This window comes from Calonectris borealis, chromosome Z, assembly GCF_964195595.1.
Source record: "Calonectris borealis chromosome Z, bCalBor7.hap1.2, whole genome shotgun sequence".
NCBI lineage: Eukaryota > Metazoa > Chordata > Aves > Procellariiformes > Procellariidae > Calonectris > Calonectris borealis.
Window position 1 is genome coordinate 64,569,291 of NC_134352.1, and position 288,358 is coordinate 64,857,648.

The 288,358-nt window shown below is 39.8% G+C and overlaps 4 protein-coding genes across 22 annotated transcripts; 1 reads left to right on the plus strand and 3 right to left on the minus strand.

The window, feature by feature from the left end:
- Window positions 1-50,276: 50,276 nt before the first annotated feature.
- Window positions 50,277-149,911, minus strand: IPO11 (importin 11). 5 transcript variants are annotated; one of them, XM_075136943.1, is made up of 35 exons: window positions 149,779-149,911; window positions 148,946-149,021; window positions 146,417-147,161; window positions 145,721-146,302; window positions 145,234-145,361; window positions 140,615-140,698; window positions 140,184-140,327; window positions 136,818-136,918; window positions 131,160-131,232; window positions 126,409-126,612; window positions 121,830-121,962; window positions 120,830-120,888; window positions 119,921-119,969; window positions 118,140-118,210; window positions 116,556-116,748; window positions 114,953-115,105; window positions 114,643-114,686; window positions 114,074-114,164; window positions 112,618-112,665; window positions 111,861-111,966; window positions 107,804-107,930; window positions 106,667-106,700; window positions 106,446-106,486; window positions 105,800-105,916; window positions 104,270-104,383; window positions 99,734-99,849; window positions 98,068-98,144; window positions 91,677-91,756; window positions 91,004-91,084; window positions 86,970-87,065; window positions 85,276-85,389; window positions 84,272-84,393; window positions 62,164-62,259; window positions 58,526-58,610; window positions 50,277-50,596 (listed from the first exon to the last, which is right to left on the minus strand). In XM_075136943.1, exons 5-35 carry the CDS (start codon window positions 145,240-145,242, stop codon window positions 50,432-50,434), a joined length of 3,027 nt encoding a protein of 1,008 aa, XP_074993044.1. In that variant the 5' UTR covers window positions 145,243-145,361; window positions 145,721-146,302; window positions 146,417-147,161; window positions 148,946-149,021; window positions 149,779-149,911; the 3' UTR covers window positions 50,277-50,431. The 5 variants fall into 5 exon arrangements, with proteins under 5 accessions (XP_074993044.1, XP_074993043.1, XP_074993045.1 ...); XM_075136942.1 differs by lacking the exons at window positions 145,721-146,302; window positions 146,417-147,161; XM_075136944.1 differs by lacking the exons at window positions 145,234-145,361; window positions 145,721-146,302; window positions 146,417-147,161.
- On the minus strand, window positions 70,582-73,167 carry LRRC70 (leucine rich repeat containing 70). The gene has a single exon (XM_075136947.1). It carries the CDS (start codon window positions 73,165-73,167, stop codon window positions 71,242-71,244), a length of 1,926 nt encoding a protein of 641 aa, XP_074993048.1. The 3' UTR covers window positions 70,582-71,241.
- Window positions 149,912-150,257: 346 nt separating the features above from the next.
- DIMT1 (DIM1 rRNA methyltransferase and ribosome maturation factor) lies at window positions 150,258-157,445 on the plus strand. Of its 9 annotated transcripts, none has more exons than XM_075136958.1 (12): window positions 150,258-150,873; window positions 151,844-151,917; window positions 152,401-152,487; window positions 152,852-152,913; window positions 153,022-153,115; window positions 153,204-153,253; window positions 154,058-154,181; window positions 154,274-154,366; window positions 155,132-155,196; window positions 155,495-155,558; window positions 156,058-156,164; window positions 156,942-157,445. In XM_075136958.1, the coding sequence occupies exons 1-12, from the start codon at window positions 150,291-150,293 to the stop codon at window positions 156,982-156,984; spliced, it is 1,446 nt and encodes a 481-aa protein (XP_074993059.1). In that variant the 5' UTR covers window positions 150,258-150,290; the 3' UTR covers window positions 156,985-157,445. The 9 variants fall into 9 exon arrangements, with proteins under 9 accessions (XP_074993059.1, XP_074993058.1, XP_074993062.1 ...); XM_075136957.1 differs by having other exon boundaries at window positions 150,369-151,109; XM_075136963.1 differs by having other exon boundaries at window positions 150,814-150,900.
- Window positions 157,446-159,115: 1,670 nt separating this feature from the next.
- On the minus strand, window positions 159,116-220,904 carry KIF2A (kinesin family member 2A). 7 transcript variants are annotated; one of them, XM_075136956.1, is made up of 22 exons: window positions 220,501-220,755; window positions 208,814-208,963; window positions 199,051-199,145; window positions 197,634-197,753; window positions 197,154-197,208; window positions 195,007-195,129; window positions 194,289-194,389; window positions 191,641-191,736; window positions 190,819-190,873; window positions 187,399-187,561; window positions 180,179-180,269; window positions 179,970-180,033; window positions 179,456-179,547; window positions 179,071-179,213; window positions 178,124-178,328; window positions 174,700-174,810; window positions 169,821-169,888; window positions 168,016-168,129; window positions 166,718-166,868; window positions 165,512-165,613; window positions 162,746-162,881; window positions 159,116-160,905 (listed from the first exon to the last, which is right to left on the minus strand). In XM_075136956.1, the coding sequence occupies exons 1-22, from the start codon at window positions 220,562-220,564 to the stop codon at window positions 160,820-160,822; spliced, it is 2,385 nt and encodes a 794-aa protein (XP_074993057.1). In that variant the 5' UTR covers window positions 220,565-220,755; the 3' UTR covers window positions 159,116-160,819. The 7 variants fall into 7 exon arrangements, with proteins under 7 accessions (XP_074993057.1, XP_074993052.1, XP_074993054.1 ...); XM_075136951.1 differs by lacking the exon at window positions 208,814-208,963 and having other exon boundaries at window positions 220,501-220,835; XM_075136953.1 differs by lacking the exon at window positions 208,814-208,963 and having other exon boundaries at window positions 195,064-195,129; window positions 220,501-220,700.
- Window positions 220,905-288,358: the final 67,454 nt, after the last annotated feature.

Here is a 288,358-nt window from a genome sequence, read left to right on the forward strand (position 1 = left end):
TTATTCATTTTTTCAAATTTGCTTATTCTCCACTGGCCCTTTTTCTTTTCGCTAGAAAATAAAACTATACAGTTATTCTAATTAAGTCATCTGACAATTTTTTACTTTAAGAACTAAAATAATTAACTATGAAAACGACAAGTCCAGCTGGAATTACATCCTATGACCATGCAAGATATTTGGCGCGTTCTGATTCGTTTCCATTCTCAGTGGTCTTCTTCACAGCCACAGAAATTAAGCTGACTCTGAACACAAAGAGGAATACACTATTGATGAAACCTATACTATTTTATCTCTGTGTAATTGGGCATCCTGCATACAGTGATACAGTTTAAGGGTTGCCATTTTAAAATTCAATTCAGAACCTCCACATTATATTCCTCATTAACAAGCCAACCCAAATTTGTGCTGGTTTTCAATTTTTAAAATAATTAAGTGCCTTTTTTAGATTCTTCTCTTAACCCATATGGAAAGTAACCACATTTCATTTATTTAAGTGATCTGTTGTTAAAAAAATAATAAAAGTTCACTAATTTCATAGCATTGCACTTATAATTAGGAATCTCTTATCTCTGAGAAAATACATCTTGTTACTTACCTGGAGCATTAAAGACTGTCTACTTCAGAAATTTTATTAAATTTTGTGTCTCTGCACCAACAGTACTCCTCAGAGAAGGATAATGATTGGAATCTTTTCCATGCATAGTAAATGAATGACATTGTATTGGCTATAGGTTCTTCCGTTTTCGTGAAACTGAAATTTAGCTGGATCTGAGTTTACAAAGTTATGCTGCTTTTTAGGTGGCTAACTCCTTTTATTTGAGTCTGATAAGTCCCGCCCTTCAGCATTATGCTCTATGTTAATTCTGATAAGTATAAAGTATCCATGAACAAGTTAAAGCAATTAAACATCTTGAACTTAAATATGGTAGATCTGTCTGAGATCATATAAGACAGATATATAAGAAGTCCTTTGCATTCATATTCACAGCATCTTTATTAATCTATCTTGCTAGAAAGGCTATCCTAAAGTTAACCTTCTATTAAATTCCATATCATGTGCCTTCTTGTTTTACTTCCATCCTTTAGCCTTTGGCAATGGTTAGTGTACAGCTGCTCTTGATCACACATTTCTACACAGGTGTGATGGATACACTTGACTCCTGGCCGTGCTTTGGTTCAGGCTGACTAAGGAGCAGCAGGCCTCACATTCTTGGGGTGAGCTGGCTCACACACAAGGGAGTGAAGGCATCTTGAAAAATATTTTGAAAGATGATTTCGAAACCAGAAAGTGCAAAATAACTGCAGTACAGAACAAGATACCAGAGCTAAAATGAAGACATCTACCTTGTCTATACTATTGACTAGCAGCCAACTACTTCACTCTATAAGTATTACCATCAGGATGGGCCCGATTTGAGCTTTCCTTGAATTGCAGCCAGGTGACTCTCCCCTCGAGCAGGGGTGCCTCTCAAGGTTAGAGATTCCTTACCTGAGACGAAGAGATCCTTCCTTACTCAAGGCAGAGAGATTCCTTACCCACAACAGATCCTCGGTAAGTGACTGATAGCATGCTGAATTAATACTATGAAACATTACTAACCCATGTAGCTACTCAATATTATTATAAACATTGTATGGATAATTCCATTAGACATAAACCATTGACCAAGTCTGAGACTAAGATTGGATCCAGCCACATCTAGGCTCCCAAAGGAGTTTAGAAAGCAAGGGAGTCCACTGTGAACTTCGTGACTCAACGGAGAGTCCTCCTTACTCTTTGCATCTCCAGTCTCTGTGTGAATCTTTCTAACTCGATTCTACCTCAATTTTCCTTTGTATGTTTCTTCTGTACTGTAACTAATAAGGTGAACCTTGCCATCAAACTTATTGAACCTTGTCAAACCACTGTTAAATTTTGTTAAATTCCATCAAATTTATTGAACTCTGTCAAATTATTATTTTACCTCAATAAAACATATTGCTGCTTCTCTCTTTTGAGTGAGGTGCAGGAAACACCATGTGCCCAGCTTTGAACAGAGTACAGTTAAGGCAAAAATATCAGTAACAGGTAAGAGATTGGCCCAGCTGAAGTAATTCAGAGTTTTGCTCCATATTTCATTTCACTGAAAATCATTACAGATGCACTGGTTTTGGAATCCATCAAATGGCAGAAATAGTCACGAATTCTTTCTCCAGAGGCACGTGTGTACACTGTCTTCCATTCTGCTGCTCTTCAGACTCATGCCAATGTACATGATTTTCTTCCTTTGGCTACATCTTTCTAAGATGCAGCATATTCCTCAGCATCTGACAAACGTGTACACTGATCCTACAGAAACATACATGTAGCGAGTAAGATTGACAAACGCATCTGAAGGCTGGCACTTCCCAAACTGCTTTTGAAGATAGTGGCCTTACCTTCTTTGCTTGGAAATGTATGGAAGATGGAAATGTTTATCAGCTAACTTACACATTTTTTAAATCATATGATATTTTTATATCATATGTATGTGATCTATATATTCTGTCAACCCCATGTGATATAGAGGACATGGGACAATTACTTCATAATCTAAATTGGCTGATTCTGCACGCTTAAAAACATTTCTACTGTCTGCAGCAAAATTTATTCTGATATTTGCTATTTACAAATATTCCTGATGATACACAAAAATTCTCACAAATACCACAAGGAGGAGTGAATAAGGTTGGAATATATTATTGTCAACATTTAAACAAAAATATTAATAGAAACTCAGTTTCATTATTCTGACTGCGACTGGATTCTGTGTACAAATAATTTCTAAAACCCGGAGAGATCATATCAAGCACAAGGAGGAAGTTGAGATTTTTTGTTTTGAACTCCACCTTTCCGATTCAAGTGTTGATTCTTCTGGTTTGAAATTTCAAATCCTAATCTTCAAAAATGTTGTTTCCAAGTACTAATGCCGTATTTCACCTGAGCAGTGGAATGCTGAGCCCCCCAAATGCACACATCAATAAGTCAGAATAAAACTGCAATAGAATCCCATGTCAGAGAGTTTATCTGTTTTTCTAAATCATTGATTAAATTTTGATAGTTGATATGTTTGTTTGTGCACTGTTCATGTTAATATCCAGATTTTTTTTTAAGCATTACTTCATATGTATTACTGTGCATATAACATGCAACAAAAACACCAGGGAATAGTGTCTTTTTATAATTTTTCTTAGTTTTCTGGAAGGCTTACCTGAGGTGCTCCTAAAAAGAATTCAAGCAATTAGTAACGCTATTTTCATGCCACTATAACCCCTAGTCTGGGATTCAGCTACTATGACCCAGGGCCCAGATCACTACAGCACAGCTATGCATCCCTGGTTTAGCTTTATTGAAAAAACAGTTGTTGAGCTGTGATAGGAGTATAATAAAGCTAAAGCCAGGCAAAATAGGAAACATTAAAAAAAAAAAAAAAGAGACAGAACTGTGAAAGACTGAATTATAGAACTTTTGTCTCAAAGACTGCTTATCTGGGCGAGGGTTCCTTTGGCTGCTGAATATGATAAGATCAGCTGCAAGGTGTGAAAGATCTGGGCGAGGGTTCCTTTGGCTGCTGAATATGATAAGATCAGCTGCAAGGCGTGAAAGATCTGGGCGAGGATTCCTTTGGCTGCTGAATATGATAAGAATGGCTGCAAGGCCACAGAGATCTCCGGCTAGTAAGGTGTGAAAGATCTCCGGCTGGCACGTGCTTGGACAGTCAAGACTCAGGAATGCAGAGACATGTCGTTGCCATGGAAACTGCAGCCCTCGAACGAGAATAAAAGGGACTGCCAAGAGGACCCCAGTGCGATTGCCGACCCCGCCGAAACACCGCGGACCCCGGAGCGACCGCCCACCGCCGGAACACCGAGAGACTTGGACCCCCGGGACGCCACGGATCCATGGTGGGGACTATTCTTGCAAATCTATCCTGAATACCTGCTTGACTTCTGTCTTTTTACTCTATTCTATCCTATCGCTACTAATTTTCTACTTTTGATATTAAAAGTTGCTGTTTTGGGTATACGGCATTTGATCTCGTTTTGTGTCTTAATCTCGCTCTTGGGATCATATCGAAACCTCCCCCGACTTCGGATCGGGACATTCCCGACATGGGATCGGGACAAGAACTTAAGTCAGTAATAGTAACTCAAGGACTGAAGAGAAAAATACAACATGAAGAGTATGAAGACCTGAAAGAAAAAGCAAACAGAATAGGGCAATTAAGCAAGATTGAGGATCGTGACCTGTGACACCTGTTTCAGGGTTGATAAAGACTGACATATCCTCACCTGACTGACAACTGTCCAGACAGCAGAGACCTGCTAGGTCACTGCAGAGGGAAACATTTTATGTCTTTGGTCCCAGTTGGAGCCAGTGCATTCCATACTTTTTTTTTTTTTTTTTAATACTTGCACAAGATCTCTGGCAGAGATGGCAGGCATGGTTGTTTCCTCTTACCAGCTGACGATTTTCATACAATTTTCTTTGATTCAGCTATCATTAAATGCCCTGAGAATGATCAGGCTTTGGATGATGAGCAGCAGGCTGAAGCTGATGGCTGTAGAAGACCTGATCAATGTATTGTCTCCGCATTCAGTGATGGCAGGAACCCTACATGTCAGCATTGTGCAAAACCCTGAAGACCTGCTGGACTTGTCCCTACATTGGGAGCAGTAGTATCAGTTTCCAAATATTTGGGTTTTACTTTCTTTCCACAGTTTCTGTGGTTCTGTCCCCCTCCTCTCAGATGGGGACTGTGCATTTCCCTGTCCACTACGGGCTGCTGTGACTCTTCATCCCTGAAGCTGAACATGAGGATGACGCAGGCATTACATCTGGAATTGGATGCGGCTGCCTGACTTCCCCATGATCCAGTCTGCTGTGGATACCACATGCTTGAGCTCGTGTTGCACCCCAGGGACATTCTGATGCTTTTAACTCTCATTTTCACTGCTATTAATTGATGTAATCCAAGGAACACCAGAGAGACCTTTTTTGCTCTGTGAAATACTGCAGCAGCTGCACTCTTTCAGGCCAATAAAGATAACAAAACCATGGATAAGTCATATTACATTTGAAATAGGCAAAAGTAGCTTGCTTCATTTCAACTGATGGCAATTGCAAAAACCTACCAAAGGTTGCAGTGGAATCTGTCAACAACAAAATCTTTCGTCACTAGTTTTCTGAAGAAATTACTCCAGCTCAAATAGGAATTTAGGCAAGGTCTAGGTACTCTGTCAATATGGGAGAACAAACCTCATGAACACAATCTTTTCTAGCTTTATATTTTACGAGAGAAGGGCAAGAAAACATTCTCAGTAAGGAGATTAGGCTATGGATTACCATAGAGGTTAATGTAAAACTCTGGGCATATTCAGATAATATTGCAAGAAAGGTTTTCCACCAGTAGTAACACTCAAGCTCCTGTTCTCACCCCATCATCCAAACTGCATGCTAAGTTCTCCGATGCAAAGAAAAGGGCAAACGCAATCCAAATCTATTTGAGAATTATCATAACCCCTGTTAATTTTACATAGAGGGTACTCTAAAGTTACTTACTTTCTATAAGGTTAAGCCTACTTTAAAACGTTTTAATGGAAGTACGTTACACATAACTATAGTCTACCTGAACATTTTCCCATGTTAAGGGCAGAAGAGATAACTGCACATCCCATACACACCTGCACATCCGTTCATCACAGAACAGAGGATGGTTCCAGGAACCATGCCACAGAGACAACACATACTCCTGAAAAAATCTTTTCCCACCATCTCATTCCTCGTTACGCATTGCCAGACCACTGAGATGGCAGACCTGAAAAATTACGTAGTCATTGCAGAGGGACACAGAGGACAGAATGCAACTTGGTCCTTTGTCCACCTGTTCTACTGCTGCCGCTGGGCTTGACAGCAATGATTCTTTCCTGAAATCCTCGTATAGGATATGTACATCATCAGGAACAAGAGAAGTCCAAGAAGACCGCAAAGACGATCAGCTCCGGTGCAGGCACGACACCTGCTGGGAGCCGGCAGCTCTCATGAGGGCGGCTGACGAGATGTGGGCAGGGCCAGGAGTAATGGCGGCCATCCCCCACTCCCACAAAAGACAGCCCCAGGGAGCGATAGCGACCAGGAACCCTGGAAACAGGGCAGGCAAACAGGGCCTGGCGCATCAGCTAGGGCGCGGCACGGCAGTTTGTGCGGGAGGGCGCGCAGGGAGGGCGCCTCTTCGAAGGAGGGACATTCCTCTGGCCGAGTGGGGCACTCGGTGTACACACAACCCAGCAGCTGGGCACCGTTCTGTGACCATCTGCCCTGGGCAAGGGCCCTCATCCTACCTGACCCTCGAGGCAGAATGGTGGGCACTCGTCTGAGAAAAAAGACTGCAGCTCTGGCTGGGGGGTCTGCACCATCTCCCCCAGCAGTGGCCGATGCCTCCATGCAGACGGAGCTGCTGAAGGGAGAGGCTGCAATGCAGACCTCAGACTGCAGGCAGTGCCTAGACCTTTCTCCTGGGGCAGGCACAGGCGGCAGACCTGCCTATAAAAGATGTGGCCCAGTGAAAGACCTCCTGCAGCACGTGGCTGAGCTGCAGGAGGTGGTGAGAAGGCTGCGTAACATCAGGGAGGAGGAGAAGGAGTTAGATAGCTGGTTCCAACCAGAGTCTGCAGTGGACCCACAGCCCACGACTAGACAGGCAAAAACTCCCCCATCGGCACATGCAGCAGGGAGGGGGGCCAATAATGCAGAAGTATGGACGGTTGCAACAGCAAGAGCCGGCAGGAGGAGGAGACTTCCCCCGAAGCCTGAGGTGCCCTTGCAGAACCCCTTCACTGTTCTGCAGACTGAAGAGGTGTTGTGGTTTAACCCGGCAAGCAGCCAAACACTGCGCAGCTGCTCACTCACTCCCTCCCCCCAGTGTGACAGGGAGAGAATTGGAAGGGTAAGAGTGAGAAAACCCATGGGCTGAGATAAGGACAGTTTAATAGAACAGAAAAGGAAGGGAAAATAATAATAATAATAAATAATAATAATAACAACAACAATGATAGCATATACAAAACGAGTGTACCCGCTGAGCAATGCCCAAAAAAACAGCGATCACTACTTCCTGGACATGCCCATTCATATACTGAGCATGACATCACATGGTACGGAATATCCCGTTGGCCAGCTAGGCCAGCTGTCCTGGCTAGGCTCCCTCCCAGCCCCTTGTGCACTGGAAGCTGAGAAGTCCTTGACTATAGGGTACTTAGCAACAACTAAAAACATCAGGGTGTTATCAACATTCTCGTCATACTAAATCCTGAACACAAGGAAGAAATTTTACTCTATCTCAGCTGAAACCAGGACAAGAGGAAAGACCCACCACATCAGGAGAGATGCTGGAGCTCAGTAAGGCAGCCTGATCTGCCCCCCATATAACAACCAACGCAATTAAGGAAAGGTGATGGGTGATAGTAGCAGGCGACTCTCTTCTGAGAGGTACGGAGGCACCCATTTGCCGACCGGACGCACTCTCTAGAGAGGTGTGCTGCTTGCCGGGGGCTCCTATCAGGGATGTCACCCAGAGGCTACCAAGCCTCGTACAGTCCACTAAGTGTTATCTGCTGCTGCTGTTTCACGTGGGCACCAGCGATACAGCCAGGAGCAGTCTGAAGACTACCAAAAAGGATTACAGAGCCCTGGGAGCAGTGGTAAGGGATTCTGGAGCGCAGGTAGTTTTTTCATCAATCCTGCCAGTCAAAGGGAAGGGGTTTGAAAGGGCCAGTCGAATCTGGCAAATCAACAAATGGTTACGGAACTGGTGCCGCAGCCAGGAGTTTGGCTATTTAGACCATGGGACTCGCTTTGAGAAACCTGGTCTACTGGGGGCTGATGGGGTCCATCTGTCAGAGAAGGGGAAGAGCATCTTTGGGCATAGGCTTGCCAAGCTGGTGAAGAGGGCTTTAAACTGAAGTTGCTGGGGGAGGGGAACCTCAATCCATCCCACACCTACCAGTTTGATGCCAGGGCCAGCAATAGATGCCCAGAGCCAGCAATAGATGCCCAGAGCCCTGGGAAGGATCACAGGTCAGCAGGAGAGTGCCTGAAGAGCAGCACAAAGGAACTCCAGTGAGAAAGGCAGCTTCTTTTGGGGGCCCAACTTAAACGTCTCTATGCAAACACACGTAGCGTAGGGAATAAACAAGAAGAGTTAGAGATGTGTGCACACCTGCAGGGCCATGATCTTATTGACATCACAGAGATGTGGTGGGATGTGTCCTATGATTGGAGTGTTGGGATGGAGGGATACAGGCTCTTTAAGAAGGACAGGCAGGGGAGACGAGGAGGGAGTGTTGCCCTCTATGTCAATGACCAGCTGGAGTGCATGGATGAGGAACTGACCAAGAGCTTATGGGTCAGGATTAAAGGGAGGGCAGGGACAGGTGACATTACAGTGGGAGTCTGCTACAGGCCACCTGACAAGGAAGACCGAGTGGATGAGGCCCTCTATAGACAGGTAGGAGGAGCCTCATGTTCACAAGCCCTGGTCCTCATGGGGGACTTCAACCACCCTGATACCTGTTGGAGGGACAACACGGCAGGGCATAAGCAATCCAGGAGGTTCCTGGAATGCATCGGTGATAACTTCCTTCTCCAAGTGATGGAGGAGGAGGAGCCAAAGAGGAAAGGTGCTGTGTCGGACCTTTTTCTCACCAACAAGGAGGGGCCGGTGGGGAATGTGAAGCTCAAGGGCAACCTTGGCTGCAGTGACCATGAAATGGTGGAGTGCAAGATCCTTAGGGAACTGAAGAGGGCACACAGCAAGCTCACTACCCTGGACTTCAGGAGAGCAGACTTTGGCCTCTTTAGGGATCTGCTTTGTAGAGTACCATGGGATAAAGCCTTGGAGAGAAGAGGGCCCCAAGAAAGTTGGTTAATATTCAAGGATCACCTCCTCCAAGCTCAGGAGCGATGCATCCCAGCAAAGAGGAAATTGGGCAAAAAAGCCAGGAGGCCTGCGTGGATGAACAAGGAGCTCCTGGACAAACTCAAACACAAAAAGAAAGCCTACAGAGCGTGGAAGTAAGGACAGGTAGCCTGGGAGAAATACAGAGAAATTGTCTGAGCAGCCAGGGATCAGGTTAGGAAAGCTAAAGGCCTGGTGGAATTAAATCTGGCCAGGGACATCAAGGGCAACAAGAAAAGCTTCTCTAGGTACGTTGGGGATAAAAGGAGGACTAGGGAAAACATGAGCCCTCTCAGGAATGAAATAGAAGACCTGGTTACCAGGGATATGGAGAAGGTTGAGGTAGCCCATGACTTTTTTGCCTCAATCTTCACCGGCAAGTGCTCAAGCCTCACCACCCAAGCCACAGAAGGCAAAGGTGGGGACTGGGAGAATGAATAGAATCATAGAATCATAGAATCATACAGGTTGGAAAAGACCTCTAAGATCATCGTGTCCAACCGTCAACCCAACACCACCATGCCCACTACACCATGTCCCTAAGGGCCTCATCTACACGTCTTTTAAATACCTCCAGGGATGGTGACTCCACCACTTCCCTGGGAAGCCTGGTCCAAGGCCTGATCACTCTTTCAGTAAAGAAATTTCTCCTAATGTCCAATCTAAACCTCCCTTGGTGCAACTTGAGGCCATTTCCTCTTGTCCTATCACTTGTTACTTGGCAGAAGAGACCAACACCCACCTCGCTACAACCTCCCTTCAGGTAGTTGTAGAGCGCGATGAAGTCTCCCCTCAGCCTCCTCTTCTCCAGACTAAACAACCCCAGTTCCCTCAGCTGCTCCTCGTAAGACTTGTGCTCCAGGCCCTTCACCAGCTTCGTTGCCCTCCTCTGGACACGCTCCAGCACCTCAATGTCCTTCTTGGAGTGAGGGGCCCAGAACTGAACACAGGATTCGAGGTGCGGCCTCACCAGTGCCGAGTACAGGCGCACAATCACCTCCCTGCTCCTGCTGGCCACACTATTTCTGATACAGGCCAGGATGCCATTGGCCTTCTTGGCCACCTGGGCACACTGCCGGCTCACGTTCAGCCGGCTGTCAACCAGCACCCCCAGGTCCTTTTCCTCCGAGCAGCTTTCCAGCCACTCTTCCCCAAGCCTGTAGCGTTGCCTGGGGTTGTTGTGGCCCAAGTGCAGGACCCGGCACTTGGCCTTGTTGAACCTCATACAGTTGGCCTCGGCCCATCGATCCAGCCTGTCCAGGTCCCTCTGCAGAGCCTTCCTACCCTCCAGCAGATCAACACTCCCGCCCAACTTGGTGTCGTCTGCAAACTTACTGAGGGAGCACTCGATCCCCTCGTCCAGATCGTTGATAAAGATATTGAACAGGACCGGCCCCAGTACTGAGCCCTGGGGAACACCGCTCGTGACCGGCCGCCAACTGGATTTAACTCCGTTCACCACAACTCTCTGGGCTCGGCCGTCCAGCCAGTTTTTTACCCAGCGAAGAGTGTACCTGTCTAGGCCGTGAGCCACCAGCTTCTCTAGGAGAATGCTGTGGGAGACAGTGTCAAAGGCCTTGCTGAAGTCCAAGTAGACCACATCCACTGCCTTTCCCTCATCCACTAGGCGGGTCACCTGGTCATAGAAGGAGATCAGGTTGGTCAAGCAGGACCTGCCTTCCATGAACCCGTGCTGGCTGGGCCTGATCCCCTGGTTGTCCCGGACATGGCTTGTGAGCACCCTCAAAACCAACCACTCCATGATCTTCCCCGGCACCAAGGTCAGGCTGACCGGTCTGTAGTTCCCCGGATCCTCTCTCCGGCCCTTCTTGTAGATGGGAGTCACATTGGCGAGCCTCCAGTCGTCCGGGACCTCCCCAGTTAACCAGGACTGCTGGTAAATGATGGAGAGCGGCTCGGCAAGCTCCTCTGCCAGCTCCCTCAGTACCCTTGGGTGGATCGCATCCGGCCCCACAGACTTGTGAACGTCCAGGTGGCATAGCAGGTCATTAACTTCATCCTCTTGAATTATGGGGGGTTTATCCTGCTCGTCGTCCATGTCTTCCAGCTCAGGGGGCTGAGTAGCCTGAGGATAACCACTCTGACTACTAAAGACTGAGGCAAAGAAGGCGTTGAGTACCTCAGCCTTTTCCTCGTCCTTGGTGGCAACGTTCCCCCCCGCATCCAATAGAGGATGGAGATTCTCCTTGGCTCTCCTTTTGTCATTAACATACTTATAAAAGCATTTTTTGTTGTCTCTCACGACAGTGGCCAGGTTGAGTTCTAGCCAGGCTTTTGCCTTTCTAATTTCCTCTCTGCACGACCTAACGCGATCCCTGTACTCTTCCTGAGTTGCCTGACCCTTCCTCCACAAGTGATAAACTCTCCTTTTTTTCCTGAGTCCCAGCCAGAGCTCCCCGTTCAGCCAGGCCAGTCGCCTTCCCCACCCGTTCTTCTTGCGGCACGTGGGGACAGCCCGCTCCTGTGCCTTTAAGACTTCCTTCTTGAAGAACGTCCAGCCTTCCTGGACCCCTTTGCCCTTCAGGACTGTCTCCCAAGGGACCCTCTCGACCAGTGTCCTGAGCAGGCCAAAGTCCGCCCGCCGGAAGTCCATGGTAGCAGTTTTGCTGGCCCCCCTCTTTACTTCACCAAGTATCGAGAAGTCTACCATTTCATGGTCGCTAAGCCCAAGCCGGCCTCTGACCACCACATCTCCCACCAGCCCTTCTCTGTTTGTGAACAGCAGGTCAAGCGAGGCATCTCCCCTGGTGGGCTCGCTTACCAGCTGCGTCAGGAAGTTATCCTCCACACACTCCAGGAACCTCCTCGACTGTTTCCTCTCTGCCGTGTGGTATTTCCAGCAGACGTCCGGAAAGTTGAAGTCCCCCACGAGAACAAGGGTTAGCGACTGGGAGACTCCTGCCAGCCTCTGGTAGAATATTTCATCTGCCTCCTCGTCCTGGCTAGGTGGTCTATAACAGACTCCCAGCAGGATATCTGGGAGGCCTTGTTGGCCTTCCCCCTCATCCTTACCCACAAGCACTCGACCTCGTCATCACTACCATTGAGCTCTAGACAGTCGAAGCACTCCCTAACATACAGGGCTACTCCACCGCCTCTCCTTCCTTGCCTGTCCCTTCTGAAGAGCTTATAGCCATCCATTGCAGCACTCCAATCGTGAGACTCATCCCACCATGTTTCTGTGATGGCGACTAAGTCATAGCTATCCCGCTGCACAATGGCTTCCAGCTCCTCCTGTTTGCCGCCCATGCTGCGTGCATTGGTGTAGACGCACTTGAGCTGGGCTGCCGATTTCTCCCCCGACAATGGCGTGCGGTCCCTAGGCTCTTCTCTAGAGAGCCTGGTTTTATCCCCGTCCCCCTTTGAATCTAGTTTAAAGCCCTAGTTTAAATAGCCAAGACCATCTAGGGAACCTGAAGGTGCACAAGTCCATGGGACCTCATGAGATCCATCCGCGGGTCCTGAGGGACTTGGCGGATGAAGTTGCTAAGCCACTGTCGTATTTGAGAAGTCGTGGCAGTCCGGTGAAGTTCCTGCTGACTGGAAAAGGAGAAACATAACCCCCATCTTTAAAAAGGGAAAAAAAGAAGACCTGGGGAACTACAGGCCAGTCAGTCTCACCTCTGTGCCTGGGAAGATCATGGAAAAGATCCTCGCAGAAGGAGGTTAAGGCACATGGAGGACAGGGAGGTGATGCGAGACAGCTAGCATGGCTTCACTAAGGGCAAGTCTTGTCTGATCAACCTAGTGGCCTTCTATGATGGAGTGACTACATCAGTGGACATGGGAAGAGCTACAGATATCATCTATCTGGATCTCTGTAAGGCCTTTGATACAGTCCCCCACAACATCCTTCTCTCTAATCTGGAGAGATATGGATTTGATGGGTGGACTGTCCAGTGGATGAGGAATTGGTTGGATGGTCGCTTCCAGAGGGCAGTGGTCAATGGCTCAATGTCCGGATGGAAATCGGTGACGAGTGGTGTCCCTCAGGGGTCCGTATTGGGACCAGTACTGTTTAATAACTTCATCAATGACATAGACAGTGGGATCGAGTGCACCCTCAGCAAGTTTGCAGATGACACCAAGCTGAGTGGTGCGGTTGACACATCTGAGGGACAGGATGCCATCCAGAGGGATCTGGACAAGCTCGAGAAGTGGGCCCATGTGAACCTCATGAAGTTCAACAAAGGCAAGTGCAAGGATCTGTACCTGGGTCTGGGCAACCCCTGGTATCAATACAGGCTGGGGGATGAAGGGATTGAGAGCAGCCCTGTCGAGAAGGACTTGGGGGTACTGGTGGATGAAAAGCTGGACATGAGCCAGCAATGTGCGCTGGCAGCTCAGAAAGACAACTGTGTCCTGGGCTGCATCAAAGGAAGCGTGGCCAGCAGGTTGAGGGAGGTGATTCTGCCCCTCTACTCTGCTCTGGTGAGACCCCACCTGGAGTACTGCGTCCAGCTCTGGAGTCCTCAAGCACGAGAAAGACATGGACCTGTTGGAGTGGGTCCAGAGGAGGGCCACAAAAATGATCAGGGGGATGGAACATCTCTCCTATGAAGAAAGGCTGAGAGAGTTGGGGTTGTTCAGCCTGGAGAAGAGAAGGCTTCAGGGAGACTTCATTGCGGCCTATCAGTACGTAAAAGGGGGCTTATAAGAAAGATGGGGACAGACTTTTTAGCAGGGCCTGTTGCGACAGGACAAGGGGGAATGGTTTTAAACTAAAAGACGGTAGATTTAGGCTAGATATAAGGAAGAAATATTTTACAATGAGGTTGGTGAAACACTGGCACAGGCTGCCCAGAGAGGTGGTAGATGCCTCATCCCTGGAAACATTCAAGGTCAGGTGGACGTGGCTCTGAACAACTTGATCTTGTTGAAGATGTCCCAGCCCACTGCAGGGGGGTTGGATTAGATGGCCTTTAAAGGTCCCTTCCAATCCAATAAGGATTCTGTGATAAGATTTCAGTTTTATGATTTTCCACCTGTAAAAAAAGGAAAAATAGATAATGTACAAAATGTAAAAAAATTTCCAGAAGATACTGCATGCTGTGTACAATTGTACATTCTACTGGGCAGAATTTCCATGAATTAATGACATACTAACAAAGCTTTGGAGATCCTGAGCCTTTCATTCATACATGTTAGTTCAATAGTTTATTGTATTGTATCCTTAATGGACACACAGCTATTTTTTAGGCATCACTCCTTACCAGGCTGTCTCAGACACTAACAGAAAGATTTATTATTTTGTAAATGAACAATTGAAAGCTTTTGAAGATTTTTTTCGTTGATGATTTCTTTCAAAAGAGGGTGGTATGCAGCAAAACATGTAACATTTTTTGACAGTAAGGATTTTTCTGTATGGAAAAAAAGTTTTGATTCCTTCCTTTTAGCTGATGGCACAGCTGTTTAAAGTGTCTTCTCCAGAGAATATTAACTGGGTGCACATCACTAGCACACATCCCAGCTTTCAGCTGAGAATGCACAGAAACTTTGGGCTCTGTGCATTTTTTTTAAAGACCAAAAAGAAATAAGATTAGAATTAGGACCAGGCTGTTGCTCTTCAGCCAAAAGCAGTGAAGAGAAGTATTCCTACACGGAGCTCTCTTATCCCAGAAAGCTGCTATATGTGCTGCCTGTGTGTTGAAAAACTGCAGCATTTCTACTCCTATAATTGTCCTAAAATGTGACACGAAAGGATGAACAGACATATCTGAGAGCTCAGCTTTTTCAAGCAGCACTAGCCCTACGGAAACACTCCTGCACAGCTGTCCTGGTTTCGGCTGGGATAGGGTTAAATTTCTTCCTAGTGCTGTGTTTTGGATTTAGTATGAGGAGAATGTTGATAACACACTGATGTTTTCAGTTGTTGCTAAGTGCCCTCCTAGTCCAAGGACAGCTCCCGCGCCTACTGACTGAGCTAGGTACACGAGATGGGAGGGAACATAATCAGGACAGCCAGCCCAGCTGGCCAATGGGGTATTCCATACCATGGGACGTCATGCTCAGTATATGAAGGGTAGGCGTGATCCAGGAAGTACCGATCGCTACTTGGTTATCGGTCAGCGCGGGTGGTGAGCAATTGCATTGTGTATCACTCATTTTGTATATTTTATCGTTATCATTATTATTTTTCCCTTTTTTTCTTCCCTGTTCTATTAAACTGTCTTTATCTCAACCCACGAGTTTTTTCTCACTCTTACCCTTCCGATTCTCTCCCCGTCCCGCTGGGGGTGGGGGGAGTGAGTGAGCGGCTGCGTGGTATTTGGCTGCCTGCCAGGTTAAACCACGACAACAGCCTTTGGACAGGGACAATGACACCAGACAGTCTCGGCATTCTTTCTTCTATTTCCTATCTTCATCTTGCTTATCTCTTCTGTTGTTGGGTTTTTTTCTTCATTTTCTTGAATGAAATCCTACAGTGTTAAGTCAGACAAAACTCTCACAGGTGTCAGTAGGAGCTTTGTCAATGCAAACACTTCAGCACAGACTTCAGGTTTTATATGACATGATGATAAATTTCAGTACCCGCATTGAAATTTCAGAATTATTTGCACATGCTTTCATCAAAATAAAGTTCCAAGGAGGGCTTGAGCCTTGAAAAAAATCCTACAGAAACAAACGGAAAAGAGTATCCAGGGAAAAAAAAAAATCTGTGGAGGATGGTCTGGTGTTCTACAAAACACTTTGACTGAAGTTTCTTCATAATAATTTAATTTTTTTGTTGTTTTCCTGTAAGATGCTGTGTACTGATTTTTATCTCAAAAAGCATCACTAAACCCAGCAATATTTACAGTACATTGTTAAAATATTTGCATCTGAACTATGAAATTCCTGCAATGATAAATACAGCTCTATGTTGGCATTGGTACAAACCCAGAAATTCGAAGGGCAGCTTTCTATCTAGCCACTACTCCATGTGCCTATAGTCTCACCTGAAAACCTTCCACATTTTCTTATTCTATCTTTCCTTCCTCTAAAACATCTGTAAGCACACTAAGTGATTCCTGCAAAAGTATATAGCTATTTCACTCTGTGGATCAACAAAGAATCAGAATAAACGTTCTGCTTTAGTGATTTTTGAAATATACATCACTGTTTCATACCAACATATTTCGCATGTCATTATTTGAATAACATCAGTTTTGGAAAGCCCAATGATGTGTTGCTCACAAGGTCATCATTAGCAATAAGTTAATCAGCTTCCAATTTGCCACATACAACAGCTTCTGTTTCAGAACCTGTATTTGTTTGATTGTATCAAGGTTTACATATGTGGATATTACCACTGTATCTCTAATTTGTTCCTTTGCCACTTTTAGCCAATATCAAGAAAAATCCCAATGCTTGTAAAACAAGAGCAAAAGCCCTTAGTAAAACATTCAGGAATCTACATAAAATTATTGTAAGTCAAACCAGGAATTGTTTATGGCTAATTTTGTGCTTAGGTATTCAAGGGCACTCATTCCAAATTTACTATCGAAACATTGCCAGAAAGAGAAAGAGATGGGGGTGCAGGTGGGTGGGTGGCTGGTGATGCATTTTTACCATCACTGATGCTGTCATAATGGTTTGTGCTTCTGGTTTTATTGGCAAAAGGAGCCTCTAGTGCTCTAATTTCACTGATTAGCCATTTTCCAAGAAAGTGGAAATTTATTTGAAAATGCTTGCTCACTTCATTATCTGACTTTCTTTGGGATTTATTAATTAAACACGAAAATACACTTAAAATAATGACTGTTGCCCTCATTAGGACTAGTACTTCAACTCATTTCCTGACAATCAACACAAAGCAAATAGTGACCATCCTTTGGGATGAAACAAAATTAATGAGACATTAGCATCTGATATACATCTCTCTTCCTTAATGTGGAAAGCCAAGCATGTAAAGTGCTTTCCATTAATATTACAGCACCTGCCCCTGCCCCAGGAGACCAGAATTCTCAGCCTAGGAGGGCAAACAGTACCAGGGTGCCCAGGGATGACAGTGGGAGGTCAGCTGGATTTCGGGAGAAGGCAATACAAAGAGCAGGAGCAGAAGGAGCCCAGGACTGCTGGGCACCATACCACTGCCTCTCAGGTTCTCTCCATCATTTTCCATTGCCCTGGGACCTCTACTAAGAAGTAAAGACAGAGCTCCAGCAGCAATGAGACCCATCAACAAGTGTGCCCTGAGCCTTCCTTTCACTGTGGTTACATTAGCAATCTTTCTCCCAGCCACCCCATTTTACCTGCTTCAGGTCTGCACTCCCAGAGGAACACAGCTTGAGCATCAAAGCTTCTTTCCCAGCAGGATACTTTTCTGCCAACATTAAACCAAACCAAACCAACCAACCAACACCCAAAAAACCCACCCCAAATTAATAACTCTCATATAGATGTATAGGAAGAGATCTATGAAAAAACCAAGACAAATAAATTGAGAAGTGCTCTAAGGTGGAAGCATTTCATTCATCTATCACCCATTGATTTACTTCATTAAATAATATTTTTTTTTAAAGTAATGCCTTATAATTTCCACAATAAAAAGGAGAACATAGATCAAATACTGAACTTATTTCCAGCAGCTCCCAAAAGCTTATTCTCAAATCTTTATTCCAGTTTTTTAATCACAGACCACATTTATGCCGAACACAGAAAGAAGTTAGTGGTTTTCTCTGGCATACATCAGCTGAGCACTAACTGGATCAAATCTCAGTATCTCAATTTAGTGGGAGTTGTTGTCATAGAGTAACCCAAAGTAGATATGGTTGTTGAGAGAAAGATCTGGATAAATCGCTGACCTGAAATTACTCCTTTCCAACAGTTCACAGTAACGTCAAGAAAGTCTTAAAAAATAGTGTAGAAAACTGTACATTTTCTGTTAGTAGATACAAACACAATTGCAGATGAATGTGGACTGAATTACTTCGAGGGCATATTGGAAAAGGCAGGAGTTGAGAGTCCTGCAATATTCCACTACTAGACGATACTTCAATCTAAAGTGTCACTCCTATATAGGAACTGAGTCATCTGCATTACTAAAATAAGATTATGATAGTTCTTATAATATATGATAAATAATGATAATATATAATGTTAAATATTATAATAAAATTTAAAATAAAAATCTTAAGACACTTGAAACAGTAGTGAAAGGTTAAAACATTGTTTTGCTCTACGATAGGGTTGAGAACCATTAACACCCATTGGCTTTTTAGGAAGACAAGGAGACCAGCATAGTGATAACCTACAGTCTCCTGATAGATCTTACCCTTTTTTCCCTTAAAAACAACAAAGTTAGAACAGACATGACAAGATAGGTTGACTCAAAAAAACCTTGAAAACTACTGGTCCCCAACCTGAGTGCACTCAGCTGTCCCTTATACCCAACTTTCCCTCTACAGAAACAGGCTTTGCAATGTGCCTTTGAAAGTTATTATTTCAACACCTTGAAAAGAAATGAGCCATACTGACAGGACAGTGAAGCAGAAACTGCACCTCCTCCTTCTATGCTGCACTGTATTTATAAACAAAGTTTCATTACGAGCACTGTATACTTACTGCTCATGCCATACCAGATAAAAAGGAATAGTGATCATGTACCAAGACAACAGTTTAGAGGACATCAGAACCTCCAGTATGACTTGCTACAAGATCATCTGTGTTTTTTAACATGGGTTTTTTAACTATTCACACTGTGTGCCCTTCCAAGGTATTAGCCATCATCCCAAGTGTTCTTTTTGGTAAGGCAGGGCTGGTGCTGACAGATGACATCAACTATTTCAGGACTGTAATACCTGTATATAGGGATTTAATGCAATTCTGACATCAATATAAATACGGCAACTTCCACAGTGTTCTAATGATAACTGTCCATGAGCATTTCCAGGAATGTAAAGCTCAGTTATGAGAATTTCAACTGAAATTTGACATAAAATCTAGAAGCAATACTCTGTACAAACTGTAACCTAGCTAGCTTGATTTTATATAATTTCAGAGGTTATATTCTATAGGCATGTTTACATTTAGTAGTTCCAGAGGACTCCCTGCCCTCCTAAACCTCTCATCAATCAGAATCTGCCCAAACCATGTGCAAAGTGAAGCATGTGAGATGTATGTGAAACATTTGTACATATTTATGCGTGGTGATTCTTAATTCTTGAAAACAAAGCCATGTTTATGCTGTATCGTAATGTGAAAAGTTCCCAGCTCTCCAAGAAAGTATGTAGGCTCAAGTCCTAGTGTGCTTAATACCATGCAAGTATATAATGAGAGATACTCTCTAACACAAAGTTCATAATCTAATAGTCTAATCAATGGTGAGATGCAATAAAGTCCTGGACGAATGGAGGAGAAAAGAAAGTAAGATAAATAAAAGAACAGCTAAGAATCATTTGTGAATAGACAGTGCAGTGGCTGTACTAAATGATGGTATTACTATGAAATATCATTAGATTCCACCCAAACTCAGCTTTTCCTTGTCTCTAAATGCAGATTGGTTTTGTATATTGATTCATCTCCACGCTTTTCTGAGGAGATGAAAAGATGCATCCTGAAACTCTACAGAGACTTTCTGCACATTTATTCACAAAAGACTAGGTGTTGACATGTTTTCAATTTCTTTAAGAATTCATATGTACAAGTCCCTTAAGTATCATGACCACAGGAACAGCTAGACCATATTCAGCATTTAGGAGGGAAATTTCAAGGAAATTATCACTTTTTTTAAGTTTAGAGTTGTTTTTTGGTAAAAAGTTTTGGAACCTAATTGTATTTTCTTCTGGGGACCTTCACTGAAAGCTACAGTAGTAATTTATTTTAAAAGCAAACATGTGGAGATCCGTGGAAAAGTAGAGGTTTGTTTAACACTTCTACATATTTGTATCACTTAAGATACATTAAAGGAGGCTTCTTAACTTTGTTTCAGAAAAATGAAAGAGGGGCAAATTGTTTTCTGGAGTGCAAATCATCCTCTTTTCTCTGACTACTTCAGCTCGCCACTGATCTCAGCAGCCCTTCAGCTAGCAGTGCCTGCTCTTCACCACCGAGACAGCCCTCTTGCTTCCTCAGCACACACTTCATATTCTCTCCTTACCCAAACTTTTCAGGTACCCAAATGCAAAATGGAGTTAAATAAATTTCATCCCTCACATCTGTGAAAATGGACTCCTTGGCAAGATAAATGCTTTTTAATGATTAGTAAGCTTTTAAAAAAAAAAATTTCCCCCAAGGATCAATGACAGAGTTTATGCACACCCCAAGGTAATGACTAGCTCTAGAGAGCTTCCTTCAGGCCTGCAGGTGAATTCCACTAAGCAGAATCCCATTCCACCATGCTGCTCTGTGACTCAGATTTAACAATCCATACTGTGTATAAAGCTATTGCATAAAATAAGACGTGCACCTTTTCAGCATGCGTTTCACCACATGGCAAACCACAGCGAAGAATACAGCATGGCTGCACTGTTCCATCACTGTTTCCTCGGTTGTTATCATATCATGTTCTGCAGAGAGTGTCTGATTCAGCATTCAATTTCAAACTAAAATAAGTAGATTAAATCAAGTATAAACAAAATCGTGAAACTGGAAAGTGAACTACAAAGCATATTTCTTAGTCTTCTCACTTATCTTAGCCTGGCTGTATCTGTTCCTGGCCCAGCAGTCAGATAAGATTTAATCTCCCTTTCAAGTGAATCCTGGAGGGAATAATTACACCTAATTTGTAATAAAGTACAGGAAACTAAGCAATAACTTAATACGGCATCATGAATTTTTATTCTTCAACAACTACTTTTAAAGAGAATGGTTTTACAGTCCTTGGAAACCAAAGTTGCTGGCTTAGCCACCACACAGCCGAATTTTAAAATTTTTCTCACAGGGTGAAAACTGCAGCGCAGTATACCTCCGACTGATACGAACAGGTAGTAGCTATGCTGTTTTCCAGGCTGGCTGCTTTAGGAATAAAAAGACCAATCAGCAAGGCCACAGACGAGCCAACTTGTGCCGATTCAGCAATGTCAGAGGGAAGGGAGCTCAAGAAGCCTCATCTTCCTCAAAGCATGGTTCACATCAGAGTCCCAGCAATTCATCAACTGCACAGCACTGCTGGGCTGCAAGCCCATGAAAGGGACAAAGCAAGAAAAATATTAGTTCACCTCTTTCCATCCTACAAGCTGACAAAAAAAGAACTATCAGAAAGATGATGAACATGGAAAAACAGCTTTAAGAATATGTCCTTTTCCCCAGATACAACAAAGATCTGGCAAAAAGTAACTTTGGCTCTGCAAATGAGGTCACACTTAGCACAGCAGGCATGGTATTCAGAGGTGTGGCGCACTAAACTCTGAGTCAGTAGGAGGGCAGACATTCAGCACCAATAAAAAGTTCTGAAAAAGTATCAAACAAGGATGTTTATGATACCAGGTTCATGGGTTTTTTTATGGGGAGAATGTGACTATAAGAACTTATTTCTAGGTTTTACGGAACTTACTTGATCAGTTCTGTAGTTCTGCATTAGAAAATAGCTAATCTCTATGCTCCTGCCCCTGCCTCAGACTGCTACCAAGAAAAATTAAGGTTTAGTGACATAGATGTAAACAGCCGTGGCCTTCAACATCTTGGTCTTACACGATGCAGAGGAACCCTCTCTCAATACAGAAAACTGACACAATTTGCACTGAAAATAGGTGAGGTTGAGGAGGCTCAGATCTTTGAGGATTTAATCACACAGATTTCCAGGGTGAAGAAATACTGAAGTTTTACTTTTTATATTCTCCTGTGCTATATTTCAGTAATGGCAAATCACTTCTCTAACAGTGCTTTTCCCACCAAGAGATCATGTAGCAATTTAAGTTTTAAAAAGTTCATGTTCTTTTTTTCACCTCATTTCTTTATTAGGATAATCTTCTTTAATATAGTCAACTACCATATATGTATGACCTTCATTAAGAGTACTAGTCCATGAAGAGATTTCTATTAAGTGCATAGATCATAAGACAATGAAATGTCAATGATCATTTTTCAAGAAAGCCAAAGTCTTTTATAATACAGCCAAACAATGCTCTATATACAATGGAATAATCTTCTCATTATCTTCGTATGAAGGACACTGACATCTTCTCATTTTTCTCAGTGACATGAATCCTGCCACCAAAAAATTCTAAAAACTTTCCTACATCATCCTTTGATGAAGCACTTCCTTTGAAGCTCTGTTCTGTGACTGCTTTTGGCTTGTGTTTAATTTGGCATAATTATACTATGTGTTATATTTATGTATGTGAATAATCTCACTTAAAGTCAATGAGCCAACTCAAATATTCTCTGCGCTTGGAATCAAACCTCTGATTTGGAAGAAGGGAGATAATTTTGCCCTCACTTAAGAGTTGCACTTGTGAAACTGAGGCCAGAAGCAACCCTCAAAAGGTTTAAAATAATTACACATCATTTTCTGAAAAGCTTGTACCACAAATAAAAACTGTATACTAATAAATTAATTTTTATTCTCCCGTCTTTCCTTCTGAACTGGAAGTCACTTTTTATGTAGCACTTTTTTCCATAACAAAACATTTAGATGTTCAAATGATCTGCAAGGAATTTTTCAGTTGTGCCCACATCTCTTCTCTTGCACTGACTTGCACCTTGGCCCACTAATTTCAATAAGAGCCTCTAAATCTTAGAAGCCTCTCCAGAATGACGTTTCAGTTAGGTTTGAGAGGAGGTTTTATACAATTATGGAGTGCGTCATTATTTTTTTTTTTTAGTTAATCTTTCTTTTTTCCTGACATTTTTTAGATGGAAGTATCAAATAGTTTCATTTGTGAAGAAACTTCTAGATCCTTTGGTCTAGCCTGGAAATTGTTCAAGTTTTGTTTCATTTTTGTCATAATTTCAAGCATTTTTCAAATACCTGCATCTTCCAGCCAGGCAGAATCTGAATTTCAGAACAAGCAGATAATAGCCCAAAACTTTTATTACCAAGAACATTTATTTTTCCTCTGCAAATCAAAAAGGAGCTGAAAATTATGTGACCCCAATTACTTTTTTCCTTGCAGGTCATCCCTGAAATGAAGAAGGGTAGAGCATGATAAAAGAAAAGCAAGCAAATAAATAAAACCCTAGAATAATTGCATTTTATTCTACCAGATGTATGTATTACCTTGAAAAGCAATGAGAGCTCATCACACAGCTGATACATTTCCATAGACTCATCTGCTTCCTGCTACCAGCTTTCGTAGTGCAACAGTAATCAAGTAAAAGCATTGATGTTCATAGGTGAACTGGATATGGAGGACTCTTTTTATGCAAAAATTATATTCAATAATGAAGAAACGTATTCATTTTTAAATAGCTTTGATCTTTACTGTATGCATCATTCTTGTTAACGTTAGCCACTATGATTTTCAGATCTAGAGTCACTGTCATAATTCCAAATTACCTTTAAACTGCAGTGTTATGTACCTCCTTTTATACAGTGTTGTATATTCTGTACTGATATTTAGCAGACATTCTCATCACAAGGGCTGGTCTTGACCGTTTTAGTTACATAGTATCAGCTGGGCAATAACTATTCGATACTTAACTGCAGGTGCCAAGTGGCATCTCGGTTCCTGGAGACCCAAACTTGCTCTTTGCTTTGTTTGCAAAGAAGATACACAATATAAGTAGTCGCTCACAATTGCAAATTACTTGAGGTTTTCCTAACCTCTGGCTTATTATTTGTCGTGGTTTAACCTGGCAGGCAGCCAAATACCACGCAGCCGCTCACTCACTCCCCCCGCCCCCAATGGGACGGGGAGAGAATCGGAAGGGTAAGAGTGAGAAAAACTCGTGGGTTGAGATAAAGACAGTTTAATAGAACAGAAAAGGGAGAATAATGATAATAAATAATGATAGAATATACAAAATGAGTGATGCACAATGCAATTGCTCACCACCCACGCTGACCGATAACCAAGTAGCGATCGGTACTTCCCGGATCACGCCTACCCTTCATATACTGAGCATGACGTCCCATGGTATGGAATACCCCATTGGCCAGCTGGGCTGGCTGTCCTGATTATGTTCCCTCCCACCTTGTGTACCTAGCTCAGTCAGTAGGCACGGGAGCTGTCCTTGGACTAGGAGGGCACTTAGCAACAACTGAAAACATCAGTGTGTTATCAACATTCTCCTCATACTAAATCCAAAACACAGCACTAGGAAGAAATTTAACCCTATCCCAGCCGAAACCAGGACATTATTACAGTGCCAACTTTGCACTAACTAACCATGAAAGCTGAGATTTGTGCATTAATGAAAATATAATTTAAAATATTTTCCAATAGCGTAACACATAGACATAAAGCAAGCCATGTCAAAAGGTTGTACAGGGAAAAGAAGGGGAACATTTCTTCCAGGAACATAAACCAAATGCCAGCAACAAGTGTCCTATTTTTTCATGAGACTACTATGGCAAGGGTTCATTCCTTGAGTGTGTGAACAAAGAGGGGAACCCAGTGAGACCAATGCAGAGTTTTGTACCCCCTCACGGACAATAAAGGAATTACTCCACCATAACACCATCTGGGAAAGAAACATCTCTGGCCTCAATTTAAGTGGATACCTATTTGGAAGCAGGTTGCATCCTTGTAAGGGTTTCTTCAGAACATCCCTGGTAGGCGATTTTTCCATCCTCAGTCAAACCATATTTCTTAGGTGTTTCCTTCAGCGGCACTATTTTCCCTACAGTCCAGCACTGTCAAAAGACAATGTCCAACAACCCAGTGTCACTAGTGCAAGAGAAAGAACACTGGTTCAAGTGTTACCATCTATGTACCCCATCCAAGGCAGTTTGTACCCTAAGATTTTACTTCTCCATAAATGGGAAACACACATTGCCAAAAGATACTTCCATACAGATTTTAACTCCTTTTTAGAGATTTGAAAACTTGACAATTCCAACTATGCCCACTCCAGCCTGCTTCCACAAGACAGGCCAGCAGTTTCCTTGGGAAATAATTTTGAAATTCTCCTATAGAAAGCAAAATTTAAATGTATAAATTTTTTTATATTATTGCTGGCCACATCTACAGAGCAGACATGACCTCATTTCTTTAGCACTCCATCAAAAAACCCACACATATGAGGTATTTAGAATTCAATCCCTGCTATACAAAAGGAAATGTTTTTAAACAGGGTGGGGGCGGGGGCAGAGAGGGTTGCTCTGTGTTTGCATTGTTCATCACATGATGAAGAACTGTGGTTGTGTGTTTAATACAAATCCATCAATAATAAATATTGATAGCATACTGAGCTGCCCACACTATAACTCATATTTAGCATTCAATAACCTCTGCACATCAAGTGGATTTGTTTCCCTTACATAGCGAAAAGGTGTAAAGATTTCTTCATACCAGCGTGAGGGCATATGAACCAAAAAAAAGTTCTACTGAATGTATCTTGCCTACATCTGGATATAACTTAAACCAGGAATGTGCTGTGGGCTGTGGTATGCACCCTAGAAATGTATTCCAATACATTTTATTCAAGAGAAAGCTTGAAGAACATGCAGCTGAAAAGATGTTTCAGATAAGTTATAGGGAAGAAACATGATTCCAAACCTGTGAAATGCTGCAAGTTTTTATTCATTATCCACCTCTTATATGCAAAAGAATAATCAGAAGAGCTTGGACACTCATTTGAAATGCTTAGCAGCACGGTACTGCCAGTGTGGCAGTACCATTCACTATACATTGTCTCAAAGGTTTAGAGAATCATTATGTGTGCCAATGCTACTAATACATCCATTCTGCAAGACTGAAATGGGATTTGAGCAAAATACAGGCACTGGCTTGTTCCTCTGGACACGGGCAAATGTCTTTATGGTATCACTGGAAAGAAAACACTCCCTTACCACAAAAAGCCTCAGTGGTATTGTCAGAGGCCAAGAACCACAGCCAGATGTTGTGACATAAGTTTCAGGGTTACATGTCCACTTTAGCAGAACTCAAGCAATGATACAAATCCCAGACTTTTACTAATATTTTCAGAAAAGAGCTGCCAAGGTACATAGATACTTCATTATACAGCATAAATTTCTGCTTATGCTGACAGACCTACTTACTCAAATAAGTCACCTTACAATGTTCCTCTGAAAGCAGATACACGAGAAAGCTGGTATGTGCCAAATGTCCAGTTACAGGATGTCACAATAAGCTTTACCTATTATGAAACATAGATTCTTCATTAAAACATGTTATTTAGTAATTTTAATAAGACACACTCATTGTCAGAGTCCTAAGCACTCACTGGCCATTATTGATTAAGCTTCTGGAGAGCGGAACATCTTAGAAAATTTCACCACTTCTTTAGCAATGACAATCCCTTGGTTTAGACATCCAGCAAAAAATCATCAGCTTATTTCTACAAATAAGGTTTCTTAACTGAAGAGGAAATGTAAGTTTCTGAACAAAAGCAATATTCCCACAAAAAAAAGAAAACCGTGTCTTGCTATTTTTTTTCCCTCCAAGAAACTGATTATTTGTTTTAATTATTTTTTGTTATAAACAAAAGTCATTCAAAGATGGAGTAAGACAGAAAAACATTGCTACTCCAAGTCACTAAAAAGATATCCCAAACTCTCTGAAAAAGAAATGGCATCACAAAGAAGTGCACACATCATAGTCTGATACAGTTGACAATGAATAGAATGGTTCAAAGATTTTTCTTTTCTACTAATAAAAAAAACCAAAGCAAGAATCAAAATGATGGCATGACTGTCTAGAAAGAACCGGAAGAACAAGAAACAAATGGGATCTATTTTGGTGTGAACTTCCGTTTGCTGATATAGAGCATTTACAATCTGGAAATTAAACAATGATGAAAGCATTTCAGCTTTAACTGAGTACCATGATATTGACATTATTCATTAATCCTGAATGCTGACATTACTTAATGTTCCCTCTTCCAAGAAGCCTTTTTAACTTGAATTGTTTAGCTCAGTTCTTCATGACTGTAAGTTTTCTTACTTTCTCTATTTTTTTTTTTCTTTAAATTCAGAGAGGTCAAATATCTAGAGAAATATCTCTGTGGTAAATGCATCTATATTTCTGGCAAAACACAAAACCAGAAGCAATAAATCTTTCTTTTTGTTTACAATCTCAACAGCCATCAACCTCTGATTACTATGTTAAAGATCTCTGTAGATCTGTACTTCTTCTGAACAGCCTCTACTGAGACCAAACTTTTACAGACCTTTATAAATAGTGTGGCTGTGTAATTTTATTTCATTTCCAATAAAAATTGAACCACCTTCAGCTGACTCCCTGGACATATGGTATAGTCATCAGTAATAAAAACAATCTGCCCCATTACAATGACTGGAATGGGGAGTTTGATGCTGGGAATGAATGGGTAAGTGGAAATAAATTATTTAGTAACCAATATCCAAATTCAAATGGCTGTGATGCAGTCCTCTCCTGGGAATGTGAAAAATATTTTTGAACAAGAAGACCTTGGGGCATCAGTAAATGGAAATCAGATGTCAAATCTGCATGCTTGTCTCTGATGCCTTTGAGCCCATGGACTTTGCCTTTGCATTAGCACTAAAGAAGAAAATAAATCATAGTGCTTCAAGCAATATATATTTAGCCTTAAGAATAAGCAACCATAATCCCCCCATATGTTGTAGGCTAGTAGTACTACATCAAAGTCCTAGTAACAGCTAATTCCCCCCTTATTGTTCCAACAAGACGATAAATTCTTTATAATTCTTTATAAGTCTTACACAGGTCTCACATAAGGAAAACAAAGTTCTTCATAACTCTTACATAGGTCTTTAGAATTGAGGAAGCTGGGAGTAGAAGAGTAAGGACTCATGGCATAGAAACCAAAACAGAAATGGGGGAAGCAGCAGGTGAGAACACCCGGGGCTAGTTGTGCCAGTAATGCAAATGCAAAGAGCAGTCAGAAAAGAAGCCTTTGAAAAAAAATGCACTTACCTTCTGTATAAAATGATACATCTGGATTTTTCCAGTTAAACTTTCTGACTGAAAATCTGCCTGCTTTGTGCTGTTCTGCTTTTAAAAGCTGCACATTTAAAATATTCCAAAGTTCAAAACGTCTCTGTTAAAATTAAGAAAGCAACCCATTGGTGTAAGATGACTTATCCCAGGTCAAAGCTCTGTCCCCTGTTTTGTTTTTGTTTTTGTTTTTTTTTTAAATAATCTAATTGACTTTATGAAATCTGTAGGAAGAATTTGAATAAGAATTCCCTACTCTTCAATTTTTCCTTCAATCTTCTTTCCCCTTGTAAAATATCTCATCTCAGTTTTTCAGCAAGGAAGCTCAGATTCAGGGTTCCTTCTGCTAAAAGTTGCTTTTGTTGTGCCTCAGCCAGCTACACTTCTGTAGCTGTCCTTCTACCTGCCTGCCACCTGTGCTACCAGACAAGCTCTTAATTTAAAGATGATTTCTGACGTGCTAATCCCCTAAAACACCTGGCTTTAAAACATCGTGGAAGTCTTTTCAGAGAAGCCAAAGTTCCTTGAGCTGGCTCCCTCCTATGTTCCTCTAGTTCTCAAGGGTCTGGAAATTTCAGCTTTTGAAAGTTTTATATCATCAGTAGTTTCTAAATCTGAAAGGTAATTTGGAAAATACTTGCACTTTCAAACTATTTTCCATTCTGATTTTTAATCTTGTACTGATGTGCACATGAAGACAGAAAACTAGCTTTCTCCTTTGACTCATCTTGAAGAAATGGCCAAGCCCATCAAAGTTGCTGATTACTGAATGATTTATAGGGTTAATTCTCCTTCAAAGTAGGTATTTTACCTGTAACTCCACATTGAATTTTTCACAAGTGATCTTACAACATTTTTTTCGTTCAGTCAACATAGGTCTGTGTTGGAGTGACCCGGGGTCAGAATAGGAGCGCGTTCCCGGAGTAATGAGGAGTCCCAATGTGGGTATGGTCATCCTCCTTTATTTCAAGATATTGTGCTACTTTTATAAGCTAGCCACACTAACACGCGCACCTACGAATCCTCTATTGGTTTACAGTCAGCAAGCACACGAATCTTAACATACACAGATTGGTCAAAAGCAGGTATCCACGCGAACGCCTCCTGCGCCTGCATTCCGTTACATAATCTACTGATATTTACATTCCTCAGCCTGTTTTTCCCTATTCTACTATCACTTCAGAGACTCTAAAACTACAATTGCTCTTTAGCAGCCTTATACTATTACTAACAAATCCTCAGTGCTTGGAATGTTCATAGGATGACCGTTATTTAATAAAAATCCCTCCACAGGTCTGTGGTATTTGTAATGTCACAAATCTACATGCAGGTAGACACCCATTAATAAAAAATAACGGTAGTAAAAGGTACACCCACAACAAAACCAAAATTACTTAGAGAAAAACATTTACTTTCTGACTCTTCAGAGCTCCAGCCTTTGGACCACCACTCAGTAGGGCCAAGCCTCTCACCCTGGCATTTTAATCTCTGATTAAAGGATAAACATAGAGAAAATAGGAGAATTTGTTAGTATCTCTTTTCGTGTTGAATGGATTTTATCTATAACCAGTACAACGCCATCCCACTTGACTGCATCTAAGAAGCATGTTGAAGAGCAACAGAAAAGGAAAACAAACCACTGCTAGAGGTAAGACACCTGTTTCACAACTTCAGAAAAGTCAGAACATAGTGGCTAGGAAAAACGTTATTTTCCAGGTACCAGAGAGAGTGACAAACTGATTTGCTAATCTTGAGAGACTGACAAAAAAAAATTGTAAGTAAGTAAAGAGATTACTTTAGTTCAGGAAAGGAAGAGCAGGTTGACAGAAACTTCCACTAGGAAGAAAGCTAGCAAATGTTTATCACAACATGAAAGAAAAAAGTCTTACAAAATAGGAAATGAAGTTGATTTTTATAGTTTTATCTTGTCTTTATCTGCAATGTACCCCAAGTCGAGTAAATAGTACATATTTATAAGCTATTTTTGAACTACTGCTTGTATAATATTTCAAGTTATGCATCCCATGTACTACAGGTGCAGGAAGAAAATGGGTCAATATGCGGGCTTGCCCTGTTCCCATGAAGAAGCACACAGTACCCAGATCTGTGTCCCAGTGCTCGGTCGCTGTCTCCCCCCACTGACTGGACTGAAGCTTTTCAGCCTCACGAGGGGAAAGAAGTCATGCCTGTCTTCCAAAAGGTGCTCCCAAGAGAACTGGAAGGCATCTGAAGCAGGATGTGTACGGTCACCAGGATGAGGTACGAGGACATTTTCAGACACATGGCGAACCTGCCGGCATAGAAATGCACATGTTCATCTAGAGACAGGAGTCGCTGCAGCCATGTCCACCATTGCCCGCCCTGGCCTTCCTCCCATCCCTGCACTGGCAGCAAAACAGCTGGGACATACATTCCCCCACACTGCTCCAGCACAAGTTGGTGTCCTTTCCCCATCAAGGAAAGGATGACCCAGTGAATTACATATGCTTAAAGCTATACTAATTACATGTTGAGCACTGTGACACTGTGGAGAACGCACTGCAATGGGTTGCTCTGCCATAAAGCCTCTCACTGACCAGCCAAACACCAGTTGGAAGGACAGAAGCAGTTGTATAGTTGGGAATGGATGTTCTCCTTCAACACAAATCGTCAAATCATTTTCATCTCCTACCTGTGACTCTTTCCTCCTACAGCTCTCATGAACAGAAAAAAATGAAACACATGAAAATTTTTGGGTGGCATCTGCTCTGTCTCAGCTCATTTCCATATGTAGGAGATGGGGCACATTTTAAGTGTGAAATGGTTCTCAGTAACTCACCATACTGCTGGCAGGACTGTCCGGTCCACCTCGTCGCCCCAAGGTAGTAAGTTCAGACTGATGTGCTAATAACACCTGCCTGTCTGAGACCTCTCACAGGGTGTTAAAGGAAAGTTCTAATGTTCTGATCATTTAGGGACACCCTACCAGCAGTCTGCATGCAATATGAATTTTATGGCATCACCTGGAATCAGGTCATGCAAATTGGTTTTATTTTAAGACAAGTGTATGAAATCCATGAGTTTCCACATAGGCAAAGTTCCCCACTAATAGTGAAGTGACTGAGTAGCACCCTTATGATTTGATTATTATTTCAAGGTCTCACTGACATTTATTTTTAGAACCTGCTTTCATTTCAAATGCCACTGCTGCCATATAGAACTGAAGCACAGAACACACTGTTCATAACCACCTCATACAGAGTTTTACGTGTATACATAAATTTATCTGATTTCTGTTGCGCTGGGCTCTGGAGGTGGAGGTACAAAATACGGATCATTTACTTACCTTGTTTTGCCAGATCATCTGCCTTCTTGCTTATTATCCTGAGCCATGATGATGATAACTGGTGGCACGATTACTAGAAGTGTTTCAATTCCTGTGAAAACCAGCTTTTTGCTCAAGGTTTACAAATATGAAAAGATGGGGGGTGCAATTTATATGTAACATAAAACACAAAGAAATTTTGAAAGTCATCTATGCTTATTCCCTGTTGAGAATCTTCCAATACAACCCACTTCTTAGGCCAGCAGGACTTACAGCACAGTTAATTCTGTGCATACTAGGTCTTTCCTGGATCTAAAACCAGAAGAGGGTTATTTATCATTAAATTCCTCTTTAGGCATTTCTGTCCAATGTAGGCAGCACTCAGATTCACAATGCTATAGGTTAGTAATGTTGCTTGTACCTAAGTTTTACCCAATAACTTGGCCTTTATGTTTTACTTTCAACACATACATAGCTTGAGATGGTATTGCCAGCATGAACATCTGGCCAACAAGTAGAGTAAGCAAGCACACAACCAGTGAACAATTTCTGAAGACAGGTTTAACATCACACCTTCTTATTAACTATCATTACAAAAGTGTAGGTGAACATCATCTCTGTCTACAACTGACTTACACTATTTAGTATTCAAACAAAAACTAAAGTACATATTGGCAGAGCAGGCTCACTTGACCAAGTCTGATTTCTTACTACAGAAAAGCATTTAGCTGAAGATATGGACAAACAGACAGATGGTCTTGCAAGCTCTGCCAAGCCAATGGCTCTTCTTCTTCTTCTGTCATAAATCAATGACAGAAGCTATGAAAATTAATTTACCTACTGATAATTTTATCTCTTTTAAAGGTGAAGTCTCGACAACTGCTAAAAAATCTACTTATACCAGAGATTGTATGTTTGATGGAAGGTTCAGAACAGGCAAGGCAAGTGCTGCATTTCAAAACTTCAATACGTAATGAAGGTCCAGTGTGATTAGCAAGAACTTCAAATTAAATGTATGAAGCAGTGACATTTTTAATCAGTTTTGAAGTAGAAGGCTGCTCAGTCTCTGTTAGAACAACTTGCAATGAAGACAACTGTGCAGAGTAATTCAAGACAAGTGGACCTACAAAACTCTTTAATATTTATTCTAAGCATAATCACAACTAACTACAAGCATGATTGCCTTGATCACAACAGGCAGGTTATCCATGCCAAGGACAGGACTTCAGCTGCTGCACCTCATTAACATTGTGAGGTTGCCAGTCATGGCTCTGGCAACAGCTGTACAAAGGAATTATCTCATGAAAGTGAGCAAAAAAGCTGAGGAAGACCTCAGCTATACTGGCTAATCTATACTGGCTATATGTAGGGAGATGTCAAGCTCAGTCATCTCCTAGCCCAACACTTCTTAGCACCACTTTTATTATCTACAATTAGCAAGGCATCAATAACATAGGAGTATAATATGTAGGTGTTACACACCAAAAAGGTGTATAAGCAATTAGGATAAGAGAAACAGTAAATCTGCCATGCCCTCAGTGGCTGTAGAAGAAAGTTGGAGGATAAAACCTGGCACTTTGAAAATGAGAAGACTGTCAGGCCAAATTTTCATTTGGTACTGCAGCAGCTTACCACCAGAATCCCTGGCGGACTACCTGGGCAGCCTTCAGCCCATGATGAAAGCACTGTTTTCACTTCTCTTTCCGCACAAGTTCTCTTGTCCTGGTCTGAAAGTTTTCTATTTTTATTTCTTTTCTCTTTTTTTTTTAAAGCGCCGAACAACTGTTCATGCACCATAATATTTACTGAAGAGTTGCACAATTTATGATCTTTCCATTTGGAAGCATTATTTTTTAGATTTTGGTCTTCATTATCATAAGTTAGATAAGCTTCTGCTCTACATGTCCAAACGCTGATTTTTTTCTAAGCATTACTTCTACATCTTTAAGTTTCAAAAGGCTATAAATAGGAAGAAAAGGGACTGCTAGGTTTGACATCAGTTGAATAACAGAAGACAGCTGATTTTCCTTAACAGGAGCCACAGAAGATGCAATTTGTAAAAGATGAAAAAATAAGCAGCTCAAAACCTAGGAAGTTAACAGCATTAAAAATTTTCCAGCTCATGTATCTATAGAGCTTGTTCTATGAATCTCTGAAGAATGGTGTTGGAATTGGGTTTAATGTCTTGCAGCTGAATAACTCCAGGAGTATCATATTAGATATTTGTTTTCTTCTCTCTTCCTCAGAAAAACTTGCTCAATTCACAGATGTCACAGCCTTTGGAGAGAAAATCTCAAAGGAAAACATTTATATTTTGGTAATACTGCACTTAAGTACACAGTGTGGAATATGCTATTGTTCATTTGAGATAGACTTGAAGATAAAATGAAAAAAGCTTAGCAAGCAGCTAATTAAGAACTTTCTTTTGCACACTCCATTAACCTTGGCCTGAACGCACATAATTTTAAATTATTACATGGATAGCTCGTGGCCCCAAGAGGCTGACACAGGACTTCAAGAACAGCAGTAGACAGGGTAGAGCTAACACCATCCTCTCCGGCTATGGGCTCTCACTCCTTCCACCTCCCCCTGCCTCCTCCCTCAAGGTAGCCTGTTAGTCCGCAGTGCCACCTGCTCCTGACCATCTCCTCCCTCTTTTTATTCCTCTTTCCCAACAGAGCAAAGCCTGAGCTGGGTCCTGCCTTAAAGAAGGAAAGTAACAGTGTTGGATCAATCCTTGAAGAAAACTCTCCAAACACAACTGAAACATAATGAAGCATTACTACTAAAATCCCAGAATTATGACATATTAATTAAAGATCAATAGTTTTGGTAAATGGTGAGAGAACTTTTAAGTACTTTTTTCTTCATCACAAATGAAGTAATGCTGACAATTGTCAGGACAGATTTATCTCCTTAGATATACAGTACGAATTAACTCTCAAGAATTATCCATTTTCTTAGGTTATAAATTTTTTCCCATATCAGCAAAATTGATTGTATAACTACAAATAAAAAAATATTTTCTAAACTAAAATATTTCTATCTAACAAGCCACCATAACATCCACTCAGCCAAATTAACTACTTTAGTTCATTTGCACCAAGTCTGATTCATATTTGTGTTTTGCAGTGGCAAACATACAATCAATCCTGCTAATGCAAATGAACTTAGGCCAATAAGGGCTGCCCAGTGACATGTATCACAGTCTTTACGCCCACAGCACATACTAGGATGGTTTGGGGAAAGGGATTCCTCACCACAGAGGCAAGCCCTCCGGGAGGGCTGTGCAGGGCTGTGCTGCTCCAGGATGCACTCTAAATGTAAGAGCACCACTAAAAGCACAGACTAACAAGTCAGCTTTTTTCTTTTTCACCTCAAGTGAAAAGTGGAGAGAAAGGCATCATGGCAAGGAAGTATTGGTGGAGTCAATGACGCTTTTGTAGAGAGTGATATGAGGACAACTGACAGACTTATTGGAACAAAATCCTCATTACAAACCTGTGAACAACTCTTGCCCTCCAAACTGAACTGACCCCAAGTCACCCTTTCACAAACTGCAGTCATTCCCTGCAGCCATAGAGTAGATTTGCACGATCCTTGTGTCTGCAGGATACTTCTGCGTCTTCCTCACGAGCACCTCCAGAGCAGCCAGCTGAAATGCAGAAGCCCTGTGACAAGTGCTGGCAGTCTCTTGGGTAACATTTACTTGACAGATCCTAGCATCACATTTCTGTTGTTGCAGCAGAACAAGAGCAAGGTGCCCGGGGCCTGCTCTGCTACTCTCAGTAAAGATGATCACTACAGCAATGGTGATGCTACCATCACTCTAAGGATGCACCTGGAAGAGGGCAAGCAGTGCTTTTGCTCCCTCAGGTGGATAAAGTTGCACTGCTTCACCCTCGCTGTGCAAGTCAGAGAACATGCTGCAGATGAGAAAGCAATAGCAATTCTGCCTTATACAATGAATCCATCTTTGACCAACACATAAAAAGTGAAGTTTGGATATCACTGAGTAATGACATATATAAGAAAGAATAACCTACAGCTAAAATAGGAGAAACCACTAACACAAAGGGTATACAAAATTGAGCACTGATCACGTCCATTTCATTTTTTTAATTCAGTGTTCTGTTTCTGAAGCTTGTAGTAATCCTCCTTCTAGATCTACAGGCCAAGCGAAAAAGTCGACTGAATGACAAGATTCAAAAGTGTTGACCAGAGATATTTCAGGTCACTGGGCAATAAAAATAAACCAAAGAATCTCACACCTCTACTTCATTTTGCCAGGAAAGAGACTGTTAGTCACACATGACATAAGGGGTAATATTCATGATGAAATCAACATTGGCTAAAAGTAAAAAATTCACAGAAAACTGAGAAATCTGCATGTGCATATATGCACACAGGTAACATTGTAAATACATATATAGCCAGTAAAAGACAGTCAAGATATAAATTGATTCCAGTTAGCACTTGCAAGAAGTTAGATATTAATGTGGTCAAATCATGCTTAACTAAACCTAAAATTCATTTTAGTCTAGTTCTCACAACTGAAAATTGATCATCACAAAGCTAACTGCCAACTCATCAGCATATCTGAAAAATGGGTATGCATATTTAAGATTTGATCCTCATAGCTGGATAACAAACAAACATTACTGCAGACATACTTTCCAATCATACTGGTTTTCAAAGCACAGTCCAGAGTCATCACTAATGTGGAATCTATCTGCAGTGCTTGTAGCCGGCAATATAAGCTACCCTTACTCATCCTGCCGAGACAGGTGGGTAAAGAATATGTTTGTCTGTGAGCAATGAAGGGTCAAGAAATGCTAGACCTCTGAACCAAACACCTCATCCAGAGTCTTCTAGCAAAGCAACAGCAGCCACAAGCTCACAATCATAGAGATTAGAGCTATAATTCATTCATCACAGCTAATTCCCCTCAAAACTCAATATCCTTGCCAGCATTTTGCGCAATTCCTGCTCGCTATTTTTATTGTTGCAGCTTTTTCCTTCACCTTTAGGGTCAGAAACACACAGAGGAGAAATGGCTTGGAACAATAAAACCTGTTTGTATCTTTATCTGCAAAGACCTCTCTGCTCTCTCTAATAATCATAATCTCAGTTTATCAGAAAAATGGTAAGGAAAGGACAAGTGATTGTCTCATAATGTTTTCATCTTTTAAAATGATTGCTACAATTCATATTTCTGAGCTGAACAAAAAAATAAAAAATCAAAGTTCTTTCGAGTGAACTTGAATTATTCTGTGCTTATACCTTCTGTCCTTTGGAAAAGAGGTGAGGTGTAACTGCTTCAGACACTTCCCATCTTTCTGTATCTTGTTCAGGTTTGTGGTTTATACATTTAATCTTGTTTTCACTTATTAATAACTTAGTCTGCATATATATTATAGGCAACATAAGATGTTAGGGTATGTCAGCAGGTATGTACCTTCAAAACGAAGGGACCTAGTGACTTAGAATATCTAACAAATTTGTTATTCAAACAATGCAGATGTGTTAAAATTACAGAAAACTAAACTGAAAGGAGACTTCTAATGCAGATATCACAAAATTAAGAAAAGCCTGGTGGGAAATTTCTAGCTTTGATCTGAGTCAATCCTCATAAAACCAAAGAGACAATTCTCAGAAAAAAACAAAGACACAATTCTAAGTGTAATTTTGCATTTCAAAAGAGTCTTCTGAAAAGTCAATGTTTAACACTTGAAATCCCTAATGAATGTAGATCCTTGATTTCTGAGAGCAAGGAAGTTAGAATTGGTACCCGGGGGTACAATGAAGTACCACTGCTTCTTGAGTTGAAATATAGGGTCAATTAACCCACAAACAAACTGCTGAATACAAACATGTTACTAGTTCCACATTAACAATGACAAAAATTATTCATCTCTAACAAGAGTTGCTGGTTAGCTCTCTCCAAAAGCAATGATACGAAGGAATGAGAGCTGGTGTTTTCCAGGTTTATTTTTTGGGGAAAAGAAGTTAAGTTTTGTTGCAACTAAATTCTTCAAGCATGATATAAGCTTCAGATGCGTCAATGGTCAGACGTGTGTAGAGAAAGCACCCATCTTTGCAACAGACATCTTCCCACTAACAGAAAGTTTTGGTGTTAAATCCTGACTCCTGCCGACCTAAACTGGTCTGTCAAAGAAACAAACGTTCATCACTCAGCTCCCATGTTCAAAAAAAGCGCAAGATTTTACTTAGTGAGCTTTAAGTGGTTTAGGAAATGCACCCAGACAACGACCCCAAAGTTTGGATGCTTACCTAAAATTCAACACAACCAAACTGGCTTGCAAAATGGGACTGAAATCCCACCAGAATTTGCTATAACAAAAATTCTTTTTTCTGTCTTGACTCAGACACAACATACCTTCTCTATCTCACATTAGCTGGACCAAAGTATCACATCTCCTTTTTTTCCTAACCATTTTTTTGGTGAGACATCCTGTTTCTCACACCAGAAACCCTACCCTACAAAAAATGTATAGAAGTGCACCAGTACTTATTTTACCAGTATGTATGTTCTGCTATTTTATCAGCCCATCCCAATTTTTGCACAGGGTGAACATTGAGTTCAACAACAAAGCTGATTCTGGTTCCATCAGACCTTATATTGGCTTTTGAAACTTAGCGATCCCTGAAATCCTTTAGTCAAAATGAGGTTATTCTGATCTTCTTAAACGTCATCAGAACTAACTAAATTAACCTCAGAACATGATATAACCTATGCAGCCATTATTGCCATTCATTAGACACTGCAGATGATGAATAGGCCTTTCCCGAGGTTTGACAACCAAAAATGAGACCAAGATCCAGTTTATTAAGGCTCTCTGCCTCCTGTTCTAACCTGCATAACATAAAAACCACTGGAATAAAGTGAAGGCATTGACAATGGTTTAGAAACTTGCAGAACTATCTCCAGCAAATCACTGCAATATTATAAAAATAGGAGTATCCATAATAGGTAATTGAGGAACAGCTATGAACCTCCCACTCAACATATGCACATACACACACTGCAATTATTATAGAAAAGCTGCAAACAGTAAGAAGTCCAAAGTGTTTACTCTTTTTTATTTTTAAAGGATTGGCCCTTGACAAGAATCATTCTATCAACAGATTCTAGAGGAACACAAGAGCTGAACTTCCAAACCTTCAAAAATTCTCCTGTTTATCCTTTTTTAAGAATTATATTAATGCACTGGCCCAAATAAATAACTGATGACAAAATCCACCATCTCAAGTGGAATTTTTCAGCTGATATTGAATTGAGGGCTGATATTTTTTTTTTTTAAAAAGACATTTTATTTCTGTCTCAACTTTGTTCACAAGCACACTTAAACCACAGCATTCTCAACAAACCATTGCATCATCTTTGTATCTCCACGAGCACTTCGTATTAAGCTTTGTTATCATTACACAATCTTCTGTAATATTACCTATTTTCACTAAAAGCATATCAAGAAAACCAGTTACTACACACGGAGGTCAGCTTTTGTTCACTGAAGAAGGTTAAAACCCTCCTAAAACCCTTCATGTCATCAGCCCTGCCATCAGCATATAGATTTCTTCTGCCCTTTTCACAGCAAAAAACTTTGCAAAAAAGACGACTCAAAGCCAAGGAAACAGAAAAGAAAAAGAAAATAAGGTGAAGCAGCCAAAGTATAGTAAAGTTGCTGCAGAAGTCTCTCTATACTAACAGAAGTTGGTTTTATTGGAGCCCTTCGTTTGGCTCAGTGGTTGAATACGTTTAATCAGCGTGAGTGCCTGCTGTTACTGTATTAGTACCTTAAGATCTGCACAGGTTTCAGAGGCGCTGGCCCCAGGAAATCCCAGTTTCTGCATGGTAAGAACTGCAGGTCAACCCAAAACTGACTGGACTGTTCTGAGATATGATACAATTACGAAGAACCACACTAAGATTCATGCACAGTTTTTTGTCCTGAAATATCAATTCCTGAGGTCATTACATCACTACAGAAAGAAAAGGAATTAAAAGCCACTTGCAGAAACTTTAAAACAAAAAAATTATACATTCTAGATAGTTGAAGTTATAGCAACTAATATACTGGACCTTCTCGATAAAAAGAAAAGAAAAAAACTAAGTACATATATTCTGCATCCTACTAGCCTGTTTCAAAAAATTAATGTCAGGAAAAGCAGTTGTTTTGTTACTTAAAAATAATAGAGCCAACCCAAACTCCTTCTTATGAAATCTTCATAAAACAATTTGCCATCACATACTTTTCCCATATATGAAAAAATTATTGATTTATGAAACAAAGTATTAGTCAGAGGAAAGTATGTAGAGGTTTCTACATTGCTGTTTTGCAGGAACTGGTGGTGTGTGTTTGTTTAATAAGCAGAACTTCAGCTCTCCTAACAGCCCCTATATTAGTACAGAAGCACCACAGTGGTAGTGCAATGGAACACATGATATGATGGATTGGCAATACTTGGGGTTAATGGCATTGCTCATTGTCAGCTGTAGAGTTGAATAAAGACCTCTGGCAAAGCCTGCTAATGTAAGCAAGTCCAATGGATTTATCACCTGTCGTCCTTCCTGAACATCAAGAGCAATAACCTCTCAGGTATAATTGTCATTCTGTATTCTGAAACACTCCACCCCAAAAGAGCGCTACTAGTTGTGTCTTTCCATTCATCAGTTACGGGGACAGAAAACGCTGTTAGGATGTGCTGTCATCTGTTATGGTAATTATACTCAATACAGGATTATACCTCCTCCTCCTGTGTACTATCATTAAAAATTGCCAGTACCCCATTTATATTGCTTTTGTTCTTCCTTTCTTCAGCTCCCTCAGCTGTGTTCAAGTGAGACTCTCCTACTACACAGAGGTTGTTCTCTGCTTAAGCACAGTGTCGCTAGACAAACATTTGCATTCAGCAAATTTTACAGCAACTAGCTAAACCCAGGACTAATGCATATGTCACCCCCTTAACTCAGACACATTGTCTGTAATTTACAGTCTGCTCCAAATTATAGCAATTAAACAAACAGAGGAATTTGCCTTGATACTTTTGGTATTTTTGGTAGATATCATTACTGCCACATCACTTAATAGCTCTTGAGTTAGCACACACCTGTTCATTTTTGCTTGTCAGTTTAATGTGATATAAAGCAAGAAGCATCATCAAATAGAGAAGAGCCTTATAGTTTTAGGCAGGCTATTTTACTAGAACAGTAATAACCCTTACTTGTGAAGCATGACACACAGAGGAACAGAACATGCTAGACCTAAGAACAGTAAAGAGGTCCGAGAAGAATTCAGAGCTGAAGAAAATGATGAGAAGAGCAGCATTTCTGTCTGCAATGCCTTAACCGCCACCTCTGTCACTGCAATGAAAGTGCACTGCATGGTGCGCTAAAACATCGAGCCTTTGATGCTGCCCAGCAGGAGCCCGCAATGCCCAACACGTGCCTGTCTTTAGGGCAGAAGCAATGAGTAAAATACTCTGACTGCAGCTATATAATTGATATGTATGGTCAGATTCCACACAGAGCCAGTATGAGTGAGCATGAAGCAGTTTTCTAATTCTTTTTACTGTTCATCCAATCCACAGGGCTTGTGTTGCTCCAGTAAGAGCCTCCCACCTCAGGAGCTAAATCATGGTTGCTCTTCACACACGTCCCATCCAGTTCACATACATTCAAGCAGCCACAGTATGGAGTTGGACTTCCAAGTTTCAGCACATTTTCTAAAACCAAGATGAGCCCAAACAGAATTGGGTGAACTACAAATGAAGGGACCACACTTCATGTTATCTAGACCCGTTTCCTTTGCACCTCCACCAGTGCAGGCCGAACTGTGGACAAGTGTCCTGGATCTGGCTGGGACAGAGGTAACTTTCTTCCCAGTAGCTTGGGAGGTGTGCTGTGTTTTGGGTTTGGTACGAGAGCAGCGTTGATGGCCCATTGATGCTTTGGTTGTTGCTGGGTGGTGCTTGCATGCTTGCACCGGGAACCTTTTTTTTTTTTTTTTGGCCTCCCATGCTCTGCTGAGTGTAGGGGAAGCTGTTGCGGGGGGGGAGCATAGCTGGGGCGGTTGACCCAGCTGGCCAATGGGGTATTCTATACCAAGTGAAGTCATGCTTAGTATAAAAACCAGGGGGGGGGGACACGATGTGGGACAGGGGGACGGGACTCACCCCCACCCCGTTCATGACATGCGGTCAGTGGTCGGTGAGCAGTTGCATTGTGCATCGCCTGTTTTGTATATTCTGCGATTGTTGTTCTTATCATTGTTACTATTACTGTTCTACTTTGTTTTATTTCAATTATTAATATGTTTTTGTCTCAACCCGCGAGTCTTCCTACTTGTGCCCTCCTGATTCTCTCCCCCATCCCACCGGAGGCGGGGGGAGCGAGTGGGGATTAGTTGCTGGCTGGGGTTAAACCACAACAACAAGTTAGACCCATCGAGGTATTTTTAACTGGGCTTTAGTGTTGCTGATACACCAGTTTCCAGTGATGCATTAGAACATCCAGGCTGCTGATTAAGAAGGGAGCAAGTATAGAAACATCCGAATTGCTGTTGATTGAGCTTGGTCTGGCAACATTTATTAGCTCAGATATGAAGTAATTTGAGCGTAATTTATAAATTCCAGGCTAATTCAGACAGATAAGGACTACTGCTGCTTCAGTGCTATGGCCATAACTAACAGGCCTTGTTTGAACCGACTCTAACACATGCAGATCCAAACATGCTGTTTCTGGCCACCTTTCTTGACTTGGGAATGCTAGATACAATAGCAAAGCTACCTCTGGTGCAAAAAAGATGATCAGTTTTGGCTCAGCATGGACTTTGCTAGAGCTGAGCTTGTTCTTGCAGAGCCTGTTACTCATAAGTACAAAACACAGAGCAGCAGGCTGTGTCCAGCATGGGCATGGATGTAGCAGAACCCCAGAACTCAAGTCCTGGAAGCACAGGACACTAGGCAGCTCTACAGGAGTAGAGCTACAGCTACAGCCAGCTCCAACTTGGAACCTTAAAACCCTGCTAAAGCTCCACTTCGTATGACTGAGATCTCTGCACCATTTGTCACCATGTTCTCTAATACTGACATTATTCATGCAGTAAACTATAATTGTTCAGCTGTACAGGCCCCAAAACAACTCAATGGGGAAAAAACAAGTCCTCCCATACCTTACGCCAAGCACAAATAATTTGCCTATTCCTGACCTATGCTTTGCAATTTCACATCATAAAAGACAGACTCTCCTGATTTAGTGCAAAATTAAGATGAGAACTTCAATTTAACGTGGAAGCTGCACACAAAGTACCTTGTACTTGCCTGGACTTAGGATTGCTTAGGATTTTATTACTCTTAAGATTTTATTGACTTTGAAGTGCAAACATAACTGTGGGCAAGGGGAAATAATGTAGATTTCAGATATCATTTCTACTGAAAGAAGTGTTAAAGTAACTTTGAGTGAATTTAGTATTTGGTAGACTGACAACTCCAGAGATAAGATCACACAAAACACTCATTCTCTGAAGGGGGAGGCAAATATCCTTCTGGGGTTTTTTTGTTTGTTTGTTTTTTCTTAATCAAACTCACACTTCAAAGCCATGTTTTTCACTGGTGATGCCTACAGTAAGGCTTTACATCTGTATTTCGGGTGTGCAAAAATGATCAAGAACAATTGCGTTATTGTCACTTGGTGACTTACAACTCATTTGCTGCTGTTAAGCTCTGAACGTCCACAGTCCCATGCACCTTTGATGTGAATTCATGGTGGTTTAAGCAAATGCATTCTACTTCCTATTTAAAACAGGAGAGGATCATATACAAACTGCACACCAACTCTGCCAAGTGGTAACTCGATATGCCATGATTTCTATTGCTACCGTATGAACACGGCTCTAAGCACCAACTAGCTTCTTTCTCCAAAACTGGAGAAGTTCTGCCAAACTTCTGAATGTGCTCAGGTGCAAGCTTCAAGGGCTTACTTCATTGGGGAAAGCTCCGAAAAATATACCAATCCTGGCAACAGTCACAGAAACATATACTAATACGTGTACTGAACAGAACATTATTACTCTGACACTGTTGCCTGTGTTTTTCCCGTTTTCCACCCTTTTGTATTTATCATTTCCATAGTTTGGTATCATTCACTTCTTGCCTCTGTTCCCTTGTCAACTCTCATCACCTTCCTCTTTTTCTTTCCCACTCTACTTTTCCTCCAGAACGTACTTTTTCTACCCTCTATCCCTAAGGCAGTCCATTTTTCTTCAACTCCTACTGAGGGTATCTTGTACTCCCCTGCTTTCTGTAAGCACACGCAGCTGAAATTGTCCTACCCCAAGGTATGCAGAGAAACCATGCAGCAGAGAAATAATCTGGTTGTGTTCAAACTGCTAAGGATACACTGACATTAATATGCCATTCAGACAAAATTAATCTGCATGGGTGATACTGTGAGGTCCATGCTACTATCCCAATCTCCAGGCCAGACAGAACTAGTTTAAAAATACAGTAAAGAAAAAGGCGCACCTGGAATCATTCTCAAGTGCCAATAGAAGCAAAAAGCTAGAAGAGAACTCTTGGGATCCAGGGACTATTGACACATGCTGCATTACAGTATTATTGAATAAGCTGCATACAGAGCCTTGACAGCAGGTAAGAGAATATAGGACTCTGCTTCCTACACCCACAGCTGTTCGATAATCAGTCTCCTGCCTGTTTTATCCTTGACCAGAGTGCTCAGTGCCCTGCATACAAGGATTTAATTTATGTATTTAAAAATGGAAAAACACAAGTGCTAGTGAACCAGCCTGCACTTGTTACAGAAAAAAGCAACTTCTGGTAGGGCAGAGCATTTTAGCAGCTGAATGAGATGAAAATGTTTTGCTGCACGTACAGTTTATGCCTATGTGCTTCCTTGCACACGCGTCTGATGTTTAAAGACTGGGTGGGTGAGCCATCAGGGTGAAGGTGATGGTTTTAGGTCTCTAATGTTTCCCTTGCAAGCTTAGTTAGTGAGTCAGGAGTCATACGCTCTGTACATGCATGTACAAATTCTCACATTCCTGCTGTACGAGAGTTTCTGGTTTTCATCACTATCCTGGAAAAATGGTGAAAAATATCTGAAAGATACACTTATCAACTTTGTTTAAAAAAAAGAAAGAAAATCAAACAATAACTGCAATAAATAGAATATTTCCAACTGAAAGAAAGACTATTTGGTTAAAATACTTGAAGAACAACTTCAGAAATGATTCACAGTGTATTTTTGAAACACTGCCATGCAGCAAAATAACCATATTTAGACCTTCTCTGCTCAGAATTTACCTATCAGCAATTCAAATTTTCTCAAGTTGCTAAGTTAACAGATAATATTTTTCTATGCTGTATGATTGATTCAGTTGGTTTCCTAAAAAACTTATGAAACATTCTTAGCTTGGACCACAACCACCAACCACCAGTCAGGCCCCACAGTGTTCTGTTACTTTCCCTGAGTAACACCAAAGATTTTGCTGCTGCAAATATTGGAAAAACAAATATAACTTTCGGGTCAAACATTCGCTTCATTTAAACATTTTCTGTCTATTTTTAAATGCTGCTTTAACAATCTTTCTTGCTAGGAAGCAGTTAAAATTGCTGTGGGAAGTGATGACAACCTGCAATCACAATCAACATGACTAATTTTCTGTTATTGGTTTAAACACCAGTGTGTCCCTTAATAGAATTGGATAAGCTTTCCAGAGGTTAATAAAATGCAGAAACTGAAAACTAGTTTCAGGTGGTAAGAAACAATATGCAAGTTCAGCAAATTGTTTTACCTAAGAATATTTATTTTTAATTTCTAGGCTTTTGACATATTTAGAATTGACAGCTTGACTTCAAAATCAGTTAGTATTTCATTAAAAGCAGGTTAAGAAATCTAAAGAAAGAAATACAACATTAAACCTTGGGTCAAGTAAAATACTTTTGCCAACCTACCATTTTCCCCTTCTTCAGAAAGAAAATGAAAAAGTCAATTACTTGCACAGCTCCTGCCCAGGAGACATGCTTTGACACCTGCTGACAGCCACAGCTGACTTCAGAAATGACATGTACCTTGATGTGGGATGTGATTTTATTTTGTATAATCAACTTCTAAGGGACACGCTTTAGTTACATGTATGTATTGGTGGTGGAATTTGCTTGTTTGCAGCAAATTCACTTTTGCTCCTTTTCACTTCATTTTAGACCACTCTTCGGAAACCGATCACCCATTTTGTGTAAACTTGAAAACAAATTCCTTCATGATCAATATTTTTAAGCAAGTAGTATGTACTATTCAGTGCAGCAGTATGCACTTAGCCTAACAAAATGGTGCCTAGCCAGAGTGGAGAACAGAGGATGTAACATTTTTAAGCACTCCTTACGAATCCCCAATGAATTTTTAAAGGGGGCTGACTACAGTTAATTTGATTTCATTTTCCCCAAGAGTCAGCAAAATCTGGCAAGAACAAGCTATTGCACCTTATTAAAAGATTCCACAGAACCAGTCAAATCTGATCATCTGATGATTAGTCATCATTATTCATCATAGCTAGCTATGACGGAAATTGTGAACATTTTAAAATTAGTAATTAATCATTTATTTTTTGAAGCAAGCAGCGTTGAAGCAAGACAAGTAAATGAGTTTGGAAAGCCTTCAAAATGTGTACCTTAATTACAAAGGTGCTGTTTTTGCTAAATGAAGATGTGGCATGTTCAGCAATTCAAAGAACAGCATGAAGTGCAATTCAGCAGCATCACAGGAATTTGGAACTAAATAAAAAGAAAAAAAAATGTCAAGCATACTAAACATTACTGCATGATATTGGCTGTAAATCTGATAGCATGTCTGTGTTAATATGATCTATAGAAGTGAATTTATCATTGCTGAACCATCTGAGAAATGAGCCCATCTGTTACAATTTGCAGTTATGAGCTGTGACTCTGCTTAGGACTTTGGCTGTCACTCCTGGTACACTGGGAGAAGTCCCATTGGGACCAACAAGAAAACAAAGAGGATCTTCACGCGCAGCTTTGCTAAGGAGTAAATGCTATACAGTAGTCCCTTTTCAAACAAAAATTGTGGTACAAACCTTGGAAAACTGACAACTTCACAAGAGGAAGGATGAAATCCTAGCGCTCTGACATCCTTTTCTTCAGGGCGATACTAGCTTAAATAATGCAACTTGCAGAGGAACTGCAATAGCTCTTCCTCAGCGAGATGCTAAAGCACTGCAGGATCTGGGCTTCCCTCCTGCAAATCCTCTGAGGCTTCTCTGGAACCGCTGAACCCCTTCTCAATGGAGGCACGGCCGGCAGAACGCCTCCTGCCATCTGTCAGTGACGCCGCGAGCACTAGCTTACCTGACAAGAAGCGGAGTTTTCTCCAACGGCTTTGCCCAAAAGGGCTCCTGGGATGGCGTGCAGCGTTGCAGCAGCTACAGGCACCACCGCCCTGTGCACTCTCCCTGCACCCTCCCGGGCCACCACAATGGCCGAGGTTATCGGGAAACGGCCTGGCCCTTGGACTTGTTCGCAAACGACGCTTCACTAAAGCAAAGGGAGCAGGCCGCAACCTCCCGCCGGGCAAGGCAGGGAACGCTGCGACAGCCCAAGACCACTTCCCCTGCCCCCTTAAGCGTGGCGGGAGCGTTAGTCCGCCTCACCAGAGCAGCGGGGCGCCCGCCGCGCGGAGGGAGGCCTGAGGGAGTGCCCCTGTGGCAGCAGCCGCTGGCGGGCCTGGCCGCCGGGGCAGCAACGCAACTCGCCCCGCTGGAACAGGGCAGTCACGGTGAAACACAAGTGCCTGTTACCTCCCGGCCCCATGTATACACGACATAAATCTATCTACACGGACATTTTATATAGATACTTTTTTTCTTTTTTTTTTTTTTCCTTTGTACATCTAGAGCTTTAACATACTTAAGGTTATCTATCATACTTCAGGTTATCTAACCTGAAAGCATTTGTAGAAGTAAAATTATTCCAGTAATTGTTTTGTATGAGACAAACACCTGGACTATCTAATAGGATTAAATTATAGCATAGATAAAATTACCGTTAGAAGCCGAAAAAAAATTCAATAACATACATTGAGATTAGATGGGTTATTAACACTTCAGTTAGGCCACAGGCCTGAAAATGGTCATTTCATTGATACAAAGTTAAATTTTTGAAGATGGAAGCAGCAGAATTAGCCCTCGCAGTTTTATTTCAGCACATACCTTCAAAGACATTAACTCTTATCAGAGACAGAAGAAGTTTGTCTTCAACTCACAGTCATTGCCTCTTCTGAAAGGTAAACTGATAAAATTTGTAAGCCTCAGGAGTTTAATTGTGCTGTAGAAAAAAAAATCCGGATTTAAATTATTTTTTGCCTTGAAAAACAAAGCTGAAAGGGCAACAGGACTGCAGACCCTTCCTCACAAGAATTTCAGAAACTATATTTTACTGCTTTGGTGTCAGGCAATTTGTTGTATTCGGTTTCCCTTCTTCCCCAAGAGGCTAAACTCAAACATTTCAACAACAAAAAAAAGGGCTAAAGCTTGCTGCAGCCTTAATCCACAATATTCCAGTGAAAATTTAATCCTATATATAAGGATTTAATATATAAGGATATTATATATAAAGTTTTTCTGCTGTTTTAAGCTGGAATTTCTCCACTTCCTCAGTACTAGATTGCTGCTGAGCACAGATGGACACTTGTTTTGCAGTGTGCTAGCTGACAGTGGTTGTCATATAAGCAGTTAAGGTGATGATAAATGTTTGCATTTATAGTCCAAGCCTTGGAATAAAGTCTTCCAAGATGACGAGCTAAACACCTAGTGACAAATTTAACTTGTTCCCTAATGCATATGAAAATTAATACACATATTTATTCAGAGACATTACTCAGAAAGTTAATCGCAATGTTATCGTGCCATTATTAGCCAAAAGTATGTCCATCATTCCTGACAAGAGTGTGCGCCAACATTAGCTACCACGCACTAAAATAAATTGCAGTTACCACTCCACCATGTGAGGTAATAGGGGTTTGATTATCTTGGAGAATGACACAGGCAGGCAGGTCTGGCTCAGCTGCGTGCAGCCCAGCTGACAAGTTTGACCTGAATGCAAGATGCTGCACAGGGAGCTTGGAGGCTCAGCCATGCAGCAGAAATGCAGAAAGCAGCCTTTTGGCCAGGGCTGGACTACAGCAGGTTGGACCTCCCTCCCTTCGAAACATCAGGGAGCACCATTTGGTGCTGTGCAAATGATTTTACCGAATGGTGATAGAAAAGTATTGCTTCCCGACCTAAGGTTTTTCTGTACAACATGCAGTCATGCCATGCAGGGTCAAAGCTAGCAAGGCCAACCAGATCTGTGCTAGTTTTACACTGAGCCAAAAGCTGAGGGTCTTTGCAGATTAACTATGCAACAAATGCAATTTCAGTCAAATGCTGCCAGGTTCTGGCAACTGTAGTTCACAGCTGAAAGGGACCATTAGCACACTGAGTCCCTTCCCTTCTAAGTACCAAACATAACCAGCCAAAACTCTTAGTTGTGAGAATTGATGTTGGTGGATGACTGAAGAAATGACATGCAGATAACATACAGACAAATTGTAACAATTCTTCTAACAAACCTCCCTATGCCAAGCTAAAAAGCAGGAAACAAGGAGTTATCAAACAGCTTCTGGAGACAGATGCTGGCAGCTGGGTACAGGGGAGGTTTTGCATTCAGAGGTGCGAGAGTCCCAGTAGCCTCTGCCACTGAAGCCAAAGGAGAAGGAGGGAATGATCAGGCTTCCTCTGCAAACAGAAGGAAGGTTTCAAAAACAATTACTCTCCAAAGGGTCAGTAAAGAAAAAGGCTCAGATTTTTAAAAGCATCTGGTTATCTGGTAAGATTATCAAAAGCATATAGGTGTCTTTAAACAGCTAATCGCCTCTGGGGGAAAAAAAAAAAATATCTTAATAGCTTAATCATCCCTTAGTGAAGGAAACGAAGTTCACTTCAACTTTGACAGTGGAAGAACAGAACTTAAAAGAAAAAATCTCAAAATGGAAAAGAGCCTTCTATCCCCTCTCCCACCCGCAAGGTACAAAAGACAAAGGCACATAGAAAGGAGCAGCTTTACCCTGTCATTCCTGTAGCTGTCCAGGTAACTAATAAATAATGAAACCTCAAAGTGAACTTCACATTTGCAAATAATTGTTTCAGTTGCGACCATCTGGGCTCAAACTTTGCAGTAACAATTATGAAATATACGCCTTAGACATGCCTTAGATGAAAAAAAGCAAAGAATTGAGATAGTGAACAACAGCAATTTTAAGTCGTCTAGGTACAGCCAAGAATTAATTGGAATCAATTGCTCATCTAGCTCTGGTGAGTTTCTCTGTGTTATGACAGCTAAAAGTGAGATAGAAAGAACTCAAGAAAGCAAGAAATTTTTCATAATAGAGATAAAGAAATTGGTGTTAAAAATGAAAACCCACATCTTCAGATAGAGATATACATTGATATTCTCTAACTCCTCTTCAATACAATTTAAGCGTTACATCTAAGTTTCTTTTTCTCTGAGACAATTCAAATGGGAATTCTCTTTCTCTCATGAAGGAATATTTCTGCTCACAGTCTTAATGCTTTCCTAACTCTTTCTGCTTGTATGGTATAGCCAAGAAATGGTAATAGGAAGGGGAGAAAGTTACAGGTATATCAATATCAAGACAAGCAGCTCCTGATACTGAATTATACTGCTGGATTAAGAGACACTTCTCACTAATATATATTACTAACTTCCTTCAGACCTCTCAGTTTACGACACAGCTTTGTGAACCAAAAAGCCAGTAATGGTACCAAAAAAATGGTACTATCTAGGACAGCATATACCATATTAGGAATCATGGAAATGTTACTTTGATGATAAAACCCTAAGTACATTATTAAAAAATAACATAAAGCGTTACCAAAGTTAGTTTAATAGCAACAACAGAAACTTATTTTTTATTTTTTAACACAAGTTATTTTCAGCTTTCAGTATGTTCTTCCACATAAGATGGAAGGCTAAAGTTCTTCCATATTTTTTTGAAAGGGAAATTGGACATACAAAATCTTGTTTCTGCTTATTTAGAAGCCTTGTAAAAATTCTTGTAGCTGTGCAACTATTTCTGTGTCCACGGTTTCCATAAGTGCCTGAAAACCTTGTTCTCCCAGTAATTCATGCTGTGCCTTTAGCTTCTCATAGATGAACTGCTGCAATGACACAGTGTGTACCGGGTCCTTCAGTGCAAGCTGTGGAAAACATGTAAGAGAAAAATATATAATAATGCACTAAAAATACCCTGCGATTTACTCATCTCTTACAAACTCAGTCCAAGAAAGAAATCTTCTGCTTTTCTTTGTACTTAATTGACAAACAAGAGGAAAAACTCCTGTAAAGCAAAGATCAAATTAATTATTATCAAAAGTAAGTATCAGTTTAAAACTATTTGAAACAGTCTCAAATCACCTGCTGTAAGATTTCACCCTTCTATAAGATAAAATAATTTCAAAGCGCTTTGTTAATTACTGCCGAATGAGTTTCCCATAACTCCTAAAAACCACATCAGATGTTACCATGGTAAGTACTTTAGAGATGGCATGAACTATGGTCAGTTATATTCTATTAGTAAGGAAACAAAACACTGAAAAACTTAAACTAGTTTAGATTATAGGACAAACAACAGCTAAAATAAACTATCCATATGCATAAAGAATAGACACACTTTCTCAGTAGTAGTGCCTATAAAATCTCATCAGTCCAGCTGGATTATGCAATTTTCTTTTGGGCAGGGAGAGACAGAGTATTTGTCACTTTTTTCCACATGTTAACTGCTTCTTAATGAAAGGTAAAAAAAGAGGTAAATGAAGGGGCTACATTGACAGAGGACCTATTCTTAATTTCAATATCAGAAGACAGGTGTGGGCAGGCTAAGGACACAAACAGTTATGCAGCATTTGTCCCTCAGTGCACCAGGCTGAATGAAAGGGGACAGGAGGTGGGGACAGCCGGAGCTTGCCACATCGTAAAGAAGTAGGATGTTGAAATAAACGTGCAATTACTGCAGACCTGTGATCTGTTCATCTTAGTATCAAAACCAAACAACACTACTATTTATACTGGAAGGTCAGGAAACAAAATGTAATGCTAGATCTCAAAGCCCACTGAAATAGGAGACTTACGAGCTCATAATACCCCGCTATACTGCTATTTCCAAAGAAATGAAGCATATTAAACTTGCACAATTGCTCTTTTGGCATGGTACAAAAAAAGAAATATTTGAATTTTAATATGGAGTGGAAGACATTAAACCTTAAGATTATTTACTTATTTATTGAATAATATTATACCTAAAACAGGGGGAAATACTGATTGAAACAGCCACATAAATACAAGACAGTAAAACATCCAAAACCACTGTAATTACCACAAAAGAGAATTTAGTCTTATTTCTTATGAACAACTCCAGTGAAAAAGCAGGCTGCTTTTTAGCCTCTTCCATCAGTGCTTGCAAGATCTCCGTTCTTATTATGGTCACCTCACCTTTCATACTGTAAATCTCTTAATCATTTCCTCAGTATTCCTAATATTAGCTTTTTAGCCTTTGATCCTTCACCATTTTCTACTATCCACCTATTTAACATTTCGAAGGTAAGGTAAGAGATGATCTTTTTATTACTTATTCTTAACATTACACTTTTTTGAAAAGGGGAGTAATTGCAGTAATAGTTTAGGATTCTGTAATAATTCTTCTCAGTAAATGTAATCTGGTCTCTAAAATATAAACAGACTTTTCTAACAAAATTTCTAAACCACAGTTACTCTAATCAAGATTTGACAAGCTTAGTGATATTCTTTTGTAACAGCATTAGCACGATCTACAGGGTAAAAAAAAGACTGTCTTGCCAAGCGAAGAATCTACCAGTTTCTGAACAATTCGCGTTTGTTAACCAACAACTGTAATTTGGGACATATAACACATTTCTAATTAGTTAGTTTCAGTAAGTTCATAGCTCTAAACAGTCATGTATAAAATTACTGTAGGGAATTCTGCATAGAAAAACAGGTATTAAAATTGCCATAGACAAGTGTTCTTATCCTTCTGACCCTGACACAGCAGCAACTAGATGAATGGCATGCATTACAAAGTCACCTTGGGAAGCACCGCCAAAAAGCCATTCTTTAACAACCCTTTAACCCACAAACCAATTAATGTACATATTTAGTTAACTGTATGACTTATGTGACCCTACCGTAAACCCTTGTTTAAGTTAAAGTACTCAGAATTAGAATGGGAAGTCAAAACAGTTTGCCTTAAAATATCAACTTCAGGTAATTTTTCCTTTCTACACTACCAAGACAAATTCATCTAATCAGCAATTTCATATTACAAAGTTCATTCTCCTGATACCTAAAAAAAAACAAAGAAAGAAATCAAATAAAGAAAAAAGACTTAAGTCAATGGTAAATAAAGAAAAAAGACTTAAGTCAATGGTAAATAAACCTCTCATTTCTCATATGTCAATGTTCACTAATAAGCCTCCAGTTCAAATTTTTTCCCAATTTTAACAAGCTACTAGAATACAAGTCTGTGTGTAATGCTGTTCTAGCACCTCAATGGTGGTTTTCAAACTCCGCACAAAAGTGTTGTATTGTTCTGAAAATAAAGGGTTTGAATCCTTGTTTATTTGCAAAGCTTTCTGGAACTTCAAGTCTGAGCTATCTCTAGCATCCCTTATAATAATAGAGATGCTCTGTAGCATCTCTTAGAGGTGCTAACCCTTTAGCACCTGCCTCATGGCAGGTGATGATGGGTTTCCAAATAATCCTCTGAATACTACTACTGAAAAGTAATTAATCTTGAAAAGACAACCAAAGTGAAGATGACAAAACTTAATATATTACTGAAATCAAAGTTTGTATTTTTTATTCCTAACGGAGCTGCCAGATTTGCACCATGCTGGCAGTTACAGGAACAGGCTACCATATGCACTGCAACTTTGGTACATAATTACTTTAATTTTAGAAGTATTGTAATTCCACATTTTCTTTTTCATAAATCTTCAGTGAAGCTAGTCAACTTTATATATAATCTTTCCATTAGATAGGAAAGTAACTGAAACACTTCTGCTGCATATTTACCAAAATATGTTCTATCAGGACCAGTGAGAAATTGTACAAAACTGCTTAGTTTATTGCAACCAGCATAAACCCATTCCTCACACTTCAAAGCAGCAGCACTGTAAGGCAGTAGGGACTTCTGTAGCATGATTACTGCTTGCTGCTAGAAGCAGCACCTAGTATCTGTAAGCCAAATAGGACTTAAGAATCTTCAGACTTAATTAAGTAGTTAATACACTAATTTGATTTCATTCAGATAGTCATGTCAAAAATATTTCAAGTCAATTAAAGGGTTTCCTGCAACAATAATAAATTTGATTTTCTTTCACTCTATGTTTTTGGAACTTGTATTCAGAACTAATAAAACAAGTGAAATAGCTTGGTGTAATTAGTTTGTCGACAATATTGAACAATTAGCTGCAGTCTTAGCTGAATAAGCAAGCAAAATCAGAAGTTTGGAAGAACAGTAAGCACTGTTCTTTATTCACTGTATTTTCATTATGACAAAATTAAAATAGCATCTGGTTTAAAAGACGACCCATAAGATATTTTCAGATTATTCTATTTGCTTTTTGAGGAAAAATCATCCTCTTGAGAATTGAGTCTCCAGCTTCCTAAGTGCTGAGCATCCAACATCAGTCCAGCATGGAACACAACCATATCGATATTAATAATGGCTACTTAGTCTGTGAACACTGAGTCAGGGACCATATTTTTGAATTTAAGTACGTATGCTGAGTTCCTAGGTGTGTGGCCAGAGTTTTTTCTTTTAATTGAAATGCTCCTGATTCTGATAAGAGCAAAACACACCTATTTTCCAGTAAAAAAAAAAAAATCCTAGAAAATTCCAACAGCTTCTTAGTCAAAACAGCTACAGACAGGAAACAGAAGTTTGGCGAGGAAATACATATTATTGAAATATGCTTTTACGCTGCTCAGTGAAAACTTGATTTGGCTAGCTTTTGAATCTAGTTACTTTACAAACTGATCTTGAAACTGGACACAGGTGCCTACCTTGGGGCTGGACTGAAGAAACTAATCTTCCACCTCACTGGTTGTAAACAGCAGTTTGAATCAGAAAAGCAGTACAGAGGTTTTACAGAACAACCATTTCCCATCCCTCCAAACTCCGCTTGCCAGCATCAATGGCATTCTGCAGAATTATCAGTTGATTGAACCAGTATTTGTTAGGTGGATCTCTTTCCTCAACATCTTTAGACAACACTGCAGTGAAAAATCACACCATTTTCAATAAACAATTATATATTATTCTGTACTAAAACAGTGATCTAATCACTACACAAGCGATAACACAAGCCAATGGAATGGCATTAGAATGCCACAACAGGTAACAAAAGTCTAATGAAACTCAAAAAAGTGTGCTGGTGATATCTGAATTAAATTGTTGAAAAGATTTCCAGAACTTGAGAGATTCTCTTCCGTTTAACTATGAATACTTTGATACTAAAGAGGGAGCAAGAATGCTGGGCGTAAAATTATACGTATTTACCATGCTGGTTAGTATCTCATGACTGTGATGCTCTGGGAAAGACTGGAAAAATAATTTAAGGAGGGAATGTATTCTCTACTTTTAACAAGTGATTATAAAATGCAGCCAGATGATCAAAAGGCTCCTAATATCAAAGCTTTTTAACAGATTTCAGTGGGACTCGCATTAGATCTGTGGCTAATTTGTAGATTAAATGTGTGAGAAGAAATTATGCCCCAAACAATGAAGTATAAGTATCACTTTTAGTAAACCACATTATTACATAAAATTTGATCATTTGGCTTATTACATTGTAACTCATTTATGTATTTTCCTGAAGACATAAAATCACAATTCATCTAGTTTCTTCCCATACTGGGTAAAATAAAAAAGACTCCCAAGTCTTCTGTATTTACATATAAGCATCATCTAAAACATGCACCAGCAAGGATAATTCAAGTTTAAATAAGGTAAAGTATTCTCCAGCAAAAACCTACTTCATTTTTCTTCTCCACAGTTTCAAATATAGAATGGAAACAGCTTAAATCCCTTTCTGAAAAATGATACTGGAATTCTTAAAAACATTCATTAAGGCCACATAAAAATAAGTCACCTGAGGTCTACACACTATGTGCAATGCAAGGTCACAAATCACTCTCCACCTATTTACATTTTCCTCAGTATATTTGCAATGAGACTAAAATATAGCAGTATCTGGAAATGTTGATTACATAAAATTATCATAAACTTATAAAGCACTGTTCTAGCTAAAACTCTCTTTAGTAATTTTGAGCTATGCATAATAATAAAGAGAGGTACCAATGACAGGATAAAGGGATAGATCAAAAAAATATCTAGATCCTGTGCAAACATTGGGAAGTGATACTTAGCATGGACCATGCCAGTTTATCTTTTTTCTCATATTAATAACCTTAAAAGTTGCAAAGCATCATTATTTTGAAAGAGAGAATCCCATTTATCTTTTCATTATTGTTTTACAAGGTTTAAGCTCTAAGCCCTGATACAAGTTGCTGATTCAGCAATGCAATATATAAGAGGGTAGAAACCTCCTGCAGGAATGAAGTGGGACAGGAGACTAGAAACTTTCTTAGATCAGTTGCAGATTCCCTTTTGGTTGTTCTGGATTTTCCTCTTCTCACTTCAAGTATTTGTTCCCACTTTTATTTCACCAGAGGTATCTGCTACCGCAGCTGTTCTAAAAGTCACATGAAGTGAGTGTGTGTGCTGATGCTCTGACAGAGACGAAGAAACTTCCAATAGAGGTGAGTAGGAATGGGCCCAGGTGATGTTTTGTTTTTAATCCAGTTTTTCAAATCACATGGTAGCTGTGCTTTTGAAGCCATGATTAACAATCCTGATTATTATTTGACACTTCTATTATTAGTGACCTACCCAAATGACCGGTATCATTTTGAAATACACAGCCATGAGAAGTGGCAAATCTCAATTTCTGCACCCTCAACAAAAATTTATACCGAGCAATTTCAGCTGGGATTCAGAATGAATTTATAGCAGACATTCATAGCAACTAGAGTTTGCTTGCTTTAACAGCTGTGAGAAATTGCATAGAAAAAGAGTAAGAATACAGTGAATACTGAAGTCAGTTGAAAGAATGACAGTATAGAAGGCTCAAGTCTAAAATATATCAGGAATAATCAGCTAAATAAGGAAATGGGAAGAGTTAAACAGACAGCCGTTCTTACAAAAGAAGACTGAAAGGAGAAAAATAATTTCATAATGCTTAGGAATCTAGAAAACACAGTAACCGTGGAAATAGTTACGTCTAGATTATGAGATCCGAAACGAAAGTGAAGCTTCGATATTCCTGTATGACAATTTATTCTGTGTAAACCTTCCAAGGAAACAAAGGCTGAAAAGGCATATAAGCTAAATTTAAAGAACAGTTGAGGAACAAATCACAAGCAATTCCTTAGAGAAAAAAGGAAAGCGACATGCAGGGGAAGATTTCCCTGCATTGTCATGTCCTTATCGTTTCTGGCTCCTCCTTACCAAGGCACAGCCATTTCTCTTTATTCAAATGGCCACTGACTCTGTATTGTATGTGACCCCAGAACAGTTCCTTCACTGTGACTGTGTTCATCAACACTATACTGGTGCGTTGCATCATTTAGGAGGGAAGAATGATACAGGTCATAAACTACTTTTCATTTTGCCTGATATACCTGCACTGAAGGGAGTCCACAGCAAATCTAACAAGTCTAAATTCCTAAATACATACCCAAATTATTAAATTCAACCTGTAACTGAAAAATTAAAAGAATTCTGCAAGAAAGTTACTAAAATTTTAGCCAGCCAGAGAGAAATAAAATTTGAGTATATTCAAAGAAAACCGAGAACATGAAAGTTCACTTTGTTTTTTAAATCTGATTAACAAACCAAACGTTTCTCTATCCCTATTGATATATAGATATATCAATCCCTATTGATAAAGTTTATACATATCTATGTCAAGAGTTTATCCAAAACCACTAAAAATAAATATTATCATTCTGCAACAAACACCTAGAATTTAAGCCTGCAAACTGGAAGAAAATTTAACCGAATTTAAGAGAATCTAGAAATGCTTTTAAGAGTAACTGAATTATAGAACTATCTAATACATTTTTAAGGAACATAGAAAATAATGTTTCTGTGTTTTGTTTAAATCTGAAATTGCAAGACACTAGGAATTTCTCTTAAGGCATTACTAATAGCAGAAGAAATCGCAAGACTTTTTGTGTCATTTTCTTTTTTTTAAAGGAACCATGTATTAACTAGTATTTAAAAGAAAAGCCTCCTAACAAACCAAAAGCATCCAGTGGCTTAAAAAAAACCCCCAAATTAAAACAAACTATCAAAAGCCATCCAAACTCTTTCCCACTCCTACAAGAAGAAATAAAGTACTAAAGGACTGTCCACAAGTATTCTTCTGGATACACGTAGGTCAGTTAAAGCAAATGCGCGACAGGGCTACACACATCTACTCAATAACCCAATTCCATGTTTTGCAATTACTCAATGCCAAGCAGTTCAGATTCTATTTTATTCCACCACATTTGTACACTGCAGTTTTCTGTGTGAGGAACCAGTTTCCCTGAGCTCGTATGAAAATAAGTTAAATCGTGAAATATTCACAGATTAGGCTAGACAAAAATAGCACAATTGCATGGTATCTAATAGAGGTATCTTCATCTAAATCAATGCTCCTTATTAGATTGTTTTAAATATGAGAAATTTGGCCTGCCATGACATTTCAGCAAGCTCCCTGCGTTTTTCAATAAACCCTTTTTATAGTGTCTTAGCATTATAATGTCCAGATTTTGTGAACAGATGATGTTTATTTTGGCAACATTTTCCAAGACTCAAAAGGAACGCAGAAGCCTAAGTGTTGTGGCCGCAAAGTTTGTCATCAAAGCATTTTCCTTTTATGATTCAAGACATGAATTTTCCAAGAACAATAGATGAACCAAATGCAAAGGCAAACAATGTAGTCTGATACAAGTGAATCACATAATCAGTTCTATAATTGAATAACGGATCTAAAACTTACCATTTTTTTCCTTTTGTCTTGTTCTGTCGGAGGTTCCTCATCTTCTGTAACTTTGGGCTCTTCAAAATGAGACATCAACATGCAGCTAAGAATGGGAATAAGAATAGTTTTAACATACATTATCATTAAAAATTATTTTAAAGCACTTTAAAAACACAGGACAGATATGAGTGAGTTTGATGAAAGTTAGGCAATCTGTTAGCAAGGAGAACAGTGAATCTAAAGAAGCCTGAATGCATGTTCTGTGTCACCTACATCCATGTAACAATCTCAGTTATCCTCCACATTTTAGCTCAAGTTCTGGCTTAAAAATGCATTTCTGCATACAGAAAACAGACTATGTGGGTTTAAAAAAAACATTAATATACAAAAAACCTACTGTTCCTCACTAGAATTTCTCAATCTTTCCAAGGAAGTGCTATACAAGCACTCTGTATCCTGTGAACATGAAAATCCCAGTGGCATGTATGCAAAACTAGCAAAGATTTCTCATTGCATTCACGTTTTCCTGTGAGATCTTTAACAAGAGGACCTAAAAACTAATGCGGTCACTGCTATTGGTTCTAGACACTAAAATCTGGAAGACACTGAACAATAACGTTTCAGGCGGACAGAAATGAGTTAGCTTCTGCAGTCATTTATTTAAAGAGTTTTTTCTAGGCAGGTAAAGCAAAGCTTTTAAACTTCTTAATTTTTGTTTTGCTCCATCCTCAACCGGTAGGTACCAATACACACAAGTAACAGCCATATTTTAGCTATTATTTTTGTAGTAGGTATAAAACCAGAAAATATGAAAAAAAAAGACTAAATGCCAGAGGTTTTTCTGTCTCTTGAAACAGTTTGAATGGACTTTATAAGGACATCAGTGAAAGCTTTCCATTCACTTTACATTCTCTGCATTGAAAGAATACACAAATATTTCACCACTTTACCAAATTTTTCCTAGAAAATCTGCTTTAAAAACTGAAAGGATTTAAAAATCACTCAGGTGGCAACAACTTGCCACTGTGTATTAGGTATGTTTTATGGCAGGGAGGACACGTATTACAAAGCACCAAGACAGATGTACATCATTGCTCGTTTTCAGCCCTGTACTACTGTGCATTTTTAATTGCTGCATTCCACTAGCAGGTGAAATGTTCCTGCAGCTAAGTTGAATAACTTTTTCTAAAGTTACTAAAATGAAAAAAAGTTGTGATTTTATGTGAAAGTGTTCAGATCTACTCTTTATATATTCAGTTTTCCATTAACATGTATTTAGAGCTGTATGAAACACTTGCTAAACAGTATGGCAGAAGGGTCAAATTCTAACATAGAAGCCATTTTCAACAAAGGGATTAGTTATTTCAAAATAATACAGCAAATCTCATGTCTCCTCTCCTTATAAATGGCATGATTCCTCACAACTCAGTTTATTAAAGAAAAAGGAGACAAAGGTACGTCAATTGCCAAAACATACAAGATTGAATTAACTTTTTCAGACCTTGACAAATTTTAGGTACTACAAAGAGTAATTCAAAAAACTAGGAGAGGACAGGATAAAAAAAGAGATGATGATAAAATTAGGAAAAATGTGAATATTGGTGAGACAAGACTAGAGCAATGGAATGCTCCCCTTTCCAGAAAATCTGAGGTCTGTAAAGCTTTCTTGTAATCATCACTACAATGCAAAACATAACCTGGCTGAGTGTAATCCCTTTGTATTATAAGCCAGGGCACCATGTAATCATTTTCATAACCTGAACAAAATTCCACCTAAAAACTGGTGAGACCTTTATCTCTGCATTTGTATTTGGAAAAGCTCTTTCAAAATCTCATTGCTCTAATTACAACAGTTTCTTCAAATTTCCAGTTTAAATGTATTCATGGTCAGCTTACACTTAAGCTAACACTGTCATTTAATTTGTATAGTTTTTCCTGTGCACGTTTACCCTCTCTTCATCCTTTAGTGGCTGCAGCTCTATATTGCTTTAGCCTTGATTTTCCTATGTTAAACATGCATGTTGTTTTAGTCTCTGCACTACAGTAATTAGATATTATGATAATCACTGGAGTACACAATTTTTTTTTCTGAACCAGTTCAGGCTTAAATCATTCTTCTTCAACCTGGAGAGCCAGAATAGCGCACACAACTCCAGATGAGCGCTCTGACTTTATTTACTTTCAGATGATGTCGAAATGTATAACACAAATGTCAGAATCTTTCAAACAGCCCATTCAGTGTCTGTCAACAGAAATATGTCCTTGGTTCAGTGTGCCTATATTTTATAAAGCAAAAACAATGTCCAGAGTTTCGAAAAGTACAGTGACAAGTTCTACAAGCCTTCAAACTTAAAATATGAAATGAACTAGGAAAAGGTTTTATTTATTTCTCTATGAGAACTCTTTTCAACAGAGTGGCTGGCAAAGGAACATGTTTAGAAATAGAAGAGACTCTATATCATTGTCTCTGATTGTAAATAGAACACAGTGCCAAAGTACATTCCCAGCTTTGGAGTTACATCTTCTATACTGAGAGTTGGCGGGGGGGGGGAGGGGCGGGAAGTACTTTTGCTAGCAATTCTTGGGCACAAATCAGGCTCAGCGTGAGTATGGACCATTCTCAGCACACATTTGTGTGCATACCACCTGTATTAAGTGGAGGAAAACTTAATAGATTGCAGGCTGTTCTGTGCCAGCTGGCTTCAGTGCCAGCAAACATCCCCTTAAGCAATTAATTAATTCAGATACAGTCTGTTCCACCACCAGGTAATTATCTGAAAGTTAGAAAATGTTTGATTCTTCGCATCCGGTAAATACTGTTATTAGGATACATTAGGGACATCTTGCAGAGCACCTGTTTTTAATGTCTTACAACTCTCCATCATTCTAAAACTATGTAAACATCACAGAGAAAAAACAACATTAAGATCTCTGTCCTAAAAAATCATTATTATTCAGTGTTTGTTTACTTTTCCAGCTTTGATGGAATACCACCAGTGACCTGGGAGTCAGCAGGAGATGAATGAGTGTGGTGCTGCGTGGCAGTGCACTCCGAGCACCCCGACGCCACCTTCCTGCCACAAACGAACTCTCACTCCCAGCTCTGAAAACTGTCTTTTGAGGTATGCCCTGTAGCAGCAGGTGTGTTAAGTGGAACAACTGAAAGGGGAGAATTGTCCTTGTGGGATAGGTTTTCAAGTTCTCCAGGCTGTGAAGTATTGTACACTAGGTCCACGCAATGAGGCTGAGGCATTTAGGAAAAGATCTTGGTTAAACTCCAGCTGAGCGTGAACTCAAAGAAACTCTGAGCTACCACCCTATCAACATACAAGCTTGTTGGATTGTAATGTTAGATATAATAGTCAAGTGAGCAAAAAGAAGATCTAAGCATATGAACATTTTAAGACATCATTTAGTAGATAACTTAATGAACAATATAAAACTATATTGGCTGTCATTTTAAGCCCTCCCTCTCTCCATTACAATTATTTTTTCTTAAGACCAAAAATTTCCTTACTAAAACATTCGCTCTTGCGAAAACAGAACTCTTATGAGCATGTCTTTAAGTGCCTACAGACTTTTCCAATCAAAACACTACATATAAAACAGTACTACTACTGTTAAACCCACAAAAATTAATTAGATTTTCCACTTACTCTTTGTATGTTCCTGTTTCAGGATCTTCAGTCATAACATCATGCAACCCTTCCACTGAAATGTTGATGATACCACAAAATTTATCTTGGATAACACTGGAAAAGAACAAAATTTATCTTGGATAACATTGGAAAAGAACAGGAAAGTGACTTAGCTAAAGGAACTAAACAGGAAATTTGCTCAGTAACTGTAGAGCACATTTACTAAGCAGTATTTTCATTGCTTACTGCTTAGCTGGACATGCTATCAAGCAGCTAATTAAATTTTTTTTTTTTAATTACACAAAGGCTTCAAAAATATGCAAGAAACATTATTGTTAAATAGAATAAAACCTCATGTGGTACTGTTGAAAACCTAGAAATAATTGCAAATGGAATAGAAGAAAAAATACATTAGCACATGACTCAAGAACTGAGTGGGGAGGGCGTGCTCCTGCTAGCAGGGGGGTCTGAGTATTGGCCTCTATTCCTAACACATTTACACATTTTTTCAGAATCACACGGAATCATTAAGGTTGGAAAAGACCTCTAAGATCATCGAGTCCAACCATCAGCCCAACACCATCACTATTCTCCCATCACTATTCAACACAAAATCTACACACAAACCCTTGAGAAAGGGCAGCTTGTAAAGATGGTACAGTCCCCTATTCTTTTCTCTCTCCAGCTTTATGAGTATTTTCTTCACTTTCCTAGGCAACTGAATGACTCCCCACAGAGGGTGAAAAATATCTGCACCCAGTTCTGCAGAGAGAAAGGTGGGGTAGGATTTCTCTGCTTAAACACAGGCACCTCCTGCCTTTGAAACACTAGGCTACTTGAGACAACTGCAAAGGGCTGGTAAGTATCACTTAAAAGAGATAAGCACCTTTCCCCAGCATGAGCTGAAGGCCAGACTGGATATCCTCCAACACCCAAAATGACACTAAACACTTACGTTTAGACCCTTGCCCCTGCCTTGAGAACTTATGTGCCTGTAGGGTAAGGACATAGAAACACGATCTCCCATGATGGATAAAGTAGGTGCCACCAGCTCCTCATTAATGGAAAGCAGATGTGACTGCTGTTTCTGCTGAATTTCCTACTATTGTGGGTCTAATGCCAGAGATGCGCTATTGTGGGACTCCAGTGCATAGACTCCTACTCTGAACTACAAAAGGGTGAAGACATATTGCAAGTGAAGAGATGTTCATCTAGGGAAGACTGCAAAAGTTCCAGCTACGAGCAGCAAAGAAACAGAAATGGCCTAACTGGTGATGGTAAACTACAACTCTCTTCCTGGGACTGCCATTGACTGAGGCATTTTATTACTCCCTGTTTGGAATTTCAGGCTTAATATTCCCCAAAAGATGCTGCTGCTGTCTTGTAGGTAGAAGCAGACATGTTCCATATTTGTTTAAAGGTACTGAATACTAACTTCATGTATTGTAGTTTGAGTCTTTATGTTTTAACAAATCTATTTCTTAATATGCTTTATTTGGGATGATAATTTCCTTATTTGGGATGATAATTTCCTTATTAATTTCCTTATTTGGGATGAAAACTGAAAAACTGGGTAAACTTGTACTAGCTCCTTGTACACTGCATTTGAAAAACTTCTTGTCAGGCATACAGCAAAATTTTACGTATATGAGAAACAGACTTTATATAGCAATAGATGCTTCGGAAAAAAATGTGTATCAAGTTAGAATACTAAGCATATAAAATATTTATTTTAAATTTGTTTTGATAAGATCATGATTCAACTTATGATCATTTTGTTTCCAAAGGATTATTTTTGTTCCCTTTTTTATTCAGCTACTGTCGAATGCCAGTATCTGAACTGTATTTTGTATAATGAAACTTGAAACTCTACTAATTTCCAGAAAGAAAGCTGACACAATTTTCCTTCAGTCTGGTTTATTCTTACTACCAACTATATGTTTTAAAAGAGACTTTCTCTCTTGCCAAAAAGCTTCCCCATCTCATTCAGAACAGCAAAGTATTACATGTTGCGAGACTGAATCTCTGTGGGGTTCTGCAGACAGCAAGCAAACACCCTACTGACCACGGCACCGCTGAGAAAGTGCGCGCTGCCTTCTTAGCAGCCTGCAGAATGAGCCCTCGGAGACAAAGCAGGTTTCTTCACTCAGAGTCAGAGGTTCCTACCTAGCACACCTCCCATTAAAGCTCTTTTTCCTCATACTTTTTTTGAAACAGATCTCTAGGAAAATGCCATTAATGTGGTTAATATTTTCCAACATGAGAATGGAAACAGCTGTCCTCAGATTCATGTAAATAGAGGACAAGGAGCATTCAACCAAGAACAAATGTGAACACTGCGCACCCTGGAGAAGTAAACGATGCCCTGTACCTATGCACTATTTAATTAATAATACAGGTTGCTATCCATTACCTGTAGTCATATTTCCTCCTTCTAAGCTGCATGAAGAATCCCTAACTGACACAGAAAATTTTATATTGGGAGGAAAGAGAAAAGTGTTTGACCCAGTGAAGGCATAACTTTTTCATCATGATCAATCTATTCAGAGAGGTTACTTTAATTAGCCAACATGTAAATAAATACTGTAGACATAGTGCTCATTAACGTTACAGGTTTTTTCCAAGCTTGCAGATTGATAGCAGGAGCACACACAGAGGCCCATTTCAGTAACTTGTGTTTCCAAGGATCTGTGATATTTCCAGAAGAAACTGAGGATAGTGGTTAAATACCCCAAAATGCTGTTCTTAATAGTTAGCTCCAAAGCACATAAAGAAATCATTAATTTCTTTATTTGGAGAGGACATTTTTACTTTATGGCATAAATGAGGAATGATATTTTACTTCTTTCTTCAGTGAAAGATAGAAAATTCATGGTAGTTTTTCTTTTTTTGAGGAAAGCAAAGCTGAAGAATGTAGAAGACCTTTCAAAATGAGGTAACTGTTGCCTGCAGCTTTCAGTAAAGATAATAGTTTATCTTTTCTCCCCCTTTTTTTTCCCTTTAAATGAGACATGAAGTTTCTTTCTACCAAAGACTCACTGAAATGTTTACCAAGTATGGAATCATTAAACAATGCAACTATTTTTAGAATACAAGACACATGCTGGTGAAAAATAAAGACAGCATAGGCTCATTATGCTTTGAAAAAAGAAACCTCAATTAAAGTTCAATGGCAGTATAAAATGCCTCAGGCCTTATTTTCACAGAAGAGAAAGAGAGCCATGCAAATCAATGTAATACCTTTTTAAAGACACTAAAATTAGCCAGCTTGTTTCAAGAAATGTATTAGAAAGTCATATGAGTAGATTCAGAAAACACAGGCACGCTGTATTTAGATGAACTTCCAAAATGGAACAGTTAACACTGTCCATACTAAAATCTTAACTCGGGAGGAAGGCGCCATTTAAGGCACCATTGCATATAATCCAGATCAGCAATGGAGCAAAAAACAGCATGAAGTTATAACTGGTTTTATAACTACCCAGTTTCCCTAAGTTATCAGGACAAAACGTCATTTGGTATGCAGCAAAAATTATCAAAACACAGGTCCAGAATTACAGGATTATAACTTCTATAAACTTGTTAGGATCTAAACCACTCCAGAACCCAGTTTCAAAGATACAATTAACACATACGATTTTTTATTACAAAAAGGATCTTTTATGCTGCCTGAAAGTAAATTTCACCTCGTCTATAATGAAAACAAAAATGTAGCAAACATTGAGGGCAGCTTGTACATGAATAGTCTCAAACCTTTTATTTCAAAGTTTGCATAATTTGTCAGATAAAAGAATAAAAGCTTTGCAAAGGAAAAAAACAGACCACATCTGAAAAAAGTAATATTCATTTTTTCCTCATTCTGTCTATCGTTTCTAATACACTCAGCTATCTATTCAACATTTTTATTATCCTGAGGCTTTATGCAGAAATTCAGAATCTGGATTTCAATTAGGTAGATAGTTACTGTAAGTAAAGCTTTATCATCCGCCTAATAAAATATATACCATGATAAATTTTAGGGGTACTTAAATAAAATGGTCCCCATGTTTGCTATGCATTTTCCTCAGCCTATCAGAAAGGGAACAAAAATTCTGCATGGGAAAACATACTTTTTTAGAGATTAAAAGGAAGAGAAAATCTTTTCTGCTTTTCTACATTCACCAGGATGACACAGTAATCATCAAAAAAGGGAAAAGCTTAATATCATATCTTTACTAGTGTACAGTATATTTGAGAAAGATTAATTAATTCTTTATTCTTTTCTCATTAGCCAAGGAAAGAGGTGGAGTGGGACAAATGGAGATTACTTAGCACATACTGCGAGCAATGTAAATGATTAATCCATTCACATCCCTTAGGACCTGCACAGTGCTAAGGAGCTCCTAAAACAGTAAGGTAGCAGCTAAGACAACATTTCCAGGAGAGTCCTATGGCTGACCATAAACTTGATGACCATAAAGCGCCATTTTATTTCATGAGGGCAGACTCAATGAAATTTTCTAATGTATTCTATAATGATTTTAACAGTTGGACATATGAACCGCACATGTACATGAAAGGATCTGTTTCCTAGTGTGAATATTTAAATACAAAAGCTACTAACTGCAAAAGAAAGGCATTTCCCCCACAACTGCATAATGAATCTCTCAATTCCTTGTTAGCCTAATCCAAATTGTTGGTGAGCTGGATATTAGGGGATGACTCCACTCCAAAGGATGTCTTCCAACTGCCCCAACTCTTTGCTTCCACAAACAGCTCTGACAGCATCACTTTCCTTTCATGCTCCATCACTACAGATGGTGAGACTCATACCTGGCAAACAACTCCTACAGCAGCTTGTGAAGAAAGGACACACCTTCAGAGGGAACCTCTGCTGCTCTTCTGCAGCGAGCAGCTGTGGAAATCAGAGCCTAAAACAACAGAGCTGCCCCCAATCAGGTTTGTTCAGTCTCAACCTTTGGCCACTCCCCAAACTCCTCTCTAACAAAGGCATAGCAGCATTCCTAGCAATGAAAACTTAGTTAACTACCTTCCACTGAATTTTAAGTCCATTATTTCTGAAGACATCCATATAAAATTTAAAGTTTAGAAATATAGCACATAAAACTGCAGAACTTACTACTGTGCAATCACTGATTGTGCAGCTGTTATTAAATGAAAAAAAAATTAACACTTATCACGAGGAATTATGTAGGAGAGGCAGAAAATAACAAAAATCATAGAATCATTACGGTGGAAAAGACCTCTAAGATCATCGAGTCCAACCATCAACCCAACACCACCATACCCACTAAACCATGTCCCTAAGCGCCTCATCTGCACGTCTTTTAAATACTTCCAGGGATGGTGACTCAACCACTTCCCTGGGCAGCCTGTTCCAAGGCCTGACCACTCTTTCAGTAAAGAAATTTCTCCTCATGTCCAGCCTAAACCTCCCTTGGCGCAACTTGAGGCCATTTCCTCTTGTCCTATCGCCAGTTACTTGGGAGAAGAGACCAACACCCACCTCACTACAACCTCCTTCCAGGTAGTTGTAGAGCGCGATGAGGTCTCCCCTCAGCCTCCTCTTCTCCAGACTAAACAGTCCCAGTTCCCTCAGCCGCTCCTCATAAGACTTGTGCTCCAGGCCCTTCACCAGCTTCGTTGCCCTCCTCTGGACACGCTCCAGCACCTCAATGTCCTTCTTGTCGTGAGGGGCCCAAAACTGAACACCGGATTCGAGGTGCGGCCTCACCAGTGCCGAGTACAGGGGCACGATCACCTCCCTGCTCCTGCTGGCCACACTATTTCTGATACAGGCCAGGATGCCGTTGGCCTTCTTGACCACCTGGGCACACTGCCGGCTCATGTTCAGCCGGCTGTCAACCAGCACCCCCAGGTCCTTTTCCTCTGGGCAGCTTTCCAGCCACTCTTCCCCAAGCCTGCAGCATTGCCTGGGGTTCTTGTGGCCCAAGTGCAGGACCCGGCACTTGGCCTTGTTGAACCTCATACAGTTGGCCTCGGCCCATCGATCCAGCCTGTCCAGGTCCCTCTGCAGAGCCTTCCTACCCTTGAGCAGATCAACACTCCCGCCCAACTTGGTGTCGTCTGCAAACTTACTGAGGGAGCACTCGATCCCCTCGTCCAGATCGTTGATAAAGATATTGAACAGGACCGGCCCCAGTACTGAGCCCTGGGGAACACCGCTCGTGACCGGCCGCCAACTGGATTTAACTCCGTTCACCACAACTCTCTGGGCTCGGCCGTCCAGCCAGTTTTTTATGCAGCGAAGAGTGCACCTGTCTAGGCCGTGAGCCGCCAGCTTCTCTAGGAGAATGCTGTGGGAGACAGTGTCAAAGGCTTTACTGAAGTCCAGGTAGGCCACATCCACAGCCTTTACCCCATCCACGAGGCGGGTCACCTGGTCATAGAAGGAGATCAGGTTGGTCAAGCAGGATCTGCCTTCCATGAACCCGTGCTGGCTGGGCCTGATCCCCTGGTTGTCCTGGACATGGCTTGTGAGCGCCCTCAAAGCGAACCACTCCATGATCTTCCCCGGCACCGAGGTCAGGCTGACCGGCCTGTAGTTCCCCGGATCCTCCTTCCGGCCCTCCTTATAGATGGGCGTCACATTGGCGAGCCTCCAGTCGTCCGGGACCTCCCCAGTTAACCAGGACTGCTGGTAAATGATGGAGAGCAGCTCGGCAAGCTCCTCCCCCAGCTCCCTCAGTACCCTCAGGTGGATCCCATCTGGCCCCATAGACTTGTGATTGTCCAGGTGGCGTAGCAGATCATTAACTTCTTCCTCTTGGATTATGGGGGGTTTATCCTGCTCGCTGTCCCTGTCTTCCAGCTCAGGGGGCTGAGTACCCTGAGGATAACTGCTCTGACTATTAAAGACTGAGGCAAAGAAGGCATTAAACACCTCAGCCTCCTCCTCGTCCTCGGTGGCAATGTTCCCCTCCCGCATCCAATAAAGGACGGAGGGTCTCCTTGGCTCTCTTTTTGTCATTAATATACTTGTAAAAACATTTCTTGTTGTCTCTTACGACAGTGGCCAGATTGACTTCCAGCTGGGCTTTTGCCTTTCTAATTTCCTCTCTGCATGACCTAACGAGATTCCTGTACTCTTCTTGTTAAATGGGTTAAAGAGGAAGAGATCATAATGGATTAGCCCCCTAAAAAAAAATTAAGTATGAGAGTCAATGTTTTCCCTCCTTAAAAACATTTACCCATTACATTTAATTTCTGATCTACAAGTAGAAAATTATGAAAAAAAAATAGTTTGTACTCAAGCAACCGAAAGTAGTTTCAGCTTTTGCCCTAGTATCTGAATTAAGTGTTCCAAAAAAAAAAAGTATTTGATCTATTATATAGTAAATCGCAGTAAAATATTGTATTATGATATAGTAAATTGCTATTTCATTACATAGAGACACATAACAAGCAACAACAGAGGCACACTTGCACATTCACACATTGCAGTCAAGGTCTGTATATGTACTGGTAGCAGGTAACATGTGTCATTCCTGGAAATGAACTGGAGATGGACAAACAGGGCAATAGGGAGCAGCACAACACGGCCATGCACATGAGACACCAGCAGAAAGGAAGCAGGCTAGAAGAAGAACCTTGAGGGCAATTCTGGTTCATCTGGAGAACGCCCTGGACTCCAGGCTGGATCCTGGAACAGCAAGATACTTCTACACAACTTAAATAGACCCCATGGAGGACAGACTATCAAAACATGGTTCTCCATTTTTCCTTGAGCAAAACAATCTAACTGTAAATTGTGTTGCTTACAAACCAAGTGGTTGAAGTCTCTAGGGCACAGGCCTGTAGAAGACAAATAGTATCTACAGAAGTGAGTCCCATTCAGCTAGCTGAAAATTTTACAAAATTGAACTATTTGGAACATATTTTTATGACTTTTTCCTGAATAAAGTTTGAATTACTGGAGTTACAACAAGAAAAAAAAAATCACAGAAATTCAGGTTGAAAATAGAGCTACAACACACTAGACAAAATCTGAGAATAATGTAAACAGAACATCAATATTCGAAATAGAAATAAAAAGTTAAAACAAATGCAAACTATATAGTAAAAAAAAATCCATCCTTTGCAGATGAAGCCTAAAATTAGGTCTTCACTAAGAAAATGTATTTTGACTTGACACTTCCAAATATACACCGCAAATATGTAAATATCTTCAGCAATTAATCTAGAATTACGTATTTAAAGTGTGGCATATTTCTTCAGTTTATACCTCTTACCTAGCCAAAAACTCCCTCGGACTATTACTATATAGGTGACAAAATATCTTTTACTGATAATAATTAAGCAGCTCTATTACCTTAGACATAATAAACTTGGTCAATTTTTCAATCCAACAGAAATTTAGTTTCAGGCATTATCATAAAATGATACAGATACACACTAACAAAAAATTGACTTTAATATATTCATTATACAGACTGAATACACAATTTTGTATATTAAAATATGTCATAGGTATGAATAAAATTTCTAACGTTTTAAATTTTTCTTTTCCTCAAGAGTTTGAACATGCTAGATGTAAATAGGCTCACTTTTTTCCCCACTCTGGTGATTAATACAGGCAGAATAGCAACTGCATTACAATAAATAAATGAAGCATTGCTTTTTTCCTCATTCTCCCAGATTTCTCGGCTTCATGATCCTGCTAAAAACTGATGTTTTGCGTGTTTCAAGCTTTAAGTTAGCTACGGAATTTCGATAGAAACTTATACCACTAAGTACTGCAAAATAAATATAAATAAATGTGTACTTTATACTGCATGTATACTTGAGTTATAGGTGAAAGATTCCTACAACAGGGACAGAAGAGAATATACCTATCCATGTCAGATTTAAATGACATCTAATTTAAAAAAAAAAAAAAAAAATCAATAAACTTCAAAACATTCAGGAAGCAAATGACGATGCAGAACCCAAATTATATCATTTTCCCCAATTCTATCAACAAGTTGATTTAAATCAGTGAAGATATTTTTAGAAAAGTTAGTTCTTGATTTCTTGACATTTCAGATCACAATATCGTTAACACAATATCGTTAACATCAAATCAGATGAGATAAATTACAATGATGAGTGTTCAAACAATATGACCTGTGCCTGACTTTCAGATGCTGTTCGCTTGAGCAGCCTAATTTGGTCCAGTTCTGAATGCCCCATTGAATTCCGAGTTAGAGACTGAACTGGGTCACTTATGTTGTATCTGCCAGGCTGATAAAACCCATAATATTCTATTCTCTTTTCTCCTGAGTTTTCCAGCACCTTTAGTTTCTGCCTAAACTGAATAATTTTACAGGTTAAGAACAGGATCACAGCACAAGCCAGAATGAAGAAGGCTAGTAAAATGTCAAAAGCCTGATTCAGGTTTTCAACCTGTTGTGTACAAAGTAGGGATGTTTTCAATGATACAGGAGCAGCATCTGTTGGAAAGAAACCTTCTTTTTCTACCGTTCTGTTAACAGGTATAATCTGTGCTGGTATTTGCACTGGTAATGTTGATAATACCGTAGTCGCCCCTGATGGAATTTCAGCAGCATCTTCTTCATAGGGCAACGGGTTAGCAGATGTAGCTGTAGTTCCTTCCCGGAAAGCAACATATTTAGTTTCTGAATTGACAAACTGTTCAAACGTGTTGTGCCTGTTTCCCTCATGCCACGCCATCAGCAAAGTGGTAGCGCTGTGATGGACACCTACAGATCCTAGACTCCAAGCTGTTTCTGGGCTGGCAGTAGGGCTACTGCAGTTGGTAAACTGAGTCCACTTAATGTAATGCAAAGGTCTGCCACGCATCCTCAGGGGATTCTGACAATGAATTTTTACAGAAATAGGAGACGATGCTAGCCAATTAAGTAACCCAAGCATTTTGCAGCTGCAGTTCCACGGATTATAATTTACTTGTAGATGAGTTAAAGACACTAAGGGCTTGAGTACTTCAGGTTGTAACTCTGTAATATTATTAAATGCTAAACTGAGTATTTTAAGTGACTGTCCCATTTTTTCAAAGGTACCACCGCCAATACTTGTTATTTTATTTCTGTCTAGCTGCAGATACATTAAATTGTTCAATAAAGTAAAAGTGCTGGAATTTATATTTTCTAAATCATTATAACTTAAGATTAACTGGCTAAGGTTGTTTAATCCAAAAAATCCATTTACAGCAATACATTTTAGCTTTACGTTTTTTAAAGACAGATACCTAAGATTGTTAAGCCCTTTAAATGCGAAAGGATGTATTGATCCAATGGGATTGTGAGACAAAGAAAGCCTTTTGAGATTTTTGAGCCTTCCAATAGCATTCGATGGCACAAGTGTTAAGTTGTTACTTTCAAGGAACAAATATGCAAGGTTTTCAAGATGATGAAATGCTGAATCTGATATCCGTGAAATCTTATTATTGGCTAGGTTAAGTGTTTGGAGACTTATCATTCCCAAGAAAGTCCCACTTCCAAGGACACTGAGACGATTTCTTTGAAGTGTTAAATATCTAACAGAAAGGAGATCACTAAATAATCCTCTGGGAACAAAAGCTATTTGATTATTCTGAAGGTATAAACAATGAAGATTGGAAAGACCTTCAAAGATTCCTGGATCCAGGCGTTTAATATTATTGTTATTTAGATGCAAGTAGCACAGTTTGGGGAATTCCACAAAAGCTTTCGGGTGTACGTATGAAATACTGGAGTTATCCATGTAGAGTGCAGCAAGCTTGTGAAGGCCTCTTAGTTCATTTGGAGTGACACGCGATATATTATTCCCACTGAGGTACACAAGAATTGTTGTTTTTGGAAAATTCCGCGGGATGCTTGAAAGCCCTAAATTACGACAGCTAACTTGTCTCCCTGTGCAGAGCTGGCAAGCAGCTGGACAGCCAAGAGCCTCCTTCTGAAGCAGCAACAAAAGAAAACAATTAAGGATATACAGGAATGCTCCCAGGCAGGGTGGAGAACTTTGCAGACCACACATATCCCTGTCTTTGGCCTTCTCACTCATCTCTGACTTTGCTAGTAGAGATAAAAAGAAGTTTATAAATATTATTAATTTGAAAGTTTAAAGATTCTACGTGCACAGTCTTTAAAATACAAGCATTGCCTTCAAGATGGTTATTTTCTATATTCTCCTTTGATGCCAAATAAGCAGTTTAAAAATAAAACTTACTAAGTATAAATTTGAACTACACTGAAAAAATTTTCCAAGTAAATGAACAATGAAACAAATGTACTGCCAACCTATCCAGAAAATATTTAATTGGTTGCAGCATAAAAGCCACTAAGCTGCCAAAATAATGGCTTCTAGTAAATTAAAAATACTGCTTATTAACTATTTTTTATAGTTAAGAATTACTAGGAAATGTTTCAATAGCATTCAAGAAGAAATGCCAGCGGGAAACAAGATTCCTTTTACTGGCGGCTCATTTATAATTTGAATTTTACCTTTATAAAGCTGAGTTACATTCAAAATAAATAAAAACAATTGCTTACCCCAAATCTGAAGTTCATTATTTCTGTTATTTTGCCAGTTTGCAGTTCATTGGACTAAGTCACAAGCTGATTGACTGTACTCATCTGTGAAACCTTTGCAAAGGCAGTATTGCCGTATACTAAAGCGCTCACATTTTGCCCCAGGATTTGCAACTGTTCGCTCAGGAAACTAAGAAAGAAGTGGTTAAAGTCAGGTTGCCATGGATACAGGAAACCCTGGGACAGGAAGCCATTTTATCTGTGCTTCAGAAGTATTGTTGGAAAGGAAATCTCAATGATTTGTTTCTAGAAAACCAAGAACTATCTTAGTTTGTAACTGCTGCTGTTTTGGTTTTTGTTTTGTTGTTTTTTTTTTTAAACTACTGTTTTTAACTAGGAGAGCTCAAAAGAGTTTTATCTAAGTTACGTATAACTTTTAGAATAAAGCATACCTATTTGTAAAAGCACAATTGCATTATCTGTAGATCCTTTATCTTTCAGTCAGAATCCAAAATGTTTTATTAAATCAATAGCAACACTTACACTGTTCTCTCGCTGTCTGTAGAGCCAAACTGCTGCCGCCACACACACACACACACTCCAGCAGCCCAGCAGAGAGGGAGAAGACGAGGTCTGTAGGGCAGCGTCCCAGTGCATCCTGCTCTCCGGCAAGGCACACCCGGTCAGCAATCCCAGGGAAGCCCAGGACATCTTAGAGATGAGAACCACATCATGTGGTACTAAACTGCTGTGTATTTGTTGTATTTCAGACTTGATCCAGGCACTTTGTTAAGTCTCACTTAGGGCCACATTTTTATAGCCAATTTATCCACAGAGGAGTATGTATATTCTGACAGCCACACCTTTGGTCCACAGCTTTTGTTTCCTGCAGTGTCCCTTGTGCAGATAAACACTTAGTGCAAACGTGTGCTATAAATATCCCCCTCGCTTAAGTACCGGAGATTACATCCTCAGTTTACCCATCCCAGGGATTAAATACCTGCAAAGTCCAGTCACATCATCAAAGGGGCAAAGGGGAAACAACAAAATGAGACGGTAAATTAGAGATTAAGCCTCCAAATAGCAATGTAGCTATAAAATCACGACTTATACTGTAATGAGACCTTCCGTCTCAGCAAAACGAAGATGACAAAGCCCATTAGGAGCCATAGACAAGGAAGAGACTCAACAGCAGAAGAATCAAGTCACTTCAGCCACAATGATCTCACTCAGGAAGAACGAGTTCACCTAACGGGAGAAATATCACCCAAATATCTTTGTCTATAATAATCTAAGCTGAAATGCATGAAGCATATGAGCAAAGGAAGCAGAATAGACAAGGACATGCTTTTGGAGAGGCTTTCTTTCAAATTCTGCCAAAAGAAACTTACATTTCTGAAGTTTTCAAAAAAAAATGTTTTTGACCATATGTAATTGGCTTTTTATGTTTGAAATCTGTAAAACATTCAATATCAAGAGAAATACTCCTTCAATTTTTCAACTTTCTGAGCTGGCCAAAATTATCTAGAGTGGGGATGGAGGAGAATGTTTTAAAACAAAAAAAAGACAAAAATTAATGACTTTCAATTCTATCAGAGTCAATACCTCTTACAATATCCAGTTTAAAGTAAGAAATCAGTAGGACATACCTCTTACAATATCTAGTCTAAAGTAAGAAATGAGCAGGACCAGTAAAACTGGTCCATGGGCCACTTTAGACAAAGCCTGTATCAGTTACAACCCAGAATCTGAACTGCATTTGGTTGTTTTTTTTTTTTTTTTTCTCTGAGACCATTAAATCAATATGAAAACTAATTGTTCTTCAGATTTAACTATTTATTTCCACATTTAAATTTTTTACGGTATTTAACATAATCGTTGATATAAAGGAAAGTAAAATAAAATGGCACATCATTTCCTTAAAGGGGAAACACTGCATAGTTTTGAACAGTTCCCAGGATGATTAGGGAAGTATCCCAGATATGGGGAGGGAACAGTAAGAGTAATTGAAAAAGATTATCCAGGTCACATAGAGTCAGGTGAGGGGAAAAAGAGAGATTGACCAAAAATGAAAAAATACTTCAAACAGGAAATTATGTCTTACCTAAGCTTCACTACCCAGAGCCTATTTATGGTGATATTTACTTGTCCTTAAAAATAATTAAAAATTATTTCTTCCAAGATGTGCTGTGTGAAACAACCCCATAGGGCTAAAAGAAGCAAGTCCCAATCTAAAAAGAAGTTTTAAAAGACAAATGTTAATAGATCTCCCCTTTTGCAAAATGCCAGAATTAACATATTTAGAAAGACTGAAGGAATTGCTGAAGCTCTATGGGATATGACATAGCATGAAATTTTAGAGAAACCAATAGAGTAGTGGCCAGGTAAATGAAAGCTGGTACCCAGTAAGTGGCTGAATGTCTCTGTAATCTTGTACTAAAGGTACCTTATCAATATTCATAAAAATTTTGCTCAAACCCTAGCTGCCACTGTGGTTCTGTGCACATAGCTGACCTTTCTGATTCTCAGATCCCACATACAAAATGAGGAAGAAAAACCTTAATCCAGGTCATCGCTCCTTTCAACTTGCACTAGGAAATCTGGAGAAAGTCCTGTCTTGCACTTTGTAAATATGGCACCTGGAGGCCTGCAGATCTAATCGGACTGTAATTTCCAGGTATTGCTTCATTAATAGTACACACTGTTAAGGTATCTGAAAGCAGTATCTGTTAAGAACGAGAGGCAAAATAACAGCCACATAACTGGTACCATTTTGGGGAAAACCATAAAAAAGACTGGGATACACATATAACTTGGATCAGCATTTCTCAAACTGGTTTGTACTTAAACAATAAAATTCATTACTAGTTGAAAACTGTAAGGAAGACACTTAAGTAGGAATACCCCAAACGTTTACTTCAAACAAGCTTAGGCAGCTCCAATAGTGGTATATTTTGTTCACTGCAAATTTTGTTATCCAGTGATAGAAATACTAGGTTTATATCTGAATACAGCTTCACAGGCAACAGAGAAAATTATTTTTGAATCCTGAAGTGAATTTTATCTTAAGATGGTAACATTGATAAAGTTACTAATGTCATTGCTTTTTAACATATTAAAATCTAGTTCAACAATGACTCCTTGTTAATACAAGCATGAAGTCTGAGCAACAGCAATTTGTCAAACTGTGCATAAAATGACAGGTCCAAGTAACTGAAAGAACATACAAGCACTGCAACCAGTGCAGCCTTTCCAAACCACCTCTGTTTTCTCACTGATTCATTGAGCCAATATAACTAGGTTATGAATATTAGCTAGCATAAGAGAGTCATCCAACTCCAATTTATGTATAGCAGAAAAACACGCAACGAGTTCAAAAACAGGTTCTAAAGTTACCCATCTTTAAAATGTATTAAAGCCCATTTTTTTAAGAGGAATTTCATTCTCATAATCACTACAAAATTATGTTAAAGCTCACAAAATAGAGGAAAACCAATTTTCAGCGCTGCACTTACTCTTTTGAGCTTATAAGAGTGAAACTATCTGTTGCTCTCCCACTGTGTATTTAGCAAATACCTCCTCTTGCAGGTCTTCCTTCCTTCTGCTTTTATTCTCCACAGGTGGGCTATGATACAACTTTCTTGTTTTGTTTGCAAATACCTACCACCTTCTGCCCATGTCATTCTCCAGACTTGATCGCAAATCAAAGTAATTCAGCTACTAACCTACTGCTTGGGTAACATACACAACATTTAATCTCATTTCACCCACCTACATCCAGTGACACCTGCTGTGGACACCTTATTAATGCTAACTTATCAGACCTCAAAACCCTTTTTTGTTTTTCTTATTGTTATCCAGATTATCTCAAAATTTCTGATTATCCCAAATATTGCAGATTCCTCCTCATATTTCAATTCTTGCCTAAGTAAAAATCTTGATTTGCTGCTTCAGTTACTGCAAATTTCTCTGTTCCACAGAGTGCTATTCCACTCTCATAATAGCAACAGTAACAGTTACAAAGGGGAGACGCAGGCACAGAAATTGTAATACCAAATTAATAACCCAGCAAAAACATTCCTATTTAATAAACCCACAATACTAAACATTTGTATATATCAACATGCCTCACAAAATCTATTTCCAAATTATGAAGCTGTCTTTGTAACTTACTTTCCTTTTTAATATTGGCATTTATTGTTTTTGATTAAATTTTCAATTTCAAATTTGATTAAATTATCAAGCAGGTTTTGCAACATGCTGAGAAGCAGTAAGAAGTGAAAACTATACAATTATTTCTCCCATTGAGAATAAGAAAATAAGTTTCCCTGCCATAAATCTTATTTGGCTTTAAACTCCAGTAAAATAATATGACAGAAAGCTCTCATGAAACTAAGAACTCACTTTGAGAAACTGTTAGAGTAAATGTCTCACCTAGCAGTAAATAATTGTTGCACCAATGAACTGCATTTGTGATGCAAACTGACGAAAAAATAAAGTCTCCTATGGAGTGAGTAGTAAGTCTGTGAACAAAACAATAATATAAAGAAGGCCGGCTATCAATGAAATCTGCAGATGTGATATGCTGAGAATAACGTATTTATAGCTTTAGCCTTTACTATTCACTGCATTAACAGTGAGTAAACTCTGTTCAAACTATAAAAGCAATAAGAAATGAACTCAATATGAATGCAGTTCAAACCAAAAGGTTTAAAGAACTCAAAGCAATTTCCCAAATTTCATCCAGAACAACTAATTCACCTTCTAGAAATTGGTTCAAAACTAAATCCAATTGTACAGCTTTCAGCAGCACAGTGCCTGCTAGTTTAGGAAGCAGGATAGGCATGCACTTGGCATTAGCAACTGATAGCTTCTAAAAACTTTACAAAAAGAGAAAACAACCAACCAGTGCATTTCCTGAAAACTACTACAGAGAGTACCCACACGCAAAATACAAAAGCTATTTCTTTCCTAAAAGCACAAACATTCTTTACACTAGGCATCTCCTTAATATCAAAACCTGATGTTTTGTTTCAAACCCTCACTTTCTCATTAAGTTGTGTGAATATGAAATGTTAATTTTTAAAACAACACTTATTTGCAGAAGTTCTTTTAGTGACATGGGTTGTGTTGTTAACAACTTTTGGTATCTTATCATAACAGTCTGTCACTATTAAGAAAAATCACCAAAAATCTCAGCTACTCTCAGGCAAATTTCTCAAATTTCACAGAGTGTACAGCAGAGAGACATAAGTAGGTGTACCAAAACAGGTCAGAACAAACTCAGATGGAAAACCAGCTACAAATCTGTATTAATTTTTTTTTAAAAGTTTGTTACAATCTTGTGATTTTTACACATTTCTAATAATATGCTATACTTTAGTCATTGCTTATTCAATAACTAATTTGTAAACAGGTAAACTGCACATTACAAAGGACAAAGATAAAAAAGAAGAAAGCTATTTAGTCCATTATCATCTTTTGCTGTCTTTTATAATTAAAACATTCAATTTTAGGGTAGATTATATTTAGAAGAGTTTTAGGAAGACTTCTGAAATTCTTTATACAGGCCATAGACAAAAGCAAGGTATCAGCAGCAATCAATCCCTTATGACTGCAGTTTGTTTTCTGCAGCAGTTCAGCTGCATTTAGTGACATAACCCCTTTCCATCACTGGGTACATTTTCCATTGTAAACAAGCCTTATGGGTCTCAGGGGAAATGATAATTTGCTCCTGACTGGTCCATACTAAGAATTAGGTGTAGGAGAAAAATCAATGGAGATTGTGAACAAGGAAAGTTTAAAGCGTGCACCCTCTTGCCAATGCTATGATGTGACATACAATTAAGGAAGTCGTGGTACTATACGTAACACACTGAATGATGCAGACTCTGATACTCAGACTAAGACCAAAGCCACATTTTTCACTCATATAATTAAAACTGCACTGTTACCCGGCAGCCAAACTAAACAAATCCAAGGCCAAACATGGATGACAACTGCAAAATCCTAATTTAAAGAGCTCCTTTTAGTACTAATAGTCTATTAGATGCATGGGCGAGCACACCTTTGACTAGAGGAATTTAAAAAAAAAAAAAGAACGGGAAGATAGGGAAATGGCTTCAGAGTATCATCCCTACAAAGAAAGGAGGATGTACAAGTTAGTTATGTAACAAATTCTGACTTTATAAATGAGGACATAACTACCCTGAAGGAGAACATGACATTTTATTAGGCACTTTCTTGCCATTACCTAACGTTACATATAGACAACTTCTTGAGAGGAAAATTAAATTTCTAACAAAGTAACTTTAACAAATGACAGAGGAAAAACTTCGTTAATAACCTAATGAAGATTTATAATTGCATATTTTAAGTACTTATACTCACAGAATGCCAATTATCTAATTGGCATAACTCATACTGGCTGACATATCAGATTTGATACACAGTGAGAAAAGGCAGAAGTTCATTTACATAACAATTAGAAATGAGTAGAGCAACCTGCAGAACGTCTTAGGCTCTTAACCTTTTCCTCACAATAGATTTTCCAGACAAACACATTTGACTCAAAGGGGTAAAATTAACACTGGCATCTGGAAATACTACTCGTGTATCACAAATTAAAAAGGAAGAAGACAAGATCAATTAAAATGCTTCGTATTTCAAGCTCAGTAAAGTAGAGCCTGCTCTACTTTGGAGTGGTACCACTCTACACTGGTAGGTCCACCAAGAATGAACCTATCCTCAAGCACCAAAATTAGTGGACTACTTTGGAAAGCACTGAGTAAAAGGAAACTTGGCAACCTCCCATTCAAGAATGATAGGCATAGCATTAATAACACTTAACAGCAAAAGAGGAGTGCTTAGCTTTCAACACGGTGTCAAATGCTACCTGTGCTTACAGTTATCTTTCCAAATTCTGTTTACATTTCCTATTAGAGACTAAAATATTCCTGTCACTGTTAAGCATCTTTCGGTATTGTTTCTGTTCTACCAAGATACACAGATAATAACCAGAGGAATAAAAAAGAAATCTACTTTGCTAAATAAATCATTAAAAGCTTTCAATATCCCAAAATAAGGACATTCCAAACCAAAATAAGGACATTCCAAAATACTGTGATGCTGACATTATACAAAGTGACAAAAGCGCTGTAAGCAAGCTGATTAAGATTATTTCCAGATATATGTAGGTATGAGAAGGGGAAGAGGTACAATTTTAGCCACTTTGGTCTCAGGAAATACAAAGAATGCTGAAGATGTATATCTCAAAATGTAGCCCCTGTGATAGTGGTAGGGGCCTGCGTCCTTTCCACAATGGCATAAAGAAAAGTTAGGCTGCTGCTCCTGACCATGTTCACTAGGCACTATTCTGGGGACCAACGGCACATCTAACAAAACCCAACTGCCTGTACTGTACTAGAAGAGTACTCTTGAAGCTGTAGGTTCACAAAAAAGCCGTCAAGACTGTAGACAAACTGGAATATGACTTAAATAGACCAGGAAATTATGACATTTGTGAATGTACTCATCCAGGTTGCTCTCCCCTCTCTTGTCTCACACTCTAGCTCAGATATGATTCTCCTTCACCAAAGTCCTTTCGTGGTTTTCAAAAAACCCTCACTGTTCTAGCTATTGTGTGTCTATGCATACTTCCCTTGTGTGCTGAACATGGAGACACCATTACTCCACAAGTGTATCCTTACTGCCTGAATCTTGTTACTGGACCCTACCGTTATATACATCAGTTTAAAGCCAAAGGTTTTTAATTTATTTTATGAAGTACCAGGAGCTTTTAATAAATGAATGAAAATGCATGTGGATAGATATGAGTGGCGAACAGGCAGTAAGAGTACAAAATGTGGAAAATAATATGGATGCATATATCAATCAGACACAAAAAATGCTAACACTGAATGGCCAGACTCAGATAGCAAACGCAGATAATTACGTAGTATTTAGTTTAGGCAAAAACCCCAAGTAATACCAGGAAATTACTGCTAAGTGAAAAGGTGCTGAAACACACTAGTCAGGAAAGAAGCAGTTATTGTTCTTTTTTTTAATATGAACTTCTAAAGACTAACACAGCTGTGTGTAGGATGATAAACAGGATGCTGGATCGAAGGACTATATGCATACATGATAAAATGCAATGGTACTGTTGGTACTAAAGACATGTCATTGCATGTATCTCTGGATGATATTGCCTAGACAAGAAAGCTATAGTTTGACTAATAAACTGTCACTTTATAACCCGCCTAGTCCAACTAATTGGCCTGTGAACTACAACTGCAGCGATTCACATCTTATCTGCTCTAAAATCCTTCACTCGTGACACTGTCAGAGGCGCTATATTTGAAATAGGAAATTATTTTTGCCATACTGGTTTTAAATGAATAATGATGGAAGCTTTAGCTTCCCACAGAAAGTCCCAAGTCCACATATGTATAGTTATAAACACGACCACAAACTGGAAAAGTACCTAAAAGCGATGAAGTAGTACTACAGAGTTTAGAGGGAGAATAAAAAAGGTCACGCGTTAGTATTTTCTCCAACTTTTTATCCATAAAGCAACTCTGAAGGAAGAATGAGAATACATGTTATCTTCATTTTTCCCCCAGTACTTTTGTCTATTCCCTCCCTTTCCTCTCTAAAATAATCTGATGCCTTTGGGACAGCTCCAGCTATAGGCTAGAGGAAGCAACTGGCAAAAAGAGCAAAATCCTCAGGAAGTGCTAGACATAGTGCAGATGCCTGTTTTCCCTATAGCAGAATCTTGAAAATCTGAGCTTGCTACTGGTAGCACCCCTGACCATTGTACAGGAGCAAGCTGAGGGTAGCACCCTCAGCTTGGCCTTCCCAATCATGGCCATTCTTGGGAGACAAAATTCTGTTCTGTCTCTGCAACTGAGAAATCTTGAACTGGCTTTGGATGTCCAAAGCAATATCTAATCAGGAACCTCGTTAGCAAGGTATTCCAACAAGCTTTTCTTGAAAACGCTATTTATATGAATCAAAATATTTTGTTTAAATACTGTATTATATTTAAAACATTTTTGCTTATTCTTTGCACAAGAAGCCTGCTTTTGAAAAATTTTATTTTTAATACAAGTTTCAAATGTGAGATACAGCAAGCATATGTAATATAATCCCTATGAAATGGCAAAACCGGAGTGACTTACATTGTTTGACAGTAGAAGGAATAATCACTTGACAGAATCAATTTCACACATTCTGTCTGAAGGTGTGTTTGGCCCTGGCAGTCTATCAGTTGTATAGTAAAATTTTCATAGCTTTGACATAAATATGTCCACTAAAGAAAGGCTTTTTATTTGAGAAGCATCTTTCTTAAATGATTTGAGTATCTGAAAAATAAAGCTGTCATTTACAGAAGGTTTTATTATGTTAAGGACTGCCAGAAATAATTGGCTCTTACAGCAGGAAATTTGGAGCAGCTGAAGGTAGTTCGAAATAACACAGTTATCTAAAGCAATTTCTTTTTTCCTTCCTCTCTTTAAAAGAAACTTCACAGTTTCTTTTAACTTTCATAGACAGACACGTAGTTCAGCATCTTAAATTTTAGATAGCACCTCTTTAAGAACATTTAGAATATAATCATAAGGAATATAACATTCTTACATTTACTGAAAAAAACAAAAGCTTCTCATAAAGCAGCTGCTTGGTTCACCTTTGGCTAGATGTTTGTCCTGTTGATCCGGGACAAAAAAGGAAAGCTTCTGTGCACATTAAAAGCAACGAAGCCTCTAAGTTTTACATGTAAGAGTTTCCTGATTTTTTAGGTAGTGACTACATATTCTACAGCTTTACAGATACTAACACAGCTTTAGGACTTGTGAGCAACATCTAAATTCCCATTAGACAATACTTAAGACTTTTCAGGAAATCTGGCAGACTAAATGTAAACTCATGCAGTCTTGTCTTCCTGACTTTCAAACAGACAAGAATAATCTGAAGGTAAGTATGGACTGAACTCTCACCTAAACATGTGTTATACATGAATTTTAGCAGTGACGATTTAGAAGTCAGTGTAACACTATTCAGCATTTTCATTTAAAACTTTTGTTTTGTATTCAGCAATGATAATGGCTAGAGAAAGAACAATAGTAAAAGCTGCTTGCTATAGAAATCTACAGTGCAAAAACTGTTTCACAGTCTTTCACAGCAATTCTTCCATTTAATGTCATAAAGGGGAAAACCAGGATGAAAGTTCAGATCTACTCACCACAGGAAAGAAACCTGAACAAACATTGTTCCCTGGAAGGGACACCACAACACTAACAAGCCAACTAAAGCAACTACTTAATCACAGATGAGAGAAGCCGCTAGTTCAATATCAATATGAGAATGGACTAAAAAAATGCAGTGCTGTTTCCTTACTTTTACTAAATGACATTTTCCATGAAAAAGAAGAAACATTACTATACTGCCACGAAGCCAAATAAAAAGTTAATATAATGTAGCATGAAAAGTCTACCTTTTTAAGTTTCTCTTGGCAAAAAGAGTCAAAAAACTACTCATATTGGAATATTTATCTGCAGAACTGTGAAATACCTTAAAAACCATCTTAAGAGCCTTTGAAGCATTCTTATTTAAGGTATTGTACATCTGCTTACCTATTCAATGATGGCAGAAGTGAAAGCAATGCCAAAGCAGAAAGTTTTCTTCTTTCTGGCTGAGTGATGTTATCCATCCGATCAACCCACATTTCAATCATGTTACCAAGAGTTTGGTCCAACTGCAATGCGAAACAGAACGTTCCTTTTCATTTATAAGTACTTCAGCATATTTAGAAAATCATATATTTTAATTTTTCTACCAACTGAATACATTATTCAATCTGGGAAAGACACCATACAGTTATGTATACCTGACGGAAGTAGCAAGCGACAGGTATTTTTTAAATTTTCTATGACAGCGTTTTCAGGCCCTGAACCCCCCTCACCATTAACTATAACCTAGAAGTTAGAAATGCATTTAATTCAAGGACAGAGTACTGATTCCGAACACTGAATTACTCAAACAGTTTTCCTATAACAGTCTAATACATATAAAGCACGTGGACTTACTCTCTGTTTTACTTTCACTGGTGACAAATAAAAAAAGACTTGCCTTTACCTGTTTGAAAACTGTATTATGCCTAAGGATAAGAAAGTACTAAATTTCACTTAAAGACATAATAGAACACTTGTAGCAAAAGAACCGCAGTAACGTCATTAGTGAAACCAGAGCACACTGAACCCGTTACTCCTAGAAACTCACCGGAGAATGATTAGACCATTATCCCTCATGCAAGACGCATCAAGACAGCACAAAGAAAGAAACTCCTACCCTGCAATACCATGCAAACTAAAGGGGTTTATATGGCTTATTGTGGGATACAGCAGGAAGAGAATTTAGAGATTGTATAAAACTTTTAATGAGATGTTTTAAGGTAATTGTGGGAACATGTAAAACTTGTTTCAGGATGTTCAGGGGAACGACCAAAAGAGGGAAAAGAGCCCCAAGGTGGACTGGGGAGGAACAAGCATGGAAAACAGAGGGAAAAGTTTTTTCAGGTCAAAAGAATGCAAGACTTCCATGTGCAACCTAGGTGAAATACCAAGACAGAAATCCTTACCTCCTGACCCAATTCACATGCCATCTGGCTCAAAAGTAATGAAAAAAAACTTGCATTTTGTAGTAGAACTCTACCCATGATCCCCAGATAAGTAGACATGACTACTGGATATCTCTGAAAAAAAAGTAAACCAAAACAAAGGGGGCTTAGTTTAGTTAAGAAAAAAATACTTAACCATATAGAGCAGAAATACATGGAAAATACTTGCATGCATCCTTTATGTATTTTATTAAATTTGAAATTATAAATTGTAATTTAAAAGCCTCTAAGAACACAAGACTGAGCGATTCTTGCAATAAGAAAACTATGGCAATCTCAAAATCAGTTTCCTCCAAACAGCCGAGACAACTTGCAAGGTGATTTTACTTCAAATTTAAAACCCTGCATCTTAAGGAATAAACAGTATATTGTACTGTTAAAAAATTGCTTTCAAAGTTGGCTATGGTTCAAAATTACAGTTTACAATTCTAGTAACATTAAGAAGTGCCTCATATTTCTGAAGTTGTTGTTACTTATTTCACTGAGACAACTATAATACATTTGCCAATAACTAATTTGCAAGTGTCTCAAAATTACTGGATACAGTAATAAGCTCATTAGTTTATCATCATTTGTTATTACTTTTAATTTTAAAATAAGCTACAGATTTCTTTGTATTACATTCAGCATCTAACAATATAACAGTAAGTATTCTGTAGAATTGCCTACATGAAAAACAAAATGCCAACATTTATCTGAAAAAGTTAACCCAGATTAGTATCTTTCTGAACAGGGAACAATGATTTATTACAGACTTAAATCAGAAGACATTTTAATAATCCACTCTGGAGTTTTGTGTCTTCTTAAGCTGTAAACTGTTCAAACAAACTATCTTTTTTGTGTTCTGTACAGCAAAAGGTACATTGATAAGTAATACTACTTGGCTTAATCTTGGAAATCTTGGTTAAATCTTATTTAACTCAATAGTAATGGGAGCCAAATATTGATATCTGAAAGTCTTCAACTGTGAAAACAGCAAAGGTTTTGACAAAAAGAGTCAAAAGCATAGAGAATTCCACTCATGGATTCTGCTGATTAAAGTGTTTTTTTTCTCCTGCTAGTACTGCAAGGTTCAACACAGTTAAAGCACACTGGATTTTACTCCTTTTTATCCAACGTGGAAATTTGTTGAAGGCAAAGAGAGAAAAAGGAGGACTTAAGCTATCTAAGCAAGCAAAATGTTAGAGCCTCTTCTATCTCACACAAAGCATTCTCACATCCTTCAGCTCTTCGTATTAGATATGTCAATTAGAAAAAGAAGGTCAAGTGAATCTTCTCCTTGTCCAGTTTGTTTTTCTCTAGTGCAGATACACTTAAAAAGGAGTAGTGTGTCTTTAAAAAACCCCAACAAAAAACTCCAACCCCTACAGAGGATCTAACTAAGCATAGAGTCATAGCACCTTATCAGTGTTAATGGTGAAGGAAGAGCAGAATAAAATTTGTGTTATTTTATTTTAATAAGTGATGGATATGTTGCTTTAACTCTTGTGCTACTATGTTACTTCTACAGATTTTTAAAATAGCTGTCAAAGATCTATCAGATGCTCTTAAAACAAGAGAAAACACAACATCAATATGAGAAAACTTGGCCAGATAATGGAAGGTACTTTCCTGCTCAAAAGGAAAAGCAGGGAGTAGTAAAGCGTAACTCTTACCTCCCCATCTATAATCCCCCTGAATATTGATGGCAGCAGGGGTTGAAACATTTGAGGACCCAAAACAGGGTTTACTTTTAGGACATTTTCCACAACCTTAAGAACAAAAGCACATTAGACAATTAGTAAAGTACATTTAAAAATCTTAACTGAAGCTTTAAAACTACATATACTGGTCTATATATAAAGTCCTGCTAGGATGTTTACCATCAAATACCAGCAGACCCCAGGACTGCTGAAAGTATATTCTAGTGAACTACCCTGCAAACCTGACCTGTGTAACAGATCTGATGAAAACTGACATGCCAGGTGAAACCCCCCTAGCCAAGCACTTCCTCATCCTCCTGGCCCTGGCAAAGCTGATGAGGTGGGCTGGAAGGAAAAGACCTTGATAAGGCTCCAGGAAAAGCAGCTTGATGAGGTGGGTTGGCAGGAGGAGTACCAGCAGTTTAAGGCTTATTTCCATACCTTTGTCCTCTCACTTTTTTGAGGAACCATTGATTAGGACCTACCACCTCTTTGCAGGTGATCGAGTAACCACAAGTGCTCTCAGGTGTGCTATTCTTGGTACCCTGCTCTGGTACCCATTGTTTACATTCTTTACCCTTTGCTTCTCAGCTTTTTCCCCCCCCATGCGCTGTTCCCTGAAGTAATTTTTTTTTCCTGTGTTCTTCAGGCTTTCTTTCGCCCAGCTATTTGGGCTCTCCCCTTGTACCAAGATGGAGAGGGGAAGAGGCTGTGAGAATAATGGGCTGATACCTGTTCACTCCTATGGGTGGTAAGGACAGAGACCACACACAACTATACACTGATGTGTATAAAGCATATAAAGATGCCATAAAGGTACTTCCCTTTAAACACTCTTCTCAATCTCCACCTACTTTCAGCTCAGAGGGACCTTCACAAGGAACTACTCTTCTGTGCTCTTGTCCGGTCTCCCCTAAATCTTTTTTTCTTTTTGAACCTTGTTCCTACTAGCTTCATTTAATGCCTTCTATTTCTTGCCTTGAGAGAGATGCTAAACAGTTGACCCTGTTCAAGGCCTCTCAATTTTGTAGACCTTTAATATACTGTTATATGGAGGTGAACATAACTTTTCTCCCACTCACCTTTTCTGGGTACTGGAAGTTTTGGCTAACTCATTTGCTCCTTGTACAGAGTCTTTTCAAACCTTTTATTGTCTGTCTCGGATAACTAGAAAATCAAGTCACATCAAGCCTCAGCAATCTTGTGACAAATCATCTTATCAGTCCAAATTAGTGTTTTTCAACCTTATCCATTTCTTTACTGCTCTAATGTCCATTTTCAATCCAGCCAAAGCTCTTTGTAGGAAAATATTTCAGAGAGCACTCCGGAGTGTTTCTGTTCCCAATATTTATCTTAAGGGTTTTTTGTTTAACCGATAGGGATTAACGTCAAATAGGAAGGAACAATGACGAGATTTACAGTTCTTTGGTTGAAATGATGCAGATGGTTAGGAACACCTTGTGAATAGGCCAACCTGACACATAGTAGATAAAAAGGCCTTGAAACTTAGTATTCTAGATAAGCAAGCCAACCTTGTATCTTGAGTAGAATAGATAAGAAGATGGTGCTAGTGAGAATCGTGCTAATTAAGCCAGGCGCTAAAACTAAGCATGCATGAAGACTGAGACTTTTGCATATGTTAATGAATTCCGGGAAATGTAATGAATATGTATACTCTAACTATATATAACTTCTATGGTTAAGTGATTTGGCACGCGCACTAGGTGGAGCGATCCCCTGTGCGTCCAGTGCTGCAATAAAGAATACCTGCTTTCTAAAACTCCAAATTGAGTCTTAGAGAGTTTGTCAGGAACTTCTTTGTTTCATAACAAGTCAGCATAGTGACACCTGACAAAACATTTTCCTTTTTGTAAAAATACTTACATGGATTATAGCTCAGTTATCCCTCTGGAAGCAAGTAGGCATACTAGGAAGGTGTTCAAAGTGTACTGGACAAACCTTGTGGCTAACGCCAGAGGATAGATGATACTATATTAGCAGCATCATTCCATTTTTAGAGATCTGATTAAAAGCTGCTGCATCAAACATTTGCCCAACTATAGACTCTAAATAATACTATTGATAGAGAGGAATTGACATTTTAAATTATAGAACTAGAGTCCTTAAGCTCCTCACAGCAGGGACGACAAATGCAGAGGACTATCAACTTCTGTTGTTTTCTGTCCTGGGATTCTGCAAGCAGTTGTGCAACCCACCAAAGAAGTAGGTGGGATCTAATTTTCTTCCTCCATTGCGTTTATAATGAACTGGATTCAAGTCCAAGTTTTTATAAGCAACACAGAGTTCCCTGTTAATGCAGCACTGGAAACATAAGTAGTAATACACTACAGTTACTACTCAACTACCTTTCAGTGCATACTCCAACTTTATTTCCTGAAATTCTTCAAAAGGCACATTTAAAGTATCATGCTTAATATTTCAAAAGTTTATGAATTTCATAACAACTTTTTCATAATACCATTTGACCTTTGTGCAAAAATAGTTTTTTTAGTACTTTGAAAAACCTCTAGCAACTCTATTTCAGCAGTTGTTGCCATTACAATAGCAACTTATGCCAAAAGCAGAGACTGTTTAAACACTGCATCTTGATAGAAATGTAAGTACGCTGCACAAAGGAATGTGATAGAGAGCACATACATCCAACATTCAATAAAGATCGGAAAAGCTTGGCTCTAGACCTATTAGGTTCTAGCGGTCATACAGAAATGCAGAAAAAAACGTACAAAGTGAATCTTGATCATTTGGTGCTTATTTAATCATAAAATCCTGAACAGTTTTTATAATAATACACATATGTATGCAGACTTATTACTTAACCCTTATCTTGCCAGTTTTTCAAACGTGCAATTACAAAAATTGAACTGTATGATTATTTTTCTTACTAGTATTGAATACTGAAAAGGAAGACTAATATTAAAAAAATAGTAGATATAATATTATTATTGTTTTTTGTATTAGCAAAGGGATCAATACTGGTTGATAGGGTACAGACGAAACTCAGATTTGGATGGCTAGATACGGCAATTAAATAATTACCTTTGCAAATTTTGATTAGAAACACTCCAAATGAACCTAGATTATAAAGTACAAGTATGATTTTGACTTTAGGATTGAATCATTTCTTAATGTCGCATTTTCGTCCAAATAATGAATTTTTTTCTGAATTCTGAACCAAGCTGAAAACTGAATTAGGACAACTCTTAAAACTCATTAATTAGATTGATTTTGCCCTTTTATTCTGTAATTAGAAGTGTAATTAGAAGTATCTTTCCTGTTATACTATGGTACTCTTCTCCATTCTAAAATTCAATTAGAAATAAAAAAGTTTGATTAGCTTTCTACAACTTCCATGAGTCCACTGATAGCCACAGATTAAATGACGTTACTTTGACCCAAATACAATCCTTGTTTTGCAACTCAATGCTCTCAAGATTTTCTGTACATAGCATTATCTTCACAATGCAGTGACTGCTCATCTGGCTGTTTAATTGTGCTGTAGAACAGCAACAGAATTGCCAGGCTGTAGAACAAACTATTTTCATGAAGATCCAAGCCCTCGCTAACCACATTTCTTTAGTAATCTAGAAAATAATCCAATGGGAAAGATATCAAGGACTCAATCTAAATCCATCTACACAAAGAGGACTCAAACTACAGAATCACAGAAAGTAATGAAAGCATTGCAGAGAGTGTATGGGAACAGTGTGTTAGGTGATTATCTTTTAGGGTACTCTCTTTAAGGCTATACTAACCTTCTCTTGGAAAAAGTAGTATTTTTAAAAAAATGCACTTCTATGTGCATGCACACAGTTCAAATATGTAGTTTAAAACACCACTGACTCCAATGTCAGCTAAATAAGCTGTTTTCTTCTACATATTCTACATTCATCATACTTGAAAATATTACTCTAATCTGACAAAACACTAGCAAGAATAACGGATGTACAGAGCTGAATATTGGGGTATTATTTTTATTACACTCCTACCTTTAAAACTTGAACTTGACCTTCAGTAGTTATGTCCTTCAAAAGTTCACAAAATGACCGGCATAAGTCAGTGGCATACATCTGAAATTAAACGAAAAAGAAGATATTATGCAAACATGTTTTATATCTATGTATATATTTCAAAACTCGACACATTAGGGATTACATATGTCCAAAGACCCAGCTTCTCTTCAAAGATCATATTTGCTAAAATGCTTGTCTTTCCTGAACTAATTAAAATCTAATCTAAGCATTTTGGGTTTTTTTAATATTGCAGGTTTTTTAAACAATCATTCTCAATGAATTTCCTAATGAAGAAGGTGTGAGAACAAGGCATAATATCTCTAGTTCAATTCTTGCTAGAATATATGATCATAATTTTAATCTGGTAGGATAATTAGAGCAACTATTACTACCTCGCATAGGACCTTTTCAGATACCAAAGTACTAAATGCACAAAACATTAATTCTAAATAATAATCTTTCTCAAATCTGATCTGAGTGTCCACCATGTGCCATAAAGAGCTAACATTAGAACAATCTGCTTGTATACAAATGAATGAATGAAAGTATAAATGTTTGTGTGTATGATGTTTTCCAACACGAGAGAAAAAATAGTTTGCTCGTAGGGAACTAAGGCACTAATATGAATCTTTATATAACGGTAACATACCTGTAAAAATTCAGATGATGATAAGAAAATATAAGCATTGATGATCTTAAAGCAATTTTTGAGGTTTTCTGAACTCAGCTCTGGAAAAAAAAGACATCGCATTTCAGAATCTTACCACCAAACTGAAGTACAACTAAAACGATTCACTTCTAAAAGTCTTTTTCCCCACACAGCTTTTAAGTGCCAGATGCCTACAAATAGAAAATAGTTATCTTAGATTCAGTACCATTCAGATTCTGTCTCCCTGCTAGGCACAATAACAAAAGAGGGATGAGAACAGCTCTCGTGTTCTCAAATGGAAGCACAAGAAATCCTATGACCTCAAAAGCCAATGCTAATTAAAAAAAAAAAAAAGTCAAGTTTTGAATGTGATAGTGGGCTAAGAAGATATTAAAGATGGAACAAATGAAATATGTACTTAAGAGACCTGCAATTACTGATAAATTATCTCTCTCACATTAGAATCAGTAAATGCTGAGTAGAAAGAGTGAAGTAAAGGTTGCAGTTCTGCTCTTCTGACCCAGGTGCCACATCAAACGGCATTGAGCTTTTGGACTGAAACACACTGAGCTTTAGGCCGTACCTTGAGTATTTCAGTAAGGAAAGCATATCCATTTAAGAGACGGATACACACAGGAGATGATATACAGCAGCAGTTTGAAGAGAGAAAAAAGACATGTCCTCAGGCAGTACCTGTAAGACTGTTTTTAAAAAAAATCACCCCAGAACATCTATAAACACAATTCGTAGCAAAACAAAAGGTTTCGAAGTTTCACATGGAGGTTGATACTAGTGCAGAAAGCCAACAGCCCTCATTGTCTGAAAACAAAATAGAAGACCAAAAAACCTCACAGGGCTTGCTACATTTTCTTAAAATCAGTTTGGGAGACAGACTATTCTTGGTAAAGTAAGTGGACTTCTGCTCCACCACCTTTAATAGATATTCCAATAAAATCACAATGAAGAGCTAATAGGAAAATACTTTTATTTAAGTTTTAAATAAAATTCCTTACCAGATTAAACTAACACCAGTAGCTGGCTAAGTCCTGGTATGTCTTCCATGGCTTACATAAATGCAGCCTGTATGAAAGTGTGGCTTTCACAGAGTGATGCTTGAAAAACTTCCACAAAAAGTATTACATGACAGAAACTATGGCTGGTTTTCTATTATAACATCTGAAAAGTTCTGGGGAGTTTTAGCAGTTTCTCTTCTTTTGCCTCCCATTAGAAAGAACATTAATGCTCCTGTTATCTGACATGGCCATTGGACATCTTTGAATGCATGACTACTTTCATATCTCAGTGCTTGGACTGGTCATGTCTTATTATCACTTATTTCGAATATTTACATAGCTTGACTTGAAAAAAAGATGATTTTTCACCTATCTATCCAATATCCTCATCAAAGATTACAATACCTCTATAAATTAGCTTTAGCAGCATATTACTAGTGTTACACATTTCTTGAAGTTACTGCATTCTCCGTAGAGGTCTGCAGTTTTTTTTTCTTACTGGATACAACCATATTGTAAGTTTCAAACACTAATGCAGTAGACAAATTTTAAAGAAATAGTCATATAAACATGAAGTGCTACCAAGCTTTCCGTAACTTTCCATTCTGTAATTCTGTGATAACTGATGCAAAGGTAATAACATACAAGTAGCAAAATTGCAAGTAGTAAGTTATTTCAGGCCAGAAGGAAAAAACAGATAAGACAGATGTCGTGGAAACGACAGAATTTCAGTTACTTATCTGTGCATAAAGCTCAATGTTTAGTAAAAGCATTTTTCTAGAAAGATATCACCTTCAACTGATTACATTTAAAAACCAATTATGCATCAATTCTCTTGCCAGGTTTTCCTGAATCAAACATGTCTTTTTCTGAATTAATTAATGCGCTCCTCTGGGTTTTGTTGGGGATCAGAGGAATTATTCCAGTTCCAGTAACCTGCTTTTTGCCATTACCTTTACAAGGACAGCACAGGCACATTAAAATTGATGCTTCTTGAAACAGGTATGTCTTGACTTTGACCATATTCCCAACCTGAAATCGTATCATTCAGCTGTCATTTCAAGCAGTCTCAGTGCAGAAATGCATCCATCCTCAGAGAATTAATGTATTCCTCTATTCCACATTATGCAATCTACTGCACCAAGAGATGTATTAAAGAACTTCTGCAACCCCTCTATAGGGCAATTATATTTCAACAGAATTTAAACATTAGTAGCAGTGCTGATATGAAAACCAAATATGACAATTATGCTGTGAACGATTATTGTACATCAGTGATAGCACCACAACCTTTGAAGGAAGGTCAGTTACGCAAGTGAAATCAAGCCTTCCTATCAAATGCAACATTCTACTCCTGTATCTAAGATTTAAGGATAATATTGATTACTTTAGATTTGTACAACTCCTCTGACATCCAGTTCCAACAGCAGTAGTATACTGAAATGGATATGAAAAGCTCTTTTCAGAAGGACAAATATATTTGGAAAGGAACATACTTACAATATACATACTACTTTCAGACTACTTAAAAAAGAAAAATCAAAAACATTTCTACATTTTTTTCCTTTTTAGTTGACTGTTAAAAATTAAAGAGATGTCACTGCACTGACATATACCTATGGTGACATATGCCACAGGTCTGTGACATGGCCATGACAAAGGCATGTTCAAATAATGAAAAATCTAGTATGAATGAATAAATCACTAAAAAAAAAAATCATTAAATAAATCTCAAACCATTTTTTTATGCATCACACATTTGAATTGCTTGCCAACAGATACACATGTTTTAAAGAAATCTCCTAAAAGATGCAGGAGAAGCAATGGCAAGCAATTACTTCTCTAGGCTGTAAATTTAAGTTAGGAATGAAAGTCAAAGAACACTGAAGGTATATTCTTGTCAATAAGACAATCAGCTCTGGCAGAGAAAGCACAAGAGGAGACAGCACAGGCCTTCGAAGTTCAGGTTTCTAAGGTGTTACTGATGGGCCAGGAAGCAATGACAGACAAGCAAGTGCTTGTGCAGTACATAGTCTTAGCAAGCATCTTAAGAGCACTTAAAAAAAAAGGTGCAACAGATGATACATTCATTTGCAGTCATCTTAACATGCATTCACCAACAGGAAAAAAAAACACAGCAACAACTTTCTATTAAGCAATATCCATAGCACACTTCAAAAACTACCAGACATAATTTGCGCACAGTATATCTCATTCAGTTTTACATCACTTTGCTGAAGAAAACATACTGTTATTACACAGAAATCGTAAATCAAGTTTTGTACTTTGATGGTTAAGATAAACTTCCAGATCCAATGGGAAACACTAGTTGCTCAAACAGCTCTTAAGGGTCCTGAGTCAGACCTGGTAATCTATAACTGCACACCTTCTGAAAAATACTGCGTACAGTCACAGTAAAGTCCCACAGGACCTTGCCCACAAAGGCAATTAACACAAAGCAAAAGCTGCAACACCATGAATAACCAACAACCGGAATAATACACAATCCAGCCTATTGCACGCTGTTCAATTCCCACAGAAGTTTGTCCCCTATTACTGTATATGAATACCTCTAAGAAGTAACATTTCTGTAAGACTTAAAAATGCTATAATCTGGCCTTCTTCTCTCTCTCTACATCTTCTCTCCCTCTCTACTTTGATCACTTCTTGTCACATCTGTTTCCTCCTCTTCAGCAGGACAAGGTCTGCTATATATCTCTAACATCCAAAAATCTCATGTATGAACTTCTTCCCTTCCAGCTCTTCTAGTTCAATCATGTTGACCTCTAAAAGGACAGTTTTTCTGAAGGACTTAAATGCTGATGGAGCAGTTAAACACACCAGAAAAGTAGTTACATTACCTGTATATTAGAGTAATTGCATTCCGAAAGAATAAATTCAGAAACTAAAGGTCAGGAGGTTCATATTCCTTACACTGCATTTTCAACAAAACCATTTTCTGGAGCACCTTGTTGCTAGTTCTCTGCTCCAAAAGACATAAGCAAGGCAGTCATCTACTCAGAACATCCCTTCACAAGATCTGCCCTTTGGCTTCCACTTTGATAACTTAAGACCAAATTGAGAACCAGTTTCAGAGAGATTTTCTGTTTTGTTTCATCTCAGACAGTTAAGGCACACAAGACTTTGCAATTTTGAAACTTTAAATTTGAGGATCTCAAAATTTGAATGGATTTCTGCATTTGTCCAACTGAAAACAGCACACTTCCCTGTTAAAACACCTTGTCCTGACAGCTATGTCATTGTGGTGAGAAGGATAGGAAGTGTTTGTTCTTAAGTGCTGGAAGTTTCAGGTGAATACTACCTCTTGTATGCTGGAGAAACTGTATACAGAACTAAGACTGAACAGTTAGTTAACTAACTTGCACAGTTGATCATCATTGATCAATATACTTTCTTCTGCAAGGGGCAGCAGCTTAAACTGTGCTGTTGCACTGGATTTAAGTGAAGTATCCCCTTTTCAAGTATACTGAATGAATGAAGTAGCTGCCTGAGGGATACTGGATGGCAGTATTGATTTTGTTTCTATAACCACCAAGTTTTAAACTAAGGTTAGCACTAATCCAAGATTCAAGCTCTATTTCAACATCACAGTGCCATGGCTATGTCGTGCGGAGGCTGTCCAGCTAGATTCTCCTGATGTAAACAGAGGGGAATTGCAGGCAAAGAGCATACCAGAATAGTTTCCACTTTCTGGAAAAACGCGCAGCACCATTTTGGCCTATAGCAATCAAAAATTTTGACTGACATGACACACAGAAAACAAGTTACTCAGAAAAATCTTCAGGAAGTAAAGTAGTACCAGAAGTCTATATGAGAAAATCGGTCTATGATTACACATCAGCTGCTGTGTTTTTGCCATTCACCTCCATCTCTGATAAAAAAAACAATTTGATAAGTGTGTTTGAAGCCTCACCTTAAGGAAAACCTACCTAGCTTAACTGTACTACTTGCTCTACCAGCATCATACAACAGCTTCCATTTTTCAGAACAAGGAACATTCTCTTGAGGATATTTTTTTTCCAAAGGACAGCATCACAATTCTCCAGGATTCATTCATAAAATAAGGAAATTGTTACAAGTGTAGAATATTCCTGAATACCTCCACCTTTTGTTAGAACAGTATGCCATTCATATTCATCTCTACCCTGGAAAGTATCGCATGAGGACTAGTGACAACAGGGTGGGGAAAAAATAGCAGTAGCAAATGTAAACAAGCCACAAACACAGAGTATTTCTGAATTTAACTCAAGCAGATTGGGCGTGACACAACTACGAAAATCACAACCGTTTGTATAACACAAGCTTCCCGTAGCAGGTACTATTTACTACTAACACAGAACAAGAAGGAGGAAGGGTAGGTGTGTAGATATGAGTGAAGACAAATAGTAAGTATTTGGCAGCTACAGAACCTAAGAGGTAGCTCTGGAGTTAAATACTAAAACCACTACAAAACACTACTTTCCTGAACAGTTTTGCCGTTAGAGATCTAGTATACACAGAGAAATAGCAGAAGGCGTCATCTTGCATCTACCCACCATGACATAACTTTCTACTGACCTTTAGTCGGAATAAAATATTAAATGCTGAAAACAGTAGTCAACTAAAAAACTAACTTCTGTAATTTTATAAACACGTTCTTCTAAAAAACTAATCAATTTGCTATATTAGCTCCACAACCTACAAAAGCACAGCTAAAGATTTCATCAAACAAAACCATATTTACATAATAAAATTAAACCACAAAATTTTTATACTCCCTTTAATTCAAAGCGAAAGCACCCCCAATATCAGCACTTCCTAAGAACTGAATATTCATCCTCATTAATAAGTTTATATTTTGTCAAGAACTCAGGCAAAACTACTGCTTTTAATTTCAGTGGTGCTTGACCAATACACTTATAGACATATTTAGGTAGTTTGAAAACATCCTACATAGTTATTAACTGAATAATTGAAAAGCTAATGATAGAAACTTCAGTTCTTCAGAGTAGACATCATCATTCTGGTTTAAGCAGAACAGGCAAGTATTCCATATTATCAATAACACTAAAACTCAGCACATTTGGTGTTAAATTTCAGGAACTTCTTTAAAAAAAACTCTGAAATGATAAACTGAAATTTGTCTTATCTTTTGGGCACAAAGCAGCTTCAATTTATTAAAAAGAGGACTAGGGTAAGTAGATAATAAATATTAAAGAAGATGGGAAAGTCAAGCAACAAAAACCTGTTCTTCTTTTTTTAATAGTTACAATTTTGCAAGCCCCTTTAGTTCTTGTAGCCACAGCAGCATTACTTAATGCATGAACAGCACAAGCACTAGGAGAAAAAACCAGAAATTTTATTAGTAGAAGACTTACCAAGAAGGGCAGACATGTTCTGAAATACTCTCAGGAGCTCAGGTGTAAGACATGGACTATTCTCCAACGTCACTAACCTAAGAATAGATTAAGCAAAATATTTTAGATTATCTATGAATAACGTTGAGCAATCATTTTGACAGATGTAAAAATAACTTCTAGTAACCATCTATATGATCTTTAAATAATGTGTAACAACTGCTTGAAGCATATTTCAAGTGCAGCAGTAGTCCTTAAAACACACCCATCAGTATAGGCATGGCTCTTGCTAAGGTACGAAAAGAAAGAAAAACATGCTACTATCTTTTTATAAAGACAATGTAACCTCCAAAATGTAAGCAGTGAGAACAGTGGGAATGGGAACTCAGAGCAGGTGGGTACAGAGGAATACTTATGGTGTAAGGACAACACGTGTAGTGCTCTACACCTCAAAGGAGCAGCTGTGGGGGCAACCAGCTCAAACCTTTACTTTTTTTTTGTCTCTTTTTGAGGTCTGAAATAATGCATTGATTAACATTCATAAAAGCATAACTATATGCTCAGCATTTGTATCAATTTAAAATTCCTGAGATTTGAAAACAGTAGTTATGAATTAAACTCATACTTAAAGCCAGAGCAACACCTTCTAGTTCATTCCTAGACCTTTGGTATGGGATTACTGCATTCAAATAACATTTCTGATTATGTAAAGTATCTTATCTTTCTCCTGCTCTTGGTTCAAGAAGCCATTAGAGTCTCAACTGTCTCTGCCAGCCAGCTCCATCAAGATTTCTCTGATGCTCTAGGACATCTTAAAATATCATTCCTCTGCATAGGCATCAGAATAACAACCCCAAGATCGGTATTATTAAGAAAATACGAAAGTTCTGAACTGATACATTAAAAAGGCCCTTGTCTTTAATTTTGTGAAGCTCTTGCACTTCGACTTGCTGCCCCACCACCTTAAAAAAGCATTATAAATCTTAGTTTTGCTGCACATAGAACAGATAATTTCTAGGTTAAATATTTGTAATTCAAATGCCCACCTACAATTTAGATCAAAGGAATCCCTCACTACTTCAAGACAAATTCAATATATTCCTATTCTGCAGGAAAGAGATGTGCTAAATTTGGTCCAGATAACAGCTTCCTCCTCCTAGAGTGTCAGCTGCACCAGAAACAAACAAATTAGGCTCATGGCAAACTGATCACAGTGCTACTTCTTGTTTTATGTTCAGTCACCAAATAGCTTGAGATCTCGAAGATAACTTCTACATTTTATCCTTGTAAACTCGCCATCTCTTCCAGCAACCAGCTCTGAGAATCATTGGGTCACTGTGCTCCTGAAGTCAAGCATGCCAAATTGTTAGTTTAGCATGCACATTATAGTAAGTCTAGACTTTTTGTTTTGCTGTTCATTATCACAACAGAACTGTATCTCACTATCAACTGCCTAAAAATGGATTACCTACTCAGTTATTTTTAATTGTGTTTCTTTTATTAACTTCCTAACCTTATCTCTTCTGAGAAAAGGTATGATACAGATGATGTCAAGGTAAGATAACAAGAATGTATAAATGCTTAATACAATCAAAGCTTTTTTTTTTTTACATCCTTTTTTTTTTCCCCTTCTGGGGATCCAGAAATAACATTTTAAAAATTAGAAACTGATAAAGAACATTCTTACCACAACTCTAAACCATCTTCCAGAAGATAGACATGTGGAGGCTGAGAAACATCTGTACTTAGCTGAATAACTGGAAGTAGAAAAGGATAGAGATTTTTGCTGTCTGCTCCCAGTCCCTATAAAAATAAATAGAAAATGTAAAATACTTCAAAAACCTCAAATCAAGCATTTCAAGAACAGCACTGAAAAAGATCTGCGATGCTGCTCTATTTGCATACTGTAAACATGCATTCAAGAAATCAAAGGTTGAACTTGCATACATTTCATACAACAACAAAATAGTCTCATACTCCTGAGCTTTCTCTCAACATGTCTTGAGAAAATTACATAAGTTTTATGAAAACAAGCAGCTTATCAATGGTTTGCAGGAAAAAATTATAAACAATACACACTCCTAAAAACATCCACTGGACATTCTCTTTCTGGGAAAAGTCATCGCTCTAATAGATACCAAATGACTAAATGCTGGTTAAAATGTTTTAAAGATCAAGAAAAGAATTACTCTTTGGATTACCCTTTAGATACTAAATCTTTTGACATATTCTAAGAATCAGCAGAAGGGTTTGTTTTCATTGCTACACAAAGATTCCCAGACTGATGACAGTGATTTATTTTTTAAATGATCCATGAGCCGTACACAAAGATGTCCTCCCAAGAATGCAGAGTAAAGAATTTTTTCAGCAATCATTTAGTAAGAAAACCCAATTTTTAAAAATAAGCTAAATATAACTATTGTCAAAACAAATCATAAATTAAAATTAAACCTAAAAGGAATAGAATTCTTAGATGGGGAACTACTGCCTGTTTTGTAACATTACTACTTAAGAGAACTGAGGTTAGTTGAATACTGCTTTTGCATAATTACTATATTTGGAAATTGTTCAGTTTAAAATTATTTGATGCTTGTAAGTTAAATGATTCCACAAAGAAGTCTTATTTAAACAAACTTGCCTTAAAAGAAAAAGATCTTCCATAAATTTGTCCAATCTCTTTGTGTCCACCTATACTTTCGGCCTCCAGAGGCGCCAGTAACAAGAAGTTCCACAATTTGTTTATTGTGAAAATATATTTTCTCTTTGTTTGAACTAACTCCACTTTTAAAAGAACGCTAATTTTTCCTTTAGTTGTAACGTCTAGTCATGCCCCTTCCACTTTCTCTCCATTGTTAACCTTAGGGTTTTCGCACGCCTGCATATTCAGCCTGTTGTTGTATGGACACTGCCCATCATCCTAGGAGCACCTCTCTTGATCTTTGCTAGTCCTTCTACATCTTTTTTGAGTAGTAGTAGGGTTTGGAGAAAGTGGGATGGCATATAGTCCATATTAAGGAAGTGCTTAACAGCACGGATTCTGCAGGCAAGAATTGTTTTATTTGTCAATCTTTTCTCAGGAACATACTACATTTTATTTGCATTTTTATTGCCAACAGCACAGGTATTTCTAGATATTTCAAGTCCAAGGATTATTTAATTATACCAATGTTTTCCTTCACTGATAAGAAATTCAGTTAATTTTAACTATTATCTCTGGATAAGCAAGTAGCTAATAATTTCTATAGGCTCTCAAAATTCTCTGCCAAGATATTACAGTAAGCCTCTAGAGGAATTAGGGAATTTATTGTACATGTATAGAAAAACAGGGAAAAGATGCAAGTTACCATCAAGAATCAAAACCGCCCAAGCAGCTGATCTTGAGTGCCAGCACACAGCATGCACAGGGCAACCAGGTGATCAGGCCCAGTCAGCATGGGTTTATGAAAGGCAGGTCCTGCTTAACTAACATGATCTCCTTCTATAACGAGATGATCCTCTTAATGGATGAGGGAAAGGCTGTGGATGTGGTCTACCTGGACTTTAGTAAAGCCTTTGACATTGTTTTCCACAGCATTCTCCTGGAGAAACTCGGCATTCTCCTGAGCACGGCTGCTCATGCCTTGGACGGGTGTGCTCTTTGCTGGTAAAAAACTGGCTGGACGTCCGTGCCCAGAGAGTTGTGGTGAATGGAGTTAAATCCAGTTGGCGGCCGGTCACGAGCGGTGTTCCCCAGGGCTCAGTACTGGGGCCGGTCCTGTTCGATATCTTTATCAACGATCTGGACGAGGGGATCGAGTGCTCCCTCAGTAAGTTTGCAGACGACACCAAGTTGGGCGGGAGTGTTGATCTGCTGGAGGGTAGGAAGGTTCTGCAGAGGGACCTGGACAGGCTGGATCGATGGGCTGAGGCCAACTGTATGAGGTTCAACAAGGCCAAGTGCCGGGTCCTGCACTTCGGCCACAACAACTCCAGGCAACGCTACAGGCTTGGGGAAGAGTGGCTGGAAAGCTGCCCAGAGGAAAAGGACCTGGGAGTGCTGATTGACAGCCGGCTGAACATGAGCCGGCAGTGTGCTCAGGTGGCCAAGAAGGCCAACAGCATCCTGGCCTGTATCAGAAATAGTGTGGCCAGCAGGAGTAGGGAGGTGATCGTGCCCCTGTACTCGGCACTGGTGAGGCCGCACCTCGAATCCTGTGTTCAGTTTTGGGCCCCTCACTCCAAGAAGGACATGGAGGTGCTGGAGCATGTCCAGAGAAGGGCAACGAAGCTGGTGAAGGGCCTGGAGCACAAGTCTTATGAGGAGCGGCTGAGGGAACTGGGACTGTTTAGTCTGGAGAAGAGGAGGCTGAGGGGAGACCTTATTGCACTCTACAACTACCTGGAAGGAGGTTGTAGCGAGGTGGGTGTTGGTCTTTTTTCCCAAGTAACAAGTGGTAGGATGAGAGGAAATGGCCTCAAGTTGCGCCAGGGGAGGTTTAGGTTGGATATTAGGAAGAAATTCCTTCACTGAAAGAGTTATCAAACATTGGAACAGGCTGCCCAGGGAAGTGGTTGAGTCACCACCCCTGGAGGTATTTAAAAGACATGGTACTTAGGGACATTGTTTAGTGGTGGACTTGGCAGTGCCAGGTTAACAGCTGGACTCAATGATCTGAAGGGTCTTTTCCAACCTAAATGATTCTATGATTCTAAAAGGTCAAAACTCATTTATCTGACTATAGATTACCAGCAACTTCCGTTTAGATACAATGTTGGTCAACATAGCTATTAATGTTATATGGCAAAATCTGGGACCAAAAGTTATCTAGATTTCTTTAGTTTTGAGAACTGTAAGACACTAAGCGAACTAAACAAACTTAGCTAAATAAACAACTATGGGCTAATGAAACCTGATGTTGATAAATGCAAGCAATATATTCTGGAAAGGAAAAGTTCCCTACAACACACAGATACATTAAAAAAAAAATCTACAAAAATCTACAGAAAAACAGTGGTCTGAGCATCACTACGTTCACCTCTATTCTCAGTATTACTATCACTTACTGCACTTAGAAGCCACAGTCACAAACAAAGGGGATAGCAGTCCCTGGCTCACAGATGTTTTAATAGTTCTGACCATTCCGTTTTAAAACAGACATTAAAACCAGGAGATATTCAAGTATAGCTAAAAAGAAAATTATGAGCACAGATAAATTCTCAAAAGAAGAAAAAACAAAATCAAAGAGATTGAAATACAGATAATAGGATGTGATACAAATCGATTACATAACAAAGGCAGCTCAGAGCTGCTATTATCTCTGTTTCATGTAACATATGAACAAAGCAGAAGAGAACATCAGAAAAGCTGGGAAATTCAAGAAGGGATGAAATAAAGTATTTTTTCCCATATGCTATATAAAAATGTTGTAGAAATAATTGCAAAAGGACATAATAGGTATCAGAGGTTATGCAGTAGAAAGGTAATGGTAAAAATGGTAACAATAAAAGGGTTGGAATTCTAAATGAACAAAATGACCCACAATTAGTCAATGCCAACAACACCCTTGAGAGACATTAAACCTAACAGTTACAATTTAAACAAGAAACATTTGATGCTAACCTGAATTAAAATGCAAATTTAAAGAACAGGCAAAGTGAAACTTGTGGTGGCCCATATCTTGGCCTAAGATTTAAAAATGGCTCATCATTTTGCAGCGAAAATAGAAATTCCACATCCCTCGGCGCTGAATGGAAAGCAATGGGGAAACAGATGTGCTTACACTGCAGAATCAAGCCTGAACCATACACAAGGACTGTAAGAAGAGACCGATACTCCTAATGCCAGCTGGGAAATACAGGAAGCCAGAACAAGCTCTTTCACATAGACTATAAAGTCACTAAAGGAGGTTCAATTCCAAGATTTCCAAGATTACAAAACCAAATCCTTCCAGAACACAAGCAAATCTGCCTAAAGAACTGTTTTTTCTGAACAAGCCCCTGGAAACAAAAGAGTTAAGTGGTTAACATCAGCCATGTTTACCTCCACTATCAGAGAACCACGTCTTTATTGTGAGACTGAAAAGCATTTAGAAATAGCCTGTAAAACCAAAATATACCTTAATTTTACCTACATATATACATATATGTACACATATGTCTGTATATATACAAACACAGAACATGTAGGCATGTCTGAGAAAGAACTGTAGAAGATACTGACATTTATGTGATTCTGACCCCTTACCTGGACAAGATGGATTAGGGTGGTTAGAATGGCACATCGTAGCATATTGTGCTCCTCACTCTGTTTCCAAAGGAGTGGTAAATACTGAACCAAACATCCTACATATGGTCGTATCTGAAGTTCAAAACACAAATTTGTTTCTTAATGTGTGAAACGAGGCCATTAATTTATCCCAAGCATAATTTCTGAAATATTTAAGAGCTGCTTTTGTCACAGGAAAAATACAGAGTTTGCTTTAATTTACTCCTTCTTCCTCTTCGTGAAACACCATATTCCATACTCTGTGACTGAAGTAACTTCTGATTGCACAGTAGTTTGAGAAGGACGTATTACTTATGGTAACATTTGTGCACGGCAATCAGGCTTAAGTCATAAATAGAACACAAAAAATACTCAATCTGATAACCAAAGATATTTTCGTATTATACATATTCTTCACTTAAACAGGGTTCCTAAATAATGGCATCCTTTAAGAAGACCAGAAACAATCCCAGTAAAAAGAAAAAAAAATAGTTATGAATAACCTCTGAAATTACCCATGTTTTGAGCAGGGTTTGGACTACGTAATCTCCAGAGGTTTGTCCCAATCTGTGGTCATTTCTATGATGCTCTACAATACTAAAAGGTTAATCTATCTGTCTTCTGAAGTACTTAATTAGGAATTAACCTAAACAGACTCAAAGGTTCTTTCTCAACTTGTTTTTTCTGCTGCTTCTCTAGCTGATCTAAAATGCAGGGACATCTGTTGTCATGTTGACTTTTCCTACAAGGCACAATTAGGAAAGCTGCATTTGGCTCTCAGACAGGATTACTTGTAGAAAGAGGAGATAAGCTCAAAACCATGCATTATCTCTGTCATTAATAGAGTAATACAGCAAAAAAAAAAAAAAAGAAAAAAGCAGTCAACAATTAATTTTTTAATTCTGCAAAAACATCTTCAATTTCTTTATGTATAAGCTGAAGAATATACTTTTAACATTAATATAACTTTTAACATTAAGAAGGAAGTACTGAAAATTCATAATGTGAACTTGATAGTTTTCATACAGTTAAGGAGAGTGCTGTATAGGCAATCGGTGCCAATGAGAGATTACAAATTTAACTGCACAGTCCCTAGGAGTGGGAGGCATTTTGTCCCCAAAAATCTCTCTTTTAATATGTAAGATTTAATAAAATAAATAAAATACTAGTTCAGATATAAGAAGAGAAAATTAGAATAAATTACAATTAACAAAAAGAAAATTGCAAGAAATGCAGTAAGATAAGCAGTGAAAGTCTTTCTGTACTCTAAAAAATACATAGTAAATAAAGAAAAGAAGTAGTAACTGTGCAAGAACATTTTACACAAAAGATAAATGAGAACTGAAATGTGAAAAGAGAACCAACTAACACGAACAATGTAGGCATCTACCATCACAATAACCAGTCTATTATCAATGACATTTTTCTACTATTTTTGTATAAGCCAAAAATACCAAGTCCTCCTCTGCGTTTAGTACAAAGCTAACACTGAGTTCTGTAAAAAAATACCTGCATATTGACTCTTTCAATCACACAAGACAGAACGTGAAGAACATGCATTTTGGTGTCACATTGTGTTACTTCCTGAAGTAGCTGAAAGAGCAGTGTAAACATGGATTCCAGATACTAAAAGAAAAATAAACAACTACAGATTAGGCCATCAAAAATACAACTGGTGACATGAATTAGTGATTTTCCTGTACACTTGCAACTCTAAGATATCTGTGAATTTTGAACGACACTTACAAAGTGTGCAAAACGTTACTCTTTCATTTGGAAAAATGCACATTAGCCAATTACTGCCTGAACGAGATAAAAAGTTTCCGATATGTTCTTACATAACAGCTCAAATGTGATCAATTTGAACATAATTTTCATGCTTTGGTAAGTGTAAACATGAATTCACAGATAAAACACTAACAGCTGAAGGCTGTCTCTCCAGAAGGAGCACTTTGTTAGGGTCAAAGCAAAGGTATGGTCTTCCAGCTTTTGAGTCAGTAGGTAAAATTTAGATACTGAACTGAAAAAGACACCTTAAACACTTCCAATGAAATTATTTTCTCCTGGTTTAAAACAAAATCGGAAAATTTTTTTTTCCTGCTTTCCTCTATGGATCTATCTGCTTATCAGAACATGTCCATATAAATGCTCTTACCGGTAAGAACTGGTCAGTTCTGAACTCGAAGTCATCTACAGGTAAACAACCATTAAGGAAAAATAATACAGATTGCAGATGGATACGAGATGCAAATAAGCAAATATTCTGTGGATACACAAAAATTAAAATGTGAAGAATTTGGTAGTAAGTTTAAAACTGTTTATTTTCCAGTAACTGAATTAAGAGCTAATTAAACATCTTTGCCAATAAAAGGATATTTAACTTCAGTGTCGTAGCTGTCTCGATACGGACCTGAAAGACAGAAGTCAAGAAGCATCACGCATATGGCCATTAAACTCTCGGTTGCTATTTTGGCAATTGAATCATTCTATGTGTTCTGTCATCCTCTAAGAAATGTAGTTAGTTCAACTCAAACATTTTCATTCGCTTTCATGTTAGTGTCCTTTACAGTTTATTTGGCATTGCTAAAGTGGTACTACCTGGAGAAACTACTCAGACAAAACCTTCATGAAGGTCAGAAAGAATTAAACAAGAAGATATGTGATAAAAACTCTTGCAATAGAGAAGGAGTTTAACTTGGTATTATCTCAAGGCTTGCTGTCACCTAAAAAGCACTGAATCAAATAAACTCAACAAGTCAGTATGTTCTTTCCTAATAGATGTTCAGATGCTCAGAAAGTATTAACTGAAAACAGTCATAGCATTGACACAGAAACATCCTGCTCTGCTAAAGCTGTCTGGAATCACAGAAATAACGGTTACGACTGCCAATTACTAATATTTATCTAACAAACTAGGTAGGTTTATTTGTTTTATTTGGTAGCTGCTAGGTCTGTTTGTTTAAAAATAAAAACAAGAGAAACAGTTGCAAAACCAGCTTCTCAACTCAACCTCACCTCTGGTAAACTGAAATTGTAGCTTAAAATCACAGAATTGTACTCAACCCGCTTAGCAACCAATGCCATTTATCATATTCTGTTAGCAAATTCTATATTGATGCTTAAATAATATTGCATACTGCAGGGACTAGTCACAGAATAACCCTGGTTTATCTACACAAAGAGTTCATTTGTTTATAAATTATTTATCTCAAGATGCTTCACAACTTTCTTCTTACAAAAATCAGACTGTTGCTATTGCCATTCATTTTCCCGCCAAAGTCATCACGCAGTGAACATCTTAAGGACTCGTTTCGTCTTTGACCTTACTGTTCACATTTCCACAACTAAACACCCCCACAACTTCTCAAGAGATTATCTTTTGCAAGACACAACAGACTTTAAGGTGTGATATTATGAAGTTCTCAATCAAGTTTATGAAAGGTATGGTATTTATGTTTCACCTATGTTTACAGAACAAATGTGTAACCCAAAACATTACTTATTTATACTTACCACTAAGTCCTGATCTTGAAGCAAGTTACGAATTGCCTCATATAACATAGGTCTCAAGTCTGATTTGAATTTTACAGAAATCCACTGTCCAATCAGCCAAATTACTCGTCGGCGTATTGGTTTATATCTTTAAAAGTGGGGAAAAAAAAAATTGTACTCTTTAACTCATTATACTTGCTGTTCTAGAATACTTTGATGAAAAAGAAATCTAAGAATCACTAGGAAAACATTATTCCCCAAAACAATTATTAAAAGATTTAGTTTGTCAAGAACAACTTTGCAACTTTAATGCAGAAATCTTTTTCATCAAAATTCTTCACTAGAAGGCTCAGGAAACACCAACTTAGTCTGAAAAAGATAACTTTCATCCTAAATGACTGAATCTTGAAGGTCTCACTAGAGATATAGTTTATTCTGCACATAGCACACCAATAAAAGAAATTAAAAATAAATCTTACATTTATTACTGCCATCACAGTTTACTGCTTTCACCATACTTTCCAGCAATTTCCTTGACATTCCTTTTATGCTTAAGATTTTAGGTTAGATACAATTTAAAAATACAAACTTAAGTACTGCATTACAGCAACTGCCAGAGTATTTCATGTCATCAGTCTAAAACTATTCTCAGGAAGAAATTACATTATCTAACCTTGCACCACTGCCGCAATACGGGCACAAACTAAACAGATTTAGAGTCAATAGGAAGAAGCAAGAACCAGAAAAATGAGTTGAATTGCCTAACATAATGGTTGAGAAAAGCATTCTGCAGAGCTGCTATTTTTCTCCACCGATTATGAAAGCTGATCAGAAAGAGTAGCTCATATTTAAATGCTTAACTTGCAGACATATAAAGTTAGGCAAGATGAACCATATTCACAGAAATTTAAGTAACAAATTATTTTGTCTTGTTATCCTAAATGTATTTTTCATTTGATGAACTTCTGCCTTGTAAACGATCAAGATAGCAATTTAAACTGAAGTTATTGAGGCTTCTTTACGTTTAATAAATGTGATTTATTAAACATTCCCATAACCATGAGATAATTAACAAAGCACACCTTCAGAGAACGTGAAAGTTGTGGAAGTAGCATGTATACCGCAGTTCATTAGACTGGAACACAAAGCTAATGAGAAATAACATTCAAGTGTTGCTTGAGATTTATTGAGTGGCAGTGAAGCATGAACAACCCATGATGAAGCATGACATACATAAGACGTTGCCTTACTAACACGTCCTTCTATTTATTCGAGAAGCTGTGATGATACAACTTTTTCTATTCTTAGAATGCTCGTGCCTGATACATAACCTTGTAAAAATTAGAATATTAAAAAACTAAGAGGTTTTTCTTGAGATTGGTGTTGGATAGTTTTCAAACTACTATCACATAAAGAAAAGTTTTAAATGACATGACATAAGTACATAACAGTCTGCCGACAGCAAGGATTTTCAGCTCTGGTGATATCTATTGTACAATCCATCCATCCTACCTGCATCTTTATATCCTTTTTCTCTCTCTCTCTGGTAGAGAAAAGATAGCGTGCTTTTGGGGGGGGGGGGGTGTGTGTGTTTGGGTTTTGTTTGTTGTTTTTTGTTTGGTTGGTTAGGTTTTTTTTGTTTTTGTTTTGGTTTGTTGTTTGTTTGTTTTTTAAAGAACTTAAGTTCCTAGAAATTCTTCTGCTCATAGGTGCTCATTTTTGAGGTCCTGCCTTTTCTACATTCACTACTTCTGGGGAGAACTCACCTCTTAGAACATCATTAGCTTTTACACTAAGAGCACACACTGTCTAAGTATAAGCAGATTGAGCCTGCTGGACCTAAAGCTCACATGGAAAAAGTGACCATATTCCAAAACAAGGCAGCTTCTCCTGCAATAGTCATAAGATGGTAGCTTTTCTGATGCTGTCTGGACAGCATTCAGACGTTCAAGTCAGAAGTATCTTACTTGATACCAAAGTGTCACATCGATACTTTCTCTCTCAGTAGGAAAAGTTGTTTTAAGATTGAATTACTGCAAAAGATTGTATTCAGTAAACGATTCTCGTATTACGGAAAAGTTTCTCCTTACTCAGTACAAAACTAAATATTATGACAAGTGATACATTTGGCAATGCGGTATTTCTAAAAATCTTTAAAAATATTTTTTCATTAATCCCATATTTCTCCTACTGTTATGGTCGTGGTTGACAGTCTCACTATCAACAGACAACAAAACACTCAAAGACAACAGAACACAGCAAACTCTACAGTCACTGCTGACAAGACATAGGTTTGTGAACCAGTTTGTGAACAAGCATGCTAATCACCATCTGATGTTCTGCAGGACAGCAGATCACACCCTTCAATCTGCTTTATCTGAACATTCAAACTACTAATACTGTCTCCCTTATTGCCGTGGTGGTCTCCAATGATGCTGGCAGTAGAAGCAGTTCAAGCAAACAAAGCATCAAACTTCAGGACGACCTCTACTGCAAGCTTTTGGTCCCACAGGAATTTTATCCTGGGATATCATGAATGCCAACCAAATGGTTAGATCACGTGTCTTCCCTACTGTAAATACAACTATATCAATGATAGAAGACTTCTGTCAGTTTTACTTATGCTATATGGGTGGATAGCATAAAAATGTCAAAGCCAGCATGTGCTACAAATACCATGGCAGCTTTATTCAAAGATCAGTGCTGGTGTGGCACAGCAACAAAGGATCAATCATATATACAGGATCTCTCATTTTTTCCTGCTCTTCTGACATTTAGCCTAAGCGTTAGAGTGCTTGGTCATTGGCAGATAGCAAGGTGAAGTTGAGATCATACAAAAAAAAAAAAAAAAGACTAATGAGAAAAAGAATAAAAACATTGTGGCAATTATTCTGTGACTCTGAAGTAAGGTTATACATCCAAAAATAAATAATTGATTTTTCATAAAGTATATTGTAATCAAAAGAAGCATTTTATTATTTGTAAGTTTAGCATGATCTTCCACTCTACATGAAATTGAACTGTATTTGTAAAGACAGTGTTTAACTGGCATTTGGAAGTAAAAAAAGCTGGCTGGCAACTCATCATTACAATTTATAGTAGCTCCTAAGGGTATTAGCAAACAAATTAATTTATATTTCAAATAACAATCCTATCTGGTAAGATGAATTTCAAATGTAGAAGAAAAAACCAGTAACGTTCTCCAAAGGACGGTAGGGTCGCTGCCAATGACACTGATGAGAAAAATAGGACATGCTTATTCAGTCAAAGGGTGAGTGGGAACTCATCTGATGAGGATTAGCATGTACAACAGCAGTCACTGCCCTTCCCCTGAGGGAAGAGCGACACCATCTCCTAGTCCATTGTAGAGATGGATAGCTCAGTCTGTACTGAGATGCCAAAACAGATCTTTCAAAATGCCCTATGATATCCACTAAACAACAACAACAAAAAGGTACTCATGTGAAGGCCATCCAAGTGAAGGGCGAGAAGGAAAATCCACAGCAGATGAGCTATATAATAGTCTTCATGTAGAACCAGCCTGTAATGATTCACACTTTACAACACAACCCAAATCCTTACTTCCCCACTTTATTGCTGGCAAAATTAACTGGAGAGTGCTACAGAGGGCTTGTATTTAAACTAGTAGAGAAGAACAAATCACCATTTTGGCTAAGCTACAGTTTTACAGAGATTATTTCCACAGATTTCAGCTGGGCTTTGCAGCCCTAAAGGGCTCTGGGGTCTCAGGAGGCCTAAATATCTTTCTTCAAATCAGCAACGGTGGTTGTCCTGAGAAAGTTTAGTGAACTCAAATATATGCAAGAGGACAGACTTACAATATTTTTACAGAAACCTGGCAGTATCCACCACATGGTAATTTAAACATAAACAGAAATTGTCACAAACACTGTCACTTCTGTGACTGTATCAGTTATCTATATCTCTGCTCATTTAGTGGATATGTTTAAATATTGAGTATTTTTCAAGACTGCAATTATTAGACATTATATCTTATCAGATTTGTATCAACAGTTCATATTTAAATGATGAAGGCATAACAAACCAAGGTGTTTACCTGTTATGAGAAACCTGTAGTTCTGCTAATAGTTGATTTTTAAACCACTGATCAAAATCCACACTATCAAATAGTTCATAAGCAGCCAGTCCAACCGCATTATACACTGGGGAAAAACAATAGTTATGCTTATTGTTTGCTTAAATGTTTAATTTTTAGTAATAAATAATCAGACTAATTTAAGTTTCAAAAAACATTTTTGATAACCTGAACATAATACAGAAAACAAAATTAAAGCATATCTTTCTGAAGAAAGATATTATCAGACCATGGCAAAAGGAACTCTGGAGGAAATTTTAGTAAAAGAAAGGTATTACAAAAGAAAATTCAGACTCTTGAAAACAGTTAAAAGCTGTAAGAACAATGAAGATCTTATTCTAATATCAAGAATGGTTCCATCAGAGGTCTTAGACATTCTTCTCTTTTGCCATAAAATCTCCTTACTTGTAAAACGACAGAGTATCTCCATGGAAGCACTGTAGCTCATTTATTTGCAGAAAGGAAAAGACAGGACAGTAAGGGAGATTGTCTAAAGGTTTGTTTCACAAAAAAGCTGAAAAAACCACCATATTTTTACATAAGCATTTTGAAAAGTGAAGACTGACATCAAGTGCAAGGAGAAATAGGATTTAGGTCCTACTTTCCGAATGTCTTAGGAAAAAAAAAATCTTGCAAATTCTCAATATAATTTTTAAGAAGTCAAGCACATACTCAAAAGCGACTCTGTTACTTCAAAGGTAAAGTAAATTTAATTTACCAGCATCTTTAATCAGTATAGCACTGGCATCTTCCATGTTGGTAGGTCCTACAAGACACAGTTAAAATTAAAAAAAAAGTGTAACTAAAACAAAGAACGCAAGCAACTTCGCACTTTTACACTCAAGTATGCTGTGAATTAAGACTGCTTGGCCATTTTTGTTTTATTCATGAGTTCAGTTATTTTAGTTTCAATACTTTCTTCAGTGAATATACCAAAATCAAATCTCTGCTTTCATACCCTATTTTTGACTGACTTCTTCAGAGCTGAATATTTTTAAGAGCAACATGCAAGTAAGTCAGAAGCATGTATTTTATATGAATAGACTCAAAAACCCACAAATTGCTGAAGACTGTTGACCACATGGTACTATTTCCAACAGAGATCTAGACCTACTTCCTATATACTATAATACATATGCATGTATACTTACAATGTATAAGTAAAAATTTTCCAAAATCTTAAGAATTATTTCAACAGTAACTCTCAAGTTGGAAACATCCAGAAATGGCTACTAGGGGCTTCAGGAGCAAAAAAAAGTGTACCTTTTAGCATGGAAGTATTAATTTCCATAATTCTTGTAAAGTAAAGTAACTGTCAACCTTGTTGTAAGGAACCTTTTATCATTCCCAGTATCACAGCACAGCAAGCTATCCTGCAATTTACGTACACAAGTATTTTATGAAGAGATTCTCTGAAGTCAGAAACCACCTTCAGAAAATGAGTATTTATTTCTATTTAATAGAACGTACTGATCCATTCCGCTAAGTTCAACTATAAAATATTGTAAGCCAGGTAAGATACAACCTGGGGAAACAACCTAAGCTGAAATGACAGGGAAAACAAAGTGGCAGCTACTACTCATTATCTTTCATGGCCACTTTAAGACCCAGTTTGGGGGTGAAGAAAACTTGAATCATTCCTCAGTCTATGACAACTTCAGTCTTCATACAGAGAAACACTAAATTTTTAAAGCAGATTCTTCAGATTTGGAAAGTCCTCTAGACTCTCTAAAATGACAGCACAATTTGAAGTTTTTCTTTCAAGGGCTTTTTCCCCAGGATTTTTGCAGAGACATGGCAGAATTACAATAAACTGCCTTGCAAAATTTGAACAGGAAGTTCCCAATAAAAAGCAACCTACAGAATTTGTCAACCATTCTCAAGAAAGCCTGAAACCTCATGAAAGCAGAAATGCCCCAATCTTTGTCAGTCATCTAAAATAGTTATGACAAAAAGTAAAGAATCCTTAGGATTTCCTCTTCCTATATACACATTGCATTTTCCTTATAGTAGGTTTAGAAATAATTTAAAAATATTGCCATGTCCTGTCAAAAATACAGAGTGAATGCACTATATAAAATTAGATATCACACAGTAAAATTGTTTAACAGCTGACAAAAGCGAATAAAAAGAATTCTACATTTTACAGTTCCTTTATTTTTTAAAGAACTTACCTTGTAGACTGCGAACCATTTCTAAAAGCACAGGGGTAAGAGTCTGATTATATTCATGGAAAATATCAATAAAAAGAACTTCTGTGCATGGCTGAAAATTAAAAGATCTGTTTTAGAATCTATCAAAATAAAGGCAATTAAAATATATTTCATCCTAAAATTTTTAAGTGCTGAGTATCTCGCACCAAAGGTCATTTAAAATGCAATATACTGTAGCAAAATTAGTATTATATGAAATACCACTCTTCCTACTATACAGTATGCTTAACTCTAGTAAGATTTTGATGGCTGTATCTATATCAGCCAGTTGTGTGGTAGAAGAACAATGGATCCATGGAGCGAAACAGTTGGTGTTGAGAAGCCAGTGACCACACTGTAGGTAGTCACCATTTCTCTTTGAATTGAACAAAGTTCATTTATAGTAATTCTAATGAAATTTCTTTAACTAAAGATTTTTTTGAAAAGCATGAGCTTATCTTTCTACCAAATACCATCTCTCTTTGTTACAAGACTATCAAGAAATGCATCCAGAAATGTTGAATGGTTTTCTTTCAAATTGAAATACTTACTCTGAGACTGTACTTCCAAGAATCTCCTCCTGTCTCTTCTACAGCTATTATTTCACAAAGAAAAGGAAAAAGTACTATTTCAGCTATGGTTCAAACAAAGTTTAGTATTTAGATGTGTGAATATCATAGATTACTGAGAAATCTCTTGTTATGAAAACAGTATCTAGAGGGAATATTTGTCCATGTAACAAGACTGCAGAAAACAGAACAGCCAATATTGCAGTAAGCAATTTGTAGAGGCAACACGGATATGAAACTCTTATACCAATATCTAAATAAACTGCAACCAACTGTAGAACATGTTTCTTACTGAAGCCTTCTGGGTCCTCTTCCCACATCATTAATTCTTCCTTTGTCAGCAGGAAATAGTGAGTGACTAATCTCCTACATATTTCCATTAGTGTTGGATACGTGAAGAATGCCGTCTTTATCTTATGTGCTTCAAGAGTTTCAGGACTGCTATCTGAAATAAAACATAGAAAATTCCAAATTACAAGTAAGTGGCTTAATGATCAAACAATAGTCTAGTAAAACTAGAAAGAAATCAATAGATAAGAAACTCTTATCCTCAGAGAAAAAAAAAAAACTTCATGGCAGACTTCCATAACAGACTTTCAGGTGGTACTTTTTTTAAGCACGTTAAACTCCCAAATTCATTTACTTTTAAGAGAGCTCTCTAACAGCACAATTAAACTGAAGGCTCATTAGGACTTCACAAAGTATTTATAATGCTTTTCAGCTACTATGTAGATGAAAAGAAAAACTGTTTACCTGCTGCTTTTGGTATTTTGTTTTTTATTTAGCATTACTAAATTAAAAAACACACCGAACTCAAAGAAAGTTTCATTTATACCTATTCAGAAAGTTTATCCAAATACAACTGTAAAAATAACTTGGGTTTTTTAGGAGTTAACATTGTTAAAGAAAGCAGCAATAAAACCAAATACTGTATGCTATACAACCAACACAAACACTATACGTCAGTCAGAAATTAAGAAAAATAAATTTTCTGTTTTAATTTTTTTTTTAATCACTCAGTTCTCAAAAAGTCAAGTGCTATAGCTTGTATCAGAATGTGCTATATTCTTCTGGTCTCAAGTGACCACATTTCTATTTCAAAAACTCAAACACAACTATGAACTTTTGCAAGTAGAAATTTCTGTTAATAATCAGTGGATTTAGGACATTCTAATGTATTATGAAAATATGGAAAAACACTGAAATACATCAATATTCTGAAGAATTTTAAATGCTGTGTTTGTGTAATCTGACACATACCTGTATGTTCATGAAATTTTTTTTTCAAATTTAGAAAGAGAATGCTAATTGTTATCTAGTCATTCCAATGTCAAACTAATGTGGAAGGTTTGTTTTTTTTTTTAAAATATAGTTCAATTCTATTTGTCATTATCCATATATACACCAGTGTATGAAGATTCAGAACAAAACACAGTCCTAGAAAGCAGAACACAAACTGCTTTATATTCAACTGCATGTCAAAGTCACTGTGTTTCTGTATTTCAGAGTACTGGTATTAGTTAATTACAGCAAATACCCCATTTTGTCAAACATTTCTCAACGGAAAGATGCGTTAAACCATTTGATGAAAATAAACCAAATTCCATACCTCAATACTTTTTAAAATTAGTTCAATGAAAACTAAAGCAATCAACAAAGAAAAGATATTCACACTTCTTGTGTACTAAGAATTACTTTAGCAGGTCAATGTCTATGTATGTTAAATCTTTAACCATCAATACACAAATTATCAATATAGAAACAGAAGCACACACTACTAACTATTAAAACATTAAGTGCTTCAAAAGAATGTCTTAAAGGAGTTTTACTGTTGGGAACAACTAGCAAAATGTTTCTTAAGATATAAAAAATTTTTTAGTAAATAGCAGCAGTACCTTCAATATTTTTGGATGGCTTGTAAGCATAATTTTTTACAATCATCTTAATGAGATTCATGCACTGTACAATAAACCGCTCAAATACAATTCCTTCACCAGCCTCTGTGAAAACATAGCTTACAGCAAACTCCAGTGACCTCTGAATCAAAGGGGTGAATGAAAAAGGATGTTGATCCAGGAAGTCCAAAAGCTGAAAATCAAGGAAGTAGAAGAGCAAGAAAGAAATCAAATGACTTTTTGTGCAAGTCTTATTAAATGTTTTCATAAACTACTTACCAAAAACAAGTGCCGATATATATAAAATTATAGAAAAGAAAATTGAACACAGACAGGAAATTAGGAAGAGATCAGTATCAGTGGTTAATTAAGCATTATTTTGCCCTGAAATTATTGATTTATGTTCAAAATTACCTGTTTTTAAGTTTAAGGAACAATACCCATTTTCCACTAGACCAGCTTGCTAGCAACACAGTATATAAAACACATCAACCACACTTAAAACCCTGAACATTTTAGCAGATAATTCAACCCTATTAGAATTATTGTAAGTAAAAGAGGCATGAGGGAAATAATTTTTTATTCTTTTTTCTCCCCCTCCACTGCAATACAAGGACTTGCTTCTTCAGCCTAGCTTTTCCAACTAGTGGTCTAGAATGCACTGGTCAATTCCTTCAATCTCCTCCACTACTGCAAAAATGCCGAAGCCTGAATTCTTGCATCTGAGTTTCTACAGGTGGTAGATTATCTATTAATAAAGTGTATTTTCTTTTCAGGTCTATGAAAAAAGATGCACATGCCTCACATACTTTGCTTGGTAGTTCAAAGTAAGAAGTACTATGACAAAGACTAAAAATGTTGGGACAGAACACCTTCAGTTCAATTTTGTGAAGCTGACAGGTGCCTCCCACTTCTGATAATTAGGCTGAATATTTAAATAAGATCCGTGGCCCCAAAATATAATCTAAAAACCATGGGAATTCTGTAGGTTTTATATCTTTTAAAAACAGAGCAAATGACAATGCTAAAATTACCTTCCGGTAATATACGCAATTAATGGTTGCACAGAATTAGCTGACAACTCCAAATATATTATATAATACAAAAGTCACAGAGGGTAAGAGAGTTTTTTGTTAATTTTCTTTCAATAAACTAAAAGCGGCCAGTTATTCAATAGACCTAATAGGGCCTCAGAAATAGCAATCTAACTACTTATAAAAGACAGGATGAAGAGTTTCTCTCTTCTTTTTTCATCAATGCTGATACCAATATTTTAGCAAAACTTCAAAAATTCTTTTCTGAGCAAACTCCTAGCTAAATAATTTACTTATAGAATGCATTAAACTTTTTTTTTAACTACGGAAATGTATTCTTCACTCCTGCAACTTATATCAGCATGAGTAAACAGACACCTTTTTCTTTAAAAAAAATTGAAAAATACAATTCATAACAAAGAAGTTTTAAGTTGCAGTATCTTCCATTTCCTTAAAAGATCTGAAACCTATTGGCTTTAAGACACATACATATCTGAATGCTCCTCCAGAATGGTAAACTATTCAGTAACTGAATGGAGAATTTACTTACCACTTTAGTGAACAGAATTATAGTCTTTTCTAGACGATCTCTGCATACATTTTCTGCTCTTATACTTCTACCTGGTAAATCAGATATTTAACAACTATCATTTTTTCAGACTTTCCTTTTCTTTCTCAATAGCTAAGTTTTAAAAAATTAACACCGGAGAACAACTTGTTTTCTCTGTAGTTCTTGGATTATGACAGCCAGAAAAAAGTTCTAAGGCAGAATAAATTCAAAGTCAAATTCAAGGTAATAAGTACTGCAGGGGGGTGGGGAGGGGGAATCTTCAACTGTTTCTCTCAGCTGCAGTGAAATTCACTATAATTGATCAGAATAAAACAATTGGGACATCATTACAGACAAATCAATGATAAAAGACAGTTAAAATAATGCAAACAAATGTTAGCATAGACAAGAAGTAAAAAAAGCACTGAAAAGATGAAAATGCCCTTTTATTAAAATTATTGTATATCCTTACTACATAACACTATGTGCTTTTCTAGAAACACCACCTTAAAGAATAATTGATTATGGACACTGGAAAACATTCCGAATTTGCAAAAAATAGATAAAGCTTTTATAATAAAAGAGAAAAACAAAAAGAGCCACAATGAAGGTAAAAACCATGATCTAATAAATGTAAACACTCATCTTGTAAGGTAGTCACGCCTGCTTTTGCAAAACAACTTATTGATTAGAAAAGTGGAAATAAGAGTTGAGCTTGAAGCTTCCCATCTCATGACATTCAAACCCCACAGTCCTCATGTTCTAGGGGACTGCGATAACCACCAAGCTTTGGGATGGGACGGCCTTCAATTCAGTCTATTAAAGCTAGGCAACTATCTCGCAAAAAACGAAAGAAGGGCCAGAAAGAGCACGACTACTGTGTAATAGAAGGGGCAAGCAGTTGCATGCAAAGCTGCCTGCATTTTGGAAGAGCAAAAAAGGTATTTTATTTTGGCATTGAACACAGTGGCAGTTTCCATATTTTCTAGAAACGAGGCTCAGAGTCCAGATCAGCCCCCCTCACCTAAGTAAAGGCTCCTGAGCCATGTACCTTCATTTATATCAAAAAATTTCTACTCAGTTCAGACATCTATTCTCAGAAAAAGTGTTGTTGAACCCTAAAAGATGACCTGACAGACTTCAAATGAATGAATGGCTTGCACCAGGTCTACTACAAATGTACCAGCAAGAAAAGAGCAAAGAGTTCAGACGCCACACTGCTGAACATCTCCTTTTGGCTTGCTCCAAGTAACTTCCCTGAAAAAGCACTAACACCTGCCAATTATGCTTATATTCCTGTTGACTGTGTTAACCTGTGGTTGCCTGTCTCACACTACAACTCTTCCAGTTATAGAGTACATATAGCTGAATGTGGTCTTTATTTCCCATTTGACCCTTGCCAAAATACATGGCAAACTCCAGGAAAAACAAAAACATAAAACCCTCCCAAAGAAGAAAACTCAAGATGATCTGGGTTTTAGTAGCGTCTACATATTTTAATATGGATACTTTGTCAATTCATGGCTTAAGATTTTTTTTTTTTTCAGTTGGCATTATCACACTAAGTACAATTTTCGTGGGATTTTAGTCTGCTGATACAAAAGGACATTTTTACTCAAGTCTTTCCTGACAGTTTCAGCGGCATTTGAAGTAATAGCTTTGCACTTATAAAAAATACCTTGCACCTAAATGATTAATGATGATGCACTGAACTGTATTATGTTTTCATCTAGCTTCTAATATTTAACAACCAATACAAGGAAAAATATTCAGATACTTACTACACTCCAGAAACTGTTTTAGCCGTTCAAATACTGCATGTAGAAAACCCTGAAAAATGTGAAAGTATACGTCTTTTAAAGATGAAGCTTATTTTGCACTGTATGATGAGAAGAAAGTTGAGTCAAACTGAAATCAGTTCAGATGTGTTACTAGCTCAGACACCACCTTATCACTTTTACTGAAGTAACTGATTATCGTGGACAAGCAATTTCCTCATGAAACAAATAATTAGCTAGCTAGCAGACTGCATAGATGATCCAAACCTTACTAGTACGACACAAACAGCATAGCATCTCTAGTAGAAGAAGGTACAGGTAAATATAGATATATGTTTTACAATCTGCTTATCCAGTTCTTTCCTGTTCTCAACTTCCTAGTTTAGGATGTACGTCGTAGGTAACCAATTCCTCCAGCAAAGCAGGCAGTGTTTGGGGTTAAGGGAGATGCTTGGGTTTCTTTCTTCTTTCTTCCCGCCCCCCGCCCCGCCCCGATGGGCTGCATACCAGAGGCTTTCATCTCAATCAGACAAATTCTATCAATAGAATTTGGTAGAACAAATATTCCATTGCATTCATCATTAAATGAAAACATCCTCTTCAAATGATGAGCGAGAGTAGATAAGACATCTTCCAGTAGGCAACAGGGGACTCACTATCATATGACATGTAAATTGGAAGGGGTAGCTTTTCTTTTGTTAATCATGCCATTGGTGTCACAGTGTTTAGGATCTATCTAGGATCTGACAGTTCTTAACTGATGAGAGGATAACTTTGAGAGTGTGTTGCTTGATCTTCCTTTATTAACACAAATGTGTGCTTTTCAACAATTTTTAAACATAGCCCTAACAAAACTGAAATCATCACAAAAGATTTCTAATCTAGAACTAGAAACAGATATATGTCACTTACCATTACCTCTACACTCCAATGAGGTTCTACAAACCCATGGACTGTCAGTTTACGAAGCACTAGGAAAAAAAAACAAGTTACTTGTGTAGATATTTCTCAGCCCTTGTTCCAACACATTTCAGAACTCAACTAAAATCACAGTTGCTGTACCTTTCTTCCAATTCTCCAAATTAAAAAATACATTTAATTTTGGGCCTTTGGATGCCTCAACCATACCTAATACGAATCTAATCTTGTTGGAATTACTTTAAAATTCAGTACATCATGTGTAAAATAATGAAGAGAATTACTGAATCAAGAAGAATTCCGCAAAAGCTGTAAGTATTCAACCTCTGAAAGGTTCTGCAGCAGGAAAATGGCCAAGTACAGTCAAACAGGGCCTATAAGCCATCTTACAAATTTTCTCAGGTTTATCACTGCCAGTAACCCAGAGAAGCCGCATGCTGCACCTTCTGAAACAATTCAAGACTGGTATTATCTACACTGCAAGCACCGCACACAAACGCCTCAATTCTTCAAATCAGCAAAGTACGGATATGTATTCATCCCACTGATAAATACTTGAGCATCAACCTAAAATCTAAACTCACTGCTAAGGCACTTCTTCACTGAACACAAGTGAACTTAACACAACAAAATTCATAGCTCAGCTTCCTCAGTTAAGTGCCTAAAAATAGAGAGATGCAAGTCTAAATTACAACACGCGTAAAAAAGTATCCTGTTATGTCCTCCACTTTCCCACCTCCTAGACTTCACCTTGTTACAACATGCATATCAGAATGGTATATACTGAGAAACAGAAGCACCTTCTCCCCCTTCCGTGTGAACAATCCTCCTTCTGCCTTGCTAAAGGTACAGGTAAAATATACCAAAGTTACTGGTTTTCCCAATGGGCATGGCTTTGTTAGAGAATGCTAACTCTTTATCAAAGAAGTCTTACTCGTTCACTGTGAAGAAACTTATTTGATTCCTTATATTTAATATCATTCTATATTATTACCTTTCAATGACAACAAGGTTCTTTCTAGTGAATTTGTGGCTGCAGCTTCATCCCCTGTACAAACTTGCTGTAGGAACGTATCGGTATGATGATTCCACAAGGAACATGCAAAGCTATAAATACCTGATGCAAGCTGCAAAAGGAAGAAAGACCAACAATATATTTCATTTCCTGAATTTGGCTATAGCGTAGTAAATTCCTAAATTTTAAAGGCCAGTTTAGACTGTTAAATTATTTAATCCATCTTCTCGTATCTCATGGGCCACAGTGTTTCACTTACTCCTTTGTTGTACTGAGTTATACTGATCCAAAGATGTTTTCCAGAAAAATATCTTGTCTTAATTTGAAGGTGTTATGATACACTCACCCGCTTCCCTGACTACTTGGTCTATGACTCTACCACTTTCAAGATAACTATTTAGGCCTCTTTCTTACCCGATTTTCATTAAATACAGCCACAGGTCTAATAAAGTATAAGGCTTCAAAAAACTATCAGCTCTCCTCATTGCCTCCTCTCCCAGAAGACTTAAACTGTTTGTCTTACAGAATAGTTAATATCTGAATCAGTTTACTCTGGGACACAGTTAGTAGTTACATGCCTATCTCTAATAAAAATAGTATTGAACAATGTGTACATTGAAACTGACTTTATTTTGTTGATAGCTGCAAACCCTGACTTTTTGCCTCAAATTGTTTAAAATATAGAATGACAAATAGTTTCTAATCAGCTAGCACTGAACAAATCTCAAACTTAATTCACAGTACAGTTTCCAAACAGTGCTTACCTGATAAAGATATCTGAAGTATAAACAGGAGATAAAGAATTTCTCATTCAGTTATGGTAGCACTTGACAGCTTCATAATTAAGGAAGAAACTGCACTTACTCTGTTACATGCTACATCAATAGAATCAAAAGCATGTACGACCTGTTTATTTGGTTCCTTTGACTAAGTAAAGGTTAGACAATAGAAACTCTTGATAATTATTCAATGATGTGCTCGTGGAGTTGCAAAAACACATCACTGAGTAATTATCAAGAGTTTCAACCTACTCATGTTTTGGGGGTTGACTTTGGGTTTTGGGGGGGTGTCTCTTTTAAACAGAATACACTAATACTAACCATAATAGTAATAAAAGAACAAAAAAACCTCCCAAAAAACAATTAAAGGCAGCAATAATATTCCTAATAGTAGAATATACTCTGGATAAACCCATTTGTTTGTCATCCAATCAGTGTACCTTAGTACTAAAAAAATTTAAAACAATAATTGCTTTATTAAAAATTGGGAGGACAAAAGCAGAAATACACACAGTATCCATCAGGAGAACCCACAGCATTTTTACATTTGAAGTCATTCAACCAGCAATTATAATCTGTATTACTGCAGGACCTAAAGACCTAGTCATGGGGCTAGGCTGCCTTAAATTCCTCTAGTCAGTAAAACAGACAAAGCATGCTGGTGGTGGTAAAAAGATACCCAAGCTAAAGAATAAAGATGAAATATCTTCATAAATGAAAACTGTTCATGGTGAATAGTAACAGTAACAGCAAAGATGGCAGACCTGTTCTATGCTGGATTTCATAGGTTGCCAGTGATCATGAGGATTCCTATTCAAGATTCCTATTTATGACCATATTTCAAAGATTCAGCAATCTCCAAAGCAGCAAATAAATCAGACAACCATAAAAACCCTCACCGGAGTTCAACAGAGAGACTAAACTGAATGGTGTGTATCCAGTAGCAGAGAAGGTACCCAAAACCTTCTTGTACTTTATGGTAGGACTATAAAGAAAAGTGTTTCTAGTTTAAGATAAAAGTTGTGCAGAACTTCACAGTTTCAGGAAAAAAAAAAGTTTTTCAGATAAACTGTAAAAATATAAGAGCATTCTTTCAAAACCAGGGTCAAGAAGCAACAGGGAGATTCAAAAGCTTAATGTCAAATGAATTAGGGGAAAAAACTGTCACCGGTATTTTCACTGATTTGAAGTAAATTCACTATATCACTTCTCCAATATGTGCTATATGGCAATGTGCTATTGTTAAAAAAAAAAAAAAAAAATCAAAATACTACACGTTTTAACACATACAATAAATTTCTTCCTAAAAGTAGTAGTACATTTTTTTTAGATAGAAAAATAACACTCACTGGTTTAACTTCCAAGAGCCACCATCTCATTTAATAGACTAAGTCCAGAAAAATAGGCTTAAAAGAAAATAGATGCTTATAAGCATATCACCAATGGTATATAACCAGATATTACATTTTTCTATTTCTACTAAAGCAGCCGATTCTACCTTGAAGATTGTTAATGTAGTTATAATCGTAACTGTACTATTCACCAGAAAGACGAAGTTAGAAATAAGCTGCATTTACAAGTTAGTGTATCACAATTTGTATGTCATCTAACATTTTTGTTTTTAAACCTCAGGTAACAGAGTTCAATAAGGGATCCATAAGGATGACCTTGTAATCTTCAAGTACCATATTACATGAAAAATTTATCAAGTGTTTCCAAAGCTGTACTAAAACAAATGTTGAAACTGTAACCACTTATCTGAAAGTATCAAGAAAGTTTGCAATCTGTTACTTCAGCTTTTAGAACTTTTACTTCAAATGGTTTCCTTCCATAAGAAGGGTTTTTTGACTGTCCAAGAGAAGTCACATTCTACCCAACAGATATGAATTCCCTTTACCAGGAGACAGAATGCTTAAGCAGACTTCAAAGTTGTCTGATTTTGCCATTATTAAAAAAAAAGAATTCTTAAATGTGAACCCTTATAGTGCCAGAAGCTCAGAAAATTTCCTTTTCCCACCTAAAGTTCAAAAAACTGTGAATATACAGTGTTCCCAACACAGTGAAACTGGATGCACTGAAAATTTTCATCCACCTCAAATCAGATGACAGGGAAACTTTGGATACTGAAGATATTCATAAGTTAAAAACTGACATTTAAGCATAAAAAGTCTGCTAAAAAGATTACACATGCTTATTAAAATGAAATGTCAACTATATTTTTTACAAGAACTGCCTTACAAATCTAAATAAAATTGTTATAAGCCTTTTCTCTGAAGTTGTTTCAAGTTGTTGTCTGAAGTTGTTTCACTCTACAAAGAAAAGAATATACAAAGAAAATACCATGCTGGAAAAATGGCATTCCATAAGGAAAAAAGTTAATACAAACTTAATGAGTTTCTTGGAAACACAAAAACGACTGAAGGTAACTGATCTCTTTTTGAACCTGGTAAGATCGTGGAAATACAGCAAAGGTACTGTTGGACATGACAACTTTAACAACAACCTTACAACCCATAAATTCTTTTCTGTCCCTCTATTGAGATGGTATGATTTGGCTATTTTATGGAAGTGGGGCTTTAGGAATGGATTTTGATTTTTTTTGGTATATCCTTGAGCATTAACAGCATTTTCAGCTGTATAACCAGGCTGTATAAGCAACATCTTAATTTAGGAGAGCTCCAGAAAAGAAGTCACTATCTTGCTCGCTCTTTATTGCTTTGGTATTAATATCTGTGGATATACCAAAACCTGTATTGTTCAATTACCCAGATCGTGTGTAACAGCCTAATAAATATCAAAATATAAATATTTTCTATACACAGATTATATTCATCCATACCTATACGTGGTAGAGAGAGAAAACACTGTTCCTGTACACACACGTCTCATAACAACATATCACCATTTCAGTCCTGTCCTATTACAAGAGCCAGCCTTCAGTTCCTCAGACTCCTGACGATTAAAATTTCACTTTAATGATTACACAGCCAGAAAATTTTTGCTACATAGATAAATAGGTAAACCTTCAGAAATAGTCTTCATTATCTGTGCTATATTATTTTCTTTAAAATGAAGGAATAAAATAAAATTTTGAAAATTCAAGTGTAACATGTTTGGAAAAGATGTTTAACTGTAATACATCATTGCCTAACTCCAAATGAGACTGGAGATGTGACAGCCTACAGCCAAAAGTAAATCTGTGTTCTAATCAGTGGATTCTTACAATGGAGAATACAAGCTGCATGAGACAAGATTTGGCATCTGCATTCACATCTTGCCTTTTAATTAATCTGGAGAAAGAAGTTGATCTGGAAAAATCCCAAACACATTCCCACTGACAATAAAAGCCAAAAATACTGTGGTATGGAAGCCTAAAAACCAGTATTTTTTAAAGACTATATTGAATTATGAATCCAGAGCACACTTCCAGAAACACTGCAAATTCATATATATATGATAAGATCTGCTGTACAGCATGATAACATAAGGCTGAAATGCAGATGTTGTTCTGCAGATGAAGCTCTGCTTCTTAACACAAGTTATTATAATAACACTCAAGCTGCATGCAAAATTAATAAAGATCTCAAAAACATTTCACCTAGAAACTGACTTCCAGTTATTTCATATTGTACTCACCAAAGTAAGAGCACTTCTGTTTCAAAGGCAGATATTAAAGTCAACATATCTGCCATTAATGCACTGCCAGCTAACCACGAGAAGTGGCAAGCATGTACAATACATGGTTTGCACGCTCTACAACATTGCATGACATTACTTACATCATAGAAAAGTTTCCTATCTGCAGCAAGCCGTTTGGATGCCAGGGTCTTTGTAACATGATAAAAGGTAAGTAGTGCTCTGTGTTGTCGAAGATCATCCTGGACCTTCACAGATTCTAGAAGAGTGGGTATAAGTTCTGGCCATTGCCTTGGACAGTCCACCCTGGCAACTTTAGCAATCAGTACAGAGATCTGAGTTGCTATCTGCAAAAAAGCAAAACAAAACACAGATACCACAAAGTCAAAGATCATTTAGGAAATGTACAATGCAGAAATTAACAGCCAAGTAAAACCTGAATCAAAAAAAATCTAGTATGGTTTGCTAGACTTGTGTGTGTTTTTTCTCAAACTATATTTAAGTTTGTTGAATGCAAATAAATGTGGAGGGAAAAAAAGAGCCTTCTATTTTATGTGTATAGAAATATTTACTGGCTGCGTATAGAAATAAGCTGGCTACCTTGTTTAAATTTTACATAAAGACCACTAAATTTATTTGTTCTAGAAATCACAAAAATGAAGAAGCAGATATCTGGGAACCACTTTTTACTTAATGATCTTTTCTATCGCTTTCTACAAACAAACATAGACTGCTGAATACGTATTACCCTTATTTCTGCTATACCTGAGTTTTAGAGACATCGCCTGCCCCCAGGCACACGTGCCTGTAAGCCACGGTCCCATCCCAGTGGCTGAAGCTGAGACTCTCACTTGCTCCAGATCCTCACACCACAGGCCAGGGGCACCTACACCACCCTCACCAACTGACTTCAGTTGCTGTCACCAAATCCCACTCACGCCAGTCCTGCCAGTAGCTGGCACCTAGTCCTCACGGCATGCAGACAGGATGAACAGAGTGAGATCACACAGAAAGATAGTTAAGGGATTCAATCAGAAGACAGGACAGACAGTGGTGATTAGGCACAGGGTTTGTTCTAACATGGATACTGACCAGCCATGGTTTACCGGCCCTTTTTATACCCTCTATCTGTCTATTCCCCACTTTGCTGCTCCACAACTCCCTTCCCCTAAACATTCCTTAATAAATTTTCTAATTTATTAGGTCCCTCACACCCCCACCTCAAAAATCCAAAAACTTCATGTTCTTGTTTCCCCATTCTTATCCCGTTTGCATTGAAAAGGTCCTTGATTGGATTAATGAAGCAGGTGCGCTCACCTTCAACATACCCTCACAACTACCACCACACCTCCAGCCTAGAGAAGAAGTCACCTTCTTGTGCTATCAAAAGGAATCCAGGCAACTTACAGGCATAAGAGGGAATAGCCATGCCCTATTTTACTGCTCCCTTACCTGTCTCATCTGAAGTCTGACCACTCCACAAAACTTCCTACAATATTCATTCCTACCCAATTCCTTAGGGAGAAGAATTCAGAAAACTGACATCAACGTTTGCAAGGAAGAGCTGGGAGTCTTATTTATTTTCAGATCAAGTGATGTCGATTGGCAGGAGGGAGCCAATAAACTCTTTGCCATATGCGATACAAGAAGCAACCTCTCCAGGGATGCCAAGAGTACTTTTTCCTTGAGGACTGGATTTTTTAAGTGAAAAAAAATCTGCTGTCATATATTTCAAGGAGTGTTTTGTTCTCTCCATATGGTAAATATCTTCAGAGGGCATGGAAATTATACTTCCAAAGTACATTATGTTCTGTTTTCGTTCTCCCCCTCCTCTGGAAGTCAGCTCGTGTCATCACATCTCAATACTACGTCTAATTCTTATATTTTTGGGTTGTTTCTTTTTCTTTTTATACATACAATGGTCATAATTTTTCTACCTTCAACGATGCAGAAATCACAAGCAGATAGCAACTGTGTTATGAAGTATCTGCGACTGGAAAAGAGCACTCATCAGGAACACAAGGACTTCAGTAAAGCCTTTGACACTGTCTCCCACAGCATTCTCCTAGAGAAGCTGGCAGCTCACAGCCTAGACAGGTGCACTCTTCGCTGGGTAAAAAACTGGCTGGACGGCCGAGCCCAGAGAGTTGTGGTGAACAGAGTTAAATCCAGTTGGCGGCCGGTCATGAGCGGTGTTCCCCAGGGCTCAGTACTGGGGCTGCTCCTGTTCAATATCTTTATCAATGATCTGGACGAGGGGATCGAGTGCTCCCTCAGTAAGTTTGCAGACGACACCAAGTTGGGCGGGAGTGTTGATCTGCTGGAGGGTAGGAAGGCTCTGCAGGGGGACCTGGACAGGCTGGATCGATGGGCCGAGGCCAACTGTATGAGGTTCAACAAGGCCAAGGGCTGGGTCCTGCACTTCGGCCACAATAACCCCAGGCAACGCTACAGGCTTGGGGAAGAGTGGCTGGAAAGCTGCCGAGAGGAAAAGGACCTGGGGGTGCTGGTTGACAGCCGGCTGAACATGAGCCGGCAGTGTGCCCAGGTGGCCGAGAAGGCCAATGGCATCCTGGCCTGTATCAGAAATAGTGTGGCCAGCAGGAGCAGGGAGGTGATCGTGCCCCTGTACTCGGCACTGGTGAGGCCGCACCTCGAATCCTGTGTTCAGTTTTGGGCCCCTCACTACAAGAAGGACATGGAGGTGCTGGAGCGTGTCCAGAGAAGGGCAACAAAGCTGGTGAAGGGCCTGGAGCACAAGTCTTACGAGGAGCAGCTGAGGGAACTGGGGTTGTTTAGTCTGGAGAAGAGGAGGCTGAGGGGAGACCTCATCGCGCTCTACAACTACCTGAAAGGAGGTTGTAGCGAGGTGGGTGTTGGTCTCTTCTCCCAAGTAACTGGCGATAGGACAAGAGGAAATGGCCTCAAGTTGCACCAAGGGAGGTTTAGATTGGACATTAGGAGAAATTTCTTTACTGAAAGAGTGATCAGGCCTTGGAACAGGCTGCCCAGGGAAGTGGTGGAGTCACCGTCCCTGGAAGTATTTAAAAGACGTGTAGATGAGGCCCTTAGGGACATGGTGTAGTGGGCATGGTGGTGTTGGGTTGACGGTTGGACACGATGATCTTAGAGGTCTTTTCCAACCTTAATGATTCTATGATTCTATAACTCAGGCATATCAAGCAGACTGGGGACTAAATGAAAGGTGCCTCTGAAAGGAAATCTCAGGATATGTTCAACACAGATTGGGGAACAAGGGAGAAAGAAGGGGAGATGGACTCTGTGAACATACTTCAATATCACAACAATTGTTTGGGCAATCATTTAGGAGCAGGCTGCTGCCATAAAATAAAACAAAATCCTCCACATCTTAAAAGACTACATCCCAAAAATATCATAAGGACACACAAATAAATACATAAAGCCACCAGTCTTTAAAATGTCAGTCAAAAAGGTTCCAATCTCAGCCTGCAACTATAGCCTCAGAACTGCAAAACTGTTCATCAGCAATGGAATTTATAAAATATACCATATATAAAATATATAAAATATACCACACTATTGTCTTAGCAGGCAAACTGATGAAATACTAATGGAGGTATGGAAAAACTATTGATAAAAAGTTTGAACTGTTTTACATACAATACAGTTAACATTAGGTTTTTAGAAATGTAAATATCATGCAACCACTTCAAAATTAAATATTTGATAAATCTTATACTACCTAGTAGTAGCATAAATGACGGACACTTTATAGTCCAACATGACATACTTCATAGTTCTTTTTGGTTGAAATAAAGAAACAAGTAATATTTGGTCTTTTCTTTTTCTTTACATTGAAACTATACCTGCACTACAAATTTCAAGATACTTTCTATGTCTATGTTTTTAAAAAATTATATTTGAAATAAAAACTTTAAATTCTAGTCAAAACTGTCATGGACAGCTGGACATGGACAAAGGTCTTCTACAAAGACTAAACTACCCTAATTTTGATACATTGCTCTAATCCTACAAATAACATTAATCCCATCGAGGAATCCTGAAAAGTTGAAACTGAACAGCAGAATGGAAGTTTGTTTGCTATACCTTTTTTTTTTTAAGCTTTGCCTTATGCAAATCATTTCTGTATTTTCTTGAAAAAGTTCTTTAAGACCTAGATTAAAATATTAGCAAATACTTCCTTGCAGAATTTCATACTTACATGAGCAAGAATAAGTTAGCAGAAAGAAGACTGATTCATCTAGCATATGCATGTTCTGAGCCCCTAACATTAGCTTTATGTTCAATTTAACAATAAATCCTTATTCTAATCAAAATAGTAGCTTAAAATTAGTCACCTGATTTAAGACAAGACACTATCATACTGAAGCTTTATTATGCCTATTTAAATTCATTAATGCTGTGATTAGACACGTGACAGCAATACTGCTTAGGTGGGTTTATGCAGCAGCATTCTCATCAGCTCATTCCTGCTACACCACCACCACCACACTTCCTCGTGTGGCTATACTAGGAGTCAGATCAGAGAACAGATACAGCTGAAAAAAGAAAAATCCCTCAGGGAAAGAAGGTTATCTTTGAGCTACATCCATTCCCTGAACCATTTCATCAAATAGCTGCAAAAACAGTGAGGGACAACATAAACTGCCACTGCAACAAAAAACAAACCAAAGAGACAAAACATGTTGTTTTGTTAAATAATTCTACGATCCTATGAATTATGATCTACTGAAAAAGATCTCGCTTCAACATAAAGATCTGTTTGAAAGGCAACATGTAAATTGCAACTTGTCAACTTTATTATTATTATTAAACACTTTGTAAAGAGAGAAACCAAATTATATACCAATACAAGCATTTGCTGGGAGAGTGATAATCATTCCACACTAACCTGATTCACTGGCTCGTTAAAGTTGGTGATAAGTCCAGCACGCAGTGTAGTTTTTTCTTCTTCAGAAAGAGCACTGTCAGGATGTATTTATTAGAATATTATTTAATTTTCAATAAAAAACAATTATTAATTCAGATTTAGAATTATTTTCTCACTATTACTACACATAGAAATTAAATGATCATTTCCATTTGTGCATCTGTGTTTGACTGGATGAAGATTACTTTTATACACCATTGCCTTGAAACTGATGTGTTTCAGTTTGATAAACTATCAAGAGAACATCCCTTGTTTTTCCACTATCTCAAAGATATTTAAAAAGAGAGGAAACAGTGAAACAGACAAATATTTATGAGGCTTTTTAACCTTAGGTTTTGATGTGACCTTTGTAAACACAAATGGCAAAAGAGAAAGTTCACAGAGTAAAGTCCCCCATATATTATGAAAATAAGGGAAAACTGTACAAACTATAAACTGGTTGTTATTGAACAGTTATTATACAGTTACTACTGTGGGGATCGATGACTTGAGCATAACTTTGCCCATGTATACTAATGGATAATAACAAAAAGGTGCCCAGTATAAGGCAATGATGCTATCAGATGACAGCTCTTTTTGCAAAAGCAGTAATCCTTTCTTATACAAATCCTTTTCTACAAGCAAGTCATATAGCTACACTTAAAAATGGATCCTTTGAAGATTATACCTTTGAGCGAAAAATGTTGATATAGACTTCAAAAATGCAGAGAAAATTAGTAAGAAGGATAAATTCTAAGCCATAAAGGTTAATTTTCATTCAAGTGCAGCTTTACGCTATCTTTATACTTCCTTTTAAGTGACCTCTATCAGTTTAAGACTACAAGTTACAGCATCGTATCACTCCTGTACTATTTCAGACTTTACATGACCCATGTAATTTTCTTAAGTTTTCTTAAGCTTCAGGCAAGAAACATAAAAAACTGCTTTTAAAAATGCTTTGTTGGTATTTATAGATTATACAATGAGAAAAAAAAAATCCACTTTCATTTACTGATAGCACCTAGAAAGCTGGTTCTGGTACATAAAAAGACTTAAGTTATCATGCAGGGTTGTTTAGATGAAACTGCTTCACCTAACATTGCAACAATTTACAGGCATGCATGCAATCATCACATCTCAATGAAGTCTAGTGGGTGGAAATTAAGATTAAACACACCAGCACAACCGCTTCCTGTTGTCTGACCTCGGGCACAGATACTAACCTACTAGTTTTATACAGTGAGATTTAAAACAATGCCTAAAGCTCCCCAAAACACAGCTTTTACACTAATCTAGACAAATACTAAATATTCATCTCAAAATAATAAAACACAGAGGTAGGATTTACCGTAAGATCAAACATTTGCAACAACATTCTAGTTTTCACTTTTTTCCCCCTCTGTATGTAACACAAGTACTCACAATTTCCTAAATCAAAGACTTATCATTCTAAGTATAGTATACAAGACTGGTGACTCAGAACTGCACACTAAGTCTTATTTTCAAAGGTGATTTATAGCACTCAGGAACCACACTTACATGACTTTGTATCAAGACTTAGGCTTTAAGATACTTTTACATAAAATTAAATTATGCCTAAAAACATTCTGGGTAAAGTTTACAAAGATTTCTGCAACAGTCCAAGTTTTTCTGCAGGGAACTATTTCAGTTATTAATCTATAGCCACTAGATGACATTTTAGGGAAATAAATTTCTGTGGTCCTTTTTTTTTTAAATACAAAAATGCAGTATATAATTTCCACACATACGGGCATACCCCAAGTGGTTTCTAAAGCTTGAGAGCCATTACTAAGACAATGAAGAAATGTAATCTCAATTACATGTAGCCTGTACAGCAGCTCACTTTCAGGGATAACAAAGCACCTAAAACCTGGTTTGTAAAGAAGCAAACCCTGTTCTACTATACTATTTCATTTACCTTGTTTGTGAGCTCGTTAGGTCCCTTGCCTTAATTACTTTTTCATAATTATATCAATCATATCATAAGCATATTCCACGAGCAGCAAGCATTAATTCGTTACTTACCATGAACACAAATGCTGTCATTAAGCTTTTGCCGTTACAAACAAAACAAAGGAAGGAAAAGAAATAGACTCATGAGGATGAACGCTTCAAGCACAGAAGCTTATGACGGGCAAAGCTGGCAAAGAGTAATGAAAAAAACCTAAGACATCCAGGCAGATGCAAGCGGCATTCTCCACGATGTGCGAGGACTGCTAGCAGCTCGGAATCTACCGCTGAGGTCACAGGGCAGTGACACCCGCTGGGGAGCGGACCCCGCTAGCCGCTCCCACCTGCAGGAGCCACTCGCCCCAGACAGCCGCATCTTTACCCTCCCTTAACACACTGCGAGGAAGGCCCACAACTCCGTACAAAAGTTAAAGGCGGGCCAGAAGTTAGGAAGAATGCGTGTCATTCAACAGGTGGTTTCCCTTCAGCACTGAATTACACCAAATCAAAAATCAAAACAAGTTCTTCTAGGGACGAACTTCTAAGTATTTTCATGTTGTAGTCTTTCACAATTTGCAATTTCAAAGTTTCCGATCTTTTTCTGTGTTTGTGGTATTGGGAAACACGTATCCAAATATTTTAAAAGTTATTTTTGAGCTTTTTAAAAAAAGTCTACTATTTCATAAACCAGAAAACCAAATCTGAAGAGTTATTTACAGTTATCATTCAAACAAATAAAAACATGGATTTAAGAAGTATTATTAAAGTTTCCAACATGGTAATCAAATCAGAGAACAAAGTCGACAAAAGACAAGATTTAACAGTAGTTATCTGTAAAATCAAAAACACGTTCCAGGAAAGGAACTCTAATAACACTCAAATTCAAGAAGAGCCATTTCTGAAGAAATCAAGACCATGTGCCAAATCATAAAGTGAGACCACCTTTGGAGGAGACTGACAACAATTTCAAAAAATAGGCTAAACTGTGCCTGAAAAAAGGTGATGACAACCCTAGGCTCTTCTCCACAACAATCTGGAAACTGCCTGAGAAAGCACACAGGAGGAGTTCATAGGCCCATCTCTATAATCACTCTCACAAAGCAGAAAATGCTGCTTTAAGTCCAAGGCACGTGGAGAATAAGTAGCATGAATAGGACAGACAGCCTTGGTGAATGTGTGCAAAAAGCAGAATATTTCAGAAGGCCCACTTTTCTTAAAAAAGAAAAATTTGTTTGTATTCACTGTTCTGTAGCTATGTATTTTAGCAGAATGAAACACTCAACTACTGCACTGTCCAAAGAATTCATGATCCCAACATTTTCCTGCTTTGTAGTAGGAGCAGCTGAGAAACCACAAACGCTCAGCAGAAGAAAGGTAATGGTAGCCCTGCTTGATTAATCTGAAACTAACTTCAGCACATTTGTACAACACAGGCATTTAATTTACTGGGAAAGTTCTTGGAGACTCAAAGTTCTCCACAAGTACATAAATATTCAAGACAAATTGTTCAAAAGAAACCGTCTTTAGCACTGATTTACTGAGGGATTAAGGCTATACGAACATATTATCTGCCTGCAAGAACCCTTCTCCAATTCTCATAATTCTTCGAACTACCTGGCAAGTTTCAATTACATTTGGCAAAGAGCAGAAAGGTCAATGGTATGATTTTTTCCTTAGATTTTGTGAAAATCAACAGCTGAGTAAAGCTGATAGACCTAAGTTAGCATCCCACTGAGAAAAACACAGGTATAAAATCAGTCCTTTCCTTCGAGAGGCAGCAGAAACCAGTCACCTCCAAATCCAACATCTGCTCTACCAAAAAGGCTGGATAGATCAGAACAAGCTTTGAGGTGCTACCATGGATGGACATGGGACAGCTGCAGATGTGACAGATAAGATGAAAGATGAGAATTTTGCAAGGACAACAAAAACACAACCTGTACAATGAAACCTTCAAAAATCATGGTATCCAAAACACAACTGGTTCACAAAACAATCAACTGAGAAATTACAGCTTAAAAGCAGCATTTCTCAAAATGTCCTCAACATATTCTGCTAAGAGAAAAGCGATCTGGGTAAGTGCAAAATACTGTCAAGATGTCACATATGAAAAATTTAGAAAGAAAATTAGAAATAGAGAAAAAAATGGAACAGAGTGGAAATTTAATATATATTTAACACACGGAACCTTTAACAGCAGCCAATAATTTTTAAAATCTATTTTATACATTAATTGTGTTAAATTTGAAATGGCGAAAAACTGGACTTCTACTGGAAATTTAATATAGATTTACACAATGGAATCTTTAATAATAGCCAATGATTTTTTTTTTCCATATTAAATTTGCAACAGGAAAAGTACATTGAAATACTGTACTCAATTTCTACCACGGTTCAAACAGTAAAATTGTAGTCATTACTTCTGCAGGAAATGAACTGTGTTTTTTTCACCAGAGTGCTACTAATATCTATCTAAAAATACTAACAAATTGGAACAATATATTTTAATTGCTTCGAATTATGCTTGCTAAGTACCAGTAATGTAAGCAGCATCACCTCATCACTTAAACCAGAAATGTTAAAGATATATGCCATCTTCCATGCAAAAGATGGTATTTTCCTCTTGCATAAAAGAGAATCTGAACACTTGCAGATGTTTCGCAATTGTATACTAATGGACATATGCTGTAATGCTTTATGTAATAATGAAGGAATACTACCCTATTTAAAATGTCCTACAGATGCAGAATTTCATCACTCTTCCCTCTTTTGGTGGATCTTCAGAAAAGCTTACAATGTAAGGCAAAATACATTACACTATCTCAAACAAAGAACACGATGAAAATCATGCCATACTTTCTAACCTAACTTACATTCCTGATCCATAAAAACTGGACCTAGAATTCCAATTTACACCCTATACAACCTGACAGTGATGTTCCACCTATTTATATTACTTAAGAGACGGACTGAACACTTCCAGGTCTCTCTTAGTTCCTGAAAACAGTGAAGAAAAATCGAAACCCTTTTTGAAATTATACCTACTTTTTTAAAGGAAAAAGGAAAAACTACACACAAAACATTGAGAAGTATAAAGTTCTGTAGGTATCACAAATTATAATGGAATTGTTTGTAACTTTTGAGTAAATGATTTTGTGCTCGAGAATACTGGTTAGATTTTTAGCTTCTTTGGAGAACTTTTTGTCATGCATTATCAGAACCCACATATCGGAACAATAGAAAATGAAGACCAGAACTTGCTATCATGATAGCTACTTCCTCTTTCTCATGTACATATTCAGTATGAATTATTAATGAACTTAAATGAAATATCTCCTTAATAATCCCTCCAAGATACTTCCTACCTTTCACATCTGCGGCTACCAGAAAGTTCAAGTGTTGATTTTATAAAGCTTATCATGTCACTTCAAAATCTGGTTTCTATGAAATAGCCTTCTAACTCAGTTTTTAAAAGTAGAACATGAACAGAGTTGTAAGAAGTAATATGAAAACAGACTGGTTCATTAGTGAGTCCTTATGTTGAAACATTTTATCAGTTTCACCACAAATTCTAAAGTAACTTCTGTCAACCAAGGAATTTGTTTTCCAGCTTGGCAAGTACAACAAAACCTACTGTAGAAGGTGAAGTGGAAGAAAATCAGAACTTACTGTGGTGCGACCCGTCTCCAGTAGCGATCAATTCCATTTTTAAAGTACAGCACAGCTAACCATCTTACATTCACATCCAATGTATGATTTGTGAAAATATTCTGTATAAAGAAAAGATTAAGTTAAAAACTGCTCAATATGCCAAAGACAGGATAGAAATTGTATTAACACATACACTGGCATATGTATAAATGCACACGCCTCTGTATGTACAGGTGTGTATAAACAAAATGCATTAGTCAGCATTTGACAGACAAGTGAAACAATGTTTTAAACATTAATTTTTAAAGATGACAAAAATCTTATCACTAGCCCTAACACTTAACTTATAAAAAATAAACCCAACACATAGGGCAAATTTATTTCTAATCTTGTCTGGCTGAGCTAGCACCAGTCAGTTATTACACTTCTTAATGACATAGCTGGATTCTGACTAGAATAAGAAATTACTCTGTATTGTGCAAGGCCACAGACTTCTGAGACCTTTCAGGAGATTTCTTCATTATCTTGACATGTGCTGAGAACCGTCCCGACTACCAATGTTGACTGCAAAACAGTGACCTGATAGGACAGAACTTGCCTATGCTTATTCTAGGAAATTAGTTTCTGCTACTGAAAAGCTATCTATCTATACACATACATGTATCTGTATCTATCTATATACACTTTTATGTACCTACATGTATATACAGACAAACACAGAGGGATTATTTTAGATAGTAATGTTGTAAAATTAACCAAGCAGGAAAAGCTAAAATAAAGGTAGGCTATTGAATCTTAATACAGATACTACTCTGAACAGCAGCTCTCCTCCTGTTTCCACTGCATCAGATTGATCCTTCTTGAGGGGCTGAGACATTACTCCCTCCTTCAGGGAGCAAATAGGCGTGAGCTCAGTGGTCTTATTATACAATGCACTGTAGAAAAAGAGTGCACCACTTGTGTCAATTGCTTTTAGAAGGCCACTAAGAAGGGACATGAAAAATGCAGGGATTCAGGTCAAGAGCATCTGCTACTTTTGGCTGCCGTGTCTGAAGAGCTATAAATAAACCCTTCAAAGAGCTCAGCACTATAGACACCTGGGACATCACCAAGCGTTTTCACTATGAATTCAAAACTTAACCTGCTCTCAAACTCTATTTCTATAATAGTAACAGCTTTCTAGATATAATGCCCAAGACAAAAAAAACCTCACAAACTCCAATCACTAGAAAGCAAACAGACTTACATGCCAACAAAGGTATCGACTCCAAAACTAGCAACCTTTAGAAGAACACCAAAAGGGCTGTAGCCCACTGATAAACACCACACAACATGAAAAGGATCTGCATGTACTGTATCTTCCTTTCCCGAAGCTCATTTGCTTTCCCAAGTGCGACTTAAGCTTTTTACAATATTAAGAGGAAACATCATTAGCCTCATATCCGTGAAAAGCATTGCAAAACAAATAAATCATGGAAAAACAAAACTACCTGTTCTGAAATTCCCACTGAGCCTTCTAATTACCATTCCCCTCCTTGCTAAAATATTCATTGGAAGCAAAGCTTCCTCCAATTAAAATACCGTAAAACTAGACCGGGCCTGGATAAGAAATGCAAAAAAAGGCTAAGGTATCTACACAAGATCCAGCGAAAACTCTCTGTATACTCTGTATCTATACTTCTATATTTTTGCTTCCCAAAACATAAAGTATTTCATATAACACGCTAATGCCGTCGTAGAAATAACAGGCATGAAGCTAAACAATACATAAACTGATACAACTGGTAAAGGATAGAGGCTGCTTTTCAAAAACAGCCACTCTATCTCTGACTTTTCAGCTCTGTTCTTCAAAAGAAAGGTACGTAACACCTTCAAAAGAGAAGCACAGAAACTAACGCTAATAACTCCACTAGGTACTAAAAATTGTAGATTCAAAGATGCATGTTTCATGGTTCATTATAATTTTCTCTATCCTGATCATCCCAGAGGCAGATGTATCTGACAGTAAGTAATTATATTACTTGCCATATCCCATAGAGATTAACTGTTTTACCAGCTCTCCATTTATAATCACCTGCTTCCCCCCACCCTTTTCTGCTCCACCAAGAAGGTACCAACTATTTTCTCTCTCAGGCAGTCCCGCTGCCATAATCAAGTTAAACAAAGAAGTACAGATTCTCTACTTCTATTTCACACTTGAAGAAAGGCTGATGAGTCCCCAAACAGGGCTACTTAACCACATTAATAGAATTAACAGTATTTGATCCTTTCAAACCCTGTATTTTTAGCACTAGTATTTAAGATCAACTCACATCAACTTCAGTTACACCTGCAAGTGCTCAACTTGGCTACAACCTGAGCTGTAAGCTCTCACAGCAAACATCCAGAAAATAAAGAACGCCCAGTCAGCGGCAATTTCCGCTGTTTTCTATCAATATCATTTATCACCACAGAAACACTATGGCAAATGCAGTGGGTAAAACGCAATTTGACAGCTCAAAAGTCAGATTTTTTTTCTCCTTTTTCCCTAAATCCCCCCTAAATTGCCTTCAACTTTCCAAACAAATGAAACATAAAGTCTACAGAGAACAGAACATGTCACTCCACAACGAGTCACTCACCCTGTGCAGTGAAGAGAGATGTTTGTAGGAAAAGCAGTTTAGCTGTAAGACTATTATAAACATACACATAGGAATCAGAGAATAACAACACTGCTAACTTCTGAGTCTCTTCTCTGAAACAGTTGGGTCTCCTTCTTTGGTTATGTTTTCATCACTTGGCACCATATTAATGCATCTATGTGATCAATGGTTGTACTAACTTTAGAAGTATTCACCTTTCCCATTTCAGGAACCTTACTACCAGCCCAGTCAGCTAATCTCCCTGAGAGTCTCTCTCCATTGACAAGAAGGAAAGCGATCCCAGCTGGGTATCAAACTTAGTGCAATGAGAAGCATGGGGGAACTTCTATGAGAACGGTCATAATGCATCACCTCCACAATAAACAAGAGGTGGTTACTGCCTTGGTATATACAAGTGTCCCTGCCTCATGGGGTAGTAAAGGTAATTCCTTTCACAAGGGTCCTCTTGGCCTTCTGTTATCTAGAATTCACCACAGGCCAACAACAGGTTTAGCACTAGATCCCACCCCCTCATGCTGCCAGAAGTTGGATTTCTTCCTCCTCCTGAATGCCTGGGAGAAGAGCGTGCTTTGAGACACAGTGACAACAATGCCTACCACCGCACAGCGTAAGGATACTAGTAGCTGGACCATGATGACTCAAGGCTTCTCTCAGACAGAGGTCATGGTTCAACAGTATTCTAGAAAGCCACATTCAAAATTACTCAAAGTTTACTTAATAGCACTTTTCCACTGTATCTTACCAATAAGACTGAATAAAAACCTGGCTGTGTCTCCCACTGCTTCAGCTGTTCCTCAGCTGGCTTCAGCACTGCAGTATCTTGACTAGTAGCTTGGGTCAAGACTCGCAAAACAATAGTGCTAGCACTATTGAGATCCATGAAAATCTGAGAATATTTAAAAAGGAGGAAAAACACTTAAGTAAAAAAAGACGGCAAATATGGACAGGTATTTTGCATTCATGTTATCTAAACACCCCACACTAATTTTTCATTAGACTACACTGTGTAAGATAGCATTAGACCCACTCACAGGCAGTGTCAAGGCACAGTGATTAAACTATTTTGCTTTCAGAAATCTCTCAGCACAAAAAGCAAGCATTAAGTCTATCATTACAAGCACATTTACTAGATTTGAGGAATTACAGGAAATATTTTGTTTTTAAACCAGTTACCTCTCCTGTGAAACACGGCAAACCAAAAGCAAAACTGCAACTAGCGATGACTTCAGCTGTAGGCAGAGTAAACCATGGGGTTGTCTGAAAGAGGCAAAGATGCAGAGTATTAACATTTTTGTATTTTCTGAATAGTTTTTCCCCCAAAAGAGAAAATGACCCATTTCAGATAGCTAAATTCTACAATTCAAATTGATCTAGACATTTTATATCAATTAAAAGATGAATTATAGTTTCACAAGTAGAGTCCTAAATGAAACTGAATTTTTCTCAACATATTTGCATTCCTTCATTATCTACTTAACATACAAAATGCTAATAAGCTGAATGCCAATTGCCTAATTTCCAATACAAATACATTCTGGTACTCTATAGACAAAACAGAACATTGCTCTCCAGATGACACAAACAGAGATTACATTTATAATGACCACATAAACAGCACTACAAGAAATTAAAGAGAAACATATATAAAAGCAACTATGAAGTTTGACAATTAAAATTGTTTTTCTGTCTAAAAAAACTTCCTTTTATAACCTATGTAAACTTTTTGTAATACAGATACATGTTAAATATTTATATACTTCAGTTTTCCAAATAAACAGCCAAGCACAGTTTCTCTTCAACAAAGAGGCCTGAGGATTTGCTTTTGTTTAACACTAAAAAAAAAAAGGTTTATTTTTGCAACCTTCAGGAAAAAAAAAATTGAGGTGTAAAATTGTTACGGTGATGGTAAGAAAGCTAGAGAAATTAAATCTTATTCTGACATAGGTTTAAAATCTTTTTTTTTTTTTGAAAAAACAACCACCTTAACAACAAAACTAGCAACAAGGTTAAAGACCTTTTATACCAGTAGCAGACCTGCACAATTTAAAAAAAAATAAAAAAAATCTAAGAACTCTCAATCTGTAAGTCTACAATCATCCTCAACAAAAACACACTAAAAATTGAAGGTCCTAAGGTTAAAGAAAGTGTACTTTCAAAATTATGCACCCCAAAGGAAGGACCCACACTGGAGCAGTTTGTGAAGAACTGCAGCCTGTGGGAAGGATCCACGCTGGAGAAGTTCATGAAGGACTGTCTCCCGTGGGAGGAACCCCATGAGGAGGAGGGGAAGAGTGTGAGGAGGAAGGAGCAGGAGAGACAACGCATGATGGACTGACTGCAACCCCCATTCCCTGTCCCCTTGTGCTGCTCCAGAGGAGGTAAAGAAGCTGGGAGTGATAGAGCGGCTTGATGGGCACCGGTGGCCAGGCAAGGTCAACCCACCTCACCCTGCAAAACCAATCTACCTTCTATTTCTTTGTATCTTCTTGTGTCAGTCATTTCAACCTTTATCAATTCGCAGGCTCTCTAAAATCTTCCCGCAATTATGAGACCTTTTTATAACAAACTTAAACATTCAAATTCTCAGCTCACTTCCCAGAAGACCATTAATTTCCAGGGAACCAAGACCCCGATTTAGACTATAAAATCCAATTGGTCCTGCCCAAAGAATTGATGTCAAGGCAAGACTTTGATGTTACACTAAAAGTCCTGCTAGTTTCATTTTTCCATCAAAAATAATCATGAAATAATAAATTTGTGCATAATGTTGTTGACAGGACAGGCAATAAAAAGAGGTCTTTAGGTGCAATATCTTTAACTTTGGGGTTTTTTGCAGATATTTTGACATCTTGAGGACCTTAGGCTGCCTTCCTCATTGCATAGCTAAAGTTGGCCAGGAAGCAGCAATGTAATGAAAACACTGGAAAACAGTGGGTTAACTTGTAAGGATCACAGTAGGAACTCCATATTCACAGCACAAAGAACTTGAGTAAAATAAGCACACATAAGAAAAGCAGCAATAAAAGATATATCCAAATTTTTCTGATATAAACACTGTAGCACTGTAGTATAGCTAACTGTAGTATAGAATTTCAGAGCACCTAAAAATGGTAGTGAAGGAAAGGGAGAGAGGAAAAGACCTATATAAGAAAAAACGTAACAGAAGTAGGTGTAGAGTTTCCACTAAGGAGGAAATCCTAGCTCAATTTCTGCAAGATCAAAACTACACTTCATGTTATGAAGTGATTTCATCTATTTCCATTCAAAAGTCAAGTTACTTACTCTCGAAAGAAATATAGTCGTACCTTACACTATCAAACGAGACCTGATAAAGTATAATTCTGAAGTGCCTACAATTCTGAAGCATCTACTCAACTGAAAAAATAGCAGGCCATCAGTTTGATTATCAGACGAAAACCAAAAAGGGAGAACTTCTGAAAGTTAGTAAGCTGGCAGAGTGTGTGCATGTAAGCACAATGGTAAATAACTTCTCCAACTTCAGAAAAGCTGATTTTAGGCCTTTTGCTGAACAGTCTTCTCCAAATAATGAGTTGCAATAGGAAAACTGCATGTGTAGCAACAGTGAATCTGCAGCACATACCCAGATATTTGCTGAAGATTCATTGCAAGGACATGTTTGTTTGAGAGGAAAAAATGGATTATGGAGCATTCATGTGACAATTGATTTTGCACTACAAAACTAAGATCATGTCAGCTAAATTAAATTATTTCTCAGCTACATTCAAATATGATGCAGAAAAGGAGGGTTTCTCCCCAAGGGAATGGTGCTTCTGCTAAAGATTTATATACCTCACCCAGAACAGTTCTCATCAGAAGACTTACTTAATGAAATTAGTACAGTACAAACACAAAAACCATGAGGCTTTTTTTCATTTTCTTATTTCAAAATAATTAGCTGGCAGATCTAAAGGCAACAACAACAACAAAAAAAAAAAACACGAAGAAAAATATTTGCAAAGGTTCTTTTTTATTAATGCTTCTCATTTTTGAAAAGGTTTGTATTTTCACTTAAAAATTGGAGCAGCTATTGCTGCTCAAAAAAACCCAAGAAAAACCAAACCAACCTTAGCAGATCAGAACAAAAATTCATTTAACCCAGTGTTCTATCTCTTCAAAGACCACAGTAGATGCCCAAGTCAGGAAAATCTTCTAGTGATATTCCTGAATAATGCACTCCCATCCTCCAGAAACTGTGGTTCAAGGATCTCCTAGTAAGAGGCAGGTAACTTAAATTCAATAGCCCTCAAGAGATTTAGTCTTCCATGAATTTGCACTGTTGCTTTTTGACCCCATGTAGTCCTCACACAACATTGGATGAGGCTGTCACAAGCAAAATAGCAAAGTCAAAGATAAAAATAATAATCTCCCTGCAGATGGGGCAACTTTTAGATAAATTTTATAAATAACAAAATATTTAAGGAAGCACTATTTTCTGTATGATTCAGATGGCAAAAAATTAATTGGAAAAACACCTGATACACATATAGCAAATACAAACGGCGAGATGCACGAATGGCAATAATGCTTCATTACGGCTCGCATTTTACAAAGTTCCATTGCAAACTTATCATCAGAACCCACACAGAACAGAAGCAGCAGCTGTCCCCTGCTTTTATGTTTCAGAAATTCCTCTAGTTTCTGCTTTCTTCTAGTAAGTCACTAGAGACTTATTTTTACAATTATTTTCCTTTTTTTTAAATATAAAAAGAAAAAAAAAAACCTATTTCAAATCAATCCTTATTGCACCAAACTTGAATTTGCAGTTTAAGCTAGCTACAAATAAGTTAAGTTGATTTAAAGAGGTATGGTCACTAAAATAAATAGTATAACCCTCTGCTTGTCCCTGCACCTCTTAAATACCTGAAGCTGGAGGGAGTGGGGAAAATCCAGGGGTTTTTTTGGAGCAAGCTCCCCAGTCATTTCCACACCACACTGCTAGACAGGTAAATGTGCTAGGCATAAAAAACCACGCAGAACAGACACAGACAGCTTCTTCACTGTGCAACAGAAGCACTGCTTCTCAGCAGCAGTGTTGGCTTATGCCTGCTTAAAGGTGTTCACCAAACTGCAATTTTAATAAACACTGACAATTATTGGGAGATCTATGACTTTATATTAGGGTGCTAACCGGTACTGTAAGAGTGAATAAGTAGCCACGTTTAGGGATCTCTCTTCCCAGAAAAATGCAATGCCGTGGTATTAGCAACCCCTTCTTTTCTCACAAAAATCAATCTTAACACTAGCGGGAGAAAAAGCAATTTTCTTCTTAAATCTTAAAAAATTAAAAACAATCAATTACCAGATTCAGATACAGAAAAACAAAACAACAGCATGGCTTCAAGATGGCTCCAGCACTCCTATCAGCTGGAGAACTTTCAAGCAAAACTAATTCCTAAATGCAAAACCACAAGTTACTGGGATCTAATCCTGTGTATCCATCTTCTTTTGCTTCTGTCTTAACAAAATGTAAAGTGAACTTAGAGGAAACTTACATATTATGACAGAGCGAACTTAATAACTGCCCCCCCTTGAAGGCCAGAAGTGGGGGTGGGGTGGGGGCACAGAACGGGACAAAAAAACAAGCCAAAAAGTCAAGCTATCTGAGCACACTGTTCCACAGACCCCAGAAGTGGCTATGGGAGGAAGGAGGAATACAGGACTTCCAACAGTGTCAAGCCGTTACAGGCTCAGGCCCTAACAGGCAATTTCAATTCTGATGAAGTCTCTTTGTACATTCTCTTCCACCAACAGGATTTCTACTGGGAACTTACCCTCTGCATGCACTCTGTAAAGATGATTGACTCAATGAGGGCATCAGCTCGTACCTCGTGTTAATGGGATCCTCCCAAAACACAGTTTTAATTACTGCTGTGTACAGATGCCTTTATGAAATCAATTCCTGCAGATAGAACACAGCTGTACTTTAGGAGTTTAAAGCCAGATCTCTCAAATCTTAATTTGCTGTGACCCCCCCCACTACCCTTTTTTTCCCTTTTTTTTTCAACTGATAGGTCAGGGCCTCTTCAGATCATAATTTACGCAGAGGACATACAGATGCTCTTAGACCCCATGGAACAGCAAAGGCCCATGAATATTGGCTCTAATATTGTGGGATAGAGACAATTTTCACCTCTTACAAATCAGGCTTTCCTGTTGAACAGCAAAGGCAGAGGGACATGGGTTACACCATATATGGGTTACATCACAGGGACATGGATTTTCTCCACAGTTTGTGGGTACTTCTAGAGCTTAACTCACCGTTGAACAAGTTCTACAAGACCGTCCTAGAGATGAAACAGAGGAGGTGAGTATTAAACAGCTGCTGTCTTTTGGGTACCTTCACAGCCATGAGGCACGTTTAGAAATGCTGGTAGAGTCTGCCAACCTTATAAGCAACGTTTTCTTAGAAGGAAGGCGGAGTCCACACTTCGAGTCACAGCAGCCAGAATTTCCAAGTTTGATCATTGGGTAAGGTTAGTGTTTCCCATCTTTACTTTCCAATCTCAGACTGTGTCTTCGCAGTAAACACTGAGCAATTTCAGGAATGTTGCTTGCTTTCTGCTGCTTTTCTGTGGTTCATACCCATTGCTATCCCAACAAAGTAGCGCACATTGGGTGGGGGAGGAAGGAAAAGAAACCCCTTCAATTAGAAAATGTTCAATACTGTCAGCTGCAAATCTGGCTCTACTGCCATGCCGGAATTTCTTCCTGTATGAGGGAAAAGAGTCTATTCACAGACAACAAAGAAAAGCTGCTCTCGAAGATCCCACTGAATACACACAGAACTGAGACAACAGCATATTCTCAAGTCTCAGTTGACAGGAAAAAGAACAGTTACACCTAGAAGGTAAGCAACACATCAAATGCCACCCCTCAGCACAATGAGATTTTCTTCAGAAACCACAAGTACCAATATCAGCTCCTCATCGTTACCATTCAGTGTCCTGCACTTACATTCCCACTCCCAAACTCCTTCATCTCCTTTTTACTTGCAAAAATCCAAGACCCACTTCTCTTCTACTCTTCATTCTTTAATTTCCTTTCTAAGGAAGTATCTGCATACACAGTTTACTTCAGAGAATATTCCATGTCTCTGAAATGTTCTGCCATACTGGCTTAGTGTTCCTCCTTAGTAGTCAATCCTTTTGATAGAGGCAAAAGAGTATCCAGGTACTTTTCCCAAACACTGAAATATACCCAAATTTTAGAATCACATGTCAGTTATGAAAACAAATCAAGGACTGTTATACATCTGCAAGGGAACAAAACAAAGGATTTCATCAGCAAACGCCTCCACACTTCACTTTTTCAGGACTTCAAAGAATGCAGTATGACAACTCACTCACATCCAAGCAATTAATTCTGTACGTTTTTTGTTAAGAATTCAATAAATTCTTTTCCACTGTAATGAGGTGCAAGAGTAGATTCAGTTAAGATTCTCTGAAATCAGGAGAGAGGGTGGTAAATATGTAACTCAAAATACAGTGTGTTCTCTGTATACTGGGCTACTTTAAGAGGAACGCAGCAAGCGGCTCTAGGGATGTTGCTACCCTCCTTTACTCAGCAGTATCCGGGACTGCTTCTAGAACAGTGTCTTCAACTTTGTCATCATAGTTCTCCCTTTCCCCAGTTCAAGAAAGAAGTGTAGAAACTGAGACGCCAGAGCTACGAAGACGGTCTGGGGTCTAAAGCAAATTACCTGTGAGGAGAGGTTGAGGACTTGTTTAGTAAAGTGGAAGTTCAGGGAAGACTTAGCAAACACTTACAAATAACTTCCTGAAGGGCACTTACAAAGAGGACGGAGCCAAACACTTCTTGTCAGCAGATAATATAACTAATAAATAACTATCAAGTTATTTGATAAACTGCAGCTTGGGAGGTTCAAGTGGAAACTTAAGACTGTCTTTTCCAGTACATTTGTTTTAAGGAAAACAGGAAAAACAAAGTTTCCATTCTGAAAAGCCGCAAGAACCACTTATGGGTCACCTTCTGAAATGAGTAACACAAATGCTAGCATTCATAGTGTTATTAATATGACATATTAGCAATGCTTTCAAGGATACTGTGAATTTCAGGAAGAATTGGCAGTTATACCAATCTCTCTCCAGCCTTTTATAAACTTTCCCATGAGTCTCTGTTCTAACATTATAGTACCTGTACCAATTATGCCATATGTTAGTATTTCTACTGAGCAGTAAAACCAAAGGAACTGCCAGTATCCTGGCTATTCAACGTATTACTTAAAACCACTGACGACTATACTAATGACTACAATCACTACAATGACTAATGTTAGTAATTACCAAGATTTTTCAAAAAAAACAGATTATTTTTTCTTTACATAAATAACAAGGCTGTCTTGTACTTTGCCCAATTTAAGCCACAGTAAAGAAGACAAATAAAAATGTCTAAGTAGGAAAGAGTTGCGGGTTTTTTCTCCCGCACTGCTACTGACAGAAATAGAGGGATAGAACTTCTACAGATTTATTTATACAAAAACACAACCCTGAAACTAAAACCTGGGTCTGAATGCATAATCTAGGTCAGCATCCAGAAGACACAAAGGGTAAAAGAGCAAAGACCAAGGAGGAACAAAGGAATAAAGGACAGCAGTGAGCAAGGCTGATAATATCATAAAGGGAAAGTAGTAAGATTAAAAATATTGAGAAGAATGGCCTTTCAGGTTATACGGAAAGCACCAAACTGACCAAAAACTCCTAGCAGAAAGAAAAGGCAGTAAAAAAATGACAGTGGGATGATTCCAAGGATTTGCTTGCATATTGCTCATAAGAAACTCTGTGATAGGGTTCAGTATTGATGACACAGAAAAAGCCAAAGGGATACACAGAGACGTTTAATAGTAAGCTTATAAGGATGGGCAATCTCACAAGACCAATCTCATTCCTTTGACTTCTTCCTAGTTCACCTCATTTTAACAGATTTTCAAAAAGATACGACAGAACGCTTTATAACAAACTAGTGTGCAACAGCTGAAACAGAAATGCAAGTTGCAGTCTGCTCTCATGCCCTGAAACGGCTTTAAACCATCTCAGTTTAACCACGGTTAAAATCTGCTTCTGATGATAGATCTAAAATTTTATTTGTCAAGTGTGGGTAACAAAAATCTTTATTAGGTCATTTATACATATGATACTAAGTGCCCTTTTGCAGAACAGTACAGTGAAAGAATGAGAGAAGAAAAGCAGAGAGCAATAAAAAAATCTGGTGTTGAAATGAAGTTTCAAGAAACCAAAACTCATAGGGAACAGGCTATTTGTAAAGCCTGAGGTAATTCTCACGTTATGAACACTAATTTGAAAGCCATGGCAAATACATTACAGACATCACTTCATCTATGAGACATGGGAAGCAAGGTACATGGAAGCAGAAATAGGAAGCAGTATCAGTACTGTATTCAGGGCCATGTTCTTACATTTTACACGCTGTTGTCTTCTAAGGTAACAAACTGGAGAAGTAACTCACCACTGCTGCACTGACCCTGCCTTTGATTTAGGGAAGAATCTGCTTTACAGTAAAACTTCAACTGCTGTTCTTCAACCTGTAGGAAGAAAATAACCACCTTTAACAAAGGCTAATACTTGCCCTTTCCTATGAAAAACAAGTGCTGTCAACAAACCATGCAGCTTAATGCCTCATATTCTTCTGATGCCTTCCCGTCAATTCTACCCAGATTGCTTCAAGGATAAACTAGGGAACACTTCCCTGGCATTAGGTAACAGTTCTTTTCTTCTGATTCTGAGAAAGCACTGTGCCATTGCCAAACACTATAAATTGTAAACCTGGGCTGTCTTATCCCCGGCAGTCTACAGAAGCCCACGCAGATGACAGACAACGTGAAAGCCATGCTGCGCCGGCACGGAACTGCACCGGGGAGCTCCAGCTGAAATACAGGCGGTGGAGGAGCCGCCTAAGCGGGGTGGGGGGGGGAAGAGCCGCTCCGCCCGCAGCGCTGCAACTCTGGGGCTCCTTCCCCCGAGCGTTGCCTTATTCCAAGCTGAAGCCGCTTTTCCCCTCTCCCCGGCCTACCCTCCCGCCTGCGGGCACGGCGCGGCGCCCGCCCCGGCAACCCGCCCGGGCCCAGCACCGACCGGCTCCGCGTCGCGCCACCAGCCCGCTCGCCACGCCGAGAGAGGCGGGAGGCCGCCCGCCACGCCGGGGCGGCAGCTCGCAGCCGCCCCCTGGGCACCTGCAGCGCGGCCCGCGGCGGCTGGAGGGCCACAGGCAGTCGCGAGAGGGCCCCGGGCGGTGGCGGGAGGGCCCCGGGCGGTGGCGGGAGGGCCCCGGGCGCGGCTCACCGCTGGCGGCTGCCGGCGCCGCGCGCGGGGCGGGGCGGGCCTGGCGCGTGAGACCCCCGCCTGTTCCGAAGCTCGCGCCACGAGCCGGGACCAGCTGCTGCCGCCGCGGCACCCCGCCTCCCCGGCGCGCCGCCGTGACGTCAATGCCCAGCGACACGCGGCCGGCTCTCCCCGCGGCGCGCCGTCGGACGGCGGGAGAGGGCGATGGCCGCGTAGCACCTCCCCCCACAGGGGGCGGAGACTCGAGCGGCGTGGGCGGGGTGCCTGGCGCGCGGCACCGCCTGACGTCCGCGGCTTCCCCGTGAGGGGCGGGCGGAGCCGCCGCGGGCCCGCCCTCCTCCCCGCCGGGGCCGCCCTGCCGCCGGCCGGGCCGGGGGAGCGGGCCGAGCGTCACAGGCGCCGCATGGCGGCCCGTGGGTCGCGCCGGGCCGCTCGCCTCAGGCCCGCCGGGACGCGCCACCGGCGCGCGGCCGCGAATTCCCGGTCCGCTGGCTGCGGGAATCGGCTTCGGGATGGCGGTGCTGCCGGCCTCCCTCGCAGCCGTGCGTGGCTGCCTGCCCGCCTTTGACGCCGCAGCGGGTACTGGCTCTCTCCGGGCCCGTCCGGTGCGGGACGGTTGGAACCGGCTGAGGAAACTTCTGACGGAGCTTTGCCGATGCGCCCCGTGCTGGCTCTGCACAGTGCCGGCGGCGGGGAGGAGGGCGCCCCGCGGCTGCAGCAGAGACGTGCGGTGCTGGTGTGGGAGTATAACCTCGCACCCAGGCGCCCGATGTCGAGTAACTCGGGTTTTGTGTGGCTTGGGAATAACAGATACGGAAAGGGCACCTGCCGCGGGGCATCGGCCGCAGCCCGCCGCCCCCGCGCGCACCGCTGGGTGCGCGGCTGGCGCCTGCACGCGCAGCCCCTGGGCCCGGCCGGTTCCTTCCCGGCCTGGCGACGGCCCTCGCGCCCCCTGTGCCGCCCGCGGGGACCCAGCGCCTTGCACACCGCGGTTTCACGTCGTGAACCGGTACAGGCCGGTCGCGTCACACGGAGTTGGCGAGTTAAAGCATCCTCTTGCCTCATCAGCCGGAACTGCCGAGAACGGCCCTTCAGGTCATTTTTTCGCGGCTGGAACATGAGGTTTGCCTTAGACCGCGGGTTCTGGAACGCGGGAGACCCCTCCGGAAGTTTCTTTCCCCCTTCCCCGAGCTATCTGTTCGCCCTCCGCTCTCCCTGCCGCCCGCGCATCCACTGCTGCCCGGAACGGGGCCGCTCACCGCACGGCAATAAACCCCGCCCGCACGGCCGGCCTCCCGGCTTGCTGTTGGTCACAGCAGGCGCTGCGCTAGGTTAGCCGGCCGCCTCCGCTGCTGCCGTTAAGGTCCGCGCACGGTGCCGCTCCCCCCGCACCTCCGCCCCCAGGCTCCAGACAGCCTGCCGCCCGAGAGCCCTGCCTTCCGGCCGGTTTTAGCCGAGCAGCGTGACGCTGCTGCAAAGCACGCCGGCAGCCCAGCGAGGTCTCGCTTCTCCAGGACAGCTCCGCGCCGCCCCCACTCCCGCCGTGCTCCCGCGCAGCCGGCCTGCCCAGCCCGCCGCCGCTGGGGCGCGGTCCGCAGACACCGCCGGCCCGCCGGGGGGCGCTGCCCGCCGCCCGTGAGGCGCTCCGCCCGCGCCGGCCTGGCCGCGGCGCCTCTCGGGAGCTGTAGTCCCGCGCGGCACGTGTGCGGGCGGGGGGGCGAGCCCAGCCGGTCGCCGCCATGCCCAAGGTGCGGGCGGGGAAGCGGCCGCGGCAGGAGCGCCGGGAGGGTCGCGCTACCGGTGAGTGCGGGGCCGGGCTGAGCGGCAGCGCCCTCGAGAAGGGAGCCCAGGGCCGGGGCTGCCGCCAGGGCGCGGCCTGCGCTCGCCCTCGTTCGGGGGACGGCTGGGTGCTGGGAGCGGCCCCGCCGGAGGCCCGGGGGAGGGCAGCTGCTGGCGGGGAGCTGGGAGAAGCGCGGGCGCCGGTGGCGGGCGAACGCCTCGGTACTCGTGGTCGCGTTTCCGCGGGGCACGGTTGCGCCGGGAGTAACGCCGCTCTCTGCCGCAGGCATCGTCTTCAACCCCGGGGCCGGCCAGCACATCCTGAAAAACCCCCTCGTCGTCAACAGCATCATCGAGAAGGCGGGTGGCGGAGCGGGGAGCGGCGCGGGGGAGGGAGGCGGCGGCAGGCCCCGGGCTGGCCGCTGTTGCCCGACACCGCGGGAGCGCCGGCTGCGCGGCGCCGGGCCGGGCGGGCGGTGGGCTACCCGGGGCGGCGTGTCCTGATGCACGGTCCTCTTCCCTCAGTCTGCCCTTCCTATGGTTTGGAGGTTCCTGCTGTACTACGTTACTGCCGGGATATTGTGGATATTGCTTTTTTTTTTTTTTTTAACGTGCTTACTTTTCTCTATATGAGAGGCCAACGATCTCTCATAAATTAGCTTTAAGATATTCCTGTTTTCACTGTTTCCCTCCCATCCCTTTCTAAACGGCGTTCACACTCCTCTGCTAGCTGATTTCGGCTTTTTACTGGGCTGCACATACATCACATACCTTTTGTTTTAAAAGTAAATGGTTGCTTGAAATCAGTTTTAGAAAAGCAACCAAAATGCCATGTGTTCTTAGGCTGCCCTACGACGCACAGATGTCATTCTGGAAGTAGGCCCAGGAACCGGTAACCTGACTGTAAAGATGTTAGAGAAAGTAAAAAAAGTAAGTGTGACTTTCCCCCCCACCTGCCCAAGTTCAAACCACATCGTGGCTTAGACGATGGCAAACAGAAAGATCTTCATCAGTAGAATTACTCTAGGGGTGTTTTTCTTAACATTTACATAATTCCAATAAGTTTCTAGCTGTTCATGTAAATCTTGTATGGTTTTACCAAACTATATTGCTGTTATCCGTTTATGTGGTAAGTGTTGCATGTTTTTGGGGAGGGAGGAAGGTGCATAGCCTAATAGGGAATTCTTAAGAATTAGTTAAACCTGTAGCAATAGACACAAGGGTTTTTTTTACAATTGAAATTTTAATCCCAAACGGAGGAGTTGTAGAAAGCTACAGATATGTTTGTTTTCAGGTTATTGCTTGTGAAATTGACCCTAGACTTGTTGGTGAACTTCAGAAGAGAGTCCAGGGCACGTAAGTATCAACTGTGGAAACAGCGAGCACTTAAAGCAGTGGAGCTGCTGTGGCAAAAACTTTGGCAACGTGCTTCTCAGAGGATAACCACAGTGTATTTTCCCCTAGGTGTCTGGCAAACAAACTTGAAATCAAGGTTGGAGATGTCTTGAAAACAGACTTGCCATTCTTTGATGCGTGTGTTGCTAACTTGCCTTACCAGGTATGGGCTAAACAACATGGCAAAACTTTTTTCTTTCTAAATGATAATTGTGCAGAAATTATACTAATGCTATTACTTTTTTCCTCAGATTTCTTCACCTTTTGTTTTCAAGTTGTTGCTTCATAGACCTTTTTTCAGGTACGTGGACAACAGAGTTCTCTATTACCTAATAGAAAAAAAATAGTTTCAACACTATTCCCAAATCAAATTTTTTTAGTTTTTAAGTATCTGGTGGATTAGAGCCGCACCAACATTTTTCTGCAGCATGAAAACTGCCAGTGCCTGGAAATTCGTTTGTCAATGTATTAACCATGAGGAGAAAATTTAATCTTGGCATCGGTGAGTGTCCAGCTGATGGAAAACAGGAGTTGCACCTGTTATTCCAGGGATAAGTAGGGCATTGTAGCCTTTCAAATGCCTTTCTACCGTAGAAAGGAAGGGTGGAAAGGGTAGGACTGAAGCCAAGATGCTTCCTATTGTCTGGTCCAAAAATATAACTGCCCAGGTACTTCTGTGTGTTGTTCAATATGTCAGCAGTTCTTGGTTTCTCTCACTGAAGTGCTAATGTTAGTGACATTACTGGTCACTTTTTGGAGCTAGAGAGTTTGGATTTGAAGGACTTATCATAGAATTATTGAAAATTATTTGTTACAGTCGGGCACAAAACTCCGAGACTAGCCTCTGTCTCTTTGATCCTGATCCATTTAGCAGTATAATGAATCAAATCCTATTGTAGCTTTAAGAAGATTTAGATGGTTTCACCAAGTTTTGTGGGTTTTTTTTAATACACACTCTGAGCTAATTAAGGCAGAGTTTGTTTATGACAAACTTTTATTGCTTCTAAGTGCTGAGGCAAATCCTGTGTTTTCCAAGTGTGTTAGTTGACTTTTGACGTAAAAGTTGATAATTTAGAATTCATTTTCTCATTTCTGTTATCCTCAGGTGTGCAATACTTATGTTTCAAAGGGAATTTGCACTTCGTTTGGTTGCAAAACCAGGAACTAAACTATACTGCAGACTCTCTATTAATACTCAGTTATTAGCGCGAGTGGACCATCTGATGAAGGTACGTCATTCTGTGTTAGCTAACAGAGCTACCAAAGATAGAAGAATGTTTCTGGTTATTCATACAGCTGCCTGACTTCTCCTGACCAACAGGTTGGAAAGAATAACTTCAGGCCTCCTCCCAAAGTTGAATCCAGTGTTGTCAGAATAGAGCCAAAGAACCCACCACCACCTATCAACTTCCAGGTGAGCATCATATACTCCAATAACAATGTAACATACTAGTGATAACACCTAATTTCATTTTTCTTTTCACTTATTACTCAGTTCCATGTGCTGTTTTCACTGCTAAGTACCAACTATTCATTGGCATTTACATAATTCCAAAATACATGTTCCTCTGTAGATCAGGGTTGCATTAGGACATTACCTGAACACCATCAATTCGGGTGCGGCTTTCTTTACAGTATTTCTGACAAGACTGAGGTACCATCTCCATGTCGGTTGGAGAGTTGCTAGTAATAATGTCCCTTTCATGGTGGTTTATATCTCCCAGAGACCCTTCTGGCTGATGACTTCGTTGGTTTTGATCAAAGGAGTATCTATGAAAAGTCTTAGCTTTGGATGACTGTGTATAATCTCAGAAGACAGGTGTTACAAGTTAGCATTCTTAAAGCTAATTTTTAAAACGCTTTGATCCTCAAGACCATTTCAGCCTTGCCCAAGGTTAGCCAGATTTTCTTCAAGTATCTGCCTTCTCAGCACGTAAGATCTGGCCAATAGTGCCTAGGCACAAAAAAGAACAATTCTAAGGTTTTTGTGGGTGAGGTATTTTCTCCTCCATTTGTATTGCTTTGTGCAAGACAGGACTGGTTTTGTATTTTTTAGAAAGGTATTTTCCTGAAATATTTTTTTTCTTTGTGTTCAGTATTGTTGTGAAATTGTCAGTAGTGACTGTTCTTGTTTGTAGTAGCTGTTCCTTTCTGTAAATTCTGAAATTTTTAATTTCAGGAGTGGGATGGTCTGGTAAGGATAGCCTTTGTTAGGAAAAACAAGACACTCTCTGCAGCATTTAAGTAAGTAACTTCTATTAAAGGAAATCTTTTCAAAGTTTGAGAGTCCATCCAGTTAACCATTTCTTTTGTGCAAATGCATAGCAGTGTTATATGCAGGCCAGCACAGTCTGGGATAAACCACGATGGAGGATTTGTGCTGAGGTCACAAGCTTTTTCTTTTAAAAGAAAACTAGGCAGCTGTTGAAAAAGAACAGCTCTGCATAGTCGTTACAGCTTTTTATAGTAAAGATTAACAACCAATCAAGTCAAAAAAACTAGTTAAAGCTCAATTTTCATTCTAAACTTGTATTTCTTTCAGGTCAAGCGCTGTAGAGCAGTTGCTGGATCATAATTACCGAATTCATTGTTCCTTACATAATACAGTAAGTTCCTTTTTAATATATTAAATTCTGTTTCTGTGTACTGTGACCTACATACTGACTTTTATAAGAGTAAAAAATTAACACTGAAAGCTTAACATGTTAAAGTTTTTCTGAGAGAGTTTGAGGGAGGGAGGGCAGAACTTACTTCTTTTCTTAGAGAAAAAGCTAAAAGGGGCACTAAATGGCAGTGAAAAAGCTGAAAGCTGACTATGTTATTAATATATTGGCTGTACGTGTCTCAATCTAATAAGAATCTATTAAGAACACTTGCTGTGTCTGCTTAGCAATGCCGTTGTAATTCATGTATAATGAGCTGAGGTATAAAAATTCAGATACAAGTATGGAAGAGTACAATAATCCATACAAGAAAAAATACAACTTACTTCTATCACTTGAAACAAAAACTATTCTAGAAGCAGGAAAAGAATAGATGATTTAAATTAACTGTTTTCTATTCTATGAATAGAAAATTAATTTGTATCCTATTTTCCATTGACAGGAAATACCTGAAAACTTCAAAATTGCAGAGAAAGTACAGACAGTCCTAAAAAATACAGGTTACTCTGAAAAACGAGCCCGTTCAATGGATATAGATGATTTTATTAGGTATTTTTTTTTCTCTTTATGCCTTTCTTTTAGGCTTCTTCAAATTCTGTCTGCATCTGTACCCATGTAGCACAGATTAGTATTGGGTTGCACAGGAATAATACTGTTTTCCTCTCAATACCAGGTACTCCTTGCTTCCAGTCCTGAACATGATCAAACACTTAAACCCTATATATATTTTAACTGCTGCTTACAGTATTGAGAAGCAACTAGCTAAAGATCCTTATTTCTGGTATTTGTGTACTAGACCCTTCTATGTCTCCTCTAAAAATGGCTTTAATAATGGAATTGGTGATTATAATTTCCCTGGAGACTTACACAGCCCTTCTCTGTCTGTCCGTCTGTTGTGATGATTAGGCCTTAGTCTATAGCATAATTTGGAAATTTAAGTAATTAACTGCTATATTCTGCTCTTACTTCTGGTCAGTTAATTTAAGTGGCAACAGGAATCCTCTCCTAATTTAAGATAAAAATTCCTAGCTGTTTCTCAGTGTGACAGTTACTACAGCTACTGCTCTTTGAAGAGTACTACTACATAGTAAACCTGGTAGGATGCAATAAACTAACTGCACTGAAAGTATACCTGCATCTCTAAAACAGCAAATTTGCTAATAACTTCTAGTTTAAGATTTGTAACAATTCTTTATGGCAGTTGAACAGCGATGGCTGCTTTCATGCTCTTTTCATATGTTCTTTGCCAGCCAGCGCATCTTAGAAATGCCTTAAGCTGAAGTATAAATTAGTAGAAATTGTAACATAAATATTTCACTCTTTCAGACTGCTGCATGGCTTCAATTCAGAAGGCATCCATTTCTCATAGACTACTAGAAGAATGAAAGATGTTTGTATTTTGTCACCTGTCTTACCTAAGCCAGAGTGACTGCAACGGGACGAGCTCTTCTCACAAAAGCAATCTACAGAATAGTCTACACTCTCTGGTTCTTATTAAAACCTTACATGCTATTTTATCACAGATAGTAGGCAAGAAGCTGCTGCTTTATTTTTTAAAAGCGATAAATTCTTTCATGACTGAAGCGAGGTGCTGGACTTCCCCATGACAGCGTATTCACAAGTATACCCAATAACATGGATTGATGCTGCCATAGTCGACATCTCTGATCATGGACTTCACCTCAGTACATTCTTGCACAATACTCAATAGTACCACCCATAAGTCTGGTCTGGGCAGCAAAAACAGAGTTGTAGTCGTTCCATTTGCTTGGGAATTTTTTTGTTTGTTTGTTTTTAAAGTGTATTTAAACACTTTCTTTTGATTTCAAATGCCTGTCTCTTCCATTTGTCCTCCGGTAGCTACCCGCATTCCAAGTCTGTTAGTAATCTGCTTCTCCTGCAGAAATCCCAGTAACTGTTTCTCAGAAACAAAAGCATTTATCTTGTGGGCTTGGTATCATTTACAAAAACATTATTGAGGTACCTGAAACTACCAGCGTCATCTCCTTTACCCCCTCCTTATTGCCATCAAACCACTATAGGAACCAGCAGAAAATTACTAAAGGGCCACTCCTCATAAGCATAGACAGAAGGTTTTTTTTGTCAACTGTAAATTCAAGCAGCTATTTTTATGAGAAAACTACTTCGCCCTTCAAGGCAAGGAGGAGTTGTAGGATAGATCAAAGCTTTCAGTGAGTCTTAGAGCAATGCATGCCTGTGTCCTGACAGAAAAACTTACTGAAGTGTCTTAATATAGTTTGGATTATATATATATACGATATATACGATTATATATATATATCTTACGATTCAGGAAAACGGTAACTATTAACTCCATACCAGCATGCAGGGGTGAAGGCATGACTCCGAGTACTCCGTGACTAGCATAAGTCATTTTTTCATGTATAGCGTATCTCCTTCCGTAAGTGGAGAAGAGCCAAATGAGCAAAAACTCCTTTAAGATACAACTTCATTTTCTACAAATCCAATGTCAATTCTTCAAAAGTCATGGAGTCAGAAACATGTTCAGAAATACGTACTTGAATTTGCAGGCATCCTGAGATGGTAAAAGGGGATTGCTCATTTATTTTATAGTTTAGTGATTCCAATGCTGCTTCACTGCATATAGGACCAGTTTATGAGTGAGGTAAGTAGCCACAGCAATATGCACAGACCAATACAGAAGGAACAAGTGCTGGAGATTGTGTCACGTTTCCTAAATGCTTTCGTTTTACAGGACAGGAATCGAGATAAGCTTGTCTGAGTCCTATTGAAGTAATGCCAGTCCATCGCAGCAGTGGGCTACAGGAATTCAAGTGCTGTAACCAGCTGTATCAGTTCATCTTGATTCTCACCACTTCAGTATCGATGTAGATCTGACCTCTACAGCAGGCTCTGCCACAAAGGCTGTCTCTTAACATCACCCCCAGAGTAGACGCAATTTCTGCTTGCATCTGCTACCTGACAGGACACACGTAAAAAGCTGCTGAAAGGTAACTGCCTGTGTCCTTCCTGTCCTCTTTGGTACCTGCTGTAAACCACAGCCTGGTTGTGGCTCAAGGCTTGCGTGGAGGAATAGCAGGGAAGCCGCTGTTCCTCGTGTAGGATGTCTCAATCTTCAGAGGCTTTTTAGAAAGTAAGATTTCTCCAGAGCAGCTTCAAAGAAACCCTTTGGTATTACACAATAACCTCCACTGTCACCTGCTAACAAAAGCTGCTGCCTTCTATTTCACTGGTTTTTTCTTCTTCAACTGTGACATTCTTAAACAAATGCTCAAAAAGGTGTGTGATGTTTATTTTAAGACCTGCTGCAAAACTATCAGGACAGTGCTCTGGGGAACAACTTCTTACATGACAAATTTGTACAGAAGAGTTAGCTCCAGAAGTACATATTTATTCTGAAATCGGAGGCCGTTTCAAAAGTGTAACTCCGATGTGCAAAGTGAAACCCTTCCCAAAGCACAACAGAACTTTCATAGAAGTAAATTCTCATCTGTAACTCATTTAATAGCTTAATTTATTAAACACATTATGTAAAATCTACATTGTTGTTTCAGTTTTCATGTTTACACACAGGAGGATTTTTTTTATTTTTAACCATGATGCGACAAGAGCTTCCCATAGCCTACCTTCCTATGGGAGACACAAACGTTAAACACTACAAGGATTCCCGGCTCATTTAACTCTCTTTTCATTGCCTTCCCTTTATTATTTCCCTCCAGGCCTGGCACAAACAAACAGGCTTGTATTCCAAAAGTGATTTTTAAACAGTTCCAAGGGAAAGTCTGCTGATACGAACTCCTGGAAACAGGGAGAACTCCTAGAGAGGTCTACAATTCTTCATTTGACAAGAAATTCTTACATGAAAGGTCAATCTTTTTTGGATACTGACTTGCAAAAATAACTTGAGTGCCACCACCTAAAAAGTGCTGATACACATGGCGCCATTTGTGAGAATTCAGGTAATTGTGGGGTTTCTATTAGCACTAGGCAGAGGCATTGTGCAAAATCCTCAAATGATGCAATTTCACCCCACTTTTCAGCTGCTGGCACTGTACAAAGGGAAGAATAGGTATTAGCTACGTTTTTTTAAAGCAACAGAGCTACTCAAACTACCTGCAAACTACGGTTAATGTACATGTAAGTTTGTCATGCATCAAAAGCCAAATTTTAACAGTATGTGAAAGGCCAATATGCATGTATTTAGCCGGATCCCTGAACTTTGACAGTTATCCTATCCATATGCAGAGGTCAGATTGTACCTTTACTCTGACAGCATTATCACACCATACCACATACTGTATATCTGCATTATCCCAAGATACAACTCTCCTCAGTACTTAAACATTACCCTTTATTATACATCAACTAATTTATAATTTTTTTTTTGTTCTGTTTTTTTTTTTTATTACAGAGAAAATGTTAGAATTATATAACTGTTCTTTATGGTACTCAAATCTAGATTCCAGATTTTTATACGGAGGATGGAATGTCCAGCTGTTTGTCCACTTTAACAGCTCTTGCAGTTCCTGTTCAAATGATATGGCACATCCTGTGAAATGAAACTAGCCACCAAAAAAGAAAGTCTCAAAACACATTAAAAATGTACACACACTAAAAGTAATTTATATTGACAATGAAGGAATGTTGTTTATTAAGGCTGTGCTTCAGAAAAAGGATGTTTAGGGTTAAGTAGCCTTCATCAAGGCATAGAACGGGAAGAGGTAAGCACAGCTGTCTGTAGAAGAGAGGTTATGTACAACCACTAGTGAGGTGTGCATGCACGCAAACACAATTTAAAACTGCACAGCTGGTCTTTGTAACAAAACTGAACATAGTCAAAAGGAAATACTGTGACTTTTTAATGGCCACGGTTTTACTTCATTATTAAAAACATGGCAAATATTTCCAAACATAAAATTCACAATTTGCATAAATGAAATATTTTAAACAAAAGTGCTTCACAGATCTGAACCCTGCATGGTTGTGCTGTCTGGTCTAGAAGCATTTTGTAGACATCATAGGAGCATTTCACACAAAACTGAAAATGTCATTCAGGTGAGTAAGAAACAGGACATTTCCACAGACATTTCTAACGTTTTTACACTTTCAAGTAGTTGAGTTCTTACGGCCACTGGGTTTTGTAACAAATGTGTGCTACAGCAGTATAGGTTCGTGGATTCCTTTAGCAGCAAAGGCCCGTTTCAAAGGGCACGTGGTCTTTTCGGGTTGATCTGTTTACTGGCCTGTTCCTCCTCTTGTAGAGCTGCCCGGAAAGACTTCACTTTATCTTTAATGAAAAAAAGAGAAAGGGTGCTGATATGCCTCTGCTCAACACAGATCTTGGAACTAAGCCCTGATGCTCCACATTCTGGCCCTAATGCACAAAAAAGAACATTCCTCCACAAAAATAGCTGACACTATAAATTACAGGAGGATTGAGACAGATAAGCTTAAATTCAATACTCACCATACAAACAAGTTGCTTCACAGCTTAGTCCCTTCGTAGATGCTACCCCTGTCTCTAGGCAGGATAGGTTTGGAAACTGCACAATCGTATTCCCAGCATGTAACCTGTTCACACTTGAATTCTGCTTCTAACTTACAGAGTATAGAGAGATACCACATACAACCTTTTCCTTCCCAGCAGCTTCCAAACCACCCTTTGAGGCATACAAAATTGTATTTAGTGTACAATCAGTCACTCCTGTACATTCTAAAACCCGGCAGAGTAAATTCTACTCCCCCCTCTTTTCCTATGAATGTGAAAAGCATTTGTGATTAAATTTTGGAAGTTATTCACCATCAATAGATAAATGCATCATTCATTTGTTTCATCATAACTATAACAAGAATGGAAGAAACCTGAGAAAGGAAGTGTGGCATCCTTTTATATTTCTATTCCTGTCCTCCTCCATTCCTCAAGATGCCCAAGAATGGGAAGAAAGAAACCAAAACGACAACATAAAGATGCCAGTCCCAGAGTGACAGGAATAAAAGCTGAAATATTCAGTGACCATTACGTGCCATGAGCAGAACACAGAAGATACTGGGAGATACAGTTCTTCCCTCCTGTAAAGCTATACATGTATCATGCTGCCTGTAAAGATGCAAGGATCTCTTAGATAGACTTTACCTCCAGTACCTTGTTTCAAAAGCAGCACTTAATAAGTTTTCGAAGAACCGGGAGTCACCTAAACTGTGTTTTTTCACTGCTGGTGTCTCAAATTGTCTTCTCCTGAAGAGAAAGCCATCATCCATAAAAAGCAAAGGAATGTACCTCCAGTTCTTTGCTAAAGTATACTGGTGTCACGCATGCTTACAAGGCAAGCGGGCCACATCTGACTTGCTGGATGTATTCTTCTAACTTACAGCAGACTCTTGGACTGAGTAAAAATTAAGTTTTTATCTTACAAGGAGTTTTCTAACACAGATCAAAAAAACCCCACCCCCACCCCTCAGCCCCCAACCCCAGCCTTGAATTTTTACCAGTCCAAATAGTTACGGAAACTAAAATGAAAAATTCATCTCCATGAGGTACCAAGCTGACAAGCTGATTTTAGAAGAGAAGTGGAAGAATCAATTTTGGGCACTAAGTTTGTTTTTCAACAAAGACAGGTTGACAAAATTCAGTCTGCTACAGAAAAAAGTAAGCTAACAACCAAGCTACTCAGAGCTCAATGCCACTCTTAAGCACAGTCTTAAAAATGACAGCAGGCTCCCTGCTACACTACAGAACGCAACAGAGCAGGAACTGGTAGCGCTACTACCTTTTCCTCATTGCATTACCTTCTTTTTTCATCCAGTTCGTTTGGATTTTCTTTTTCCTTCCTTTATTGTTTTGGAACAAAGGAAAAGAAAAGAAAGGTGCACGATTTGAGTTTATACTTCCTGGAGGTAAAGCAGAGATTCTTCCTTTAAACTAGGATGAACAGAGCACAGATGTGAGCTTGTTCTTAGGCAGCAGAATGAATGTTCCTTCCACAGGACATTGCAGGGCAGTGTAAGGTGAAAAAAGACCCTAAAATATAACCACACTCTTTTTTTCTCCTCATTATTACTGCAAGTCTCCATGGCATATGAAAACACACTGCTAATAATGCACACAAAAATGATTAAAAGCAATCTACCTCGAAGTTCGGTCAGAATATCAATTTTTTGCTCTAGAATTGCTTCAAGTTGGGTAGCGTAAGAATCCACATCATAGTCTACTTCTTCTGTCATCTCAAGGAGAGCTTTTTCGTCTTCCAGCCACCTAATAGATTCCTAGACAAAAGTTAAAAAAAAAAAACTAAATACGTTAGCAAAGTTCCAAGACAACTTTCAAGACAAAAAGCTGAATTAGACCGTTTCTTAACATGACAACATTTTTGCTGTCTTGTCACCTCAATATAACAGATTTCAATCCTAAAATGAAACCTTATTCCTAAATTCAGCAAAATTGTACGTTTTCTACATTGTTTCTTAATTCCAGTGGTGTCCTGGTTTCGGCTCGGATAAAGTTAAATTTCTCCCTAGTGCTGTGTTTTGGATATAGTATGAGAATAATGTTGATAACACACTGATGTTTTAGTTGTTGCTAAGTAGCGCTTACATAGTTGAAGACTTTTCAGCTTCCCATGCTCTGCCATGCACAAGAAGCTGGGAGGAAGCACAGCCGGGACAGCTAACCCAAACTGGCCAATGGGGTATTCATAGAATCATAGAATCATTATCAATTGGAAGATTGATAACCTCTAAGGTTATCAAGTCCAACCGTCAACCCAACACCACCATGCCCACTAAACCATGTCCCTAAGGGCCTCACCTACACGTCTTTTAAATACTTCCAGGGATGCTGACTCAACCACTTCCCTGGGCAGCCTGTTCCAAGGTCTGACCACTCTTTCAGTAAAGAAATTTCTCCTAATATCCAGTCTAAACCTCTCTTGGTGCAACTTGAGGCCATTTCCTCTCATCCTATCACCAGTTACTTGGAAGAAGAGACCGACCCCCACCTCACTACAACCTCCTTCCAGGTAGTTGTAGAGCGCGATGAGGTCTCCCCTCAGGCCTCCTCTTCTCCAGACTAAACAGTCCCAGTTCCCTCAGCCGCTCACTATTGCATGGGCTAACTCCCCAGATAGATAAGAGTACAGTAAAGGTTGGTTAAAGCAGCTCTTAGGCATCTCTGCACTCCGAACGTTACAAAAAAAAAAGAAAAAAAAAAAAGTTTACAGCAAAGTAGAATGCAACTAGGAGCTTAAAGCTTACAGAACCATGCAAAGCTGTGATCAGGAGAACTGATCACACTGGAAATGCTTTGATTTAAAAAAAGAAAGCAGCTGACGGTTCTAGGCATGCTAGGCTGAAATACTAAAATCAAGTCTTTCCCTCTGTGCTCAACAGCCCAAGTAATATTGAAAGCATAGTCCAAACCCCATGTATGTTTTTTGGCTTTCAGGACAAATGGAGCTCACATGGGGATAGGATTCATCTCATCTAATGTAAACTCGTACATCCAAGACACAAAGGAAGACCAACACCTCTGGAACACGATTCATTCCGTTGATCTATTTTAGACATTTTTGTTAGGAAAGGATGTTTTGTATCAGCAGCTTCCAGGAGAAGCTCACAGAAGACAACTTCTGCCTGGTACAGCTGGTAGATCTTGTATTGGTGCAGCCCACCTCCACCCACGGCATAAACTAACAAGCCATGCTGTGAACGAAGGGAGCTGAGGCTCGGCCACACTTCCTTCCAGTGACTGCTGGGAGGAGCATTAATCTCCAGCAGGAGGCCAGATGGACACACCGAGGCAGTAACATCTTAAACTAATGCAGCTTGTCTCTCCAGAAGTCGCAAGCATTAGGACACAGCTACAGCATATGGCGTATGACTTTCACACTTCTGCATGTTTTACTTCAGGGCTAATGTTTCATAATAACTAAACCTCTACATCTGTTGTAAAATGTGTTATTTAGCATCCTACTGTATTATGAACACACATCAATGTTAGATACCCAAACTGAGGAGATGCGTGTATTCCCTACAGGTTTAATGCTCTGCCGTTCTCTTGCAGCAGATGTTGCAAATGGACAGCCTAAAGACTCTAAGGTTATGAACAGAAGCAACTCTCATTTCCTGCTGAAAACTACTAACTCATACTTATTACTACAATTTATTTTGCGAATGTAAAAGGCTCCTTGGCGCTGACCAGCTTTACACTGCATGGGCAGTATTCCTTCCAAAGACTCTGACTAATAGCAAGTGAAAACCTTTACGTATCTGTAAAAAGGAAGCAAACAGGCAGTTAGAAATACATGGGTCTCTTCTGGATCTCAGTATCTCAGAGGGAGATGTCACAAAAGGATACTCAGATGAGACACTTGGAGGGAGTATTGCGGTATGATAGAGGCAGATGACCAAACAGAAATGGTGCTGATAGAAACATTAATTGCCAGCTCTGGCACAGGACTATTGGCATAGATTAGACAGTGAAATTGAAAATTTCAAGACCAATCTGAATAAACTCCCTGCAAGTAAAAAAAAACAAAAGTCACTAACGCTGGAAAAGAAAATATAGCAAATAGTAAAAATAGTAAAAAGAAAACAGCAACTTTTCTTAGGATGAACACAGTCTATTTATGAATGTTTGTTGAGAATAAAAGGAAAATTTTACTAAATTTCTGGGATAGAAATATGCTTCTCTTTCATCATGGGGACAAAGATTAGTGGTTATGGGATCTGCCTCTATTTGTTTGCCACAATGAGCTTATCATAATAAACCAATTTAGAAATCTCTGACAGCAGCGGAATGACCAGACGATATCCTACATCTTCAAGAGTATGCACTTTCATTGGGAAAACCTGATTTCCTGCACTAGGAGAAAACAAAGTAGAGCTCCATCTTTTACCTGGAAGACAGCCCTGTGGTCTTCTACTACTTGCTCTTCCATTTCTACCATTTGTGACACAGCTTCATGGAAAGTAAACAACTGCGGAGAAACTTCCTCTTCCTGGAAACAATAGTTAAGCTTGTTAGTCTGGAAAGAACTGTGGCTACAGGACATATATTGAATGTGATTCATCTCATCACAGAACATGAAAAGAAATATGCAGAAGGCAGAACCTGCCAAAATCAGAATTTAATACTTCTAACAAGAAAAGTCTCCAGAAATGAGCGAAGAGGGCAATAAATTCAAAATGTTCACGGAGTTAAATTGAATTCATCTTCACTAAAAATTTCCAGCCATTAATTCTAGTGAATACTGGAAAACAGAATATTCCACATTAAAAAAACAAGTTCAAATAGTGGAAAGAGGAAGTCACAGGGGAAGAATGCTAATTTCTAGTAGGTTTTAATGTCTACAGAGAATTCTGCATTTCTGTCAGGGCTTTTTGTTGTGCATATTGCAATAGAGAGACAACAATTTTCGAAAAAAGAGAACAGCAATTACATCCTCCAATACATTTCAGGAAATCAAAATTAAATTAATCCTTTGGAAAAAAAAGTGGAATAAATGTAAAGTGAAAAATCTAAAACGGACATAGTCATTAATACATTAGAAGAATGCACAACATGGATTTACAAATTGGGGCAAACAGGGCTCCTTTAGACATGGATAGTTAACAATCAAAGGAGAAAGCGCTAGATAGGCTGTAATTAATGTTTTAGCAAGACAGTATAGTTCCTTATACAATGCCTTTGAAATCTTTTTTAAAACATATTGTAAAGCTTAATTTAATTCCATATCAACAATAAAAAAGTATAATATGAAAGGATATCTGGCTGGAAGGACTGTCCAGTGGGAAGGTCTAGGAATCACTAGCATGTTCTTGTAAAATAGAGTCCTGGAAGAAAAGCCAGTTACTAAAATGAGAAATACAGCAGACACCATGAAGAGGTGTCTGAGAAGGCAGAGTGTCTCACCCTTCAAGAAATGTTTTTGGTTTTGATTCTTTCTGTATGGGAATGAACATACCATAAAGTGAAAAGGTGAAGAGGCATGCTGTATTTACTTAATGATCTTACTAACAGGCTTTAAATACACATTACTCTGGATTTGTTCTGCCACTGAATTATCATCATCTCTTTCCATGTAATGATGTAAACCACTCACGTTTTGTTCACAAAGCAATTTGAGATCATCTCTCTGAGGAGAGCTCCCCACACCCCACTGTGTCTCCAAGTCGTCGATCTGATTGGGAGCATGGTGTATAATGGGACGGATATCTCCTGCGGCACTAGGATCGACTGTCAGCTCCTTCACCCTGTGAGCAGAAAATTTTTCATTTGTAAATTAGTAACCTCCTGTGCAAAAGAGTCACAACCAAAAATAAAGCTCTATGGGTTTATGCGCAATTAATTCATTAAATAAGGATGATGATGTCAACTTCACAAATTTAATGTATTTTCAGTGACAAAAAGATGTTAGCCCAACTCCTAAAAAACATGGACCATTGAATTTCAACGACTTGCACGTGGACTATAGTCCATCTTCTAGCAAGAGGCTTTTTCTGATTGAACTGTTACTACTCATTAACAGTTAAGAGGGCAAAAATCTCCAAACCCTCAATATTAACTCCTTAACAATGAGCAAAATTTGAAAGAAAAGTTCATTCAGCACCCTAAACCTGACCATCTTTCTTCTGTGCACACAACTGTGTTTTAAAAAAATTAGTCAATCAGTACCCCACTAGCTCTTATAAGCAAATCCACCAAGAATTCTGAAGAAAATAACAATCTGCAACCAAGTTATCTCAGAGAATGAATAGATCCTAATTAAGATAACAGATCCGTAATTAAGATAATTTCGAAAGTGATAATATCTTATTAAAATGTAAGGCTCTTGCAGGATGGAAGTAGTTTAAAAGATTGATAATGATTCTGTCCAAAAAAAAGTCCATTTAAAAGCAAATTTATGAAACAGAGACATCAAAGTCTGCAAGTATAGCAAGCTTTAGAACATCTTCTTCATTTTTAAAGGGGAAAACGTTTTTTCAAGTACCATTGATTTACTACAATGGAAACCATTTTTCATTCATCTTCCGAGTGACAAAAAGTTTTAAAAATATATGTATGCAAATTGTTTTCTTTCTTAATTAGAGATATTCAAATTTCCCTAAACACAGACTTGTCAGATTTGGTCCACTAAATGTACAAAGGTGACATCACCATTTTTTTTAAAATGTATGAAGGAGACTAGCAAGCCTGGATACAGAGTGTGGATGTTTAAGGAGGGTGAACAAAATACTGGGAAGATGATTGCAGATCATGCAGAACCATCACCTGCCAAACAAAATAAAAACAAAGTATGTGTGACTCAAGGCAAGGGGACTAATGAAAGGTTGGTCTGTAAAATTACATAGCCAAAAGAAAACTTAAAAATAAAGATTCCATGTATAGAATGAAGTAGACCTGGTGATTGAAGGAGAAAAGTCGTCATACTCATAGGAAGGAGAGAGATCAGAGCGACTGCCACTACCCTGTGAGAAGGGAATGTCCGAAGGACTAATTCCAAATTCCTTTACTCTGCAGCAGCAAAATACAGCAGCAAATTAAAAGAAAATGTTCTCATAAACACAGTTAAAATGACAACTCTTTGTTTAGCATATTTCTTTAGTAGTTTAGCTATAAAATTATTTTTATATTAAAACAGAAGTGTGCCAACATATTTAAACCTTCTGCAAAAAAGAGTTACAGATCACTAACAAAATTGAATAAAATCAGTGCTGCTAATTTGCAGGGGACTATAATAGAAGAGTAATTCCAGATTTTAGTTTATGCAGTTAATAAAATCTGCTCTACATTCAATATTCCACTAAATGGCTCCTTTTAAAACACCAAACCACTACAGCTACAAAACTTTAAATTCTATTCTGCCCCATCTTACACTGCACACACAGTTGTCCAGCACCTAAAAACTAATTGTACTATGAAAATGATATATTGCTAGAAAAAAATAAAATACTACACAAAACACATGAAGCAACTTTACAGTGACAGGCATTTACTCCATAACAACATACAAATTTAACACCAAGGGGAAGAAACAGTTTCAGCGCAACAATTTAGTATACTAGAAATGGGTGTTTAATTAGTTTTGCAGTGTCTTTTTCCGGAGTCACTTCAGCAATGCGTATTCTATAAGAGGTAAAAGATCCAACAAGTCTTGATGAATGTGCAAGGTTCTTCACTGCGTTACTGTAAGCAGGGGAGTAGATGTCTCCTTCTCACCAGGAAGGAAATCACACAGACTGGTCCAAGCCAGGCAGATTTGCTATTAGCTCCCTTGATCCTAGATTTGCTATTAGCTCCCTTGAGACACAGAGACATTCGGATATGGAGAGGAGCGGGTGGTAAGCTTTCCTAGCGGCCCAATTAGCAACTGGCCAGGGTGCCCAGCCAAGCAGGAGCAGACGTGGTTCTGCCCTATCTTTCACTGGGGCAAGCAGGCCACTAGATGGTTAGCCTCTTCTGGCCAAACCAGGGTTTCTGATGGCCCAGAGGCTTGTTTGCCTCCTTTGTTCTTTGCAGCAAAGCATGGGGGGGGCTCTGGGTCGAAGGTCTGACTTCAGGGACACACAGGGCCTGATCACTCTATCTCCACAGACATTATAAGAAGAAGAACTTCCTTTCACGCTCACTGAAGAGAGACGAACACTTTCAGAGAATAGTACAGGTCTCAGAGGTGCTAATTTCTCTACACGGATTCTAAAGTCACTGTTGGATTAACCGACTCTTTACTTAGGAGTCTCAGATATTTGCCTGAGTTAAAATTTCACATATATGTATAAAACAGACTGGCAACTGCATGCAATTCCACCAAGGGGATGAAAAAAAAACTGCATTGCAGAAAGGTATTTCAGCTAACATCCCAGGGAATCATCATGAATACTGACTACCCCTAATGCAAGAGATAGTGCGCCACAGCAGAGGCAAAACTAATAGGGGCATCTCCCACATTTGTTGCAATCCACATTATCCATCTCTGGATAATGCTTAAATGCAGTTTCTATTGATTCTATTGTAATGGTTGTAAAAAGTGACAATTTAAATTAAATGTGAGCCTGGATTAGTAATTTGGTTTTAATCTTACTAAGAAATGCAAGTATGACAAAATTATTCAAGTAGTTAAAATAATTATACATCATGGAACAACAGTATCCCAAATGTCAGTGGTCAACAGCTGGTATAGCTATAAGCAATAACATTTTCCATACCTATTTGCGTATCTCAACGTATTTAGAGTGTTTTCACATGATGCCATCCCTGGAGAAATTGTAGCGATCTACAGAAAACAAGCCACACATTAATAAGTCACTTTGTACAGAAGAAAGGGTAGATGAATTCAAATTAATGGTTTTTTTTTTTTAAATCTCGAATTTCATTTGAGATCTTCTACAAAAACTGTCTACTATGTACAGCTGTCCTTATACACTGACATCTGAAGGAGAGAGATGTCAAGTCAAAGCTTCCATTTAATTTTTTTAACCATACCTGGAACATTAAGAATTCATAGATACTTCAGTCAATTTCCCGTATCTCACTGTCCTGGTAACATAAAATGTAAATGCAAAACACTAACTGAAAAAATAAAGACTTCTCAAAAAGTAGAAAATAAGTCTAATATATCCTGCAGACAATTACCAGATTTTTTTTTAATGTATTTTTGTAGGCTGTTCTCCATTCAAGCAGACTGATTGAGAGATCTATTTTGGCCACAGTCCAAAACTGTACTTAATAATATTAAAGATAAGCATGTGTTTAACTATTTTTTGTAAGTAAAGATTTTTTTTTTCTCAATTAGAAGTTATCTGTAAATAACACTTGATAGCTAACTTCTTATCAAACGTATCTGGAACCTGTAAGTCTTTCCTTTTCCAGTTAAATAAAATACCCTGAAGATCTCACCTTCTTTTCAGCACTCGGCAAAAATAATAACTGTGATCAGGCAACAGTGACTTCATTATTTGTCCTAGCTTCTCTCAGTAGTCCCATCTGTGCTCCTTTCAGGAGAGCCATAAAGGCACTATCCAGGACAAACACCTCTATGATCCTACACACTAACATTTTTTGTGGTAGCACAGCATCAGGAGACTGAAACTGATGGAGATTAGATAATCCTGGTCTTCTCTTTCATCCTGCTGCTGACATTACTGACAAAAGCACAGGTAGTCATCCTGAGAGGAATTTCTCCTACTGGGGAGAAAGGAAAAATATGTGGTGGGCGGGGGTTAGAAAGTCTGAAGAGTCTACTACCATACAGACTTAAGTTTAAACCTCTAATATTGGTACGCATCAGCTACTAATGAAAACAACAAGTGTAGATTTAAAAAGATCACATGACTGCATGTCTCTTTATAAAGTGTTCTGGGTGCTAATTAACAAAAACCTACAAGTTCCTAAAATCCTTCCAAACTCATTTAACGTTTGGGGCGTGCATCTCTTCCCATCAGTTCAACGTTCAGAGTACACCACACACGGCAACTCCCGTAACACCAGGGGACTGCTCCAACGTTTTGAAGCATATAAGGCACAGCTGATATAGGGAAGTGCCACCGTAGGTGCTGTCAGCCGTGTGGATACCCGTTCAGGGCACAAGAACCCATGCACAAGACGCAGTCTGTTGAGTACAAACGTCCACTACATCACATGTCCTCATGCCCCAACAAGCCCTGCCCAGGCAGGACAGAAGAACTCCGAACTCTCTGACGCTCGCTTCCTCGTTTGTAATTCCAAATGAGGATGGAAAAAGCTGCATTATTTACGGACAGGAATATTCTTGAGACTCGTAATTACCATTCTTCCTAATTCAAATGTGTCTACATTGCTTATAAGCCATCACAGTGGGATCAATGGCCCTTTTGGGACACTGAAGTCTGCACGTTCCTACTCCCACCCTGGAGGACTGAAGGGTCTGGCACTTCAGCCATGACTGCAGCACATCAAGGAGGCAGCGCTCGTTAAAAATTAGACTATTCTACGTAGCTACCTTGCAAATTTCAAATGATAATACATTATCCTACCATGTAATTCTTCAAAAACAACTTTAAATGGTTTTTGAAACTATTTAAGGATAAGAACTTCAGTAAAACTACGATGACTAATAAAGTTCAAAGCAACCTATTTATGCTGACTGTATGTTTCTGGATTTCTTTAAAACGAAGCAGATCCTAGTCATAACTGTCCACTTTATGAAGTTACTTTCAAAATATTTTTTTGAAATTTGAAAAAAAGAAAGTTTCCAAATCATAGTTTAACCTTATATACAGAAGAGAATGCTGCATCCCTAAAATGTAACTTTTAAAATTGCAACAGGAAGTCCATAAGCGATAAAAGGAAAAGTCAAATAAAAATGAAGTGTGGAAATTACCAAATAAATTTGACTCAAATATCCCACTTATTATTATTTCATACTAATCCTAGATTATTATGTCAGAAAGCAACTGGAAAAGGCACAGCAAGTATTTTATACCAGGACATTTCAAGAATCTCTTAGAAAGTTAAAACCAGAAGTTTTTACTACATCATTGTTTATGTATTCCATATTGAACAGCACCACATATTTGCAAAATGTCTTACTCTCTAACAGTGCGAGTACACTGGATCAAATCTTTGTCTTGTTGAGGAATCCCTTTACAATAAATGCCTCTCCACTGACAAGCAAAAACAGCATCTTAAAAGAGGTCTCACATGTTCAATAAATCATATTTTCCAATTGAATAATACTTCTATGTTGCAAACTCATTAATTTATTTTGCCTGTAACAGGCTAAAATATTTTGGAGGAAATACTATCATGTTCTATCTACATGTTACCTTGTGACAGTTATAACAGTTCTAACTAGAAAGTTCTTCTATGCTTTAATTTACTTCACAGAAAGTAGATACTTGTAGAGAACATAGCAATGATCGATACAGTCTGCTGTAGAAATGTGAAAGGAAACTACTCATTATTAAACTATTTTTCCATCATTTTTAGAAGTTTGAAGCACCACAGTTAATTACATGACTCTGCTGCAAACCAGCAGTCAGCACACCTGCAGGATAAGTACCCTTTTAATTTAATAAAATATTGTTCAACTTTTAGCTACCATAAACCATAATGACTTGCCCTTTTCTTTCCCTGTAAAATTTTGCCAGTGTATGATATAAAACCAACACATGAACATGCTTACAAACCAGGCACACCCTGCCAAGGAGCCAAGTGTAAATACCACACTGGAGGCTGAATAAATTGTCCTGATACAAGAGGCAACGGAAGACACAGAAGAGGGGTGAAGTTGCTGATCATTATCCACTATTCCTACCACTTGGCCACTGGAGCGCAAATCTCCTTTCCTCTTTCCAGAGAACTGGAGAGCACTGGAAGTAATTCCAGGCTAAGTTACCTCCTACACCTCCCTCAATTCAACATATCCTGTTCGGAAACCTGTCAGATCTCTAGACACGCAGCTTTATTCTGCATCCATCTAGTTATCACAGGAACAAGTGCTGCAAATGCGAGAGCTCAATTCAAACAAATGTAAAGATGCACTGTAGGTTTGTTTTCTTTCCCTACTTCCTTTCAACTATAATTCAGAGTAAGCCACAACCACCCAAGTGTTTCTTCTTCCCACATCAGTATCTTAAGAAAAAACTTTGCTGATGAAATTCTTGTTAAAATTGCATGTAAACAAACACTAAAACCAGAATGTCACAAGTGATCCTAGTACTGAGAAACTACATGAAAAAGTAACAGAAGAACAAGTTCGAAAGCAGTATCTCATCATGAAAGGGTTTCCTTATTCTTCATTGTAACGTGACTGTAGTTATGTGAATGCCAAAATAAAAAATAATTCAAGCATATTTCCACTCACTTTCAGAGAAGATTTTTTTCTTTAATTTAGAACTATATCAAATATAAAACAAAGGAATGCAAGCTTTATCAGAAATTGAACACCCATTGATCATGGATTATTCCCGATGGCATTCTCACACATTTAAATGGTAAAAAATGTTACGACAACTCTATGAGAAGAGTAATAATTAAATAAAAAAGCTTTACCAAACAAAGACAGCTTGTTAGCACTTTAAGGAGGTAAGGGTGATGGTGAGAACTTAATGAAATATTCACAAATGGTAATTATTCTATGTACAGAGAGTAATTTCCAACAGGCTAACTTTCCAAACCTTCTTCAGCAGCATGGATACACTAGCTAGAGATGCACAATTTAGCTTTCTGCATGAAGTTATGTCTCAGTGGAAAGAAAACAATCCTACCTTTTCATTAGAAAACTGAAGGAGAAAAAAAGATTAATAAAAAATGCTATTTTACCACCATTTTCAAATTAGAACCATACCTAACAGCTAAAGGGAAGACTAGGCTGCCCTAACACCATGGTTTTCATGTTGTGGTCTGCGGACTTCTCTGGCCTCTAGACTAATTAATTCTGACGAGTCTGTCAAAAGTAACCAACACAAAAAAGCCTAGCTTTTTTGCTAGTGTCCACCGCAGAGAGTTTGCATTCCCGTAAGTAGAAATGTTAAGGATGCACAAATAAAATGACTGGATCAGTGCTTTTAAATGTCCTTTCCACCATCTGACAGAAGAATTCTGTTTTTCAGACTGATGAATGCACATTTATACAATACACAACTATTCATCCCATCTATCCCAACTGCTTCCCCCCTCAACAGCCTAGAGCATGTTCTGATGCCTTTGGTACCAACTTTAAATTTGCCTTTGTCATTTAAAGATCGTAACTCACCACTGTACTTCCAGTCTACACCAAAATTCTGAGTCAACAAACAATACTCATATAATTAAGACATCACCAAAACCCGCAAACAAACAAAAAAACTTCTCAAGCTAGTAGTGTTTCTAGCTAGGTGGCTAGCTAGAAACAAGCAATAAGAAAGGCCAATAAAAAGTGAGAAGGGAGCAAGTTATCTGAAATGTCTCTGCTGAAAGTCTCACTCCACATTTAGTGTCAGTTAGTGGATAAACTTAAGTCCAACACATTGCCAGTAGCAAGTGACCAATTTTAAACGTAAAAGCCTAAAATCCCAGCATCTTTTCTCTTTGTAATTGTTAGAATAGTTAACCAAACCAACTTACCATACAGGTACGGGAGTTTTCTCCTATGAATGAATCTCTTAGCACCTGAGTAAGTTTACTTGCTCTGAAGGGTGTATGAGGTTTATTTCGGCCTAAGGCTCTAATGCACTCCTGAAAGAACAAACAGGTTTATGCATTTTTCTTTAACATGGGTTGAATAAACACAATACAAATGCAATTCAAATACATGCCTTAGTTATGTTGCTGTCCCCTAAAATATTAAAATTTACCACTAAAGCTTGGATTCCAGAAGTGTTAGGCTTTTACCCCTCATTAAGTTCAGTAGAAAGGTAGGAACTTAAAAAGGACTTAGGAGCCTAAAAACTTTCTGAATCTCATCCAAAATGTTTACATCTATTGTATCCAACAACAACAACAAAACAAAACAAAAAATCAGTGTGGACGTTAAATGTCCAGACTAACAATTATTTCTGATTATCAGCTGCAAAAGCCTGAATGATCTACAACCTCTGCCAGCAGAAGCAGCGTGGACAGGGACACATGTTAACTTTATTCTGGCTCTACCACTGACTTTCTTTACAGCTCAAAAGAAAACAAACTTTCTGAAAGCTTCCACAGATCACAAACCAGTAAGCATAGCTCTCTATTGATGTACTCAATATTGGAAGACCCTTGAAAACCTAAGTCATTCCCTGTTTTAAAATATTCTTCATGTGAAAAAACAGGGATAAAGTCTCCTCTTTCACTCACAAGGGTATGGGTCTAAACTAATATTTGCAATTGGTTGGAGAGTTCCCATGAGAAGTACTGTACAAATGTAAATATTATGAAATTACTGTAGAAGTTACAGCAGTAACTAAGTACAACAGTGCAAACCAAGATCGCACTAATCTAAAAATCACTTCTGCCCACTCAGAGCAGTAACATCAGCTAATAAATTACTTCTTATGAAATAAATTTCTGTGTTGTTGCTGTCGTTGTCATATTTTGATCATTAATTCCAGTTTCTGCCTTTGCATTAATACTTTGTGTACAGGCATCTCTTCAGATGCATGGCTTCCTTGGAACAGTTTTAGAATGTCTACACACAGAACTTCTTCAAACAACCATACTTCAAAAGCTTTTCAAATTAGAGCTTTGCTTTTAGCAGCACTAGCAGATGGAATGGCTTTTGTGTTACACGAATAGTTCTACAGCAGTTCAGCTAATCCTCCAGCTGCAGCCATATCCTTGTGGCCTTTTGAAATTTCCTAGAAACAGCTTCTTCCAAAAGCCAGGCTAGAAACTGTGGGATGATAATCCAAGAAAGCATTGCAACTGTGAAACAGCATAAAACGGAACTAAAAACGGGCTCAGAATAAAACTGCCATGATACAGAACAAAACAAACACAAGGGCAAGTTGGCTTTAACTAAACTGATTATTTAAAAAACTCACCAGCTGAATTTTATAGAATGGATGCAGCTCAGATAAACAGAAAGACTGAAGCTTGTTGAATGTGAATTTCACATGCAAATGCTAAAAAGGACTCAATACTTATAGATGAGCAAGGCAGTGCATTCCTTGAATTTTTTGAATTTGTACATTAATACTATACTTACATAAGGAAAAAAGCAGATTAGACAGGAAGAGGGGTAACAGATTTTCAACAAGTGACATTACAAACTAAAAACAGTAACAAATGTGTATGTTGAATTACTGATATGGCAACCATCAAGTTTAATTAAGATATTTTAATTTACTATAATGATTTTTAGTTTGCTTACTCCTGAAAAATTAGAATTGGGTTGTCTCCTTATTAATAAAAAGATTATAGGAGGACACTGCCAGCTTCTAAATTAATGGAGTTTTTAACTACTTTTGCTTTTCATCACAGCTCAGAAAACCAGCTAACAAAATGACAACACTACTTCCATGTAGAGACATTACAGATATAACTTCCTGTACCAAAACTCTGAACAGGTTAAGACAGGACTGATATGCAGATGCAAATAGCAAATCTTGGATTAGCACCGAAGACCACTCCTCAGAACACACTAGTTTAATTCAAACTTGACAATAACTTCAAGGGTCTTGAATACAAATGGAAAAAGCTGTGTAATGTTTTTGGGGATAGATGAAAAATGGAAAACTAACATATCATTAAGAAACTTCTATCTTCTTGTACTGCTGTTTAGACCTCTGCAAGACCTCTACTTATTTTTATTTCCCCTTCCCCATGTAATTTAGATCACAACCAGTAGTACGGCAGCAGCAGAACCTTTCACTATAATTAAATAGACAAGCTGTATGAAAATGAACTAAGTGTGTGGTATGGGTATTGCACTGAAGGCACTAGTCAGTACAAAATCAACAAGTAAATTGAAAAAAAAACCCAATCCAAAACCAAACCGGCTTTATTCAATTACATTTGGAAACAAGTGATAACATCAACACAATGTTGCTTGTATTATTTACTTTGATGCTAAATCAAAACAGGCCACAGTTTTGGAACTGCTGCTTCCAATTTTTCAACATGCCATACAATTCTGTAACGTTACACGTTACAATTTTGATGTGTTTTGTGAGACCTGCTTCCAGTCAGATACAAGTCTTCTCCCAAGTTTATATTGGTGATAAAAAAGTAAGTACAGTGTTTTTGGGGTTCAAATTCTTTATCTAAAACCACAGTGCTGGTGCTGAGAGTAGTAAATCTAGGCAAAACTAACCGACAACAGAGGTAAGTTCTGAGACATTCAAAACTACTGTTGCCCCATTTGAGACCAAAAAATTACTTTCCCTATTTAGACTGAACCACTTTTGAGCGTTATAAAACAAACAAACAAAAGGCATATGAATATTTAAATATTTCTTAGCTCTCTTCATGTGTCCTGCATTAATGTATGAAAATCTGTCAAGTGATTGTATCAGACAATTTGCTATAAAGAACAGTAGTCAAAAATGGATTCCAACTTTCCAGAGTTACTTTAATCTATTTGTTAGTTCTTTCTGGATATGTTGCTGTCGTGTTGCTTTAGTGAATGAATTAGCAGCAGTAAATAAGTATGTCATAAAGGTAACCATATTTTTTATTTAAAAGAAAAAAATACTGAGATCAGTAAGAATATTTCCAGTTAGTATTTCAGACCTTGAGTACCAAAGTAAGTCATCTGTCCTCCCATTTTAGACATATATCAGAAAAGTCCTCAAATTCAACCACTGGCGATTTTTTGTTGAGGTTTTTTTGTGGTTTTTTTTTAAACTACATGCAAGTTGATAGCACAATGTTTCTGCAATGTTTCTACTTGGTAATTACCAAGTGTCTCTTCAGGCATTTAGAGGAAAAATCAATACATTATTTTACCTGTCACATCAGTAGACAATGTAGACAAGCAAAGCCTGCAAAAACACTCATTTTAATAGTCATTGCTATTACAGGTAGAAAGCTTCCACCTACTCAAAGGCAATGGAAACATTTCAGTTACCTTGAGTGCTAAAAGGCTCTTGTTAATTTCCGCACCTTCCAGTCGTGTCTGCCTATCTGCACTGGAAGTATCTGCTCCTCTTTCATTGCCAGCCAAATCAATCAGAGAAAATTTACCATGCAATTTCCCTTTCCTTCTGAGAATAATCTGAAATACTGCATGGCTTCGAGATGAGTGTGCATTTGCAGATGTCTGGCCAGATGTCCTTTAAACAAAAGGAGAGAAGGGAAGGACGTATGAACAGGCGAAGGACGTACATGTTAAACGCACTAACCTCAGAACATGAGTTGTTTCAGGGCAGAGTTCTGTATTTTCTTAGATATGTTGACAGCATGTCTAAAGTTCTTGTGGACACTAGAGATACAACCCTCATAATTGGATGTACATAGCACAATTATACCTCTTTTTCCATCTCTTCAAACAGAAATGGAAGATCAGTAACATTTTACCTCCCTTTTAAAAGCAAGAATAATCAGATCTTCAAAGCTTTCAGATTATCAAAGAGCTTACATGTAAAATGCTGATGGCATTTTTATCTGATCAGGCAGCAGCCTATGTACAAGGCTAATTTTAAGAACAATGAAGCTGGATTCTTAAAAAAAATAAAAATTTTACGCTTAACCTCCATCACTACATATCAAGGCCTTTTAGAGCCGAAGAATCTATCTGTATTCCAGATTATAAATTATATGAATTTATGTCAGTAAGCTGGTTACATAATGCATGCAGTTCACATCCTGTAGAAAAATCCGTTCTTCTTTCTCTCTAGGAGACAGAGAAACTCTAAATATCTTTATTCAAAAAGTAGGCAGATTCCTTACTTGCAGCCAACACCATCAAAAAACCCACTGCATATTAAAAAGCCATCACTATGAAGAGACCCCAAAAAAATCTTGTTCTGATTCTTCAATGTACAGTGAAAAACTGGTGGAAGCTATGGGAGATACCTGCAGCTGTTGCCTATTTCAATAAGCTTAAGAACATCTTCAACACATTTGACTTCCCGTTCCTGTAATCCCACCACCTGGACTTGCTGTTTACCATCTTCTAACACTCTTAATTTTGTCTTCCTGTTCAACAAGTCAAAAACCTTAGGGAGAGGGCGAAAACGCAAGAGTTAAAGAGGAGCTTAAAAAGACACTTTTGTTTCAAATTCCATATTAAAATATGCAAAGTATTCCATGGAGACACATGATTGGAAGGGAACTGTGAAGAATTATTTGAAAGAAAACTTTCAGTACAAAAAGGAAAAAAATCTTTTATGTAACAAGCTTAAAATCTTGTTTGTGAAAGAGAAATTCCCCCCTCCTCAGAGAAAGATCAGGTTCTTACCTTACCACTGTAGATCTCAAAAAATGTTGCATATACTTGAAGTTCCAACTTCTTATAGTTTGGCTTCTTTAGCATTAAAAAGACATCTCGAGCTGTGAATACATTTCCAGAATAAAAAGAAATCTCATTATGTATTTTCATTTAGTGAAGACTCATTAATGCATAACAGTCTGTTTTACAGCATCTCTCGTACTTTGCAAGTATAACAGATAGGGTCAGTCAACCAAATCTAAAACACTGCAATTTGAACTGCCACATTACATTGGAAGATGAAGAAGATCCCAAAATTATAAACTTAATTAATCATCTGTTCTATTTATTACATTTTCTGAAGTAATCTATATATACATTTACTTTACTGTGTAAAGGCTACACATCTAGGAACTACTTTTGTTGTTAACAAAACTCCACTGTAATACAAGCTATGTAGACCCTTATGTTTGTATGACAGGGAGTAGAAAATTTATTGATCTCAACTAATTTGCAAAAAGCCAACAGACCAATAAAGTCTCACCTGCAAGTGCATATATTCCTTTAGAACAATCTTGGTTCTTTCCTGAAAAGTCACCACCCATAGTCTAAATTAAAAAAAAAAAAAAAAGACAAAAATACACTATAAAGATCACAGAACTGTAACTTACGAATTTGTTACTTATTAGAATTTATCTAAGTTTATCATACATAAAAAGAAATGTATGGCTGACATGTAGAAGAAATACTTACATGGGTTTTTCCACTGCCTGTTTGCCCATATGCAAAACAAGTGGCCATTCCCCTTTCAAATATGGTCTCCACTAACGGTCGAGCTGTAAACCTTAAATGCAAAACCCAACAGTACTTAAGAAACAGAATTACTTTAAGATGTCACTACCACAAGGATGCTATAAATTTTAAGGCCAGAAGTGACAAAGCTGGTCCTGTACTTTGACAGGCCAAAGGACATGTCCACATTAATTCCTGAACTAAAGAGACTACCAGCTCTAAGGCATTAAAATATCCCAATCAATCAAATAAAAGCTACAAGGTCTCCCCCATTTATTTTACAACAATACTATCCTTTAAACCCTAAGAAAAAAAAATTCCTTGTTGTAATAATGCAACACAGCACAGCTTACTACATGGAGCTTGGAGCTCCGGAAAGAAGACGGCATTAGAAGATATGGAAGTAGGACAGCGGAGCAGATAAATACTTAGGTTTTGCCAATATTAAAATTCTGCCATTGTTTTGGTTTTGTTTTTTTTCTCCCCAGATCAGCTTCCAAGATTAGATTTAGAAAACAGGTGGCCAGAACAACATCGCACATCTTAACATTTTGAGAACGTACATACACTGAGAAAACGCTCAAGAAAACGTATACCCAAGCTCTTCAGAATGGAAAAATCTAGTTATCCCTGAAGTATTATTTGACATGTCAAAAAATATTATCCAAAGTATCATTTTTCTATTTCAGAGAATTAATTTTTACTTTAAAAAACATAGAGCTATTGCTCCTTCTTCAGCTGCTTATCACCATTATTTCGTTAAAAACTCCAAAGCAAAGGGTAACCTAATGGAGTGTTACCAATGGAGGTAAGAGGCTCTATGCAGAAGTCTCTCTTTCTGAATTTTTTCCATGTGTTTACACATAAAGTACCTTTAAGGGACAGAAATAGGAACAATTGTTTACAGAAACACTGAGGTGTTACAACCTCTTTTATTCCACTTTGGAACAAACACAAGATCGCTTACAAAAATAATATGGGTAAGACCGAGCAACAAAGGGTTATGCAAAAATCTAAGTTTAATTGAATTTTGAATTTTCATCAAAAATACACCAGATGATTCCTGATAACCTTTGTCTTCCTTTTTTGCTTCCTCTAAACATATACTTCCTTTGTCCTCAAGAGGATACTCCCATATTTTGGTGTTTGTTCTTTTTATATATAAAATACAAAATTTCATGAAGCCTATCCACCTAAGAAGCACACTCCATTATCTCTGTTTAATTGAGTTTGAAATTATTTATTTTGCTGATTTATAAAAAAGGGACTTAATTATATCTATTTTAAAGTACGGCAAAATATAAACATATCTAGAAAAGTTTTCATAAAGCGTTATACAACTCCAAATGGTACCATGCCAAAACAGTCCAACTTTACTTTTACTAAAACCTTTATTTGCAATCTTGATCTTTCAGAAATGTAAAATCTGGTTCTCCTTTAATATTCAAAAGACATATCCATTCAAACTAGCGCGTGTTTTTTAATATTAATGAAAAATTGCAACTCAGCATTGTGGCTCATGGATTCAAAAATACTTAAAATACAGTTTAAGCAAAATAATAATAATTAAAAAAAAGAGTAGTACCTTTTTCCTTCAAACTGAAGAAAGTTTTTCAGTATAGAAATACAGTGAGTAGTTTTAGCATACTGGAGAAAACTAGAGCAACTTGCCACACTATTTTTTTCCCCCACCATGACCCCTAAGTTCTGGTGACAGCAGATGATGACACCTGTCTTGCTCTTATTTCTGTTATTACAGGAGGCCTTGGAGCAGATTGCCCTTCAGGTAATAATCATTATTGTGCCATATGAGGGAGAAGGAAAAAGCCTGTACTGCTACACTGACTAGAGACTTACTGTTTCAGCATGAATACAACCATCTTTCAAAATCTTCCCGTATTACCACTAATGTACCACTAACTAATAAAAATTACTCGGAGGAAACTGAATACAAAAATACAACAACATTGTATGCCAAAAACCCCTCACATTTAAACACTATGCTCACAAAGATAAATAACAGGAAGGAGGGAGATTAAAAGAACTTGTTGTTAAGCAGGAGGAGAACTAGAGGCACGCATCACCAGCTAGATTGCTCTCTCGCGGCTCTTCAGTATTGAGAAAGGAAAGATGCTACCAGTAGACAACCATTAGAGAGAGAACCTCCAGGGCACAACTTTGCTGCTTAGAAGTCTTTTACTGTGTAAACTAAGAGACTATACAGATTTTCCTTTTGCCACCCTTCTCCTCCTAGTTATATCAGCATAAGACCGTTTTTAATCTTCAAGGCCTTGTAATAATTCTTTTACTATGTATTTTCTGTAACCCACCAACAGGATGTTAGCATCCAACGTCAATCAGGATATGATGCTAACTTTCACCTCCTAGTTGTTGGATTAAAAACAAGAATTAAGATATTTCTCTGCCACTATTCCTTAAGGCTATGGGAAGCACTTTCCAAGCATAAGGAAAATTATCTTCATCAAATTCCTTTCTAATATCAATATTCCTTGCAAAAAGCTTCACAGGATTTAGACTGCATACTGAGATTATGACTTGACATGGTGTTTAACCTTGCCCGCTACTACATCTGCTCCATTGAGTGACTTGCACAAGGTAAACAGCTACTTCTAAACATGTTTTTAAAAGCGCTGTGTGCATTATTCTGTGCCAGCTGTGGAAGTGAAATGAAGCACACGGAGGCTCCGCAAGAAGCGGAGGAACCCCTGCCCTCTTGCCACCAGGCAGAAGGAGGAGACCCAGGCGACGGAGGGGAATGGACACAGGTCCCTGCTCGGGGCGCCAGGCGAACCCCCGGCCGGCCTTCCTCGCCTCAACCTTCCCAGCTGCCCCTACACAACAGATACGGGGCTCTGGAACTTGAGGGCCAGACGAACGAGGACGAAGATGAAGGCCCATCCAGGGGGTTGCCCGAGGAGAGGCAGCCAGCCCCACAAATTACGACTGCCTCCGCTAAGAAAAAAAGGAGGGTAATTGTCATTGGTGATTCCCTTCTGAGGGGGACCGAGGGCCCAATTTGTCGGCCGGACCCATCCCACAGGGAAGTCTGCTGCCTCCCTGGGGCCCGGGTGAAGGACATTACTAGGAAACTCCCTAGTCTCGTGCAGGCCTCCGATTACTACCCGCTACTGGTTATACAGGCTGGCAGTGAGGAGGTTGCAGGGAGAAGTCCCGAAGGGATCAAAAGGGACTTCAGGGCGCTGGGGCGACTGGTAGGAGGATCGGGAGCACAGGTAGTTTTTTCCTCGATCCCTTTAGTGGCGGGGCGGAACACCGAAAGGAACAGGAAAACTCATCGGATCAACACGTGGCTCAGGGGCTGGTGCCATCAACAGAATTTTGGCTTCTTTGACCACGGGGAGGTTTACATGGCACCGGGCCTGCTGGCGACGGACGGAGTTCAGCTGTCTCGCAGGGGGAAAAGGATTCTCGCGTGTGAGTTGGCTGGGCTCATCGAGAGGGCTTTAAACTAGATTTGAAGGGGGACGGGGATAAAACCAGGCTCTCTAGAGAAGAGCCTAGGGTCCGCACGCCATTGTCGGGGGAGAAATCGGCAGCCCAGCTCAAGTGCATCTATACCAATGCACGCAGCATGGGCGGCAAACAGGAGGAGCTGGAAGCCATTGTGCAGCGGGGTAGCTATGACTTAGTCGCCATCACGGAAACGTGGTGGGATGAGTCGCACGATTGGAGTGCTGCAATGGACGGCTATAAGCTTTTCAGAAGGAACAGGCGAGGAAGGAGAGGCGGTGGAGTAGCCCTGTATGTTAGGGAATGCTTCGACTGTCTAGAGCTCGATGATAGTGATGACGAGGTCGAGTGCTTGTGGGTAAGGATGAGGGGGAAGGCCAACAAGGCAGATATCCTGCTGGGGGTCTGTTATAGACCACCTGGCCAGGAAGAGGAGGCAGACGAAATATTCTACCAGAGGCTGGCAGAAGTCTCCCAGTCGCTAGCCCTTGTTCTTGTGGGGGACTTCAACTTTCCGGATGTCTGCTGGAAATACCACACGGCAGAGAGGAAACAGTCGAGGAGGTTCCTGGAGTGTGTGGAGGATAACTTCCTGACGCAGCTGGTAAGCGAGCCCACCAGGGGAGATGCCTCGCTTGACCTGCTGTTCACGAACAGAGAAGGGCTGGTGGGAGATGTGGTGGTCGGAGGTCGGCTTGGGCTTAGCGACCATGAAATGGTAGAATTCTCGATACTTGGTGAAGTAAAGAGGGGGGCCAGCAAAAGCGCTACCATGGACTTCCGGCGGGCGGACTTTGGCCTGCTCAGGACACTGGTCGAGAGGATCCCTTGGGAGACAGTCCTGAAGGGCAAAGGGGTCCAGGAAGGCTGGACGTTCTTCAAGAAGGAAGTCTTAAAGGCGCAGGAGCGGGCTGTCCCCATGTGCCGCAAGAAGTGCGGGCGGGGAAGGCGACCGGCCTGGCTGAACGGGGAGCTCTGGCTGGGACTCAGGGAAAAAAGGAGAGTTTATCACTTGTGGAGGAAGGGTCAGGCAACTCAGGAAGAGTACAGGGATCGCGTTAGGTCGTGCAGAGAGGAAATTAGAAAGGCAAAAGCTCGGCTAGAACTCCACCTGGCCACTGTCGTGAGAGACAACAAAAAATGCTTTTATAAGTATGTTAATGACAAAAGGAGAGCCAAGGAGAATCTCCATCCTCTATTGGATGCGGGGGGGAACGTTGTCACCAAGGACGAGGAAAAGGCTGAGGTACTCAACGCCTTCTTTGCCTCAGTCTTTAGTAGTCAGAGCAGTTATCCTCAGGGTACTCAGCCCCCTGAGCTGGAAGACAGGGACGACAAGCAGGATAAACCCCCCATAATTCAAGAGGATGAAGTTCATGACCTGCTATGCCACCTGGATGTTCACAAGTCTATGGGGCCGGATGGGATCCACCCGAGGGTTCTGAGGGAGCTGGCGGAGGAGCTTGCCGAGCCGCTCTCCATCATTTACCAGCAGTCCTGGTTAACTGGGGAAGTCCCGGACGACTGGAGGCTCGCCAATGTGACTCCCATCTACAAGAAGGGCCGGAAGGAGGATCCGGGGAACTACAGGCCGGTCAGCCTGACCTCCGTGCCGGGGAAGATCATGGAGCGGTTGGTTTTGAGGGTGCTCACGAGCCATGTCCGGGACAACCAGGGGATCAGGCCCAGCCAGCACGGGTTCATGGAAGGCAGGTCCTGCTTGACCAACCTGATCTCCTTCTATGACCAGGTGACCCGCCTAGTGGATGAGGGAAAGGCAGTGGATGTGGTCTACTTGGACTTCAGTAAGGCCTTTGACACTGTCTCCCACAGCATTCTCCTAGAGAAGCTGGCGGCTCACGGCCTAGACAGGTGCACTCTTCGCTGGGTAAAAAACTGGCTGGACGGCCGAGCCCAGAGAGTTGTGGTGAACGGAGTTAAATCCAGTTGGCGGCCGGTCACGAGCGGTGTTCCCCAGGGCTCAGTTTTGGGGCCGGTCCTGTTCAATATCTTCATCAATGATCTGGACGAGGGGATCGAGTGCTCCCTCAGTAAGTTTGCAGACGACACCAAGCTGGGCAGGAGTGTTGATCTGCTGGAGGGTAGGAAGGCTCTGCAGAGGGACCTGGACAGGCTGGATCGATGGGCCGAGGCCAACTGTATGAGATTCAACAAAGCCAAGTGCCGGGTCCTGCACTTCGGCCACAACAACCCCAGGCAACGCTACAGGCTTGGGGAAGAGTGGCTGGAAAGCTGCCCAGAGGAAAAGGACCTGGGGGTACTGGTTGACAGCCGGCTGAACATGAGCCGGCAGTGTGCTCAGGTGGCCAAGAAGGCCAACGGCATCCTGGCCTGTATCAGAAATAGTGTGGCCAGCAGGAGTAGGGAGGTGATCGTGCCCCTGTACTCGGCACTGGTGAGGCCGCACCTTGAATCCTGTGTTCAGTTTTGGGCCCCTCACTACAAGAAGGACATGGAGGTGCTGGAGCGCGTCCAGAGGAGGGCAACGAAGCTGGTGAAGGGCCTGGAGCACAAGTCTTATGAGGAGCGGCTGAGGGAACTGGGGTTGTTTAGCCTGGAGAAGAGGAGGCTGAGGGGAGACCTCATCGCGCTCTACAACTACCTGAAAGGAGGTTGTAGCGAGGTGGGTGTTGGTCTCTTCTCCCAAGTAACTAGCGATAGGACAAGAGGAAATGGCCTCAAGTTGTGCCAAGGGAGGTTTAGATTGAACATTAGGAAAAATTTCTTTACTGAAAGAGTGGTCAGGCCTTGGAACAGGCTGCCCAGGGAAGTGGTGGAGTCACCATCCCTGGAGGTATTTAAAAGACGTGTAGATGAGGCCCTTAGGGACATGGTGTAGTGGGCATGGTGGTGTTGGGTTGACGGTTGGACACGATGATCTTAGAGGTCTTTTCCAACCTGTATGATTCTATGATTCTATGATTCTATGATTCTATGAATAAAGGAGAAAATGGAGATCCAAATATCTTGGCGCTGAAAGTGGATGTGTGTCATTGTTGCTGTTGTTTTTTAAATCGGAAAGATTCAGCATTTTGAACAAGGTAACTTAGCTCCGCGCACCTCCGTGTTACAACAGCCAGATTGCTTCCAGCAGCCAAGCTAGCTCAATATCTCAGCAACACCGCAATATAACCTCTCTCCCTTTTCTTTGTACTCTTTCCTCACTCTCTCCTGATCTGTTTCCATCTGTTAAATATCTTATATTCAAACTGCAAGCTCTTCAGGGCTGGGGCTGTCCTTTTCATCCAAGTTTCCTGAAGACCAAAAGCCATGACTCAGGTTCCTCAGGTGCTGCACACACACTAATTAATAAGACAATAACTCTGAGGCAAATGGATAGCTCATTAAGTTGTTCAAATATTCAGTAGCTGAGCAGGCAGGCAATACACGCTAGTGCCTGGAAACCAGCAGGGCTTGGAGAAGGACTGAGAGCAAGACTGAGGTCAGTGGAGGTGGAGATGATATTGCAGGTGAAGTATTCAGGATAAAGAGTTAAAACCAAAAGTAAACAGGCTTTTTGCCTGTTTTTTTAATGGAGGTAGCAATATACATATCTGGTAACACAGAGAATAGGAGTAAAGTCCATGGCTAAGGTAAGCCCACAGTTATTGACATGGGAGATATATGAGAAAAAAGATTCACAAAAAAAAAAAAGTATATACACATACCTGTAAACCATTTCGTTAGGAGCCGTGTCATCAAAGGCATAATCAAAACGAAAAGTTTGGTTTTCTAGGTACCTTGTTAAATCCACCTTTTGTTTTGGTTCATGTACCATCACAACATCTTTGCTAGGAATTGTTATTACATCAAGGTCTTTCATTAAAGTTTCTATAAAATAAGTGAAATATATATATTTAACTAGCAACACATCATTATTTTTTACATTTTTTCATTGTTTACACTCTTGCAACATCTCAGATAACACAGCTCCTCCAAGTAACAACACTGCAATGGATTTGGGCTTCTGATACCTAGATAGTAATCTGCTAAGTAAGAGATTTCATTTTGGAAGTCTAGTCATTCTATCCTACCAATTGCTAGAAATTAAAGAGAGGTTGTACAAAGTTGGTTAGAAAAACTAAGATCATTAATTATAGCACTACCATTGTAGCTTGTTATGTATTCTATAACAATACTTTCCATGGATTTGAGTTCTTTTTCCTCAGGGCTTCTACATGTTTTACAGATTACTGCCATATCCTTTGAGTTTTTATAAATAACTTCTCTACTGGAGAAACTGGCCACTGAAGTCTTATACTGCTTGGCCTGTCAAACTTGAAAACACAAAGAAATTAATATCCTTATGATAATCATTTGCTTTATTTTAAAATTTTGTCTTTTTATTTTCCCTAAATCTTTAACGTTCTAGTCATGTGTTCTCAGCTTTCAAAAAGAAAAATTTTGCTTTCATTCTTCACAGACATTTTCATTTGTGTATTCCTCCTGAAACATCTTTAATACAGAATTTCTTTAAAGTAAAATCCTTTCTAAAAATTATCTTGTAAGCAGAAAAAGCTGAAAATGCTAACGATCCTTTCTATCACTGGGAATGAACAAAAGCCATCTAGATGCGATTTCAGTAGTGAGTTCCCAGGTTATAATTACTACACAGCACTGCAATTTATTGCTAATTGTTGTATGAGATATGAGTCAGCAAAACAGAGAACCCAGTGATCCATGATATGCACAAAAATAAAGATCCTTTGTGTGTACAGTCAGGATCCTAATGTGTCCTACTTGCATTTCTATGTAAAATTTCTTAAGGCATGCAGTTCAAGAATTTGACGTGGCTTTATACAATTAGACAGAAATCTTTTCAGCAGCTAACATACTGATCAAACAGAGCAATGGTTACCATTGCATGACAGTACACACCAAGAGAAATATGCATTCAAGACTATATAATTAATTTTTCAACTGCACTGCAATAAAACAAAATGCAATTATTCTGCAGTAATCACAGAGAAGAAATAAGGAACAGTGGTGAAAAGAGATATACGAAGGTCAATTCTTTGCAGCAAAAGCTTTTTAGTTTAAGCAGTCAAAAGCTGATTTTTCTTAAATGATTGTTTGGAATAAGATATTTACCTGCTCCCAGCTATTATGACAACCTGTATTCCTTGCTGATGAAAATTTGGAATAGTTCCTCGGAAACCCACCATACATTTCTCAATTATAAATACATGTGATTGAAATAAAATCTTAAAATGTCAATTTGAACACCTACTTCCTGCAAAGTCAATCCACAGAATGATTGGTGCTGAGAACACCTGAAGATTTTGGTGATAATTCTGTCTTTTTGAGACTGACAAAACAAACTATTTTTATTTTTTCTCTTCAGGGTGTTACACAGTAGTATCTTTCATTCTTTTATACTTTTCAATTTTAAAACATGGCATGAGAAATACTGTTTCTTATGAAGTACGTGTTTTCAGAAGATTGTATCATGTGGGTATTAGATTATCTCTATGGCTCATTCCCTACATAGATTATTTCATTAGTACCTTTTTACTACAGCTTATTCTTAAAAATGAAAAATAACTTTAGTGCCAACCTCATTTTTACTTAGACACTCATCTTCCTACAAACACCTTTGAACTATTTTTTAAATAGCTCCAAACCACTAATACCTAAGATATGCAACTTTCACAAAATCAAATCCTACTTCTGAATCCCAACTCATGTCCCATGACCACTTGCTCTCATTTACTGTAATTTCACTTTGTCCACCTTCAGCACAGGTAGAAGGTGATGTTTCCCCCAAATGCATCAGATTTCTAAGTCATATTTTATTAAAGATAACCTCCAATGCTGAAACAGAAATTCAACTGCTACCAGACTTGTACTTTGAATGCCCTTATTAAATAGGTTGTGCAAAATAGTTTCAATTAACCAAATTTTGAGATTATGCATTCTTTTTAGATCAATAAAAGAAAAAAATACAGGGAATAAGAAAACAGTAAAAGTAAAAATGAAGAAAAAAATAAAGTAGGGGAAGGAGCAACGTGGAGGGAAACAAAAAGACAAAAACTAACTATATACTGGTATCATCATGCGTTTTCCCTTTCCCATACAATTTTCCCATTTTCCTCTGGATATGCTCCAGATAATCCTCAATGTGTAGTTCTGACAGTACAAAAATAATAAATGTGTCCCATGTTGTTTCAGAGTCAGAGCAATGCTCTTTGAGTCCTTCAGCTAAGCAAAATATAATAGGAAGAGAGGAAAAAAACACCCTTCAAAATGGAAGTCAGCTTACTCAAGCACTGGATTCAGACAGGCTGCAATGCAGAAGCATTTGCGTTCTTAATTTCCCACTGAAAGGAAAGAACTCATAGGAAGATTGGATTTAACTGGAGTTGAAAACCTGAACCTTTTTTTTGGAATAGAGACTGCATTCTGATGAGCAGGCAGTAAGAAAAAAAATTGTAATACTAATCATATATAAAAAAAGTCACTAGGTACCTAATAGTTTTTTAGTGGCATTTCACATGCCCTAGAGTATCTTGCCCCCCTGAGCTCTAGGGGATACAAGTCTCCAGTTTCTCTGTAATCTACTAGCCCTGCGAGGATGTCTCGGACACCTAACACGTCGTAAGATACCAGCGTTAAGCATCTGAATTGCGCCCTTGATGTCTGATTCAAGACCACTTTAAAGTATAAAAATACATCTATAAAAAATGTGTAGGAAAATTTTCACTGGGTAGTTCTCTGCTCAGGAGATCGCTTAAAGGATAGTTTAAAAAAATGGTGATCCTAACACAACGTAAGAATACTGAAGAAATTACAACAGAATTAATTCCCAGATCAACTAAATACATCCTAGATGACCTTGGAAAAAAATTTGCAGTCTCTCTGAGCCTCAGCTCCCAATCCATGAAATGGTGACAGTTAAACTACTTTTCTCCCCATCTTTATCCAGGTTATGATGAGTCTATGAATTTTCTGGGTCTGTCACACATATTGTCTAGCATAACAGAATTTCACCTTTGATCAGTATTTCTAGATCTCTTTAATACAAATAATATTACTATCAGAAGCAGCTTTTCACAGCAAAAAATCAGCAAAATCTTAAATGGTCATACCTTTTTTATTGAGTGGTCGTTTTCGTACACAAACACATATCCTGTGCTCATCAATCTGCAAAAGAAACAATCTTTCAGTGAACTATACCCCAATTCCAGTTATATGGTATTTTACTTTATTTTACTTCTATTCTTGAATTAATTAACCAATCATTTAAACAAAGAGAAATTTCCAAGACAGTAAGTCATCTGAACACTGTCTGCACAATGGCCAAGAACCCAAAAGGGAGAACCACACATTAACAAAACTCCCTGCAGACAGGGATCTAATCCTGTAGAGTACCAGGTACATCTTGGAACACCGCAAGCAAATCCACCTCTCACAGGGTAGATACGCTACTGACAGAAATTGTCACAATCTCCAATTTCCACAGAGATCTCATAACGTCCATCATTTAAGGATTTTGCTCCTCTGAATTCTCTGCAAATCAAAAGCCTTTATCACCTTCAAAGATCAAATATTAATCTTTATACTCAATAGGGTTTTTTAGAGAAGCTTCATGGTTTTGTGTGCACACCCCCTGGCATCCCAGGAAAAATTACAATACACAGGCTGAGTGACTACTTAGTACATATTGGTATTATTTTATAGTCAAAAGATATTTAAATGACATAATTAACAATAATTTAGTAACCTAGGACTTTCAATAACTACTAATTTCAATATAATCAAATTACTGAAAAAAATGTTATAAAGAATACTAATATATATTAAACTACTTATTTTTCATGTTTACAGACAGAAGTATACATTGAAAAAACTGAAAACGCACAGAAAAAATACCAAAGGATAAAAAACTTCCACATTGCTCGGGTACTTACAGGATCTGCAGTTGTCAGTGGTCTATAATCCAAACTCCCCCTGAAATCTCTTATCATACACATAATTTCATAATTTGGGTTTGTAGCATCAACATCCTAGGGAAGTAAGCAACAGAATTTCTAATATACTTTTCTTCTCTGAAATGGACTAATTTCAGTATCTTCTATATTTATTTATAAGAAAAATACACATTAACTGAAATCTTATTTTTTTCTCCAAAACACCAGATATGTCTCAAATGCAAGTTTAATGCCTTTTTCCATTTTCATGTAGCTAATTTACTGATCATAAAGCAAAGCAATTATGTGCCTCCTATTTCATGTTTTTGGTCAGCATGTAATAGAAAATGCTTTTTAATTGAGGTCACATTAACAGTCTACTCAAGAAAAAGAAATTACTCCCGCCTTTGCCAGAATTCCACACTAAGAAACAGCTCCAAATGACCGCACAACACCAGACAGCATACACAGTCAACGCTTCTTAACCTGAAGTAAGGCGGTCCGACGGACGAATGGACGCATTCCTTTACACAGGTACAGAACACCCCGCAGAGGACACGGCAGGCACCCCAGCTGCTCTGAACACAACCCTGCTGGATCTGAGTTGTTTAAAGGAGGTGGATCTACCACTGGCCCTGAGTTAACTCCTACAGTTACTTGGATGCATTGGAAACTCTTCTAACGCTCCTAGACCCCCTCAAAAAGCAGAAGCAATCCCAAGGATACACAGTAGGCTAAACCCAGGCTCAGAAGCCCTCCCATCCCTAAGCCTGGAGCCATCAGTACCAGAGGGAATGGACATACAAGAGGCCATGCATGGAGCCCCTCCAAGCCTTGCTAAGTCTGAGCCTACTGTGAGCTGAGCTGTTTCTCTGCTAAATCACTCAAATGTCCTTCCCGTCGCTTCTTCCTGCGACTCTCAGTTTTTACACCATTTCAGGACATGCTGCTGATGCCGTGCATAGCCCGGTCTGGTGCTCAGACCTTATTAAGCTTTGCATCGCTCCCCACAAATGATATAAAACTCCTTCTGGATCACAGCTGGTTGTGGAAACAGCATAGGCACTCTTAGAAAGCACTGCACTGGGGTTAACAAGCTGAAATGGAGCCAGCTCATGTCTCTGCACCTGTGGCATAACCGATCCTCACCTCAGGTAAAACTGTGCCCTGGTAATCAGAAGTTGACTGTACCTTGATGTTGTTTACCCTGACTACAGTGAACTAAAAACTGCTGACAGTAAGTCCATACAAAATGTATTCCTGCTGAAATGTTTCCTTCTAACATTCAGAAAGGGGTACTGCTTATTATGCAAAAAGTGTTTGCCTAATATTCTTCAAACCCTGTTTAAAGGTCTTGCTCACTAGAAGACAGTGCTTGGCTAATCATTGCTGCATTTCACAACAACAGAATACACAAAGCAACACGAAGCACAGATACATACAAGTCACCAAGACAAACAGAGCTTCCTCATACAGAAGAAACAAAGAAGGAAGAAATTTCTTACGGTGAGGGTGGTGAAACACTGGAACAGGTTGCCCAGAGAGGTGGTAGATGCCCCATCCCTGGAAACACTCAAGGTCAGGCTGGATGGGGCTCTGAGCAACCTGATCTAGTTGAAGATGTCCCTGCTCATTGCAGGGGGGTTGGACTAGATGACCTGTACCAACCCAAACCATTCTATGAAATAGAAGTTTAAGACTCAGATGCAAAGGGAGTCTTCACAAAAGCAATAAAAAGAAAATTTTAGGTGTAGTACCACGTCAAAGAATTTTAATATATAAAGCAAAAAATATTTATTCCTTACACATAAAGACATAGTAACGTTTTGCATTTGTGTAAATGGATGGAAATTAGAGAACATGAATTCAACATAGGTGATTTTAGGTCAACGTAGGAACATCATTAAACCATGAAGTAAATTGCCTGAATTATTTACTTGGTGGTGGTACTTCTCATGTCAGTATTGGATTGGTAGTATCTCTTTAGAGAGACTAACACATAAGCACAGGGCTGCCAACAAGATTATACTAATAGTTTTGCACAAGCTTTTACACCACCGTGACAGAAAGTCATTTAATATTAAGACATTTTTCTCACAGGATTAGCAACTTCATTTCTTTCACACAGGTTTCTAACAACTTGCTGCCAAATGGCTTGCATGATGCAAAGCTAAATTACAAATGCATAGACAGGTTTAAAGAAAAAAAAAAAAAAGTCACTGTTCAAACTTGAGCTTCAAATAAATGTTCCACAAAGCATCAAAGATCAGAAAGAACAATTTACCATACCGTTGTAGTACCTCCTGTAATATAACAGCCAAAGGTTTGATTATTTTCAACATTGTATTTTCCCTAAGAAATAGCTATCATAGGTACTTGATATTTAAAGAACACACGGCAAGATAAGCAATTGTAAGCAATTATTTCTGTAGGAAGAAAAAGAGGGGGAAGACTGTCTAATGTAATAGTTATGAGAGCAATGCAACCAAGCACCAAAATATTTATCAAACTTCTATACAGGATGAAAACATTTTATTTCAAGATTATTAAAGTTCATAAAAATTATTGAAGACTGAAAAAAGCATAATGATTTTGCAAGCTACTTCTCCTGCTGACATATGTTTTCCATCCGAGCTAAAAATACTAACCTGAGCTCTTTTTTCTCTAAGTTCCTGCTGCTGTAACCTTCTTTTTTCACGTTTCTCTTGCAATTTTTCAACCTCTTTTACACAATTAGATTTTCTACGTGCTTAAAGAAAATGATATAATTTTAAAATGTTTTCAGTGTTGCATGAATTTAGTATTTACACTGTAATATTTCAATTATATTAATTTATCAAGGATTAGAATGCATTTATTTAGATAAACTATCTTTTCAAGCAAATCAGTATTAGTACAGAATAATTATGGCAATTTAATTTCTAAAATTTATAAAATAAATGATTAGGAAAAAAACATGGGAATGGGACAATAATTACACGATCAAAATAAATGATTAGAAAAAAATCATGGGAATGGGACAATAATTCCATGACCAAAAATATAAGGACAATGACCCTCAAAAAATATTTGGACAGATACATGTGATCTCTTGGTTTGAATTAAAAGAAAGCCCAGGCAAATTTAAAAAAAAAAAAACACCGCCATGGTTAAAAAAAGATAAAAGAAAAACAAATTCAAAATACTAGCACAACTATGACAGAAGTGAACATTTGTTTAGCCACAGCTCTCTGAAAAAGCTTCTTAAGGAAGCCTACAGACAACTGCGCATGTAGACCATTTGTCATTTATGGACCACAACATAATCCAAGAGAATGTACATGTAACGCCCAGAACGAATGAATCCTTGATACACGGTTTACATACAAGGGGGTCCAAATTCCTTTTTTGCAGCTTGAACTGGAGATATATCTGAAACACTACCATTCTGTTGAGAGGAGGAAGACTGCTCGGGAAGCTGAGTAGGTCGCGCGCGTGCAGAACCAACCACTGCAAAGGAAAAGTAAAGCTCATCTGGACACGGAAGAGTAACATTTCTACCCGATTCTGAAATGCTTTGTTATGACGAGATAAAACGAGGCCCCCTTCCAGACACGACAATTTATTGGGGGTGAGGGGAACCCATACTTATAGAAAGTCTATTGATAAAGACATTTGGTATGCAGCCTTTTTTTCCTGGTGTTATATATCAACACAACATAATTATTAAGTACCAGTGCTGCATATTTTTAAATACTCTACTACAGAATTAGTACAACTTATTATGTGCATAGAATGAAGTGTGTACTTAGAGATATGCAGTCCTGAAGCTTGAAGAGCTGAAATTTTATTTATATTGTGATTATACCCAAAAACCAAGAAAAGAAGCCCAGCTGTTTCACATTCTCTAGATGTTACAAAATGATCCCACCCCATTAAGCCTGCGATCTCTGGAGGAGCAGAGGGATACAAATGAAAGGCAGCAAAGTACAGCTCAATCTGTAAGTGGAAAAAACAAACCTTTTTGACACTATACTGAAAGCGATACAGATACAATCAATACATCTAAACCTATGGCTTGATTCTATATGTGCTAAGGATGCCAATTTCTGAAGATGCAGTGATGTCTGTTTCCAGTGAATGCAGTGGTGAGCATGCAAGCCTCTTTGGTAGAGCTGAATGTTTTAAATTGTTTTTGAAAGAGTTGCTTCAAGCAGCTCTGCTTCAGCTGGCCCATTTCCTGCACACATTCCTAACAGAGTCTACCAGAAGAGTACAAAAATGAAGGTACCAGCTTTGATTAGCAGCCTAGAGATGACACTCCAAACAAAGGCCACTGTGCAACACGGAGACAAGTATGGAAACAGGTATCAAAACGGAACAGACAAGACAAATGCCCAGATCATTCCAAATATGATAGGAGATCTAGTTTATAGCACAAAGTGACTACATTAAAGAAGGCCGTGTGCTGAGAAAAGCTTAGTTACAAGGCCAACAAAGAACGAATACTTAGGCCGACTGTGAATAGAAAGATGCACAGGACCTATTAAAATACAAGTTACAGGGTGATTCCATACCAAACAGACCATTTACTACAAACGACATGTATGGATGTGAGGAGAGTCCATCAATAAGATGTCCCAAATTTAAACTATATTAGTTTGAAAAAAATTATCTCCTCCTCATGAGATTTCCGATTAGTTTAACACGCCCAGAGGCAAATGGCAGAAGGGAGAAAGTGGTCCCAGTCATCCACCAGAAGAGTCTGAACACTTGCAAAGATATGCAAGCCCACTTGTTTTTCAAGTTTAAACAGATGGACTGGAATCTAGTCTGAATTAATGACAGTAGATTAATGTTTGGAAGAAGAATCATCACCATCATCAGTACAAGTTAGTTAAGTCTAATGCAGGAGAGAAAATGAAGGCAATAAGCAGTAACTATTCTTTCGCGTGTTACAGATGCATTACATCTGTATTCATCCAATACATACTTTTCACCTATCCTCCTGTAGTATTTCAGCATTTTTTGTAGATTTTTCGCCATTAACTGTAGAGTGAGAAATAACCCATAGGGCTTAAGTACTCTTTGAATGAATGTTTACACAACGTTTACAGACTGTTACAGAACTAAGCTAAAAAACGGAAAGCATAAGAATTTTAAGTGCACTACTTAATGTATATTGAAACATTCAATTAAGCTGAAGCAAATTGAGGATGCTTTAGCTTGGAGAAGTCCACACATGATTTAATGTAGCATAATTAATTAACTTCAAATTTTTGCACCGTCAGTTCATTCAGCTTAACTTTCCTAATGCTATATTGTTTAAACTTGCATATAAATACTATTCGTACAGTATGAATTCCTAAATATACATAGGAATAATTCTAGGAATGATGTACCATGTCTTTTACATGCCACATGCATACATACCGAATTAGAAATGCAGAACTATCAAGGAATGTTACTTGAGCAGGAGGTTAAAATGTTCCCATATTTTTTACTTCCTTGAAATGGAAAAAGATAACATTTACCTCTGTTATCTCTGGCAGGGGCGTCATTCTTAATAGGTGCCACAGTTCGTCGACTCTACAAAGAAAGAAATCTCTGTTATTCGAAGACCTTATTATTGAAAACGTAAACTGCAGCCCGACTTCTGCTTCTTTCCAGTGAATGAAAATAGCACAACGTCAGCAACACAGAGAGGTGATTGCTGCCAAATCCCTCCCTGAGGAGCCAAGGGTGAAGACTGCTTGAACTATACGTACTGTTTCAAAACAACCTCCAAAACCTTTTCTGTATTTTTTCTTGAGTATATTTGGTTATATAAATATTAGTTCCCACTCCCTCTCTGCCAAATTTTTAGAAACCCCTGCTCACCACAGGAAAAAGAAAGGAACAGAGTTACCAAGTAGCTCCACAGACACAGAAGTTAAAGTTAAAAATTCAAGCATAACAACATGTATAGGAGTACTGCAAGTTTAACATGAACATGCTGCATAGGTATTACCAACCTTCACGATCTTGTTTACTTTGGCTGATGGAGTAGGTGGTGGTGGTGTCTCTGGGCTAGGTTCAATATCTTCATCAGGAGCAAGATCTGGATTAAGTGAAAATATGCTCTCCAAGTCAATCTGTATAAAAGAATATAAAACGCATTTGTGAGTCTTAGAACAATATTCACCCTCTCCATTTCTCCTGTTATGTTTGAGAATAAACGATAAATATAGTTAGTGTTTTTACCCCACAATTTGTTAATTCTATAACCTGAATTATCTTATTTTATGTTCACTAAAAACAGCGTAAGCTTTGTCTTCCTATTAGTTGAAAACATACCCTTCAGAAAAGGGATGAACTAAAAATGACCAACAGATATTCACAATTTTGTAAAGTGATTAAATTAAAACAGAAGTACCCAGTATTACTGTGGTAATTTGACAATTATTGCAGCATATGAAAGACATTCTGTAACATAAAAAGAAAGAGATCTCAGTTATGTGAAATTTCCCAGACAGTGCAAAAGAAACAGATGAATTACAACCACCCAAAAAATAAAAGTGCAGTTGAAACCATGTTAAATTTATCATACTTTTTTCTTGTAAGGGTTCCTCGTTCAAAATGCCGTAAAATGTAAGAGGGGGAGGGGCAGGATCCTAAAAATAGCTGGCTTCAGATCTATTGAAACTTGGTTTCCTAAATATCTTAAATAGCTTTGGTCTCTATAGACTGCCATTTCCCCCGGCTGGACCTTTCAAAGACTTCACTACTGTATGGATTCTGTGTGTTCAGAGGGATGAGCTCAGCTGTTGAGATCACCAGGACAGTCTCACAATTTTTTTTCTCTTTTTCCTGTGTTTTCACAAATCCGGTGAAGTGTAATTATTCCTCAGATGCTTCTCCAAATCTCAGCTGAAACTGGCTAACATGGTCCAAAATTTAAAGGAAGAGGGGATAGCGAAGCATTACACACAAAGACACAGTTTCTCAAGGGAAGCAAGGCTAGAAAATTATTGCCAAAAATAAATAAATAAGCAAACAAACTAGCAGTACAATTCCTCAATAATACAAACACAAAAGATTTCTAATATAGCTCTCCCACTAGTTTCCTGTCTGAACTGCAAGTCAGCCTTCCTCTCAAAAATTTGATTTTTCTACTTGTAAAAAGAAGGTAACAAGGTCAGCCTTTGTAATCTGGTTCAAAATCAACAGATGAAAAGAACTATTTAAAAGCTATGACACAGAGCTCAGGCAGTCAAATTTAATATAACAGAAACTACCATTTGCCCAACAGCTCCCATGCAAAACAGTCTGTAACCAACAAATCATCAAGTAAATTAAGATTTATATTTTCTCTTTGTTTCCAGTGCAAATTCCAAAGTAATATTCACGTAGATTACATATTTTTAAAAGAGAAAAGTTGATTGAGTTTACCTCTTTGCCTTTAGTATCTCCATTTTCAATCCATTCAACAGTTACGCTTTCATTATCTTCATTTAGAGATGTTACCATAGCTTGATGAATTCGGCCTTGAAAGCAAACACAAATGATCATTTATTAACTGGTGGAAAAATTTTCCAGAAGTTATTTTCATCCCAGCACTGAGACATACAGTGAGAGGCAGGAAGAAGAGGGTTAAAAAAAATAAGGTGATAAATAGAAGATGATTCCTGGCCACACACTGTGAAGTGGCACAGACCTGATCCACCAGCAGAGGCTCTAACAAGACAGTCAGTGTACAGCGAAAAACTCAATGAACAGAAAACTGAGTGGTAAGTAAACAAACCACCACGTGAAAGCCACACCACTTAGACTCTCTTTTCTGAGAGAAGAAAACTCCAATACCACGAGTCTCCCACAGACAGTAAAGTCTCCTGAGGTGCATTCCACAAAGGCTTGTTTGTCCCTCTTCAAGGCTGATATAACATTGCATGTCCCAACACAGGAGTGAAGCCCCCTGAAATTGTATTCTGATGTCCATTTCTTATGGGCATCCAATCAGTTGGTAATTCAACTAAAATTAAATTGCCTGCAACAATAACACAAATCATCATTTTAAAACCAACTGCTAACACAGACTGCTGAGCTGGAGTGAAGGTGCCGCTGCTTTGACTTCTCCAGGGAAAGACCCAAAGCCAGCAGGCCCCCATAAAGTACAATAAAACCAGTAAACTTTCAGCAGGAATAAGGATATTTCTTCCTAAATATGCAGTGTACTGCAATATTTTTATGTCCTATTTCCCACACATGTTAGTGAGGAGCAATCCGAAGAACAGAGCAGCCATGCACTGACAAAAAAGAATCAAGACCCAGCTGTCACATTGATTTCACATCTGTGCTTTGCCCTAAGAGTATGAAGAATTGGGGTTTCTAAAGAACGTGAGTCCAATGCAACTGCTCCTCTAACACCCTCTTAGAATCACAGAATCATTAAGGTTGGAAAAGACCTCTAAGATCATTTAGTCCAACCGGCAACCCAACACCACCATGTCCCTAAGCACCTCATCTACACGTCTTTTAAATACTTCCAGGGATGGTGACTCAACCACTTCCCTGGGCAGCCTGTTCCAAGGCCTCACCACTCTTTCAGTAAAGAAATTTCTCCTAATGTCCAGTCTAAACCTCCCTTGGCACAACTTGAGGCCATTTCCTCTCATCCTATCGCCAGTTACTTGGGAGAAGAGACCAACACCCACCTCGCTACAACCTCCCTTCAGGTACATGAGGTCTCCCCTCAGCCTCCTCTTCTCCAGACTAAACGACCCCAGTTCCCTCAGCTGCTCCTCATAAGACTTGTGCTCCAGGCCCTTCACCAGCTTCGTTGCCCTCCTCTGGACATGCTCCAGCACCTCAATGTCCTTCTTGGAGTGAGGGGCCCAAAACTGAACACAGGATTCGAGGTGCGGCCTCACCAGTGCCGAGTACAGGGGCACGATCACCTCCCTGCTCCTGCTGGCCACACTATTTCTGATACAGGCCAGGATGCCGTTGGCCTTCTTGGCCACCTGGGCACACTGCCGGCTCATGTTCAGCCGGCTGTCAACCAGCACCCCCAGGTCCTTTTCCTCTGGGCAGCTTTCCAGCCGCTCTTCCCCAAGCCTGTAGCGTTGCCTGGGGTTGTTGTGGCCCAAGTGCAGGACCCGGCCCTTGGCCTTGTTGAACCTCATACAGTTGGCCTCAGCCCATCGATCCAGCCTGTCCAGGTCCCTCTGCAGAGCCTTCCTACCCTCAGGCAGATCAACACTCCCGCCCAACTTGGTGTTGTCTGCAAACTTACTGAGGGAGCACTCGATCCCCTCATCCAGATCGTTGATAAAGATATTGAACAGGACTGGCCCCAGTACTGAGCCCTGGGGAACACCGCTCGTGACCGGCCACCAACTGGATTTAACTCTGTTCACCAAAACTCTCTGGGCTCGGCCATCCAGCCGGTTTTTTAATCCAGTTATCCTCAGGGTACTCAGCCCCCTGAGCTGCAAGACAGGGACAGCAACCAGGATAAACTCCCCATAATCCAAGAGGAAGCAGTTAACGACCTGCTACACCATCTGGACACTCACAAGTCTGTGGGGCTGGATGGGATCCACCCGAGGGTACTGAGGGAGCTGGCGGAGCAGCTTGCCAAGCCACTCTCCATCATTTACCAGCAGTCCTGGTTAACTGGGGAGGTCCTGGACGACTGGAGGCTGCCAATGTGACGCCCATCTACAAGAAGGGCCAGAAGGAGGATCTGGGGAACTACAGGCCGGTCAGCCTGACCTCGGTGCCAGGGAAGATTATGGAGCGGTTCATCCTGAGGGCGCTCACAAGGCCTGTGCAGGACAACCAGGGGATCAGGCCCAGCCAGCACGGGTTCGTGGAAGGCAGGTCTTCCACCACTAAAGAAAGTTAAGTAGTTTTTTTACTTCAAAAAAAAAAGGCCTCCCCCTTTGCTTCACTTTGTTCCGTTCCTCTAGCATTCGCTAGTTTTTATTTTCCCTGACCTGTGTTTTTCCTGAACAAACCCTTCCACTCGTGCTTCCTGAGCACCACGCTCCTGGGCGCCCCAGCTGCGGCCTCTGCGGGGACGCCCCGGCCTGCATTCCCCACCCAGGCGCTGCCAGGAGACGCGCGGGCAGGGACCACCCCCATGCCCTCCCCTCCGTGCACAGGTGCTCCTCCGTTTCCCCTCACCCAAAGGACGTTGTGCAGGCACCGATCCTGCCCTCGGGACCCTGCCCGAATTCTGCTGGTGGCTGGGCTGAAGCAGACTCACTGAGCACGATGCTCTCGCACCTTGTTTCCTTGGATGAGCATTTTTGTGCAAGTTTCATTTGTGCAAGGTACTCAATACACCTGATTATTAATTTTTCTGTATTTAATAACCTCCAGGGACTTAATTTTGTGCAAGAACGCCCTGTTATAGAACTGTTTCTATTAGCTACCTGGTCCGTCAGAAAAGTAGCCACAGAAGCCACCATCTTCCCGTAGCAGTGCCACTCCTGCCATTTCTACAAAGAGCGTGCTGGGACGCAAGGACACAAAAACTGTGGGAACTGGAAGACTCCTCAAGCTTACACTGGTACACTCTTCTGCTACTGTCTTAAGGCTTGGCCCAGCTGTCAATCCAGAATCAAGAGAAAAATCAACATGAAAAATGTAAGTTTAGCAAAACATATTCTATACAATATTATAATACTCTTTAGTATGTTACCAAATCTTATAAATTTTGAAGAAAAGCACTATTCACAGCTGAAACCTGTAACACTGTATTAGTCACAGAGCCATCATGTAAGTCCTATTACCTGCTCCTGTGCTCTATTACTTTTGACAGAGAATAAGTAATAATTAAAAAAGGTTTAATCTTTGCCATAACAAGTGGAAGGACATCAAAGCAGGCTGATGAATGAATAGAAAATACTGAACACTCTCACAAACACAGTAAGCCAGCATGCCGTAACAAAAGAATCATAATAAATCTTCCATCTCTGTGCCAGACTTCATCCATTCCCTGGCCAGGAAAGTCAGGACTGAATAAAAAAAAAACACTAACAAAAATAAAAGTTATGTCCATTTTCCAAATATTCTGAGCTTAAATAGAAAATGTATACTATAATGTCTAAACTGGCAATGTACCCATACAATTTGTTCCTAAAAATTCTTTGTGTTACTAAAAGTTTACATGTTATTGAAGTGCCAGAAAGCACATTTACATCTTTACAATTGCCTCTTGCTCTCCGCAAACAGTATTCCATTATATTTTTCTAGTACACAGCTGAATACAGCAGCTGTGAAATTCAGGAATGCCAGCAACCAATTAGGCTGGCATAAACCTCGTCTAGCATATAAAGCAAGACCAAGCTGCAAATGCTAAAGCTAAGAGCCAAATCAATCTGCAGAGAGTAGTTGAAGGCAATGTCCCTGATTTCTGGTGCATTTTCTAGAGTTGGTATCAAAATCTAAAATGTAAACATGTCCATGTAAACACAAACATGCATTATGACAAACTGAAAAAGGAACAAGTGATTTCAGAACTACTATCTTCACACACATCTCAAAAACAAAAGAGGAAAGTAGAACCATACTGATACACCGAATCTTCACTCGGCATTTCTTTAATTTCTAGTGCCTCTCCTCACATGATTAGAATTCACACCACATGCAAAACTTTTTCTGGGAAGTCATTCCATTGCTATAGGGCTCCAAACTAATGGAGAAGTTATGTGAAAAGGCTATTATTTGTATAAATATGTAGTCATACAGCATCTGTCATCTGGCTTATCTGCTGCTGACTAGACCATGCAGAAAATATGGCTGCAAACACAGCAATAAGATAACATGAACGTATGTGAAGCCAACACTTTACAATTACCTTAAATACACATGTTACTGTATTCTTTCCCTAATCAACACAAGTGAAGAACATCAACTCTCCATTCCCTCTCTTCCTAGTCATCTGATGAACATTTGACAAATAGAAGAAAGCAAGCGTAAACATCTGCAGAAATATCAGATAAATCCCCTCTATTGTAAGAGTCCTTAGGGGAGCTATTGGTGCAGACAAAGGTTTAGGAAGCAGCAGCAAAAGCAAACAACCAGGGCTAAATCAAACATTTTAATTAATCTTCGACCTAAGTAGCACTGCCAACTGATTGCAAATACCAAGCTGTACTTAGATCCTTACCGCTAAGCAAACTGAACATCTTCTACCTGCAGAACTTCTCCAAACTACAATTTTGAAGCAGTGATCAATGACAGTACTAAAACCATGGCCTTTTCACCTTCCTAATACTTTTCAGAAACGTAAGTTATCAGTGTTAAACATGGGTTGGTGTTTTCTAAATTAGTCTGGGCTAAAGCATTGGCTGACATGTGACTCAAACCTCTTTGCGCTCTCCCAAATCACTCAAGAAATAAGGCTGGAAAAAGACCACAGCCTTCCCCACCCTTCCACATAATTAAAGTGCACCCGCCCCAAAAGACACTGTGGTCGCACTTCTCAGGCAGAAGTTTTGTGAAGTCTTAGAAATATCTTTAAGCCATAGTAATTAAAAATTTACACACAGGCTCTGGATCAGGCTATGAAGAAAGGTTCCTAACTTCCACTATGACCTTCTCATTCCTGCCCCAAAAACAGCAGAAGGACCCTGCCAGCAGCATTACGCTATGACCATCATACAGTTGTTTAAGCCTTGTCAGCTCAAACCCAGGCAATTATTTTTAGCAGGACCAGGCTACAGCAATGTTAATGGACCCAACATTCAGTAAAGGAAACTCACGTCACATCCTCTGAACCTGCCCTTCTTTAGGAGCACAAACGTGTTACGTTCGCTCAGGCAGCGGTCTGTCAGCCAAGCACTTAGCTTTTCTAAGTGCATCAACAGTAGATGTTTCATAGATGAATGCAAAAATATACTACAACTTAACATCTGCTACAGAGCCTTGCTGAGGATCGCTCCTGCAACAGAAGTTACCCATCCCTTAAAGGATTGTAATAGGCATTTGTGAAATAGCCATGATTTTCCTAATCACATTCATGAGGGACTAATATCAATGTTATCTTATCTAGAGACACCTGGACATGATTGACTTTCACCTTCTGCCACTTTATATTCAAAAATTAAAATTGCAAAAAGTAGAATTGTCGTCACTCTTTTGAAAATAATACAAACCCCAAGTTACATATACAAAAAACATTATGTTTAACAGAAACATGAGGCTGCAAATACAGAAACAGCATTTACCAGAATTACCATGGTCCAGAAAATTGTCTCCTGCACTATGGGGTCCAGTCCTGCAACTCTGGTGGAAGGGCTTTCCTGCTCTCACAGAGCTCAGGGAGATGAAAGATAATCCTCTACTCACCGAACAATGCCTATACCAAACCTCAAGGGAAAAATCCCAAGGAAAAAGAGAATTCCAGGCTCGGTGTCTCCAGTATTGCCAACTGTGGCGACACTCCTATTCAGGCGATCAGCATTTGTCCTCCCTGCGCTACACAGACAGTCCTGCTGCTCATCCTCCAAGGAAAAACCTGCAGTTACTAGTGACAGATGTTTCTTTCTCCACAACACTAAACACGTTTGATTTAATTTTGCTTCAAAGGTTCATTTATCCACAAACAAGCAGCCCTTTATTTTCTTTGTATCTACCACAGTTATGCTTTAGTTTTGTTTTACTAAATCATACAGATTTATTTTGGTTTTGCCAGCCTTCCTGATTGTCTTGTCTTTACCTTAGTTATAATGTTATCACACTGTCAAATGAGTCACTAAACATATCCAGTACCTGCCATATTTCTAAAGCAAGTTCTTAAATATAAAAAAAACCCATATAATTTTAATGAAAGATATATTTTAATATTTATTTTTGTGAATGATCCCTAGCTACCAACTCTTTTTGTTTTATTCTCTAAATTAGCACAGCAATACCCAAGTTCTTCAAATGACAAGCATGTTACAACCACATTTTATGATCCCGGTAAACCTCTACAACGTAACAGACCGTGATTTTGAGAACAGAAACTACATTACCCTAATCAAGTTTCCCATACCTGCCTGTGTATTTCAGCTTTGAATTAAAATCAAACTTAATCTACTCTTGCCTCCACCTAGAAAGCTACCAAACTCAGAAAAATCCCCATCTAAGATATGTATCTGACTTCTGTGCAAAAACCAACCAAACATAGTGCTTTAGAAAAACAAAGTCCACAGATCTTACTGACAGTTCACTAACAAATGAGGAGAGGGAAGAAAACCAACACATAGACATGCCACTGAACCGCGTATAATATTTAGCTTCAAAATACAAACAGCACATTTAAGGTCCCTCATACAGCAAACAGCTGTTTGACACAAGCGACTTTTTGGTTCCCCTTCCATTCAGCACCAGCAAGTCCCTCCATCCCGAACCACTACACTATAATTCGCTGTGCCCAGTCTAGCTGAACTCATTAGCTGTCCACACTGATGGACCTCCTGTAAAGCCGTTACCTAGAGCTGCATCCCAGCGCTGCCATCACAGTTTTTGCTTCCCTAATAATTGTCAAATATCTAATCTTTTCACATTATGATTAATTGGGTTTTTCTGCTGACCTTTCATTTTGCAAGCCGATCTCTAAAATCTCCCTTTACTTTCAAAACAAGTTTCGTGTGGTTCCCCCAGTTAGAGGAACACTTTGGTTTTTTACTTCCCTTCAAGGTAGGTCCAGTTTCTTTTGGGGGTGGGGAGTTACTACTCTTTTAAGCACATTTCAAAGGGCATTATTTCACATTAGTGAGCTCCTCCTAAAACATTTTCCCTTCATTTGCTTTCAGAAGCCTCAAAGTGAAATCAACGGCAGTCACCCCACTGGCTTCACAAAAGGTTGTCAAGAATATCTCACCACAGTAGCATTCGGAAGCTACAGCTACATATTGCCTCTGTAGGTGTCAGAGTGAGAGAGGAGGCTTGTTTCTAAAGCAGCTCAATTCATAAAGTATCACATCACAATGGCCAACAGATGCACTGATATTTAGACATTTATCAGCAGTTATCTCAGCTGTACCGTGCCACTCATCCTATCATTTTTAAGAGCAGGTAAGTTCTCCACATATAACTTAGCCACAGAAAAAGATACTTGGAAGGAAGCAGCTATCCAATCATATCTAATACATACTACAGTAAGTCCCCTAGAAACCCTTCAGCAAACGGAACACATTTCGCCTTTGTGTTATTAAGTGGTCTGCCTCTGCTATTCGCCCCAGAAAGCCACACTAGTACCTTGCTGTCAACATATATAAACTTTTTTACAGATTATACATGTTCACAGTCACTTAGTATTCTGTGCTTTCTTTTATAGCTTGTATAAACACACCTGTACAAGAACAGCGAGCCTATCTCTACCTGTTTCAGTCTTTCAGGAGTATCTCCTTTTCTAATACTGTCAACCAGGACAAGGTGCAATATCCCACAGGAGCTCCAGACTGCTTTCCACCTGAGCACTCACTGCCAAATAACAGTAATTCTGAAACTGCACTCGCTTTTCTCGTTATCGCTTCACCCTGGTAGTCCACACTTATTTTGTGATTAATTGGAATATCAAGGTTTTTCTCCTGTCATTTACAGTTTATGATCTCCCAATCATAAGCAAAAGCACATTTACTTTGTGCAATGTTTTACCCCAGTTGTTTCATTCCAACTTCCTAATCTTCCTGAATGATACACATCTCCACAGAGATGATACTCCCACTCCAGCATAGTAATTAAGTTTTCCAAGAACAATGTTACCTTCTGTGTTAAGACCAGGAATGAGTAACTGTTAATGGATGGGAAAAACCAGCCAGCCAGTCCCAAAACTGATCCCAGAAGGTGCACTATCAGGTAGAAATTATTAAGTATGCTATCATCACCTGTCTTAAATACATTACTGTTCTTGTATTAGACTTCATCTGAATCACTTTTCAGACTCTATGAAACATTTTACTGAAATTCAAAGAAACTTACGGCTGACCTTCACAATGGGTCGATACTGGTAACGCTGCGCAAAGCCTCTCCCACACTGATGCCCCGGCAGGGCCACGCTCAGCTCAGGTCACCCTGCGCTCAGCCCCACGATTCACCCACTCCACCTCCAGGACACTAGTTTGGGACACAGAGACTAGAAGCACTTCAGCATCCGTCCTCCACAGTTTGCTGCTTTTAGTCGAGGCACTATACATTCCTAGAATGCTTCAATTAGAGTTGTAATTTTTCCCCTCGTTTTAGTGCAAAATCAAGCCGAATGAGCTGTAATCACTTCCGAAATTGATGTTAATGTGATGGCCGATTGCTCCATGACCTAAATTCCTTTTATTCAGTTATGCTGGTTTTGTCGTTCGGATACCGCAATGGTCTTTCTTTTTTTGATGGGGAGGGGAGGCAACTCCTATGACGATCTATCACTTGCTGTCAAGTTAGATTGTGTCATGCTTTTACCGAAACATGGCATAAACTGTGACCAGCCTTCTCATTCTCAAGCAGCAGGCACTACCAGGTTGTAACAGAAAAACCTCAAGTCCTGCAGATCATCTCTGTGCCTTTTTTCCAGACCACACCATGGACAGAAACCCTAAGTCAACTGGTACGGGTTGGTTCATGTCCACAACAGCCCTGGGACAGCACCTTTCATGGCACATTGCTCACAACTACAGCACTTAGGGCTCAACCCAGGTCCCTCAGCTGTGCTATGGTAGCAAGTAGCGTACTGCAACAGGAGCAGATCTGCAGAGCAAAGCAGGTGGTGCTGGGGATCAGACATTCATATCACGTGTTTTGGAGGGGACGGGGTGGGGCGTCTAGTGCCACAGACTGAACATCCCTTGTGGGAGTGCATCATGTACATAACTGGAGTGTACTCTCCAGCTAAATTTCATCCAAAAGGAATTTAGTGTGCTCCAAGGCCACTTTCAAAGCAAACTAAAGCATAGCACGAGGACAGAAGGGATGATCAGAAGAAACATGTCTGAGGTCCATTTTTGATCTGAACTGTAATGCTTGCACAGGTGCACCCCTGTGGTCCCAAGTGGCATGCTTGGAGCCCTAAGACCTCTGAATTTTTTTTTATGGTTATTCGCCTTGACCTACACAAAAGTGAGAAAACTGCATTGCAGCCTCCCACTATGACGCTTTTAGAGCACGAACAGGAACATGTGCTGCATGCCCAAGGATGTGCATGACAATACGAAAGCATGATGCTTACTAAAACGCAGAAGGACTGTCCGAGCAGTGATAGCCAAAATGATGTAGTTCGGGTCTCTTCTCAAGAACCAGTCAAGGAAGTTTAGGTTTCCTGTAGGAGGCAGGTCATCTGGTTCACTCCAGATGGTAGCCTGGAAGTCAACTAGCACATCTGCAATGAGAATGATCATGGTACCAGGACACTAGACTAAGATGAGGTGCAAAACAAATTCACAATCACAACAGTCCAAACCGTGAAATACTTCAATCCTCTGTACAAGATTACATGGAAACAAGTGCTAGTGAAGGAGGGGACTGGGAAAGTGAAGTACTGTTTTCTTTTATGATATAGGCCTTTCAAAACATTAGCTAGAAACTTACACATCATCTTCCAGCCTGGTGTTCAGTTACACTCTGATCCTTTGGCAAGACAGCTTTTTGGATAGTCAGATGCCATGACTTCAAAAGGGCCTCTCAAAAATAAGGGAGTACACAAAAAAGTGGCAGATGAGCTTTAACATGGACAAAAGAAAGATAATGCACCCAGAGAAAAATAATCTGATTTATGGGTACACAATGCTGAAACTGGAACTAGAAGTTACAACTCAAGTAAGAGATCCTTAAATTAACACTTACAGTTCTCTAAAAACATCTCAACATGCAGCTGCAACAACAAAAAAGCCAGTGAAACATTGGCCATTGTCAGGAAGCTAGAGAATAAAAGCAAGAGTCATTTTCAAACTATAAATAAAACTTCGGTACACCCACACCTCAAGTACTGTGGCACTACTCTTCACACCTCAAAAAAGATGTAGTGGAATTAGAGGAGGTAAAGAGAAGGACAACTAAGAAGACGACGAGAATGAAGATATTAAGGTGGGTGAGATTGCTCACTTTTGAGGAAAAGACTGTGGGTGGATTTGGTTGTGCTTTACAATCATAAAGGACAAAATAAGTAGAAACTGTCATTCACCAAATCCTGCAACACTAAAGCTGGGAGCAGTCTCTTAAGGCACATTGGTTTCAGGCAGATAAAAGCAGTAATGTACTTTTCTATGCAGCAAGCAGGGAACTTTCCGATCTTGCTTCCACAAGACGTTGTGGAGGCAGACAGTGTAATTTGGGTCAGAAAAGTATTCAAAAAATTCATGGACAATAGGTCTATAGGACTATTTAATAGGACTAGGGAGAGTTGTACTTCTAATATCCCAGATATAATTCTGGATACTGGGGGAAGACACAGACTGCAGACAGTGGCAAGGCTGACCCCTTTCCCTAAATAGCCTCTCCCACCGCTGTTGGGCTAGATGAATCGGTCTGATCCACTGAAGTACTTCTTATGGTAGTGGTGAGCACGCTTTAAGGAGACAGAGGAACTTCCAAAAAGGCAGAAACACTTCATAAGCTTGTAAAAAAAAAATCACATTCTCCAATTTCAGTAAAAGTCTTACAAAGGGGGGGGGGGACACGGACAGATTTCATTCACTTTTCATAAGGTAATCTTCATTTTGTCATATATGCATAGAGCAATCTCCTTTCCGAAGTGTAAAAAAGACCAAACCAAAACAACAACAATCCACCCATTTTCAACATTCCTGAGAGGTTTTTCAACGCCCGCTGGTCCCTTTCATGGCCCATACGAATCCCTTCCAGTTCTCAAATTTAAGGAGGATAAGCAATCAGAGCTGCAAACTTTATTCAAATGAGAACAAGACATTAATGTATGCTATGACAGTATTTTCTGTCCTCTATCACATTTTTCTTTTACTGCTACTGCATAAGTGAAGGTTTTCATTCAATTCCTGGTAATGACATTCACATCTTTCCTATGAGTTGACAACTTGTAAACAAATTGCAGGAATAGTTCAATGTCTTCTTATATATATTTTCTTAGTTTTGTAAAACTGAACATAATTTGACATCTTTTTGCACATTTAGTCAGCAGTTCCTTGGAGTCCTTTAGAACAATTTTATAGACAGCTTCTTTAAAATCTTTTAAAACTGCTTCTGAAAGTTCCTCTCCAGAATACTTTGCTATATACTTTTACAGATCGAAGTCCACTGTGTATAAATTTCAATACAGTTATGGTATGTAGGAGCAAAAGTAGATTCAGTCAAGTATTCCCTTCAAACAGCGTTGGAGTTTAGTGGTTGTTGAAATTTTTTTAGCAACAGGATTTAAGATTGCGGTGGATTCAAATAGTGTGGTGAATACCCTCTGCCAAAAGATTGAGATGACTTGGCCAGTCTTCTCTCTCCCTTCCCCCTTTCTCATTTTGTTTGTTGCTTGAATAAATGGCAGAGACCTCCTTTTCATGATTTTCTCTGCTTTCTCTGAAGCTGACAGTAGCTGCCTATAAATAGTAGCTTCTTGCACCACACAGAAAATTTCTACCAGCACCTTCTATACATGTTTTCAAATGGTACCATTTGCCTTTCATGACCCACCCTGTTAAACAGTGTTTCGTTGTTTGGGGTTTTTTTTTCATTTCCCTTACTTTGTAATATTACATTTAGTAAGAATATTTACTATTACTTAGTTTATTACAGAGCTGCCAAACGTTGCTCCTGGTTAAAAGTTAGAACCCTTTATTCTCATACAAGTTTAAAGCTTGTATTTTTCCCTTGTCTTAACAAGCTTCTGAAAGCTCAAACCAATAAGAAAACCTTAAGTAATATTTTAATTCTTCTCTGTGTTTGATGAAAGCCTATTGTAACTTAAAAATCATCAGGCTGTGATTTATACTCACCTCATTCACCACCACCTGAATTCCTATACTATTAAAATGTCAAAATGAACTGGGAAGTTCAATTCATAAAAGTATAGAAGAACATAACCCAAAATTTAATCAGAAACTTGGAGTATTCCAAAATCTAAGTGTGCATGTGCTTTTGAAACTGAATTCATTTCCATTGCCCTCTTCCTAGAGCCAGAGATCCTCATCATCGCATCATTATGCATGCCTGCATCTCTAGCAAAAACTTTTATAGATTGGTCAGAAATACATCTCAAACTCCGTATGTAGCTCAGCCACGAGGGAAAAGTAACACATTTTAGTGACTGCAAAATGTGCGGCACTGTGCAACAAAAATTCTAGAGCCAAACTCTGCAAGGGCACAAGTATGCTATGCACCTTGCTTCTACAGAAAAAGCTTTAAACAAAGCCCACACTCCACCTCCCTCCACTCACACATTCAGTGTGTTCATCCATTGAAGGCAACTCTTAACATACTACTCTGTAAGTAACAGAGGGACCAAAAATACTCACCCTTCCGATACCTAGGATTACACAGAGTTGTCAGTGCCTGATCAGAGCCATGAGAAACTCAAACTTGCATTTGACAAAGCTTCAATGGGATTACTGATAACTTGAAAGCAAGTAACATTCCCCTATGTGAAAAGCATGACCATCCACTCGTAAAAGTGAAACCAAAATAAAAGATTTTTTGTTATCTGCAAGTTGCCTGAAGTCACTTTATTACTGCTTGGGATTGGACAATTAGTTCTACAGTGTCAGTGTTGCAGAAAGGGCAAGGAATACAGCAGACTGTTCCCTTTACAAGTCTGGGAAACTTAAAAGCAGCTTATGCCTGATGCAACTAGGTAAAACCAGTAAGCTATACTGAAAGCGTATTATTTGAATAAAGCAAAATAAAAAACTCTACTACCACATTCAAGCCTTTAAGCAGCAAAATCCCTCATTCTTCTTTCTCAAGAGTCAAATACAAGATCAGATCAGTGTTGCTAAACAAGACCCCGTGCCAAAAAAAAAAAAAGAAAAAACTGATCAAGAGGCTTACTTACTAAATCCAACTGATAATTCACATTTTTTAAAATGTGACTTAAAGTTCTGGTTAGACACACTGTTTTACAGAGTTATCTTCAAGAACCTCTACTTACTCCTTTTAACTAAGCAATCTAAAATTAACTTGGATTCCTAGCAACATAAAATACCTGAATTTAAACTGTAATAGTAATAGAGTTACCAAAAGTCTTCTAGGAGTGTTCTGCTCATGTCAATGATTCAGTGCACTACAAACATTAAAAAAACCTCATAAGTGTAAGTCTGATAAATTCATTCTCTTTTCCAGGAAAGGTAATTCTAATGTATGTTTTCACACAGCTTTATTACCTTTTGTCTAACAGATGTAAAATCTAGTTTTACATATTTAGCAATGATCAAATTCAAAGACAGCAAAATTAACTCCACAGAACACTCTTCAACAGGGAAATGGCAATGCCATCTTTGTAACACCCTCCCAGACAACTACTACCTGTGGCTGCTCCGTTTCCCAGGAGTGATTACCAAGCAAGGAGAAGAGTGGCACAAGCGAAGAACATCTAGCCCCCTGTTCTGCCTCCCACGGTGGCTCCACTTGAGAAAAGCATTTAACATGGCAGGTATACTTCACAGACTTCAAATGGTTTATGGATGTTCTAAGCCACAACCGACCTGTTTATCATGATACCTTCTGGGGACATGAACAAAACACGTTTCCAGCATATCAGACACTGTCAGTACTGTCTCATAGCTAAACACTTACTACAGAATTCAAAGCGACCCTTTACAGAGGTCAAAGGTGTAGGAAAACATCATGCCGACCAGTCACCTGTCTCTCTCTATAGTGGGAACACCATAGCAAACTATAGGCTTTTTAATTCTTTGAGACAAAATAAAAAAAACAGTACTCAAACTGCAATATAAAACTGTGAACATTTTAAGGAAAGGAACAGGGACAGAAAAAGAAGAAACAGCACATGTGCCTGTACATACACAATAGGAACAGATTTGAGGATATAGCTAACAGCAGTTTAAGACAATTACATCTGGATTACCATAGTTTTAGTGCCCTGCCCTCCCTCCCTCCCTCACTTCCCTACAACACATCTAACTAAAAACTAACACCAATGCAGTGGACAGACAAAAGCAGCCCAGAGTTAAACATCTTAAACAGCTGTGGAATCACACCAATAGTCAAAATTAACTGTCGCTAACTTAATTATGATGAGTGTCTAGAGAGTCTTACGTAAGTATAAAAATCTCTACCAAAACCCAGGAAAAATTGATCCAAACAATTGTTTTAGTGTCTATGTTCAGCTCAGTATTGAGAACAATTTAAATAAAACCTCAAATACCAAGTCACAATAAAACCCAGAGGTTTGGAATATACAACTGCAAGCAAATTTTAAAAAATTACATTAGAAGGAACTGTAACTATTCCCTCAAAAAAGAAAAGAAAAAAAGACTTCTGAAAAGCTGTAAGTGGTAAAACTGGAAAACATAGATAAGCTGTCAAGCAAGCAAAAAGAACTGGTCATATACCTGAAAGCTTGTTCATATTTTTGAAATAGATGAACGGATGTAACAAAAAATGTATTGCAGCTCCATAAAAATCTTTTACCCTACATCTGGAAATACGTACTGAAAGCATCGATGTTTCCAAATAATTTTAACTATGCTACAGAGGCATAATGAGAAATTGACTATTAAAAGCCAAAGTCTTCTTAAAAACTCTTCAATTTTAAATTACAAACACCATCATGCCTGACCATATATTTAGTTTACTACACATTCTCACTACTGGACAAAGTTAAGACTGCTTGGTAGTCCTTACTGTGGACTTCCGCACCTTTCTTTTTGCATTACATTAGACATTTAACTTAATTCTGAAAAGTTAACATAAATGTTTAATTTATCAAAAGTCATTGAATTCTTTTCCTCTATGGACTAAACATACTGTGAACAATTATAGTGAACACCACATTCTAGTATTCCCCATGGGTTGACCACAGCATTCTCTTCCTGATCCCAGTCACACAGTACGGTGAGGAAGACAAGATAACCCAAAAAACAACAAGATGGGAAAAAGTTTAAAAAAAAAATCACACTTTATGATATAAGCAGTAAACGTTTACAAAGGAAGAACTTAAATGAGAACAAAACAATGAAGCTGATTTACTCCATTCTGTTACTTATTCCTCAAGCACAAAAAATCACAGTGGCAGATTCCATAGGTCAAGCTAACAAATATGCTACAGATTTTGTGCTCCAGGAAAGGAGCTCACCCGGTAAATACTTCATACTCATTTCTCTACATTGTCCTACTGTAAGTGGATGTATTAAAAGAAGTCAAAAGGCTAATTTATCTTCTAGAGCAAATACAAAGAGATACTTTTGCAATGACATTACTCTTCAGTCAGGCATGACCTCTTCCCAACAATTTATTGTCTCTTCCCACCTCGACAAGGTGGGAAGCCGTGCTTGGTACCATAGCAGCACGGCACAGTTCATAAAGCCGTAAGAAGAAAAGACAAGTAACTGGGCCCAGCCAGCAGGTCATCATACAGAGTGGGTGGAAAGAGCAATAACTTTACCTATCAAACAGAAACAAAGGATAGATTTCCCCACAACGTGATTAGAGGGGGAAAAAACATGCAATTCAAGCTGTGTAATCCTAGTAGCCACATACAGCTATAAAGACATTATTGCCAGTATGTAATGCTGTATTAAACACACTTATGGAACAGAGATGAGAAGATTCTCTGAAGATTAGGACTCAACTCTTGTCATTCAAAAGTTATTTATACAAAATACAGAAGGCCTACATAAATATCTGAGAATCTGCGAGTTACAGTGAAAATCCACTTACTGCATAACAAATGCTGAATGCTTAAAAAGTGATTTCAGGACACAGGAAATTTAACACATTCTCCTGGTCAACTCTTCTCTAGGAACAAACTCCAGAAACTTCGGATGTAACAATATGAGAACCTAAACCAGGTAAGTAAGCCTAAATGTTGGACCCATTAGCTCCACCAGCAACAGCAGACTTGAAACCCTGTGTGTGATCTGGCCATTATGGAAGGACAAAGACACATTGTGTCCGTATGGCTTACATAGGGATTAGGTAATTGAGTCAAATGATTTAAATGTGGTAACAGAAAGATCCTCATCACAGGGACCGAACAGATGTATGTCACCAAAGGAAAGAGTAAAAGCACATTACCATTTAAATCTATCCTTAAGAGCTTGTAAAATAGGGTGACTACCCAAACCTGAACAGAATTTTTACAGCATCGTTATACCTTCTATCCTGCTATAAAATCATTGCTGCTATTGGGAGTTGTACGTAAAAATCAAGATCATCATACAGGATTACCCAGAAGACAGAGGATGCTATCTTCCCAGGACACCTCCCAACTCTGAGAAACATCAATTTCACAGAAGGTGGGCTTTAAAGAAAAAAATCACAGCCCTTACCGCTACAAAAATTGGTCTTGTCTGTGTTTGAAGGCGGAACAGTTACCATGATGTTTTGGCAAGCCTAAGGAGAGAGGAGCTGCCAGTAGGTTTTTGGACTAGATGGATTATCTTCAACCGTGACCAGTTCCAGTTGCTTCAGAGACAAGTGAAGAAAATTCTTAAGTAGGCAATTACAAAATAACACAGCCACAGGCAAAATTTCTTCCTACCTCCCGTCAGTTAGAGGTTATTTAAACTGCAGACTCAGGAAGAACAGAAACTACCTTTCACAGTGGCTGGCATATTTTTTAAAATTTTAATGTAAAACTGGATATTCCTCCCATCCTTCTTAAAATTCCACTATGCTTCTAGCCTCCTCCGGTAACAAGCTCCATGTGATAACTGTACCTAGTCTATCCTCCTTCATCAGTTTTAAGTTTGCTCTTTCAGTCGCTGACAGCTCTCCTGTTCTTGTATTATGAAAAAATGGGCACAAACTCATGATCTTTCTTTTTTACACCATTTGATGGTTAATCCCTAAAAATTCAGCATTTTTCCTCTCCTGGAACTTCAGTCAAATCTTCAGTCTCTCTTCCAATTACAAGAATGTCCCTTGCCTGTTACATTATTTCTGACACAGTGAGATCAGAATTATATTCCCCCCCATTTTCAAAATGAGCAAATATATAATTAATTTCTCTGTCTTTCTAGGTGGTATTTCGATCTGCAAAGACAGAGAGAATAGGAACAGCCTGAGGAGGAAATGGACAGAACACAACTGGACTGAAAAAGTAAAGGAAAAATACCAATCAGCCTACTAAAGGGTTGCATAAGAGACCTATCCTATTTCATCAAAAGACTGAACTTACGGGGAAAAAAAAAAGTGAGATATTCTTTCTCCAAGTAGTTATATAGATCTTTGTCATCATTAATGGGATAATGCACAAGAAGTGGAGATACAGGTGTAAGATCACATGTAAAACAGTGGGCTATTCTTATCTGAGCAAAGGGAATTCATCAAATTCATCAAATGCCCGCATTTAGACCTCAATAAGAAGCATCTTCTGGACAGGAGCATTACAGCAGGTCTCGCGGGTACCTTCTGGCCCCCCCTCTACTTTCCTAAGTTTCCGTGTGATACGGCACAATCAATTTTCAAGACTGGAAAGGCAGCCCATTCTTAGCAACTCACAACCTAAAACAAACAAATTCTTTCCTGTTTCCAAGATAGATTACCAAGGCATATTTCAAGCAACATATATAAATTACACTGAATTAAGTAGTAAATTTCAGGATCAGAAATTATTCTAAAAAGCCAAACTAGGGGATCACTGAATATGCTCTTACATTACATGAACATAACTAGTTATTCCAGTTATAACTGGAAATATTATCTGCAACTCTAGACAACATTTATACCAATGTTTACCCACTGAGAAAAAACAGATACACAGCAAGCAGCTCTGCAGCGTCAGTCCTTGAAAATGTTGGTTTTTATCCAAACACTGGTTTTCATGTGTTTTTGGCCATGAGTTCCAACAATGCCTTTCATTTGTACAACATCTATTTTCTATTCAGTCCTGGAAGAAATGTCTCATGAAAGACTTAAACCTAATTAGAACTTGTCAAAATGACAGAATATGCAACTTTTCTTTCCAGAATGTTCTGGTCCTGTTCTCACATTTATTGTGTTTTGCATATCTTTGCAATTGTGTTTTAGTGAACAAGTATAACTTTTAACAGTGATGTTTCACCAAAAAGAAGCTACTCCGTTCTTCTTTTTATTTAAAGAAAAATAGCGCTATCTGGAATTAATGAGGCTCTGTATTCAGAAAAGTGTTTAACGTAACTGGTGGACAGATGGTAAAAAAACGCATGCTTTTTCAAATCACCCCATTAACAAAATAAAACTTTATTCTTCTCTGGATTCAGCAATTAAACAGGTAAATAAGGAAATTTTAAAGAATTACTATACCTACCTCTCAAAATAATACTTAGTTTTAAAGAAGGACTCCCTACAGACAAGACAACATGTGAAAAAAAGCCCAGACCAACACACCGCTTTCTCCAAAAGTTTCTTGAACGGTTTTAATCGTGTTTTCAGCCAAGGGTAGCTGGTATGATACACAGCCCTGATTCTCTCTAGGGTACATTCTGGGTAGAGCAGATCCGGGAAGTTCCCTGTTACTGAACCAGAAGATCCTATGTGAAGACCTCCACTTCACCCTGGCCATGCACTTCCTACACACTGATACTGCTGCGGTCACAGATCCCTCTGTGAGCTATTGGAACTCACTAATCCCACAGAAAACGAGCACATCCGAAAGTTTTCTACTGTGTTTAGTGATTCAAATCATCAATTAATGTATTAAATCATCAGGGAAAAAAAAACATTGTCCATACTGGATGGGAGAGAGAGATGACAGGAACCACACAGCTGACAGAGGCACAGGCAGCAAGACCCTCCCCTTGTCAGAAGCAGCTAGATCAATTTCGATTGCCTGGGCAAACACAGCTCAGGTTGGAAACCTACCTTCTGAAAGGCAAGGCAATCTAGTGCTGGCTGTCCTTCCATATCTTTCTCCCAATGCTCCCTTCCACACACCTAGGACAGTTTCTCCTACAGTTTAATGGGAAGAGAATGACAGAAAGCTGCAGTAGCCTGAGCCAGCACGGGGCATCTCCTCCTCCAGTCCCAAGGAAAAACAAGCAAACTTCACAATAACCAGGACCCACTAACTCTGGTATGACACTGCAGTCTGGTTGCTCACACAAGGACCAAGTTAACACAAATGCTCAAAACCCTACAGTTTAAGCAACTGCTGTGAAGGCATCCCCTAGTATATTACTGACGTGAAATATATTTAATGTGCTGCATCACATGTGTAAGTGATACAGCAAAATATGTAAATCGTTAACAGTAATGAAAATAAGTACTGTTATGTTCAAGAGTTACTGTCCTCACTTCTGACATTAGAAGTGAGCAGAACCCTGCAGAGGGGAGGAAAAAAAGCAGCAAAGCATTCTCATGCCTTATTTTCCAAAGGCATACAAACCAAAGAGTAACATTTATTAGAAGTTCACACAGCCCTCAGAAAAACAGCTTTACAGGTTGCTACGGTGAGGTTTTCTGAAACCCCAGGCACAGATCTGCAGGAGTTATGCAAATAACTGCCAGACCTATCAGATTCTTCATGTGACACACAAGCCATTAGGCACAAATTGAGGGGTTAGGTTTAGTACAGTGCCCAGCCAACAGCAACCATTATTTTATTGTAGGGTTGAAATGCAGTATGGGACACAAGAAAGACAAGCTGCATAAAGCTTGTCGGCTGCTTGTTTCCTGCCTCATGACAAAACCACGCTAACTTCAGTGCCTTTGACCTCCAGATCTTTCTTCCCTTAGAAACATCTGCTTACTCTTTAGCAAGCTCCTGAACCCTGGAGAAAAGAAAAAAAAAAAGACTTCCCAGAAAATCCCAGCAGAACCCCACCCTGGTTTAGTAGGCTTCACAGACCTCACAGAGGCCGAGAACAGATGACATATTCCCACGCAAATTAAAGAGCTGAAGTCACGAGTGACCTGCCATTGATTCAGCCAGTGAACTTCCCATTTCAGTTCTCTCCTACCAGACAAATATGAAGAGTAAGCACCCTAAACCTGTCACACACGCCCCCTTTATTCACGTGTATTTCTAGACAGCACCATACATCCTGCCACCAGGAGATGCTGGGCAAGATGAGAAACACTGGATCCCCCACGGAGAAATAACAGCTCATGGGCATAAATAGCAAGTGCTCTTTTTATATTTTAATCATAAAGAACATCTGAACTAATAACATCGAGCTTTTTGTCAAGTGATGGAAGTGTCCAAAGGCATTTCTGTCAGGGCATACTGTTGTGTCATTTTTCAGAGCATGGCTCACACGCCAGAGCAAACAAGAAGTTATTCCTTTACATTAAAGGCCTTTCCTCCCTCCATCACCTCATCCCCTCCCCTAAGGCCCTCCCACCTCCCTGCCCAAACCTCCGCGGGCTCTCCTCCCCACCCACGCCTCTCTCCCCCCCCAATCCCCTCATCACCCCCAACCACAGCCACCCCGCACGTCTCACTGCCCACCGCACCCCTCCGTTTTCCCCTCCCCCACAAGCCCACCCCACCCCTGCTTCACCCCCCTCAGCCCCCACCCCGCCGCCGCCCCTCCCCGCCTGCCGCAGCCTCCCCGTCCCCAGCGGCGGCCGCCACCGCCGCTCGCGCCCCGCGCAACCGCCCTGCGCCGCCAAGCGCGAGCGCTCCCCTGACAACCGCAGCGCGCGCCAGGCCCGGCCACTCCCCGGCCCCGCGCACACAATGGGCCCCGCGCGCAGCCCCCTCCCCGCCCCCCCGCGCCGCGCACCGGGGCGGCGACGGCGCCCGGCCGGGGTCTGCGGCCCCTCCGCCGGGCCGGCCCCTGCCCCACTGACCATCGCTGCGCTTGATCTCCACGTAGATCCCTATCTGGATCTTGCCGAAGTTGGCCGCTGCCATCGCCTCATGGGGCAGGCGGGGAGATCGGAGGCGCTGCCGGCCGGGCGCACAGGGGGCGGGGAGGGCGCGCACAGCAGCGGTGGCGGCGGCGGCACCGACCGCGGCGGCTCTGGGAGGGCAGGAGGGAGGGGAGGAGGGAGGGAGGGAGGGGCGGACGGGGAGAGGGAGGAGGGGGAAGAGAGAAAAGGCGCCGGCCGGATACAAGAGGCGCCGGGAGCCGCTGCGCCTGCGCGCCTCGCCGCGGCGTCACGGCGGGACCGGCTCACGGGGGAGGCGGGGGCAGAGGCGCCGCCGCGGCTTTCGTCAGCCGCCCGCTGTCCCCTCCTCCTCCTCCGGCCTCGGCGGAAGGGGACGCGCGGCGCGGGCGCGTCCCCAGCCGGGTCCTCAGCCGCGCCCCCGTCACGGGGGTGCCCGGTGTCCCCACCCCGCGGCCGCTGGGAGCCCTGCCTCGCCCTCGCCCCCTTCCCCTTCCGCATGGTGCCGCAGCTGTTCCCTCACAGCCGCCCTTGGCGGCGTCTCGGCCGGGCTGGCACGAGATGGGCGCCCGCTGACCTGGGGCCGGCGCCCCGCGGGAAAGCCCCGCTCCTGGCCGCTCTGCCGCCTCCCCGCTCGCCCGGGCCCGGGCCGGTGAGAGGCTGCGCCCAGCCGCAGGCCGCCTGGGCGAGCCTCCACCCCTTGGACCTGTCCCCGAGTGAGAAGCGCCTGTTTGGCACCATATGGTGACTGAGCTCTCGGCTCCGAAGTTTTAATGTAATAGCTTTATCTACCTACTGTCTGCTCATACGGCTACCGTGTGCTAAGTAGAGCGGCTTAGAAGCATTCTTCATGCCCCCCAACCTGCCAGCAGCTCTTGGGTCCAAGGAAGGCCACGCTGCCAACAGCATTCATGTATCTTCACCTCATGACTGCCCCATGCCTTTATACAGCTTGAATAAAAACCATGTACTTCATGTTCCTCATTTCCCTATAATTTCCTGTACTTCAGGTAAGCCACTTTGTTAAACATTGCCCCTTGGGTTTCTGCTCCGAGAGTGGTTCCTCACGTGATGAAGCCACCACCAGTTTAAAACTGTCCTTTCTGCACAGCTTCCAGGTCACCTTGAGAGGCATCACAATAAATACCCCTAAACACACACCTTCTTCTTACCCAGCAAAGCCAGTCTATTAAAAAATAATCCCCCAATCCATGCATCTACGATTAATACGTAATGACAGCTGACACCGTGTCACCCCCCCCCGAGAGCTGTGCCCTCCCACCCAGCCTGTCACCCTCCTCGCCTCACGTCTTCTCCCTGCATCCTTTGTTGCTTTCATACTGAAATCAGTATGATACCCAGCAAGTCAGAGTCAAGAAATTATGGCTCCCAATTCCTACAGGCTTTATATACATATATACATACAGAGGGAGCAGTGCTGCCGAGAAGGACTTGGGGGTACTGGTGGATGAAAAGCTGGACATGAGCCAACAATGTGCGCTCGCAGCCCAGAAGGCCAACCGTATCCTGGGCCGCATCAAAAGAAGCGTGGCCAGCAGGTCGAGGGAGGTGATTCTGCCCCTCTGCTCTGCTCTGGTGAGACCCCACCTGGAGTACTGCGTCCAGCGCTGGAGCCCTCAAGCACAAGAAAGACATGGACCTGTTGGAGCGTGTCCAGAGGAGGGCCACGAAAATGATCAGAGGGATGGAACACCTCTCCTATGAAGAAAGGCTGAGAGAGTTGGGGTTGTTCAGCCTGGAGAAGAGAAGGCTCCGGGGAGACCTTATTGCAGCCTATCAGTACTTAAAGGGGCTTATAGAAAAGATGGAGAGAGACTTTTTACCAGGGCCCATAGTGACAGGACAAGGGGCAATGGTTTTAAACTGAAAGAGGGTAGGTTTAGATTGGAAATAAGGAAGAAATTCTTTACTGTGAGGATGGTGAGACCCTGGAACAGATTGCCCAGAGAGGTTGTGGATGCCCCCTCCCTGGAAGTGTTCAAGGCTAGGTTGGATGGGGCTTTGAGCAACCTGGTCTAAACTGCCCATGGCAAGGGGATTGGAACTAGATGATCTTTGAAGGTCCCTTCCAACGCAAACCATTCTGAGATTCTGTATACACACACAAAAGAGCCAGAAGAGGAACTGACAGAAATTTAAAACAAAGAACAACTGTCTTGCACAACTTGGTTGCTACTTGTATTGGCTCTAACTGGTATAAATCACCCTTTTGATGAAGTGTTAAGGAAAAATTAAAAGAGTGAAAGTTTAACACTTCTAAAACCTGGGTCTTACTCTCTTATCCTTGCCCACCTTCGTTTTTTACATGAGAAATTCAGGTCTGAATTACATTGTTCATGGAAGGCATTGCTTACTATGGTTATGGTGGAATTATAATATTAAAGGTATCAAGATATGTTCAGCAAAACTACTTTGGCTTTTTAGTTCAGTCACAGCCCATTTAAGTTAGACTACTGACAAACACTGAGAAGAAATCTCTCTTTGAAAAAGATGCAAGTAATACCATGAAGAGTCCAGTGCCTTTAAGGAGCACTTCTAATTATAACAGAATTAAAGATATGGTCTTTTTAACCTATAGATGTTTTTGAAATAAAACCAAAATGCAACAAATGTTTTAGATTCACATAAGAATTAGGCAGGGACTTACTTTGAGTTAAAAAAAAAAGTTTCTTCTACCCACTATAATTTCACGGCATTTCAATGACTTGAACTGAACATTTTACAGTGTTATTTTTACACAAATTCTACCACACAGACATACCTTTTATAGTTCAGCTTTGTTTTGGAGAAGTACCTATGACAGTCTTGTAAGATTAAAAAAAAATTGTCAACGTGTTTATTACGTAGAAACATTTTTAAAAAGGAGCCACCATAATACTGTAGCTTCTCAGGTCATCATAAGAACACCTGTTGCAGTATACAAAAACATTGCAAAATTAATAATAGATGTTTTCTTCCACTTAAGAATCAGTAAATATGCAAGAAGCACCTGAAGTAGTTTGAGATCCCAGTTGCCCACCTGGACTGATAGACTGTTCTTGTTCAGTTCAGTACCTTTGTGAAAACAGTAACAGCTGAGTTGTCTCACAGGTCCCTTCCTGCTATTTTTTCCTTTTAAGCATCTCTTCATCTGCATTGAATCACTATTTAAAACTATCCCCTGCTGGACACAGCACTTCATGAGTAATAGCACTATACAGTAATATCAGAAAGTGATAAAAATAGGGGAACTGCCTTACTTATAAAGATAAAATATTTTATGTATTTCCCACTGCTTTATTAGATTTAAAAATCTGATTTTCATGTAACTGCCTCTGAATAATAAATTATTGTGATATTCATAACTTTGTATAGCTGCCTTATCTGAGAGTCAAAATATTTTAAACTGGACACTCAAAGCTTCATAACTAACCTTTTGTCTTCCACAAATGTGTTTTAGATTCCATTGCATTAAATGTCTACAAATTCTGCTGGTTATCTGCAACGAGTGAGCTGATTACTCATTTGAGTAACAATGCTTTTGGGATTATAATTAACATATATTAGAAACAGCATAGATGGTTAGGTTTTCTGATTTAAACAAATATGTCTAAGCATAACAGATTTCTCTGTATTAGAGAATGCAGGCACTGAAACTCTTGCTGTAAAAAATACATCTGTCATCTGTCCACCTTAACAGAGCTGTCAGTGAGCTACCGATATTCATGCCATCATGAGAATTGGGAGTGTTAAGTTGTTCTTCAGCAATGTTTTACTAACAGACTAAATTTAAGCCAAAGTTTATAATCGCTCTGTTGGTCACCAATGTCATCTCACAGCAGCCTGATAACTCCTAACATGGCTTTTCTGATTACTTGTCTGTATGCTCCCTAAGAAGCTCAGGTTTTCTAAAAGCCTCTCATCTGCATGAACAGGGCTAAAGAGGTCTGTTCGTATGATTTTGCAATTCTAGCTACTTTTCTTTTATTACTTTATTTCCATGTGGCTTCTTAAGGTAATTCTAGATCTTGTCATGTAAGAATCCTTCTAGCCAGCATAGGCTGGCATAAGGGTGCATGATCAGGCCAAAGATAGTAAGAAAATGTGCGGCTCGCTGACCTCTGCTCTTGTGAAGAACATCACTCCACATATAGCAGTTTTGGTACACTTCTACTGGTTTGGATGGTCAGCCAAAAATGTGGAGAAAAGTAATTATTGAGCAAATTTGCCCCTAAAGCAAATGCAAGTATACATATAAAATTGTTATTTCACTTACTGCTTTATTTTTCCAGAATAAGCTGCACTCCTAAAGAACATTTGCATGCAGAAAAGTGGAGCGTTGCTAGATACTAGTTAAAGAATCAAAAAATGAAGCAGAGTGTCAATGTATTCCGGTCTCTTCAAAGCAGAAGACATGAAAGAAACAAAGTACGTTAGGGAAAAGCACACCTCCCTCTCTTACCGTGCCCTTCACTCCAGCTCTACATTTATAGCCACAGTGACAACATCTTTTGCTCTTCCCTATATTCATAGCTACTTGTGCACTTTGGCTGGATTAGTCATAACACGTAGCCAAGGTTAAAATAACAGTCCAGAAAAACTACACTGGTTCAAAAGTCACAAAATGATAGAAGCACTGAAGAATAGCAAAACCGGATGTGCTTATTGCAATAGAGAGTGGTGTGGTCATTATGGCTCTGGCACATACATTACATATTCTCTTATTCATTCCATATGCTGCTGCCAAGTGTCTGGCCCAAGGCAGCTATGTATCTGGGGTCACATTTCATTATGCTTTCTTATCGATTGTATGAAACACAGGCAGAATTCCTGCTAGATAGCAAACTGCTTCAGAAAAAAACGTGAGCAAAAGCAGATAAACCTCGATCTCTGCCTAAGCCACTTGCTGCCTACAGGTAAGCCCAGAACAACTATACTGTGGATATTTATATTTGGTCTTCATCCTCCTCTTCCTTCTTTCTGTTCTCCCTTCTCTCCCCTCTCCAAATCTTCAAGGGAAATCTCAGAGGGTTTGTGGTAAAACAGTGTTCTGGTCAGGCTATTAAGCTGAGTGATAAATACACATTTCCTACATCCTTCTGCTATCCAATGTAACTTTTCTGTCAAAAGGAAATATCCTGTATCATATCACGTGTGAAAATAATTAACATGAATGCATCTGCCTTGTAGCTTAATCTAACAATTACATCATGTCTGTGCCCCACCAGTAAGGCTTCTGCAGCAAGTCATGTAGACCTAATCTGCCTTGTAAATGTTGAATGGTTTCTTTACTTTTTCTTAGAAGTTACCCTGTAGCTTTCTATATATTTTTGCATCATTAGCGCACAGTATTAGCAAAACCAGATAGTCATACCTGAGGTATTTTTGTCTTCACGCACAATGCTTTAGCACATTTTTATGTTGAAATTTGAATTCATGTAGATTGTCAACATGCTTGTTTATGATTCTATTCCTTTTCAATGCCCTTTCGTAAATCTGGTGTAACCTCTGTGTAATTAACTAGAACTACATTATGTAATACTGTGGCAACACCCAAACAGGCGCTGGGCTTGGTAGTGCACCCAGAGGACATGGAACTCAGTCCTGAATATACCCGTTCCTCAACGTTCAACAGAGAGGTGAAAAAAATACAGAAAGAGCTATTTGCAGTTTCTCAGTCGTGAGGTGGTCAGGACATAAATTCAAGCTGAAAGGGTATTCTAAAAGAAGACAGTCAGTGGATTTGATTCCACATATCCTGGAAGATAGAAAACATTTGAAATAAGTATGATGATACAGCAATCCCAAGTTTCCTTCTAAGAACTAGCACAGACCTCTGACAACAGACATCCTTCTGCTAGTACCCTGACTGTGCAACTGGGGCACATTTCTAACTATAATGACGCATACTTTTATGAAGTAAAAATAGCGAGGCAACTTTTTTTTTAATCAAAGTCATTAAAACTGTACTGTTCATCCCTACCTTCCTACAAGAGAGAATTTGGTGCAATCAGGTGCATTTTTGTTCCCTGTGTTTTTCTATATAACAAACTTGATCAGATCTTCTAAAACAAAAAGAGATGGTAAAAATCACTGCTAAGCAGAATTATTTTCTTAAAATGCAATTGCTGTCTAGTAATTTGATTAAAATAGATGTTTACTCTTGCTTGACAGATTCCTTGGAAAAATTAAGAAATTTGCTTGCAAATGGATTCATGCATGTTTTTATCTTCATTAATGTCAGAGAACAAAAAAAAAGTTAAGAAGTTTTATCAGTTCTTACACCCGTGCAAATCTGACTGCATTTCCTATCCATGCACCTTGGAAACTAGACAGAAATTATATATGCAGACTATTCTGATCAGTTGTGCATTTGACAAATTAAGTTGCTTGCATTTATCATAATAAAGATCTTTAAAAGTGTCATAAGAAAGGCTATTTATGTTCAGGGAGCTCTTATGAGTTACGAGCACCACAAACCTAATCTTTTGTTCTTAAAGAAAAAAAAAGTCCCAGAGATTGTAATTACTTATTGTAATAAGCAGAAAAGTTAAAAGTTATTAATGCCCTGTCTTCTATTGTAAGCCAGTCCATATGTTATTTTTCTATATAATAAGTAAGGAGGTATAGTCAAACTGTGTTCCTTTTTCCTGGATTTCAGAAGTGGTGAAGCTTGTAAAATTGAATAACCCCACTCTCTTGCAGTCCCTAGGCAAATGTCTTACCCCTTCTTACGTTGCCAAAGCAATGAGAAAGAAATACTATGATTGGAAGAAATTACTGCAGTAACTTCCCTGTCAAAGTAGCTGTTAACCCCAGTACAGTTACAGCTGAACTGCTCTTTAAGTTTATTTGGATTCAAGGATTCCTTTACAATCAGTGAGTGGGAAGGCAACCCACTGAAAGAACCTGGACTTTTTGTGGCAGGTGACATGGATAAACACTGAAATCCTACCTATTTCTGAGAAATAAGTGGCATTAGAATGGATTCTGTGGCACGGACACCGGTCAGGGTCAAAATACAGATGGGGTGAGATTGCACTTTGGTTGGAAGGGCTCTGGCAGCCATTGGTGCTTGGGCAAGTCCTTTTCTGCTCAGAGGAGGTGGCAGGAGGTCTGGGTCTCTCTGAAGCTGTAGGCACAACAGCTGTGATGTTGAGTTGTGGGCAGAGGCGCCTTCAAAGAAGTCGTGGTGCCTGGCTGAAAGGCATGGCATGGCTATGGTCAGAGACAGCTGCTGGTGTCAAAGGAGAGGAATTATTTGGAAATACCAGCATGGCTCGATACACTGTGAATCTAGCGTACAGTTCTTTCACAGTTTCTGTTCATAATTGAATTCAAATGTTTCCAAGCTCACTGGATCAACTGCATGAAGGAAGAAATGAGACTAGAATATTTTGGATCCAACTACTGGAATATATTTAAATATATTTAAACTTTTTACACTTGTACTAAGTAGTACACACATAGTGAAAGTGTATTGGGGAGAAAACTGCTTTTTATGTTTAGCTCGGAAAGTCGGTAGGCAATGTTTTGAGGTTGTTCTTTTCTTTCAGCTTAAAGAAATGTATTTGTATTAATTTCTGGTTACTAAGCTTCTGGATCTATACTTGTGGAGTGCTGTGGAGTGTTATCTGAGTCCCAGAGCCTTCCCTAAGAAAGATCATTTCTTACTTTTCTTATTTCCTCTGGCAAAGGTATAACTAAATTTCTCTTTTTTAGTGCAGCATGGATGAAAATTCAGGCAAATGGTAGAAATGCTTGTGAAAGATAAGCGAGTTTCATTTTATCCCCTTTGGACTTCTCATAATGATACTCTGTAGAGTGCCTTGAAGAACCCATCCACAAGACGTATTTTTTTTCAAGTTTTTGTTTTAAAAGTTACATTCTTTCTTCTTCTTGGAACTTTGTCCTATACTGCTTCTTACAGGAGCTGAAAAGAGGGTACTTGGACAGCGTTGGCTGGCCTGGCAGGCTGGCTGGTCTAGCACAAGCAGCCTGTTGATATACCAGGCATGTGGAATTAAGTTACGGTTCCCAAAAATTAATACATCAACAAGACTAAATGTGATAATGACAACGTTAGACTCACAAATGAGAAATCAAATATTCAAATGTACTACTCTAGGATGTGGTAACAGTGCTTTGAAAATTCCCCTGGTTTATACAGTAACCACGCTGAGTACAACCCGGTGTCATGCTCTTGCAGAAGTAGCAACCAGTGGATGTGTTCATGAAGAGTACTGTGGCGTACACTGTAGGAAAAAAACTTTCTGTTTAAGCATAGTTTAAGCATGGTTGAGCAGTGGATCAGATTATACAGGGCGTTTGTCACAATTCTCCGGTGAAGGTGATTCAAGAAGAGATTAAGTATTTCTTAGAGATGGTATATACCCTGTCTCTAAGCAGGTGGATGGGCTAGATGACCTCTTTCAGATCCTCGCAACCTTACATTTCTATTGTATTTATGACAAACCCTTTTCCTCCTGCCTAAGCCTTCTCCCCCACCTGGATTAACAGATTTCATTTGAACTTCATGGCTGTTCTAATTTTAGCGATGAGTTTAATACTGTGTGTTCAACCACCACCCATATGATTTACCTGATAACTTGGGCATGCCTGTACTAAGGCATCTGAAGAAAGAATCCCTGCCTTTCGATATGTTGGCAGGAAAGGTGGAGGCTTTTTTTCTGAATAATTACATACAAAACCACTGAAATGCCCTTCAGGGGCATTAAAATGAAGTTACTTAGTAATTGATGGTTGTTACAGTTACTATCATTTTTCATTTCTAATTCTGAGGTTATAACCTCAACTAAAGAAATGAGAAGCAGGAGACAAAACCAGGCAAACCCAGGCAATTCCAGGATACGCAATACATATACACCTATATCAGAAGCTTTCCTGACAAGTTGTTATCTGTTGCTCACAGGACAACAGCCATCGATACAAAGCAAATAGGAAAACAACAGGACCCAGTTATGAAGGCAATAAAATCCCTATCCTGTAACTTTCCTCCCTTCATAACTTACAAATTCTTTATATTAACGTCCTTCTAAAAGAGGTTTACACAAAGAGGTGAAGTTTTTTGCAAATTGTTCATCCTCAGAGAAGAAAGAATTAGTGAAAAAAACCAACATACTGAGAAACAATGAAATGGGGGACATACAGGCTTCCACTGTGCAGGTTACAACCCATGAAGTTGCCACATATTTTAGAGAATGATGTTTAATTTCCAGGTGTTAGCTTACAGAACTGTAACTTTTTGTTCTCAGCTGTGATTACTTATTAAAAAAATCCTGCTTTAAAAAAAAAAAGAAAAAATATCTTTGAAGTATTTAATTCTTAAGGTGTAATGAAGGCAACTGTGGGTACTAAACACTCTGAGAATGAGGGGTTTTAGTTAGGTAGTTAATTTTATGTTCCCCAGAGTTAAAAAATCATCTCATAACTTCATTGTGTCACTATCTTATAGCTTGTCACATCTTTATTAAGCCATCTTTCCACAATGTCCCAGTGTTCACCAAACAAGGCAAACAGAATGACTCTGGATGATGATGACAGTTAGCAGACCCATGGTCAACAACGTACAGCTTTTTTGCATTTGAAGTTTCAGTGTGTTCACACAAATATATTTATTTTGTAATAATCCTTTATAATGACCTGTCACTGCACACACAAGCATAAAGCACTGGCATCGGAATAATTTGTAAGGAAAACTTGGGTCACTGCAAAGTACCTGCCACACTGGAGGACTGTGATAATAACGGTGTAGGACTATGGGAAAAGCTTATTTCGAATAAGCGACAAAATGGCAGCTTGAAGCAATTTGTACCAAGGAGATGGCTCAGCACTAGCAGATCCAGGAAGCTGCCTGGTAGATAAGCCTAGATAAATATTGTTGCTGTGTGGAAAGAGAGTTCTCACTAGGCCTGGATAAAATATGAAATTAAGACATCCTCTACAAGCTGATTTTTACTTAGACCAATGACACTTAGTCTGGTGATGCTAATTGGTGTAGGACATCAGGACTGTGCAGCATTATGCCCCCCAACTAGAACATCAGCATTTAACAAGACCTCCATGGAGCTAAGCTAAACACAAGACTATTAATGCTAGTGTTATCTCTACTGTCCTATTTTTGCTAGAAGAAACTTGCCTTTCTAATCTAAACTGGCATTTGGAAAAATAGAGCTAATTATTAAATTTGTTTCTGTGGTCCAGATTTGTTTCTTGTATCCCAGGAAACCTGAGGCATGAGGTGTCCTCCAGTCTAAATACACCAAATAGGAAGAAAATACGAGTATGTGCAGAAGACCAGCACTTCACATATTCCTTGTGCTACGAGAGTTTGTCCCGAGGATTGAGCAACCATAGAATTTCATCTACCAGTTAATATGTCCTTCGGTGTCGAATTGTTGTACATAGAAAGTTGTATGTTAAAGACTGTGATTGAACTAGTGATGATATAACCTACTATTGTTGCACAGTCAGTAATAGAAATAGTACAGTGCAGCACTGTTTGCTGAGTGTTGTGGTTTAACCCGGCAGGCAGGCAAACCTGGTTTAGTCGTAAAATGGAGTGTATCCTTTTGTATGAAATGTTCTAAAACAGTCTTAAAAGGAATCTCTCTTTCTTCTCACATCTTTATTTTTTCTGTTGAAACAGTCTCAAAAGTAAATTAATAACTTCAGGGCTGTCAACTTTTCGATTTTCTTCTAATTGTGACTGCTATCGTATATAGAATTTTCCTTCTAAACTCATTTCCTGGACCTATGTATTTAAAGGAAAAAAAATTTTAAAATAACACGTTGCTCCCCTGCTTTCATATTTGTACTAGTATTTAGTATTTTTATATATAAGTATCCAAAGTACAGTACAAATATTTGTCAACCCTTATAAAGCCACTGGTATTGGATAGGAGAACAAATGATCTATGGAATACCAGTAATAAAACTGGAAAATGTAGAGATTAATTACATGCTCCTAACAGATGAAAGTAAATGATCAGAGATTCAGTACATATGACTTCTCAGCTCTTAGCTCCACTTCGTTCAGCTTGCAAGCCCCTCTGCAGTGTGAAGTGTGGTAGGCTCACCCTCATCCTGAAGTGATGTCAAGAAGTGACCCCAATTCCTTTTCTGTGACACCCACCAGGAGCAACACTTTACGTATTCATTTTACCCTCCTTATAGTCTGTCATTATTTCAGGTGCATTTAGAGCCTTCTTCCTCTCTAAAAAAGTGTGGCTGAGATCCAGAAACCTGTCCTTTCAATAACATACCATATAAACTTATTATTGTCCTCTCCAGGCGATTTGGCATTAATTAAGGAAACACAGTGATTTGCTAAATCCTCAAACTTGCTTCTTCCAGGAGCCCCGCTGGGGTGATTGGTGTGCATAGTGTATATACTGATTGCAGGCCAGCTCAGAGGTTTCCACCACAGCAGCTGAGCTCCCCTTTCCAGCACTTACCAGGGTGGTGGCTTTGGGTCCCCATTTGCTGGACATGCACACAACAAAGCTTGCTCTGGGGGGGGCTGTAGCGCTGTCTGTTACCCTGTCGTCATAGAATCGTAGAATCATAGAATCATAGATGGTTTAGGTTGGAAGGAACCTTTAAAGGTCATCTAGTCCAACATCCCTGCCATAAGCAGGGACATCTTCAACTAGATCAGGTTGCTCAGAGCGCCGTCCAACCTGACCTTGAATGTTTCCAGGGATGGGGCATCTACCACCTCTCTGGGCAACCTGTGCCAGTGTTTCACCACCCTCATTGTAAAAAATTTCTTCCTTCTATCTAGTCTGAATCTACTCCCTTTCGTTTTAAAACCACTACCCCTTGTCATATCACAACAGGCCCTGCTAAAAAGTCTGTCCCCAACTTACTTATAAGCCCCCTTTAAGTATTGAAAGGCCACAATAAGGTCTCCCCAGAGTCTTGTCTTCTCCAGGCTGAACAACCCCAACTCTCTCAGCCTTTCTTCATAGGAGAGGTGTTCCATCCCTCTGATCATTTTTGTGGCCCTCCTCTGGACCCGCTCCAACAGGTCTGTGTCTTTCTTGTGCTGAGGGCTCCAGAGCTGGACGCAGTACTCCAGGTGGGGTCTCACCAGAGCAGAGTAGAGGGGCAGAATCACCTCCCTTGACCTGCTGGCCACCTTCTTTTGATGCAGCCCAGGATACGGTTGGCCTTCTGGGCTGCGAGCGCACGTTGTCAGCTCATGTCCAGCTTTTCATCCACCAGTACCCCCAAGTCCTTCTCAGCAGGGCTGCTCTCAATCCCTTCACCCTCCAGCCTGTATTGATACCGGGGGTTGCCCCAACCAAGGTGCAGGACCTTGCACTTGGCCTTGTTGAACCTCATGAGGTTCACGTGGGCCCAGAGCTTGTCCAGGTCCCTCTGAATGGCATTCCCTCCCGTCTTCTGTGATGCAGTTTCAGCCATTGCCCAGACAAGCCCCTTTGAAGACCCTGGCAGTAGTGCTTGTCAAAACCCACTGTAAACGTAATACATACTTTCCTAAACCTCCAGTTTTGTAATGTTCTTCAGTATCTTCATTTTTAAAGACTGGAGCAATGATTTCTATTTTCTGTCACTTGAGAATTTTTCAATCTCAAACCTAGCTACTCAAAGTGAAAATTGTTTTTATTAGCTTCAGCTAGGACATCATCAAAGATGCTTTTTTGGAATGGGAATCTTCCTGCTTAACTGCTAACCAGGTTAATGATACATAGTGATACATCACCCACGTATCATTATGCTCTGAAATTTAAGTCTTTGAAAGGATCACAAACCACATTCAAAATGGAGTTTACAGTCAGATAGAGATGTATAGTCCCCAGGATCAATCAGAATTCATAAGCTTTTTGAAGACAGGTTTCCTCTATGATTACACACTTCTGAAATTCCCTAAATTGGTTCCTAAAAGCTGTATGCGGAGAAACATGTTTCTAGTTTTTCTCATGGATTCTCTCGAATTAGATCTGAAAATTCTCATGATATAAGTGATCATGCATAGAAAGTGATTGCAGCTTTGTGGCCATATGTGGAATTTTACTGATAATATTTTTGAAACTGGGTCACTTTTATGAGAAGTGCTAAATATTTAAATTCAAACTTAATCCTCGAAGTGTGCTAATTCTGTCTTTTGAAGAATTTGATAATGATTGTAAGGCAAAATCTAAGCACTATTAAAGCTATCTGAATTTAAAAAATAAAACATATCCCTTAATATAAAAATAACAGGAATTTTGGCAAGCTGAATAGCATATTTTTACTCCAATATAGAGTCAAACTCAAACCATACCAATGGCTTCATGTTTAAAATCAACAGTGATTTCCATGCATAAGGAGAGATGAAGGATAAATTGATGCAGTTCTCTATATGCCCGATTTAAAATAGTAACATATTCGTAATCAGTATTCCTTAAGCATAATTTTTTTTACACTGAAAGGAAGTGTTTAGATTTGACTTCTGAACTCTATAAAATCTATAATAGCAGTCATTGAGGACAATTTATCTCTTTGTTGCATGCCATTTTAGTGTCATTAACAGGCAAGAATCATGGAAGGAAGATGGCAGTGGCTGGAAGAGGAAGAAAAATAATTCGTAGGAAGTACAGCAGAATTGGGGTCCTTGCTCATACGATCTATGGCAGATAATTTTGTTTAGTGGAGAGGTGTTGTGGTGATGGCTTTAATATAAGATACATAAATAGGTGAGAGATGTAGAAGAAAAGTTTATAGAATGTATTTCTAAGTAGTTTAAGGAAATAGGTCAAAATTCAGCATCTTCAAAAATTATCTATTTTTAATATTTTAAAAATTTGAAATGTTTAAATTGCAATATACTGGCTTGATCGAAGTGATAACATTTACTGCTGCTGTGATAAATTTTGATGAAATGCCACTACTGAAATGCAGACACCAGTTCCACTTTCACTTGGCAAACATATTTGGAAGCAGTGTGCCTTAGGAAGACATGGCATCTTCCAAGAGATGACTCAGAGAATCTTAAGACAGTCAACTTATTAGTTAATATTTTACGGAAGGATTTGAGAGTTTTATTCTTTTTCGAGAGGAAAAAGCCGTTGAATTTTAAAGCTGAACAGTATGGTATCATCTGCGATACATGAAAAGAAATCCTCTTTCATAGATGAAGAAGAAACTGTCATTGCCGCGTAGCTTGAACTTACTCTGAATATTCTTGTGCCCTAGATTTTTCCTCAACACTCAGTACATGTGTTGTGATTAAAGTTATTCTTTTTGATAACCAGAAATAATGAATGTAACTGCAGTAGCTTCATACAATGTAATTGTACTAGTTTCAGCAGTACTTTGGAACTCGAAACATCAAAACCTATTAAGAAACTTAGGAAAAAAATACCATGAAGGATACAGAAGAAGATTCCTTTCTTCCCTTTCCATTTTGCTGTATTATTTTGCCTGATGATGGGCTGCACAAGCTTCGTTTTGTTTACTTCCCTACAAGCATGGTATGCGTATAAAAGGCATAATTATTGGTGCCTGGAAATTAGTCGTTGCCATGTCAGTCTTTGAGGGTCTTGGCCCAACAGTGACTCCTAGAATCCTGTGCTAGCCACCCATTTTTCCTGCCTACCTCAGAAAGTCACCACAAGGGATCCCGCTCAGGCCAGCACGCTGAGCGGGGAGCCTCCTGGGCTAGGGGGTTACGCCAGCAGTGTTTCTGGCAGGCACGCCGGAGAGCATCCCATTACTCTGGGGCTTAGCAGTGAGCCTGGATCACAGCCATCCTCTCTGGGATGTAGGGACTATGTTTAAGCTGCTCCATCACTGCAGTGCAAGATTGGTCTTAATGCAAGCTTTTTCATGGAGACACTTATTCATCTCAGGATCCCTGAGAGCATCTATATTTTTGGGACATCATGAGTATCTAGATCATCTTATCTAAAGTGATCACTGTACCAAAAAGGTGTATTGATTTTTAATCCACCGAAACCAGCACTGATTCGTCTGTCCAGTTTATGTGTGAATTCTGTCTATTTCAAAGATCTTTATGCTCACTAGTAGCTAAAATCTATGTAATTTATTTATGGATCTTAATTTTAAAATGTTTTATAAGAATACAGATGAACTTGGCAAATTCACTGTGTGTCACTGTCACAAGTCACCAAATACCAGACAAGTGCCAGTCACTACTTTTTCAACAAATTAGCACAAAAATATGTGATACGTAATATTTCATTTGTTTAAAACAGAATGTGATTACTTAATCCAAGTGACAATTATATCACAATAATAAATTGATTACACATAAGTGCACATTAAAAAAAAAGCATAATCCCTTCTTAAATTCCTTTTTACTGGCCTTTAACATGTTTGGAGCAGGTCTTTGGAGTACACATACCATTAATCTTTTTAAAAAGCTTTTGATGTTCTGTGATGCTGACAACTTTTCTATTACTTTGAGAGCAACCTAATGATATTTAGTTATGTATTGTTGTCCTGATTCCGGCTGGGACAGAGTTAACTTTCTTCCCAGTATCTGCAGGGGTGCTGTGGTTTGGGTCTGGTAGGAGAGGAACGTTGATGGCCCAATGATGTTTTGGTTGTTGCTGGGTGGTGCTTGCACCGGGGACTTTTTTTTTGGCCTCCCATGCCCTGCCAAGTGCGGGGGAAGCTGTCGGGGGGGAGCATAGCCGGGGCGGTTGACCCAGCTGGCCAATGGGGTATTCTATACCATGTGACGTCATGCTCAGTATAAAAACCAGGGCTGGGGGGGGAGGGGCTCGCCCCTGTTCGTGACACGCGGTCAGCAGTTGGTGAGCAGTTGCATTGTGCATTGCCTGCTTTGTATATTCTGATATTGTTGTTATCGTTATCATTACTGTTCTATTTTGTTTTATTTCCACTATTAAACTGTTTTTATCTCAACCTGCGAGTTTTCCTGCTCCCGATTCTCTCCCCCCATCCCACTGGAGCGGGGGGGTGAGCGAGCGCCTGCGTGGTGTTTATTTGCTGGCTGGGGTTAAACCACGACAATTGTTCTACAGGTTCTGCACATAGGTAATGGGCCTTGATGTCTTCATGGTGCCTGGAGAGAGGGCAAGTCCTATGCTAGACAATTATTTGCAGATACACCTTTCAACAGAGATATGATTCTAGTGTATCTAAAGTAGGTTTCTAATTGACTTCTCTGAGGGCTGAATCGAATGTCAACAGTAGGGACTGGGACTATTGCCTAAATCAAGCACAAGAGTAAATTTATTCTTTGCTAAAGAGACACTTAAGGAAGCTGTGAAGCTTCCAGAAATTCTAAAAATGGTGTTTTGTTGTGTAAAGTATCAGCACAAATCTTACTCTGTAATCTTGATGGATTGACATTGTGAACATTAGCAGTGTAACTGAATACAGAATTTGACACAAAACCCATAGAGCCATTGCATTGTTCGGGTCTGTTGAAGATCTGGTTTAATGTGTGTAAAAACAAAGGTGGACTGATGCTGACGTGTCTAATATTAAACTTTTCAAGTTTGGCCCTAAAGCCACTGTACAAATTTTGAGATAAATTTGCTCGTGTAAAAGACTAAATGGTGCAACTTTGGTAAGAGAAACAAAAGAGGCGAAGAAGAGTTGTTGGAACAGGGTAAAGAGAAACCGCAGAAACCATTTGGATCTCTTCTAGCACTTCTGCAGACAGCATTTCTGCAATTTGTTGTCCCCAGAAGACAACAGCCAAAAAGAGCCCATGCTGGAGTCTGACGCTTATTTTTATGGTAAGCCACAAAAACATCTTTGATGTTTACAGTCGGAAGCAAGATCAGAGTTGATCAGACAGCTGCTGACAAGCTTCCCTGAAAGCACAGCACAATGAGGTTGCTATAGTCAAGAGTCTATTTCTGTTTCTGTTAGAATGAAGCTAATTTGTTTTGTACAATATTGGGAGAAAAATCTTCAAAGCGAAGCCTGGAAAGTTCCATTTCCTGCCCTTGGTTAGCTGTCTCATAATAATTAATAAAACTTGTGGTTAAATAACTAATTCCCCGATATAACATGAATTTACATTCTAGAAATTGTTTTGTTTAAGTATGATAAAGAGGTTTTTGAGAAGCTTGATATTATTACTGTCTTCGCTTAGAGTAAATGAGGAAAAATGAGCAAGGAGCCTACAGAAGCAGAGGAAGAAGAACACTTTGAAAGCTTCCTCATCCCCTCTTTTCTAAAGCTCTGTACATAACAACTCAATGGGCACAGCAATTTCATAGCAAGTGAAAAAAATACCCAAACCAAGTATCAGTCTAATAAAAACATCACTGTGGTTGAGTTGTTTTTCCTATGGTACAACAGGCCTATATTAGTCAAAACTCAATCTTTTTGTAGGATATGAAAAAAATACGAACAGTTACCCTTGTCAAAGCTAATTAGGATTTACACAATGTCAGTCCATAGATTTTGAAACACCCATGGATGAGTCTTTGGAGAAAGAGAGACTCTTTTGGATGTGCTGCTATTATTCTGCAGCTTTTTAGAGTGAGAGTGTTCTCTTTAGACCATGGCAGGATTCCATGCAGTAAATGGTAGAGGCCACTGAATTATTCCAATGCGTTTCAATGCAAGTAACTGCTTAGTGAAAGAAATTACAGTGGCAGATTAGTGTCAGTAATGCATAACTTTTGATAATTCGTTTGTTTTTTGAAAAATGCTACTATATCACTTTCAACTTTGGAAATGCTATTTTATTATTTAAAAATATCAACTCTAAAACCTTCAAACCTTATGCACAAAGGAAGTAGGACCTCCCTGTAGCTCCTGAAATACTGTTGAGACAGGAAGAACTTGGAATTCACTTTCATCGTTCTTGATACATGTGATTTCTGGTACATGGCAAGAAAAAGAATACTGGAAGAAATCACAGATGTTAGTATTTGGTATAACAAGAGAGCATTATATTCTAAGTACAGATTTGCATGCATGCTTTGCTGCGTAAAGAGGTGATTTAACCTCCGGATGGATGGAGAATAAAATAGAATAGAATAGAATAGAATCGTTCAGTTGGAAGGGACCTACAACAGTCATCTAGTCCAACTGCCTGACCAATTCAGGGCTGACCAAGTTAAAGCATGTTATTAAGGGCATTGTCCAAATGCCTCTTAAACACTGACAGGCTTGGGGTCTCAACCACCTCTCTAGGAGGCCTGTTCCAGGGTTTGACCACGCTCTCGGTAAAGAAATGCTTCCTAATGTCCAGTCTAAACCTCCCCTGGTGCAGCTTTGAATCTTTCCCACACATCCTATCACTAGATCCCAGGGAGAAGAGCTCAGCACCTCCCTGTGCACTTCCCCGCCTCAGGAAGCTGCAGAGAGCAATGAGGTCGCCCCTCAGCCTCCTTCCCTCCAAACTAGACAAGCCCAAAGTCCTCAGCCGCTCCTCACAGGACATGTCTTCCAGCCCTTTCACCAGCTTTGTTGCCCTCCTCTGGACGCATTCAAGGACCTTCACATCCTCCTTAAGTTGTGGGGCCCAGAACTGCACACAGTGCTGCAGGTGAGGCCACACCAGCGCTGAATAATCAAGCAGGACAATCATCTCTCCTGACCAGCTGGTTATGCTGTGTTTGATGCACCCCAGGATGCGGTTTGCCCTCTCGGCTGCCAGGGCACGCTGCTGACGCATACTGAGCCTGCTGTCGACCAGCACCCCCAGATCCCTTTCTGCAGGGCTGCTCCCCAGCCACTCCTCTCCCAGTTTATACTTGTGCCTGGCATTACTGCGTCCCAGGTGGAGAAACTGGCATTTCGACTTGTTAAATTTCATCCCATTAATTATTTCCCAGTGCTCCAATCTATCTAGATCCCTCTGCAAGGCCTGTTGTCCCTCAAGAGAGTCAACAGCACCTCCCAGTTCAGTATCATCAGCAAACTTGCTAATGGTGCATTCAATTCCTGCATCCAGATCGTTGATAAATATATTGAACAGAACTGCCCCTAGAATTGAGCCCTGAGGAGCACTGCTGGTGACCAGTCGCCAACCATTCACTACAACCCTTTGAGCTCTGCCATCCAGCTGGTTCTTCACTCAGTGCACCGTGAACCTGCGCATCCCACAGCTGGAATTGCCCCCACTTGCCCAGATGGATTTTTGCAATGACCTTTCTATTTCACATGCATTCAGGTAGAATATTTTAACCTGGCAGATATTCTTTAGGCCAAGAATTACAAAAATATGCCTGTGTGCTCATATCTCAGTGGATCTTTGTTGACCAAGTAACTTTTAATAAAAACGTCTTTATTTTGTACTGTGATTATGACTTTTGTTATGCATTCCATTTTTTCACTTAGAAGTCTGTAGTATTCTTGACTTTCTACAAAAATGAAGCTTGACAAAATCTGTTTAAATATAGCCACATGAACATTGAAGTCAGCCTGTTGAAATGATGCTATTCATTTCAAACGCTTGATAAAAATGTTACAGAATAGAGCTATAGAAGGTGTTTTGGCAGCTGCAGCAGTAGTATTCGAAGCATCTTCGTAATTAGTGTTATCTAAAGCTTATTTACTATTCAGATTCACTGAGATTTACTGCCAAATTAACAGATTTTGCTCTCTTAGGACTTTTTAAATAACATGGTCCAGCACACAGTTTTATTTCCAGCTTGCCTCAGTTCTCTTTTTTTAAATTTTTTAATGAAACTCATTATTTGCTTATGTCTTTTATTGTCTTTTTCTGATGTGCTGTCTTTTTTTCTGACAAAGTTCAAAGTAAAACATGTACAGATTTGGGATTAATATGGAAAAACTCCACAACCATGAATAAGTAGAAGGGAATGAAGACGAAATCTATGATGCTTAATCTATGAGAGTATTACTGTTGCCTCTCCTGGCCTGAGCTGTTACCTGGTAGTTGAGGCAATATATTAGAAGGAGACATTAATGGTACAGAAAACCCAGTTTATTACCACAGGCACAGTCAGAGTCTTTTTTGCTGTAAATGAAGACTTAATTTGTGAAGAGGGGGTAGAGGGTAGAAATATCTTTTTAGCAAATGCCAAAAAAACAACTGCTGTTTTATCGCAAAGGTAAAAGGACTCCAAAACTGTGGCTGACAGACTGGTTTTGTGGTAGAGAGATGATTAAGCTAAGAGTTTACCACTTTTTAGCCCTATGTGGAAAAAAGATTTAACTCATTCCTTCCCCGTTCATTGCTGTATTCCCTCTGTTGGCAGTAGCAGTGTAAGGCTGCAAGGTTGCTCTCTATGTCGGTTGGGAGAGAATCAGTCATTAAGAAAGGCTGTGTCTAGCTTACCCTTCCCAGATTCACGCCTAGCCAGAAGAGGTGAAGTCCTACACCCTAAGCACACCTGCCTGTGATTTAGCACTCACTGTAGTCAGCTGAAGTCTTCTCTCTAACCGACTTTGGGCTGGGAGGAAAGCTCTGCCTGTCAGGTTATGCCTCAGTAGGTGCCTCTCTTCTGAGAGGTACGGAGGCACCCATTTGTCGACTGGACGCACTCTCTAGAGAGGTGTGCTGCTTGCCGAGGCTCCTATCAGGGATGTCACCCAGAGGCTACCAAGCCTCGTACAGTCCACTGACTGTTATCTGCTGCTGCTGTTTCACGTGGGCACCAGCGATACAGCCAGGAGCAGTCTGAAGACTACCAAAAAGGATTACAGAGCCCTGGGAGCAGTGGTAAGGGATTCTGGAGCGCAGGTAGTTTTTCATCAATCCTGCCAGTCAAAGGGAAGGGGTTTGAAAGGGCCAGTCGAATCTGGCAAATCAACAAATGGTTACGGAACTGGTGCCACAGCCGGGGGTTTGGCTATTTAGACCATGGGACTCGCTTTGAGAAACCTGGTCTACTGGGGGCTGATGGGGTCCGTCTGTCAGAGAAGGGGAAGAGCATCTTTGGGCATAGGCTTGCCAAGTCGGTGAAGAGGGCTTTAAACTAAAGTTGCTGGGGGAGGGGAACCTCAATCCATCCCACACCTACCAGTTTGATGCCAGGGCCAGCAATAGATGCCCAGAGCCCCGGGAAGGATCACAGGCCAGCAGGAGAGCGCCTGAAGAGCAGCACAAAGGAACTCCAGTGAGAAAGGCAGCTTCTTTTGGGGGCCCAACTTAAATGTCTCTATGCAAACACACGTAGCGTGGGGAATAAAGAAGAGGAGTTAGAGATGTGTGCACGCCTGCAGGGCTACAGGCATATAATAATTTCTTAAAAAGGGACCTAAAATTTCTCTTAAGTGCTCTACTTGCCCACTTTTATTGGACAGCATCACTACCGTCATTGGGAAAGAGGGACCCTGAGGCCCTACAGCAACTCTTTATGGCTTTACTGAAAATAAATGGTGCCTTTTTAAAAAATAACTTACTCCAGGGTCTGTCTGTGACTCCAGGGACTCTGTTAAAGGCCACCAGGCAGTGGGCAAAGCACATTACCCATTAATCAATCAAGTCTGTTCCTGTTCCCTCTGGCTGTGTTTCCCCTCCCAAGCCCCTCAGGTGCTCTGCTGCTTGTAAAAATCCATTCCTGTTCTCTCAAATGCTCTGAATTCTCAGTGACCAGCCTGCAAGTCTCTGAAATGGAGATATGATGCTTAAGGTGATAATAACAGTTACACAAATACAAAGACTGATACTTCCAGAAAACGACAACTGACAAACAGCAACATTTATAAATCTACTATTGCCTGACAGGGAACAAGCATCCAGCAGTGCACAAGCACCTGACCCCATTGAAAGCGGTAACAAAACTCCCATTAACTTGTAGGGAACTGGGATTTTAGCCCTCATGTTTAGCAATTCAACTGCAGAGTTTGTGGCAAAAAGCAAGGTATTTGTATGCAACGCTGACCACCCAAGAGATGGGACAACAGCCCTGCCAGTGAGCACAGAACAAAGGAGTGTTGAGCTGGATCCACGTGCGCCGCACAATACACTGGCTGCGTTTGTACAATTAGCCCATCATGACGTGAGTCACGGATAATAAAGAGCTGTCTGTAATCCCACGTAGCAGCAGCAGCAGGGCATGAAGAGCTGCAGCCGAGGCTCTGCAGGCAGGATTCCTTAAAGAAGCGTAATCAGGTCGCTTGACATGTGTTAGGCATCTGTATGGCCAAGCAAACGACTCAGCCAAACACCTGGAAACATCATAGGATTGGTAAAAACAGATATGTGACTAACAGGGAAATCCTGCAAGCCTAGTTTCCTCTTCATTGCTTTTAAAAGTGCCCATCATTTCCTTGTGCACTCACGGGGGCAAATATAGATCCATATCAATATTCTTGTAATTAAACTCATTTTTTTAAATAAGTGAAATGTTCGGCTACTCTTGCTGAGATGAGTCCCAGATGTATGTGAATTAACGTGAGCAAGAATTTTTTCAGAAAATGTTACCTCAGCTTATCAGGACTTCAGTCTCAGCCGGCATACATTAGCCTTTCATACATCTGCAAGAATGCCTTTTTATTGTTTAGCTTCACTCTTTGTTCATTTGTGAACCCTTATAGAGACAGATGTCATCTTGGCTAGCTTGACAGAAAACCAACAGTTCTCTCCTCTCTGCCACTTTTACAACAGATACCAAGGGCTCAGAGTGGTGGCTGCGGGGTGAGAGGCAGAAGGCCATAGAAAATGGTCTACAACCGAAGTTCAGTTTTCAAGTTCAGCAGACTCCTGTCAATATCTTGAAGCTCCCTGAGAAATGTTGAATGTTGGCAGTGCTCCGTAGCTTGAGAGAGATTGGAAATCACTGATTTGAAAACAGCAAAATCTAGAACCTAAGACTTTCTGCTCTACTTGGGTCCAGGTATAGGTAGCTTGGTTAGTTCAAACTGATAACCACTTCTGTAAAATTAGCTTGTGAAGGAGACCATCACTCCTGCAGCAGTTTTCAGTGATACGTTCAGGCTAACGCGTTTTGGACAATCCTACTTCCAAGAAATAACTGACTCTGTTACTAAGTTTGTATTCCTTCTCACAAGGAAACATGAATAATTTAGCTGTTAACACAACTCTCACCCCTGTTGTTGTTCTCTGTTGCTTTTTAAGCTGTTTTAATGGGACCTGTAGTGGTGACTGCTGCTGACTAAAAATCCTGGATTAATTTGTCCTTTGATTTAAGCAAAGATTTTAAAATTAAAAAAGCAAAGACCTTTCCAGCAGAAAAACACTGACAAAGTATTAATTCAAAAGAGCTGGTGATTACAACAAAATTATTTGATTTGAGTGTCACTTAATGTTAGACTTATCACTCTGCACTTATCAACTGAACCGGTTTAATGGGATATTGCTTAAATAAGATACACAGGAGCAGGTTCATTCCTAAGGCATGTTCTTTGCTTAACATGAAGAAAATATCTGTAAGTCTGGATAGGGAGAGCTAGAATTTTTATTGCTCATATTCATCAGAGAAAGATTAGAGAGATTTAGAAAAAGTCTTGTTTGCATTTAAGCATTCAGTACATAAGTATCCCAGACTCAGGGACTCTCTACTCCCATCTCATGGTGAGCAGAGACCACAGCAGCTCTGGGACCAGAGAGACTGACACTGTAATGTCTGTATTTTGTGGGAACTGCAGACATTTCCAAAATATATTCATTCTGTATGGGACAAAAAGTCAAATAAAATCACCTACTAGAATGAAATTTCTCCAAGTCATACACTTTAAAATAAAATGTACGGTTCTCTTTTGATTTAAACTTTTTAATAACATGTATCACATCATCTGAATGTATTCCTTTGCTTTGAAAAGAAGCCCTAGTGTTTTAAATCTCTAATGCTGCTGGGGAAAAAAATCATCTGTGAATTACAGTGAATGGTACAATTGAGTGACAAAGAAGGTAGATCACTGATGGATACTTAAAAGCAACTCCACTGTTTGTGAATTGCTCCTGCTTGGAGAACCCATCCTTCCCTCAGTGACATGTCTCTTTTGAGAATGACCAAGAAGGCCACTCCTTTCTTCTCTGTCACGCCTGTTTAGGAGTAGCATGGTAATACCCCATTTACAGTGGCAGATCTCCTTAAGAAAAATGAAACAATTTATTTCCTTCTAAACAGGAGAATAAATACTGGTCAGGCTTTTCTATGCCTGACCCAGGGATCCACGGCTGGGCACTCAGAGGCTGTGACAGACCTGCTTCAATGCTCAACTGTGAAATAGCCCTCTTGGTTCTTGGGAAATGCTCCTGTTGCTATGTCTGGCATGCAGAGCTGCGCTTGGAGGAGGTCACAGTTTTAGTCAACATCTTCAATTAACGTATCTTTGCTTGCTCTAGTCCATAATCACTGATTGTTTTACATGTCTGCAATTTTAGCTCATCCAGTGTAAGCCAACTGACTTCCTCAGTGAGGAAACCTGGGTGTAGCAGGGGCCTGGCTTTCGAGCCTCCTCCCCTCTCCCATATACCCCTATACTGACCACCCTTCAGGGCTCAAAACCTTACTGTTGTACAGAACAGTCTTCTCATCGGAGGGAAATTCCATGGCCCTGCCTGGCGCAGGGGGAGCTCCTTCAGTTATGGGAGGCCGGCGTGTTAGTTCGCCTCTTGAGGGGTTCCGTGCAGAAGCACACTTGGGGGTTAGCCACTTGATCAGGTGCCATGGTGTAGAAACTTAGGGGTTGTGGCTAGCAGCAATGGCTGACCAGGGCAAGAAGAGACTAAAGAAGCATGAGGATATTCACTTTAAGATGAAGAATCTTAAGGAGGGAATCAACCCTCCTCAGACACAGGGGTTTTTCTGATGGGATGTGGGCACCTCTGACATCCAGGGCAGAGGGAACTGGCCGACAGCACACCACCAGGGAGGGTGAACCTTGCCCAACATCACATCAGCCCACTGAGCCTTGCTCCATCCCTGCCTAGGACCCTGGAAAAGGCAAATTTTGTGCCAGCTACATCTGCTAGAAAAAGTTAGAGGAGAATCCAGGCCTAGAGACTCCTCTGTTTGATTTCTCTGGACTTGGACAGGGGTGAGACCTGTCAATGATGAAAGTCCATGGTCCCTGGGTAACTTCTGTTTGTCTTTGATAGGTAACTAAGAGAAGCAGTGCTATTGCCAGGCATCTTACATTGCTATACAGAGCTGTGGGAAACTTGTAGAGGGATCTGCAAACTGAAAAAGGCTGGAAACCTGTTCTGTTTGATTTCTTTGGATTTAAACAAGGGCTAAGAGCCCTCTATTTGATTTGTTTGGTCTCGGGTAAAGGTGAGGAGCCTTTGTTTGATTTTCTCTGACCTATTAAAGGCAAATTGACACTGCTCACATAAGTTCATGTTATTGACTTGTTCTGCCATAGTAGACAATATGCAGCCTCTCCTAGCCCTGAAAACATTTCATTTTATATCCTGGACTCCTCAGGGAAAGGTGGTGGGGTTTATTGACCTAGAAAACATTTATTTCCTAGATTCCTAAGGGGATGGCATTGGCCTCTTCTGGCCTTATCTTGTTGCTGTTACTTTACCGTGATGGCTTGTAATGTGCATGTTGCCATAAGGTTTCTTTATTGCTTGTCTCTTGGTGTAGGCCACAAATGGTCAGTTTTGTAATGTTCCTGAAGGGATTAATAAATTTGTCTTGTCAGAATTGTCTGTGAACTCTTGCCCCTCAAGACCTTACTGGGGCCTTGGCGTTACTATTTCTCTCACCATGGGTCTTGCCATTCTACAGAAGAAGGACCACAGAGGCAGGACGTACAGTGGGAAAGCACATAGGTTTGAGCAGACCCATCTAGAGGGAAGATGCTTGTGCCAAGTAGGCTCAGAAATCATGCACTTTGCCACTGGGCAGTGGAAATACAGCTAGTCCCAAGCACGTTCTTCCCTCACAGAAGCCCTAACGTCCGTAGTGATGGTTTCAAGATGGATTCTTGAGGTCCTGAGTGCTCTGTCCTGGTGACAGGATTTCTCACCAACATCAGCAAAATTGTGCAGCATGTGATGGGTTGTGATGATGCACACAGTGCTAGGGATGCTGGCAGGGAGGCAGTCTCTAGCTCTGTGTGTGTGTGTGAGTGCCTGGAAGCATGCCCCACACCCACCCTCAGGGACTGGGTGGGTACCGAATGAGGGCTGGCATCAGATGAGCAGACCGGACTGCTGTCTGGTTTGTCATATCACCCACGCTGTAGGCCCCTCTTTGCGAGAAGGAAGACGGCATTATCTGGCCCAGGCTAAAAATAGCCCCTATGTCAGAATTCACCTGTATGTCTTGTTTTCAACTCTATTAATAGTATTATAGTGCCAATCCTGCAAGTCCAAGCTTGGTAAGTTAAGCAGTTTTTCTCTTGTGCTCCTTTAAATAAATTTTCCAGGGCTTTAGTTGTATAAGCCCTTTTGGTCATTTTTTTCCCCAGTTAGTATATTCTAAGCCAATGAGTTATAGGGCCGTAGGGAGATTGAATGATACCAATTAAACTCAAGATTTGATAATCTTTTCATAACTAGAGCAAAAGATTCGGTTCAAAAGGCACATCAAGTTGTTTCCTCTTACAGGATGGCACTTGCAATCAAAATAGACTTTATGGGGCTAAGATCTATTTTTGATTATGCTGGTGCACAGCCACGACAAACCAGTGAAAATACCCATGAGTGGAAATGGGTGTATTTCGAGCTGTTTGAGTCGCTTTGTACAGACCTGGTGTCAAAGCATGTGTCAGACCTCTCTTGCTTCGGCTTTATATTTGGAATGAGATGACTGTCGTTAAGCTCTCAAGCAAACATGTGCTTGGTTGTGGTATTCTATTACTTGGAGCTGGGAGAGGTACTTATTTCAACTTTCAGAAACTCTTCCATATTCCTTTTAGGAAAAGCCATTTTTCACAGCTAAATTCCACATTTGGAAGACTAGCTTTATAGACAGTTGAAAGCCTTTCTTTAGCTGTATCTCAAAGAAACAACACGGTGGGAAATCAAGTTTTTCAGGATCATACTTACAATTTGTTGAGTTTTAGTGGCCAATTAAGTAATTCAGCTGTCTTTTCTCGATATATGACCTAATCGTACATGCCCTTATTAAACTAATTTCATTAAAGCCAAAGACATTTTTTATGTGAATACATTCATGCAAAATTAATTTCATTTTCAGAGGTTCATTTCTCAAATTCAGAGTTATTTTTCCTAAAATAAATTAAAAAATATTTTAAAATGTCAATAGTCTAAACACTCATGGGCAGTACTATAATAAATGAGCACTTTTACAGGCTGCAGATGTTAACTTTAGTGAAGTAGTAGATTTAAGCTTTGAGTCTCCAATAGGTCATGTGTAAAAAACAATAGGTCAAATTCAATGCTAACTTGGGGATTTTTTCATGCTGTTCTTCCACGCAGTACCTAAGCACTGATTTATACCATATGGGACTTCAAAAGAAAAATTTTTCTGGGACAAACCAAGGCTGTACCACCAGCCTTAGGCAGAACCTAATACCACGGGAAGGCTGCAGGCTTCCCTGGGGAGGGCAAGGCAGTACAGGGAGACTGTCGCATGCATGTAATGGCAAATGCCGACTCAGAGGCAGGCAAGCAGCCCTGCCTGCGCCTGGTGCAGGAGCCCGGCTGCCTGGCGTTGGCTATGCCCAGGTAAATCCGTGCCTGGCAGTGCAAATTAAAGGACTTTGAGCAATGATTAAGCACAGGTGAAAGTCTAATTGTATGGGTGACTCAGAGTGAGGGAGAGCAGCTGAGGGTGGGGAGGAGAGCGTGAGGAGGTCCGGGCAGACCGAGCAATGTGTGGGTGCCGTGACGGGGAGAGGGATTCGACCAGTCCGAGTTAGCGTCCTCTGGATGGAGGATACTGAACTCCTCATCCATGCTCAGCTCTAAGCCAAGGGGGATGTTTTGGGGTGGAGGAAACAACATGGCAGACGTTGCTGCGATGTGAAAGGAAACATCTTTTCAAAGCAGTCAGGATAGGAAACAAGGGCACAAAATGCCAAAAAAGTACAATGCTGTTTCATATTATATGTGTGAATTTTTTGAGGTAAACGTTTCTGCTTCCCTCTCTCCAGTTTAAAAGACCCTAGTTTAACACAGACATCCACTGCAGTGAAGAGAGTAATATGATACTTAAGAAGTATTCAGTATTTCCTTAGATGGGAGCATCTATTGCTGCATTAGAGAAGTTTCAAAACTGGATGAGATATAAATACTCATCCTCCAAAACATACATCAGCTGCTGAGTGCCAAAGTGGTGAAGAAAGGTCTATAAAAAGTGACTCCCTAACTGGCCAGTACAGATTTTGTGATAATCCAGCTCCCTGGTCTGTCCATGAGTGGGATTATGTCTGTTGTGACGTTCCTCTTTCCCAGCTGCAAGAGCACTGCCATCACTCCTGCTGCTCCCCAGCATGGCTCATTCCAGCAGGCTTGTGCAAATTGGCCATTAATTAGCCTCAGGAAATTAAAAGCTTAAAAATGAATAATACCAGTAAGAAAAAACAAAACAAAACCAACAGGTGAAAGCTAAGCATCATTTTAAATATGAAAAATTAATTTTGCATAATGCTGAATAAGCACTTACCTGATTCTAGGGGAAATATATTTCAGTGCTCCTAATAAAAATTTTCATAACTCTTTTTTTCTTTCCCTCAAAACGAAAAGGTGAAGACTAGCTCTTCCTCCATGTCCTTTCTGAGGAACTTTATCATATCATACTTATTGATTACAACACAAAAACTAAAGGTATATTGGCCACACCACCTGCAGCAATAATTTTTACCTTCAACATTTTTACATTATAACTCCTACTTCTATATTATTCCTCATTCTGTATTGTAATTTAAGTGATTATAAATATATATTAGTAATAGCTCTAAAAGCATTCAAGAGTACTTTATACACTGTCCATTTATTAAATTAATCATGATTAGTTTATTTTGGTATGTCTTTTCTCTGTCTTGATCTTTTGGTATTATGTTTTGCAATTTGAGCAATTTTTTTTTTTCACATACTGTGAGCCTGTACGTGTGACCTACTGAGAAGTCTAATAGCTTGCGTACAGCCCTGTAAAAAAATAGGCAGGATCAGCTGTTAGAAACTCCACCACAGACCCAAGGATGAGATTCATTCACATTAGTATGGTAGACATATCTTAAACAAGCAGGTTTCTTCTGCTGGAGAAAGCAATGTAACTATTGCAGGTGATTGATATTTCCATTCCTACTCACTGCAAATGGCTATTTTCTATCACAGATAAATCACCACATTCAGTGACATCCTTATGAATTTGGAGTGACAGTGTCGTCATTATTTTGGGCTTTTCTAAACTTAAGACACATTTTATATTAAAAGGGGACAAGAGATTTTCAACCTTCCTACTACAGATTAGTGTTCCTGGCAACTATTGCCGAACTGCTGAAAGACAAAAAGAGGAAAATGTTCTGCTTAGTTCCTTACCCAAGAATTCAGATTAATCATTTCCATACCATACCTTTACAAATGTCCACTATTTAATCATCTCAGCTCTCCACATAAGCTGTGTAAGTATGACATACTGTAATCCTCATTCTGCAGCTAAAGAAAATGCTATCAAAAGATTAAATTACTCATCTGATGAAGCAGGGTAATGAAAGGAATCACTATTAAGAGCCTCACCTTCTGTATTTGTCTGTATTTCAGTGGACTACCCCACTTGTGCTGTTCTCTCGTGATCTGCCCATGGTGGCAGGTTGGCTTGGCTGGTCCTGAAGGACCACGCCAGCCTGGCCACCCCCTACACTCTGGGTGGGAAGAGGTGTGGGACAGTGATGCCCAAGCCAGGGCTGGCTCTCTGGGCTGGCTCAGGTGTGGGTGGGCACAAGCAGTCGAGGGGCTCAGCAGGGTGGCTGCGGGGACTCCTGAACCTGCCCAGGAGCCCTTTAGGAGGATGCGGGCTGGTCCAGGCCAGAAGCACACCAGGTGCTCTTGTAACAGCTCATCACTGCGGATGACCATGTTCCACTTTTGGGGATGTTTCATGGTAGTTCTGAATTCAGACATAACCATGTAACTCACCCCTCAGAATCATCCCATCTACAGACACTTTGACACCATAATGGTTCACAATATGGTGACTGACACCCTCAAGATTGTCTGAACAGTTAAAAACATAGACATTTATTTTCTATCTAGAGAAAGGGTAAAGGTCCAGCAAACTGATGCTTGACAATTTTGGCTTTCCCGGAAGACAGAAAGCTCGTGTATGTTGGTGGCACAGTCTCCCAAAGGCAGCCTTGGGATGACTGGGTGGCTGTGTTGCTGTCTGTCTGCCTGCCTGTGCATGTGGACCTGCTGAATGCTGTGGGTTTTAGTCTTAACAGATAATGAACATATACAAAGTAAGAGCATTTAGGGTTTAAGGAGACTCAGCTTAAAATTTTCTTGACAGATGAAGACTATGCGCACTTGATATAATAGGCCAATAAATGAAAGAAATAAGTTTATTGTGGTTTTCTATTATATACAAAAGCAATAGGTTTCCGTTAGTGGATTAATAAGAGCAATTAACCTTGTATGGCATTGATGTGATAGGTTTGAAATGTTTGTAAACTAGGAAATGGGACTGTTTAAACGTCAAGTGTCCTTAGAAGACACTAATGAAATTATGTTATGCTTTAAGCTAACCAGTGTTTTCAGACATTCATTCCCCCAGTATCTGGTGATCTTATAACAGGAGTGTTGTAAGTGAAGTGATAAAAAGGAGGATTAGCAGTAGTAAGTGCAGAATCATTGTGGCTAATACATGCATATGTAAATGCCACCACTAGGGATAAAGGCAACATGTTTATGGATTTTACTGGAGAACTGTTTTCCTCCAAAGATATATCTGATAGCGCTCATTCATTTAGTTTCTGTTAAACAACGTATAAGACAGATATTACTTCCACTAGGCTTAGATGAGTCCTTTTACAATGTTAGAAACAGGGTGAGGTACAACTTCCCAGGCCTTTGGCCACCTACAATTTGAGGTATCTACTGTGAGCTGGATGTCCAGGCTGTCTCTAGGGTTGGTGGGGACAGATGGGCTTTTCCTGAAGGTAGTTTGTTTAGAAAATTGTTGCAGAGGGAAGGACCCCAGCAGAGTGTCTCTGCCCCCAGTGATCATGGAGGGATCTTACCTGACCAGCTTAGACTAGATGCCTACCTCCCAGGTGGCCTAAGTTAGATAGGAGAATATTAAGCTTTGATCTTCTTGTGCTTATTGCACAAGCATACACTGTTTCCTATAATAACGTCAATGACTTACATATGACAGTTTAGGAGGAGGAAGCTAATTAACAACAGATATTTAACTGTCCTATCTTTATCTCTAGCTAACAGAGTACTGTACTCTACATTCAACTTCAATAAGAAGAGCACTTATAAATAATAATAAAAAGCTGGAGAGAAGCCAGTGCTACATATACAATGTGGGTTTTAGCTGGAATTTATTCAGTTTCCTAAATGTATACCATAACTTCTACCTGGGTTTTCATTTAAATTAAAAAAAGCAAATAAAAAAAGTACAAACAATCTCAAATAGGTTCTGTAAAATCTGGCAGACTGTGCAAAGTAATGTGATTGTGAACTTATGTTGTACCTGGTACTTTCTCATTTCAGGACAGGTTATTATAGTCATGTGGCTCAGAGCTGTGGGTTACAGCAACAAGCCAGTCCTCACTTTCAGAGCATCTCAGCAATGTGAGAGAGGAGATAGGATTTTTGGGGGTGAATGTGATCAATTTTTAAAATGTATCTTTCTACCTGTGGAGTTTCTCAAACATAATTTGAACTGATTTTCCACCCTTTTAACTGGAGTTTTGCCCAAGAATCAGCTGTAAATCTGTGGAATCCCAGCAACTCTCAGAAACTTGAAACCTGCGAACAATATTGCTGCAGCTCTCCAGGTGGTGGCACCCCAGCCCTCTTTTTCTCTAAGGCAAAAGAAGTGCCCTGAGAAGTCTAGGGGAAGCAAATGTTTTGTTTCGTAATTTGTTCATTTGTAAATAAGCATTTAAACTTCATTTTAAGAGTCACACTTGAAAGGAATCATCAGTAAAACAAAACAAAGACTTCTTAATATTGTTACCTATGGTACCTCATTTCTTTTCTTCAAGCTTTTTTAAACACTCTGTCATTCTGTGCATAGAGACTGTTTATTATTTCATGCACTATTTACTCATGTTAAAAAATGAAGTGACAAAGAAGAGAGGCAAAGGTCTCCTGCTTGCAAGGAACAGTGGATAAATATATTTGTTTGTACTACAGGATTGCAGTTCCACTAGAAGGAACACTTGACATTTTGATGAGTGTCTCCAGGGAAAAAAGGTACTAACTTCAGAACTTAGTTTTAATTATACTAAGGAGATTACATTATTCAAACGCATCCCACTGGTAAGGTGCAGCATTTCCTGAAACAGTTTAGTGGAAAATGCCACATTAATCAGTTTAGTATTTCACGCAAATGGCTTAATGATGGGAAGAAGTTGAAAGCAGGTAGCATGACAAAAAAAAGAGACAGAATATTCATTTAAGGGAGTAGGATCACATTTAAACGACCTCTTTCAAGACTACGTTTTAGAAAGGGGAATGACAGCGGGGAGGAGGCAATGCTGTTTTATTCTTGTTGGTGTGCTGGTACCCACAGTGGCTCTGGTGCTGTGGTCAGTTGGAAGAAGACATGAGGCATGTCTGAGAAGCTCACAACCCTGCAAGTTGTGCCCATGGCCTTTCACTGACTAGTTGCAGCATAAATATAATCTGCCATTGACATGTTGGCATTTATGCTGTTGGGATCAGAACTCTGTTTAATGAAGAAGGCAGATCAAGCATCTCCAGACCCACTTTGGTTTGTCTGCTCTTACAGTTAAAACACAAGACCAGAAGGGTTCAAACGGAGATGTTTCTTTCTCTTCAGAAAGATAAAGGCCAGACATTTGGGGCCAACTGTCCTGGTTTTGGCTGGGGTAGAGTTAAATTTCTTCCTAGTGCTGTGCTTTGGATTTAGTATGAGAAGAATGTTGATAACACACTGATATTTTCAGTTGTTGCTAAGTATCCTGTCAAGGACAGCTCCCATGCTACCAAGCAGAGGATGGGAGAGAGCATAATCGGCACAGCTAGCCCAGCTGGCCAACGGGGTGTTCCATACCGTGTGACATCATGCTCAGTATATGAAGGGTAGGTGTGATCCAGGAAGTACCAATCGCTACTTGGTTATCGGTCAGCGCGGGTGGTGAGCAATTGCATTGTGCGTCACTCATTTTGTGTATTCTATCATTATCATTATTCTTCTCTGTTCTCTGTTCTATTAAACTGTCTTTATCTCAACCCATGAGTTTTAGTCACTCTTACTCTTCCGATTCTCTCCCCATCCCACTAGGGCGAGGGGGGAGTGAGCGAGTGGCTGCGTGGTATTTGGCTGCCTGCCAGGTTAAACCACGACACCAACTCTTTTTGAACAGGCAAAGAAGTGAACATGAGGTATATAAGTGTGAGTTATGGCTGTGCGCAGTCACTGCACTTCTGCATTTCGCATGCAGATCTGGCCATTTTTATCTTCTCATGTGCCTTCCGTAGGCATTTGTAATACCTCTGTTAATGATGCACAACATTACCCACTTGTTTTGCTGTCACATTCATGTGCCTAAACATTTTATTACCCTGTCCTTTCTCCTCATGTTCCCTCATTCCCATCTGTATCCCCGGGCCATCAGAAAGAGTTTGCACAGCTGGTTCAATCCCAACTTACATGAAGTGAAATAAAGTTGTCTATCAACCTATTAACGTTGTAAAGGATCAGAGTGTGGGCTGCAATTTTTCTGAAGCAGTGACACACGAAGGTCTCTCCACACAGAATAGCGATGCCCTTAGCGGTACAAGTGCCCCTCATGCGGGTGAGCACATTCAGCTAAGAGAAGCGAAGAATCACACTACAATTTTTGGCCAAACCACTTTGTCTCTTCAAACAGAGAGGAGGGATGCAGTAAAGGGCCTTTTTGAGTGATGATATTGATGGAGAAGATAAATGCAGGAAAACAGAAGGATGCTGGAAGGCCTCCCTTGACTCACTACCACTGAGATACAGCCAAATTGCACTATCATCTGCATTTTGCTAATGTACATGCTCTAGGAAAGTGCCTAGAAGTTCATGAAGTGGTAAGTAACTGCCAATGTGGATTTGCCAAGAACAGATCATGTCAAACGAGTCTAATTTCCCTCAATGACAGTGTAAGTGGCTTTGTGGTAAAGGGAAAAAACGGAGATGTGATATATCTTGACTTTAGTGTGTCTTTTTGCAGTCTCCCATGGCATGGTCATAGGCAGACTAGTGCAACATTGTCCAGGGGAAACTGCTGAAAGCCAGGACATAGGTCTTGAGAAAACCATCCTTAGGGAACAGCAATCACCGGTTCACCATCAACTTGGCCACACGTATCAAGTGGGGTTGTGCGGGCATCAGTCTTGTGTTGGCTACTATTGAATAAAGACTTGGCTGATAAACAAGAGAGGATGCCTGCTGTATTTTCATATAAGTCTGTGCTGGGAAGGATTGCAAATATTTTAGACGGCAGGGCTAGCATTCAAGAGGATCTCAATGAATAGAGATAAATGGAATGAAATAAATAGGCCACCATTCAGTGAGCATAAGTGGAAGTCTTTACCCATTGACTGAAGAAATGAACTGCAGTGCTGTGAGAGGGCGGGCAATGAGACAGGCACTAGTACCACTGATAAGGATCTACAGCTTTTAGCAGGTCACAAACCGAACACAAATTAACAGTGTCATGATGCTGTAAAAAAGCAAACCTCACGGTGGGATTTCTAGTTCATCATTGCTGAATAAGAGTCCAGGGCTCCTTTTTGAAGGGAGGAGAACTCCAGCTGACTGTCAGGCCATGCAAATAAACATCGTCAGTCAGAAGCTGAACTGTATCTATAGGGTGTGTAGGCTGATGGAAGATGTTATTGTTACCGGTATTAGACAATTAGTCTTGCACACCAGAGTTAGTGCCGTGCTTGCTGAGTTGTCAGTATGTCATCCTGAACATCATACCAGCCACGTCTTTGGAGGTGAAGAGACTATCAGCTATATCAAAACCGGAGTAGCTTTTTGATGTCTCTGAACACTAATAAATACTGAGTCAAATAACCGAGATGGGCCAGCAGGACCTTGCAGTGGATGCTCAGAGGTACATGGTGGCTGGTGCCTTTCTAGCCACCTTTCTCCTCTTTCTTCCTGATTTTGCTCTTGAGTTCTACAACCGGGAGTGTTGGGAGCCCTTACTTCCTTTGCCGCTTGCTAATCCCACGTGCACACAGCATGTTTGACAGTATTTTGCTGTGGAGATTTTATACCTGTGGGATGTCTGATTTTCTAGGGTTTAACATTTTTGGGATAATACCTAATTTGGTCAGGTTTGTGCTCTCCTTACCACTCCAATTACTGTTTGCATTAGTGCTGTAGCTACTTCTCCATTGGTAGAGAAATATAAGAAAGATGCTGTGAAAGGACATTCCAGAATGGGAGAAGCCAACATTTTGCTTTCTGCTTCCTCCTCTCTTTTTTAATGCCGCCTTTCAAATCCTTTTGCTCAAACATCCTCCCGGTGGCTAGAAAAGAAAAGAAGCCCTCACTTTTATTCTTCAAAAAATATTTAAAAAAAAAAAAATCTCTTTCCCGCCAGCTGTGACCTGTTGAGGGTGCCTCCGGCACTGAGCGTTGTGTGGGGTGAGCTGCACTGCTGGGGCTGGGTGTCCCCAGGACAGCTCCTCTGCAGGGCCACGGCTCCCAGGCCGAGCAGAGTTGCTACTTAATGCAGCTTTTCAGCCTGGAGACTCAGTGCATCTCCAGGATTATATATCTTATCCTTCACCTTATTTTCTTGTGCTTTAAAACGTAAGCTTTTATTTCTTTTGTATTTCAGACGCTTGAAATGGGCATTGTGGTTACGAAGCCTTCAGGGCATTAAAAATCTATTTCATGGTAACAAGCAGATTTTTTTTTCTTAGGATTTCCAACTGAACTTCTGTACATCTCTCCCCACACTTGACGTTTACCGTTCTAGCTTACTCTAATTATTCCCATGGGTTCAAATAGGCAGGTACACAGTTGCCACCAATGGACGCTTGGCTGCCACTGCTTTTTCTTGATTATGAAATTTAAAAACTCACATGGGAAAAAGTAGTCATACTTTCTTTATGAAGTGTTGACAGTCTGAGGTTTAGCCACTACAGCTACTTTGTAATGACTAAGTCTACCTTCTGTCATTTGAAATAATGGTGAAAACTCTGCTGCCAGTTGTCTTCGGAAAACTGCCCAGATTTTACCAGAGTTACATCTCTTTAGGAGAGAGCAGGCTTTCCCCCATGTTCTCTTGCATGACTCCCAGCTGGATAAAATCTATAAGGATACTGAAGACAGAATATCAACAGAACTGATGGGAAATGGAAGCAGGATAAAATCCAATAGAGGATACTTGACACTGATCAGTCTCTCACTTTACTATAATTTTATAACACAACACTGTAAATTCACTGGCGTTGATTGAGCTACTCTAGAGTCACACAGTGAAACCTGAGGATTTCACCTGGCCTCTGCAAGCAGAGGTCACCAGAACAGGAGAGAAATGGGAAGATAGGTTTTTTGTGCTGGATATGAGCTACAGTTACAGCTTCTCTTGATTTAGCTGCTATTAAGAATTGCAGGAAAGACAGCAGACAAGAGGTAGAAGGAAGGAGAGGAAACCTAAATTAGAACTGAAGGAGTTGCAAGGAGATTTGGCTGAGCAGTGCCTGATGCTTTCACTGCGGGGATTTGGAGGGCAGAACCTCCAGGACTGATTACAGGTAACAATTTTACATGGAAGTGGAGAGCATCTGCTTATCAAAATATGGGAGAAGAAAGACTTCTTAAAGTGAAAAGATTTTATTTGTGGAAGCAATGCAAGCAAGTGGAAAATATAAAGTGAGGAAAATAAGAAATCAGAGAAGTATTTAATCCGGAAAGAAATCTCTGCATTAGACCAGACGACAAAAGCTCTGGATATCTGAGGTCCCTCCCAGACTTTCTAAAGCCACGTGAGCTGTACATCAGGTCACTTTGGCCATGGGACTTCAGGTCTCACAGGTCCCTTAGCCTGAGATTGCCGGTGAACTGGGCAAAATACAAAACTGCGCAAAACCCTGTGGACGGACCACCCCAACACCCTCCCATGCCAATAATGTGCGTCTTCTGCAGTGATACAGGACAGACTATACGGTCTTCAGGGCAGAAACTTCCCTGTGGTTTGTTCATTGTGCAGTTGGAGGTGATTTTGCAAAGGTGAGTAATAATAAAAATTTTCTTCATATCAAGAAGAAAACCTTCAAGGTCAAGGGTGTCTGGAAGGAAGTGCCACTGAAGAGACTATCAAGCTTCATAAGCAGCTACTGCAGATGAGCTTTTAATTAAAAGCACAATAAAGAGAAACAGCAGAAGAAAGCTAATCAAAGGAGAAAGAAAAAGCAGAGAGGCCTGCCTGATATTTCTTTTGATTTTTGTTTTTTGGGTTTTTTTAAATGCTGCTTTTCATTGTTTATGAAGCAAATGCTTAAACAAGCACTACTGATCTTGTCAGTAATACTGTAACATTTGCCTTCAGTCCCTTTGTTGCTCAGGGAACGTGTCAGATTTTCAGCACATTTAGACTTGCCATTTACTTCACAAATCACAGCTGCAGAGTGCTACAACCAAGCCAATTTTACTAGAAATGAAATACTGAGGAAATGAAATTTCTTCAGTGGTGTTTCCAGGTATTCTGAGTTTAGGGTAATCTTTTCATTAATTTGGTTCAGCAAAGAGATAAGCTGTAAAACCACGGTATTCCTGCAAGATTAAATAATAAAGATCACCGGTGACAGTTAAGGAATACAACATTTGTACCTTTGTGGGTCCTAGTGCAAGTTTGTGTCAACAGAATATTTTTCAGAATATAAGCACCCGATATTAAAAAGGCAGGTAACAGGAGATGGATGTAAAAGACAAAAAACTCTGAAGCCCTCAATGTAAATTCACAAGCTGGTGTTTGACCTAAGATGAAATGCCCTCTTCTAAATGAAATGCCTTTAGTCAAGGTATTTCTTGGTATAAATATTTTACCTTGGATAGTAATGATAAGCTTTATTTTTAAGGATTTGCAGTCACCTTCAGGGCAGACAGTGGAAAGAAGCTGGTTGTAGTGAATGAAATGTTGTTGCTGAATTCCAGATGCGGGACACAGGCAGCTCAGGTATCTGTCTCTGGCAGCTAGGAAACAATGCTATGGGAATGCGCCATTATTTACCCAATGAGAATTTAATTCCATATGTTTCTTTTGCACAGGTTAAAGAGCTCAAGGAATAAGAAAATGAGAAAGGAAGCTTATTTTCTTCGTCATGTGTGAGAACTGCAAGTAATTCTAATCAACTTTTGCAGGGGTCAAATGCACAGTCTCACAACAGAATAACAGCCATGGACAAAAATATGCCTAAACCACAGTGGGATTGTAATAAGATCGAGACATTCAGAAGCAGACACTTGACTTAACTCTTGTCTTACTGAAGCCGAGGTTTCCAAAGCCCCCTTTAGGAATTTCTCTGATGTTTAAAATTTGATTTGGAAGGCTCTGGGATTCAAAGGTGATGGGTGACAATGTAAAGCCTCCAGGCAGCTAAACACATGCATACCAAGGAGAAGAGCGGAGTGAAGGTCCAGTGCTTTTGCAAACCCACTTGAATGCTTCCAGTGCCTTCTACAGAATAAGGATATTTCCCTCCCTCACAGTATGGCATAATAACTTGGTAACAGAAAAATCAACGTTTATTTGCGAGCATGGTATGATTTTGATGTTGCATGAAAGCTGGCACAATGTTAGGCACTTTCTTTATTTTAAAATACTCATATTTTGAAATTAAGTGCAGGTTACTACATGAGAGAATCACGTTAACAGCTTTTCATAGTCTTCTAGTCTGTAATTCAGATAAATATTCACAATGAAATTTTGGTCAAACATAAATGCAATTAATGAAGCCAATCAGAGATTTTCTCCCTGATTATTATTCTGATAGCTGACATATAGTAATGGCTTTTATGTAATAGAGGAAGTGATTTTGTAATTTGTTTTGCAATAGGAAATCTGCCATAAGTCATCTGAATACTCAGGTATAGGCTCATTCCATATCTCATATATTCTTTTGATATTGTGGATCCTGTGTTTCCATAGAAGCATTATAAACATTAAAAAATAAATTTTCGAAGTATGGATTAGTAAAATACTTTATTTCTTTACAAAATACTTATATGATAATATTTCTTATTATAGAGAACAATAATATATCTGGGCAAAATTCAGGTTTCAAAACACTTGGCTTTTCTGACTTTTTTCCTGTTTCTCCAATCTTATTCCACTGTGAGGCATATTTGCATTGATACTATCCCGTCATTCCTTCTTCAGCTTAACTTTTATCTGAGAGTCACTATTATTGTTTTGCAATTTATTTGTTGAGTGAACAGTAGGAGAAATTGCAGGAAGGGAGCAATGAAGAGTAAAGCAAACTCTGCTATATCCTACTCTTTCCTGCTGATTACTTTCTAGGTCACCACCTCTTTTCTTTTCATATAAAGATACACAAGTGCTCCCATCCACAGAAGAGCAAATTAGTGGAAAGCAGTTTCCAAGATATATTAATTTTCTCCCTTATGCCACTGCTGACATCAGCAATAAATTTGTCTGGAAGTGCAGCTCCTCTTCTCTGTAATGGAACAGGTGTTTTGCTATTGATTTCAGCAAGATCCATTGTTTAGCTCTGCATTTTCTGTGTCTTGTATTCCAAATTACCGCTCTGAACAGAGGACTACTCAGAAAGCAGAGCCACGTGTACGTATCTGAGGAATCTTCTGCTTTAATAAAACATTTTCTAGAGTGTTAAAATTGAAGCCTCCCAGTGTCAGGGGTTTCTGAGCATTTCAGAAACACTTCTTGGTCTGAGTTTAGTCTTTGTCCCTTTCATGGCATGGCTGGATCTCTTCAGCGCCAGCTTTAGATGTTCACTCACCGATTCTGTAGCCACGGACAAACATGTCATCTTGCGTGTTAGATGTCCTGTGCTTCGCATCAGTAATGTGTTCACAAAATTGTTCAAGTGACACACCTGACTCGCCTGATGTTCACTTTTGCAGCAGGGCAAAACTGGGGGGACCGTGAGGCAGAGCACCAGCTGACAACAGAGGCAATAAGGAAAAAAAGGGCACTATGAGACAACAGAAAGAGTTTGATAGCAAATTAACCCTGTTTGCAATTAACAGCTCATGAGAAAACCTGTGGAACAAAACCTTCAAAATGGACAATGTGATGACACCTTCATAGGTTGAATGTCTTCTGTAGAAACACTCCTTAGTGTATAAATATGGTACCCAAAATTATGTCATACCATCGAAAATGTATTACAGAGGTTAAAAGAATAAGGACACTTCCCACCAAACAGTAAATTCAAATAATGTAGGCTACAGTATTTCTTATTCAAGTCGTCAAATTGTGTACAGTTAATTAAATGATCTGATTGAGTGAGTGTCCCAGCATGTTTCAAAATATGATCAAGAAGCTAGCAAAACACAACATCGGTCTTCGAGTGACTTTTAGAGCAAGTCGGTGGCAAAAATGGTAGACATTGCTACACAACTGTGTTGGGCAATGGAGGACTAGTCACACCATGAGGGCTCTGGACCAGGCGGGTCCAGTCCACGGTTCTGCCAGCAGGAGAAAGAACATGGAGAGTACAGGTAACAGATACATCTTAAAATGCATACGTAAAGGCACTTTGAAAGTATCAGTACAGCACCTGTGTGCAGTACTTCGTGCTTGAAAATGGAGAAGCATAAAGTGTAGGACGTCAGCAGAAACCTAGCTCTAGAACCTGCTCGTTTGGTGCTTTGCAGTCTCCCTGCCACCAGCTGCCACCTTGCTGAACACATGCTCCCTGCCTGGCGTTGTAAAGTGTTATCCTCCAGATGCCCTAGATTCAGCTCGAGCCCTCGTTCTGCCCTTCCTGCCTCTGACCAAGGTCTATAACAACCACCTCACAGAGATAAACACCTCATCCCCTACCTGATCTCTCTGTTCCTTCTGGTGTTGCTGAATATGCTCCACATCTGAAGCTCTTGCTAACCCTCTTTTCTGTGGTGCTGTCTTCTCTTGTGTCTATTCCTCCTCCCTAGCACCACTTTAAGATTTCTTTTAGGTATTCCTCCTGTTCCCCTTTGGGGAACAGTTCTTGGTCCCTGACTACTCTCGCTCTATGACCTTTCTTTGGATGATATCATCTGCCTAATGTGCTTCAACTACTATATTTAACCTTAAACAAACCCGCAATTCTTTTAAACTATTCTGTTACCCCATGGGTAGTCTTCTTTGAGCAAATACAGTATTTATTTCTCCTTTTCTTTGGATATCTGATCATCAGCTTAAACTTAACTTGGCCAAAACTGAGCTCCTTTCAGGCCTTTGCCAACTCCCATGCTTTTCTCAATCACTGATCACACCAATACACTGTTTTCAGTCACTCTGGTTCACAGTCTGACTGCAAGTTTTAACACTTCTTTCTCCCTTGCTCCCTTTTGCTATGTTTATCTTGCCACTACTTTCTAGACTGTAGTCCTTCCTATCTGCTCTTCTTATTTAACAATTCCAGCCAGATCATCACCTGCACGCATCTTGGATACATTACCCTCCTTCTGACCTTTCCCAAACTTAGGGCATCATCCTTCGGCATTCAAAGAAGAGATGAACTCATTTTCCTCAGCTGCCATGAATCTTTTCCTTACCCTCCTGTTCACCATCACGTGAAAGTTCTTGTTTTGCATCACCCTTATATTCATTATGTCAGCGATGATTGCTTTGAAAGTCCCATTTCCCAGTAATTCACAAGCACCTTTACTTTCTTCCCCCCTACTGCTTCTTGCACTCAAACTGCTGCCTTAAAGAGGAAAGCATAGCAGATATACAGATCAAGATCTAGTTCAGTCACATAAAACAACAACAAAAAACACAACAAAACAACAAAGCCACCTGCAATGGCTGCGTGGGAAGCAGTAAGAGTGGGATATAAGGTTTATTCCCTTTAGGGTTTTCAAGTGATTCAGAATGATAAGGTTGCAGCCCAGGTTTTATTACTGTCCTTTTAAAAGCTGTGCCTTCTCCCACTGTCTGATGTGCCATGACTTGTCTAACTTCCAAACATTTTGCCACACCCAGCTGTGTGACCGCCTATTGATGAAGTTAACATTCTTGAAAGTGGGTTTTTAAGTTAAAATTAAAACAGGCTAGCACTATTTGTGGCTGACCTTTAAAGCTGTGATAATAATCAAGTGGTGGAGGCTGAGGATAAAGTGTTACTGCTTTAGTTAACTTTTATTTTGTATCCCTCCTGTTCATGTACAGTTAAAAGTATGTCAAGGACATTACAGCTCAATGATGAGTATTTTCTGAATAAACATATTTGAATAAATAAGCATTCTCATTTGCATTAATACAGTCTCTTCAAGTTCTAGTAGACTGAGGTAACATGCAGACATAAAAGGAAAGACAACCCCTTCTCCAGAGGGTTTATAACCTTAACATAAGGCAAGATGCAGTAGTTGAAACAAATAAAAGGAGGCTCAGGAGGTAATGGACAGCCACAGGTCTCCAGCAGTCACACAGCCAGTTTTTGGGAAGGCTGGTGATGTAGGCCATATAAAGGCCTTTTATGATGTTGTTAGCAGAGACAAAGGAACATGTTAAACACAGGTGTTTTAGTTTATCACTGCCCAACTCAAAATAAGCAAGCAGTGTTTAAAAGTCATCATACTGTGTGAATCATAGGGAAAGATTTGAAGGAAGAACACCACGGATTTGAGTAACACACTGCACTTTTTACTGTTACTTTGGTCCCTTTCTCCTCTCTTGCTTTTTATCACACTCACTTACACATCCTCCTTCCTCTGTGATTGTCATATTTAACAGTTCCTCATAAGCAGAGGCTGTATCCATCTTTGTGGCTGCACAGTCCTTAATACAAGGGAGCCCTAAGCAAGGTGCAGCCTGTGGTTACTAGGAAAACTATCATCGCACCTATTCTGCACTTCTGTGCCCTTTGCTTTGCTTGCAAAGTTAAACGAGAAATAGAAACATCAACATTCAGAGCGCTGAGATCTTTAAACCCCTGCCTGTATATCCCTCCTGTACTGAATGGCGCATAAGCTGACAGAAAGGTTGTATCTGGGCATACAATTTAAACTGATGATAAAAATGGTCAACAAGACCATTAAATCACTTGAATAGGTTTAACACCTGTCATGCTTCAAAATCTTCATATGGCACCATTGCACCTGTATCACAAAGCCCCGAGGAGGGGGACGGAGTCTCCTACCCCACACTGCAGAGCAGGAGAGAGTAGAGGCAGATGAAGAGTGCCCCACCAGCCCCATCTGCACCCTGAGACTTCCCTCCACTGCCAGGAATGCAGACCACCCACTGCACACCACGCACCATGCACCGCACACCACACACCGTGCACCGCAGACCAGGCGCTGTGCACCATGCGCTGCGCACCGCGCACCACACACCACGCACTACTCGCCACGCACTGCGCACTGCGCATCGTGCACTGCAACACCGCACGCTGCAACACCACACACTGCTCATGTCACACCAGCACTGCACACACCACCTGCTCTGGAGCCACGCACTGGCCATCTACCTCCCCTCTCCATAAGACCTATCTCAAAGGATACAACTGCATGACTACCTTAAGTCAGACGTTTCACAACATTCAACCACTTGACTTCACAAATGTAAATCATATTCACTTTGTTTGTAATTTCCTTTTTATTTAAGAGATTGGAAACAATTTCTGTGAAGTACACCAGGACCACTGCCACTTTTCCTCAGTGTGGCTTGATCCACAAGCTTTCAGGAAAGAGCTCCTGGCGCTCTATAGAAGTTCAAGAGCTTTTAAAGAGCTCTTGAACTCTATAAAAACAACCAGATTTGCTGTTCCCAGCTGATGGCTGTTACCTTAAGGGGATGGCTGGCTGCTGGGAACATGTGCTTGGATGAAGAGGTGGTCATGGTAGCACAGTCTCATTTCCCTCCATTATGCCCTTTTACTATGTTTCTGCTCCAGTATTATCTTGGCAGTGTGTCAAAGTTTTCCTGAACCAAATGAGCCAGAAAAGGGACATGGTGACTTCTGACAGTGTATATTTTAGCAAAATCTAAACAGATTTCCTGGAGTGAAGTAGATGGTCTTTGTAACCTGAGGGCTTTCTCCCCACTCAACAATACAATGCCTGCAATGGCATTAGTGGCTTAGAAAAGACAAGACTGGAAATTATCTAAATAAATGAATGAATGAATGGAATGTTATAGGCAGGAAGCCTGAACATAGGACTTAATCTAAGAAATCACAATAATATATCAAACAAGTCATAGTTTGGCTAACTAATGTGTTCCCAGTCAAGAATGATCCCATCCAGAGGGTAGTGGTCCATGGCACAATGTATGGACAGAGATCAGTGACAACTGGTGTCCCTCAGGGGTCTGTATTGGGACTAGTACTGCTTGGTATCCTCATCAATGACATAGACAGTGGGATCGAGTGCACCCTCAGCAAGTTTGCAGATGACACCAAGCTGAGTGGTGTGGTCGACACACCTGAAGGACAGGATGCCATCCAGAGGGACCTGGACAAGCTCCAGAAGTGGGCCCATGTGAACCTCAGGAGATTCAACAAGGTCAAGTGCAAGCTGCTGCACCTGGGTCGGGGCAACCCCTGGTATCAATACAGGCTGGGGGATGAAGGGATTGAGAGCAGCCCTGCCGAGAAGGACTTGGGGGTACTGGTGGATAAAAGCTGGACATGAGCCAACAATGTGCGCTCACAGCCCAGAAGGCCAATTGTATCCTGGGCTGCATGTAAAGAAGTGTGGCCAGCAGGTCGAGGGAGGTGATTCTGCCCCTCTGCTCTGCTCTGGTGAGACCCTACCTGGAGTGCTGTGTCCAGCTCTGGAGCCCTCAGCAGAAGAAAGACATGGACCTGTTGGAGCAGGCCACAAAAATGATCAGAGGGATGGAACACCTCTCCTATGAGGAAAGGCTGAGAGAGTTGGGGTTGGAGAAGAGAAGGCTTCAGGGAGACTTATTGCGACCTATCAGTACTTAAAGGGGGCTTATAAGAAAGATGAGGACAGACTTTTTAGTAGGGCCTGTAGCGATAGGACAAGGGGGAATGGTTTTGAACTAAAGAGGATAGATTCAGACTAGATAGAAGGAAGGAATTTTTTATGATGAGAGTGGTGAAGCACTGGCCCAGGTTGCTCAGAGAGGTGGTAGATGCCCCATCCCTGGAAACATTCAAGGTCAGGTTGGACGGGGCTCTGAGCAACCTGATCTAGTTGAAGATGTCCCTGCTCATGGCAGGAGGGGATTGGATTGGATGACCTTTAAAGGTCCCTTCCAACCCAAACTGTTCTATGATTGGCAGTTATGATTCTATGTTGGCCAGTTAGCTTCATTCCTTTATCAGTTCCTAGATGGTGTGTTGGTGCCGTATGGAGGATGAAAATCTGAATAGAGCAGAATCCTTCGCTAGTTTTTTGCAAGCTATTTAAGGGGAAGGAATGGATATATCTTTCCCAATACTTAACATATACTACTTCACCAAGTCAATATATTGCAGCGGAATACAGCTACATACCTCAGTAAATGATTTTTTAGGACAGACAGTGTAAAAGGATTTGTAGAGAGGGAGGGGAGAGTATGTATTTCAGAGGGTAATTGATTCTGAGTGATTTGGAGGGAGTAATCCAAAACCAGACATGCGTTCTGTAAATTACTGTTATTGTTAAGTAACGGGGGAAACTGATAGTTAACTATACTCACAGTGAAGGTATGCAATAAACACTGGTGTGTAGGTGAATCTCTAGCACTTACCAGACGAACTGAGCTGCTAACTGAAAGAAGTCTCTCTCTTCTTCAACTGCCTGACTGTTTTTGAAATTTCTTTTATGTATTGTGCTGCTGTTGTGCTTATAGAAATGCACTCTTCCTTGTAGCTTGCCCTCATCAAACCAGCTTTTTTATGGAAGTCGTTTAACGGCACGCGGATGTAATTTCAATCCTTTAAGGTCACAATGCTCTCTTCAAAGGTTAGGATATAAGTTAGAGTTAAACTGGCTTTTTGAGGTGGCTACATTATGGATTTTAAAGAAAGACTTGTAATGGGCAACATGATCCTGTGGAAATACCATATATTATTTAGAAATTATAGTCCTCAAGGAATTTACTCCCATAGATAATTTATGAAGCATAATCTATCCCTATTTACAGATAGTTTAGAAAAAAGGTGTTCTTCCTCACATCTGTAACAACTGACATGTAGTAAACACATTAGTACTAACCAGCCAGCAATTAACAGCTTCACAGAATTCGCCTGGCTTTCCTGAAAGCCACAAAAAGATAAGCTGGTGGGCAACCTGAGATTAAAGCTCTTGGCAAGAATAAAAACAAACCCAGCGATCTCTGAAGCAAAAATCTGAGTGGCTGGAGAGGGCTGCCCCAGAGCAAGCAGCGCTGGCACTTGTCATGTCCTTGAGGAAGTGGTTTCCTGAGTCATGGTCTTTGCCAAGAATATGAAGTCTTAACAGCATTTCCTATATTTCTTTAAAAATTATAACCCCCTCCCATTTTGGCTTATTCCTTTCCATCTAACTCCTCACACCCACCCCCAGGGCCCAAGCAGGGAATAGAAATTCCAGGTCAAATATTAAGGGATTTAAGTAATTTCTAGTATTTCATAATGACTTATGAAATGTGTGATGACCTTTTACATCCCACACTTGAGAAAGACCTAATGCAATCATATCTAGAGTCTCCTGTAAGGTATCACAATCTGCCGTGACAGGACATGGTTAGAAAAGTGATCTTCCAGGATTTCAAATTTTAATTGGTCTGGAAGACTTGATGTAATCCCTATTAGAAGTTCCAGTAAATGTATAAGCTAAGATATATTGATGGAGAAGGAAAGATTTCTTTGGATTTAAACTCTAGATCAGACCAAAGGGGTGTCTCCATTTTGTCTTAGTTCATATTTCTAAGCAATATCCCCCTGAAGCCCAAAGGTCAGTACATTACATTCAACCAGACTGGAGGTCACAATTTTACAACTCTTTCCTAAGATCTTTATCAGAAAAAAATCTATTAGTTTAAGACCAGCTGTTCTTCTCTTAAGGACATGGCTATTTCAGAAAGAAGCAGATCTCTACAAGTTTCTGAATCTTCTCTTCATGGAAGTTTCTAGGGTAATTGCAGGAATCAAGATTATACCTGATATATTGAATGTTTTCCTCAGTGAACTGGAAGTAAGTAAGTGTAGCATTACAATGATCTAAAATTTGTGGAAGGCAAAATAATTACAGTGCTAAATAAAACTGTGGCCAGGACAGTCACAAAAAGACGTCTCTTACCCTGAGCTGTTCCTTATATGCAAGCACAGGAGTATCAGACAGGAGCAAGAGGATAAACCTAACCGGGAGTGTGGCATTGCTGGGGCTGCGTGGAGGTCTGGTTGCATCCATCTGAGAAGAGCATTGGCAAACCGGATGCGAAAACAGGTCCAGAAAATGCTTAGAAATGTCATACAGTGAGAAACTTCGAGAGCTTAAGCTATTTATCTTACCAAAATCAGTAGTGAAAAATGACTTGGTTTTAATGTATAAATGCCTACAGGGGAGAAAATATACAATATTATAGGTCCTTTAAGTTTCCCGGAGAAAGACCTAATAAAAATACATGGTTATGCTGAAACTGATTGAATTCAAATTACTCCCTGATTTTAATAGTGAGGATGGTCAACGACAGAGGGGAATGGCTCCAAATCCTTGCTTCTCAATTTTTTTGAGGAGGGATTTGGCCTAGGGCTGCCCACGTGCCCCTGGAATTTGGGCAAAGCTGATCCAGTGCCCCAAGGGGGGTGAATGGACCAAGCTTAAGTGCTGAGGAGAGAGCTGTGAATGTGGTGAATCTGAGCTGACTCCCTCCAGCTCTGAAAAAGGCCATCTCTTATCTATGAGTTGCAATTTGAGAGCTTCATGAGGAATAAAAATGTTTCTTATTTAAACAACTCCGTGCAAAATTGTTTCATAATCGGCAAAATAATTCAATATTCCAGGAAGAATTTTCTCAAACTGGGCTCAACTTGCTGCATCGCGGCTCACAAATCTTAGTTTACTCCAATCTAAGCTGATATGTTGTTATTGAAGAAAATTGAAACTGAATGTTGTAGACAGCATTATAGACTATTCTCTTTTCATCATCATTATTATTGCTGTTATTATTATGATATTTGCATGTTTTTATTATCCTTCGTTAAATTTTCACAATCTGCTCTGTATTGTAGAAGATGCAGTAGACAACACCTGCCCCTGAGTGCATATAATTTCAGCCTCTGATCTGGCAATTTAAAATGCATGGCTGGAATCCACATTAAAGTTAATGGTGCTCTGCTTAAGCACAGCGGTCTGCCTGAGCATTATAAATTGCAGGATCGGGGCCATAAGTATTTGCATGTGGATATAAGATTCCCTTTAGTGTCTTAAAGTCAAAGCTTATGGCTAGAGCAGGGTGTGATTTCTGTACCTTGGAAAGGTACAAGAACTGCTCTGAAACCAAGTGTGGCAGCTTTACAGATTTGTAGTTGTTTTCCTTACCTTGGGTGGAAACCTTTCTCCGACCCAAATTTCGTGTGAACCAGAGGCTCCTTCAAGCCAGCAGCCTGCCAAGAAATGACTGTCCGTCGCAGCTTTGCTATGGGCAGGTGCTCTGGAAATCGCCCATGGCTCTGGGCAAGAGCCGGGAGGTGCTGCCGAGAGGTACCCGGCACCTCCGGCAACGCTCGCCAGGGACGGACAGGCCAGCAGCACTTGTGCAGGACTGGGAGCCTGGCTCCTGGACCAGCCCTGCACCACTCCAGGTCTCCTGACAGGAGCTGCTAGAAACACCGAATCTGGCTCTGGGGTCACCAAAAGGGCCAACCCAAGATGTTTTAAAGAAAGCTATTTAGGTTCAGGGAACTGGTGTTTCTGGGGGAAATTGTGTTCATCAGAAAAAAATTCTCCTTGGATCTTCAGTCACTTTAATTACTCAAGTCTGTCCGAGTCCTATTTACTTGTGTGCCTAAAATTGAAAAATGCATGAATAAAAAAGAAGAACATAGCCAGTGGAAATGAATTCCCTGTTGCACTTTTGTTTCACTAATTAAGTAAGAAGAAACTGATGCAGCTGAGGACGAGGAAGGCTGTGGAAGTGATTTGCACGCCAGGCGTTTGGGAAAGGCACCCTTCCCGCGCGGTGCTGTGAATCTGAACAGAGCACGCAGCATCCACCACCAAGCATGCACTTCTATATTTAGAGGAGCCTAGCAAAACCTACTGAGTATACGATATCGAACAGAAACAGCAATTTTCATCAGTGTATTATCTTCCCCCTCTTTACTGACTCTTCAGGAGAAAACAGCCAGCTAAACTCTAGCTGCTATTAGCAAAAATAGCAGCAACCCAACTGGAAGTAATTTCACTGTTGACTGCATTGCAGTGTGTACAACTGACTTCATTCCAGATTTGGGGGAGAGCAAAAGTATCATGGCTGTGTTGTCCTTGACCTCTCCCAGGTACAGCCAGCCTCCTGGTCTAGTCAGCATGATGCAGGAATAATATTTCTTTCTCTGAAATGGCAAGTGGTTTTTTTTCCTTTTCTCCTTTCAGGTTACCTATGAATTTTCAAGCCAGCTCCAGAAGCTTAGTGGAGCTGAGCTGCCTCTCATTAAGTGGGTTGTCAATGTCCCCGTCCCCTCTTACCTCCAATGCGAGCCTACCTCCCTCCTCTCTGTCCTCTAACTGAGTTTCAATGTCCAATTTGCTTTTCTTGCATGCTACCGTCTTGGAACGGAAAATATCCTCCAAAGTCGTCAGGTCACTTCTGTTAGAATATAAGATCACAAAAGTTACAGCTAGAGAAGAGCACGCTGCCCTCTTAAATGTGAGAAGGTGAATGTAGCACAGGGTCAGGTGCTGCCCTCAATTATACTGGTACAGATCTGGAGGAATTTCGTTTTCTTCAACAGCATTAATCCTGTTAACTGAAAGTCAACTGAATCAGTTAACTGAAAGCGCTGCCTGCGCATTTCCCGTTGTACCCCTTCCCCTTCTCCACTTCAGTTTATAAATGATTCCTATCATGAAGAATTTGGGGATATTCTGTATAGCAGAAGGTTTATAAATATTAATGGTATCATACGCTGCACGATGTGAGACACAAGCCAAGTTGTCTGTTTAGAAGAAGCTTGTTTATCCTCTGTGGGCACCACAAGCATGGCCAATCTGAGACAGCTTGAATTTATGAGGTGCAGAGATTTCAGGGGAAGGGAGCACCAGGTATTCACTTCTTCCTACAAATCTAAAACTGTCCTGCTGCAACACAGGGTTTGATCTCCCAGGTTACGCTCACACTCTCTGCAAGGAAATATCTTTTCCAGAATTTTTAAAGATGGAGGAAGACGTGCCTTATCTCTCACTTCTCTTCCTCACCGTCCCTCTTCGGGTCCTTCCTGCTCTTCTGTGTTTTCCCCTTCTGGTCTCTGCCTCTCCTCCCCGTATAGCTCCCCTCCCTGTTCTCCTAACTTATCCAGGAACATTCTTCACTTCACCCTCTTTCGTTTCTCTGCCTACTGGAGAAGGCCCATATCCTAAACCTGTTTTCAGGTTGTGAAGAGGAGAAATTCAGCTTAGATACTTGTGTAATTACTTCACCTTTTTAGGAAGCACAGCTTGGAAGAATTGCTCTAATCTGCGTAATTTTTCTGGAATCACGCTAGCACAAAATTTAAGTAATTGGAATATCCTTTTAAACTAAAAAGCTACCACACTGGATGCTTTTTTAACAATTTCTGTTTGTAGTTGGATAATTACCAATATCTTTACACTCTCCTCAGTTCTGCTGTAGAGTGTTTTTTGAGTAAAATTTCTGTGGAAACTTTGTTTGAATGTCAAAATAATGGAAGGGCTCTGTCTGGATGCTCTATGCCTGCGTGGGACCACTAGCGGGGTTCTCACAAGCCAAATTTCTTCCCCATGGGAGCTGCCTCCAGTGCAGTCATGGCCTGTGACAAGAACTCAGCTGTGTGTCGGTACTGTAAAGAGCACTGAACGTGCATCTGTAATTAATGTCGGTAGTCTTCAGCAGAGCTGGTCCTGGATGAACAGAGTGGGAAGTTATCACCTGTGCTATATAAAACAGCCTCAAACACAAAGATGCTGGAACCTCATCCCACAGCTTCAGTGATGGTCTGTGCCCCATGAGTGCACAACAATAAAGATAGCTGTTTCTAAAGCTTTATTTTTCCCCCTCAAAAGGAAAGTTCTGTCCTCAATCTATACATATTTTTTTCCATATTTTTTCCGTATTTCCATAATACTTCCTGCATTAGTATTACACATAAGCAATTTCAGCTTGGGTCAATACCAAAACTCTGTGCATTGGAGCAGGAGACAAAGCTCAGTGTTCCTCAGGAGGCCGGGGTCTCCCCCACCCCAGCTCGCTATGAGTTACCTCACCGCAGGCACCAGAGCATCCAGATATAGAGCAGAGCTCTGTTTCTAGATTTCATGCTGGTTCAGCTGTGTTTTCCCTGAAGTTAACACTGACGTGCTTTAATACCCCTATTTACCTCCAGTTTTATGCATCTAAACCAGGGGAACCTTAAGCATTCAGTTTTGTGTTAAAACCTCTCCTGAAGCCATCTTAAACCTCCCTTTCACTTCCTGACTTTTTGCTCGGTGACGGTGATGCCGAAGGGAAAGGGGGATGTCTGTGCAGGGCCCCGCTGGAGGAGGAGCAGGACGTTACTTGGTTCCTCTGGCCTTTCTGAAATGGCTGAAAGAAGACCCATGTTGGCATTGCTGGCAGTTATACGGGACGGACACTTGTTTGCTAGGAGCTCCATGTACGCCATTTCATTTTACAGCCACCAAATGGCAGTGATGGCTGGAAGGAGTTCTCTTGTCTCTCGCAGCAAACAAGCGCAGGCATACGCAGGTTCACTGCTACGTTATTAGTGCCCCAGAAGCGGCAGCGATCCCAGTACAAAAGCCACAGAATTACACTCGGAAAAATGACTCGCCCTAGAACTTAGGGAGCAGTGCAGTGTATTTTACTCCAAATAATTAGGTTTGTATTCAGGCAAGGGCTTTGCAGAAACGAACACAACTGCCAGTTGTGAAGCATTTTCCTGGTGCATCAGGATTCCAGGCACAGCCCTGAGACTGACGGGGCTCTTTGCAGTGGTCAGGCAGCAGACATAGCAAAAATCTGCACAACACGTCAGGACAGACGTTGTTTTTAGAAAGCAAAGATATTCTGGAAGTATTTTAAAACCAGTATCTTAAATTTGTCAGAGTTCCCATTAAATTCAGTAAGACAACTTGTGAAAATGATGGGCACTAAATAAATTTGTACAGTATTTTAGTAATTAAAGAAAATATCTCTATCCATTTGAAAAGTACTCTGAAGATATTGCGATATTTAGTACACCAGAACAACAGTTCTCTAATACCTTCCTTCATCTCTCTTGCATAAAATGCAGCTGCTTTGTTGGCTCTGTACGTATTTATGTATAACGTTGCATTTTAAATATAAACTGATGTGATAGGACTTTTTTTTTTTTTCTTCTTGTTTGCTTTGAACTAATAGAACATATGCTAGCTTGTTATTAGAAATCAGAGGGTCTTTTAGAGAAAATCGTTCTGTGAATAAGCAAATGACTTTGAAATAAGTGAGGGACAAAGCCATCTACAGCTTTGGTCTCATTCACACCATAGATTAACCGTTCAATAATTCTGTCATCAATGAACCCATTTGTGCATCAGTTTATTTTTCAGTTCATTTATCTGAAAGATAGGTATAAAAAGAATTATTTACCAAACAGGTGCTTTTTGCTTCCCCATAAGCTAAAGAATCACTTACAGTGTCATCCCTGGCCAAAAAAAACCAAGTGTATCTTCATGCTCGAGCAATTACCACAGCTATGCCACTAAATAACTCAGGTAGAATATTTTAGCCTAACAAGCCTTGGGAGAAGTGTGAAGATAGCATTTAAGTAATGCCAATTTACTGTAATTCCCAACTGTTTTACATAAAAGAACAGAATGTTTTAAAATAAACATTGCAAAATAGCTCCACTGATCTACTTCTGCTTACAAACTAGACAAAACCCAACAAACCACCAGGAGAAAATCACTGCAAAGCGGTGGGGCTGTTTTCCTCCATACGCATCCAGAAAAGGATGGTCTGGACAATGCAAGGTAAAAGGATAAACAAACAAAGCGCATGCCAATTTAAAACTCAGTAGTCTGGAGGTTTACCAGATGGGTTCTGACTTAATATTTCTCAAGGGCTTTTGAATCCCTTCTCAAATATTTTTCACTCCCATCATCTGAACTTCTTCATTGTTCCTTTACAAAAGCCGTGGGGTATGTGATTGCTGCCTCTGCAAGTCCCTTAAAAGTACTTGGGAGAGCATACGCAGCATTTGGCTCTCCAAGGCTGCGGTTAAATCCCAGGGTTGCTTGTCAGGTCAAGAATTGTGTCTGAGGAAACTTCAAGGGCTCAGCAACTCTGGACTGATTGTCCGTAGCAGGGCTAAAACCCCAAGGAAGATTTCAGATTTCTGTGGACAGCTGAGATAGGTTAGTCTCTGTAACAGTGATCAACATTGGCAGGGCTACACTTCAGGGAAGCCAGCGCTGATGTTGCCTGTCATCCCCACCAGCAGACATATCACTCTTCATACCCGCTCAAGAGAGCTAAAAAGAAGAGAAAACAGGGTTGCCGGAGGAACCTCTGAGAGAGTGAGCAAACGAGATATAATTCTCTGCAGATGCTGGGAGGGAAGTGAAATCTCGGTGCCACTCGCATGGGAAATTTGGAGCAAGGGAAGCTCCTCTTTTCTTCTCACTTCTTGCTAGGGCTTTAGAGGGACTTTGTTTTAGCAAAGGGAGTTGCCATGTCCTCACCTCCTGCTGCAAAGCAGGAGGCCAGCAGGAATAATGACGCCGTAATGACGCAGTGACGCCAGCAGGAGTATTCAGAGGGGACCCAGCCGAGCAGCAGGGTCAAGCCCCTCCATCGTGCTTTATAATGGGCTGTCATGGTGCTAGACTTGTCTTGACTCTGCATCTGCTACTCGAAACAAAGGCTCTGTACCTATTTCTGTAGTATATAAATATGGAGTAACTCTGTGGGTCTAAATGGATTTATTCCTCACTTACCCTGCTCCCGTAGAAAACAGAGTTTGACCCAGATAAGCCCGTGAAAAAGCCACAGGCTTGGTGATTATAAAATTCCACCATTCCACATGGGATGTGACCTTCTTAATAATTACAAAATGCTCCGGCTGATTAACTCTAATTTGATTCCATAGTTTAAATATCTTCTGTGTGAAACAGAGTTTGGGTGGGAAAAAATGAGAGTAAAGAAGGAGATTTTGTTCTGTGCTGCAGTCCCATCTGTTCTGGATGTTCTGTGCTTTATTTCTAATTGCATAAGGACAAGCCCACCCGGGAAGTGACATTTGTAGAGTTAGCCCACCCCGGGATGTCAAATTTTTTAAAATGCCGAATAAAAAATATAAAACATTAACAAGGAAGATGTAATGGACCCCAAAGAGATTTTTCTATTTTAATATATGTGAAATAGTTCATCTTTTCCCTAGACAATCTACATTTTTTACCGTTCTCAGACAAGCAAGAAATCATGTCTGTAGTTTTGCCATCTTATTATCATCAGGCTGAAACAATCTGCACAATCCTCAACAATATGCCAGTGAAAAAGATATTATTCTCCCTTGCATCACACTGGTTTTATGCCAGGTAACTCTGCTCAAATGTCAAAATTGAGACATTGCTGTATGACTGACATAACTCAGACTTTGTATATTTATTACAAAACCAGCTTAATAAGTACCATATGGTCTAGGGTGTGGGAGCACAGTGAACATTTCAAGAGGCTATGAAAAAACACATCTGAACACTGGTTCCCGGCTAGGAAGAGGGTACTAGGGAAATGCTGAAACGGCCCGAGCGGGTGCTGGATCTGAAGAAGCCCATCACTAGCCAGATCCTTCCTATGCCCCCGAGCCTTGTTTTCCCTTCTCATGGTCTGGTCGGAGTCACCTGAAACCTTCAGGATAAGGGAGAGTATCCCAAGCTGTTCAAATTATGGAAAACCCCTGCTGAATTTTCTCATGCACGTCCTCGTGCAGCTGCAGGCCCTTTCATCAGTATCTATCCTTCCAGGCTATGGGTAGGAGGAATTAGAAACAAAACCAAGCCTGCTTGCTTCGGTCACGTTTGCACAGATCATCGCACAAATCCTTCCATCTCTACGCACATGGATAGCCTCAAAGGCACAAACGGGATGACACACATAAGGCATGGGAGCTATATGCGTGTATAGGACTGCAGGAAGAGAGAGAGAGGAATTTTTTCAGCCAAGAATCTTCCAAAGTTAAAAAAACCCAACCCTCAGCTCAATCCATTGGGACCTGGATGTACCTATATATATTTGCAGACAACTCATGTAATTACAGTAATTATGTTACAGCCCTAAAAACTTGGTGCTAGCTGTATTGCTCTATGTCATTAGTTGCTAACTTCCTAACAGGCTTCTCCTTTCCATGCAAATTTTGAACTTCATATCTACATTGCCAGCTAAGGCAAGGTGCATTGGAAAATTAATGAAAAACTTAGAGCCATACTGTTAACTTAGCAGCACTAGCTCTTCTAGACAAAGGTTGGTGAAGCATAACTCTATGTCTCACCTTAGAAATGCCAGGACAAGGTACAAAGACTGGCATTTGATATATAAAAGCATCCTTACACTGACGGCACATAGACTTGCGAATACTGGAAACTATTTGGGCCTAACATGGTCATGGGGTTGTAATTATAGGTAGTGGCTCTTCCTGGGAGAAGGAGAGAGATGGTCTCATCTCATTTTAAAATTTATCTTAACCTGAAGCTTTCCTAGGGTCTTCCTAACATGTTCAAGAAGAGTGCAACTCTCCTTTCAGCAAATAAATTTGCATTTTTTACATCTGTCATCCTCTGTATAAGAATATACATTATATTAGGGGCCAAGCTCTATTCTCATGCAGCAACATTAATCCAGAATAACCCAGCAGAGTGATGTAATTAAAGGTCGAAGGCTGGCTTAACTGGAGTTATTGCAGTTTGATACTGGTAACAGAGAACAGAATTTGCCCTGAGAGGTATGTGTTGTGTGTGTGCCTGTGTGTCTGTGTGTCTTGTTCCTAAGAGGAAGAGATGCCTGGGATAAACTAACTAGACTAGAGTTATCCCACTGGCTTTCCTGTGGTGTGACTGGGCTCTGACTGAGACCCCATCACACTGGGAGCATCGCTGTTCTGCATCCTTAACTGTCGCCGAAAGTGTCAGGAGACCCTTTTGCTTCAGTAGCTGCAGGCTGAGTAGTGAGCATGAAAAGGGAGGGTGGAAGAAGACACTTTGGATGGATCCCTTTGGACAACAGAACATACTGAGATACATAACTGCATCTGCAAATGTAACCTCAGAAGTATTCTGCAAAGAAAGGATGGATTATTTTCAGGAAATTTCTCCTCAGCCTAAGAACTCAAAAAGGAAAAAATTGCTGATTTGCCTGCTTAAGGCTCCTTTGGTAGCTAGGAAACAATTGCTGCCTTATCTATATCATGTTATGTTATTCTTAGGAGAGGTTGCTCACTACTTGATGACTTGTTTAGTAAAAACCTTTAGTCAAAGGTGCTTGATCTGTGGTCAGAGCAACTGTTTGTCAATACCAGAGCATATGTCAATACCGAAGTGGCAACGAACCCTGTGGGTCAGAGGTGAAAATATCGAACCATCCCAGGGCATGCAAGGTTTGCACTGCTGAATGCAAATGGGAATGTACATGAAAACATGTTAAGTGAAGCATGAGCCTCTTTCCTTTGTATTAAGAGGGTAGTAAGTCTAAGCAACCACTTGCATGCTGGCTTTCCTGTTCTCAGCCCTCCAGGGAAAGCCTCCTTGGGGTACAGCCTGGAGAGGAGCATGTTGGCTGCTCAGCTGCTCGACCCTCTGCACATTAAGGAAGATCCGCTTCATAGTTTCATCATTTTGGCCTCCAGTGTTGCTTTTTAGCCAAGAGCAACTTTCTCAGCCAGGGCATCGTTATGGGAGGAAAGGGCTCCCCACTGACATGTGCTGTGCTCCACGCTGGCACGTTGCACGTCCTCCCCCACTGTCTGCAGAGATGGCAGCTCTGTGCTAATTAAAAAACTGTGCCAATTAGCTGCATCTAGTCTGTGAGTCAGAGCAGCAGATTATAGAGTCTGTTTTGGAGTCTAGCTCCAGTGTGGATGATTTACTGTCAGAAGTGGCTTTCTTTTTGGTTCCTTCTATTTTGCCTTGACTTGTCTGAGATGCACAAGTCTTTCAGAGGAATGCACAGTGAAGCAGCTCCTTTCTCCATTGCTACTGATTTATACCTGGCTTCTTCAGGATACTTGTGCTCCCTTTTCCCTCAGGTAAGCGCTGAGCTCTCCAAGGCACACAGCGTCAGCGAAGGGCAGAATACATTTGTTTATACCACTCCCACAACCAAGTCAAACAATTTGCTTCTCATTTAATTTGTGTAGAAATCTGAGCTATAAGCTGCATGAGTGGCAGAAGAACATGGCCCTTAGCATGTGCGAAAAGAAATTGGATTAAGGTTGTTTTATCTCTTGCGGGTGTTCAGCAATATTTTTGTCAGGCAGTAGCTAAATTGAAAAGAAATATCTTTTGGGGAATGGAAAAATGAAATACTAATGTTGGCTAGTGTCATCTCATCAGGTTAAGTCACTAGATAGATGATACGCTGGGATGAAATGATGCTAATGATACTGAGACTGCCTGCAATGGTGGATAAAGGGCGTTCAGATCTTGGTCTCTGTGGAGGGAGAGAATGGACATAGAAAGTAAAAAGGATGTAAATGTGCATACAGATAACATTGTGAACTGATATGTTACCTATTTCCAAACGTTTCAGACAAAGGAAAATTCACACTAAAAATTCCTGGGGTGTGATATAAAACTAGTTTAGACAAACCTTAGGCATTCAGGCTTTTAAAGTCTGAATGGAAGTGATGTGAGCACTGGGAGTTGTGGGGACCTCATTTCAGTAAGGATGTGGGGGCAGAACAATTGGCTTTCCTAGAAAACCTAGCAGAGCTCCTTCTGCCGGAGCCAGTGGAGGAGTCTTGTAAGTCAGAGTTTAGATACATATGTAGAGGCTGCAGCTGATAGCTTGCTTGAACGCTCTTTATCCACCATTATAAATATAGGCTTCCCTCCCAGAAAACTTGATATCCTCTTGAGCTTATTTTCTGGCTGGGGTTAGGCCAAGCAGCTGGGACCACAGATGTGTTTCTTACTCTGCCTGTAATTTAGTCCAGCCAGTTTGCACTGAGCCTGGCTCCCACAAGGGGGTTTGTTCCCAGTTGGAGAGGACTGCAGAAGGCTTCTTGTGAGAAAACCCTTTCAGGCAGGGCTGAGATGTCAGCAGCCGATGGCCCTGCTGTGGCCTGCGGTGGCTGAACCACAGACAAGGTGACTGGGCACTGGCTTTTCAGCAGCACTCAAGGGATGCGGGCAGCCGGGTGAGATGCAGCTGGCTTAGCATCAGCCCTGGGAGGATGCACACTGGCATGTGAGGGATGGCGGTGAGGTTAGAAGGTGAAACTCTTTCGGAAACTCTGTCAGGATCCCAACTTTAGCATGAGTGAAAGGCAGCAGACTGCCAGCTGTGAGGGACAGCAGTCCTCCTCAGGTTTAACCATTCTGGAATATACATTTTGCTATAACTGCAGCAAATTCCTTCCTCTGTTGCCAGTCAGTGGGGTGAGTGTGACCTTTCCTTTCAAACAAGGACCTATGGTCCTCCTCAAGATCACTGCAGGTGGCATTTATTTTAATCACCATAGAGGAGGGGCAACAGGTACGGCTCACACTGGGCTATATCTGAAGAGGGAGGATATTTCATAGACTGACAGGCCCTTCAGAATTATTTAAGAAGATGTGTGAATAGTTACCTAGGTTTCATTTGCACTGCCACATCATGCACCCAGTATTTATCTGACAGACCAGCAGGGCATGGACTAAATGGGAAAATCTCTTTCTAGCCTGGGATGGCTTCTGCAGGCTACAGGTGAGGCAGTGCAGCAAGGTTATTGCAGCTGTACCTGTCACTGCTTCTCTTTAGGACAGGAATGTTCCACCTCCAGTGCTGTCAGTGAGGAGCCTTTAAATCTGCAAAGTGGTTTTGAAAAAAAAAAAATTAAGAAAATATATTCCCTCCCAAAACTGATTTCCCTGCTGTGAACTGAATCATTCCTTTTTAATATACTAAGCCATTAAAAAATTAAGCTTCTTTCTTTAACACCAAAGTAAGGCAACCACTTTATTTGGAGAATGCGAATGCCTCAAGCTGCAGTTTCTCTTTCACCAGCTCTCAGCAAGTGGCCGTTTAGTCTTAATTGCTCCTCACAGTGTAGTCCAATTAAGAATGACATTAGCAGGGCAAGAACTATTTGTTAATCGGTAAAAGGTATGAGAGACAGCTCTTGTTTTGCCTGAGGTTTCGATTCACATGTTTGGGTGAAAATCTAACCAGCTGGAACGCTTTCCAAGCAATACATGAGTATTAGCAAGCTATCAGTTACAAGCAAGATAAATGTACATATGGAATTGAGTAGAGCAAAACTTCATAGAACATTTATTTATATTTGGAAAGACACATATTGCTGAACTGACAGAGCCAAATTATGAAGTGACAGTATTGACATTTGACTTGAGAGATGTTTCTGAACTTGCTTGGACTGGAGGTGACTAGGAGAAAGATGACAGCTTATGGTCCGGCCACCTCAAGGTGGTTGTGCAGACAAAAGGGAGAGTCCCTTGCTGCTGGAAGAACGTTTTGCCCAAGACAGGAATATGAGGTAAGTTGTGGGGTCCCTGTGATCCTTTCTTCTATACTTGGAGTGAGTGGTTCAAAAGTCACACCTATCAATCTGGCTATTTCCCATCATTATTGACAGTTGCAGTGCAGCTCCACTAAAGTACATTCATGTAGTATTTTTTCTAAAAAAACCCTACACTCTGCATCGCTGTTTTGTGCTCAAAATTTATTGTTTCAAATTAATAAAGACATTGGTTATGCCCTTTTACACAAGTGGAATACTTGGAGGGTTTTTTTTCCTAAGCAAAAAGGAAAAGGTTTTATATGCCATCTGGTCTAAGGTCACCATATTTTTAAGAGCAGAAAAAGAGAACAACAAAGTGGGCAGTAGAAAAGGGCGAAGAGCTGGATGCAGTTTATTGCAGGGTGTGGAGGACTGTACGTGTGCCATGGAAGCCTGCAATGGGATCACTTTGATAGCCCTGGACAAGTGTTAACCGTGGCCTTTGCCACAGCAAACTCAATCCACTCTTCCTTGACTGGAGGCAAATGGTACACACACCAAGGCTGAGCAAGAAGAGGCTCTGCCTACAAAGCAGGTAACTTTATATCGTGACCAAATTTAGGAAAATCCACCTGAACAAAATCAATGCTGAAGTGTCTCCAATCACCGGGTTGCAAGGCAGCCTTTCCCACTGAATTTTATGAAACTTGCCAGATTTCAGTCATTTTGAGGCTCAGACAAGACTCATGTTTTCTTGTTACCTGGCTAATGAAGACAGACTTTTTATTCCTACAAGCAAAGTGTTTAATTACACCCCCTCGTTGTTCTTAAGAAATGAGAATGAGATTGGGGTTTTTATCAGCAGTGTATACCCTCCCAAGCAAGAATTTTCCTAATGTTTATGTGTGCCCTTGTTTTTTCACTCTGTTTTCTTTCTGCCTGAGAGCTTCATTTGTAGAGAGGGCATGTGGGGATCTACAGGGTAGGCTGCAGATGCTTGTGGGAGAGCTGATCTGGTGGTTGGACTTCTCTCATCCCCTCCACTGGGTGAAGCATTCAGAGAATGCTTATTTTTCAAAGAGCTTCTATTTACTGTCAAACACTTAGGTAGATCTGAAATTCAATGTTACAGAAGAAAATACACTGTATTCTTGTTCTGCACAGTTTATATGTCACTAATGGACCTGCTTCTCTTAGGAAGGTCATTAAATGACAAATCACTTTCAGGCAGGCTCTCAGCAGAGAGCTTCAGTGTTGTTAACCTAAGGTGAAACACTGTGGGTCTCTCCTACATCTGGAGTTAAATTTCCTACCTCTCTGCTCTCTTTGGTGCAAGAGTTCACTGATGTTCTAGCCCAGGGTGCTACACCATCACCTATAGCTGTCCAAGGGCCTTTCCACCCCTGGAGACAGATCGCCGTTATTGCTGCTAGACCTCCCCATGACAGAGGGCTGACAGAAAGCTGTTTATTTTCTTTCCTTGCTCTTCTCCCTTTCTTCATTTTCCAGGGTATTTCCAATCTATTAATATGTAGGTCTGTAAAATGTGAATAGGTACAGTATTGACAGCTTCATGAATCACGATTATTAGGAGCTTTCCAAAGCTGAAGTTAACACAATATTCACATGATAATCAACAATAGTTTTGAAATGATGAAATAGGTATGAAATAATCCCCACACAATGCACACTGCAGTCCCTTTGAGCTGCCTCTCTTTGTAATCTGCTTTGTGAGGCTAATAAACATATTGATCTAGAATCCTATTCCAGAGTGGCGTGAATCACTGGAGGCAGCAGGTGAAATAGTGGCACAAGTGCACTTAACAGAGGTTTTGGTTTTGATTTCACCATGAGGTCAGGACTTCATGCCTGGTCGTAAGAGGAACTATTTGCTGATTTACCTGAGGTGAGAAACTGGTGCTGATCAGAGCCACGGGATCCCCACCGCCTAGTCTTCCTGCAGGTTTCCTCATGCCAGCTAGGGACAACTGCTGTGGTCCTGCCCATGTCCAAACTCAAACGACAGCTTGTTGCTACATTACTTTGTCTAGTCCTGGGCCCTTTGCTGGTTAGCTGACGCTGCTGCAAGCATGCCAAAGTGTGGGCATAGGGCTGTCTGCTCAGAATAAAGTGACTGACTGGTTGTGACAGTTAAGTGTCATTTCTATGCCTTTTATAATTGAAAAGTTTATTGTACTGCTTATAAAAATTAATGTCTAACAATTTACAAGTGGAACATTTTTCAATTAAAATGTCTGCAATATGATGGCATTAGTTTTTTCTTGAGTTATGATCTCACTGCGCCTTTACTTGGTTAAGTAACATCTTGCCGTGTCCAGAGGCATTTTCATTCAGAGGCTTTTTCCTTTGTGTACTTTTCACTTGAAAGTTCCTTTGCATTTTATTGCAAAGGCCCTAAAAGAACAGGGCATTCAGCCTTCAGTTCAAAGGACATCAGATAAATCAATCAGTTATAGGCTACCACGCAGAAAACAGGATTTCTCTTATTACACTGTTGGCTTCCCTGATCCAGCTGAAAAACATAGTTGTGGTTTCTCCCTTATTTTCATACCCGCTGGGCGTCCAGAACTGCCTCTGGTGAATCACAGGTGTGCAGTGGCATTGACCTTGAAACCACTGGCCTTGTTGTACATGCCTCCTTGCATTACCTTGTGTGTTCGAGTCCCTCTCTGTCTGTGCCACATTTGCTATCTAATTTGCTTCCCCACTGTAAACACCTTCGGTCAGTGTCACACTCAAAGTCTCCAGAACCGTTAAAATGTTTTTGGAAACTCTTCCCAACTTCAGTGTGGGTTTTAGGCATGCAGCTTGAAACAGGCTAATGGATTCAAACACAAAGTCCAGAGAAATCCAAAATATTTGGGCACCTGGTTAACAGGATCTTCTTTCCAGAATGGGCATATTATTTCCATCAAAAATAACACATGAAAATCCCAGCCCTTTGCCACTAGGTGGTACCCACATAAAACATTATGTTTCTTTCTTGATTGTATACTCTCTTTTTTGCAGATAAGGTTTGGTCTGAACGCATTCATGATAGTTTATGTGAATGCTGAAGTCTCAAAGTTTTTCCTGGTAAAGAATCTTAATATGCCTTGGATACTTAGTTATCAGATAATCACTCCAATGGTTTAACAAGCTAGTTTTTCCTTGATTTGGCTGTACTATGGTTATATGGTCCTTTCAATTTGGCGCACATCTGTGCTGCTGCCAGAGGTACCACCTACCACCTCTATCTCCACTCCTGACAGCTTGTTTCTGTCTGCTCCCTGCCTAGCACTGTGCAGGGAACTGGTCCAAACTGGCAATGATGGACAGGCACACTGCACAGACATGTGATTGCAGGTCCCAGCACCAGGGACATGCTGAGGACCAGCTTCTGGGAAAGGGGAAGTGACTTCTCCTTCTGATGGCAACAAGGACTTCTGCCGAATTCAAGTGACTGTGCAATGAAGTGTGAGATTTGAAGATGTTCCAAATCTCAGAGGATCACACCTTCATTAACAATGTTCATTAAGGCCTCGATTCATCAAGATACTTAAGAACATAACTCACTTTAAATATCTGAACTGTACCATTGACTTCAATCAAGTTGCTAATGTGATTAAAATGAGGTGAGTACTAAAGCGATTGATGGATGAAACCATATAGCCTGTTGCAGCTACCCTGGAAATCAATTGCAAAATGTTCATTGATTTAGCCAGGCAGAGCTGTGCTCTCAGGCTGCATGGAAACGGTGGCATCTTGGAGCGTTTCTCAGGCCATGGCCCCCTAGTCATGAGTGCATGTCGGGATCGGACTGAGACCACACAACTCCTCTCCCTCCTCTGCACCCATCTCAGCTGGGTGCCAGGCAGTGATGCTGCCTTGCCGTGTCCCGGAGGGCTTCCCCCAGCCACCTCAGGGACTCAGGAGCTGAGGTGGAGCACACTGGCCCTGAACTTAGGAAGCAGCTTCTGTGTCTGGTCCCAAATCCTTCATACCAGCAAAACCTTCTTGGAATTCATCGTGAAGTTTTGGCTTTGTGAAACGTTTAGGGTCCAGCCCAGAGCAGCGCGCAGGTTTTAGAGTTTTTCACTCCCCAGCAGTATTTCTAATGGAGACTGACTATTTAATCTATTCTCTGAGTAAGCATGATATCTGGTAAGTAACATGTCAGAAATAATTGTTAAAACAAACAAAACAAATCTGGGTACATCCCAGCAGAATACATATAGCTATTGAAAACTGTAATAGTCCTGAATTTCTAGCAGGAGGGCTGTGTAGTATGTTGCCTCATTAGAACGTCTACTGTGAGATTAAATCACCCACCTGCACTCACACGTGGTTCACTTCAGTGTGTGAACTGTCATTGCAAGCACCAGCAATGACTGTTGCTCCTCAGGTGGGAAGAGTTGCTGCAAAATATATTTTATCCCATAGTGCTGCAGGATTTAGGTTTTGATGATATCCTTGTCATTGGCCTCAATTGATTTGATATAGAGCAGAACTCAGGGAATGGTTAAGGGATGGTAAAATTTGCGCCAATATTAAATACTGGAGATTATCATATTCACGTATCTTTTCAGGGGCAAAAATGTTAGTATCCTGGAGTACAGAAATTAGCCAGGCAGTTCTCCTGCCTGACCTGCTACCTAGTATGTACAAACCTCCTTTCTCCCTGGGCCTCTCTGGGTACATGGGAAAGGACTCAAGGCAGCCAAGGGAAAATGATGATTAAAAATGGACGAGGCAGAGATTCAAGGTCATTGATCATATGCTCCAAGTTTGGGTCAATATTTTTTCACCTGATGGCCAAATATAAATGATACCTTGTAGTTTTTGGAAGTCTTTTGTTAATATTCTGCTCCTGCAGAACTTTATTCCCCTTGATTCAACTTTATCCACATTAGGCAATGTATAAATGTTTGTGTTGGCTGGCAAGGCTATATGTATGGAGCTAGGGAGCTGTGCTTACATTCGAGAGGACACTGTGATTAAAATACTGAGATTCTTAGTTGCAGCGGTTACCTAAGTGGTGAGTTCTTTTCTCTGTGAGTTGGGCTTTCTCTCCTGCTCCCAAAAAAGAGAAGTGACCAGCACACTGGGGAGGAGTCTGGAGTCTCTTCACGTCTCCTGCTGTGGCTGCTGCAGTTGGCATGTTCTAAGTAAATATTCAGTAGGAAAGGGAGAGAGGACTCAAAAATGTAGTGTTTAGCCCATGCACCTGTGAGAAGGGTGGGAGAGCAAATGTCCCACTGGATGGATGTAGGAATTCTGCTTCAGTTCTTTCCCCTGTGGAGCATCCAAAAAGGAAATGGAAGACAGGGTTCCTGCCTCCCCTCCTTCTCTTCTGGCTTTCCCATAGATAAAGTGGTTGTCACTTCCTTGGACTTTAGAAGAAAGGGTACTTAACTCCCAGGGCAGGTTTAAGGCTACAAATCCTGAATGGGAGGAATCGCTCCATGCAAGGCAGAGGATGTGACAGTCCTAGAGAGGGGCAAATTTCAACACCCATCTCTAACTCCAGAATTTCCTTCTGGCTACCTACAGCAGGGTTTGACCTACAAGAATCTAGAAGTTTTATCCTTTTTCTGAAGTGGGAGTTTATGTACCCCACCTGGGTTTTATGAAGACTGCAAAGCAGAAGGGCACCCAAGAGTGCGATAGTGGAGTTGCTGGTCCAAAGGCACCTGGCCGTGCACTGTTCAGGGAAGTCTAGCAAGGAGCTGAACTTGGGCTTTCAAATTCTTTAGATAATATGTTGACTCCTTTCCTTCTGTAGCTGTAAAAAAGGTGTTGGGAGCAAGACTGCATTCTTACCTCTCACTCATCCAGATTTGTTACTGCCTGTTTTGTGCCAAAGGGAATGAATTAGAGAACTATGCTATTTATAAATCTTCCATCTTTGTTGATGTAAAATGGGATGCTAATGAAATATAAAAGTATGTTTTATCTGAGTGTAATATTAGAGCTATACATAATACATTTGGAAAATTCATAAGTGTTATATAATGCAACGTTTTGTATGATCTCCTCCACTATAGTTAAAAGTTGTCAGATGTGTGCTAAAGCATAAGTTATATATAGAAATACACTTCATATTGTATTTCTTAATTCAATGTCATTCAATAATATATTTCATACCAAAGCATCACAATCTATTAAGCCAAAGACATTTACTGGGAATTGACTTCAATCCTTAGGAGGTTGAAAGTAGCTTCAGTAGGATTAATGGCTTAAAGTTAATTGTTTTTGCTAATGTTTTATTTGAAATGTCCTGCTCAGCAAAGGTAATGTGACATTTTGCTCACTAGGGATGTCGAGCCAAATTCACTGCTGACGTAAGTAGGTGCAGCTCTAATTAAGTCAATGGGGTTACACCTGCCCATGTCAGCAGTGAATTTGGTATCTTGCCCTTTGAAGAAAAGGGAAAAATGTACAAGTTGGTGCTTAGAAACCTGAAGGTGGAGCACAGAGGACAAAAGAAAGAGGAAATACCAGTATCTGAAATGAGTTGGCCAGAGTTTCTCTAGAAAATTAGCTAGCAAAAGCAGCCAAAGCTGACTTTACCCTCTCCAGGAAGGGCTGTGTGTTAAATCTTGCTAAATAAATGGTGTGAAAATAGTCTGAGGTTTTAATAACCACTTGAAAGAAACAAACATATAATTGTTTCTGGAACAAAGAATAATCATTGCCCTTTTGTGAGGAAGAAACTTGCTTTTTAGAAAGAGAATAGAGACAGTGCAGAGATACTGATGACCTGGAGCAGGAGGGAGGCGTTTGCATTTAGAAGTGCATATTAGTCCTGAAAGGATGGAAGAGATAATGGGGAAGTAGAAGACAAGTAAGGAGGTGCCTGGCCACTTGTCTTCTCCAAGACAAAGATGGTGACCCCAGGAGGTGCCAGGTGATCACTTCCCAGCCACTGCAGTGGGAGTCCCCCCTGTCACCTTGTGCAGAATGGAGCTACACGCCTGACTGCCTCCAGCAGAAGATTTGCTTGTATTGGGTCTGTGGGAGTGGGATCTTTGCGGATGGACTTGATTTGTATTTTTTTACACTGCATTTTATTTCCTTCAGGGGGCTTTGAGCCCTCTCATTACAACATCGTATATTCATTCGGAACAGAAACACTGAAGCTTGGATCCATTGCCACTCTTGTTCTCTCTGTAAGTACAGAGAGAGAGAAAGAGAGAGACAATCTTTTGAACAGAAACACCCGGATGATTTAAATTGTGTTTGACAGTGGAGATCACACCTTCCCAAGGCAAAATCTATAGACCTAATCAAGGCTATAGCCTTGAATTTCTTAGGCCAGTTGATTTTGGACAGCCAAGAGAGTGTTAGCAAGTCCCCTGGGTCTCCAGTGAGAAGATCAGGATAAACGGCAGGGAGTCTCCTGGAAGACCTGAGGATGATGTGCTGCATGCAGTCTGCAGCTATGTGGCTTCTTGCTCCTGATCCAGCTCCTGGCCCAGGGATGGGCTGGCAAAGCTGGTCTTGGAAGTAGCGCCCGTGATAGCAGCAATGTCAAGTAGTCTGAAGTTTATCACTTGTCATGGGAGGTCTGAAATGTTTTCTAAAACTCTGCCTCTTAAGAGCAGGTTAATAGCTCGGTGTTCATTTAAAATATCTTTAAGAAAGAAGCAAATTTGATACTTAACCTTCAACACTTGACACAGAGATGTAAGTGACCCTAAAAATGCAGAAACTGAAATGAGCCCCATGGAGTCTTTTTTTTTTTTTTTTGAAGGCTTGTGGATATTTCTGAGGGAATAGTTGAAG

Bases quoted from the DNA above. Each gene is read 5' to 3' on its own strand.
- LRRC70 (XM_075136947.1), bottom strand. From the start codon at position 73,167: ATGAGTGAGAAGGCCAAAGACAGGGATATGTGTGGTCTGCAAAGTTCT.
- IPO11 (XM_075136942.1), bottom strand. The intron at 120,889-121,829 runs GTAATAATATAG...TTTTTTTCCTAG, and splicing joins AACCTTGTTGTCATTGAAAG to TGCTTCGTAAACTGACAGTC. The intron at 106,487-106,666 runs ATATCCTTTTAT...ATGGTTGTTTAC, and splicing joins AGCTACGACACTGAAGTTAA to CTGTAGATGACTTCGAGTTC.
- DIMT1 (XM_075136957.1), top strand. From the start codon at position 150,434: ATGCGCCCCGTGCTGGCTCTGCACAGTGCCGGCGGCGGGGAGGAGGGC. The intron at 153,116-153,203 runs GTATGGGCTAAA...TTTTTTCCTCAG, and splicing joins TTGCTAACTTGCCTTACCAG to ATTTCTTCACCTTTTGTTTT. The intron at 154,182-154,273 runs GTACGTCATTCT...CCTGACCAACAG, and splicing joins GAGTGGACCATCTGATGAAG to GTTGGAAAGAATAACTTCAG.
- KIF2A (XM_075136956.1), bottom strand. From the start codon at position 220,564: ATGGCAGCGGCCAACTTCGGCAAGATCCAGATAGGGATCTACGTGGAG. The intron at 187,562-190,818 runs GTATGACCATTT...CTTATTTTATAG, and splicing joins ACGACCACTCAATAAAAAAG to AAACTTTAATGAAAGACCTT. The intron at 174,811-178,123 runs GTAACTGAAATG...TTGTTCTTTCAG, and splicing joins AGAGCCTTTTAGCACTCAAG to GAGTGCATTAGAGCCTTAGG.